The sequence below is a fragment of the Salvelinus namaycush genome, chromosome 20, assembly GCF_016432855.1.
Source record: "Salvelinus namaycush isolate Seneca chromosome 20, SaNama_1.0, whole genome shotgun sequence".
NCBI classification, from domain to species: domain Eukaryota; kingdom Metazoa; phylum Chordata; class Actinopteri; order Salmoniformes; family Salmonidae; genus Salvelinus; species Salvelinus namaycush.
This window is the reverse complement of record NC_052326.1, coordinates 49,508,355-49,796,712: the sequence shown is the minus strand read 5'-3', so window position 1 is coordinate 49,796,712 and position 288,358 is coordinate 49,508,355. Positions and strand designations below refer to the sequence as shown.

The 288,358-nt window shown below is 43.4% G+C and overlaps 12 protein-coding genes and 1 long non-coding RNA gene across 20 annotated transcripts in view; 9 read left to right on the top strand and 4 right to left on the bottom strand.

Annotated features, from left to right (window-relative positions):
* The window catches only part of slc12a5a (solute carrier family 12 member 5a), a 100,007-nt gene extending 56,427 nt beyond the window's left edge, over positions 1-43,580 (top strand). The window contains exons 5-26 of the mRNA XM_039015446.1: positions 9,632-9,686; positions 10,316-10,446; positions 16,028-16,275; positions 16,878-17,089; positions 17,624-17,791; positions 18,198-18,296; positions 19,026-19,083; positions 19,389-19,563; positions 22,174-22,292; positions 22,821-22,919; positions 26,437-26,556; positions 27,030-27,134; positions 27,600-27,768; positions 35,220-35,415; positions 35,780-35,949; positions 37,478-37,609; positions 38,663-38,770; positions 40,128-40,256; positions 41,322-41,524; positions 41,804-41,818; positions 42,131-42,264; positions 43,489-43,580. Coding sequence (XP_038871374.1) covers positions 9,632-9,686; positions 10,316-10,446; positions 16,028-16,275; positions 16,878-17,089; positions 17,624-17,791; positions 18,198-18,296; positions 19,026-19,083; positions 19,389-19,563; positions 22,174-22,292; positions 22,821-22,919; positions 26,437-26,556; positions 27,030-27,134; positions 27,600-27,768; positions 35,220-35,415; positions 35,780-35,949; positions 37,478-37,609; positions 38,663-38,770; positions 40,128-40,256; positions 41,322-41,524; positions 41,804-41,818; positions 42,131-42,264; positions 43,489-43,580 — 2,937 coding nt within the window. The remainder of the gene's footprint in view (positions 1-9,631; positions 9,687-10,315; positions 10,447-16,027; positions 16,276-16,877; positions 17,090-17,623; positions 17,792-18,197; positions 18,297-19,025; positions 19,084-19,388; positions 19,564-22,173; positions 22,293-22,820; positions 22,920-26,436; positions 26,557-27,029; positions 27,135-27,599; positions 27,769-35,219; positions 35,416-35,779; positions 35,950-37,477; positions 37,610-38,662; positions 38,771-40,127; positions 40,257-41,321; positions 41,525-41,803; positions 41,819-42,130; positions 42,265-43,488) is intronic.
* An 8,987-nt stretch (positions 43,581-52,567) lies between these two features.
* Positions 52,568-66,891, bottom strand: ncoa5 (nuclear receptor coactivator 5). 6 transcript variants are annotated; one of them, XM_039016495.1, is made up of 11 exons: positions 66,778-66,891; positions 62,595-62,884; positions 62,079-62,186; positions 60,270-60,336; positions 58,443-58,715; positions 58,240-58,349; positions 57,586-57,715; positions 57,042-57,244; positions 54,283-54,487; positions 53,881-53,966; positions 52,568-53,742 (listed from the first exon to the last, which is right to left on the bottom strand). In XM_039016495.1, exons 2-11 carry the CDS (start codon positions 62,764-62,766, stop codon positions 53,021-53,023), a joined length of 2,076 nt encoding a protein of 691 aa, XP_038872423.1. In that variant the 5' UTR covers positions 62,767-62,884; positions 66,778-66,891; the 3' UTR covers positions 52,568-53,020. The 6 variants fall into 6 exon arrangements, with proteins under 6 accessions (XP_038872423.1, XP_038872424.1, XP_038872425.1 ...); XM_039016496.1 differs by having other exon boundaries at positions 52,568-53,739; XM_039016497.1 differs by having other exon boundaries at positions 58,246-58,349.
* Positions 66,892-70,283: 3,392 nt separating this feature from the next.
* ctsa (cathepsin A) lies at positions 70,284-93,417 on the top strand. The gene is made up of 15 exons (XM_039016493.1): positions 70,284-70,391; positions 70,601-70,761; positions 71,046-71,157; positions 71,903-71,953; positions 72,549-72,635; positions 73,029-73,184; positions 78,427-78,518; positions 78,718-78,802; positions 81,770-81,861; positions 87,462-87,540; positions 87,993-88,141; positions 88,651-88,726; positions 90,958-91,047; positions 91,300-91,401; positions 92,136-93,417. The coding sequence occupies exons 2-15, from the start codon at positions 70,601-70,603 to the stop codon at positions 92,217-92,219; spliced, it is 1,416 nt and encodes a 471-aa protein (XP_038872421.1). The 5' UTR covers positions 70,284-70,391; the 3' UTR covers positions 92,220-93,417.
* Positions 93,418-93,534: 117 nt separating this feature from the next.
* Positions 93,535-124,937, bottom strand: LOC120065463 (phospholipid transfer protein). 2 transcript variants are annotated; one of them, XM_039016491.1, is made up of 16 exons: positions 124,791-124,937; positions 113,255-113,375; positions 104,919-105,018; positions 104,268-104,396; positions 103,810-103,965; positions 103,406-103,469; positions 103,032-103,095; positions 102,792-102,883; positions 102,267-102,443; positions 101,839-101,898; positions 101,030-101,194; positions 100,664-100,731; positions 100,496-100,538; positions 94,783-94,846; positions 94,547-94,623; positions 93,535-94,204 (listed from the first exon to the last, which is right to left on the bottom strand). In XM_039016491.1, exons 2-16 carry the CDS (start codon positions 113,358-113,360, stop codon positions 94,109-94,111), a joined length of 1,461 nt encoding a protein of 486 aa, XP_038872419.1. In that variant the 5' UTR covers positions 113,361-113,375; positions 124,791-124,937; the 3' UTR covers positions 93,535-94,108. The 2 variants fall into 2 exon arrangements, with proteins under 2 accessions (XP_038872419.1, XP_038872420.1); XM_039016492.1 differs by lacking the exon at positions 124,791-124,937 and adding an exon at positions 121,060-121,193.
* A 4,400-nt stretch (positions 124,938-129,337) lies between these two features.
* pcif1 (phosphorylated CTD interacting factor 1) lies at positions 129,338-147,231 on the top strand. Its single transcript, XM_039016490.1, has 16 exons — positions 129,338-129,419; positions 130,676-130,819; positions 131,360-131,484; positions 133,028-133,159; positions 133,424-133,575; positions 136,507-136,661; positions 138,309-138,456; positions 139,258-139,341; positions 139,818-139,917; positions 140,076-140,238; positions 140,587-140,756; positions 141,572-141,658; positions 145,487-145,671; positions 145,938-146,031; positions 146,324-146,499; positions 146,862-147,231. The coding sequence occupies exons 2-16, from the start codon at positions 130,696-130,698 to the stop codon at positions 147,199-147,201; spliced, it is 2,235 nt and encodes a 744-aa protein (XP_038872418.1). The 5' UTR covers positions 129,338-129,419; positions 130,676-130,695; the 3' UTR covers positions 147,202-147,231.
* A 3,000-nt stretch (positions 147,232-150,231) lies between these two features.
* Positions 150,232-163,570, top strand: LOC120065459 (deoxynucleotidyltransferase terminal-interacting protein 1-like). Its single transcript, XM_039016485.1, has 13 exons — positions 150,232-150,635; positions 151,005-151,075; positions 151,683-151,779; positions 157,943-158,041; positions 158,141-158,209; positions 158,848-158,901; positions 158,996-159,057; positions 159,316-159,361; positions 159,611-159,669; positions 159,841-159,901; positions 162,240-162,311; positions 162,956-163,011; positions 163,255-163,570. Exons 1-13 carry the CDS (start codon positions 150,558-150,560, stop codon positions 163,367-163,369), a joined length of 939 nt encoding a protein of 312 aa, XP_038872413.1. The 5' UTR covers positions 150,232-150,557; the 3' UTR covers positions 163,370-163,570.
* Positions 163,571-164,817: 1,247 nt separating this feature from the next.
* On the top strand, positions 164,818-168,672 carry ube2c (ubiquitin-conjugating enzyme E2C). Of its 2 annotated transcripts, none has more exons than XM_039016486.1 (7): positions 164,818-165,081; positions 165,611-165,719; positions 166,508-166,535; positions 166,654-166,740; positions 167,887-168,091; positions 168,266-168,325; positions 168,484-168,672. In XM_039016486.1, the coding sequence occupies exons 2-7, from the start codon at positions 165,619-165,621 to the stop codon at positions 168,519-168,521; spliced, it is 519 nt and encodes a 172-aa protein (XP_038872414.1). In that variant the 5' UTR covers positions 164,818-165,081; positions 165,611-165,618; the 3' UTR covers positions 168,522-168,672. The 2 variants fall into 2 exon arrangements, with proteins under 2 accessions (XP_038872414.1, XP_038872415.1); XM_039016487.1 differs by having other exon boundaries at positions 164,997-165,085.
* A 1,001-nt stretch (positions 168,673-169,673) lies between these two features.
* On the bottom strand, positions 169,674-170,700 carry zgc:109913 (regulator of G-protein signaling 9-binding protein). The gene is made up of 2 exons (XM_039016488.1): positions 170,499-170,700; positions 169,674-170,209 (listed from the first exon to the last, which is right to left on the bottom strand). Exons 1-2 carry the CDS (start codon positions 170,698-170,700, stop codon positions 169,674-169,676), a joined length of 738 nt encoding a protein of 245 aa, XP_038872416.1.
* A 2,194-nt stretch (positions 170,701-172,894) lies between these two features.
* Positions 172,895-175,134, bottom strand: LOC120064657 (E3 ubiquitin-protein ligase RNF182). Its single transcript, XM_039015281.1, has one exon. It carries the CDS (start codon positions 174,298-174,300, stop codon positions 173,491-173,493), a length of 810 nt encoding a protein of 269 aa, XP_038871209.1. The 5' UTR covers positions 174,301-175,134; the 3' UTR covers positions 172,895-173,490.
* A 21,135-nt stretch (positions 175,135-196,269) lies between these two features.
* On the top strand, positions 196,270-200,189 carry snrpb (small nuclear ribonucleoprotein polypeptides B and B1). Its single transcript, XM_039016483.1, has 7 exons — positions 196,270-196,408; positions 197,213-197,364; positions 197,903-198,014; positions 198,306-198,458; positions 199,033-199,162; positions 199,391-199,516; positions 199,889-200,189. Exons 1-7 carry the CDS (start codon positions 196,406-196,408, stop codon positions 199,924-199,926), a joined length of 714 nt encoding a protein of 237 aa, XP_038872411.1. The 5' UTR covers positions 196,270-196,405; the 3' UTR covers positions 199,927-200,189.
* Positions 200,190-205,404: 5,215 nt separating this feature from the next.
* Positions 205,405-218,247, top strand: ddx27 (DEAD (Asp-Glu-Ala-Asp) box polypeptide 27). Its single transcript, XM_039016482.1, has 21 exons — positions 205,405-205,597; positions 205,870-206,019; positions 206,274-206,333; positions 206,479-206,686; positions 206,766-206,809; positions 206,959-207,045; positions 207,291-207,396; positions 207,743-207,916; positions 208,279-208,429; positions 209,407-209,506; positions 209,808-209,949; positions 210,367-210,520; positions 211,360-211,441; positions 211,962-212,139; positions 213,960-214,066; positions 214,177-214,273; positions 215,043-215,134; positions 215,866-215,986; positions 217,196-217,292; positions 217,408-217,485; positions 217,869-218,247. Exons 1-21 carry the CDS (start codon positions 205,511-205,513, stop codon positions 217,882-217,884), a joined length of 2,331 nt encoding a protein of 776 aa, XP_038872410.1. The 5' UTR covers positions 205,405-205,510; the 3' UTR covers positions 217,885-218,247.
* A 2,611-nt stretch (positions 218,248-220,858) lies between these two features.
* LOC120064656 lies at positions 220,859-222,477 on the top strand. Its single transcript, XR_005478624.1, has 3 exons — positions 220,859-221,246; positions 222,252-222,336; positions 222,428-222,477. It is a non-coding gene; the product is annotated as an uncharacterized LOC120064656 (long non-coding RNA).
* Positions 222,478-222,671: 194 nt separating this feature from the next.
* On the top strand, positions 222,672-235,408 carry LOC120065456 (NFX1-type zinc finger-containing protein 1-like). The gene is made up of 13 exons (XM_039016481.1): positions 222,672-223,683; positions 223,799-224,085; positions 224,435-224,667; positions 226,053-226,184; positions 227,333-227,481; positions 227,850-227,993; positions 228,327-228,444; positions 229,591-229,817; positions 230,057-230,196; positions 230,770-231,070; positions 232,044-232,154; positions 232,261-232,356; positions 232,561-235,408. The coding sequence occupies exons 1-13, from the start codon at positions 222,778-222,780 to the stop codon at positions 235,012-235,014; spliced, it is 5,298 nt and encodes a 1,765-aa protein (XP_038872409.1). The 5' UTR covers positions 222,672-222,777; the 3' UTR covers positions 235,015-235,408.
* Positions 235,409-288,358: the final 52,950 nt, after the last annotated feature.

Sequence of the window (288,358 nt, the reverse complement as noted above, 5' to 3'; positions counted from 1 at the left end):
CCATGGCAAAATTTAAACACAAAGCCAGTCAGAAGACATGATTAAGCAATTGTTTATAATGCATAAATATCTATTGAACTCTCAGTTCTACGGGGTTACCTATGTAGGGGCTAGGGGTCGAACCGGAGTTCAGCGCGTGTTTGGTAATAAGTCCTGCTAATGCAGTCAGAGGAGAGCCTGCTCCAGCACACTGTATACTCTACAATACAGTGAATGAACTTGCCCTTCTGTGGCATTGAAAAGTCTAGTGCATTTATGTAATGATGGCTATAGTCACTCTCTTAGGGCAGGTTCATACCACTTCCTGTTAAACTAATTTCAGCACGACTTCAGCAAGGTCATTCAAAGGCGGCCAGTTTTAGTTTCATTTGGACAATATATAATCGGAAATCCACTCTATGTCGTCTGAAGGTAATGTAGATAATGTTGTCCCTTTAGAGGCTAGTGCTGGTGGTCATCAAAGAGACCAGCTCAAAGACACAAAAACGCCCTCGGCTCCCAATCCCTTAGACTCATATTGTCGGAAACACTGTGGAATCAACGGCTTAGTTTGTTAGGGACATGCGGATTTGTGATTTTTTTTCCGGCCTCTCCATGTATCGCTTTGGAGAGAATTCCCAGCTCGTCCCATGGTTAAGCTCCCTGCCGAGCGGCATTGTGTTGTGTCTCATCCGGACTCAGCAGATGGTATGGCCATGTAATCAGCGTTTTTAGTGGCTCGTTTGTAGGCCAGGGGACATGTTGGTATGGTGGCGTCTCGGGATGCCAGGGTAGTCTGAAGATCACTCAATAGGACAAGCCCTCTGGAAAGGATATTAGCTGAACCTCCTGAAACTGGGACAAAAAAACGTTCTGTACCAGTGGCAATAGAGCCCCTTCGGATAGAGCCCCTTCGTCGGATAGTGAAACTACATGCCAGTACATTCACATTAAGTACCATGCTCTACAACAAATAAATGATGTTGTGTTTTCTCACATTAAAAACCATAGCTTATGTGAGTGAACATGAAACCCATGTATGACTTCTCTTTAAGCAGACCGATAATAGATGCTTTGCAGCACCATGTTTCTAATATGGCAGTGTCTAGCTACCACCTTACTTCTAGTGGACTTGAAAATATACAGCCCCCCCCCCCCCCCCCCTCCCCGTCGACACCAGCTACTTGCTAGTCAGATCAGACTCTCACCAAGTAACTCACTTAACTAGGAATCCTACTCTAGCTCTTCGCATTTCTAATACCAGCTCTCTGGGAAGGCTTTGGTTTCTGAGCTAACGTTACTGTACTACAGTCTGTAAGCCTATAACATGAATGTCATTGCTCCAACCATGTGTTATCCACATCAATCCTTGAATAGGAAAACCCTATCCATTTAAGAGATCCCAAGTGCCCTGGTATTACACCTTGCTATCCTCTTATAAACAAAGCATGAATTATGTCCTGAAGTCTGTGGCCAAATTCTCCTTTGGATCTATGTTAGCTGTCCCAGTGGGTAGTGATCCCTGTCAGCTGTCCCAGTGGGTAGAGATCAGTGGGTAGTGATCCCTGTTAGCTGTCCCAGTGGGTAGAGATCAGTGGGTAGTGATCCCTGTTAGCTGTCCCAGTGGGTAGAGATCAGTGGGTAGTGATCCCTGTTAGCTGTCCCAGTGGGTAGTGATCCCTGTTAGCTGTCCCAGTGGGTAGTGATCCCTGTTAGCTGTCCCAGTGGGTAGTGATCCCTGTTAGCTGTCCCAGTGGGTAGAGATCATTGGGTAGTGATCCCTGTTAGCTGTCCCAGTGGGTAGAGATCCCTGTTAGCTGTCCCAGTGGGTAGAGATCCCTGTTAGCTGTCCCAGTGGGTAGTGATCCCTGTTAGCTGTCCCAGTGGGTAGAGATCCCTGTTAGCTGTCCCAGTGGGTAGAGATCCCTGTTAGCTGTCCCAGTGGGTAGAGATCAGTGGGTAGTGATCCCTGTTAGCTGTCCCAGTGGGTAGAGATCAGTGGGTAGTGATCCCTGTTAGCTGTCCCAGTGGGTAGAGATCAGTGGGTAGTGATCCCTGTTAGCTGTCCCAGTGGGTAGTGATCCCTGTTAGCTGTCCCAGTGTGTAGAGATCCCTGTTAGCTGTCCCAGTGGGTAGTGATCCCTGTTAGCTGTCCCAGTGGGTAGTGATCCCTGTTAGCTGTCCCAGTGGGTAGAGATCCCTGTTAGCTGTCCCAGTGGGTAGTGATCCCTGTTAGCTGTCCCAGTGTGTAGAGATCCCTGTTAGCTGTCCCAGTGGGTAGTGATCCCTGTTAGCTGTCCCAGTGGGTAGTGATCCCTGTTAGCTGTCCCAGTGGGTAGAGATCCCTGTTAGCTGTCCCAGTGGGTAGTGATCCCTGTTAGCTGTCCCAGTGGGTAGAAATCAGTGGGTAGTGATTCCTGTTAGCTGTCCCAGTGGGTAGAGATCAGTGGGTAGTTATTCCTGTTAGCTGTCTCAGTGGGTAGTGATCCCTGTTAGCTGTCCCAGTGGGTAGTGATTCCTGTTAGCTGTCTCAGTGGGTAGTGATCCCTGTTAGCTGTCTCAGTGGGTAGTGATCCCTGTTAGCTGTCCCAGTGGGTAGAGATCCCTGCTAGCTGTCCCAGTGGGTAGTGATCCCTGTTAGCTGTCCCAGTGGGTAGAGATCCCTGTTAGCTGTCCCAGTGGGTAGAGATCCCTGTTAGCTGTCCCAGTGGGCAGAGATCCCTGTTAGCTGTCCCAGTGGGTAGAGATCCCTGTTAGCTGTCCCAGTGGGTAGTGATCCCTGTTAGCTGTCCCAGTGGGTAGTGATCCCTGTTAGCTGTCCCAGTGGGTAGAGATCCCTGTTAGCTGTCCTAGTGGGTAGAGATCCCTGTTAGCTGTCCCAGTGGGTAGAAATCAGTGGGTAGTGATCCCTGTTAGCTGTCCCAGTGGGTAGAGATCCCTGTTAGCTGTCCCAGTGGGTAGAGATCAGTGGGTACTGATCCCTGTTAGCTGTCCCAGTGGGTAGTGATTCCTGTTAGCTGTCCCAGTGGGTAGTGATCCCTGTTAGCTGTCCCAGTGGGTAGAGATCAGTGGGTAGTGATCCCTGTTAGCTGTCCCAGTGGGTAGTGATCCCTGTTAGCTGTCCCAGTGGGTAGAAATCAGTGGGTAGTGATCCCTGTTAGCTGTCCCAGTGGGTAGAAATCAGTGGGTAGTGATTCCTGTTAGCTGTCCCAGTGGGTAGAGATCAGTGGGTAGTGATTCCTGTTAGCTGTTCCAGTGGGTAGTAATCCCTGTTAGCTGTCCCAGTGGGTAGAGATCCCTGCTAGCTGTCCCAGTGGGCAGAGATCCCTGTTAGCTGTCCCAGTGGGTAGAGATCCCTGCTAGCTGTCCCAGTGTGTAGAGATCCCTGCTAGCTGTCCCAGTGGGTAGTGATCCCTGTTAGCTGTCCCAGTGGGTAGAAATCCCTGTTAGCTGTCCCAGTGGGTAGTGATCCCTGTTAGCTGTCCCAGTGGGTAGAGATCCCTGTTAGCTGTACCAGTGGGTAGAGATCCCTGCTAGCTGTCCCAGTGGGCAGAGATCCCTGTTAGCTGTCCCAGTGGGTAGAGATCCCTGCTAGCTGTCCCAGTGGGTAGAGATCCCTGCTAGCTGTCCCAGTGTGTAGAGATCCCTGCTAGCTGTCCCAGTGGGTAGTGATCCCTGTTAGCTGTCCCAGTGGGTAGAGATCCCTGTTAGCTGTACCAGTGGGTAGAGATCCCTGTTAGCTGTCCCAGTGGGTAGAAATCCCTGTTAGCTGTCCCAGTGGGTAGAAATCAGTGGGTAGTGATTCCTGTTAGCTGTCCCAGTGGGTAGAGATCCCTGGCTGCTGCTGAATCATGACGTCGTTGATGTCACTTGGTATTGTGACACTCGGGGGAGTCATGTGACCGATGTGTCATTGGGAGGTGAAGCGATTAAACAGGGTGACACAGAAAACTTGTCACTACCGTCATCTCTGGCAGCTGATCAAAACAAACCAACAGGATGTAGCCTAGCGTATAGCTACAGCAATACACAGAAATCCAACGGGAAAGTTTTTTTGCCGGAACTGAAGAGAGAACGATTACACAACGAAGAGGAGCTCAACCACCAGGCTGCTGCACTTGTCAGCATCGCTCTCGCACCATGGGCCAATCAAAATATGGTATTTGGAATCTGGAAGTCTTTGTTGTTGTCACTCCGTTCTCTCAGTAAATAATGTCTTTGTTGACCACGGAACCAAATAGGAAGCCATTGCAAACCAAGAGATTCAACTCAAGTTTTATGCACACAATCATTTTTTATCCTGATTTACATCAGCCTCAGACAAGAGATGAGGCAACTTCCGTCCCCCAGACAGACGGGATTAAAGCCCTCATCTCATACTGATGCTGTGTTCATGTTTGATTTGCATTAATAACTCTTCATTTCAACCCACCAAGACACATCTTCTAAATACAGTCATGAATATGAAATATGACACTTCCTAAAAGCCATAGCAGCCAATAATAATTAAGTGACAAATGATTAGACCATTGCGCTGACATGCATTAGAGTTAGTAAATTGGTTGGTATATGTTTCCATGTTTATACTCTGCAGACACAATTATGTTTAGGTTTGTTAGGGTGTTCTTTGCAATCCCACCTGGTTTGCTATGTCTGCTGATGGTATTTGTTGTCTGCTGATGGTATTTGTTGTCTGCTGATGGTATTTGTTGTCTGCTGATGGTATTTGTTGTCTGCTGATGGTATTTGTTGTCTGCTGATGGTATTTGTTGTCTGCTGATGGTATTTGTTGTCTGCTGATGGTGTTTGTTGTCTGCTGATGGTATTTGTTGTCTGCTGATGGTGTTTGTTGTCTGCTGATGGTATTTGTTGTCTGCTGATGGTATTTGTTGTCTGCTGATGGTGTTTGTTGTCTGCTGATGGTATTTGTTGTCTGCTGATGGTATTTGTTGTCTGCTTTTGGTATTTGTTATGTCTGCTTGTGGTATTTGTTATGTCTGCTTGTGGTATTTGTTATGTCTGCTTGTGGTATTTGTTATGTCTGCTTGTGGTATTTGTTATGTCTGCTTGTGGTATTTGTTATGTCTGCTTGTGGTATTTGTTATGTCTGCTTGTGGTAGCATCAAAGTCTTGTCGGTCACAAGAGGCTAAAGTAGAGTAAAGCCATGTTTCTTCATATGTGATGGTCTCTTACTAAAAGCTGCATATTGAACCATCTCCCTGGTGATTCATAATGAACCATCTCCCTGGTGATTCATATTGAACCATCTCTCTGGTGATTCATATTGAACCATCTCCCTGGTGATTAATATTGAACCATCTCTCTGGTCATTCATATTGAACCATCTCTCTGGTGATTCCTATTGAACCATCTCTCTGGTGATTCATATTGAACCATCTCTCTGGTGATTCATATTGAACCATCTCTCTGGTGATTCATATTGAACCATCTCTCTGGTGATTCATAATGAACCATCTCTCTGGTGATTCATAATGAACCATCTCTCTGGTGATTCATATTGAACCATCTCCCTGGTGATTCATATCGAACCATCTCCCTGGTGATTAATATCGAACCATCTCCCTGGTGATTAATATTGAACCATCTCTCTGGTGATTAATATTGAACCATCTCTCTGGTGATTAATATCGAACCATCTCCCTGGTGATTCATAATGAACCATCTCTCTGGTGATTCATAATGAACCATCTCTATGGTGATTCATATTGAACCATCTCCCTGGTGATTCATATTGAACCATCTCCCTGGTGATTCATAATGAACCATCTCTCTGGTGATTCATAAAGAACCATATCTCTCATATCTCTAATTCCCTGAACCACACACACTGCATTGGCCCAAATGGCTCCTCCTTAAATATGATTCCCATCTACTTCAATAATATACTTGCTAACGACATTGTCTCCGCTGATTCATATCATCCTATTAACTGTCCTAATGATACAGTGTAAAGAGTTATATAAAGAGTAGAAAGAGTTACAATGAAGGGCTTGAGTATTGAGTCCCTCTCAGGTGACAGTCAGTACTCTATCTACCTCTATAACGTTACCACACAGCTGTATCGAGTGAGTAGCTCAGCCTCAAACTACCTCCTAAAATGTTTCAGCTTGCCCAGATACATCAGATAAAACACTTAAACAATGACTGTCTTCTCTGCTCTCCTCAGAGAGAGGGAGCCTTACTTCATTGTGACCCGATTAGGAATACAGCAAGGTTGTGCAGATTGTTGTTTATCCAGACAGACGGCAGTGTCCACAGGTGACATTAACCATCGCCCACGCCCCCCTTCCTCTCACAGGAAGACGGCTGCTAGTTATTACACACACCTCTCTCTTTCTGTCCTCTGTCTCTCTCGCTCTCGGTGTCTCTCGCTCTCTGTCTCTCGCTCTCTGTGTCTCTCGCTCTCTGTCTCTCGCTCTCTGTCTCTCGCTCTCTGTCTCTCGCTCTCTGTCTCTCGCTCTCTGTCGCTCGTTCTCTGTCTCTCTCGCTCTCTGTCTCTCTCGCTCTCTGTTCTCTCTCTGTCTCTGTCTCTCGCTCTCTGTCTCTCGCTCTCTGTCTCTCGCTCTCTGTCTCTCTCGCTCTCTGTCTCTCTCGCTCTCTGTCTCTCTCGCTCTCTGTCTCTCGCTCTCTGTCTCTCTGTCTCTCTCGCTCTCTGTCTCTCTCGCTCTCTGTCTCTGTCTCTCTCTGTCTCTCGCTCTCTGTCTCTCTCGCTCTCTGTCTCTGTCTCTCTCTGTCTCTGTCTCTCGCTCTCTGTTCTCTCTGTGTCTCTGTCTCTCGCTCTCTGTCTCTCGCTCTCTGTCTATATAGACATTAAGGAACCACGGAAATGAAATACTGTTACTGTTAAGGCATCATTTGTTTCTCAAACGCACACACACACACACACACATTAATGACTTGATTTATTTGAATCCCACACGTCTCTTTAGTTTTCCCTCTGTCACTCTCTCTTACACATGTATTACTCACTCTCTTTCTCACACAGTCTTCCCCTGTCATACACACACACTCTTCCCTTGTCACACACACACGCTTCCCCTGTCATAGACACACTCTTCCCTTGTCACACACACACTCTTCCCTTGTCACACACACACTCTTCCCTTGTCACACACACACTCTTCCCCTGTCATACACACACTCTTCCCTTGTCACACACACACTCTTCCCTTGTCACACACACACTCTTCCCTTGTCACACACACACACACACACTCTTCCCTTGTCACACACACACACACACACACACACACACACACACACACACACACACACACACACACACACACACTTTTCCCCTGTCATACACACACACACTCTTCCTCTGTCATACACACACACACACACACACACACACACACACACACACACACACACACACACACACACACACACACACACACACACACACACACTCACCGCCATCCCACCCACACACCCAGCCCACACACACACACACACACACACACACACACACACACACACACACACACACACACACACAAACACCCACCCACCCGCCCGCCCACCCACACACACACACAAACACCCACACACACACCCACCCACACACAAACACCCACACACACACACACCCAGCCACCCACCCACCCACACCCACCCACACACAGAGTTCTCCTCTTCTAGTTCTACTCCCTTTACCTTGCTGCTGTAGTATGGGTTCTTTAGAAATGCCTGTCTACAGTCCGTCTCTATTGTTCCATGTCCTAACACTGCCTCTCGTCACGTCTCTATTGTTCCATGTCCTAACGCTGCCTCTTGTCACGTCTCTATTGTTCCATGTCCTAACACTGCCTCTCGTCACGTCTCTATTGTTCCATGTCCTAACGCTGCCTCTCGTCACGTCTCTATTGTTCCATGTCCTAACGCTGCCTCTCGTCACGTCTCCATTGTTCCATGTCCTAACGCTGCCTCTCGTCACGTCTCTATTGTTCCATGTCCTAACGCTGCCTCTCGTCACGTCTCTATTGTTCCATGTCCTAACGCTGCCTCTCGTCACGTCTCTATTGTTCCATGTCCTAACGCTGCCTCTCGTCACGTCTCTATTGTTCCATGTCCTAACGCTGCCTCTCGTCACGTCTCTATTGTTCCATGTCCTAACGCTGCCTCTCGTCACGTCTCTATTGTTCCATGTCCTAACGCTGCCTCTCGTCACGTCTCTATTGTTCCATGTCCTAACGCTGCCTCTCGTCACGTCTCTATTGTTCCATGTCCTAACGCTGCCTCTCGTCACGTCTCTATTGTTCCATGTCCTAACGCTGCCTCTCGTCACGTCTCTATTGTTCCATGTCCTAACGCTGCCTCTCGTCACGTCTCTATTGTTCCATGTCCTAACGCTGCCTCTCGTCACGTCTCTATTGTTCCATGTCCTAACGCTGCCTCTCGTCACGTCTCTATTGTTCCATGTCCTAACGCTGCCTCTCGTCACGTCTCCATTGTTCCATGTCCTAACGCTGCCTCTCGTCACGTCTCTATTGTTCCATGTCCTAACGCTGCCTCTCGTCACGTCTCTATTGTTCCATGTCCTAACGCTGCCTCTTGTCACGTCTCTATTGTTCCATGTCCTAACGCTGCCTCTCGTCACGTCTCCATTGTTCCATGTCCTAACGCTGCCTCTTGTCACGTCTCTATTGTTCCATGTCCTAACGCTGCCTCTCGTCACGTCTCCATTGTTCCATGTCCTAACGCTGCCTCTCGTCACGTCTCTATTGGTCCATGTCCTAACGCTGCCTCTCGTCACGTCTCTATTGTTCCATGTCCTAACGCTGCCTCTCGTCACGTCTCCATTGTTCCATGTCCTAACGCTGCCTCTTGTCACGTCTCTATTGTTCCATGTCCTAACGCTGCCTCTCGTCACGTCTCTATTGTTCCATGTCCTAACGCTGCCTCTTGTCACGTCTCCATTGTTCCATGTCCTAACGCTGCCTCTCGTCACGTCTCTATTGTTCCATGTCCTAACGCTGCCTCTCGTCACGTCTCTATTGTTCCATGTCCTAACGCTGCCTCTCGTCACGTCTCTATTGTTCCATGTCCTAACGCTGCCTCTCGTCACGTCTCTATTGTTCCATGTCCTAACGCTGCCTCTTGTCACGTCTCCATTGTTCCATGTCCTAACGCTGCCTCTTGTCACGTCTCTATTGTTCCATGTCCTAACGCTGCCTCTTGTCACGTCTCTATTGTTCCATGTCCTAACGCTGCCTCTCGTCACGTCTCTATTGTTCCATGTCCTAACGCTGCCTCTCGTCACGTCTCCATTGTTCCATGTCCTAACGCTGCCTCTCGTCACGTCTCCATTGTTCCATGTCCTAACACTGCCTCTCGTCACGTCTCCATTGTTCCATGTCCTAACGCTGCCTCTCGTCACGTCTCTATTGTTCCATGTCCTAACGCTGCCTCTCGTCACGTCTCTACTCATTACTGATCATTGGTGTCCTTCAGTACGAACCAAAAATAATACGCTCCTCCAGACATGGTCATTTTTTCCTCATTTGTGTTTCGCCTGCAATGCCCGTGAAATATCCTGTCATTAGTGAATAACAGATTGAACGTAATACAATACTAACATCCCATTTCCCCTCTCTGTTCTCTTCTCTCTCCCTCTCTCTTTAGACTATGCTGACTGCAATCTCCATGAGTGCCATTGCCACCAATGGTGTTGTTCCAGGTGGGTGAACATGCGTTGGCATCCGGCCTCGCTATTGGGACTACTACTTCTACTAAAGTGCTTGTTTTGCCTCAAAAATGCATATCCATCGTTTTAGCCCTAGCAACGCTATAATATTAGTCACGTCCAGACTCCTGGGACCCCACATGAAACTTATATGTCTGTGTTTATGTGATTAGAGATGGTATCTAATAATCACGTCTCATCCTGGCTTACTCACCTCTTGGTTGGCTGAGATCAGAGGTGAGAGGAAATGACATGCTTGGGCAGTGGAGTAACAATGTAGCCACCATTGTGTGGTGTAAATCTGGGTCATGTTCATTAGGCACCAAATGTAGAAAATGGGCTGAAATAGGGAGGGACTGCCTGGACATGTCCAATAAGAAACGCTCATTTTCATTTCCCAAAGTCAGAGACCCTGCTCTGATTGGAGAATAGCAGGGTTTGGGTAATTTACATTTAACATGACATGAAATACAGTGATGCTTTAAAAGAAGAAATTCACAAACATCATTCCAAATCCATATAATTTCAAATCAGTTAATTTGAGATGCAGTTTGTATACAAACTGTAATTTAAAAGTACAATATGTCATTGAAAGAGTGTGTGTATTTATTTGCTGTCTGCAGCTGGAGGCTCCTACTACATGATCTCCCGTTCTCTGGGGCCTGAGTTTGGGGGCGCCGTGGGCATTTGTTTCTACCTGGGAACAACGTTTGCTGGAGCCATGTACATCCTGGGGTCCATCGAACTCTTACTGGTAAGAACCTGGGCTTGAAATAATTATCTTTCTATCTATCCATCTCTCTCTATCTCTCTCCCTCTCTTTCTCTATCTCTCTCTCTCTCTCTCTCCCTCTCTTTCTATCTCTCTCGCTCTCCCTCTGATTACGTGTTCGTGTATCTGTCTGTTTCTTTCCTTCTCTCTTTTATGTCTTCCCATCTCGCTCTCTCTTTCATCTCTCTTTCCGTCTGCCCATCTCGCTCTCTCTTTCTTTGGTTCAGTCCTGTCTTTGTGCATGTCCTCCTGTCCCTCTTAATTTGTCTGTCTTTGTTTCTCTTTATCCTGCTTTGATGCTATTTTCTCCCTCTCCAACTGTCCACAATGAATTATAATAAATATAAAGATCTTTCATCGTTGTCTGTCCCCCTCCCTCTCTTTTTCCACACTGATTCTCCCTCTCCCTGTCCCCCTCCCTCTCTTTTTCCACACTGATTCTCCCTCTCCCTGTCCCCCTCCCTCTCTTTTTCCACACTGATTCTCCCTCTCCTTGTCCCCCTCCCTCTCTTTTTCCACACTGATTCTCCTTCTCCCTGTCCCCCTCCCTCTCTTTTTCCACACTGATTCTCCTTCTCCCTGTCCCCCTCCCTCTCTTTTTCCACACTGATTCTCCCTCTCCCTGTCCCCCTCCCTCTCTTTTTCCACACTGATTCCGCCTCCCCCTGTCCCCCTCCCTCTCTTTTTCCACACTGATTCTCCCTCTCCCTGTCGCTCCTCTCTCTCTTTTTCCACACTGATTCTCCCTCTCCCTGTCCCCCTCCCTCTCTCTCTTTTTCCACACTGATTCTCCCTCTCCCTGTCCCCCTCCCTCTCTTTTTCCACACTGATTCTCCCTCTCCCTGTCGCTCCTCTCTCTCTTTTTCCACACTGATTCTCCCTCTCCCTGTCCCCCTCCCTCTCTTTTTCCACACTGAGTCTCCCTCTCCCTCTCCCTGTCGCTCCTCTCTCTCTTTTTCCACACTGATTTTCCCTCTCCCTTTCCCCCTCCCTCTCTTTTTCCACACTGGTTCTCCCTCTCCCTGTCGCTCCTCTCTCTCTTTTTCCACACTGATTCTCCCTCTCCCTGTCGCTCCTCTCTCTCTTTTTCCACACTGATTCTCCCTCTCCCTGTCCCCCTCCCTCTCTTTTTCCACACTGAGTCTCCCTCTCCCTCTCCCTGTCGCTCCTCTCTCTCTTTTTCCACACTGATTCTCCCTCTCCCTTTCCCCCTCCCTCTCTTTTTCCACACTGATTCTCCCTCTCCCTGTCGCTCCTCTCTCTCTTTTTCCACACTGATTCTCCCTCTCCCTGTCGCTCCTCTCTCTCTTTTTCCACACGGATTCTCCCTCTCCCTGTCCCCCTCCCTCTCTTTTTCCACACTGATTCTCCCTCTCCCTGTCCTCCTCCCTCTCTTTTTCCACACTGATTCTCCCTCTCCCTGTCGCTCCTCTCTCTCTTTTTCCACACTGATTCTCCCTCTCCCTGTCCCCCTCCCTCTCTTTTTCCACACTGATTCTCCCTCTCCCTGTCCTCCTCCCTCTCTTTTTCCACACTGATTCTCCCTCTCCCTGTCGCTCCTCTCTCTCTTTTTCCACACTGATTCTCCCTCTCCCTGTCGCTCCTCTCTCTCTTTTTCCACACTGATTCTCCCTCTCCCTGTACCCCTCCCTCTCTTTTTCCACACTGATTCCGCCTCTCCCTGTCGCTCCTCTCTCTTGGATTAAGAGCTGAGTAATTATGTAAATTCTGCATAAAGGAGAGATAAAGCCATTGGCAGAATAATGAGACCATTCGTAGAAACTGCCATCACTTTGGTCCAGTGTTATCTACACACTAGGGGTGCATCTCAATTGTATTTCCTTGATTCCTCGCCTCCTCTTTCCTTGTCTTCCTCTCAATATGCATTGGAGGTCTGAGGTTTCTCTACTTAGACTATCTCCTCTCACACATTTTGACAAGGAGGAGAGGCGAGAGGACACAACGACATCACTATCACCAAAAGCGACAACAGTGACACATCAAAGGCTGTGAGTGTGACAGGCTTGTGATGCCGAAAATACAGCAACCATTATACCTGCGCACTCCATGTAGGAGAGCACACCTTTTTGTAAAACACAAAGACAGAAGTCACACACAGCATGATGTTAAAGAGTAAGCAGCCTGTTCACTCAGACATAATAAGCCAGTAGGTCCCAATCATTCTTTTCAGAGATAGCTAGCTAACAACAGCAAGCGAGCTGCAATAAAAAAACTTTAAAAAAAACTGTTCCACTCACCAAATTATGATCATTTGAAACTTAATTTCTTGTTGAAAGTTCATCTTGAAAAGGGAGAAGTTAACAAATTAGCAACAACATCCTCTTTGAAAACACCTCCTGCTGCAGCACACTAGCCTACAACAAAATCTAGCAACACCGTGGGAAAAGTGCTGCTCACTATTGCACCTGTCAGCCTTCGAGAAGGTGGAAGTTTCCATACGTTTTTGTAAAAATGGTAGAACCCATTACAAATCAAAATGTGATTGGTTGATTCCACTGTCACTCCAGAATTCTGCCCTTAAGGTGTCTGCATACATAGGTTTGCTAGGCGAAGAGGACATCCGAGCCTCGCAAAAAAACTGCAATATTACTGTTTGTCCCTTTTGAGACGCCTTATCAACAACATAGCCAGTGTACGCTTCCTCAAAATAATCAGAATTAATCTAAGATAAATCAAGAAATCTGTAATTAATTTGTATGTTTTTGCAAAGGCGGTCTTAGTCGCCCAATTTTACATCTAACTAAGATGTTTGGTGCAGTATTTATTGTTGAATGACAACAAACACTTAATTGAAGAATCCCTTCCATAGTTCCCCATCACCGAAGGGGCAAAGACTTCAGGTACCAAACTTCGATTTGCCTCAAGAAAAGAATGTGTGTGCTCGACCAGCTGAACAAACAAAAACGTCACAGAATTTTGTCATAATATATGCACAAACTGTTTCAACAGGGAAGCATGCGACAGGCTTAATACAGTTGAATGGCAGATGCCTTCTTCAAGCTTCTGGCCTAGCCAATGGTGGGGGTGGCAGCGTAGCCTAGTGGTTAGAGCATTGGACTAGTAACCAAAAGGTTGCAAGATCGAATCCCCAAGGTACAAATCTGTTGTTCTGCCAGTTACACCACCTGAACAAGGCAGTTAACCCACTGTTCCTAGGCCGTCATTGAAAATAAGAATTTGTTCTTAACTGACTTTACATACACCTGAGCCAAATACATTTAAACTCAGTTTTTCACAATTCCTGACATTTAATCCTAGTAAAAATTCCCTGTCTTTGGTCAGTTAGGATCGCCACTTTATTTTAAGAATGTGAAATGTCAGAATAATAATAGAGAGAATGATTTATTTCTGCTTTTATTTCTTTCATCACATTCCCAGTGTGTCAGAAGTTTACATACACACAATTAGTATTTGGTAGCATTGCCTTTAAATTGTTTAACTTGGGTCAAACGTTTCGGGTAGCCTTCCACACGCTTCCCACAATAAATTGGGTGAATTTTGGCCCATTCCTTCTGACAGAGCTGGTGTAACTGAGTCAGGTTTGTAGGCCTCCTTGCTCGCACACGCTTTTTCAGTTCTGCCCACAAATTTTCTATATGATTGAGGTCAGGGCTTTGTGATGGCCACTCCAATACATTGACTTTGTTGTCCTTAAGCCATTTTGCCACAACTTTGGAAGTATGCTTGTGGTCATTGTTCATTTGGAAGACACATTTGCAACCAAGCTTTAACTTCCTGACTGATGTCTTGAGATGTTGCTTCAATATATCCACATAATTTTCCTGCCTCATGATGCCATCTATTTTGTGAAGTGCACCAGTCCCTCCTGCAGCAAAGCACCCCCACAACATGATGCTGCCACCCACATTCTTCATGGTTGGGATGGTGTTCTTTGGCTTGCAAGCCTCCCCCTTTTTCCTCCAAACATAACGATGGTCATTATGGCCAAACAGTTCTATTTTTGTTTCATCAGACCAGAGGACATTTCTCCCAAAAATCTTTGTGCAGTTGCAAACCGTAGTCTGGCTTTTTTATGGTGGTTTTGGAGCAGTGGCTTATTCCTTGCTGAGCGGCCTTTCAGGTTATGTCAATATAGGACTCGTTTTATTGTGGATATAGATAATTTTGTACCTATTTCCTCCAGCATCTTCCACAAGGTCCTTTGCTGTTGTTCTGAGATTGATTTGCACTTTTCGCACCAAAGTACGTTAATCTCTAGGAGACAGAACGCGTCTCCTTCCTGAGCGGTATGACGGCTGTGTGGTCCCATGGTGTTTATATTTGCGTACTATTGTTTGTACAGATGAACGTGGTACCTTCGGGTGTTTGGAAATTGCTCCCAAGGATGAACCAGACTTGTCTGAGGTCTTGGCTGATTTATTTAGATTTTCCCATGATGTCAAGCAAAGAGGCACTGAGTTTGAAGGTAGGCCTTGAAATATATCCACAGGTACACCTCCAATTTACTCAAATTATTTCAATTAGCCTTTCAGAAGCTTCTAAAGCCATGACATCATTTTCTGGAATTTTCCAAGCTGTTTAAAGGCACAGTACACTTAGTGTATGTAAACTTCTGACCCACTGGAATTGTGATACAGTGAATTATAAGTGAAACAATCTGTCTGTACACAATTGTTGGAAAAATTACTTGTGTCATGCACACAGTAGATGTCCTAACCGACTTTCCAAAACTATAGTTTGTTAACAAGAAATTTGTGGAGTGGTTGAAAAACGAGTTTTAATGACTCCAACCTAAGTGTATGTAAACTTCCAACTTCAACTTTTTTAAATGGCATCTAAATGTGGGACACTTATTCAGTTGTACAACTGAATACATTCAACCGAAATGTGTCTTCCGCATTTAACCAAATCCCTCTGAATCAGATAATTATTTTTATTTTACCAGGTAAATTGACTGAGAACACATTCTCATTTACAGCAACAACCTGGAGAATAGTTACAGGGGAGAAGAGAGGGGTGAATGAGCTAATTGGAAGATGGGGATGATTAGGTGAACGTATGAGGGCCAGTTTGGGAATTTAGCCAGGTGTCATGGGATCTTTAGTGACCACAGAGAGTCAGGACACCCATTTAATTAACATCCCATCCTAAATACAGCACCCTAACACAGGGTAATGTCCCGAATCACTGCCCTGGGGCATTGGGATATTTTTTTAGACCAGAGAAAAGAGTGCCTCCTACTGGCCCTCCAACACCACTTCCTGCATCATCTGGTCTCCCATCTAGGGACTGACCAGGATCAACCCTGCTTAGCTTCAGAGGCAAGCCAGGAGTGGGATGCAGGGTGGTGTGCTGCTGGCAAATAACAATGGGGCAATTACAGGTTTTATGATTTCATTAATGGCAAAGCTATTTTAATATTTTTAGAGTAACCCGTGATAAGATATAATGGTGATTCATTTAGAACAGGAATCCCATGCTTGGGTTCTTCAACCCTCTATTTGAAAGGATTTAATGGGAGTGTCCGATTCTGTGTTTCTACAGTTGATCTAATTCTCCCTCTCCCTCTCCCCCCCTCATAGGTCTACATCCTCCCCCAGGCAGCCATTTTTAAGATGGAGGGTCTGGAGGGGGCCGAGGCGGAGGCGGCCATGCTGAACAACATGCGTGTGTACGGCACCATTGTGCTCAGTTTCATGGCCACGGTGGTGTTTGTGGGGGTCAAGTACGTCAACAAGTTAGCCTTGCTCTTCCTGGCCTGCGTCATCCTGTCCATTCTGGCTGTGTATGCCGGAGTCATCAAGACGGCCATCGAGCCACCTGACTTCCCGTAAGCAACCCTACTGTTTAATTAGCCTGGTTCCAAGTCTGTTTGTGCTGTCTTGCCAACTCCTACGGTCATTGTCACATGAGAATGACCATAGGAGTTGGATAGAAAGCTCAGACAGATCTGGGACGAGGCTACTCTTCAATATTGGGGCTGATCCAAACTTGAAGAATATAGGTGTGATGTGAATTATGTTTCATGTAAATCATTTATTGATCGATTTTTGGCAGATATGGGGGATTTGGGATTTGAGACTGTAAATGGCAGATACATTCATGCCATGGTAGAAATGTACACATTAAAACACGTTCACCCATTTTAAGATTATTTGAAGTACAGTATATTTAAAATAGAAATTATATTCACAGCACATAAGCAGATGGGTTAAATAGAACATATTCATCTTGTGTGACATTTTCAGTAGGGAGGACTCTACTGTTCAATATGGGGACTGATACCCACAGACTTGTGCTATCTCTCAAAGCCAATGCCTAGGCTTCGGCTCAGGTGGCTAACTCAGTCTAAAGTCGTTTTCAAGAGTTGGACGGGCTTCGAATCCCGGGTCGGGCACACTGACACACTAACACATCTCTCCTGCTGCGCAGAGTGTGTCTGCTGGGTAATCGCCCGCTGATCTCCAAAGGGTTCGACGTGTGCGCCAAAACATTGGAGAGTGGCAACGGCACGGTCACCACCAAGCTGTGGAACGTCTTCTGCGACTCGCCCTTCCTCAACGCCACCTGCGACGAGTACTTTGTCAACAACAACGTGTCCTTCATCCAGGGCATCCCTGGAGTCATGAGCGGCATCCTCAAAGGTGAACAAACACAAGCTATTGGTCCGCTGTGGCTCAGTTGGTATAGCTTGCAACACCTGGATCGTGGGCTTGATTCCCGCTGTGGTCACCCATACGTAAAATGTTTGCAAGCATGACTGAAGGTCGTTTTGAAAAAAATTGTTTGCTAAAATGCTAATGTTATGTTACTATATTATTATAATAGCTATTATTTTGTGGCTATCTACTTTTTCTTTCTAAACAGTTACACCTACAGCACAATTGTTCTGGTCCCCCTAGACTCAGGTCACTGTATCTACAGTACACATGCTAACACACACTTGCGGGAAACATACTACAATTTCTTTACTTGGAATTTCTGTTAGCCCTCTTGGATCTCTAAGATCTTGTGCTCTTGGAACTTAAGGTCAAGCCATTTTAAATGATATTGATGTATCTAATCTCTCTCTCTTCATCTCCCTTACCTTCCCCTCTCTCTCCCTCTCCTCCCTCTTTCCCTGTTTCCTTCTCCCTCCCCCTCTCTTTTTTCCTCTCCCCCCACCCCCTCACACACAGAGAACCTATTTGGGAATTACCTGGAGAAGGGGGATCTGGTGGCTAAGAAGGGGATTGCGACCGTGGAGGGCCCTGATGACACTCTGACCAACTCCAACCGTTACGTCCTGGCCGACATCACCAGCTTCTTCACCCTGCTGGTCGGAATCTACTTCCCCTCCGTCACAGGTCAGCTGACAGGAAGTGGATGATACAAAGAGGAAGAGACAGAGGGTTGACTCTCAAAAGTAATTTCCCTCGATTCCTCGTATCCTCAAAGGCTGAATTCACCAAAGGTGAATCTCGAGGAGGAGAGAGGACACAAGCAATCAAGGGGAAATACTTTTGACGTTCAGCCTTTGTGTTGTTTTGTGTGTTTTGTTTTCCTATCTGGGGGGGGGGTATGGGAGAAGTACATCAATTCATTGGAAGATTGAAAGGATAAAGTAAAAGATTCATCTGAAGTCAGAATTTCTTCAACACAAAAAAGCAGCTGTTTGTTATTAGAAGGATAACGCTGTTGTGTTGTTCAGTTGTAGTAATTTGACAAAATGAGAGTTCCTTCTACAGCGACCTCTCTACTTGTGTGTCACAGGGATCATGGCCGGATCAAACCGCTCAGGAGATCTACGCGACGCTCAGAAGTCCATCCCCATCGGCACTATCATGGCCATCACCACTACCTCAATAGTGTGTATCCTTATTTTTTATTTAACTATCCTTATACTGGTCCACTTCTGAAGTCAGTGGGCTGGTGCACGCTACTTATAGCTGTGGATCACATGTTATCTGTCAATAGTAAAATAACTCTATTTTATACGAAAACTTTTGGTATTTTACTTTCCAACATAAATACATACAATTTAGGTTGAATTGAATTGAGCCTATGGCCTCAAGCTTGTTACTGTATGTTACGAATGATATCCATGTTGCTCTTCATCTTCATTTCAAGTGACCATTAAAGGACAAAGCAATCAATCATGTATAAAAATACATCAGACATAACCCAACAATAACCGCACTGTCGAACCATTATTATCTCAATGCAGCACTGTAAACTCAGTGTGCAGATATAAAACAGATATAAAACAGATATGTGAGAATATGTCCCTGTGTGCTAGATCTATCTATCTATCTATCTATCTATCTATCTATCTATCTATCTATCTATCTATCTATCTATCTATCTATCTATCTATCTATCTATCTATCTATCTATCTATCTATCTCTGTCTATCTATCTGTCTGTCTGTCTGTCTGTCTGTCTGTCTGTCTGTCTGTCTGTCTGTCTGTCTGTCTGTCTGTCTGTCTGTCTGTCTGTCTGTCTGTCTGTCTGTCTGTCTGTCTGTCTGTCTGTCTGTCTGTCTGTCTGTCTGTCTGTCTGTCTGTCTGTCTGTCTGTTTTCCTTAATGTGACCTTATAGACATGTCAGCTGTGGTCCTGTTCGGTGCCTGTATCGAGGGAGTGGTCCTTAGAGACAAGTAAGTTATGGGTAATAAGTTCACATTTTTGCAAAATTATTTCAATATTTCTCGGTCAACCTTTTCCAGTTCTGAGGTACTTGGTGAGGGAGGCCATACCTGGGCCATATAACTGAAAAAGTTTTTAAACATTTTGCAACGGAAAATGAAAATGGTCACTTTTAATTGCAGTAGTAGACCAGGTAGTCCCTCCATGTTTCAGTCAGTTTTCTTCCATTTGGTGTCTAATGAATAGGATCCTGGTAATAGGCTCTCCTACATTTCTCCATTTCTGATCGTCTGGATGTCATGTCCATCTCCCTCAGGTTTGGGGAGGGCGTCAATGGTAACCTGGTCATTGGCACCTTGGCCTGGCCGTCACCGTGGGTTATTGTCATTGGCTCCTTCTTCTCCACCTGTGGGGCGGGGCTTCAGAGCTTGACGGGTGCTCCGCGTCTCATGCAGGCCATCTCCAGGGACAATGTCGTGCCCATCCTACGGGTCAGTCTGTCATTGTCAACATTCAAGCATTTAACACTGATCTGGGACAATTAGTTATGATCATTCTGTCAACATTCTAGCATTTAACACTGATTTGGGACCATTAGTTATGATCATTCTGTCAACATTCTAGCATTTAACACTGATTTGGGACCATTAGTTATGATCATTCTGTCAACATTCTAGCATTTAACACTGATCTGGGACCATTAGTTATGATCATTCTGTCAACATTCTAGCATTTAACACTGATTTGGGACCATTAGTTATGATCATTCTGTCAACATTCTAGCATTTAACACTGATCTGGGACCATTAGTTATGATAACTCTGTCAACATTCTAGCATTTAACACTGATTTGGGACCATTAGTTATGATCATTCTGTCAACATTCTAGCATTTAACACTGATCTGGGACCAGTAGTTATGTTGGTTTGTCAACACATCTCATATCAGTCTCAGGTGACATTGATCACTACCATTTTTGGTGTCTGTGCACACTAATGTTAATGTTCAGGTCTCGTGTGTGGTTCACCAAAACACCTCAGTAGTATCCACATTCAACCTACCTTGGAATAATGGAGGAACTACTGTTAGTTCTATCTCTATTCCATCTAACATCTCTGTGTGTGATGTGTCCTCCCAGGTATCTCTATTCCATCTAACATCTCTGTGTGGGATGTGTCCTCTCAGGTATCTCTATTCCATCTAACATCTCTGTGTGGGATGTGTCCTCCCAGGTATCTCTATTCCATCTAACATCTCTGTGTGGGATGTGTCCTCCCAGGTATCTCTATTCCATCTAACATCTCTGTGTGGGATGTGTCCTCCCAGGTATCTCTATTCCATCTAACATCTCTGTGTGGGATGTGTCCTCCCAGGTATCTCTATTCCATCTAACATCTCTGTGTGGATGTGTCCTCCCAGGTATCTCTATTCCATCTAACATCTCTGTGTGTGATGTGTCCTCCCAGGTATCTCTATTCCATCTAACATCTCTGTGTGGGATGTGTCCTCTCAGGTATCTCTATTCCATCTAACATCTCTGTGTGGGATGTGTCCTCCCAGGTATCTCTATTCCATCTAACATCTCTGTGTGGGATGTGTACTCCCAGGTATCGCTATTCCATCTAACATCTCTGTGTGGGATGTGTCCTCCCAGGTATCTCTATTCCATCTAACATCTCTGTCTGGGATGTGTCCTCCCAGGTATCTCTATTCCATCTAACATCTCTGTGTGGGATGTGTCCTCCCAGGTATCTATATTCCATCTAACATCTCTGTGTGGATGTGTCCTCCCAGGTATCTCTATTCCATCTAACATCTCTGTGTGTGATGTGTCCTCCCAGGTATCTCTATTCCATCTAACATCTCTGTGTGTGATGTGTCCTCCCAGGTATCTCTATTCCATCTAACATCTCTGTGTGGGATGTGTCCTCCCAGGTATCTCTATTCCATCTAACATCTCTGTGTGGATGTGTCCTCCCAGGTATCTCTATTCCATCTAACATCTCTGTGTGGATGTGTCCTCCCAGGTATCTCTATTCCATCTAACATCTCTGTGTGTGATGTGTCCTCCCAGGTATCTCTATTCCATCGAACATCTCTGTGTGGATGTGTCCTCCCAGGTATCTCTATTCCATCTAACATCTCTGTGTGGGATGTATCCTCCCAGGTATCTCTATTCCATCTAACATCTCTGTGTGATGTGTCCTCCCAGGTATCTCTATTCCATCTAAAATCTCTGTGTGGGATGTGTCCTCCCGGGTATCTATATTCCATCTAACATCTCTGTGTGGATGTATCCTCCCAGGTATCTCTATTCCATCTAACATCTCTGTGTGGGATGTGTCCTCCCAGGTATCTATATTCCATCTAACATCTCTGTGTGGATGTATCCTCCCAGGTATCTCTATTCCATCTAACATCTCTGTGTGGGATGTGTCCTCCCAGGTATCTCTATTCCATCTAACATCTCTGTGTGGATGTGTCCTCCCAGGTATCTCTATTCCATCTAACATCTCTGTGTGTGATGTGTCCTCCCAGGTATCTCTATTCCATCTAACATCTCTGTCTGGGATGTGTCCTCCCAGGTATCTCTATTCCATCTAACATCTCTGTGTGTGATGTGTCCTCCCAGGTATCTCTATTCCATCTAACATCTCTGTGTGGGATGTATCCTCCCAGGTATCTCTATTCCATCTAACATCTCTGTGTGTGATGTGTCCTCCCAGGTATCTCTATTCCATCTAACATCTCTGTCTGGGATGTGTCCTCCCAGGTATCTCTATTCCATCTAACATCTCTGTGTGTGATGTGTCCTCCCAGGTATCTCTATTCCATCTAACATCTCTGTGTGGGATGTATCCTCCCAGGTATCTCTATTCCATCTAACATCTCTGTGTGTGATGTGTCCTCCCAGGTATCTCTATTCCATCTAACATCTCTGTGTGTGATGTGTCCTCCCAGGTATCTCTATTCCATCTAACATCTCTGTGTGTGATGTGTCCTCCCAGGTATCTATATTACATCTAACATCTCTTTGTGGGATGTGTCCTCCCAGGTATCTATATTCCATCTAACATCTCTGTGTGGATGTGTCCTCCCAGGTGTTTGGCCATGGGAAAGCCAACGGGGAGCCCACCTGGGCCTTGCTACTGACAGCGGGTATCTGTGAGATTGGGATCCTCATTGCCTCCCTGGACGCAGTGGCCCCCATCCTCTCCATGTGAGTGTCTTATGAGCCAGACCAGGAGTTGTTCCCCACCTCTTCCCAACTCTGGGTCCCAGTTACAGAATATAACTATTTGGACAGTTAAAACTCTGGGTCCTAGTATTTACAGCCTATAATTAGGGCCCAGAGTTTTCCTGATGAAATCACATGACCAGGTACAACTCTTGGCCCTATTCATGAGTGCTGGGATGCACTCATCCTGTACTAATATGGATTGTCCTAATATGGACACCGTAAATATGACATTATCTATCTGCAATATCAAAGCTCCCTAAAAATAGAGACATCTGACAATGGACAAATACTTCTCAGCACTTGATAAGGTGAAGTTAAACATATTCTTAACACAATGACATGATTTACTAGTATTAATATCTTAGAATTGTTTTTATTTGGTTATAAGCAACTTATAAGCAAGTAATGTGTCCAAATAAAGACAACATTTATTTTTTATTTGTTAGGCACTTTGCTGTCTCTCTTTCACCTTTTGCAATGTCTGGAGGCGTTGTTTCTGTTGTGTAGGTTCTTTCTGATGTGCTACATGTTTGTGAACCTGGCCTGCGCCTTGCAAACCCTCCTGAGGACGCCTAACTGGAGGCCGCGTTTCAAGTTCTATCACTGGTGAGACTCACAACAACCGGTCAAGTCAGCGCATCCTGAGAGATGATACAAAGGCCTTGAATGTGTCTGTGTGTGTTTTCATTCTGTTTAATGTACAGTAGATGTTGTATGTCCAGTATATTGTAGTTCTGTCTGCATGTGTCTGTCTCTAATGTCCACTCCTCTCTCTGTCTCTGTCTCTAATGTCTACTCCTCTCTCTGTCTCTAATGTCTACTCCTCTCTCTGTCTCTAATGTCTACTCCTCTCTCTGTCTCTAATATCTACTCCTCTCTCTGTCTCTAATGTCTACTCCTCTCTCTGTCTCTAATGTCTACTCCTCTCTCTGTCTCTAATATCTCCTCTCTCTGTCTCTAATGTCTACGCCTCTCTCTGTCTCTAATGTCTACGCCTCTCTCTGTCTCTAATGTCTACTCTTCTCTCTGTCTCTAATGTCTACTCCTTTCTCTGTCTCTAATATCTCCTCTCTCTTTCTGTCTCTAATGTCTACTCCTCTCTCTGTCTCTAATGTCTACTCCTCTCTCTGTCTCTAATGTCTACGCCTCTCTCTGTCTCTAATGTCTCCTCTCTCTTTCTCTCTCTGTCTACTCCTCTCTCTCTGTCTCTTTCTCCTCCTCTCTCTGTCTCTGTCTACTCCTCTCTCTGTCTCTAATGTCTCCTCTCTCTGTCTCTAATGTCTACTCCTCTCTCTGTCTCTAATGTCTACACCTCTCTCTGTCTCTAATGTCTACACCTCTCTCTGTCTCTAATGTCTACTCCTCTCTCTGTCTCTGTCTACGCCTCTCTCTGTCTCTAATGTCTCCTCCTCTCTGTCTCTAATGTCTACACCTCTCTCTGTCTCTAATGTCTACACCTCTCTCTGTCTCTAATGTCTACACCTCTCTCTGTCTCTAATGTCTACTCCTCTCTCTGTCTCTAATGTCTCCTCTCTCTTTCTGTCTCTGTCTACTCTCTCTCTCTCTGTGTCTCTAATGTCTACTCCTCTCTCTGTCTACTCCTCTCTCTGTCTCCTCCTCTCTCTCTGTCTCTTTCTCCTCCTCTCTCTGTCTCTGTCTACTCCTCTCTCTGTCTCTGTTTCTGTCTACTCCTCTCTCTGTCTCTGTCTCCTCCTCTCTCTGTCTCTGTCTCCTCCTCTCTCTGTCTCCTCCTCTCTCTGTCTCTGTCTCCTCCTCTCTCTGTCTCTGTCTCCTCCTGTCTCTGTCTCCATCTCCTCCTCTCTCTGTCTCTGTCTACTCCTCTCTCTCTCTCTGTCTCTAATGTCTCCTCCTCTCTTTGTCTCAATTCAATTCAAGGGGCTTTATTGGCATGGGAAACATATGTTAACATTGCCAAAGTAAGTGAGGTAGATAATATACAAAAGTGAAATAAACAATAAAAATTAACAGTAAACATTACACATACAGAAGTTTCAAAAGAGTAAAGATATTACAAATGTCATATTATGTATATATACAGTGTTGTAACGATGTCAAATGGTTCATGTACAAAAAGGAAAATAAATAAGCATAAATATGGGTTGTATTTACAATGGTGTTTGTGCTTCACTGGTTGACCTTTTCTTGTGGCAACAGGTCACAAATCTTGCTGCTGTGATGGCACACTGTGGTATTTCACCCAGTAGATATGTTAGTTTATCAAAATCGGGTTTGTTTTCAAATTCTTTGTGGATCTGTGTAATCTGAGGGAAATATGTGTCTCTAATATGGTCATACATTGGGCAGGAGGTTAGGAAGTGCAGCTCAGTTTCCACTTCATTTTGTGGGCAGTGTGCACATAGCCTGTCTTCTTTTGAGAGCCATGTCTGCCTACAGCGACCTTTCTCAATAGCAAGGCTATGCTCACTGAGTCTGTACATAGTCAAAGCTTTCCTTAAGTTTGGGTCAGTCACAGTGGTCAGGTATTCTGCCACTGTGTACTCTCTGTTTAGGGCCAAATAGCATTCTAGTTTGCTCTGATTTTTTGTTAATTCTTTCCATTGTGTCAAGTAATTATCTTTTTGTTTTTTCATGATTTGTTGGGTCTAATTGTGTTGCTATCCTGGGGCTCTGTGGGGTCTGTTTGTGTTTGTGAACAGAGCCCCAGGACCAGCTTGCTTAGGGGACTCTTCTCCAGGTTCATCTCTCTGTAGGTGATGGCTTTGTTATGGAAGGTTTGGGAATCGCTTCCTTTTAGGTGGTTGTAGAACTGAAGGGCTCTTTTCTGGATTCTGATAGCGGGTATCGGTGTAATTCTGCTCTGCATGCATTATTTGGTGTTCTACGTTGTACACGGAGGATCTTTTGCAGAATTCTGCATGCAGTCTCAATTTGGTGTTTGTCCCATTTTGTGAATTCTTGGTCGGTGAGTGGACCCCAGACCTCGTAACCATAAAGGGCAATGGGTTCTATAACTGATTCAAGTATTTTTAGCCAGATCCTAATTGGTATGTTGAATTTTACGTTCCTTTTGATGGCATAGAATGCCCTTCTTGCCTTGTCTCTCAGATCGTTCACAGCTTTGTGGAAGTTACCTGTGGCGCTGATGTTTAGGCCAAGGTATGTATAGTTTTTTGTGTGCTCTAGGGCAACGGTGTCTAGATGGAATTTGTATTTGTGGTCCTGGCGACTGGACCTTTTTTGGAACACCATTATTTTGGTCTTACTGAGATTTACTGTCAGGGCCCAGATCTGACAGAATCTGTGCAGAATATCTAGGTGCTGCTGTAGGCCCTCCTTGGTTGGTGATAGAAGCACCAGATCATCAGCAAACAGTAGACATTTGACTTCAGATTCTGCGGACTGTTTTAGTGCCCTCGCCAATTCGTTGATATATATGTTGAAGAGGGTGGGGCTTAAGCTGCATCACTGTCTCACCCCACGGCCCTGTGGGCAGAAATGTGTGTGTTTTTTGCCTATTTTAACCGCACACTTGTTGTTTGTGTACATGGATTTTATAATGTCGTATGTTTTACCCCAACACCATTTTCCATCCATTTGTATAGCAGACCCTCATGCCAAATTGAGTCGAAGGCTTTTTTGAAATCAACAAAGCATGAGAAGATGTTGCATTTGTTTTGGTTTGTTTGTTTGTCAATAAGGGTGTGCAGGGTGAATACATGGTCTGTTGTACGGTAATTTGGTAAAAAGCCCATTTGACATTCGCTCAGTAAATTGTTTTTACTGAGGAAATGTACGAGTCAGCTGTTAATGATAATGCAGAGGATTATCCCACGGTAGTTATTGGGGTCAAATTTGTCTCCGCTTTTGTGGATTGGGGTGATCAGTCCTTGGTTACCAATATTGGGGAAGAAGCCAGAGCTAAGGATGATGTTAAAGAGTTTTTGTATAGCCAATTGGAATTTGTTGTCTGTATATTTGATCATTTCATTCTCTCTCTCTCTCTCTGTCTCTAATGTCTACTCCTCTCTCTCTCTGTCTCTAATGTCTACTCCTCTCTCTGTCTCTGTCTACTCCTCTCTCTGTCTCTAATGTCTACTCCTCTCTCTGTCTCTAATGTCTACTCCTCTCTGTCTCTCTGCAGGGCCCTGTCCTTCCTGGGTATGAGTCTGTGTCTCTCACTCATGTTCATCTGTTCCTGGTTCTACGCCATCGTCGCCATGGTGATTGCTGGCAGTATCTACAAGTATATCGAGTTCCGCGGGTGAGTGAAGAGCTACCTGTGTTCTATCAGCCATCATTCAGTCGGTCCCGTTACGGGGGAAATGTATGGTTTGAACGGTTTAGTGTTATGGCTTGTGCTGATACAATGTTTTGGGTTCCAATGACATGGCCTGATGGGAAAGCTTGGTTGAAAACAGAGTATCAATTCTGTCTGTGGGGAAATATGCATTAAAGTGTTTCAAGGGACTTTTGTTCTTTGAACGTCGACTGCGAGTCAACGATGCCTCCCGGGCGGATGTTTTAAGCGATTTTAAATAGCCTACCTGTCAGTAAAAATAAGCTTGACATTTAGATGTGTTAGAAGCCTATGTATTTGACTGAATAACAATGTTATAACGTTGGCATTTTAAATTGTCATAGACATGTAATAACACAGTTATAGATCATGATGTAATAATAACTTACTATGTATGATTGAATGATATAACCTCATGTGTCTGATTTGTGTGGCAGGGCTGAGAAAGAGTGGGGTGATGGGATACGAGGCATTTCTCTCAGCGCCGCCCGATACGCTCTGATGAGACTGGAGGAGGGGCCGCCACACACCAAGAACTGGAGGTGAGATTCACACACACACACACAAATAAGCTACACAGGCACATTTGTGTATCAGCTACATAAGTAACATGAAAATAAACAACAAGTCTGTGCATGTTGAGCGTTCCGTTTCATTCATCTCTAGTTTCAAGCTGCTTGCAGCAGTAACAGACAATAATTGTTTTTCAGACGTACTTGTGATATCCTCAGTGCACACTTCCTTGCTTTCTCTTTCTCTCTCTCTTCATTTCACTTATTTTCTATCTTTCTCACCTCTACGACACCTTTCTTTCTCTCTGTCACCTTGCTCTATCTCTCTCTGTTTTTCATCTCTGTGCTCAATTCAAAATGTTTTACTGGCATGACAGAAGTGTGTATATATATATATATATTTGTACATTGCCAAAGCAACACGTTGAAACCCTTTCTCTTATTCCTTCCTTCCCTCTTTCCTTTCCTTGTGTCCCTCCTTCTCTCTCCCTCCAGGCCTCAGCTGCTGGTGTTGGTCAGTACAGACGTGGAGCAGAATGTGGAGCAGCCTCGTCTGCTCTCGCTGACCAACCAGCTGAAAGCAGGCAAAGGGCTGACCATCGTGGGCACCGCCTTGGCGGGCACCTACCTGGAGAACCACCCCCAGGCCCAGCGGGCAGAGCAGGTTAGATACCAGGCAGATCCCATGGCATCCCACTGCATATGTCATGGAAATTCTAATAAAAAAATCCCACTGCAATAAGATTTACAAATCTGGAGCTGGTTAACAATCCACTTAACAGTGCAGCGTTAAGAGACCAACAAGGAAAATACAACCTCTGTCTACGTGGAAGTTTAGCAGGTGTGTGAGATCATGGTGGGAACATAGCGAACAAGCTGCACTTTTGTTACTCCTTTCTGCTGATAGAATTGTTGCTGCTGCTCAAACTAGCCTCTGTTCTCTTCATATCTCCACACAGCTGTGTCCTTGAAAGGAAAAGAACAGGATGGATCAAACACTGGACAGTCTCAGAGGCTCTTTTGTCTTTGGCCGTGTGACCAAGTTACTCAGAAACAAGAGAGGGAAAACAATGGCTTCTTCTTACATGAGAGAAACAGACAGTGGGAATGTACAGGTTTAAGGCTTATACAGTGCATGTGTATAACAGAGTTTGTCATTTTGCCACCATACATATCACACAAACAGCACTAATCTTCGATCGCTGTTCCAGTATCCACTCTAGCACTTAGAATTAAGCCGTACCTACAGTCAGTGTCCATTTCACCTTTATGTCAGCCTTCACCTGCTGGGCAAGTTGTCATCAAGGCAGTTTTTTTCTAAAACTACGGGTGAATCGGTACATGTATTCGTACTGAACCGTTCGCTACAGGGTCCACGGTGCACGGTTCGGTACGCACTGCCGAACAATACATTAATCATATATTATAGCTAGGAATATATATATATTTCATTGTAAAAAAAATATTATTGCATAAACCGATGGCGTATAAATTAACGTGGGAAAAATATCCACATAGTAATAAAGTTGTCTTTAAAAAAAAAAAAATTTGTCTCGTAGCTGTATGCGGCTACGCTCATTAGTTATTTCACTCCAGCGAGAACAGAGCTGAGAGACCGTCGTCGTAGCAGCAATTAGTTTATGAAGAAATGAGCAGTTAGCTAAATGCTAAGGAGCAACATGGCGAGCCAACAAGCATTGGCGAGCCACAACTAGAAGACGCCACAGGATCTTTCAGGTCTGCCGTCTGGGAATATTTCGGTTTCCCTGTAAACTATAACTGGGATTGCCAACGAGTGGTGGATATAACTTCTACAACATGTAGGCTCTGTTCATTGCTGATAGCCTATTAGAGTGGTGGATAAACTCCTCCAACATGTGGGCTCTGTTCATTGCTGATAGCCTATTAGAGTGGTGGATAAACTCCTCCAACATGTGGGCTCTGTTCATTGCTGATAGCCTATTAGAGTGGTGGATATAACTTCTACAACATGTGGGCTCTGTTCATTGCTGATAGCCTATTAGAGTGGTGGATAAACTCCTCCAACATGTGGGCTCTGTTCATTGCTGATAGCCTATTAGAGTGGTGGATAAACTCCTCCAACATGTAGGCTCTGTTCATTGCTGATAGCCTATTAGAGTGGTGGATAAACTTCTCCAACATGTGGGCTCTGTTCATTGCTGATAGCCTATTAGAGTGGTGGATAAACTCCTCCAACATGTGGGCTCTGTTCATTGCTGATAGCCTATTAGAGTGTCAATACGAGTAACATGACTACTCATTTGTGCCGACATCACCCCGAAGTGCCAATTGGTGGGACTAGGCGAAAAAAATGAAACGGCAACCACTTCTCCCCACAGCCTTCAGGCAACAATATGCGGCTGACTCCGATAAGGATAAATATATCAACGCAGCAGTAGCAAGATTCCTAGCGGCAGATATGAGACCCTTCTCTGTGGTAGAGAATGCAGAGTTCAGAAACATATTTAAAGTGGTCGAGCTATTCACTATTCCTTGCCGTATACATTTTGCCCAGACATTATTACCTGCCTTATACAAAAAAACTAAAGAACTACTTGAGAGCGAGACGTCAGAAAAGCGGTCTGTTGCTCTAACAACAGACAGTTGGACGTCTAGAGCTACAGAGAGCTACCTTACTGTAACGACTCATTTCATTACGGCAGAGTGGGAGATAAAAAGCCATGTCCTTCAAACACGTCCCCTAGAGAGTAGTCAGACCAGTGTAAACTTGGGGGAAGAGCTGAGGGATGTAGTTGCAGTGTGGAAGTAGGAGAGGGATAATGTAACGATTTCTGTGACCACTGACAACACTAGAAACATTGTAAATGCAGTTGCTCTAGCTGGACTGGGCCACAGATAGGATGCTTTGCTCACGTTATTAATCTAGCATCTCAAAAAGCAACGTCAGTGAATCCAATCTCTCGCTTCCTAGCACAGATCAGGAAGGTGGTATCCTTCTTTCATAAAAGCACAACTGCTGAACATGTTTTCAAGACACAACAGGAGATGCTGGCGCTGCCAAACCACAAACTAATCCAAGATGTCCCTACTAGATGGAATTCAAGCCATGACATGGTCGAGAGATACCTTGAGTAGAAAGTTGCGGTGTATTCTACACTGACTGATCAAGCTGTGAGGAAGAATGTCAAAGATATTGTGACCTTGTCTGAAAATGACATAAGACTAGCAGAGGAAGTTATCAAAGTGTGAAAACCTCTCAGAACAGTCACAACACTGATCTGCACTGAGAGCATTCCATCAGTTTCCATGATCCTGCCTATGAAAACAATGATCCTGAATATCAATGGTGGCATCTGATGAAAATGAACCCGCAGTAAGGGGTGTCAAGACTGCTAATCAGAGTTAACCTGGAGCCTAGATATGCTGACCCTGGTGTCCAAGACTTCTTACACAAGAGCACCGCTTTGGACCCCGGTTCAAGTCTCTGCTGCACCTGGAGGCTTCTGCTCGTCTGAGAGTCTACAACGAACTCACAGCAGAGATTGTGACCAATATACAACAGGTATTGTATTTATTTTGTTAATGTGACATTTATTATTTTATTAATTAGTGATTTAACAATTAATTATGACGTAATAATTGTAATTATCATAATAGTGTCTGATATATATTTCCAACAACAAATCATATTTTTAAAGCCACCTCAGAGATAGTAATTTTAATCTAATTTAATTCTGCAGGGTCAAGCCACAGATACAACAGGAGCCAACCCCTCTCCAGAGACGACAGGGGTTCTCCTCCAGAGTTGTTCACCACCCAGGAGCAGGGAACCAAGTCAAAGGTCAAGGTCATGGAGGAGGTCGTGACCTCATACAGGGAAGTGGACTGTATTCTCCTGGATGCTGATCCTCTTACATGGTGGAAGACCAAATAGTTAATATACCCTCATGTTGCCATGTTAGCAAGGCGCTGTGCCTGGGACCTCTGTCCCGAGCGAGAGGGTATTCTCCACAGCTATCTGGCTGTGCCTGGGACCTCTGTCCCGAGCGAGAGGGTATTCTCCACAGCTACCTGGCTGTGCCTGGGACCTCTGTCCCGAGCGAGAGGGTATTCTCCACAGCTACCTGGCTGTGCCTGGGACCTCTGTCCCGAGCGAGAGGGTATTCTCCACAGCTACCTGGCTGTGCCTGGGACCTCTGTCCCGAGCGAGAGGGTATTCTCCACAGCTACCTGGCTGTGCCTGGGACCTCTGTCCCGAGCGAGAGGGTATTCTCCACAGCTATCTGGCTGTGCCTGGGACCTCTGTCCCGAGCGAGAGGGTATTCTCCACAGCTACCTGGCTGTGCCTGGGACCTCTGTCCCGAGCGAGAGGGTATTCTCCACAGCTATCTGGCTGTGCCTGGGACCTCTGTCCCGAGCGAGAGGGTATTCTCCACAGCTACCTGGCTGTGCCTGGGACCTCTGTCCCGAGCGAGAGGGTATTCTCCACAGCTACCTGGTTGTGCCTGGGACCTCTGTCCCGAGCGAGAGGGTATTCTCCACAGCTACCTGGCTGTGCCTGGGACCTCTGTCCCTAGCGAGAGGGTATTCTCCACAGCTACCTGGCTGTGCCTGGGACCTCTGTCCCGAGCGAGAGGGTATTCTCCACAGCTACCTGGCTGTGCCTGGGACCTCTGTCCCGAGCGAGAGGGTATTCTCCACAGCTATCTGGCTGTGCCTGGGACCTCTGTCCCGAGCGAGAGGGTATTCTCCACAGCTACCTGGCTGTGCCTGGGACCTCTGTCCCGAGCGAGAGGGTATTCTCCACAGCTACCTGGCTGTGCCTGGGACCTCTGTCCCGAGCGAGAGGGTATTCTCCACAGCTACCTGGCTGTGCCTGGGACCTCTGTCCCGAGCGAGAGGGTATTCTCCACAGCGGCTGACATTGTCATAGTAACACGATCTGTGCTCACTGCAGATCATGTGGATAGACTAATCTTCTTAAAGAAAAACTTGAAAATCTGATAGAAATGTTTTTATTTGTCATTTTTGTTCAAGTAACCAGTCTCAAGTGGTCCTATTTTGTTTAAGGCACTGCTATGTGACTTCATTTTGATATCTGATGCTGGACTATGCACTCTTGATGAAGCTGTTTTAAATGACTATTTTATTTCATGTTATAAGGCAGGCACTGCTGTTTTTTGTTGTCCCTTTGTTTCCATATGTTCCTGGGAATTTAAGCAACCCATGTTTACTATTATAATAAATGGAAAATCTAAATACAAAATTACATATTTCTCAGGTATTCATTTTGTCGATGTATCGAAACCGTACCGTATCGTACCGAACCGTGAGTTTTGTGAACCGTTTCACCCCTACTAAAAACCTATTTTTGCTTTGTCATTATGTGTAGATTGAGGAGGGGAAAAAACTATTTAATACATTTTAGAATAAGGCTGTTACGTAACAAAATGTGGAAAAGTCAAGAGGTCTGAACTTTCCGAAGGCACTGTAAAGGGTTTAAATTGAGTCAATAAGTATTCAACACCTTTGTTATGGCAAGCCTAATAAAAATATGCTTAAAATCTCTCATAATAAGTTGCATGGACTCTGTGTGCAATAATAGTGTTTAACATGATTTTTGAATGACTACCTCATCTCTGTACCCCACACATACAATTATCTATAAGGTCCCTCAGTCGAGCAGTGAATTTCACACACAGATTCAACCACAGAGACCAGGAAGGTTTTTCAATGTCTCGCAAAGAAGGGCACTTATTGGTACATGGGTAAAAAATAAATAATCTGACATTGAATATCCCTTTGAGCATGGTGAACTTATCAATTACACTGTATCAATACACCCAGTCACTACATAGATAGAAGCGTCTTTCCTAACTCAGTTGCCCGAGAGCAAGGAAACCGCTCAGGGATTTCACCATGAGGCCAATGGTGACTTTAAAACAGTTGCAGAGTTTATAGGAGAAAACTGAGGATGGATCAACAACATTGTAGTTACTCCAAAATACTATCCTAATTGACAGAGTGAAAAGAAGGAAGGAAGCCTGTACAGAATATAAATATTCCAATACGGCAAAAAGTAAAAATGCAAAAAAATTGGTCAAGAAATTAACTTTATGTCCTGAATACAAAGCGTTATGTTTGGGGAAAATACAATAGAACACATCACTGAGTACCACTCTTCATATTTTCAAGCATGGTGGTGGCATCATGTTATGCTTGTCATCGGCAAGGACTAGGGAGTTTTTCAGGATAAAAAGAAACGAAGTAGAGCTAAGCACAGGTTAAAATCCTAGAGGAAAACCTGCTTCAGTCTGCTTTCCATCTGACACTGGGAGACCTATTCACCTTTCAGCAGGACAATAACCTAAAACACAAGGCAAATATACTCTTTACCAAGACGACGTTGAATGTTCCTGAGTGGCCTAGTTACAGTTTTGACTTAAATCGGCTTGAAAACGGCTAGCAATGATCAACAGCCAACTTGACAGAGCTTGAAGAATGTTTTAAAGAATAATGGGGAAATATTGTACAATCCAGGTGTTCAAAGCTCTTAGAGACGTACCCAGAAACACTCACAGCTCTAAACGTGGTTCTAACATGGATTGGATATTTCTGTATTTCATTTTCAATAAATTGGCAAACATTTCTGAAATCATGTTATCACTTTGTCATTATGAGGTATTGTGTGTAGATGGATGAGAGAAAAAAATATTTCATACATTTTGAATTCAGGCTGGTTGGTCAGGGCGTGAGTTTGGGTGGGCATTCTATGTCTGGTGTTCTATGTTGTCCTTGTTTTGTATTTCTATGTGTTTGGCCTGGTATGGTTCCCAATCAGAGGCAGCCGTCTATCGTTGTCTCTGATTGAGAACCATACTTAGGTAGCCTGTTCCCACCTGTGTTTGTGGGTAGTTATTTTCTGTTTAGTGTGTGTCGTCACCTTACAGAACTGTTCGTTTGTCGTTTTTGTTGTTTTGTTCAGTGTTCAGTTGATTGATTAAAATATGAACACTTATCACGCTGCACCTTGGTCCTCTTCTCCTTTTCCCGACGACGTTCGTGACAGTATGAATACTTTCTGAATAGACTAATATACTCTAACATTGCTCGTTCTGATATTTCTTCATTTCTTTCTTTACATTTTGGGGATTTGTGTGTATTGATTTGTATTGTATTGGTATTACTGCACTGTTGGAGCTAGAAACATTAAAGCATTTCGCTACACCTGACATCTGCTAAATATGTATGTGACCAATAACGTCTGCTAAATATGTGTGTGTGACCAATAACATCTGCTAAATATGTGTGTGTGTGACCAATAACATCTGCTAAGTATGTGTGTGTGTGACCAATAACATCTGCTAAGTATGTGTGTGTGTGTGACCAATAACATCTGCTAAGTATGTGTGTGTGTGTGACCAATAACATCTGCTAAATATGTGTGTGTGTGACCAATAACATCTGCTAAATATGTGTGTGTGTGACCAATAACATCTGCTAAATATGTGTGTGTGTGACCAATAACATCTGCTAAGTATGTGTGTGTGACCAATAACATCTGCTAAGTATGTGTGTGTGACCAATAACATCTGCTAAGTATGTGTGTGTGACCAATAACATCTGCTAAGTATGTGTGTGTGACCAATAACATCTGCTAAGTATGTGTGTGTGACCAATAACATCTGCTAAATATGTGTGTGTGACCAATAACATCTGCTAAGTATGTGTGTGTGACCAATAACATCTGCTAAGTATGTGTGTGTGACCAATAACATCTGCTAAATATGTGTGTGTGACCAATAACATCTGCTAAATATGTGTGTGTGACCAATAACATCTGCTAAGTATGTGTGTGTGACCAATAACATCTGCAAAATATGTGTGTGTGACCAATACAATTTGATTGAGATGTCATGCAGGGCTCTGTGGCTTAGATGGTTCCAGAAACCTTACTCCCTCTTCCTCCTTACCCCTCCCACTCGCTCTTTCTTCCTCCCTTCTTTCTCTCTCTCACCCCCATCTCCCTCTCCCACTCGCTCTCTCTTCCTCCCTTCTTTCTCTCTCTCACCCCCATCTCCCTCTCCGCTCCGCTCCCTCCCTCCCTCTACCCACCCCCATTCCCTGCTCCAGTCTCTGCGTAAGCTGATGGAGACAGAGAAGGTGAAAGGCTTCTGCCAGGTCACTATCTCGTCCAACATGCGCGACGCCACCTCCCACCTGCTCCAGGCTAGCGGACTGGGCGGCCTCATGCACAACACAGTGCTGGTCAGCTGGCCGCGCAACTGGAAGCAGGCCGATGACCTCCAGACCTGGAGAGATTTCATTGGTGGGTCACAGAGGGGGTCAACAATGAATGGCCAATTGAAATGGGGGGGGGGTAAAGGAAGGGATCTGAAAAACAAAAACAAGCGTTAGGTTATTACTGTCTAATTACCATTTTACATTTCTAAATAAATTCTGAGTAATTTCAGTAATCAGATCTGTCTGTTGGATTGAAAAAATCTGGATCTTTGGGGGAGGTTGTAGATAAATCATCACAAATAATCCTTATATTCTTTTCTTTTTTGTCCACAATATCAGTATCATCACTATAATCCATATACCACCGATACAGGATGAAGTAGATTTTCCATAAAGGTTTTTGAGTGATGATCAGACTCATATTAGTTGAACTCCGTCCTGTCCTGTAGAGCTGGTTAGGGAGACCACTGCCGCCCACCTGGCCCTGCTGGTGCCCAAGAACATCTCTGCCTTCCCTTCCAATGGAGAGCGCTTCTCCGAGGGCCACATCGACGTGTGGTGGATCGTCCATGATGGAGGCATGCTGATGCTGCTGCCCTTCCTTCTGCGCCAGCACAAGGTAGGCTGCCCACCACACACCCTCTCTGAGACATGGGTCACATTGCTTTGGCCATGTTTTACCTTTGTAATATTGAGTTGACCTTGACACAAGGTGTCGAAAGCGTTCCACAGGGATGCTGGCCCATGTTTACTCCAATGCTTCCCAAGGTTGTGTCAAGTTGGCTGGATGTCCTTTGTGTGGTGGACCATTCTTGATTCACAAGGGAAACTGTTGAGTGTAAAAAACCCAGCAGCGTTGCAGTTTTTGACACAAACCGGTGCACCTGGCACCTACTACCAATACCCCGTTCAAAGGCACTTAAATATTTTGTCTTTCCCATTCACCCTCTGAATGGCACACACACACACAATCCATGTCTCAATTGTATCAAGGCTTAAAAATCTTTAACCTGTCTCCTCCCTTTCATCTATACTGACTAAAGCGGATTTAACAGGTGACATCAACAAGGAATCATAGCTTTCACCTGGATTCACCTGGTCAGTCTGTGTCATGGAAAGAGCAGGTGTTTGTAATGTGTTCTATACTCAGTGTATAACTAATCATGCACTCAGTTATATAGTAAAGTGCAATGTACAGGTAAAAAACGATGGTGCATCCTTCCCTTATACTTCTTGGAGATGATTCTGTATGACCAGGTAATATTTGTAGCAAAACTAGATTCATTAAATTGTCAGTCATTGCAGCCAATAAATGCACAGCTACTATATGGAAGAGTGACCCTCCGCCAAGCAAGCAGATGTGGCTAAAAGAACTTCCTATATTCCACCTGAAAGAATAACATACAATTGACGTAATCAACCCTTTGAATTTACTGATGTCTGGGGGGGACTTTCAGCAGTTTCTAGAGACGTCACCTTAGCTGCCTCATTACTACTTTCCTCATTAATGTATTATTATTATTTGTTTTTGTGTTGAATAATGTATTTTCTAGCATGGAATGTGAAGGGCATTCTGTTTCTTTTTTTGTTGATAATAAGTGAAGCTAATACCAGTAGAGGGGAGGGAGGGGGGGGGGTGTTCCTGTGTTGGGGAGGGAAGGGTTTTGCACAATGTGCCCCCATGTAGCATGGTGTTTTGTGTAGGTGGAAGGAATAACAGGGCATTATCTGTGTCATATTTTAATGATTGTTAAATTGTAAAAAAAAAAAAAAAAAATGCCAATAAATATATTGTACAAAAATAAATGTAAAACAATGGTGCAGAGCATTCGTCAGCGCATTAACTAATCAATATGCTTATCAGTGGAGGCTGGTGAGAGAAGCTATAGGAGGACAGGCTCCCTGTAATGGCTGGAATGGAATAAATGCAACAGTATCAAACAAATGGAAACCACGTTTGACTCCGTTCCAATTATCCAGTTCCATCCATTACAATGAGCCCGTCATCCTATAGCTCCTCCCACCAGCCTCCACTGATACACATGCTATGGCAGTTTCTACTGTGTACCAAATCATGAAGGCTCTAACCAGATTACCGTAAAACAGGTTATAGATGAGCAGGTTACAATCCTCTTTCCTGTCGACAGGTGTGGAGGAAGTGTAAGATGCGCATCTTCACCGTGGCCCAGATGGACGACAACAGCATCCAGATGAAGAAAGACCTGACCACCTTCCTGTATCACCTGCGTATCGATGCCGAGGTTGAAGTGGTGGAAATGGTAAGTCTGTCTACGGCTGCTTCAGGTGGGAGGAAGTCCAGTGTGTAATAACAGATATACAGTACCTTAAGGGGCTGTTGCATGGTCCTACATCTGAAGCCTACTCAGACATTGAACATAGGTCCACTGAGTTGGTTTAATCCATCATACTGTTTCTCATAGTTACAAATCTGTTTAAATATACAATACAAATATTCGTTTTTATTTACACTACCGTTCAAAAGTTTGTGGTCACTTAGAAATGTCTTTGTTTTTGAAAGAAAAACACATTTTTTGTCCATTAAAATAACAAAAAATTCATCAGAAATAGTGTAGACATTGTTAATGTTGTATATGACTATTGTAGCTGGAAACGGCTGATTTGTAATGGAATATCTACTTAAGCGTACAGAGGCCCATTATCAGCAACCATAACTCCTGTGTTCCAATGGCACGTTGTGTTAGCTAATCCAAGTTTATCATTTTAAAAGGCTAATTGATCATTAGAAAACCCTTTTGCAATTATGTTAGCACAGCTGAAAACTGTTGTTCTAAATAAAGAAGCAATAAAACTGGCCTTCTTTAGACTAGATTTGTGGGTTCAATTACAGGCTCAAAATGGCCAGAAACAAAGAACTTTCTTCTGAAACTCGTCAGTCTAGTCTTGTTCTGAGAAATGAAGGCTATTCCAAATCTACTGTTTCCAGCTACAATAGTCATTTACAACATTAACAATATCTACACTGTATTTCCGATCATTTTGATGTTATTTTAATGACACAAATTTGGACATTAAAAAAACAAGGACATTTCTAAGTGACCCCAAACTTTTGAACAGTAGTGTACATTTGAGTCATTTAGCAGATGCTCTTATCGAGAGCGATTTACAAATCGGTGCATTCATGCAATCCTTATGCATGAAGCTGTTGTTCCATGTAATGTTCCATGCAGTGCTGCTGTCCAACACGTAGACCTTCTAAACCTGCATATAAAAACAAGTTGTACATACTACCTAACCTCTTTGGTCTCTGCCCATCCTCGATGTTGCTCTAACCCAGGCCTCTCCTCTCTCAGCACGACAGTGACATCTCAGCCTACACCTATGAGAAGACCCTGGTGATGGAACAGCGATCGCAGATCCTCAAGCAGATCAACCTGACCAAGACCGAGCGAGAGAGAGAGGTACCGCTTTAGAAATATAATTACTAGAATGGAAAACGGCCACAATTCTATTTCTATGGTTTTACATTCACCACACAGCTACTCCATGTTACTCCACAACACATATGGCGCAGCGGTCTAAGACACGGCATCTCAGTGCTAGAGGCGTCACTACAGACACTCCGGCGCAGCGGTCTAAGACACTGCATCTCAGTGCTAGAGGCGTCACTACAGACACTCTGGCGCAGCGGTCTAAGACACTGCATCTCAGTGCTAGAGGCGTCACTACAGACACTCTGGCGCAGCGGTCTAAGACACTGCATCTCAGTGCTAGAGGCGTCACTACAGACACTCTGGCGCAGCGGTCTAAGACACTGCATCTCGGTGCTAGAGGCGTCACTACAGACACTCTGGCGCAGCGGTCTAAGACACTGCATCTCAGTGCTAGAGGCGTCACTACAGACACCCTAGTTCGATTCCAGGCAATATCACATCCGGCTGTGATTGGGAGTCCCATAGGGCGGCGCACAATTGTCCCAGCATCGTCCAGGTTTGGCCGGTGCAGGCCATCATTGTAAATAATAATTTGTTCTTAACTGACTTGCCTAGTTAAATAAAGGTTGAATTACGTTTTTTTATTTTATTTTATTAAAACACAATGCCATTGAACCATGTCTGAATTAGTCTCGGAATCCCAGACCCTAGGCAACAGCAGTGACTAAGGTCTTGGATTAATGACAAACTGTCTTGGTAACTTCGAAAAGGGTGAGACTTTTTTCCCTCCAACAAATCACGAGGCAGACGTACCAGAACGTGGCGATTCAAAACCAACATTTTCAGTGAAGGTAGTTGAAGCAAACTAGCCACATGCGAACTACACTCATTACAGATAACCTCTGATCTCCATCTTACTTGCTGCTATTTTGTGTCCTGGGGAAGTGGGCAACAAGCGGACAAGGCAGTGACATAGTTCCACTATGCCAAACTAACTATTACTTCAATTAAGACATAAGAACAAAAGGGAAGACAGTATTGCTTCACCCGAAAGGGATTGAATTGTCTACATTGACAGACAATGTTCTGAAAACGCCAACGTTCAAAACCTTGTTTTGTCTCCGTGTAGACGACACAAAACAACTTATCAATCATATTGTCAAGATATTAGCACTCCTATGCCTGATTCACACAATAGGGTCGACCAAAACCGAACCCTGCTGGCTCTGATGTTTTTTATTTCCTCATTGTCCTCTCCACCATGGTTCCAGCAACTATGATGGATGCGTAAGCAGGCCAGTTCAATACAGCTTGGCTCAGTTTGTATGAGTGTTGTGAAAAGGATACTAGTCTCTTCATTCAGCCATTTGTCTTCCTTTCACAGATCCAGAGCATCACAGACTCATCCCGCGGATCCATCCGGCGTAAGAATCCGGCGGTGGTGACCACCCAGCTGAGTGTGACCGAAGAACAGCCTGGGGTGAGCAGCAAGGTGGAGAAACCAGAGGAAGAGGTTGGTACTGATACTGTCCGGTCAACCGAGCCACATTCACTCTAACCAGGGTATACTGTATAATTAAGAATTCCTGCTAACAGGCCAGTGCCTGCGCCAGCAAAGACTTGGAGAGCAGAGCAGTCAATTGACTTGTGAGGGGTTGTTATGTGAGATGTTGAAATATTAGGTCGTCAGTGGTTTTGAGGTCAGTAACCCGGAAGTAGTGGATTTTTAAACTTCCAACTCACCATACTAGTGTTTTTGTAAGTTTTTTGGGGTTTTTTTTGCAGTGAGGCATGGTCAGGGAATGGTTAAAGGTCTGGCGTTGTGAACTGATGGTGTTGACCTGGGAGGTCAACCACTTACAAGAAGTAATTTACCAGACGTATTGTGAAGTGACTGGATAAGTCTGAGGACCAAGACTCACACAGGCTCTCAACTAGTCAAAGTGTTTCATGGGATACCAGGAAATGCATCGTAGGCCTTTGTTGTTGGTATGTGCAACAGTTAGGGAAAAAGTCAGGAAAAGTATTGCCTGCCTTTGTTGTTCGTATGTGTAACAGTTAGGGAAAAAGTCAGGAAAAGGATTGCCTGCCTTTGTTGTTCGTATGTGTAACAGTTAGGGAAAAAGTCAGGAAAAGGATTGCCTGCCTTTGTTGTTGGTATGTGTAACAGTTAGGGAAAAAGTCAGGAAAAGGATTGCCTGCCTTTGTTGTTCGTATGTGTAACAGTTAGGGAAAAAGTCAGGAAAAGGATTGCCTGCCTTTGTTGTTGGTATGTGTAACAGTTAGGGAAAAAGTCAGGAAAAGGATTGCCTGCCTTTGAATTTCTGGCCTTGGATTACAAGTCGTAATAATGTAAGTAGGCTACAGATGTGTTGGTTCAATCATTCTTTTTCAGACTTACTTTTTAATCAGCCCAACTGTATGACTGACCTCCAAATGCAAGGCCTTCTTGATAACGGCTCGCTCTCTCTCCCTCCTCTGACCCTCACACTGTGGTTCCAACTCATCTCACCTCGTCTCTCCCCCCTCTGTCTCGTGGTCTCAGTCTGCCTCTGTCGCTGTGTCCCCTCCCGCTCAGGTCCAGCTCATCCACGACAGCACCAGCCCGACCAGTCCTGCCACCCCGGCTACCCCTTTGACTCCAGCCTCCGAGGGGGGGGCCCAGACCCCAGGGTCTGCACAGGTCCAGATGACCTGGACAGAAAAGGCCGACGGCGAGCCGGCCAAGCCGCCTGGCGCCTCCACGCCGGAGGGCATCAAAGACATTTTCAACATGAAGCCGTGAGTGTGGTTTGGCAAAACCGGTATACTCCCATGTTGGAACTGAAAGTTCCTGAAGAGTAACATTCTGATTGGCATTCTTCACATCTTGGGACTTTCGGTTTCAAAATGGCAGCAGTTTAAATTCAACATCTTGAAAGGATAGTTCACCCAAAACAACTTTAAGTGTGCATGTCAACAGTAAAGTTTTTATGATAGAACACTGTCAGTACAGAGAAAAATCTGTTTGTTTTGGATTCCATCCTTTAACCTTGTGTTTCTCTCCATGCCATGCTGCAGTGAGTGGGAAAACCTGTAAGTATTTCCGTAGCTCAAACTTTGCTGGAGCTTAAAACTGAGATCTGGTACATAAACATATACATTTCCTCTAGAATTCCATGGATCAAGTCAGCATAGCACAAGTTGATTATGTCTTGAGTGTTTCCAAATGAAAAAGTTAATGCAGAAATGACAGAATGAAAGAGTGACCATTTGTTTCAGCTGTTTGTGAATTAGTAGCCTGAAGAGGTTGATGTTCCACATTTTGTTTTGCTGAATACTGCATTATGACCAAATGAAGCTTTGGTTTGGAGCTTTGGTAGAGACCATCTTGTTTTTTTCCACCAGAAACCAGTCCAATGTGAGGCGCATGCACACGGCACTGAGGCTGAACGGTGTCATCGTGAAGAAATCCTCAGAGGCCAAGCTGGTGCTCCTCAATATGCCCGGGCCGCCCAATAACCGGTCTGGAGACGAGAACTGTATCCTTCTTTTTTCTTCTTTTCTCTCTCTCTCTCTACCCTCTCTACCTCTCTCTCTCTACCTCTCCCTCTCTCTACCTCTCTCTCTCTCTCTCTACCTCTATCTCTCTACCCCTCTCTACCTCTCTGTCTCTACCTCTCTCGCTCTCCCCAACTCCCTCCATCACCCTCCCTCCCTCCCTGGAGTATGTGTTACAATGGAGTATGTGTTACATAAAGTTAACACTCCCATGGCAGGTTTACAGAATGGAGTACGTGTTACGTAAAGTTAACACTCCCATGGCAGGTTTACAGAATGGAGTACGTGTTACGTAAAGTTAACACTCCCATGGCAGGTTTACAGAATGGAGTACGTGTTACGTAAAGTTAACACTCCCATGGCAGGTTTACAGAATGGAGTACGTGTTACGTAAAGTTAACACTCCCATGGCAGGTTTACAGAATGGAGTACGTGTTACGTAAAGTTAACACTCCCATGGCAGGTTTACAGAATGGAGTACGTGTTACGTCAGTGGTTCCCAATCTTTTTTGGTTACTGTACCACCAACTGAATTTTGCTCTGCCCGGAGTACCCCTGAAATACCCCTCATGCATTTTACCAGTAGGCCTATGGTTTCATGAGTCTTCTCAAGTACCCCCGGTTGGGAACGACTGTGTTACATCATTCTATGTGCCCATAGAAGCTGTGTCACATGCCATTACAAGTAAGTATCTGTCTACTAGTAAACAATAGCATGGGGTTATAGAGATGTACCCGTTATCTGTCTACTAGTAAACAATAGCATGGGGTTATAGAGATGTACCCGTTATGTCTACTAGTAAACAATAGCATGGGGCTATAGAGATGTACCCGTTATCTGTCTACTAGTAAACAATAGCATGGGGCTATAGAGATGTACCCGTTATCTGTCTACTAGTAAACAATAGCATGGGGCTATAGAGATGTACCCGTTATCTGTCTACTAGTAAACAATAGCATGGGGCTATAGAGATGTACCCGTTATCTGTCTACTAGTAAACAATAGCATGGGGCTATAGAGATGTACCCGTTATCTGTCTACTAGTAAACAATAGTATGGGGCTATAGAGATGTACCCGTTATCTGTCTACTAGTAAACAATAGCATGGGGCTATAGAGATGTACCCATTATCTGTCTACTAGTAAACAATAGCATGGGGCTATAGAGGTGCAACCATTAGATGTGTTCCCTAACGCTCTCTCAGACATGGAGTTCCTGGAGGTCCTGACTGAGGGTCTCAATAGGGTCCTCCTGGTTCGTGGTGGCGGTCGCGAGGTCATCACCATCTACTCTTGAGACAGCAGACCTTCATCTCCCGAACCCCACATCTAGAAAAAATACCCCCCTTCCATTTGTTTTTGTAAGACACTCCCCTCACACCCAAGCAATAGACCAGCTCACTCTAAATGATCTTCTGTTTGCCTAACACACACACACGGTTTAAATAAGTTCACCCCATACACTTCCCTATGAGCACAAGAAGTTAAATGACGTATATTGGGTTAAAAGAATGCTGAAAATATGTATTTTTGCTCGAAAACACACTGAAAATACCTATTTCGGGTTGAAAAAAATGTTTCAAAAATGTATTTTTAGCATCTTGTGCTCACTGGATATAGAGCTACACCTCACTCTTCCAGCCCTTTTCTGGCCCTATATGATGTCAGAGGTAGCTGCTTTTAGCATCATATCAAATATAACTCAGAGACTTGGCTTCCCCCTCTCCGTGGCCCAAATAACTTATAGAGGAAAGGTTCAGTCCACTTTCATATCAGCCAGAAAGATTATCAGTCAATACTCTGAAATGAAATAGGGTAAGATAGCGCCCTCTGCTGAATAATTTGCAGTTAGACATTACTGCCCAGCTCCAACCACTTTTGTGTTATTCATATCTGCCTTTTGATCAATTCACTAGTTTAAAAAAGAACAAATTCTTATTTACAATGACGGCCAAACTTTAACCCAGATGACGCTGGGCCAATTGTGCGCCGCCCAATCATGTCCGGTTGTGATACAGCCTGGAATCGAACCAGGGTCTGTAGTGACTCCTCGAGCACTGAGATGCAGTGCCTTAGACCACTGCGCCACTCGGGAGCCCTAGTCACTCGGCTATGGAGTCAAAGCATACAGAGGGTTAGGTGAGCTGGGGTTGTTCAGTGTGGTGTTTGTGCCTGTGTGTTTAAGTGTCACATTCATCCGATTGTGGTTTGTTTTTACGAGGGGATGTTTTAGAGTGCCATCGAGTCACCTACCTGTAAACATGGAGTAGCCTTCCAAGACTGAACGGTGGAGGACTGAGGATGTTGACATTGTGTAGCTAGTCGTGTATATCACCCTGTGAAACCACAGCAAAGAGAGAATATCGAAAAGCTCCTGCGGCAAACCCTGTTCATCACGTGCGGAGATGACCACCGTCGAGAAAGACTGCTACCCACGGTCATGGTCGGTGGTTAGAAGAGACTATGGTCATTTTTTAAATCCGGGTCAGTCATGAACGAAAGAACCACAGTTGGAGGAAGATGGGAGAGAAACAAACAAGCCTCCCGTGACGACATAGATCGCGCTTCATGAACTTTGACCTCATTTTGAGCACTCCGCAACATGTTTGTTTTTGCTCACGCATTGTCATCATATTTATACTTGTCCCCTTTCCCCTTTCTAAGTGGCTATGTGTCCTTTCCAGCTCCAGCCACTGTTAGTGCCAAAAACAAATAAGGCTAGCTTGGTTTTAGATATTGACACGTCGTTAAACTGTGAGGAGCGTTCTTAGCGGAAAAGTCGTCTGACAGACGAGCTGGGGCTCTTTCTCAATTGTCTTTCCTCAATTCCTGCTGTCCTCTTTCCTCGATTCCTTGTGTTTCCTCACCTCCTTGGACAGAGAGACAAGAGCTGTGTTTGAATACTCATACTAATCATTTGTGACGTAAATTGAGTGTATAATGTGCTTATTGGTCATAGTATGGATATAGATAGTATGCCAAAAGTTCCCGGATGTCGTACTCCATTCGTCAAAATACGAAGTATACATGCAGTGGACACTATTTCAGTGCTTTTAGGGCCCATAATGTAATAAAAAATAAAAAACGTTTTCAGATTTTAAGAAAATGGCGGAAAATATGCAGCCGAAGTCCCAACGAGAGCGGATACAAATATGACAAATGTTAACTGTTGAGCAATGTAATAAAGTAATGACTTTTCCAGTAAGTTACCTTACACGTTATGTAGGCTGACAATTTGTTAGCTACGCTGTCCTTACGAACCGCATATAATAATTTTTTTAAATTTAACTACGCAAGTCAGTTAAGAAGAAATTCTTATTTACAATGACGGCCTACCCTGGCCAAACCCTAACCCGGACGATGCTGGTCCAATTGTGTGCCGCCCTATGGGACTCCCAATCATGGCCGGTTGTGATACAGCCTGGAATCAAACCAGGGTCTGTAGTGACTCCTCTAGCACTGAGATGCAGTGCCTTAGACCACTGCGCCACTCGGGAGCCCCATCATTACAGCAGTATGTACCCGTATGTTAGCTAACGTTAGCTACCTAACGTTAGTTGGCTACTAATACATCAAACTTGCTAGTATATTAACTATATGCTATCTAACTAACTCCCCAACATTTATTGACTTGATTATTCCCATCATTGTTAGTTTAGCTAAGTGGTATAGTTGTTGTGGGTTCTCAATGGACATGGTTTCGTAAATTCGCTCTGGCTATCTACTCCGATTTCAGAGCGCTCTCCTCTGAGTGTGCCAGAGCACAGAATAACTGATGAATTTACTAACGCTCGACACCAGTTCAATATGGCCGGTGTCAGTAAACATTGTCAAAAAAGTGTAATTAAATTGTTGCCAGTGTAACGGATGTGAAATGGCTAGCTAGTTAGCGGGTACGCGCTAATAGCGTTTCAATCAGTTACGTCACTTGCTCTGAAACCTAGAAGTAGTGTTGCCCCTTGCTCTGCAAGGGCCGCGGCCTTTGTGGCGCGATGGGTAACGATGCTTCGTGGGCGACCGTTGTTGATGTGTGCAGAGGGTCCCTGGTTCGCGCCCGAGGTCGGGGCGAGGGGACGTACTAAACTTATACTGTTACATTGATGCTGTTGACCCGGATCACTGGTTGCTGCGGAAAAGGAGGAGGTTGAAAGGGGGGTGAGTGTAACGGATGTGAAATGGCTAGCTAGTTAGCGGGTACGCGCTAATAGCGTTTCAATCAGTTACGTCACTTGCTCTGAAACCTAGAAGTAGTGTTGCCCCTTGCTCAGCAAGGGCCGCGGCCTTTGTGGCACGATGCTTCGTGGGCGACCGTTGTTGATGTGTGCAGAAGGTCCCTGGTTCGCGCCTGTGTCGGGGCGAGGGGACGGTTTAAAGTTATACTGTTACACCAGCAGCACACAGTTACCAATGCTCTGGATAACATGAAAATAGCCTAACCAGCTCTGCTAGGGCTAATAAAATGGTCAGAGTGAGGTGTTCTCTCATTTGTGTCTGGAAGTACTTAGCCAGTTAGCTTGGGTGCTTGACTGCAGTTGGGACTTCAGAACCCGAGCGTCCAGTTACCTCTCTGAAAACTCTGAATTTACAAACAGACAATCTGACAACGCTCTGAATTTACGAACGCCAAGAACACATTCTGGCACTCCAGATTGAATTTGATAACAAACCCGAAGTCGTAAAATGTCTAGCTTGTAACGCTAACAAGCTAGCGAGAGGTTGCATAGTAACAGCAATAACTTCCGGTAAACAGGCAAAGTGCTAGTACGCTCAACTGAAGGGATACCGTTCGTTTACAGTATACTAAAATGAACTTATAGTATGTAGTATATTGCTAGTATATTAAGTATGTAGTATACAGTATGTTAGTATGGGTATTCGAAAAAAGCTAAGGAATTGAGGAAAGACCATTGAAAAAGAGCAAGGGGGTGATTATAAGCAGTGACATCATCTTTGTCAGGCACCTGATCCCAGTGTGGATCACTGTAAATAGTGTACAAGCTCTGACGCGTTGTTAAGTATGACTGTAGTATTTTTGTGACTTACTAAAAAGCTTCTAGTGGAGAAAATGTTCCTTCTCTCAAAGGGTCGGCTCCAAACTGCTTTTGGATGGTTTAGGCTCCTATCACTATGGTAACTGTTGCTGTATCCTTGATGAGTATTGCACTGCACTGTCCGCCACTGTTCAACAAGTGATTTAAAAATGTTATTTTTCCATCTAGAAAACAAAATGTTTTTTATGTTTATAGACAAAAGTTAAACATATTTATATAATACAGATATAATTACAATTATTGCTCAAATATATATTATGTTGTTTTGACAAATTTAGATATGTTCCATGTGCCATATAAAAAAATATTTTTAAATGAAAAATAGATCTATGAAAGTATAATATTGATTATATTACAAAGTACAAATTGTACATTAGGTTGATGCGTTAGCGTGCAACTAACTAGTAATAGATGTACAGTGATTTAATGGAAAAGGGTTCCACAGCTATGAAACTCACCCTGTCCATAAAACGGATCTCTTTGCAGTAGAATCCAAATATGTGATTTTGTATCCACAGAATTGGCACAGATGTGAGCCAATATTTATGTCCTGACAATGAATGGATTATTAGCGAATTAGAATAAAACCTTATAAAGTGCATTTTGAAAGGAATGTGCAATACCTGAAATTTGGTCTCACATATTCATGTTATTTTTTTTACCATATATTTTATGTAGATTTATTAATATAATCTCACACTGACCAAGGACAGCTATCATCATGTTTTCATTTTCTGTTGTGAAAGAAACTGTTTTTGGTCACTTGAACTTGTATTAGAACTATAAATATAAATATATATATATATACAATAGAGAGAATAAAACAATTGATTAAACTAGTTTATATAGATATTGAACACAGTATTTATGTTTAAAGTGTCGTTTGAAAGTCAGACTCAGATGTTGTGAATGCTGCTAGTATTATTAGATTTATTTGAACTGTAAATAAACATGTCTAAAGGAACATATATACAAAAGATATCAGAAAAAGAGGTAGGCATATATAGAAATACATATCAGTGCTGGTGGTTTGTCTCCTCCAAGACAGGACCCGGCTTTACCTATTAACTATTGGCCCGAGAGTCTTTCTGGACAGGAGTCATTGTCCGCTTTGGAGGAGAACTCTCCTGAAGATATTATACAATATTTTGTGGCAATACTTAGCCCATTAGGGTGCAATGTTTTTGGAGAGTCTGGGGGCAGTCCCCCCCTTTATTTTCCCCTCTCTTTTCACAAATGGAATGGCACTCGATGATCCCATCCCCTTATATTCACATTTATTCTAGAGGAACTCTGAGCCCAGACTGCAGGTTTGAATGTTTTATCGAGTTGAATTGACAACAGTAGTGCAAGAAAGTGTTGTTAGCACTTAAAGTTAAGTAAAGTAAAGTTACTTGTTTTACATTTTGATTGCGCTGACTGAAATGTTAACTGCGATGGAACAAAAGTTCTCTATCAGTTACATCATATCTCTTACTAGAAAATACTCTGGCCACTGATCTGGCCGGCTGATCTGGCCGCTGATCTAGTTTTTACAAATGGACAATACATTATTATAACTCTTTCCCTTACTTAATATGATGTATGATTCTCTCCTATTATTACACAATTTGATTAATAGACACTCGTATCAACTTTCAAAATATGTGGCTATTTGGAGATCTTACTAGAACATTGCCTGCATTGACTGAGCCTTTAATTGAAGAGTTTAATGCCAAAATGCTATATAGCAATTTTCAGAAATGTTGGTCAATTTGTTTTTATTGTTTAAAGAAATTATGAAAGAGATTGGTGTGTTTTTTCACTATCTAATCATGACATGGGGTTGTTCAATGAAAAGACATGTATAAAATCTATCACTTGATGGTTTCATTTCAGAGAGACAAATAATCATGTATTTTGGCAAAATGCTAAATTACCGCCTCACTCTCATAGAAATAAGTAGTACTGCTAGGTTTAACACAGTCAAATGTAACAAATACTACATTTTTTAAATAAATGTACAAATGATACATCTGTGACATCAATATATATATTTTTAAATATAATAATTAAATACTTGTAACACATTTACATTTTACATTATCGTTTTTTAGCAGGTGCTCTTATCTAGAGCAACTTACAGTAAGTTCATTCATCTTAAGATAGGTGAGACCACCACATATCACAGTCAAATATACAGGATATGAACATTCCATTCCAGCTAAACAATGGTTATACTGTATTGCATTTGGCAAAAATAAACACATTTTCATACACATCTAAAATCTATGAATTAAAAAAATCTGAGAACAATAATATTTCACACACACATAAAGGTACCCATAAGAAATAGTTTCTGATGAAAAAACACAACTGTGAAAAATTGGTGTATGTAGCATTATGGAAATAAACTCTGCAATTCTATCTATAAAGAAACAATTTTAGATGTTGGTTAAAAAAAGCATTCATTGGAAATTGTCAATGTGTTTTATAATTACTGTTTGCATGGTCTTATGTGGGAATATTTGTTTCAGTGCTTTATGGTGTGATGACTTACATGAACAAGGCAGGTTGTTTGGAAGGGGAACGTCCTCTAGCAACGCTAGGGCTCCATTTGGGAGAGATCCTGAGAATGATTTCCTCATGGTTACGTTGCTAGTTAAACATAGAAAAAAAGTATTTTGGAAAAAAAAGTTTGAGTTCACAATATTATTACTTGTCATATTTCAATCTTGATAAATTAATGTTGGTTAACGTAATATGATAATATGATAATATGATATGATTAGTTGAATGGATGGGCCATAGAGATCATTTTGCTTTGTATATAACGCTGCAGTCAAAGACACTGTAGCCAACGATGTTGTGCTTTGTTGTACACTGTTTTATCACTGTGGACAAAGTCTTAGCGTTTTGTAAAATTATGTGCAATATTGTTTTTATTTGGATAACCGCTTTTCATTAACACATTAACAACTGACAAGTTGGCGTTCTGCTCATCAGAATGTTTAGAACCAGGTCTTAAAGTTATCGTGTGTTTATCTCGACTGTGGTTGCTGCGACAGAGAAACACTTATTGTGATTGAAGGTTTGAGGACCTAATCAGTGTTAAATAGAAACAAACTTGCCCAGTTTAAGCACTGATTCAGAGCATCCTCCTGTGGTATAAGTGAGTACTGCAGCCAGTTGGCGTACATCTGTGAGAAAGACAGAGCGGGATACATAGATGAGATTTCGCCATCACTCTGCAGTTTTTCACTGCAATTATATCCTACTTGTTAATTTTATTTTCGTCCAATGAGATTTCGTGGAGATTTGTAACCCCCCGGGTCACAAATCTCCACCCACCCCAGCCCTGTACTTATACGTATGTGATTTCAGTATAATTCTGAATATTGAATCAAAGAATATAAAACAAGCGCTTCCACTTCTGGTACTGGCTCTGCTTGGACGGCTTAGAGGTACCTCGGGAGCACCAACACAGATATAGCTATCTCATCTAGGGCAGATACACAAACCACTCCTAAATCCGACCGTTCGCCTGCACAATTGTAGCATGGGACGAGTCGGCTGGTGATCATTGTGAATGATTCTCCATCCTCGAATGGATATTAAGGGCTCCAAAACATATCTGCTCCTGTGTTAAAGAGGTTGTCCTTTCGAGGGGACACAAAAAACGACGAAACAAAGAAACCACAAATTGGAGTGTAGTGCCTCACCATAACCGTGGTTTTAGTCAACAAGACTGAACTGTGATCCCCGCCACAACCAAAGTCTGTCACCTACTTATCCCGAACCAAACGTGTTTATACACTTCAAATGGGTGATTATTGTGTACGTGATAGTGTCCATGCTGTGCAAGCAGAGCCCCATTCCAGGTCTGTTGTGTAACTCAATGCATGCACATTATCCTGAACAAGGTGTAGTACTGAATATATTGAAGTGTTTGTGGTATACTGTGTTCTGTTCATATTGTTTTAGTTAGATCGACCCCTTTCTTTAGACTGAATGGATAACAATTGTTTGCATCTAAGATAAATGAATATATCAGTTACAGGATTCTATTTTTTATTCACTTTGTCAAAGAGGTCCCTCCACATCTTATATCAATTGTTTCATATAATATATATATCTGCAGATAAATGGATTACCAAAGTATATTTCAGTTAACACTTGTGAAATTATGTACCACTGAATTAAATGCAAACTCAGATTAGATGACAAATCATCTTTTTGCCTTGATTCCACACACAGAGCTACACCCCCCCCCCCCTACAAAAAAAACAAAATACACCATTGTTTCAAAAACAAAATATTTTCAGATTTTGTCAAACAAAAAATGCAAAAGGTAAACATTACAAAACACAAACACTTAAAGACAATGATCATGTATTTGTCCAAATACTACAAACATCCAATGAGCCATGACCAGCATTCTCCATGTTCTTCTAATGGTCTAGCTTTCTGACCCGTAAGCTTCTGCTATGGTGTCAATCTTAGCATGAATGTCCCTTTGAAACTAATTACAAAACAATTACACCAATTCAGATCAACATAAAGCATTAAAATACATTTTTGGTTTGTCGTCAATTCCTGTTGTGCAAGAAATGTTGTATAAATGTTTGGAAAAGGAATGGCTGTAGATAAAGAATATATACAACTCTTAAATCACCAAGTGAACCTGTTTTTCCCTTCCAAAACCTTAATCCTCTTCCTTGGTACTATACAAGTATTCTGGTAGAGCAGTAGTGTTCCTGTGTTTTCAGTTCTGTGGGTGTGTGTACACAATGTGCACTTGTAAACACAGGGGGGGTTTGGGTAAGGGTGGGAGGGGTTCTGTGCATAAACCCAAAACAGTTAGTGTCAGTGTTAATTTTGTGTCAGTGTTAAATATTTTAAATAAAAACTATTCTCTATTGTGTATCATGGTATATTAAGAAAAAAAATAAGTTATATGTTACATCTCTATAGCTTCTGGCGATACCTGTTCCATTTTATAGATTTGTCAGCACAAAATGCAATAAACCAATACCATTTTATTACAGCTTTGTTTGCGAGTCATTGGAATAATGATCTTTGGCCGGGTTTTAAAAGGGAACGTTCCCACATACACAGAGATTCCATTCGCGCTGCATGTTAGCTCACTCGGAAATTGCCTTTAAAAGCTGTATAAGCATACAACACGCTATCTGATTGAATCCCGGCCTTGATGTTTGAAACTACTCAAGGAGTACGCAATAACCACACAATGTCACATTCAAAAATTGTTTATTTCAGGAGCACTGCTAGTACAATCACACAGGAAGTTGTATAAAAGTTTTGCTGTGTAGAACTAGCCCACACCGACACCAGATCTAGCCATCAAACATTGTGGTTGAGCCGAGAACAAGTTCAGCACAATCCTGAATATCTTCGGACATGCAATTAACTTTTTACAACAAATCACACTAACCAGAAAATGGAGAGACTGGTTACAACCGAAAATGTCTGACTTTCAAATAGTCTTACCAAATAACCGAGGTCTGTCATTACAATACCTAGGGTAAAAAAGGGTCCTCTAAAAGCATTTACAAATGCAAAAAAAAAGAAGAAGAAACAGAAAATATCAGTCTACATCTACACATTTCAACTGTGGTAAATTAATTTAACAAAAGCTGCTTTGCAGACTCGGGGGTTGGGTGTGGTCACATTATGAGGGGAATCATCAGTAATGGCGAGGGTACATTGCCATGGGCGGAGGCTGACCCATGCCTTGACCCATGCCTTGGCCCATGCCCTGGCCCATGCCCTGGCCCATGCCCTGGCCCATGCCCTGGCCCATGCCCTGGCCCATGCCATGACTTGGTCTGGGGGATGCCGAATTCCCAGCATTTACCAGGTGGTTGAGAGAGGGTCCGCTTTGAATGAGCGTGTCAAGGGCTTTCTGGACGCTGGGGTTGTCGAAGTTGATGCCCGCTCCCCCTGAGACAGGAGGTCTCTGCCCCCCCTGAGGGGCAGCCATGCGGCCTGTGGGCGACCCATAACCTTGGTGGATGCCGAGGGGCACCGGGCCCGGGCGCATGGGAGGCCGGGCACCCATCATGTTGGGGACTTGGGAAGGTGTGGGGACCATTTTGGGGACAGGAGAGGCTGAGGACATGGGGAGGCCTGTGGACTGGATGCCCATGGTGGAGCCGTAGGACTGGGGGACCATGGCGGTGCTGGCAGCGGAGGCCGATGCCCCGGCGCCGCTGTTGAACAGGCTGAGGATCTTAGCCTGCAGCTCCTGCTGGTTGTTAGAGGTGGCGTTGGGGGCCGGCGGCATGCTCATGTGGGTAGAGTGGGCACTGTGTGGGGGTGGTGCGTGACCGGGATGGACTGCAGGGGGCATCGTCTGGGCCTGGAGAGGAGGCTCGTGGGTGGCTGCCGTCGCCGGGGGATGCGCTGCTGCAGAGGAAGAAAACAGTCAGTGTTCTTCTGTTATGAGTTAAATTCTGTAAACTACAGTAAATGGGGCAAAACCCAGCATTGGCTTAGGGGACCTCTTTCAAGCCCAACTTGAGGGCAAAGTTGAGAAAGCCTTACCTGCAAGTGGGTCGGCTCTTACGATGCGTTCCCTCTTGACCCTCAAATACTCTATAAGACTATCCAGCTCCTCTGGAGTCAGGAACCTAGGACGTCAAAGACAGAAGACGCACTTCATGTCAGACACATGAACAGCCAAAGACCACTATGACACACAATCCCAACTGCACCATTCCGAGCCTCTCTCCTCATACCGGTTTGGGTGGGAATTTACAAAGAGCATTGTCATGTGTAACATCAGCACAATGATAAGCAATGAGACAGTCTACAAGAGAGAGATGAAGGGAGACCAGTGGGAGAAAACGAGACGGATTAAAGTGAAATGGAAAGAGAACGGGCTGTTAAGACAGTATAATATACAGTATTGAAATAAGGAGTGTGTGTGTAAAAAGAATGACTGACCTGCCCTCAGACAGCAGAGTGATGGCAGGAAGCAGGGTGACCGGGTGGCCCTCCCTCTCATGCTCCCTCATCAGCACATCGTCAGCCATCTTGGCAGCCTTCTGAGCGATCTCCTCACGCTCCTTCTCACGATGTTCCACCTTGAAGGAGTCATAGTTGTGGCCCACCAGGACCATGGCATCCTCCATGGGCATGTTGCGATGCTCTAGGAGTTTACATTTTTTTTTGAAGGCAAAGAAAATAAATGAGTAATTTAAAATGTAGGATACAGGCCTAAGACATGGCAGGGCTGTGACTACTACTAAGTGTAAAGTAGTTTTTAGATCAGCCTTCGCTCATCTAGTTTGCATGGACTTCTTGTCAATAGACTGTCAAAGAATTTTGGGCTCTTGGTTATTAAATACTTCATCGGCGCAATTGGGGTACTGAAATCGTCCACATTTCTTTCAAGTGTATATTAGCTAGTTACATCTAGTTACATCTGGGCATGTTTTTAGAGTACGAGTCATTCATCGCTAGCTATTTTACCTTCCTGTGAAGTGACTGTAATAACTGCTAGCGATGAATGACTAACAAACATGAGTCTGATCAGCAAGTGGTTGTCTGCATTCAACTGTTTTAGCATTTTGACTTCCTGCTTTTGCTCAATTTCCCTTCACGGCAAAAGTTTATTGGACATCACAGTAACTGTGTGGGATTTGACAAAAGGTCAATTGATTCAGATGATAAAAGCAGTTTGTAACGTCTTTGTGATTACAGGCAATTTCACAAGGTATGTTTAGATACATATACACACACACACATACATATATATATATATACATATATATATACACACACACATACATACATACATATATACACACTGCTCAAAAAAATAAAGGGAACACTAAAATAACACATCCTAGATCTGAATGAATGAAATATTCTTATTAAATACTTTTTTCTTTACATAGTTGAATGTGCTGACAACAAAATCACACAAACATGATCAATGGAAATCAAATTTATCAACCCATGGAGGTCTGGATTTGGAGTCACACTCAAAATTAAAGTGGAAAACCACACTACAGGCTGATCCAACTTTGATGTAATGTCCTTAAAACATGTCAAAATGAGGCTCAGTAGTGTGTGTGGCCTCCACGTGCCTGTATGACCTCCCTACAACGCCTGGGCATGCTCCTGATGAGGTGGCGGATGGTCTCCTGAGGGATCTCCTCCCAGACCTGGACTAAAACATCCGCCAACTCCTGGACAGTCTGTGGTGCAACGTGGCGTTGGTGGATGGAGCGAGACATGATGTCCCAGATGTGCTCAATTTGATTCAGGTCTGGGGAACGGGCGGGCCAGTCCATAGCATCAATGCCTTCCTCTTGCAGGAACTGCTGACACACTCCAGCCACATGAGGTCTAGCATTGTCTTGCATTAGGAGGAACCCAGGGCCAACCGCACCAGCATATGGTCTCACAAGGGGTCTGAGGATCTCATCTCGGTACCTAATGGCGGTCAGGCTACCTCTGGCGAGCCCATGGAGGGCTGTGCGGCCCCCTAAAGAAATGCCACCCCACACCATGACTGACCCATCGCCAAACCGGTCATGCTGGAGGATGTTGCAGGCAGCAGAACGTTCTCCGCGGCGTCTCCAGACTCTGTCACGTCTGTCACATGTGCTCAGTGTGAACCTGCTTTCATCTGTGAAGAGCACAGGGCGCCAGTGGCGAATTTGCCAATCTTGGTGTTCTCTGGCAAATGCCGAACGTCCTGCGCGGTGTTGGGCTGTAAGCACAACCCCCACCTGTGAACGGCGGGCCCTCATACCACCCTCATGGAGTCTGTTTCTGACCGTTTGAGCAGACACATGCACATTTGTGGCCTGCTGGAGGTCATTTTGCAGGGCTCTGGCAGTGCTCCTCCTGCTCAAAGGCGGAGGTAGCGGTCCTGCTGTTGGGTTGTTGCCCTCCTACGGCCTCCTCCACGTCTCCTGATGTACTGGCCTGTCTCCTGGTAGCGCCTCCATGCTCTGGACACTACGCTGACAGACACAGCAAACCTTCTTGCCACAGCTTGCATTGATGTGCCATCCTGGATGAGCTGCACTACCTGAGCCACTTGTGTGGGTTGTAGACTCCGTCTCATGCTACCACTAGAGTGAAAGCACCGCCAGCATTCAAAAGTGACCAAAACATCAGCCAGGAAGCATAGGAACTGAGAAGTGGTCTGTGGTCACCACCTGCAGAACCACTCCTTTATTGGGGGTGTCTTGCTAATTGCCTATAATTTCCACCTGTTGTCTATTCCATTTGCACAACAGCATGTGAAATTTATTGTCAATCAGTGTTGCTTCCTAAGTGGACAGTTTGATTTCACAGAAGTGTGATTGACTTGGAGTTACATTGTGTTGTTTAAGTGTTCCCTTTATTTTTTTGAGCAATGTGTATATATATATATATATGACAAAAGACCAAAAGTACCATACTGTTGCCCCTGTTCTTTCGACAACACTTACCTACGACATTAGAAAAACAACCCTGGGTTTCAGCTTTAACTTATTACTGCCTCAACACTAGGCAATCAGGTAGGTACATGAGTTTGACCAAGTGTCAAGAAGAATGCATCTTAAACAAGTACATTTTACATCCCTTCAAAGCTTAAGTTGAGCACTGAACAAAAAATGTCCACCTGTCATTCCCCCCCAAAGCAGGATTAAGACGCTGCACTGATTCCAGTCAGTCCCGGCAGCAGAAACCAGAAGTCTTACCTTGGGGTGTGCCGAAGAGGATGTTGACTGTGCAGGAGCGGTGCACCTGGTGCTGCTGAGTGATGATTATGGCGAAAGGGGTGCGCGCCCGGCTCACGTCCTCCAGCGCCTGGGTCAGGGACACCTCCGTGTTGAGGAAGATGAGGTCCACCACCATACCCAGGTCACGCACCTTCCGCCCCACCGTCTCCGCATACTCCCTACTGCAAGGACAAAGTGGATACTACAGGAAACACGCCACATGCTTATCCACTCATGTTTACAATAAGATGGCTACAACCAATTTGCGAAGAAGATTACTATGGAAGGTCTTGTGTGACAATTAGGCTGTATGCCAAGGGTACACAACTTATTTGTCAAAAGGGCTGGTGTCAGACATTGACTTTTTCCCCCCTTTTTTTTTTTTACTAAGACGACCACATTAAAATTGGCCCGTGGGCTGCATCTGGCCCGCCCTGCTGCATGCATAATCTTTAAACAAATACACAGACTCAATTCACACTTAATCTGAGGGGTAATGTGGAGGATTTAATCATGGACTTACTTTTGTGCCTTGTTGACGACAATGACTGAGCAGTCAACTGGACGCTCCCGGTCATACTGTCTCTGGACCTCCTCATAGTACTGACGGTAGAGCTCGTTACGCCGCCGCTCCTCTACCCGCACGCGGTCATCTGAAAAAGACCAGTCTTTACATTATTTTACCACTGACAGTTCAATTTGTATACAAGTTAAAGGGATAGTTCAATCAGAAAGTATCTATTAGTATTTATTTCATTTCAATTGTCTGCTGTTAAAAGGAAAGTTTGAGATTATAGCAGAAAAGCAATTTTCTACTTACCCAGTCAGATGAACTCATGGATACCAATTTTATGTCTGCATGCAGTTTGAAGTAAGTTGAATGTAGTTTCTGGGACGAGTTGATGAAATCAGCTATCTGATCCCATTGACTTCAAGTGATTGTTAGCAATCACTCCAGAAACTACATTCAACTTACTTCAAACTGCATGCAGACATAAAAGTGGTATCCGTCAGTTCATCTGACTCTGGGTAAGTAGAAAACAGGCTTAAATTGTCCAAATCGCAAACTATCCCATTAATACCATAAAAGTGTGGCAGTCAGCAGTCAAGATGGAACACTTAGTACCAAGCAAAAACTAATGCCGTTTGTATGCATTTAAGAGTATTGATTTACTACCTTTACCTTCAGGTTCTCGTCGGCCGTTCCATGGATCCCTGTACGGGTCCTCCTTCTTGCGGTGGTGCTCATCTGCGCCACCACGGTAATATCGATCATAACCCTCCTCTCTGTAATACACAAGTGAACAATCGTTGGTTAAAAGTTGCTTGGAATAGGGCAGAGAATGTTCCTTCAGGATGGCCCTTTGCCAGACCGGTCACCTGAATGTGGGGTCTCTAGGGTCTCCGCGAGGTTCACCGCGAGGGTCTCCACGAGGTTCACCCCTGAGATCCTTGTCCCTGCCCTCGGATGTGCGGTAGCGGTCAAAGTTGGGGTCTCGCGGTTCGTGATGGTCACGAGGGTGCCGAGGCTCACGGCCAGGCTCCCGTGAGTGCTCTCGGCTACCCCGGTGTGCACGAGAGTCGCGCCCGTGCATAGGCGAGCGAGAGCGAGGACGGGGCTCCCTGCCTTCTCCATAACCTCCATATGGATCCCTGGAAGAACAAACAAAGCCTTAGTGAAAAATGTTGGATGATTGGGTTACTTTAACATAATGGTTTGGTTTTAATGTCAACATTAGAATCAAATTTGTTAATTATTTAGAACGCACACAATAAAGCAGTGAAGGCGCTCCTCTCAAGGACTCCACGAATTAACGCATAATTTCCCCTTGACATTGGGGAAAGTGTGATTCCACGACGAAAAAAATGTGAAACCCCCCCACCTAACATTTATCACAATGACCTGATGGCCGGTGATGCTCAAATGCTAACAATTCCAAGTCACAGCAGAAACGTCTTTCCACTGAAATTGTCCTTCCCATTAACATAAGTCTTCGTAAAAACTTCCAGGGAGTTCAAAATCATATTTAAACGCAATGAAAACCTTAAATTAAAAATACCTGACATCGGGTTTGCTCGAATTTGAGAAGTGATATATCACATGAAAACGTACACATGCTCCATATTAAAATGTGTTTTTGATTAAAGGGTCGTGTTTTCGGAGGTAAAAAATTAATTTATAGAAATGCATTACTACTCGAGTATCAAGCATTCTCAAGAGTGCCTACCAAGCAAATCGCCAATGAAATCAGCGTACGCAAAACACAACAGGAAACACTTGAGACAAAAAAAATTACCACACATTAAAATATTCTTTATTGTCTATACAGATTTTTGTTAGCTGACAACTGACACCTACTTTCAAATGTTTTTTGAAAACGGGCTAACTAGATTGAAATAAAAGACTTGTACTCAAACAGAATATAACTGATCACAGAAATATTTTTATATTGTCGATGTCGATATTGCGTATCAAAGTCAACCGTTTTCCAATTATGAACATTGATTAACTATGCAGAAGCAGACATGACATCTAAAATCAGTCTTATCTAGACCTCAGGCGTTGCCAGAATCGTCCCACAGCGAAATTACATGGTGGTTGGGGGCGGTATTAGTCTAGAACAACATGTATCTGTTGGCCATTTTTAAGCAGAATTTTAAAAAGCCAAAATCGTTGTGCTCAAAACATAATTCAGCTTGTCAAAGTATTGAGACCGATTGTTTCCCATCGCAGACAATAATCGATAATTAAGTTTACTTTATTGCCATGCTGCTGACAACACAGCCGAGCCGATCACAAGGGTGAGGCATGGCGTAGCATTTGTTTAACCGTCCGGGGAAGCAAGATGGCGCCGCATGTACCGGTGATATTTTATGCTGAAGAGCTTTTAAGCAACTTCCTTTGAAATGAACGGGATGCCATTTTTATTGTTTTGTCTAGTTAAATATGGCTCAGAACAGGGAAATTGCGAGAACAAACATCTTTAGAAGACAAAGGACACAGAACTAAATTCAGAATGTTGTTTTATTTCATGATTTTTTTTGTGTGTGTGACGTGAAATATGTTACCGCTAACTGAACACAACGCCGAGAAACTCTTAACGAGCTGTTTTTGCCAATGTGCTTCGGGGCAAATGACATGAAACATATTTTACCAGAGCAGCTGAAACGTTGGTACTTCTTCATACCCCATTAGCGTTACTTTACCTTCTTGGAGGGCTCGGCCGGGATTGAGCTTTATTCTGTCGCTGTCGCTCCGCTGCCATATTTATAGCTGAAAATAAACCAATCAAAAACGTTCAACATGACATTTACAGATATTAACTCAATGAAGCGAAAGGTTTTAAGTGCCATGAAATGTAACCCCGCCGCTCACTTTCCCGATCCATAAATTGAGTTCCAGATTTCCAAGCATGAAAATCCAAATTGTTCCAAAAAAAAAAAAAAAAAAAAAAAAAAAAAACTAATTGGACGAGAGGACGAAAATGTTCCAGGTTCCAAGTTGTCTTTACATGGCTTCCCTTGTTATATTGCATGAAAAGTTTGATGGGTATTTTTTGAAGAGAGGATGATTTCCATTTTAGTTGAGAATGAGAATCATCTGGGATGCTTTGACTCAGCTACTAAAATAAAATCAAGTTGAGATGAAGCGTTCAAAGGAAAATCTAACTGTTATGTCAATGAGAACATTAACACTACACTGATGACACATAAAGCCGAACACGTTAATCTTCCACTCTTAAGAAGCATTGTGTGTGCGTTCTGAAGTCTGTTCAAATTTGCAATATTTCTTCCAATTGTTCAAAGACAATTAAGTGTATCCTTCGGTAGTCAAAAGACATGGTAGCAATTTCAAGTTTTAAATCATTTATTTTGTTTAAATGTCATTGCAAATGCGGAGCTAAAATGTAATGTATACAACAAAACTGTTCTTGGTTGGAGCAGACTAATTTTTCAAAATTACATTGTATATTGCCCCACTTGCTAAACATTCATAGTTATTCACAAAACTACAGTTTTATAACTTAAGTAAAGCTGCTAAATTGTAGTCTGAGGCTTCTGCTGGGAATACATTGAGCAATTTAAAATCCAAATATCTAAATAAGGCACTGAATGTTATTACAGCGATTCAATCTTGACCTAACACTTTCAGAAGAGGATACATACTGTGTGGTGGAAGACCCCACACTGCACAATAGGCCTACTGTTTAACTATGTTTAATCTCTAGTGGACAAACTACATAAACATAAATGGTACCGTAGATCTGTCATGATACAACGGGATGCATGACAAATCAAACAGGCATTAGTTCTGGTGACTTGGTCAAATCATGATTTTGTAGGAGTTAGCATCTTTAAAATTTCAGAAGGGGGCGGGGCATTTGGCCCATAGATTTGCGAAGAGAGGGTGGAGCTCATCGTTACGGTTCCAATCTCTTCGCTTAAACACATATGGACCCAGAACATACAAATCAAGCATCTGACCAATTACGCAAGACTTTAGCTATGGGTTAACTGAGAATACTGTAATATTAAACTGATATATGCTATGTGATTTCAAAGAAATGGGAAAACCCCTTATTATAGCAAATATTGAGAGTGCTGGACAAACAGAAAAGTATTAAATTGGAGAACTTGGTAGGCTGTTGTCTCCTACTGCACAAGTCTTCGTAGCTGACCAGGTCATCCGCTCATCATGCATTTCTATGGGCTAGTGCAGTATTTTGGGGGGAATTTGAACACATTACCTGTCACACTGCACGAGCAATGACAGGAAAAACATCCAAGGGTCCTAGTGTTGTCGGGAGTACGTAGGAGCAGTTAAGACGTTGTTCTCGCCGCCGACCTTAAGATTTCACTCTGATCTTATCAAATGATCTGGGATGAGTTAATCATTCTAATATCGTACAGCGTATTCTCGGCATTACAGTGACAGGAACACCATGACAAAATTGCTCCCCTTCAGTAATTAAGACTGTTAGCTGGACAGTCACATCTAATACAGTGAACTCTTACCTATTTTATAACCTTTATAAGGGCGACCATTTTGTCCCGCCTTTGCAGCCTCTGCATCCTCAACACGTTCAAACTGCACAAATCCGTACCCTTGGAACATGGACAAGGCTGGAAAAAGGAACATTTTTGTTGTTTTGATTTCATATAAAGGAAACAAGGGCCAGGTTTAAAACTTATGATTTCCTCTCTAAGGGTAGTTTAATTGATATTATAAAAAAGTTATGCATTGAAATAGAAATGTACAATGTTCAGAATTTGGTTCAAGGTTACAAAACTTTATCCCAAAAATGTTGTGATTCTTTAAGATGAATCTACATTTGAATTGATCACAGCTTTATCTTGGGCAAGTTTAATATTAGGCTACTGCATTGTAACCAAAAACAATACAATCGTAATTAGGCTAGATAAGAGTTACATTTAAAAAATGATGACTCCTTAAATTCAATAAGACGAATGATGCTCAAAAATTGAGGATGAAATGTGTATTCCTTCCTAGTAGGTAGCCTAAGTACTAACCATGAATCTTCCCGTAGGGACTGAACAGTTCCTCCATGTCCTTCCTGTCCATCAGTGATGTCGGTAAATTCCCCACAAAAATCCTCCTCTCCATATCGCGGGGATTTTGGCTGTTGGTGCATGAGCGAACAGGGCCAGATGGCGATCCACTGCGGCTTCTTCTGTGAGACATGGCGCTACTCGGCTAGATCCCAACCTTAGTGATTCTTTTCTTTGGCGTAAATTTTTTGGAGTACTGTTCAATTTCCTCTTTTTTTTTGCGCGTGTGCTCAAAAGTTGTTTCCAAGGTCCTAAAAATGTCAGCGTGGTAAAGAAAAAGAGAAGAGAAATCCCATGGATCAAATGTTTCAGCACAGCAGAGCCCCAAATAGTTACGCCTAGGTTGCACTCTAAGGAAGAGAAAACAAATTCCTACGAAATTCAACAAAATTAGGACATGACAGTCATTCAATGCCCTCTTTGTTGCGTTTGGTTATTATGATCACAACTGTTACTTTGAGAAGCTCTGATGATATAAACTGTTGAATAAATGAAGGGTGAATCATATCATATTTTAGGTTAGTCTTCTTTGAATGCAAAGAAGTTGCCAGTCTTTCAGAATGATTATTCGGATAATTAAGTGTAAGTTCTGTATATCCGCTGAAAGACATTCATCCACTTGAAATACAATGACAACAGGCTGTAAATCAAAACAGCTGATTCCTTTACAGAAAAGTTTGGGCAGACAAGGCCGTCCTGTAGTCAGTTTTTTGGTTCTTAGGAATGAAATGTCACCATCTGCAAATGTTTGATTAAGATTCAGAACAGTCAATATGTTATAGCTAGGCCATAGCATCTACAATAGCAAAATTCCCTACAGGGATTTAAAAGCATAGGCCTAGACTGGAGGGAGTTTCCACCAGATTGGGGGTTGACACAGCTAGGAAAGGTTACCGTAAAGTGTTTTCTGGCGTTGTTAAAAGGGCTAAAAACTAGGGCTTGTACACCCTTTGTAAGCAATGTGTGTGTTGGCAAGTCATGATTGGGCTCTTCCTAGCATCTTTCAGTCCTAGCAACCCTAGGTTACACCTGTACTCGTATTCCTCCAGAACAACTGGTTAATATTTCAGACAAATAATTCCCTGTATTTCTTTCATGTAGGCCACCTCATTTATATCTACTGGTCCTCCATTACCGCTACTGTTTATTACACAGAAATTGAGTGGTATAATTAGCTACACTTATCCAAAATATTTACAGGTCAGAGTGAAAGTACACACATACGTGTAACTGGAGGCAATGGATATACCTTCCTCCCGGCGTAGCCATCTGGCTTAATGCATATGCCTTCTAGCTAGATAACTAACGTTTGTTAGCAGGCAAATTAACTTCTAAACTTCAACCATCCTTAGTGTCATATGACGTTATTGCTTGCTAGCTAGCTAACAAAATAGCAAAACATTTACATTGGCAAATTGCTGCTTTTAGCAACGCTGGTGCAATTACACACTTGGCGTTGCAAAAACACATAACAATTCAAACTTACTCTGCCTGTGGTTGGTCCTTATAAAAAGGGGGGGTTAGACAAAATAGGTAAAGGAATGTATTATTCAACAGACTCAAATGTGGGTCTGTGGTAGACCCACTTCCACTCGGCTTACCTCATGTCAAAATAAAAGTCCTGCGTGTGCTTAATATGTTCGGGGGAAAAAGGAATAACTTGTGGGGGACCAACTTGAAATGTAATTGTATTTAACCTCTGGCATCCCGTGGACTGCTCAGTTTTTTGCAGCCCAACTTTAGTGTGTAAATACACCAGCACTGCTAAAGCAGCTAATAGACCTCGCCGGCTTGTAGTCCTTAAAACCCGAAATTAGTTACCTCTGGTTCATTCAGCCATTCCTATGGGCGAAACGAATGTTGTTTTGGCATAAACGCCAAAAATAAGGTCAGAGGTTAAAACAGGCTTAGGAGATCTTCTACGTTTTGTTCTATGAGATAATCAGTCTGTTACCATGAGCTTTATTACATATATGCATCAAAATAGGGCTAGGTATTTTTTTTACCATCTACACCGGTATAGATGCACAGACCGATTTGCGTTTTTTTACTTTACCTTCTATAGCGGTATTTCAATGTTTGGTTTGTTAAATGTGATAAGCCACTCCGTTTATAGTTTACGCTACTTGAGTCATCTATCTTCCTCGCTCACCAAGTCTCGCCCCGTCACTCAAGGAGCGCAGTTGTTGCTCGACAACAAGATCATTTGCCGACGTTCACTCTTCAGTCTGCATGGTCAATGAAGCAGATGCATCAATATGTTGATGACAATGATGCTGCGTTCCACTTTGCTTCTTAATATAAATCCACAAGCGTTCTATAATTACACTATCAGTTTGTGTATCTTACAGTCTGCAAACTGCTAGTTTATATTTTCTTAGCAAGTTGTGGCTAAAATAGATTGTTTGCCGCTAATGCTAACATAGCTAGCTAAGACATCCCGATACCAGTGATTGTGTAAGCCTAAATCAGCATGTTTGTGAAACAGTACCTTCTAAATCAGAGACGTATAGGCGAAGCACGAATGTTAGCTACATGAAGTATGAGAAAACATTTAATGTATCCAAAGATTTTAGGGTCCCACTCCCCTGGGAAATACTGACCAACACTTTTGTTCCTACCCTGTCACAATAATGACTCCATAGAGATCCTTTTAGTATTCTGTTCCTAATTCTATCATCAAAACCACCCTGGCTTTCTAATTCGTTGTCATGTCAAACATTGTATTCAAAGTATCCACTAGTATATTTAAAATTAGAATAACCATTCTATTTCCATGAATCCAACAGTTCACCCAAGTTTTTTGATCTAAACCGCAAGCCAAATCGCAATATTTGTTTAAAAATAAAGCCTAGACTTTTTTTGCCAATATCATGTAGCCCTATATGGCAGTGTGGAAATTATAAACTTTTGGTTGAGGTTTGATTGAACAGTATAAAGAATCAGAATGGAGAAAGCCACCATGAAATTACATAAAATGTACAGTATGTGTTGCTACCAATGATTTATATAAACCCTGGATTGCTGATCCATAATGGCACTCGTTAGAAATGCAGCTGCCCATAGGAATGAACGGAATTGTAAAGTATTTTATTTAAAATGTTTAAAGGGCAAAATTATGTTGTTTTAGTGGGGACAGTTAGATTAGTACCATCAAAAAATATATAATCGAAGGAAATGTTTCATGTTTAGGTCACATATTTAAAAGTATGCATTAAAGATGTCCAATAGAATAAACATGGCAAAAAAATGGGACTTTAGAAAATACAATTTCTAAAGCTTACAAAATATTTTTTGCAACGGTGGGAGAGCGCCAAGATGGATGCGTGGTGGCTTTCAAACAACTCCCCGTCAGTCATCTAGTGTGTGTGTGTGTGTGTATGTATGTATATATATAAATAATTGGTTGCCATCCTACGGTCATGCACAACTCAAAGCAAATTATAAAACTTATTCCAAAATATAAAATACGAAAAATATCGTGATATATTTGGGCCGCTCAGCACTTCAAAATTCACACCTTAAATGATAACGATTATATCATCGAATAAAACGTTAGACATATGTATTAAGCCTGTGTTTATCCAAAAACCATCCAAAACCCACTTAGCTTTTGACCAACGAGCCATGGCGGAGTTAGTGCTTACAAAAAGACGCCATTAATATTGCTCTCTGTTGGCGGGAGGCTACAGCAAGCTTGTCGTCATTCCCTGACTGGCTAATGCTGGATAACGACAGCTAACTTTATAAACGTTAGCGAGCTAACGTTACTGTATTTAATAACTAGACTTAATGAATCACTGAACCCAAAGCAGGTTTCGCTAACTCATTAGCTAAAGTAGTAATGTTAACTAACTAGTTCCGCGTTAACTACCCTACCTCGACTGACTAACGTTAGCTAGCTAGCGTTACTTTACAGCGCTTGAATGAATGACGGCGGGCGTAGGCCTAGCTAGCTACATATCATGGCCCACTAATATCCAAGAAGATGCTAACACGGGACTAGCGATTGTTCTGCGACGGGACGCCATGTTGGCTAGCTTGGTCAGCTTAGGGCGGTGAGATAACGGTAACTAGCTAACTGGCTGTAGCTAGTCACTAACGAACACGGTGTAGTTTATTATAATCAGCATCGTACTCCTACCTTCAACATTAAGGTTTCCAAAAATCTGCAGTGCTTTGATGTCCTCCAGTAAGTTCTTCTGACCACCCGTAACAGCTTCCCCTTCCTTCTTCGCCACACAATAATGGCCGTCTGACTTCTTCTTGTGTGGTTTTTAAAGCAATGGGCTCGTGCCTCGTGTTTGTATTATGTCAATACTGCCATCTGCTGTATAGGAGGTCTTGTTGCAAGGTCAATTTATGTTTTAATGCGTAATAATACAATAAACACCTATCTGAATTCTTCAGTGCTACAATGTTAAACGTCAAACTCCATTATCTTATAAGCTGAGGTTGAACTGATGGACAGTGGACCAGCAGCAGTCAGTATGTAACCTGACACCACAGGAGGTGTTGATGGTACTTGTGTAGAACAATAAAGAAAACAAGCTCCCTTGTCTTCTCCTGAATCACCCCAGGGTGCCGGTGAAGAGCTGGCAGGCCTCCAAAATAGACTAAATGTGCTTATAACATTTGTTCAGGGTTTGGGAGGGCACTGGGTAAGCCATCCTCACATGAAACATAATAGCCCTGGCCTATGTCTGCGGGACAGAGTTTATTTCACCCCTTGGGGCAATTATATATATTTTTACATGCCATCCACCATAGCCCTAAATTGTTAATATAGAGAGAAGCACATCATAGACCAGCACTATACCAGCACTATATGTTTTGTGTGAGGATGCGGGATGTTAAGATTTTTTTTCTCCATTTATACTGAACAAAAATATAAACCCATGTTTGATGATGTGAAATAAAATATCCCAGAAATGTTCCACAGACACAAACAGCTCATTTCTCTCAAATGTTGTCCACAAATTTGTTTTCATCCTGTTAGTGAGCATTTCTTCTTTGTCAAGATAATCCATCCACCTGACAGGTGTGCAATATCAAGAAGCTGATTAAAAAGCATGATCATTACACAGGTGCACCTTGTGCTGGGGACAGTAAAGGCCACTCTAAAATGTGCAGTTTTGTCACACAACACAATGCCACAGATGTCTCTCTGGGGGGGGGGGGGGGGGGGGGGGGGGGGGGGCATGCTGACTGCAGGAATGTCCACCAGAGCTGTTGACTGAATGTTCATTTCTCTACCAAAAGCCACCTCCTACGTAATTTTTGAGAATTTGGCAGTACGTCCAACCGGCCTCACAAACCGCAGACCACGTGCCCAGGGCCTCCACATCCGGCTTTTAATTTGGACAGGAAAGTATAGAAAATTTGATCTGTTAAGGCAGTTAACCCACAAGCGGTTAACCCACTGTTCCTAGGCCGTCACTGTAAATAATAATTTGTTTTTAACTGACTTGCCTAGTTAAATAAAGGTTCAATAAAAGTAATATCCACAGCTGTAATAGGAGACATTATTTTAGAAAATCAAAGGGGAGGAATTTTGAAAAAATAAAAGGTGTACCTTTTACAAGAGAAGTTAAGGAACCCACCACACGTATCTGTAGATCTGTAGCTCATATGGACGGTGAAATATTGAACACTTGTCCTATCACAGGAAATATTCATGTAAAATCAGTTAAATACATAATTGCAATTCTAATGGGTGTACTTTGGAGAGGTGAGAGGTAACATTTTTTTAAATTGAACTAGGCAAGTCAGTTGAGAACAAATTCTTATTTACAATGACAGCATAGGAACAGTGGGTTAACTGCCTTGTTCAGGTGCAGAAAGACAGATTTTTAACTTATCAGCTTGGGGATTTGATCAAGCAACCTTTACGGTTACTGGCCCAAAGCTCTAGCCACTAGGCTACCTGCCATGGTTTTAGATGTATATGACATTTGGACTGGAAGCTATAGAAAATTAGCTCTGTATGTGAACTAATAACTACAACTATAATAGGAAAAATGGGGAGAAAAAAAAGGGGAGGAATTTTTTTAAACTAAATCGCTTTGTTAAGAGGTCAGGGAACACACTGCACTTGTCTGTAGATCTCTAGCACATGTGGATCGGAAGTCTTTCAAAATGATAATTAGGACATTAACTATTATTTTTATAATCAGGGAACTTTAAAATGGGAATTCTTATTGGTGTATCATTGATAAGGGACATCAGTGACTACAAGTGATTTTTAGCTCGCTAGTCTAGGTCATGCAAGTAGGCTACAGTAGTTTGGGTAGGAGTGAGAAAGATCATAGGTCTATTTATGTTTGTTGAGCTCGTATTATTACATAAAATCCATTAAAAATAAACAAGTTACAATTTTAAAATGTAATTGTTGTGGTAAAAAAACATAAAGTAAGTTTAAGATCTGTAGCTCATTTAATTTAGGGAAAAAATGCATTTTTTCTGCTGTAAATTTTTTATTTTTTTATTTTTTACCTTTATTTATTAACTAGGCAAGTCAGTTAAGAACAAATTCTTATTTTCAATGACGGCCTAGGAACAGTGGGTTAACTGTCTTGTTCAGGGGCAGAACAACAGATTTTTACCTTGTCAGCTCAGGAGATTCGTTTTTGCATTCTTCCAGGTTATTAGTTCAACGCTCTAACCACTCGGCTACCTGCAGCCCCATGATTGCACATGGTCCCTTAGTTGTCAGTGCATAATATTCCCCCATTGAAATCAATGTAAAGTCACTTTTTTTAAACGGAACAGAACAGAGAAAAAGGCTGTACCTTGTTCTCTGACATCATCTGATTCTAGATATATCATCCTAATCATCGTAATCATTCCGTCGAAGCTGTACTGATGAGCAAACTCCAAATATCAAACCAATATCCAAAATGAAAACTTTACTGCGGTTTACCACAGCCACAAAGTCACAAACTCTGCCTATTTCTACAATTTTAAGCCTAACCAATGTCGTGGAAATTCTAATCAATAATGAGGAGGGACAAGGTCAATCACCAATCAGGATATTACTTTATTCAAAGCGTATAAATAATATTGATGAATTATTGCAATAATGAAGCTGGTCGCCGAACTACCCTTAGATGATTAGTTGAGAGGTCAACGAGCGGATTTGAGCCACAGCATTTTATAGCAAAGTGCATCCTCCTGAATGTTCATGACAAACAACAGATGTATGGAATGGGTCACAAGGTGAGACTTTATATATGAGAAAGGAGTATCCCCAGCCAGATAGCCTTTGTAAGGAAACCAGAGTTTATCCCCTAAGACAAGGTTCCCATCTCATCACTGGTACCTCACAGCATAGAAACATCAACTCATTCTATGGCATAAATCAATTATCTCAAAAGCTCCTCTCAGATCACACAGACACAAGTTATAAGAACCCTGTTCTGTTGCATAAAACAACCATTTGATGCAATAACAGTATTATAATGTAATCTTGTAATTTCACCCACAACACCACACTGCTAACCTTATGCCTAACCCTAACTTTTTTTCATGAATTTTTACACTCTAGCCAATTTTGACTTTGTGGCTGTGGTAACTAGCGACAACCATGTGAGGCCAAACGTCTGCGCAATTTGAAGCGCGTTAATGCGTTGTCATGTGACCAGTTCATCACGAGCTCCAGCCGCAAAAGTGAACACATGACTACTCCTTCCGTGATCTGTGAGTGCATAAGTATTGTAGCTGTTTTGTAGGTACCTACCGCCTAATTCGACGAAAAAGGTAAGTGCCAGTGTTGGTTCATCCCGCGCATTAAAAATGCAGTGAACTCAAATACCCGTTTACTTAAACCTTGGCTAGCCTGTTGCAATCACTGTTGACATCTTCTCGGACTTTAACTAGCTAACGTTAACGTTAAATTGTCTTTCAAGTCTAGACATGTCATAACTTGTTACTAAACTGGTTAAAATGTCAGTTAATTTTACTCCCAGATGTATAATTTGGTGTTATCCCTGCTGTTCGGAGCCTTGGGGACACTCGGCGCACCTGAAGCGGATGAAATAAAGTTTCTCCCTGGGCTTCAAAAGCAGCCTAACTTCAAACAGTATTCGGGATACTTCAATGTGGCCGACAACAAACACCTTCACTACTGGTGAGTGGGTAGCCGTCTCTTTTTAACCATTATAATGGCCTAGTAGTGTCCTAATTTACTTTGCTACATATGTATTTCAAACCTGAAGGGAACATTTTATGTGTAGGACACTTGACTTTAGCAATGAGGAAGTGTCTTGGTTTGTATGAGGAAATATTCAAACCATGTACACAGCTTAATTTGACAGTAGTTTATATTTGATCAGTTCCTCAAGTTAATGTCTATAGACTTCATGTGGGTACCACGTCCTACACCGCTTCCATTCATGTGAACCTGTCATGCAGGTTTGTGGAGTCTCAGAAGGATCCAGCTGCCAGCCCAGTGGTTCTGTGGCTGAATGGTGGCCCTGGCTGCAGCTCTCTTGACGGTCTGCTCATAGAACATGGGCCTTTCTTGGTAAGGAGAACCCCAAAAAAAGCTATGTGCCTCTTACACTTTAGATTACCAGTGATGAATTGTTGTCTCTACCTTTTTGCCCTTTGCTTTTGGCTCTGCCCAATTTTACCGTGCTTTGTTGCTGCCATACTTTGTTGTTTTAGGGCTCTTGTTGTGATGTGCTTTTGTTCTACGTTTAGAATTAATCCCAGCTCTGTCCCCGCAGGAGGCCTTTTGGTAGGCTGTCATTGTAAATAAGAATTTGTTCTTAACTTACTTTCCTAGTTAAATATAACAGTCTCAGTTTACACTTCTACTTCTGGGATATTTGGTCAGCTGTGATTTAGTTCTGGGTCCATACCTGTTCAAAATTGAGACTTGTGAGAAGTCTTCTCTCTCAATAGGAAACCCTCAGCCAAAGCACCACCAACCCTTGCGCTAATTTCACCACACGTGCAAAGCAGTCGCAGTTGAAGCACTGCCTTTGCCACATCTATGTCCAAATAATCAGGGATGACAACCCAAACACTGCAACTGCTGCTTATTATCCTATGCATTCAATCCCGTCGTGACAGATTCTTCGGTTTATGCATATTATCTGTCCATGAGAGATTAATGATGCTAGATCAATTCTCCTGCTAGTGTAAATGATCGGAGGGCAATCTTACAACTGAAATTAACATTGTCTTCCATTTAAGTTGTTTTGTATTGTTGCCATGCCAGTGGTTCTGTAGTCTTTGAACGCAGTCTTATGTTCTCATTTCAGATTCAGAATGATGGCATGTCACTGGAGTACAACCCCTATTCCTGGAACATGGTTTGTCTCTTTACTCTAGCATATCTTCCCTAACCAGGTCCAAGGTCTGTTTGTGCTCTTGACAATGTCATTGCTGTAATTGTCAAGCCTTTGTTTGATGGCACAGACTGGCACTCACACTAGAAAGATATCTTGGTATCAGTCAAAAGTTTGGACACCTCATTCAGGGGGTTTTCTTTATACTATTTCCTATGTCGTAGAATAATAAAGAAAACTATGACATAATCAAGTGTTCAACAATTCAAAAAAAAAATTCTCCAGTAACCACCCTTGACAGCTTTGCACATTCAGTGTTCTCTCAACCAGCTTCACCTGGAATGCTTTTCCAACAGCCTTGAAGGAGTTCTCACAAATTCTGAGCACTTGTTGGCTGCTTTTCCTTCACTCTACAGTCCAACTAATCCCAAACCGTCTCAATTGTTGGACACTTTTTTTGGTTACTAAATTATTTCATAGTTTTGATGACTTTTCTACAATGTGGAAAATAGTAAAAATAAAAACCCTTGATTGAGTAGTTGTCTTATTAACCATTCCAGTGGGTGTCAGTGCTCCATTTATACACATTGAAGAATTATAGCAGGTGTGGTGTTTCTAGATTGCCAACGTGCTGTACCTGGAGTCCCCAGCAGGTGTTGGATTTTCGTACTCAGACGATAGCAACTACACCACCAATGACACTGAGGTGAGTTATCAATATGCACGGTACCTGAAAAACCACTGTTTAACAAGTTAGGGGATATGTTGAGGAACCCAGGACCCAATTGACTTGTGACTTCACTGGGATTGCTCATAGCCACTGATTTTTAAATAACCTAATGTAAAGCCATTTATCAGATGCTTTTATCCAATGTGACTTACAAAAAAATGTATGGCCACACTATTGTATTGCTGACACTAACTGCAATTCTTCCTGCGACCCTTTACGAACTGAGCCTCACAGGACCACCCATCAAGACTGGCACATAAAGCCAAATGTTTACTTGTGCATTATGAATATCCGATAGCTATTTGCTATGAATGGAGTCACTGCTGGGACTGTACATAAGCTCATGGAGTTCTATATTGTTTTCTCTAGGTGTCCATGAATAACTACCTGGCATTGATAGAGTTCTTCAAAGCCTTCCCAGAGTACATCAAGAATGAGTTCTTCCTGACGGGCGAGAGCTACGGCGGCATCTACATCCCCACTCTGGCAGAGAGAGTGATGGAGGACGCCAGCATGAACCTGCAGGTGAGAAAGATGACCTGCAATCCCAAATGCCACCCTATCCCATGGGCAAAAGTAGGGCACTCAATGGGGACTGGGATGCATCTGTAGGACTTCCCTTTAACTTCTTCTGGCTGCAAGCCCGACGTCGGTACACTTATGACAACAGCCACTTCAAGTGCAGGGCGTGAAATTCAAAATTTTTTTTTTTTAAATATTTAACTTTCACACATTAACAAGTCCAATACAGCATATGAAAGGTACACATCTTGTGAATCCAGCCAACATGTCCGATTTTTAAAATGTTTTACAGCGAAAACACCACGTATATTTATGTTAGCTCACCACCAAATACAAAAAAGGACAGACATTTTTCACAGCACAGGTAGCATGCACAAAGCCAACCTAACTAACCAAGAACCAACCAAACTAACCAACAAACAACTTCATCAGATGACAGTCTTATAACATGTTATTCAATAAATCTATGTTTTGTTCGAAAAATGTGCATATTTCAGGTATAAATCATAGTTTACATTGCAGCTACAATCAGAAATTGCACCGAAAGCAGCCATAATAATTACAGACACCAACGTCAAATACCTAATTACTCATCATAAAACATTTCTGAAAAATACATAGTGTACAGCAAATGAAAGACAGGCATCTTGTGATTCCAGCCAATATTTCCAATTTATTAAGTGTTTTACAGCGAAAACACAATATAGCGTTATATTAGCTTACCACAATAGCCAAAAATACAAGCCCTTCCCCAGCAGTAAAAGTTAGCGATCGTAACAAGCCAGTAAAAGATATATAATTTGACTAACCTTGATTTTCTTCATCAGATGACAGTCCTATAACATCAGGTTATACATACACTTATGTTTTGTTCGAAAATGTGCATATTTAGAGCTGAAATCAATGGTTATACATTGTGCTAACTTAGCTACTTTTTCCCCACAACGCCCGGATTTTTTTCGGACACTTTTTCTGACACACATATTCTGACCAAATAGCTATTCATAAACATAACTAAAAAATACATGTTGTATAGGAAATGATAGATCCATTAGTTCTTAATGAAATCGCAGTGTTAGAATTCTAAAAAAATAACTTCATTACGACATCCAGCTTCGGTATAGCTAGAGTACCCAAAAGTTGGGCGCCCACGACTAGTTCACATGTACGACAGATATATGAAATAGCATCATAAAATGTTTCTTACTTTTGCTGATCTTTCATCAGAATGTTGGACAAGGGGTCCTTTGTCAAGAACAATCGTTGTTTGGATTTAGAACGGCCACTTTCCCTCTCGATTTAGCAAGCACACTAGCCAAGTGGCACGAATCTCTCCAACGTCAACAAAGTCAGAGAACGGAACACGGCAAAACTCCCGAAAAAATTTCAATAATCTGATTAAACTATATTGAAAAAACATACTTTACGATGATATGGTCAAATGTATCAAATAAAATCAAAGCCGGAGATAGTAGTCGCCTATAACGGCAGCTAAACAGAAGGCAAATCCAGGTACCTTCTCGCGCTCTCCAGAAAACCGGAAATGGGGGACACGTCATACAAAGAGCTTGTATTCCACTTCAGACCAAGATAAACACTCAATTTCTTCTCTCACTGCCTCTTGACATCCAGGGGAAGGTCTATGAAGTGCATGTATACTAATACGTATCATGCCCATTTATAGGCAGGAAGTAGAAGAGAGCCTCGATTTCAGACTTTCCACTTCCTGGTCAGGAAGTTTGTGCCAAATGAGTTCTGTTTGACTCACAGATATAATTCAAACGGTTTTAGAAACTAGAGTTTTCTATCCAATAGTAATAATAATATGCATATTGTACGAGCAAGAATTGAGTACGAGGCCGTTTGAAATGGGCACCTTTATCCAAGTTACTCAATACTGCCCCTGCAGCCAGAAGAAGTTAAGTGTCTCGTCCCCTGCCAAATCAGAATAAATGGGATGAGTAAAATCCATAGTGGTTGGCCTATTTGAGTGCAAGGTTGAGCTGGCTTCACTAATGCCTGTCAATCCAGTCCCTCCTGATCTAGGAGGTTGAGTTACCATGGGTAGAAGGGAGCGATCAAGTTGTATGTTTGGAAACGTCTACTGGCACCACGCTCCCCCATTGACAGTTGTTGCATTGTATGGGTTTTCCTCAACACTGGTCTTTGAAGACATACGTTGTGCTTGGTTTAGCCTAATGCGCACCAATGCATTTAAAATGGTTTGTCATTGTAATAGCAGTTTAGGTTGTGGTACATTTTCACCTAAATCCTCAAGTAAGAATGGATGGTTGTTTTTCCTCCAGGCTAATGTAGGCTATTTCATAGATTAATTTTCAGGTCTCCAAATCATGCTGTCTATTCATAACCACATTCATGTGAAGCTTAGACGATCATTTTAAATACTGTTGCAGTTTAATGGCAACAGGTTCATCTGCCTCCCCTATAGCTCATTATGGTGGGAAGTTGCTATAGACCACCAAGTGCTATCTCATTATCAGGCATTTCAAACATTATCCAGAGGTTTATTTTCTAGGTGCTTTCAATATTGACTGGCTTTCATCAAGCTGCCCACTCAAGAAAAAGCTTCAAACTGTAACCAGTGCCTCCAACCTGGTTCAGTCAACCTACCAGGGTAGTTACAAAGAGCACAGGAATGAAATATTGTATATCACATCTTTAGCTTTAAAGCAGTATCCATGTTCATAGGATGTAGTGATCACAATATAATAGCCATATCTAGGAAAACCAAAGGCTGGGCCTAATATAGTGTAGAAGAAAACATAATCTGTTTCCTAGAGACTCTTATGTTGTAAAGAATATTTTCTGGTGTGTAATGAGGAGCAACCAGATGTGCACTTGACACTTATGAAATTGCTTATTCCAGTTACTAAAGCATGCATCCATTTTAGAAAGTGACTAAACTGTTCAATCCCTGTGGATTGATGAGGAATTAGAGAATTGTATGGTTGCGGGGTGAGGCGAAAGGTATGGCAATAAGTGGCTGCACAACTGATTGGCAAATAGATCATGTGACTAAACGGGAAAAAACAAGTAATTATACTAAACTAAGAAATCATAGTAAAAAGCATTGGAGCACCTTGAATGAAACTTGGTTTTCATTGGCGAGATTAGCAAATTTCGGCATGACATGCCAGCGACCGGCCAGCACTACATCAAGTATATTGCATTCAAACCCTTTTACTTTTCCCACATTTTGCTATGTTATAGCTTCATTCTAAAATTGATTGAATGTTTTTTTTTTTATCTACACACAATACCCTGTAATACCAAGCAAAAACAGGTTTTTGTAAATGTATTTCTAAAAATAAAAAAATCTGACCCTTAACTATTAGACTATAAATTGAGCTCAGGTTCGTCCTTTTTCCATTTCTCATCCTTCAGATGTTTCTACAACTTGATTGTAGTCTACCTGTGGTAAATTCATTTGATTGGACAGGATTTGGAAAGGCACACATCTGTCTATATAAGGTCCCACAGTTGATGGTGCATGTCAGAGCAAAAACCAAGCTATGAGGTTGATGTAACTGTCTGTAGAGCTCCGAGACAGGATTGTGTCACGTTACAGATCTGGGGAAGGGTACCAGAAAAACACTTCTGCAGTATTGAAGGTCCCCAAGAACACAGTGGACCCCATCGGTCTTAAATGGAAGAAGTTTGGAACCACCAAGACTCTTCCTAGAGCTGGCTGCCTGGCAAAATTGAGCAATCGGAATAGGGGTCTTTGTCAGGTAGGTGACAAAAAACCCGATGGTCCGTCTGACAGCGCTCCAGAGTTCCTCTGTGGAGATGGGAGAACCTTCCAGAAGGACAACCTCTGCAGCACTCCACCAATTAGGCCTTTATGGTAGTTGCCAGACGGAAGCCACTCAGTAAAAGGCATATGACAGCCTGCTTGGAGTTTGCCAAAAGGCATTTAAAGGACTCTCAAACCATGAGAAACAAGATTTTCTGTTCTGATGTAAAATTAATCCATGATAAGAACCTGCTCCAGAGTAGTCGGGACCTCAGACTGGGGTGACGGTTCACCTTCCAACAGGACAACGACCCTAAGCACACAGGCAAGACGACGCAGGAGCGGCTTTGGGACAAGTCTCTGAATGTCCTTGAGTGGCCCAGCCAGAGCCCGGACTTGAACCCCATCAAACATCTTTGGAGAGACCTGAAAATGGCTGTGCAGCAAAGCTCCCCATCCAACCTGACAGCTTGAGAGGATCTGGAGAGAAGAATGGGAGAGTCCCCAAATACAGGTGTCAAGCTTGTGTCATACCCAAGAAGACTTGGTTGTAATTGCTGCCAAAGGTGCTTCAACAAAGTATTAAGTAAAGGGTCTGTATGCTTATGGGAATGTGATATTTCAGTTTATTTGTAATAATTTTGCAAACATTTCTGAACTTGTTTTTGCTTTGTCGTCATTGGGTGTTGTGTGTGGATTGAGGGGGAATAACAATTTAAATACATTTTAGATTAAGGGTGTAAAGTAACAAGTGAAGGTCTGAGGACTCTGACCAAATTATGAAAGACTAGTGTGGACAAGGTGAAAGTTCTGTCTATGACAAGCCACTGTGGTCTGACAACTTGGCTGGAAAATTACTGCGCATAATTGACTACTGTTCAGTTGTGTGGTCAGGTGCCACGTGGACCTCAAAAGTACTAATGTCTCAGAAGGCAGCATGGCTGGCCCTTAAATGTACACGGGGAGCTAATATTAATGATATGTATGTCAATCTCTCATTGCTCACAGTGGAGGAGAGTTTGACTTCATCCCTACTTGTTTATGCAAGAGGTTGACAATTTGAATGTACCGTGCTGTCTGTTTAAACTACTTGCACACAGCTCAGTCACCAATGCATACCCCGCAAGCAATGCCACCAGAGGTCTCTTAGTCACCAAGTCCAGAACAGACTAAGGGAGGTGTACAGTACTACGTGGAACTCTATTCCACATCAGGTAACTGATGCAAGTGCTAGAATTAGATTAAAAAATATAGAAAAATGCACTATGGAACAGCAGGTACTGTGAAGACACTCATATGCACACTCTACCTACATGTAAATGATAATATTGTTGTATGGGGTTATTATACGTTTTGTATTGTAGTGGTATATGTGATCTAAGTTCCTCAATGTGTTTGGACCCCAGGTAGAGTAGCTGCTTCCTTGGAAGGAACTAATTGCAATCCCTAATACAAATAATCAGATGAACAAATGTTTTTTTCTCCCAGGGTATTGCAGTTGGCAATGGGATGTCAAGTTATGAGATGAACGACAACTCTCTCGTCTACTTTGCTTATTACCATGGACTCCTTGGGACAAGGTACTGTTATTGCGTTTTCCTAATGTCATATCCTGGTCTCAGATCTGTTTGTGCCCTTGCCAACTTACATTTTTTGTCAAAGCTAAGCATGCTGGGTATGATGGCACCAACAGACTAGCACTTAGTCAGGCTTGGTGAAGTGAAGCCTACATGCACAGAATGAATTACCACTGGTTATGTGGTTCTGTCTTCTTGGCAGGTTGTGGATTGACTTGCAGGCCTATTGCTGCGACGGTGGACAATGTGACTTCTACAACAATCAGAACCCCAACTGTTCCAGCAATGTGAGTCCATTTACTATGATTGATTCTCCATTTTTAATAGGTCTTGGATTTATTGACAACATTCTTCGGTCACATTGATTCTCAATGGAAACAAGACACTAAATGATTTTAAGTGTAGAGGTATATTCAGTAGTTGCAATGACTAGTTTGTGTAAAATTCTGTCATCACCAATATACATGTTTTACTATTTCTATACACAGTACCAGTCAAAAGTTTGGACACTTACTCATTCCAGGGTGTTTGATTTTTACTGTTTTCTACATTGTAGAATGAAGACATCAACTATGAAATTACACCTATGGAATCATGTAGTAACCAAGTGTTTTTAAACAAATCTAAATATATTTTGATTTGTTTAAAGTAGCCACACTTGAGTGTTTTGCATTCTCTCAACCAGCTTCATGAGGTAGTCACCTGGAATGCATTTCAATAACAGGTGTGCATTGTTAAAAGCTAATTTGTGGATTTTCTTTCTGCAAAGCGTTTTAGAATATAATTTGTGTTATGACAAGGTAGGGATGGTATACAGAAGATTGCCCTATTTGGTAAAAGACAAGTCCATATTATGGCAGGAAAAGCTCAAATAAGCAAAGAGAAATGCAGTCCATTACTTGAAGACATGAAGGTCAGTCTGAAAAATGTTAAGAACTTTGAAAGTTTCTTTAAGTGCAGTTGCGATAACTGGCTCATGAGGACCGCCACAGGAAAGGAAGACCCTGAGTTGCCTCTAATGAACTTATCCTCTGCAGCAGAGTTACCAGCTTCAGAAATTGGTAATTAACTACACCTCAGATTACAGCCCAAATAAATGCTTCAAGGAGTTCAAGTAACACACATCAACTGTTCAGAGGAGACTGAATCAGGCCTTCATGGTCGAATTGCTGCAAAGAAACTAGTGGTCGACCGATTAACCGGCATGGCCGATTCAAGTTTTCATAGCAATCAGCATTTTGAGGCCGATTGCACTCCGAGGAGACTGCGTGGCAGGCTGACCACCTGTAATGCGAGTGCAGCAAGGAGTTAAGTTGCTAGTTAGCATTAAACTTATCTTGTAAAAACAAATCTTCACATTATCACTAGTTAACTACACATGTTTGATATTACTAGTTTATTTAGCTTGTCCTGCGTTCGATATAATGCGGTGCCTGTTAATTTATCATCGAATCACAGCTTACTTAGCCAAACGGGTGATTTTAATAAGCACCTTTGTGGAAAAAAAGCACTGCCATTGCACCAATGTGTACCTAACCATAAACATCAATGCCTTTCTAAAAATCAATACACAAGTGTGTTTAAAAAAAAAAAAAGAATATTTAGTTAAAATTGCCTGCTAACATGAATTTCTTTTACTTAGGGAAATTGTGTCCCTTCACTTGCGTTCTGTGCAAGCAGAGTCGGAGTGCATGCAGTAGTTTGGGCCACCTGGCTCTTTGCGAACTGTGACGACCATTTCTTCCTAACTAAGACTGTAAATTGCTAGAATTTTACAGAATTATGACAGTATTGACGGTTGTACAATATTTAGACTGGATGCCACCGTTTGATTAAAATACTGAACGGTTCAGTATTTCACTGAAAGTTTTGTTTTTGAAGTGATTGTTTCCGGATTTGACCAAGGCTCGTATTTCTGTTTATTATAATTAAGTCTATGGTCTGAGCGGTGGTAGGCAGCAGCAGGCTCGTAAGCATTCATTCAAACAACACTTTCCTGCGTTTTGCCAGCAGCCCTTCACTGTGCTTCAAGCCTATCAACTCCCGAGATTAGGCTGGCAATGCTTAAGTGCCCGTAAGAACATTCAAAGGTATATGAAATACAAATGGTATAGAGATGGTCCTTTAATTCCTATAACTACAACTTAAAACTTCTTAACTGGGAATATTGAAGACTCATGTTAAAAGGAACCACCAGCTTTCATATGTTCTAAGCAAGGAACTTAAACGTTAGAATTTTTACATGGCACATGTTACTTTTGCAATATTTAAACCAAATTGAATGTTTCCTTTATTTGAGACTAAATAGTTAATATAAATAAATATAAAGTTAAAATGAGTTCGTCATTCAGTATTGTTGTAATTATTACAAAGGTGTGTGATATATTTAATCGGTATCGGCTTTTTTTGGTCCTCCAATCAGTATGGCTGTTGAAAAAATCATTATCGGTCAATCTCAAAAAGAAACCACTACTAAAGGACACCGATAAGACTTGCTTGGACCAAGAAACACTGCTAATGGACATTAGACCGGTGAAAATCTGTCCTTTTTAAGTCGGTTGAGTCCAAATTAGATTTTTGGTTCCAACCGCTGTGTCTTTGTGGCACAGAGTAAGGGAACGGATGATCTCCGCATGTGCGGTTCACACCATGAAGCGTGGGGGTGCTTTGCTGGAGAGTTTGATTTAATTCAAGACATGGTTACCACAACATTCTGTAGTGATACGCCATCCCATCTGGCTTGCGCTTAGTGGGACGATCATTTGTTTTTTCAACAGGACAATAACCAAAACACCTCCAGGCTGTGTAAGAGCTATTTGACCAAGGAGAGTGATTGAGTGCTGCATCAGATGACCTGGCCTCCACAATCCCCTGACCTCAACCCAATTGAGATGGTTTGGGATGAGTTGGACCACAGTGAAGGAAAAGCAGCCAGTTCAGTGTATGTGGGATCTCATTCAAGACTGTTGGAGAAGCATTCCTCATGAAGCTGGTTGCGAGAATGCCAAGAGTGCAAAGCTGTCGTGAAGACAAAGGGTAGCTACTTTGAAGAGTCTCAAATCTAAAATATATTTTGATTTGTTTAACACTTTTTTTGGTTCTACATGATTCTATAAGGGTTCACAGTTTGTTTTCACTATTAATCTATAATGTAGAAATAAATGTAAATGTATAATAGTAAAAATAAAGAACCTTGAATGAGTAAGTGTCAAGTTGTCTGGTACCTAAATTAATTTGATCTTTATATCACCTAGCTTAATGAGGTGCAGGATGTTGTCTACAATTCTGGACTAAACATCTACAACCTGTATGCCCCCTGTCCTGGAGGAGTTGGCCAGAGAGTCGGGTAAGACCAGTTACTTGACAGATTTCACTGTCTTCACACAAGAACCAGCTTAATTCCTTCTACATGAAAATGAAGGGTTTGAAGCTGGGGTCAATTAAATTCGGGAAGCTAACATATCAAATTTTACTCATTTTGGAATTAGATGTTCTGTTTACTTCCTGGATTGAATTGGAATGTACACCCTACCCTGCTTAATACACAAGCTATGGTAATTAAACTGAATCTCAGACCTGAGGGGTATCCTATGCTTTTAGGTAATGTACTTTGGGCTTTCTAAAGCTATCCAGCTTCAGCCATACTACTATGGTGGTTATTACTTGTCCGCCTGCCGCTAAGTCTAGCACGTACATGTCATGCATGCTAGTCGAACGCCCAACTCTTCATTGAGACCATGTGAAACACCCTTGGATTGATAAGTTAGTGCCACATTGTAATTTGTGCTGAAATCAAAACGAAACACCGTCTTACAGATTCTGCAGGCTATGGTGTGAAATGGGCTCTTTTAGAAGTGCTGGCTTTATTTTATTATCAGTGTATTGCTTATCAATTCACAAGCAATACATAGCGTTACTTTTTATTGTGCGTGAAGTTAAATTCTCATTACTAAATGTGATTGTCATTTTAAAACCTGTATTTAATCGGTCATCTTCCTCACATGAAGTGGCTTCTGAAGCTATCTTTAAGAGTGACGGTTGATTTCATTGGTCCTAAAGTTGCGGCTCACACTTCATTCAGGATAAATTGAGTGTGCCTGCCCTGCAACAGGTTCATTCTGAAGGTTTCGTTGCCATAGAAATATACCTGTTAGAAAGGTTAACCACTTTTGGTACCGGTTGACCAAAGTTGCCTTTAACTCTAACCACGTATGTAAAAGTCCCTTTTCCAGGATCCTGTCTTTCAAAGATAATTCATAAAAATCCAAAACTTCACAGATCTTCACTGTAAAGGGTTTAAACACTGTTTCCCATGCTTGTTCTATTAACCATAAACAATTAATGAACATGCACTTGTGGAATGGTCGTTAAGACACTAACAGCTTAGGCAATTAAGGTCACAGTTATGAAGACTTTGGACACTAAAAAGGCCTTTCTACTGACTCTGGAAAAACACCAAGGAAGATGCCCACATCTGTGTGAACGTGCCTTAGGGATGCTGCAAGGGGTCATGAGGACTGCAGATGTGGCCAGGGCAAGAAATTGCAATGTCCGTATTGTGAGACGCCTAAGACAGGGAGACAGGACGGACAGCTGTGGCCGACAACGTGTAACACCTGCACAGGATCGGTACATCCGAACATCACACCTGAGGAACAGGTACAGGATGGTATAACTGTCCGAGTTACACCAGGAATGCACAATCGTTCCTGCTCAGGCTGTCCGCAATAGGCTGAGGCTGGACTGAGGGCTTGTAGGCCTGTTTTAAGGCAGGTCCTCACCAGACATCACCGGCAACATGGCCTATGGGCACAAACCCACCGTCGCTGGACCAGACAGGACTGGCAAAAAGTGCTCTCACTGACGAGTCGCGGTTTTGCCTCACCAGGGGTGATGGTCGGATTCGCGTTTATCGTCGAAGGAATGAGCGTTACACCGAGGCCTGTACTCTGGCGCGGGATCGATTTGGATGTGGTCGGGGCGTGTGACACAGCATCATCGGACTGAGCTTGTCATTGCAGGCAATCTCAACACTGAGCGTTACGGGGAAGACATCCTCCTCCATGTGGTACCCTTCCTGCAGGCTCATCCTGACATGACCCTCCAGCATAACAATGCCACCAGCCATTCTGTGCGTGATTTCCTGCAAGACAGGAATGTCAGTGTTCTGCCATGGCCAGCGAAAAACCAGGATCTCAATCCCATTGAGCACGTCTGGGACCTGTTGGCTCGGAGGGTGAGAGCTAGGGCCATTCCACCCTGAAATGTCCTGGAACTTGCAGGTGCCTTGGTGGAAGAGGGGTAACATCTCACAGCAAGAACTGGTAAATCTGGTGTAGTCAATGAGATGCACTGCTGTACTTTATGCAGCTGGTGGCCACACCAGATACTGACTTTTGATTTTGACCCCCCCCCCCCTTGTTCAGGGATATACACTGCTCAAAAAAATAAAGGGAACACTTAAACAACACAATGTAACTCCAAGTCAATCACACTTCTGTGAAATCAAACTGTCCACTTAGGAAGCAACACTGATTGACAAATTTCACATGCTGTTGTGCAAATGGAATAGACAACAGGTGGAAATTATAGGCAATTAGCAAGACACCCCCAATAAAGGAGTGGTTCTGGAGGTGGTGACCACAGACCACTTCTCAGTTCCTATGCTTCCTGGCTGATGTTTTGGTCACTTTTGAATGCTGGTGGTCATGAGACGGAGTCTACAACCCACACAAGTGGCTCAGGTAGTGCAGCTCATCCAGGATGGCACATCAATGCGAGCTGTGGCAAGAAGGTTTGCTGTGTCTGTCAGCGTAGTGTCCAGAGCATGGAGGCGCTACCAGGAGACAGGCCAGTACATCAGGAGACGTGGAGAAGGCCGTAGGAGGGCAACAACCCAGCAGCAGGACCGCTACCTCCGCCTTTGTGCAAGGAGGAGCACTGCCAGAGCCCTACAAAATGACCTCCAGCAGGCCACAAATGTGCATGTGTTAGCATATGGTCTCACAAGGGCTCTGAGGATCTCATCTCGGTACCTAATGGCAGTCAGGCTACCTCTGGCGAGCACATGGAGGGCTGTGCGGCCCCACAAAGAAATGCCACCCCACACCATGACTGACCCACCGCCAAACCGGTCATGCTGGAGGATGTTGCAGGCAGCAGAACGTTCTCCACGGCGTCTCCAGACTCTGTCACGTCTGCCACATGTGCTCAGTGTGAACCTGCTTTCATCTGTGAAGAGCACAGGGCGCCAGTGGCGAATTTGCCAATCTTGGTGTTCTCTGGCAAATGACAAACGTCCTGCACGGTGTTGTGCTGTAAGCACAACCCCCACCTGTGGACGTCGGGCCCTCATACCACCCTCATGGAGTCTCTTTCTGACCGTTTGAGCAGACGCATGCACATTTGTGGCCTGCTGGAGGTCATTTTGCAGGGCTCTGGCAGTGCTCCTCCTTGCACAAAGGCGGAGGTAGCGGTCCTGCTGCTGGGTTGTTGCCCTCCTATGGCCTCCTCCGCGTCTCCTGATGTACTGGCCTGTCTCCTGGTAGCGCCTCCATGCTCTGGACACTACGCTGACAGACACAGCAAACCTTCTTGCCACAGCTCGCATTGATGTGCCATCCTGGATGAGCTGCACTACCTGAGCCACTTGTGTGGGTTGTAGACTCCGTCTCATGACCACCAGCATTCAAAAGTGACCAAAACATCAGCCAGGAAGCATAGGAACTGAGAAGTGGTCTGTGGTCACCACCTGCAGAATCAGTCCTTTATTGGGGGTGTCTTGCTAATTGCCTATAATTTCCACCTTTTGTCTATTCCATTTGCACAACAGCATGTGAAATTTATTGTCAATCAGTGTTGCTTCCTAAGTGGACAGTTTGATTTCACAGAAGTGTGATTGACTTGGAGTTATATTGTGTTGTTTAAGTGTTCCCTTTATTTTTTTGAGCAGTGTATTAATCCATTTCTGTTAGTCACACGTTTGTGGAACTTGTTCAGTTTGTCTGAAACTTATGTTCACACAAATATGCACATGTTAAGTTTGCTGAAAATAAACGCAGTTGACAGGATATTAGATAAGTATAGGGCTCTGCATACAGTAGGTCCTAACTCTTCAAATCAAATTTTATTGGTCACATACACATGGTTAGCAGATTCTACTGCATGGTCAGAACATCTAACAATTTCACAACTACCTTATACACAAGTGTAATGGAATGATTAAGAATATGTACATATATATATATATATGGTTGGCTGAACGGCATAGGCAAGATGTAGTAGATGGTACAGTGTATATACATGAGATAAGTAATGTAGGGTATGTAAACATTATATAAAATCATTGTTTACGTGACTAGTGGTACATTTTATTACATCCAATTTTTTATTATTATTAAAGTGGCTAGAGATTTGAGTCAGTATGTTGGCAGCAGCCACTCAATGTTAGTGATGGCTGTTTAACAGTCTGATGGCCTTGAGATAGAAGCTGTTTTTCAGTCTCTCGGTCCCAGCTTTGATGCACCTGTACTGACCTCGACTTCTGGATGATAGCGGGGTGAACAGGCAGTGATGCACCTATACTGACCTCGCCTTCTGGATGATAGTGGGGTGAACAGGCAGTGATGCACCTGTACTGACCTCGCCTCCTGGATGATAGCGGGGTGAACAGGCAGTGATGCACCTGTACTGACCTCGCCTTCTGGATGATAGCGGGGTGAACAGGCAGTGATGCACCTGTACTGACCTGGCCTTCTGGATGATAGCGGGGTGAACAGGCAGTGGCTCTGGTGGTTGTAGTCCTTGATCTTTTTGGCCTTCCTGTGGTGTAGGTGTCCTGGAGGGCAGGTAGTTTTCCCCCACATATGTAGTTGTCTTGGCTATCATTAATGTTATGATTTATCAAATCGATTAACTATTACTATTAAATTAATCCTGTAACAATTAGCGGTCTTGGTGCACCACGGAAAAGTTGAGTTACCGTTTTCTGAATTAACTCAATGTGAAATCTTTTAGTCATCAAATAATTGTTACCTTTGACCTGTCTCATTCTGAATGTCGCTAAATCATTGCTTATCTGCACGAACCCCAGCATAAATGATGAATCAGCGATATGTGAATTGACTTTAAATAGTCGCACAGAATTACTTAAACATACAAACAGAATGGCTTATACATTGATTACTACATAATGCAATGCAAATTCCTAGGTAGACAATTGAAAGGGATGGGGACAGAATGGACAAATTACATACAGTTGAGAACTAGGCTCATGGAAATGCAAATATTTTGCACATGAACGGCCGCTCATTTGAAAGAAAGGGTGTTTACAAAAGGAGTAATGTCTGCTTGCGTGGCCACTAACTTGGTTAAGACTTCATATGGAGAAAAACATTTCTCTCATTTTAGAAGGCCAACATTACATCTCTGTTTCATATTTAATCATAAGTTCCCCAACATTTGGATGTGAATCTGATCACTGGGAAATATACACATTCTCCTGTCCTTTGTTACACCACAAATTAGTAATGAATTCGATATCATTGTTTTAAGTACCCACTGACCCTTCCAACTGCTTGGAATACAGACATATTGTTTCTTTCAACCTTTTGATGTTACCATAATGCAATGTCTCTCTCTGTGGGAACAAAGGGATATAACTTCCATTTCTGAGAGTGGGCGAGTTTCCCTGCAGGTATTTACGACTGTCATAAAACAGGCAGCTTTTCCCCTCTGTGGGAGAGGGTGCTGTTGAGCGGACCCACTGTAACCTGATCTGAACCCAAGTCATGACATAGGACCTCCTGTATGCAGAGCCCTATAGTAACTCCTCTCACCACGTATATGGCTCTGCATAGGTTAAGCTAGTAGGGGTCCCTCTTCTACTCCAGATGTGTTTAATGTCCTCTTGCTTTCTTCTCTGACATGTTGATGTTCTCTGTGCAGCATTGACAATGGGAACCTGGTGATTCGAGATCTGGGTAACAGTTTCATTAACCATGAATGGACTCAACTCTGGAACCAGGTAAATTTAATTTACTGAGGACCTGTTTCAATTGTGCTTTTTCAAATCTTTGGATGTTCATTCTAGCTGATTTGTTATAATTATGTATTAGCTGTACGCAATGGATATTTTTAGTTTTGGGTATTTTAGCAGTCCCTTAGATTTTCTCATCAGTAAGGCTGGGTGTATATACTCCAAGCGGTCTCTGTAGCAAAACGTAAAGAGCAAGCATGGTTTCAACCTACTTGCACCAAAATGTCCATAAGGAGCCCATCTGTACGATGCATGATTACGTCATAGTATGTCTAGTGCAGGGTTGACCAAAGGCAGAGAACATATTCTGACTGCAAATCAAGTCTTTCATTATATGAATTTTAAATTCAAATGCTTCTGACTTCAATTCAAATTGACCCCAACCCTGGTGTAGGAGACTGTATATCCGGCCTTAGTTGTGTACCTCTCCGATCTCATAGAAGCTGAAGGGTGTGATGTCTCTGTACAAGCTTGTGAGGCTGGACCCTCCCTGCACCAATTCTACCCCGTCTACCTTGTACCTCAACAACCCCTACGTCAAAGCAGCCCTCCACATCTCCCCCTCTGCTCTACCCTGGGTGGTATGCAGGTAAGTGACGAAGTTACGTTGGGTACAAGGACGAGGCACCTTGACTCACGGCTAGCTAACGTTCAGAGGGTAGATAATATGGTCAAGATACAGGTCCTACATCCAGGTCTTGACACTGAGGCCTTTAACCCTTTACAGGAGGAGGCGTTGTGGGTGGGTTTATAGTCTAGATTACCTAGGAGAATGTGTTATTTTTATACAATACCCATTTCTGTAATACTGAGTGGGGCAGAGCTGCACAATCTTGGTTACTCATTCACCCAAGTTGTTGGAACCTGTCATTTTGGGTCGGCATGATGGTGTGAAAAGGGTTTCACTGAGCGACTGGGACCAATTTTAAGGTGATTGGTTCGGAGAGCAACCAACTTGCGTTGGGTTAAATTGTTTAATTGATAACAGTGCCATTTTGTGGTTCAGACTGGACCTGTTTTCCCCATCACTGCATCAATATAAATAACTGTAGGTTTAGGTCTTGATCCATCTGGACTATTTGTGTTCTCTGCTGTTAGTGCTGAGGTGAATCTGAACTACAACCGGCTGTACATGGACGTGAGGAAGCAGTACCTGAAGCTGTTGGGAGCGCTGGTGAGCTAGTTAGAGTATTTTCTTCCATATACTGTGTTTGAGCTTGCCTGGAACAATGGCGCCAATATATGGTGGAGGGTTTGCACTATTAGAACCATTATATGGCACTCCAGGCAGGCGCCATCACTTGAGGTGTGTACATGCATCCAGTCAAAAGTTAATTCCAAGTTTTTTTTATTTTCACTATTCTACAGTGTAGAATAGTAGTGAAGACAACTATTGCCACTCCTAGGGAGAGTAGCAACAGTGCTGAACTTTCTCCATTTATAGATATTTGTCTTACTGTGAACTGATGACCAAAGCTTTTAGATACTTTTGTAACCTTTTCCAGCTTTTTGCAAGTTAATCTTAGGTCCTCTGAGATCTCTTTTGTTTGAGGCATGGTTAACATCAGCCAATGCTTCTTGTGAATAGCAAATTTTGTGAGTTTTTTTTTTTAAAGGGCAGGGCAGCTCTAACCAACGTCTCATTGATTGGACTCCAGGTTAGCTACCTCAAATTAGCTTTTGGGTTCACATACTTTTTCCAACCTATACTGTGAATGTTTAACTAGGCATGTCAGAACATTTTTATTTACAATGATGGCCAAACCCAGATGACGCTGGGCCAATTGTGCACTGCCCTATGGGAATACCAATCATGGCTGGATGTGAGATTGAATTTGAACCAGGGTCTGTCGTGACTCCTCTAGCACTGAGATGCAGTGCCTTAGACTGCTGCGCCACTCAATATAGACAAGGGAAATACAATTTGTTATTAGTTTAAGCACACTATTGTTGTGACTTAGTTGAAGATCAAATTCTATGACCAATTTATGCGGAAATAAAGTGAATTCCAAAGGGGTCATACTTCTTGCCACTCTATGGAATCATGTGTTAAACACACCAAAATATATATTTGAGATTCTTCAAAGTAGCCACCCTTTGCCTTGACAGCTTTGCACTCTCTGTTCGCTCAACCAGCTTCGCCTGGAATGCTTTTCCAACAGTCTTGAAGGAGTTCCCACATGCTGAGCACTTGGCTGCTTTTCCTTCACTCTGTGGTCCAACTCATCCCAAACCATCTCAATTGGGTTGAGGTCAGGGGATTGTGGAGGCCAGGTCATCTGATGCAGCACTCAATCACTCTCCTTGGTCAAATAGCTCTTACACAGCCTGGCGGTGTTTTGGTCATTGTCCTGTTGAAAAACAAATGATAGTCCCACTAAGTGCAAGTCAGATAGGATGGCGTATCGCTGGTTAGGTGTTCCTTGAATTCTAAATAAATCAGACGGTGTCACCAGCAAAGCACCCTCACACCTCCATGCTTCATGGTGGGAACCACACATGCGGCGATCATCTGTTCACCTAATCTGCGTTTTGGAACCAAAAACCTCAAATTTGTACTCACCAGACCTAAGGACTGATTTCTACCGGTCTAATGCAATTGCTCATGTTTCTTGGCCTAAGCAAGTCTCTACTTATTGATGTGGTTTCTTTGCAGCATTTTGACTATGAAGGCCTGATTCATGCAGTCTCCTCTGAGCAGTTGATGTTGATGTATCTGTTACTTGAACTCCTTGAAGCTTTTATTTGGGCTGCAATCTGAGGCTGGTAACTCTAATGAACCTATCCTCTGCAGCAGAGGTAACTGGGTATTCCTTTCCTGTGGCGGTCCTCATGAGAACCAGTTTCATCATAGCACTTGATGGGTTTATGCGACTGCACTTGAAGATACTTTCAAAGTTCTTAATGTTCCGTATCTACTGACCTTCATGTCTTAGAGAAATGATGGACTGCATTTCTCTTTGCTTATTTGAGCTGTTCTTGCAATAATATGGACTTGGTCTTTTACCAAATAGGGTTATCTTCTGTATACCACCCCTACCTTGTCATAACACAACGGATTGGCTCAAACACATGAAGAAGGAAAGAAATTCCACAAATTCACTTTTAACAAGGCACCCATGTTAATTGAATTGCATTCCAGGTGACTACCTCATGAAGCTTGTTGAGATGATGCCAAAGCGTGGCTACTTTGAAGAATCTCACATATATACATTTTGATATAACACTTTTTGGTTACTACATGATTCCCTATGTTTCATATGTTTGTCACTAGTCTACAATATAGAAATCCTGGAATGAGTAGGTGTCAACTTTTGACTGGTACTGTATGTGTATGAACCCAGGTCTGACTGTAATTAGGGGTCTTGGCAGTAGTACTATAAATGTTTTCTGTCTGTCTTGTAGAAATACAGAGTGCTGGTGTACAACGGCGATGTAGACATGGCCTGCAACTTCCTTGGGGACGAGTGGTTCGTGGAGTCTCTCCAGCAGGAGGTAGATTAACCTTTTGCACAAAGTAAAGACACTACGTGACCGGATGGAAAAACTGAACATTAATGAGGCTGCTGGTGTCATGTCCGGTTCTATGTGCACCATGGGAAGTTTCCCTTGAGTACAGCGCTAGGATCTGATTCCCCTCTCACAATCAATTTAGTGGGAAATGCTAAACTGATGCAAGATCAGCAACAACTTCACCCTGTTCTATGCTGTGGCATGACCCTTGACCTCTGGCCCATCTCTCCCCAGGTCCAGGTGAAGAGGAGGCCTTGGCTCTACTACACTGGCGAGAGCCAGCAGGTGGGCGGTTTTGTCAAGGAGTTCTCCAACTTGGCCTTCCTCACCGTCAAGGTAACGATTCAACCAAATAGAAAATTTGACCTTGTGTTCCATCATTACCTCTGGCTGTATGGATTTCTGGCTGCAAGTACTATCATGTAGAACAAATTTCATTAACATGCTATACACACACTAAACTCTAACCCCCTGCCCTCTCCACTAGTCTCTAGCCTGTTTGTGGATCTGTGGCAAACTAACTCCATTATGTAGAGCAATTGTAACCCCAAAATACTTTGTATTAGATCACTGAGCTGAAGGCTAGGCAAGGTTTCAATCTCAGGCAAGACAACGATTCACAGAACAGTCTTGGTCACCAAACTGCTTCCTCCCGTCCGTTAAACCAAAGGAATAGGGGATAGTTGGAGGTTTTTGATAGATGTTTCCGACCAGACAGAAGTCGGTTTTGCTGTCAGGTATACAGTACATTGTAGCTGTAGCCTGCATCCCAATCACTGCAGTAAAAAGCTTTTAACCTTCCTCTCTGGGGAAGCAGGTACTGTGGTAAGACACCATTCTCTTAAATCTGGACTTTCTCTGAAGCTACATGTTGTGTTCAGTCTTGTCTGGAAAAACACAGGAGTGCTTTAAATCAGGGTTGTGTTCATTAGACACCAAATGGATGAAAACAGACAAACTGGGAGTTCTGTTTTTTCAAAACATTTAAGCGGTTTCCTTTGCGTTCCCTAGTGAACATGACCCAGTTTGCCAGGAGAGCGCTAATCAACTTTCTCCTTGTTTATCAACAGGGTTCAGGTCACATGGTCCCCGCAGACAAGCCCATCGCTGCCTTCACCATGTTCTCTCGCTTCATCAAGAATACGCCCTACTGACCTGCGAACTAAGCCTTTAGCCTGGTCCCAGATCTGTTTATTCCTTTTGTCAACCATGGGATTTGGCTGGCTATACAGCAGAAGCTGATCTGGGACCTGCTGTGAACAAAAACTGTATAATTTGATTTGCACTAGTTTATGATGAAAAGCACTGGCTTGTACATCCAAAGACCACTGACATAACCTCCAAGTGTTTTGTTAGCCTGGTCCCAGATCTGTTTATGCAGTTTCGTCAACCATGGGAGTTGGCTGGCTATACAGCAGAAGCTGATCTGAGACCAGGGCTAGTGTTTTGTATGGCGTCTGCTTCAGACATTTGATTCTGCTGAGATTGAATTCAATCTATTTGTTAATTAGGAGAAATGAAATAATTTTTTAATATTCACTCACATTGGCTTGAGCTCTTAGCACTGGGTATGTATTTAGCATTCCATGGTACACAAGGCGATGGTGGGGTGATGCTTTACTTAAGTGAAATTCACTTAGTCCCTCATTGATGTCAATGGGGGACAAAGTGGTTCTACCGACCCTTTATTATGACAAAATGAAACCTTAGTTCACAAATATTCTTCTCTGTTTTTTTTTTGTAATTAGTCAATTATCTTATTAAAGATGCACTATGTAGGAACCACTTCCTGGTTAATAAAATTCAAATAGTTTTGTTTGACAAAAGGAGCAGGTAGTGTAGATAATCATTGTACCATGTAAACCGCTGAATTATTTTCAATAACCAAAAATATTGTTTAGGTTTTGTACACAAGCTTCAAAGTAAGATGAAAAAATGGAACTTAAGACCAGGATGTATAGAAATGGCGCACATGGAACTGATCTATGTTTCTTAGACTTGCTTTTAATGAGTACCAGATCTAGAATGCACATTTCTGTGAATTTGGTTGGGTCACCCAAAGTTCATATTGCAGCTTTAAGTGGAAGTTGAGCTATTAAATAGGATTTGCCCTTAAAATACCTGCTTGGAGTTTCTGTTCACTGTCAGGATTTCTTTTCTTTTGGAAGAAAACTCCTAGATGTGCTGTAAGTCATTAAAATATAATAATCTGAAGTTATTACTAGTGCCTCATCACAGAAATGAATACTTGTAATCACTTTGATCAAAAGGGAACATGTCTATGCTTAACTGTATTCACATTGATTCTGCCATGGTTTTATAATAAAACTTGACCAATTTTGTTCACTTGTGTATGATTTGGCAGCGACAATGGTGTTTCGTTGTTATTGTTGACTGACTTAACACTGCCGTACTGAATGTAAGGAGAGCATGTTGATCATTGAATACTCTGTAGGTATAAAGCCATAATTCCTTTGAGCATTTATTTTCTTATACAGTATTTCCTACCAGCTAGCTCTTCTGTGGCTAATGGTAGGGAAGGTAGTCTTGTAGAAACATTTGAAATTCTTAAGTTGAATATTATACAGTAAAGCATTGTCATTTTTAAAAGGATTGTTCAGAGCTGCACAATTCCTATGAAATTACAAGGAGCGTTGACATGACAATGGGCAATTATGTTAGAGGTCAAATATTGTTTTGAGTAGTGCAGGCACATGACTTGGTAAGTCAACCTGATTTCTCTATACAGGCAACAGTATAAATATCTGTAAAGCACTTCAAAATGACAAATGGATATAAAATATATAAGTTGCGTTATGGTGATCGTTATACATAAGCATGATTTTCTTTTCCAATTTTTATCTCAAATTGGACACGTAGCCTACCGCCTTATATTAAAGCCTTAAAATGTGGGATCTGCATGGTTTGTAGACTTTACACAAGGTTACATGTTGAACATAAAGAAGTGACATTGAAATGCAGGATTGGATAGAGTTATCGAAGATATATATATCCTTGGTTCTTTCAGGTGGAGAAACCTCTCTTAGATGGCGTTCTCGGCATCAGCCTGGATTTTCCTCTCGATCATCTCCCTCAGTCCCTTGCTGAAATGTAGGTTTGCCCCGATGATGAGGTAACCCTGAAAGGTCAAGGGTGGGAAAGCTGATTGACTGCCGTATATCAACAGGGCCATGTTCAGAAGTCAAACATTGTGTGGAACATTCCAGATGTGAAATGAGAGCCGAAGTGTGACTGTATTCTACATGTCTGAGAGGCTTGTTTATTATACACAATGTAGCTTATATCTGAACGCTCCATGATGTTGAGATTGGCTGAGATGATGTGAAGTTGATGTCGGTGGCTACGGTTGTCAAATTATGACAATTTTGACTTTCAGAAAATATTGAACCAGCAACAATTTGATAGAAGTATATTGAATGTGTTCTTGCATAATAGGAGCAACAGAAGCCTTGAGACTTACGTTATGATACTCCACCACTTCCTCTATGAAGTCCAAACCATCTGCAAGAGGGATCGAGACACCTCTCTTGGTCCAGTCTGAAATTGAATTACAGATAAAAGATTTAGAGATAAATGTTTAAAGTCAACAGTCTTACAAAGAATTTCATGTGTTTCTAGTTTTACCTGAATTCATGTTTTATGTATATTGATGATGTACTGTGGGGTTACACTGATCTGCTATAAAAGGATACTTACTGTTGATGATGGGTACTATTGAGATCTGCAGCATGGTCTTCAGAGGGCCTTGTAGGGGAATAAGCTAAAGACAGACCAAAGGGTTTTGAAATACACTGAGTATACCAAACATTAAGAACACCTTCCTAATATTGAGTTGCACCCCCCCACCCCCACCCCACCTTTGCCCTCAGAACAGACTCAATTTGTCGGGAATGGACTCTACAAGGTGTTGAAAGCGTTCCACAGGGATACGGACCCATGTTGACGCCAATGCTTTCCACAGTTGTGTCAATTTGGCTGGATGTCCTGTGGGTGGTGGACCATTCTTGATACACACAGGAAACTGTTGAGCATGAAAAACCCAGCAGCATTGCAGTTCTTGACACAAACCGGTGCGCCAGACACCAACTACCATATCTCGTTCAAAGGGACTTTTGTCTTGCCCATTCACTCTCTGAATGGCACACAAACACAATCCATGTCTCAATTGTATCAAGGCTTGAAAATCCTTACTTTAACCTGTCTCCTCCCATTTATATACACTGATTTAAAGTGGATTTAACAAGTGAAATCAATAAGGGATCATAGTTTTCAGCTGGTCAGTCTAGGGGTCATGGAAAGAGCAGGTGTTCATAATGTTTTGTATGCTCAGTGTAATATTTGAAAATGACTCGATAGTGGATATTCATTATATTGAGAGAGAGGAAGATCACCTGTATTATGTAACTGTAAGCTTTGTAACAAGGTAGGGGATACTGGACATGGTTGCCTCAGGTTGGTTGTCAAATGTGTACATTGCTCTAACAATTTAGATTAAAATCCATCTGGCCAATTCATGTCTGCATCACAAAACATTGAGGTAAGGGGAATTGTTTGTTTTTCAAAGGTGAAATTAAAAACGTTTAAAAGGTATTTCATCAAATGCTAACTTCCTTGTACAGCTACAGTAGCTTACTATGTTGATCTCCATGCAGGTCCATCACACCACGATGCTGTACCTTCAAACTACTTCTACCAGAAACTACCTCAATGCAATTTTGTGGATGAAAACATTCAAAATGTTGCCAATATTGTGGAATGTAAGGAATACATTCTAAAATATGTCAATGTGGATGAAGCCCGATGAGTATGCCAGTTATTTTACATTCAGCCTTGAATTGTATGATTTTTATATACCAGTTGTGATCATCACTAAATCAAGAAGGGATCACCCATCAAATTAGGACTCTGCCCCTGAAAAAGACCATGATTTTGTAAGGGATGAGAAGGACTTGACAAACTCCCTTTGAGGGAGAGGCTGTTGTGGTTAATGAGCTCAGTGGAGCAACCTTATTCTACCAGCCAGGGCTTCTATTCTGCTGGTTCTATTTCTGATGCATTGACCAGTGAGAGAAACAAGGAGGATAACATAACTGTTGAGGTCAGTAAAGTTCCTGTTCAATGCACAGCCATCCCATGGATCCCAGTGGGAGGAGAGAATAATGCAACAGACCACTGCTATGTGATGTGCTTATGAAGAGAACACGTTTCCTCAGACCAATACTAAATCATGGTCCAATTATGTCACCTAGCTATCAAGCTGAAGAGATAGCAGACCTTGACTTGCCAGAAGGCCTTTTTTCAGGTGATTATGACTGTAGCCCAGATGTCCAAAGGGGGATTTCTGAGTCTAATTATTAATACAAAGAGTTGAATTGCTCATTGTTCCCTGAAAATGTGTTCTCTCCACCTTAAGGTTAGGCATATGCCATTGAACAGGGGTGTCAAACATACGGTCTGCAGGCCGGATGCGGCCCACAATCTGGCCGGTGGGTGGTTTGAGCAACAATAATATTTTGGGTGGCAGGGGGAAACTTTAAATATACTTCAATATACTTTAAAATGACTGAAACCAAATTGAAACTGTGTAGAAATGATGATGTACCTACATTCATACAGTTTTTTGACTGTGTCCAGCTCGCCAATAATCACCTAAATGAAAGCTTGACAGTCAAGGAGCATCGAAAATGTCAAAAACGATAAATAGATAACTATTTTTTTTTTTTAAATCTGGACACCGAGTAAATATAACCAATTTCCAGTGTGGCCCTCGGGACCTCGAAGAAGACCGAATGCGGCCCCTTGGGCAAAAAGGAGTTTGTCACCCCTGCCATAGGAGAGCTCCAAAGGTATCCCCAAGTAAATCCAAATGACATGGAAATACCTGTCAAATTGTAAAAAAAATAAAATTTGCATTATCAAGCCATGTTCTCTGAATTAATTTCTTAATAAATCCCCTGAAAAATAAATAAATATCTAATTTACATAAGTATTCACACCCCTGAGTCAATAGTTTATAGAAGCACCTTTGTCAGTGATTACAGCTGTGAGTCTTTCTGGGTAAGTCTCTAAGAGCTTTCCACACCTGGATTCTGCAACATTTGCACATTATTCCTTTCAAGATTCTTCAAGCTCTGTCAAATTGTTTGTTGATCATTGCTAGACAACCATTTTCAGGTCTTGCCATAGATTTTCAAGTAGATTTAAGTCAAAACTGTAACTCGGCCACTCAGGAACATTCACTGTCTTTTTGGTAAGCAACTCCAGTGTATATTTGGCCTTGTGTTTTAGGTTATTGTCCTTCTGAATTAATATCCCAGTGTCTGGTGGAAAGCAGACTGAACCAGGTTTTCCTCTAGGATTTTGTCTGTGCTTAGCTCAATTCAGTTTCTTTTTTATCCTGAAAAACTCTCTCGTAACCACTAGGCAGGTAGGCTAGTTGTTAAGAGCGTTGGGCCAGTAACATAAAGGTTGCTGGTTTGAATCCCAGAGCCACAGAGGTGGTAAACAATCTGCTGATGTGCCCTTGAGCAAGGCACTTACCCCTAATTGCTCCTGTATGTTGTTCTGGACAAGAGCGTCTGCTAAATGACGTAAATGTAATGTTAACAATTACAAACATACCCCATAACATGATGCAGCCACCACTATGTCCGCTTTCCATGTCTGTTGTCTGTAACTTGTGAGGTGTGGAAACACTTTGTTGCTTTTATGAATTTTGTCTTGCTGCTTTTTGTTCTATGTTGCTCTGTCTGTATGCTACGTCTTGCTTGTCCTATGTTGCTATGTCTGTATGCTATGTCTTGTTCTATGTTGCTATTGTCTATATTGTAATTGTTTTTAATAACCTGCCCAGGGACTGCGGTTGAAAATTAGCCGGCTGGCTAAAACCGGCACTTTTACTGAAACGTTGATTAATGTGCACTGTCCCTGTAAAAATAAAATAAACTCAAACTCAAAATATGGAGAGTGGTACTCAGTAATGTGTTGTGTTGGATTTGCCCCAAACATAACACTTTGTATTCAGGACAAAAAGTTAATTGCTCGGCCTCCCGAGTGGTGCAGTGCTAACTGTGCCACTAGAGATTCTGGGTTCGAGTCCAGGCTCTGTCGCAGCCGGCTGCGACAGGGAGACCCATGGGGCTGCGCACAATTGGCCCAGTGTCGTCTGGGTTAGGGGAGGGTTTGTCCTTGTCCCATTGCGCACTAGCGACTCCTGTGGTGGGCCGGGCGCAGTGCACGCTGACACGGTCACCAGGTGTACAGTGTTTCCTCTGACACATTGGTGCGGCTGGCTTCCAGGTTAAGCGGGCATTGTGTCAAGAAGCAGTTGCGGCATGGTTGGGTTGTGTTTCGGAGGACGCACGGCTCTCGACCCTTCGTCTCTCTTGAGTCCGTATGGGAGTTGCAGCGATGAGACAAGACTGTAACTTCCAATTGGATACCACGAAATTGGGGTAAAAAATAAAAGTGAATTGCTTTGCCAAAGTTTTTGTAGTATTACTTTTGGACACTGTGTTAACTAACCTCCAGATGAGCTTCAATGCCATACAACTCTCCTTCCGTGGCCTCCAATTGTTCTTAAATGCAAGAAAAACTAAATGCATGCTCTTCAACCGATCGCTGCCCGCACCTGCCCGCCCGTCCAGCATCACTACTCTGGACGGTTCTGACTTAGAATATGTGGACAACTACAAATACCTAGGTGTCTGGTTAGACTGTAAGACTCGCATTAAGCATCTCCAATCCAAAATGAAATCTAGAATTGGCTTCCTATTTCGCAAAAAGCATCCTTCACTCTTGCTTCCAAACATACCCTCGTAAAACTGACTATCCTACCGATCCTTGACTTCGGTGATGTAATTTACAAAATAGCCTCCAACACTCTACTCAGAAAATTGGATGCAGTCTATCACAGTGCTCTCCGTTTTGTCACCAAAGCCCCATATACTACCCACCACTGCGACCTGTATGCTCTCGTTGGCTGGCCCTCGCTTCATATTCGTTGCCAAACCCACTGGCTCCAGGTCATCTATAAGTCTTTGCTTGGTAAAGCCCCGCCTTATCTCAGCTCACTGGTCACCATAGCAGAACCCACCCGTAGCACGCACTCCAGCAGGTATATTTCACTGGTCACCCCCAAAGCCTTTTCCTACTTTGGCCGCCTTTCCTTCCAGTTCTCTGCTGCCAATTACTAGAACAAATTGCAAAAATCATTGAAGCTGGAGACTCATATCTCCCTCACTAACTTTAAGCATCAGCTGTCAGAGCAGCTCACAGATCATTGCACCTGTACACAGCCCATCTGTAAATAGCCCATCCAACTACCTCATCCCCATATTGTTATTTATATTTTTGCGCCTTTGTACCCCAGTATCTCTACTTGCACATTCATCTTCTGCACATCCATCACTCCAGTGTTTAACTGCTAAATTGTAATTATTTTGCCACTATGGCCTATTTATTGCCTTACCTCCCTTATCCTACCTCATTTGCACACACTGTATATAGACTTTTCTATTGTGTTATTGACTGTACGTTTGTTTATTCCATGTGTAACTCTGTGTTGTTGTTTGTGTTGCACTGCTTTGCTTTATCTTGGCCAGGTCGCAGTTGTAAATGAGAACTGGCCTACCTGGTTAAATAAAGGTGGAAAAAAAAAATATATATATATATATTTTTTTAACTGTAACTGTTTTAAAGTCACCATTGTCCTCATGGTGAAATCCCTGAGTGGTTTCCTTCCTCTCCGGCAACTGATTTAGGAAGGATGCCTGTATCTTCGTAGTGACTGGGTGTATTGATACACAATCCAATCCAGTGTAATTAATAACTTCACCATGCTCAAAGGGATATTCGATGTCTGCTTTTTAATTTTGACCAATCTACCAGTAGGTGCCCTTCTTTGCGAGGCATTGGAAAACCTCCCTGGTATTTGTGGTGGAATCTGTGTTTGAAATTCACTACTCGACTGAGGGACCTTACAGATAATTGTATGTGTGGGGTACAGAGATTAGGTAGTCATTCATAAAACATGTTAAACACTATTATTGAACACAGAGTGAGTCAATGCAACTTATTATGTGATTTGTTAAGCAAATGTTTACTCCTGAACTTATTTAGGCTTGCCATAACGAAGGGGTTGAATACTTATTGACAGAAGACATTTCAGCTTTTAATTTTAAATTAATTTGTAAAAATATAGAAAAACATAATTCCACTTTGACATCATGGGGTATTGTGTGTAGGCTAGTGCCAATAAATCTAAATTGTATCAATTTTAAATTCAGGCTGTAACAACAAAATGTGGAAATAGTCAAGGTGTGTGAATACTTTCTGAAGGCTCTATACAGTACATATGGTCAGAATTGTAAAAGAGAGAGAGACAGGAGGACAGCGCACAGAATCTTACCGCCAGTGATTCCAAAGCAGACTGGTTGGAGAAGATTTTAAACCTGTCGATAAAAAGAGAATACTTTCTGAATTTGCCTGTGATGCTACAGTGATACGCCGTGTTTGTGTGTGTGTGTGTGTGTGTGTGTGTGTGTGCGTGCGTGCGTGTGAATGCATGCATGCCTACCTCCTCAAGTCTGCAAGGACAGCCAGTCTCTTGCCCTTCATGGACACCTTGGCATTGAATTTGGCCTCCTGCAAGGAACAGAAAGAAAAGCTTTTTCAGCACGCTGGTCTTCACCCTTCCTCTCTGCTTTTCTTGAGGAAATCACAGTTCTGACAGGGTAACACTGATGAGAGCAATGAGCTATCCACTCACTTCCATATCAGTGATTACCTCAACGAACGGAGGAAGGACGCACTTAAAACCATATGTATCCTTCCGTCCTCCAGATCCTTAGTCTAAATGTCAACCATTCTAATGGACTTCGTTTGGATCCTTTTTTTTAATCAGTAACTGACAAATGAACAACATGAGAAGACAAGACCTCACCATGGTCATGCTGCTGAGCTGCACGGGCGCCGTGCCGGGCGGTAGCACCATCACCGTGACGATGGCGGTGACGGCCACAGTGGCCCCAGAGGTCTTGATGGTAGTCTTGGGAGCAGAGTTCAACTCCAGTCGCAGGGAGATAGGGTACTCCACCAGGGCTGGGTTCTGAGATAAACACAGACGCGCAAACAAACGACCACAAGCATGCACAGAGTTAAGAATGTGCTGTAAACTCACTCCACAGCTAACTTGAAATGTCGCCAAGCTATCCAATTGGTACCTTTTGTAAAGATCACACGGGTGGTACGTTGTCAAGCAGGACGCACTGGCGTACCACACACCCCCATAAACCTCCGCAGATAGCATATGAACATGTCATAAGCCATGGCAAAAATGTTTAGAATAGCAGGAAATTATCAAAAATAATTCTACATTATCTCAGCCACATTGCAAAATGTGTAGAATAGCATGAGATTAGCTGTAAAACTACAAATTGTTCCCTGTGCCCCATGGAAAAATGAGTAGAATTGTAGGAAGTTAGCTGTTTCCCAGCGAAAAACTATAATAATTGTTTTAATTATTATTATTTGGGGGTGGTAGTGGGGGGGGGGGGGGGGGGCTTGCTCAGACTTTGTTGGGAGCCCCCACCCGCTCCCAATGGAGGAGGATATACTGTGAGAAGCACACTGACTTTGGTTTCACATGCAAACACAAACGCAGGAGTGAGTGAGTGGACTGCAAAAGTAGAATTTAAAGTCTTGACCCTATTTGTGGAGGCATCAGGTCACAATCCTGACATACATACTCACCATCATCATAATGGTGCCAAAATAGGTTGTCCTGAGGAGCATCTCCAGATCCTTTGGCATCTGAGAACATAGTATTCAACAGCCATATAATTGCATGTATTTGAAATTACTATATTCATGTCATATTACTACCAGAACAATACTGGTAAAATAAATACTTGTAAATTCCATTTTTAATGATTGGGTTTGCGGCAGATCACCTTATTATGTGAAAAGGTGCAGTACCAATCATGACTCAACTGCTTATTAAAATCTGTGTCAACATGTCTGACTGGACCTCTGATTCATGCACCAGTTCTTAGGCCAATATAGAATAATTTACACCTTGGAGCTAAGAATAACTGAAGTAATGTCATATGTAGGCTAAAGTGCAGGGGAGAGAATAGGGTTGCAACACATAACAGCAGACCGTCCGGTCTCATACTTACGCGCTCGTTGGCGATATTCATTTGGAATATGCCGGCTTTATAATAGGAGTACAACCCACTGTCAAAGAAATACTCGGACAGACCCAGGTACACCATTCGATCGTACTCTCTAACGATTGGGTTAACGGCATAGTTGACCAAGGTGTTGTTCTCGTTCCCGAGCTCAAAGAACATGCCCTGTGTGGCCCAGAAAGAGAGATGAGAGAAGAGAGTGAGAGATGCAAAAATAGGTTTCCACTTTATTTGAGGGGGTACCTACATAAAGGTTTCATAACACATTACTAAGCAGTTCAATTATGTCAACAACTGCATGTTGATAATTGCAGTATCAGTGACATTACTGTGACATAACGAAAATATCAGCTTATGAATGCATAATGTGTGAATTTGAGTGTGTTATGAAGTCCTTAGGTATTTACCCTTCCAATAAAGTGTTTAATACCCAAAACATACCTACATAATATAGACATGATATGGCCACAATGCATGAGACTAATGCATAGCTAGCTAGACTATCTCACTCACCCTGAAATCCATGTCAAGACTCCTTGAAGTCACCACTGGGTCACTTAGGAGAGAGTAGTCGATTCCCACGTACTTGTCCACTTCAGTTCGCACTGGATAGGTTCAAATCAAAACACACAATTATTTTTCGGCGTGCAAAAGTTATTTTCAACACTTATGGTCAGAGAAGTAACTTATGGTCAGAGATGTTTATAACCAATCTCTCAAGGTATTTGCCAATGAACCACTGTAGTATATTACCTGGAATCGTCTCCAACAAAGAGTTGATTAGAACCAAACCAGCGTGGTTCATGGCAGGGCAGATCTATGAAAACAGCAGACGTGTTAAAGTAACAGCCCAGTGGTCCACATTTCAATGAAACATTACCTATAATTCATTACAAGATGAGGTAAATACATTTTCTTTCAAAAATTATAATTCAGTATGTTAAAAAGCAGCTTTTATGTCTACCCCTATTTGCCATATTCACTCTGAACAAAACAGTGTGGGCGTGACAGTCATCATGATCAGTAAACAGCTGATTTGCCAGCTCAGCCAATGAGTATTTAGTCGTACGTGTTGCCATGTTGTAGTAACCAGCGTTCTAGAATTAAATCAACTGATCTGTCAGCACCTGTTGGTTAAGAAGGAAGCGCATTCCTGTGGTCAAGAACGTCGCCAAGAAGTCATACACCCTCCTGCAAAGGAGGAAAGCAGAGTTTAATTACACCCAGAGACATATATCTAAGTACATGGCTCTGATTACACCCACTCATGTCAAAAGAATCACTAGCTGAAAAATACTGCTACTAGCCTACATCACTGCAATTAGTCTCTCTTGATTCATGACAGACTAATATCTCCACATTGCACGCAATATTTGGTTCTCTGCCTTTTAGATTATAATGAATACAATTAGTATAGACTAGGATAACCTGATCCTAGATCAGTACTCCTACTCTAAAATGCTGGATACATATGGCCTCTGGTCAAGAAAGCAGCTCAAGTATCCCCAAAAAAACTATCAACATGATTTACCCCAAGGTGCCAGTGAACTTCATTTTCATTTTGCCGATGGACGCATCACAGGTGATGTTGGAGATCTTGAGACGGCCCAACTCGTCTTTGGTCATGTGCAGGACAGTGTGGATGTTCACGCCTTCAGCAGAGGCGTTGATGGCTCCCGTGTCATAGCTACAAGACCATAGAGAAGAAACCTTCTAAGATCATCATCATCAACGTCATCATCTCAACCATATTTAGCACCAAAAGGAAAGAATTTCTAAGACACTCTTTTTGGACATCAATTATCTCTGAAGTTTGACGTCAAAGAAGATAAGTCATCAATCTAGCCTACCTCTGTATGACTGAACTCCTCAAGGCTATACAATATACTATTGTGAGTATTTCACCACAGGCATTATTTTGTATACAAACCCATTATTTTCTTGTAAAATGCACTAGAGAGACCGTAGAGGATAGAGAGAAGGACTTACAAGAACCAGTATAGGATGCGTCTCTGGAAGCTGAGGGCGATGGACGAGTTCTGCACCTCGAAGAGCAGTCCCAGACCAGGCTGAAATGCCAGGTCTGCATAGGTCAGGTTCAACTCATTTATTTTCACACTGAACCACAGGAAGGAAGACAATTTGATCAGTGCTTGGGCTGATACTAGAAAGTCACTAGAAATTTGCTTGAAATTCACTAGAAGTTCCCTTTTGGTAGCCACAATCTTGTAGCCTGGTTGGCAGTTGGTTGAAGTTGACCAAAGCAGAAACACTGTATGGGTAGCAATACTGTCTACCAGAGTTGATTTTCCAAGAACCCAGATTTCTAGAAGATGACCCATAAAGTCAGATACTGGACTTTCTTTTACAAAAGATTAAGAAGTTCTAGCCTCGTAGACCAGACAGATAACTTTGCACACCTTTCTTTTTCACTTCATGTGGTGAGCGAAGCCATCTGGTCTTTATCTTTCAAAAGGGAGTATTCAGTTGCTGCGCTTTATAGGTCATCTTCTAGAAATCCAGGCAGACACTACCCACAGTTCATTAATATGCACAGATATCAAAGGATCTGGAGCCATTGGAACATAGCGGCAGCAACTTTGGATCGTTAAGGTGGATGGATCCCAGCTCAGGGCTTACTCATTGATGGTGTACTCGAAGCGGCCCTCATTGCCCTTCATCTCTGGCATGGTGATGTTGCTCAGTTCCTCCACCACAAACTTCTGGGTCTCGTACTTCACTGAAAGGCAGGTTTGAAAGAGTTAAGTTTAGAGTCTAAAGCTACATAGCCAATGCCTTAAGAAGACAGCCCACACAACTAAGATGATCTAAGTGGATTAAGGTGCTTTGTTTGGGTAATGGAGGCTAAAGTAGAGCAAAATCCTGATAGTGACAATGTAGTGGAGGTGACGTCTTCCTTTGGTCAAGACTGAAGACGTTCCAGGATCATTCAGTACTGTTGGAGACTGTTGAAAACGTAACGTTATGACTATAGCTACTGTTCACTGAAGGAACTAAAATCATGCCTGACAAGGCCAATGAAATCTGCAACTCGCTGGAAGCTCTTCACAAGGCCCAGAAACGGGCGGTGCGGGGCCAAACAGGGGCTTCTCCTCCAGGGAACAGTAGTTATAGTCATAACGTTACGTTCCTTTTCAGTCAGTCAACTTCGGTACAACATACTATGGGGAAATGGAATACCACCCTAAGCCGACCCCAATGGATAGTAAATAAAATGGCCCATGGCAGACCACCCAGAACTGAGCTGGGTATTGTGTACACGACATGCTGCCTAGTGATTTTCCCCTGTCCCAGCTGTAAGCACACTGTGGGCTACACTGTGACATCCAAGCAATAAAACCTCACAACAGCGTATGGTGATGCCCAACTCGCCACAGCACAAATATTGTATTTCCTACAGTCAACCCTTCAATTTGACCAAGATAGTTTGTGTGTATGCATTGATATGTAGGCTACGTGTGCCTTTAAAAAATGTTATGTAGTTCTGTCCTTGAGCTGTTCTTGTCTATTGATGTTCTGTATTATGTCATTCTGTATATGTTTCATGTTTTGTGTGAACCCCAGGAAGTGTAGCTGCTGCTTTTGCAACAGCTGATGGGGATCCTAATAAAATTCCAAAATACCAAACTCCCAAGACACTGCCAGACCCCTGGTGAAGTCGGGACATACAGTGCTAGGTAACCCTTGCCCCTTGTTGCGATATGACAGGGAGATAGCCTCCACAATCCTGCGGGAGATGCTGCCCTGCATCGACCTGGATTAGCAAAACAGACATAAATCTGGTCACATAACCGGATATCCCGGGTCCCTCAATGTACGTGCGTATAGAGATGTAGGATCTTAATTTGACCACTCTTTTGTTGCAAAGAATTTTCCTGCACAGCAGGAAACGTAAACTTGTCGTGTATTAAGGTTTATAAAGGCTCGAAAGTTAGTGATTTCCACTTTAAAATTGTAGACTTTATTTACCGTAACAAAAAAATTATCAACCCCTAAAAAAAAATGCCCATGAATTATAATCCACATAATAATTCACATATCCTATTGCTGTAGGATTATTTTCCTGCTGTAGCAAACTGGCTCAAATTATGATCCTACATCTGTAGCTCGTACTAGACACAGGGCATGTAACCTCTGTTGCTCTTCAGAAGCAAAGGAGGAGGCGAAAAGGGAAATAACTCAAAAGTTAAGGACCTGTAGGACATAGCCATGACTTTTGGGGTCGAAGGACCCATTTGGACGCAATGTCACCTTAGAGTCGCCCGAGGTGAACTGACTACAGGAAGGGTGTACAGATAACACGTGGAGGTCCCCAACACGCGTTTCCAAAGGCAAAGGCACAAGCAGGGAGGTGTTGTAGGAGAGGATACTCAGATCCACAGCCTCCTGTGGTTCAAAGGGGGCCTCACAGAGCATCCAAAACCAAAGCTAAATCCCTAGTGTGCGCAATAGGTTTAGAGACCACACCCTTTTAGAAACCGCATTACTAGGGGAGTGGCAACATCAATTCTCACATGACATGCTGAAATAGCCGTCATGTACACTTTTGGTGTGGAGAATGGCCGTCCTTTGTTCGAAAAGCTCCTATAGGAACATAAAGATGTCCCTCACATAGCACTGAAAAAGGAACCAGCCCTTTATCTTGGCACCAGAGCTACAACCCCTGCCACTTCATACATACACAGCCCCCTGTTGAGGGTGCCCTTGCAGACTAAATAGTAGCAATAACGTTCAGAGGTAACGCTCTAGGTCAGGCCTGGGCAACTCCAGTCCTCGGGGGGCTTTTCCCCCATCCCTAGCAAACACACTTGATTTAAACTAATTGCATTTTTAACTGAAGATCATGATCAGTTGATTATTGGAGTCAGGTGTGTTAGCTGGTGCTGGGGAAAAACTGTGACACCAATCAGGCCCCCGAGGACTGGAGTTGCCCAGGCCTGCTCTAGATATAGCCATCTGATTGGTCCTCCTAGGAGCCAGGCCGATAGAAATCAAATCTCCGGCTTTGAGTTCCAAACCTGCCCGTGCGCCTGGGACAACAGGTCCCTGCACAACCGGAGTTGTCACAGGTCATCGCCTAAAAGGCAAATGATCTCAATGAACCAAAAAAGAAATAGAGAATAATAGAAAAGTAAAACATGTAATAATAAATACACACGGAGTAACGATAACTTTCCTATATACAGGGGGAACCAGTACCGAGTCGATGTGCAGGGGTATGAGGTAATTGAGGTAGATAAGTACATATAACTAGGAATAAAGTGACAGATAATAAACAGTAGCCACAGCATACAGTTGAAGTCAGACGTTTACATACACCTTAGCCAAATACATTTAAACTCAGTTTTTCACAATTCCTGACATTTAATCCTAGTAAAAACTCCCTGTTTTAGGTCAGTTAGGATCACCACTTGATTTTAAGAATGTGAAATGTCAGAATAATAGTAGAGAGAATGATTTATTTCAGCTTTTATTTATTTCATCCCATTCCCAGTGGGTCAGAAGTTTACATACACTCAATTAGTATTTGATAGCATTGCCTTTAAATTGTTTAGCCTTCCACAAGCTTCCCACAATAATTTGGGTGAATTTTGGCCCATTCCTCATGACAGAGCTGGTGTAACTGAGGTCAGGTTTGTAGGCCTCCTTGCTCGCACACGCTTTTTCAGTTCTGCCCAAAAATTTTCTATAGGATTGAGGTCAGGGCTTTGTGATGGGCACTCCAATACCTTGACTTTGTTGTCCTTAAACCATTTTGCCACAACTTTGGAAGTATGCTTGGGGTCAATGTCCATTTGGGAGACCCATTTGCGACCAAGCTTTAACTTCCTGACTGATGTCCTGAGATATTGCTTCAATATATCCACAATTTTCCTGCCTCATGATGCCATCTATTTTGTGAAGTGCACCAATCCCTCCTGCAGCAAAGCACCCCCACAACATGATGCTGCCACTCCCGTGCTTCACGGTTGGGATGGTGTTCTTCGGCTTGCAAGCATCCCCCTTTTTCCTCCAAACATAACGATGGTCATTAAGGACAAACAGTTATACTTTTGTTTCATCAGACCAGAGGACATTTCTCCAAAAAGTAAGATCTTTGTCCCCATGTGCAGTTGCAAACCGTAGTCTGGCTTTTTTTATGGCGGTTTTGGAGCAGTGGCTTCTTCCTTGCTGAGCGGCCTTTCAGGTTATGTCAATATAGGACTCATTTTACTGTGGATATAGATACTTTTGTACCTGTTTCCTCCAGCATCTTCACAAGGTCCTTTGTTGTTGTTGTTGATTTGCACTTTTCGCACCAAAGTAAATTCATCTCTAGGAGACAGACGCGTCTCCTTCCTGAGCGGTATGACGGCTGCGTGGTCCCATGGTGATTATACTTGCGCAATATTGTTTGTACAGATGAACGTGGTACCTTCAGGCGTTTGGAGCTTGTGGAGGTCAACAATTTTTTTCTGAGCTCTTGGCTGATTTCTTTTGATTTTCCCATGATGTCAAGCAAAGAGGCACTGAGCTTGAAGGTAGGCCTTGAAATACATCCACAGGTACACCTCCAATTGACTCAAATGAGGTCAATTAGCCTATCAGAAGCTTCTAAAGCCATGACATCATTTTCTGTAATTTTCCAAGCTGGATAAAGGCACGGTCAACTTAGTGTATGTAAACTTCTGACCCACTGAAATTGTGATACAGTGAATTATAAGTGAAATAATCTGTCTGTAAACAATTTTTGGAAAAATTACTTGTGTCACGCACAAAGTAGATGTCCTATCCGACTTGCCAAAACTATAGTTTGTTATCAAGAAATTTGTGGAGTGGTAAAAAACGAGTTTTAATGACTCCAACCTAAGTGTATGTAAACTTCCGACTTCAACTGTATGTGATGAGTCAGAAAGGTTAGTGCAAAAAGGGTAAATCCAGGTAGCTATTTGGTTGACTATTTAACAAATGATTTAGCAGTCTTATGGTTTGGGAGTAGAATCTGTTCAGGACCCTTTTGGTCCCAGACCGGGCGCTTCGGTACAGCTTGCCATGCAGTAGCAGAGAGAACAGTCAATGACTTGGGTGGCTGGGGTCTTTGACAATTTTGAGGTGCTTCCTCTGACTCCGCCTGGTATAGAAGTTCTGAATGGCAGCTCGGCGCCAGTGATGTACTGGGCCGTACGCGAACTACCCTCTGTAGTGCCTTGCGGACGGATGCCGAGCAGTTGCCATTCCAAGAGGTGATGCAGCCAGTCGAGATGTACTTAATGGTGCAGCTGTAAAACCTTTGAGGATCTGAGGTCCCATGCCAAATCTTTTCAGCCTCCTGAGGGGGAGGCTGTGTTTTGACCACGATAGGTCCTTAGTGAGGTGACACCAAGGAACTTAAAGCTCTCGATCTGCTCCACTACAGCCCCGTCAATGTGGACAACAGGAGGAAATGTGTAAAGGAGAGTACGAGTGTGTCAGTTCTCAATGAAGTGTTCGGGTCCCTCATCGAGAGAAATATACGACAAAGACTGCTTCTTTGCGATGCGTAAAGATCTACGTCGGCCCTGCCGAACATTTCATATATCTGGGAGACCACCCAGGGGTGTACCCACCACTCCTAAGAGAGAGGGGCCCACCTGGACAGAAGATCTGTGCCCGAGTTGAGGCAACCATGGAGAAGCGAGAACATGTGAGCGCTGCTCCACAGCAATAAACTAAGGTTAGGAGGGAGAGAGACTGAGTCCTTCACCGTCTGTTGGTATATGTGTAACCGATGTGAAATGGCTAGCTAGTTAGCGGTGGTGCGCGCTAATAGCCTTTCAAACAGTGACGTCACTTGCTCTGAGACCTTGAAGTAGTGGTTCCCCTTGCTCTGCAAGGGCCGCGGCCTTTGTGGAGCGATGGGTAACGATGCTTCGTGGATGACTGTTGTTGATGTGTGCAGAGGGTCCCTGGTTCGCGCCCGGGTCGGGGCGAGGGGATGGACGTAAAGTTAAACTGTTACATTGATGCTGTTGACCCGGATCACTGGTTGCTGCGAAAAGGAGGAGGTCGAAAGGGGGGTGAGTGTAACGGATGTGAAATGGCTAGCTAGTTAGCGGTGGTGCGCGCTAATAGCCTTTCAATCGATGACGTCACCGTTTGAAAGCCTATTAGCGCTCACCACCGCTAGCTAGCTAGCTATTTCACATCCGTTACATATGGCACCACCATCATAAATATTGCTGGTTCTGACCATCACAAGCCAGCCTGACAAAGGCGGGAGGAAGAGCCTGAGCACCAGATACATCGTTAGGAGCTCCAGGTAATTGATATGCAGTGCGCTCTGCCATCTTACAAGTCACCCCACCCTCGAGGTGAATGTGTCTGTCGTGACCTCCCTGTGGGGTACAACTGAAACCATGGTAACCCCCTGACAATAGAGGGTCCCATCCGTGGGCCCGGGCCCGTAGGCCTGACAAGGACACCCGAAGCGAACGGTTTAGGCTGTGAGAGAAGTGAAAGACTAGCACTCAGCGCTGGAAAATCATGTTCGCACGATCCATAGCAATACCACGCATGCGCACCATTGGTTGGAGCAGACAGCGAGCCTCCCGTCAAGTGCTATCTGACAGGGAGGAACGCCACCTTGTAGAAAGAGATATTATTTTTCCCTTTCCACCACTCACGACCACCATGTGTCTGAATGTGGAGAAGGGACACTTTTCATTGAAGCCACATGTGGGAGATGCAACACTTTTGACACCAGTGCACACTGTGGAACTTTGGGCTGACACAACTGTGTTTGCCTGAAGCCCGGTCTAGTCTGGGTTCGGGGGCTCCGTCAATCAATGACGTACCCTGATTGACAATCCCAATTGGAGTTACTTCTGTCACAACAAGCTTCACTCGGTTTAGGCGGTAAGAGAGAGGGCGACCAGGTTCTGTGGGTATCCCTCCGTCGCCTGTGTCTGCCTTGGCTAAGCACCACTTGTCTTTCTTCCCAGACTTATCAATGAACGGTACGGATCCCACTTCAGTGATCCGATCTTACATAGACTTTTGAGACCAGGCTAGCTTACAAGTGTTCCATAGAGTGCTAGCCAGGTTAACCTTGAGGTTAGAGCGAAAGGTCACTAGTTCGAATACCGGAGTCGACAAGGTGAAAAATCTGTCGCTGTTCCCTCGAGCAAAGCAGTTAACCCTAATTGCTCCAGGGGCGCTGTACAATGGGGACCCTGGCTGTGACCCCACTCCCTCAGGGGCAGTTGAGATACGCAAAAAACATATTTCCATTACAAGACAAATGTGAGCAACACCCAAATTATTATTAAGATGCGACCTGGAACCCAGCGCTGAACCGCACGTAAACAAAATAGACCCAGCACCTTGTAACCCAGCTGGAAAAGGGACAGACAGCTCTGAAAAATGTCTCCCTTCTGTGGTAACGGACAGGGATGATTCGTAATGGAATCTAATTCCCAGGAATTAAACCAATCACTTATAGAACCCATATATACCTATTGAACCCTGTGAACACCATGCAAAACGGGGTAACATAGGGGGCTTTAAACATGGACAAACTTCCAATTAAGTTGTGCTTCCGTGAGACTGTATAGCCTGGATGAAGCCCGGCCCCTTATGGACACAGGGGGCTCCGACAATGGCTGACGTAGCCCCCCATTTGGCCGTCCATAAGCAAACGTGGGGGCACTAACATCACAGTAATGTTTTTGTGGAGGGACGCACTGGTCGCTCGCTCCGGGGGGTTACCCGTGCAAGTGCTCGGAGGATGCTACCTTATCGGAGGTGCATGCAAGCCCTGCTTCCTCCACTCCCTCCAACTTCAGGAATTGTAAATAGGAATGGGATTGCCTCTAACGCTAGGGGAACGCTAGTAAGCTTCATTCGCCAGAAGTTATGCATGCTAGTTGATGTTTACCATGAGGCTTGTAGTCTATGCTAGCCTATTTGACTGCAGCATGGTCCCTTTAGAATAACCATGTGACTTAACGCTAGCTACATATACTTAAGATAGCTACCCAAGCAATTCCACCGTTAGGAAGCCGGAATAGCTAGAAGTAGCTAGCTCATCTCGGCGAGTTAGCTAACCTGGCTAGCATGCTGTGCAGCGTTTGTTAGCTAGCCTGGCCCTGAAAGTCTATGTAGGACCGGATCACCGAGGTGGGACCCGGACCGTTCATTGATAAGTCTGGGAAGAGAGGCAAGCGGTGCTTAGGGATTTCACCATGAAGCCAATGGTGACTTTAAAACAGTTACAGAGATAATGGCTGTGATAGGAGAAACAGAGGATGGATCAACAACATTGTAGTTACTCCACAATACTAACCTAATTGAGAGAAGGAGAAGAAGGAAGCCTGTACAGAATACAAATATTCCAAAACATGCATCCTGTTTGCAACAAGGCACTAAAGTAATACTGCAAACATTTTGGCCAAGCAATTAACTTTTTGTCATGAATACCAATACAACACATTACTGAGTACCACACTTCATATTTTCAAGCATGGGGGTGGGCTGCATCATGTTATGGGTGTGCTTGTCATCGGCAAGAACTAGGGAGTTTTTCAGGATAAAAAGAAACGGAATAAAGCTAAGCACAGGCAAAATCCGAGAGGAAAACCAGGTTGTCTGCTTTCCAATAGACACTGGGTGACAAATTCACCTTTCAGCAGGACAAGAACCTAAAACACAAGGCAAAATCTACACTGGAGTTGCTTACCAAGAAGACAGTGAACGTTCGAGTTACAGTTTTGACTTAAATCGTCTTGAAAATCTATGACGATTTGAAAATGGCTGTCTAGAAATGATCATCAACCAACTTGACAGTTTGAAGAATTAAAAAAAGAATAATGTGCAAATATGTTGCACAATCCAGGTAATCTATTCTGAATTCAAGCTGTAACACAACAACATGTGGAATAAGTCAAAGGGTATGAATACTTTGAAGGCACAGAGTGTTTTTGTTGTGAATTTCTTACACATTTCGAGGCCTCTGTTTGTGATCCGGATCTTGCAGCCTGGCGGCTCTGCTGCTGACATGGCAACGATGAGAAGGAAGAGGATAGACACCGTGCAGGAAGCCATCACGACTCACTCAACCTGCAGGGGGTCAAAACAGACAGACAAAGAGAGAGTGGGGATGGATCCAGGCACCTCAAAGCTCAAACACTAAATACTAGGGCTGGGTTTCCCAAAGATCATTTTTAATACATTTTATTTCAATTGAATTAACTCCCTAGAGTCTAAGCTGGGGGGTTGGGTGGGTTATTTACTAAACTAACATATGGAATTGTTTTAAAATGGTCATACCAAGGATCATTTAGCTATTTTAAAATGACACATATTTCACCCTTTTTATAGGCACTAAACTACTTCTATATGCTTCCATTCATTTTTTAAACTGGTATTGGGCTGTCTTCAGACGATTCTGGTGCGGCTTGTGGGCGTCCTAGAGCAAAACAACCAAGTCCAAACTGTTTGGATGTTATAGACAGAAGTTGGTAGATCGGTGGTACTGACTCCAGACGAGTCTCGTGACGGTTGTGGGACATTCGTGAGAAGAACAATTTTCGGGATGTCTCATGGTCTGACAACACCGATGTAGCTCTGCCACCTTTCACCACAGATGAAAATGAAAAGGAGTGATTTATTGTTGGTGACTAGCTTTCTGGGGTTGCATCAATCTCCCTCGAAACTAGGGAGATAATTCATTCAGTTTGTAACGGCTGTCTAATGCCTCCTCCTCGGATGAGGAGGAGGAGTAAGGGTCGGACCAAAACGCAGCGTTGTATGCAGACATAATGGAATTTATTAAAGAAAGACGAAACCTCTTACACAAACTACAAAACAACAAACGACGTAGACAGACCTGAACCTGAGAACTTACATATAGACACGAAGAACGCACGAACAGGAACAGACTAGCCAAACGAACGAACAAACGAAACAGTCCCGTGTGGTGCAACAGACACAGACACAGGAACAATCACCCACAAACAAACAGTGAGAACAGCTTACCTTAATATGGTTCTCAATCAGAGGAAACGTCAAACACCTGCCTCTAATTGAGAACCATATCAGGCAACACATTTACCCCAACATAGAAACACATAACATAGAATGCCCACCCCAACTCACGCCCTGACCAACTAAACACATACAAAAACAAGGAAAACAGGTCAGGAACGTGACAGAACCCCCCCCTCAAGGTGCGAACTCCGGGCACACCACCTAAAGTCTAGGGGAGGGTCTGGGTGGGCATCTGTCCACGGTGGCGGCTCCGGACGTGGTCCCCACCCCACCATAGTCAAACCCCGCTTCCGTAGCCTCCTCCAAATGGCCACCCTCCAAATTAACCCCACTGGATTAAGGGGCAGCACCGGACTGAGGGGCTGCTCATGGCTGGCTGGCGGAAGGCTCTGGCTGCTCATGGCTGGCTGGCGGAAGGCTCTGGCTGCTCATGGCTGGCTGGCGGAAGGCTCTGGCTGCTCATGGCTGGCTGGCGGAAGGCTCTGGCTGCTCATGGCTGGCTGGCGGAAGGCTCTGGCTGCTCATGGCTGGCTGGCGGAAGGCTCTGGCTGCTCATGGCTGGCTGGCGGAAGGCTCTGGCTGCTCATGGCTGGCTGGCGGAAGGCTCTGGCTGCTCCTGTCTGGCGGAAGGCGCTGGCTGATCCTGTCTGGCGGAAGGCTCTGGCTGCTCCTGTCTGGCGGAAGGCTCTGGCGGCTCCTGTCTGGCGGAAGGCTCTAGCGGCTCCTGTCTGGCGGAAGGCTCTAGCGGCTCCTGTCTGGCAGACGGCTCTGAAGGCTCAGGACAGACGGGCGGCTTTGAAGGCTCAGTACAGACGGGCGGCTTTGCAGGCTCAGTACAGACGGGCGGCTTTGAAGGCTCAGTACAGACGGGCGGCTTTGAAGGCTCAGTACAGACGGGCGGCTTTGAAGGCTCAGTACAGACGGGCGGCTTTGAAGGCTCAGTACAGACGGGCGGCTTTGAAGGCTCAGTACAGACGGGCGGCTTTGAAGGCTCAGTACAGACGGGCAGTTCAGGCGGCGCTTGGCAGACGGACAGTTCAGATGGCGTTGGGCAGACGGGCAGTTCAGGAGCCGCTGGGCAGACGGCAGACTCTGGCCGGCTGAGGCGCACTGTAGGCCTGGTGCATGGTGCCGGAATTGGAGGTACCGGGCTAAGGACACGCACCTTCAGGCTCGTGCGGGGAGCAGCAACAGGACGCACAAGAGGCTTGGTGCGTGGTGTAGGCACTGGTGGTAATGGGCAGGAGACACGCACCATAGGGCTAGTGCGTGGAGGAGGAACAGGGCTCTGGAGATGCACAGGAGGCTTGGTGCGTGGTGCCGGAACTGGTGGTACCGGGCTGAAGACACGCACCATAGGGCTCGTGCGTGGAGGAGGAACAGGGCTCTGGAGACGCACAGGAAGCCTGGTGCGTGGTGTAAGCACTGGTGGTACTGGGCTGGGGCGGGGAGGTGGCGCCGGATATACCGGACCATGCAGGCGTACTGGCTCCCTTGAGCACTGAGCCTGCCCAACCTTACCTGGTTGTATGCTCCCCGTAGCCCGACCAGTGCGGGGAGGTGGAATAACCCGCACTGGGCTATGTAGGCGAACCGGGAACACCATGCGTAAGGCTGGTGCCATGTATGCCGGCCCGAGGAGACGCACTGGTGGCCAGATGCGTTGGGCCGGCTTCATGACATCCGGCTCAATACTCAATCTAGCCCTGCCAGTGCGGGGAGGTGGAATAACCCGCACCGGGCTATGCACACGTACAGGAGACACCGTGCGCTCTACCGCATAACACGGTGTCTGCCCGTACTCTCGCTCTCCACGGTAAGATCGGGAAGTTGGCGCAGGTCTCCTACCTGACTTCGCCACACTAACCTTTAGCCCCCCCCCCCCCCCCCCCCCCAAGAAATTTTTGGGCTTGACTAACAGGCTTCCTACCGCGTCGTCGTGCTGCCTCCATTCGCCGGTATCCCTCACACTGCGCCAGAGAATCCCAGGCGGGCTCCGGCACTCTCCTTGGGTCGATCGCCCACCTGTCGATCTCCTCCCACGTAGTGTAGCCCAGATCCTTCTCCTGCTTCCGGGCTAACTCCTCAAAACGCCGCCTCTCTACTTTCGCTGCCTCCAGCTCAGCTTTGGGGCGGCGATATTCTCCTGGCTGTGCCCACGGACCTTTACCGTCCAATATTTCCTCCCATGTCCATGAATCCTGCAATCGCTGTTGCTTTCTCCCACGCCACTTGGTCCTAGGTTGGTGGGTGATTCTGTAACGGCTGTCTAATGCCTCCTCCTCGGATGAGGAGGAGGAGTAAGGGTCGGACCAAAACGCAGCGTTGTATGCAGACATAATGGAATTTATTAAAGAAAGACGAAACACGAAAACTCTTACACAAACTACAAAACAACAAACGACGTAGACAGACCTGAACCTGAGAACTTACATATAGACACGAAGAACGCACGAACAGGAAAGACTAGCCAAACGAACGAACAAACGAAACAGTCCCGTGTGGTGCAACAGACACAGACACAGGAACAATCACCCACAAACAAACAGTGAGAACAGCCTACCTTAATATGGTTCTCAATCAGAGGAAACGTCAAACACCTGCCTCTAATTGAGAACCATATCAGGCAACACATTTAACCCAACATAGAAACACATAACATAGAATGCCCACCCCAACTCACGCCCTGACCAACTAAACACATACAAAAACAAGGAAAACAGGTCAGGAACGTGACACAGTTCCTATCAACCTTATTGCCGCTTTATTCCATGAGACTGAATTACACAATATTATCCAGAAGTCATCGAGGTCATCAACTTATATATCATCTAATAAATGGGTATTCATTTCAAACAACATTTCATATTAAAGCCAAAGGTTATGAATGCCTTTTAGAGAAACAATTTGCACTGCGTATCTCAATGTTCTTCTCTCACCATTGTCCTGCAACAGTGAAAATGCACAGAATCCAAAACAAAATGGACATAGATGATTATTAGTCGCTTACAAACATGTACATTTTCCCCCCTTACATTTTCACAAAGATAGGCAGTTAAGATGTACTGGGACAATGTACACACTATCGAACTGCTCTGAGTAATAAAGTCCTCTCAAACAACAACTGTAACGTTCGTCTTGTGGTGAATGAACGGACCAAGGCGCAGCAGGTGAGGAATACATACTAATTTATTGAATGAAAGACGAAAACACTGACAAAACACTAGAACAAACTACAAAACAATAAACGAAGGCAACAGACCTGAAACAAACGAACTTACATATAGACGAAGAACGCACGAACAGGAACAGACTACCTAAAACGAACGAACAAACGAAACAGTCCCATGTGGTAAACACAGACACAGGAACAATCACCCACAAACAAACAGTGAGAACAACCTACCTTAATATGGCTCTCAATCAGAGGAAACGACACACACCTGCCTCTAATTGAGAACCATACCAGGCAAACCATTAACCCAACATAGAAAACACATAACATAGACTACCCACCCCAACTCACGCCCTGACCAATTAAACACATACAAAACAACAGAAAACAGGTCAGGAACGTGACAGAACCCCCCCCTCAAGGTGCGAACTCCGGGCGCACCCCTAAAACTCAAGGGGAGGGTCTGGGTGGGCATCTGTCCGCGGTGGTGGCTCCGGCGGTGGACGAGGACACCACTCCACCACTGTCTTTGTCCCCCTCCTTAGCGTCCTTTGAGTGGCGACCCTCGCCCCCGACCATGGTCCAGGAACCTTCACCAACGCCCCTCTAAAATAGAGGAGACAACTCAGGACAGAGAGGTAGCTCAGGACAAAGAGGTAGCTCAGGACAAAGAGGTAGCTCAGGACAGAGGGACAACTCAGGACGAATGGCAGCTCCGGACTGAATGGCAGCTCCGGACTGAATGGCAGCTCCGGACTGAATGGCAGCTCCGGACTGAATGGCAGCTCCGGACTGGAGGGCAGCTCATGACTGGAGGGCAGCTCATGACTGGAGGGCAGCTCATGACTGGAGGGCAGCTCATGACTGGAGGGCAGCTCATGACTGGAGGGCAGCTCATGACTGGAGGGCAGCTCATGACTGTAGGGCAGCTCATGACTGTAGGGCAGCTCATGACTGTAGGGTAGCTCATGACTGTAGGGCAGCTCATGACTGTAGGGTAGCTCATGACTGTAGGGCAGCTCATGACTGTAGGGCAGCTCATGACTGGCTGGCGGCTCTGGCAGCTCCTGACTGTCTGGCGGCTCTGGCAGCTCCTGACTGTCTGGCGGCTCTGGCAGCTCCTGACTGGCTGGCGGCTCTGGCAGCTCCTGACTGGCTGGCGGCTCTGGCAGCTCCTGACTGGCTGGCGGCTCTGGCAGCTCCTGACTGGCTGGCGTCTCTGGCAGCTCCTGACTGGCTGGCGTCTCTGGCAGCTCCTGACTGGCTGGCGTCTCTGGCAGCTCCTGACTGGCTGGCGGCTCTGGCAGCTCCTGACTGACGGACGGCTCTAATGGCTCGGGACAGACGGGCGGCTCTAATGGCTCGTGGCAGACGGATGGCTCAGATGGCGCTGGGCAGACGGATGGCTCAGACGGCGCTGGGCAGACGGATGGCTCAGACGGCGCTGGGCAGACGGATGGCTCAGACGGCGCTGGGCAGACGGATGGCTCAGACGGCGCTGGGCAGACAGATGGCTCAGACGGCGCTGGGCAGACGGATGGCTCAGACGGCGCTGGACAGACGAGCAGTGCAGGCGGCGTTGAGCAGACGAGCAGCGCAGGCAGTTCAGACGGCGCTGGGCAGGCAGGCAGCTCAGACGGCGCTGGACAGACGAGCAGTGCAGGCGGCGTTGAGCAGACGAGCAGTGCAGGCAGTTCAGACGGCACTGGGCAGGCAGGCAGCTCAGACGGCGCTGGACAGACGAGCAGTGCAGGCGGCGTTGGGCAGACGGACGACTCTGACCCGCTGAGGCGCACAGTAGGCCTGGTGCGTGGTGCCGGAACTGGTGGTACCGGACTGGAGACACGCACCTCAAGGCTAGTGCGGGGAGCAGGAACAGGGCACACTGGACTCTCGATGCGCACTATAGGCCTGGTGCGTGGTACCGGCACTGGTGGTACCGGGCTGAGTGCACGCACCTCAGGGCGAGTGCGGGGAGAAGGAACAGTGCGTACAGGGCTCTCAGGACGCACAGGAGGCTTGGTGCGTGGTGCCGGAACTGGAGGCACTGGGCTGGAGACACGCACCACAGGGAGAGTGCGTGGAGGAGGAACAGGGCTCTGGAGACGCACTGGAAGCCTGGTGCGTGGTGTAGGCACTGGTGGTACTGGGCTGGGGCCACGCACCATAAGGCGAGTGCGGGGTGCTGGAACTGGAGGTACCGGGCTGGGGCGGGAAGGTGGCGCCGGATATACCGGACCGTGCAGGCGTACTGGCTCCCTTGAGCACTGAGCCTGCCCAACCTTACCTGGTTGAATGCTCCCCGTAGCCCGTCCAGTGCGGGGAGGTGGAATAACCCGCACTGGGCTGTGTTGGCGAACCGGGGACACCATGCGTAAGGCTGGTGCCATGTATACCGGCCCGAGGAGACGTACTGGAGGCCAGATATGTAGAGCCGGCTTCATGGCACTTGGCTCAATGCTCAATCTAGCCCGGCTAGTGCGGGGAGGTGGAATAACCCGCACCGGGCTATGAACACGTACAGGAGACATCATGCGCTCTACTGCGTAACACGGTGTCTGCCCGTACTCTCGCTCTCCACGGTAAGCATGGGAAGTGGGCGCAGGTTTCCTACCTGCCCTCGCCACACTACCCTTTAGCCCCCCCCCAAGAAATTTTTGGGTGAGCCTCTCGGGCTTCCAGCCGCTCTGCCTTGCTAGCGCCTCATAATGCCGCCTCTCCGCTTTAGATGCCTCCAGCTCCGCTTTTGGGCGGCGACACTCCTCTGGCTCTGCCCAGGGTCCTTCTCCGTCCAGAATCTCCTCCCATGTCCATTCCTCCTTGAACCACTGCTGCTGTCGCTGTTGCCCGTTAACCCGCTGCTTGATCCGGGTTTGGTGGGTGATTCTGTAACGTTCGTCTTGTGGTGAATGAACGGACCAAGGCGCAGCAGGTGAGGAATACATACTAATTTATTGAATGAAAGACGAAAACACTGACAAAACACTAGAACAAACTACAAAACAATAAACGAAGGCAACAGACCTGAAACAAACGAACTTACATATAGACGAAGAACGCACGAACAGGAACAGACTACCTAAAACGAACGAACAAACGAAACAGTCCCATGTGGTAAACACAGACACAGGAACAATCACCCACAAACAAACAGTGAGAACAGCCTACCTTAATATGGTTCTCAATCAGAGGAAACGACACACACCTGCCTCTAATTGAGAACCATACCAGGCAAACCATTAACCCAACATAGAAAACACATAACATAGACTACCCACCCCAACTCACGCCCTGACCAATTAAACACATACAAAACAACAGAAAACAGGTCAGGAACGTGACAACAACACTTATTGTGTCCCTTGTATTTACAATAACATATCTTATTTTAAGCTAATTTGTGTATTCATATCATCAACCTTGCTTACAGATGTTTTATAGTAATTCAGATGTCAATGTAGTTATTCCTTCTTGTCCTGTACATCACTCAGGCTCTTAGCCCTCTTTCTCTCCATCACAAGGAAGAATTCCAAGATGCATTTCTCCTCCCTGACAAAATCCTGCACCAAAATCTCTTACCTCAATAATAGAGGGTCTGTGGAAGCCAAATATAAGAGAAAAACAAAGAAAACACCTAAATGTTTGTCTTCGTTACGGTATCGCCACAGTGTGCAATTCAAATGCTGCAGTCTGATTCCCTGTCCTGCTGTAACATGCACGGTTGCTAAGTAAGTGAGTCAGAAAGAAAGAGTGTGTGTGTGTGTGTGTGTGTGTGTGTGTGTGTGTGTGTGTGTGTGTGTGTGTGTGTGTGTGTGTGTGTGGCTGCACAGCTCTTTGTCTTGTTTAACAGCAGGGGCAGAAGTTAGTTCTAGTAACCCCCGACAGTGAGGAACTAAAAGGCTTGAAGGAGAGCAGGATGTTCCTTGACCCGTAAGATTTTAGGAGGGACTGCTGGACAACCCAACCCCACTGCCAACCCCATTTAATTTAGGCTCTCCACAGTCTAAACTCATACAAACGGTTAACTCAACAATCGAATTGGACAAAAACTTAATCTCCCTAAAGACCTTTCCCCTTGAAAGGACAATTTACAATTTCCTCACCACTTTCTTAGAATCTGTACAGGGGCCAAAGATTGTGGATTCCCAGAAGGAACAGCTTGTGTGGGGGAGAAACTTTGTGTAAACTCCTGCCTGTACTCTGTCTCTAATGTTGTATATCACTAGCAGAATCATATCACTAAGTATGTGTAAATGTAGTTGGAGAATATGGTGATTCTGATCATAAACAGTGTCTTCTTCACAACAACAGTGACCACCACACAAAGATAAGTGCACCTACATCATAAAACCACCAAGTGTTTAAAAGTGTTACTAATTGAGTAATTTATGAATGGTAAAATGCTGGTGGCCAATGTTTGAGAATTATTGAGGGTGGTGACAAGATGACACATGTTCCAGAGTCAGTTTGACAGGCTATTTTCCCAACATCCGATTTTTGTTATTGTGTTGAAACCATGTCATCTATTGTATATCATCCACCATACCCCAGTTATCTCACTCCAGGCAACTATTTTGGCTGATGGGAAACAAGTGTTTCGCAATGGAGGAGAGTGCGGGTACTTCAGTTCATACACACAAGAGTTCTGCTACACCCGCAATAACATCTGCTAAACACGTGTATGTGACCAATACATTTTTTTGTTTTTTTTGTTTTGATAAGTGTACGGTCGTATCCAGGCCAATGACCAATAGAGAACTCTGAGTGAAGAGATCTGGGAACAGGGCACGTGTGCGTGTGTGTGCCAGACCCAAACTTTAACAACAGCCCATATTGTGCTTCATGAGAGGTGCTGTATTCATGCCCTTTTGTGTTTAGTTAAAGTTAACCATACTTATGTAGTTACAGGTAATCAGCACACATAGGCAAGAGCAGCCCCTCAAGAAAGAGCAGCCAAAAAACTAAACTAAACAACAAACTTGCTAGATACTCTCAACTAACTAGCAAAGTAAACGAGTGATGTTACAGTGTGTTTTGCATCAAGTTTTGTCACTTGAATAAGATATTCTGCAGAGCATGTCAGAGTTGACTGATTCAACACCTGCTGCAGCACTATATAAGGTTGTGTATGCATGGCCGGCCCCAGGCATAAAGCTACATAAGCGGTTGCTTAGTGCCCCTGGCCGCTAGGGGGCCTACCCAAAAAAACGTATCTATTTTTATGAACTCAGTGTTAGAGAGTTAGAATAGTAGAATACACAAGGTGCAATTTCGAAATTTGTGCATCAGCAGTTTTTCTCATGTTATGTCAGTCACTCAATTAGCCATGTCAGCTAACAATTTTTATATTGGTAAGTTAGTCTAGCCAGCTATCTACACTTTGTAGTAATCATGCCCGAATACCGACTGGGCACACAGGACATATACCCAGGGCCCCTGATCTCTAGGGGGCCCCCTTTGATTTTGTTAGTCAATTTCATTCAGATATCATTAACATATAATAAGTATTGGCAAAATGTGTAGAATTACAGGAAATTAGCTTTAAAACTGCAAACATTTCTCTCTCCACCCCATGGCTAAATGAGTATAATTGCCTGGGATATGTTATTCAACTGCTAAACTTCTCTCTGCCCCATGGCAAAATGTGTAGAATTGCAGAAAGTTGTTTTAAAATGTTAACATTTTCTCTACTTCCCATGGCAAAATGTTGATAATTGCAGGGAATGTATTTTAAAACCAAAATGTTCTCTCCGCTGTCAAGGGGGGGACTAAAATGTTTTGCCAGTGAGGTGGTAAGGCCCCACAACCAAATCTCGCTTAGGGCCCCCAAAAGGCTAGGTCCGGCCCTGTGAGTATGAGTCATAAGGACTCAAAGCCTCAGCTTCTATTTCAATGGAAGAAAAGTGTACCCAAATGCACTTTAGCTCAGCTTGAACAAAAAGGGAATCAGGTGCTCGACTGAGACTTGAAAATCCCCCCAAAAATTCTTCACCCAGAACACTTCAACAGGGTGACAACCCAAAAAATATTCCTTCACCCAGGACACTTCAACAGGGTGACTACCCAAAAAATATTCCTTCACCCAGGACACTTCAACAGGGTGACTACTCAAAAAATATTCCTTCACCCAGGACACTTCAACAGGGTGACTACCCAAAAAATATTCCTTCACCCAGGACACTTCAATGGGGTGACTACTCAAAAAATATTCCTTCACCCAGGACACTTCAATGGGGTGACTATACAAGAAAATAAAATGTAAAACAAGGAGCTCTCCGTTTCTGCATAGATCCGATTATTTATTGATGGAACATAGGCCTAAAACTATTTCAAAGTTATTCATAGCTTATGCTTTGTAATTTGCTGGTCAAATTATTACTTTTGTTGAGCAAAGATGAGCTGCAATACTGCCATCTTTGGTTATTGCCGAGGTATCATTTAATTATTTTTCAAGTGATCAGTCTCTTTTTTTCAACTTTCAACATCTTCCATGGACCATCTCAAAGTTAGCATTTTATCAATAGTCAAACACAGCACGTTCATTTTCACTGCTGTGATCGATGGTCCTTATCAATTAAGCTTTAACTTACATAGTCGCATACACTAAACTGAAACACAGAAGACTGTATTGAGAGTTTACCAAACATCTGTCATCTCAGTGTCGGAATCAATGCAAGACATAATTACAGTAACCATAGGATTTAAATACAGACTGCTTAACCACTGTGTACATAAACAGTATTTTCAACATCCACTTAATACCCTTTGAATTGACTAATAACAACCAGTTTGTAGCCCCTTACTTTTGTGAATCCTTGCTAGTTTGCTCCGTTGCGTCATCCCAAATCATAAAACACAAATCCAAACTAGTCTGGAAAAAGTGCCGCATTGAGTTCTGTTCCATCTCATATTACCTAAATTAAAATCAGCAGGATATACGCTTCTAACGATGATTAAATTCTTTCAAGTCTTTGTTAGTAGACTATACCTGAAAGTCATACCCACACTCACCTTGCTTGTGCCATTGTGGAGTTGGCACAGAGAAGTTTCAAGTTTTATTAGTCGTATGTATGGTGAGACACCTTCCAATTAAATTCTTACTTGCAGGTTCCTTCTCGACAATGCAGCAACAATAAGAAATAATACAAGTCTTTGTCCTCCCAACTCAGATCATCAAATCCTGGGTACAGTGAATTCTGAGCCTGCTTGGTCTGTCTACCACCTTTGTGCAGACTTTCCATAATTTAAAATATATTTTCCATCCCTCCTTTCCCCCTAAATGGGCTTACACAATAAACTGCAATACTTACAGTGTGTTATTGGCAATATCTCTGTGGCAAATGAGTTGACTCGGCTCCCAAGGGGTTCCCCGGTTCAAATACTTGTTCCTGCTTTCAGCTTCAATGACTGGAGGGATGTTGAAGTGACTCTCTCCCTCTAATCTACACAAACACTATCTTTCTTCATCCTTTGTCTATATAGGCAAGTTGTGGAGAAAGGGGAGTGACTCTCTTTGTATAGGTCACATGACTCTTGTGGCTATTGTGATGACAGTACCCACTGGTGTACAGACGTCAATTCAACATGTAGCCTTTTCCACGTTTGGTTTAATGTAATTTCGTTGAAATGACATGGAAACAACTTTGATTCAACCTGTGTGTGCCCAGTGGGTAATTTCTTTAAATAACATTATTATTAGCAATGTCAAAAGCCGCTCCAAAATGAGGATTGATACTAATAAAAACATGTGATACAAGACTTTTCGGACATAGGGCAACTTTTTCAAAACTCCAAACCACTGATTTCAATCATGGTAAAATGCCCAGAACATTCAATGCCCAAATAATTGACATTCAAGAGGGCCTATTTTCACTTGAGTAGTGAATCATTATCATACAACATACTGTACCAATTGCAGAATACACATGAGAAAAATAAGTGTGAATGCAAAATATAAAATTGTGATTCATGTTCATGACCTGAAACACATTTGAGGGTCGCATTTTGCAGACAACTTTTTTGCCTAGGCTGTCCTTTAATTTGTGTGAGGACCTCTATTATAAATGGGTGTTCTCTTCTTAGAATTCCATTTTTGCTTTTTCAAAGTATGATGATTCAAAGGTAATTTGAGGTACTCCATGCCATGAGGTTCATTAAATAATAGGTTAGCCTTTGCATTCTTCTGACTGAGGTGAAATGCTAAAAATAGCTTGTACCAACCCTTGGAAAGATCGGGCTAAACCACTGGTCGGATATAATTGTAGCCTACTCTTTAAAAAGTGAGAATTTCCTGAAAACTACTACTGTAGGCCTATATCATATTTCTCTTTATTTATTTATTTTTACCAGTTTTATTACCCTGGTGCATTGTTAGGTAAGTTTTGTGCTATGTCATGTCGATTTAGGTAACTTTTATGCCATGCCACATGTTCATTTGCGACTCCTGAACTGTGCAGGAATGCACTAAGCAAATTGGGAGCAGCAGGGCCAGGGTTGGTTCACAGCGTTAAGTGCCATTTAAGTCTCTGGACCACACAGATCATAGTGGTTCCCGACTCCGTGCCACAATGATGGCTCAGCCCACTTCTTTGACGTATAAAAACACAACATAAAAGAGCTGTTCAGAGAAATGGGAGGATATAAAAAAATAAAAAAATAAAGTATATGGCGTGAGGCTTCTGCACCAATTGTAGACTACAGCATAAAATGTGATGGGTGAATTTTTGCATTGTAATTTCAGAAAATGGCCATAATACAGTATATCTGTAGTAATAGTGCAATGATAGTGTTTCAAAGTATTATTTACCCACCAGTGTTGTGATTTGCTGTGATATTCGCCTATTGATTTCTCCCGCCGGAGTGGCATGTGTTGTCAAAATGGGAATGCTGTTTTGACTTTGTGGTTGTGTTATCTAGTGGAAATCGGGTCAAGTGGCCAATGTAGAAATTGCTCTGTCATTTCCTGGTTGCTAAAAGTCTACACTTTTCGCTCAATTTCAGTTTATGTGAGAAAACAAGCAATGAATAGTGTAGGAAATCATTGTACCATCTAAATCGCTGTGAAATATATATTTTTAATGAAAAGAAATGTTGTTTTTAAAGTGAGAGTCCCCCATTTAATGGGCTGCAGGGGAGGGGGAGATTTGTTGTGAATGCAGGCTAGTGCTGTTGCAATTCACCTAGCTTCCACATAGGGGAGAAATTCTAGGTGTGACACCTTTAACGGCAATAGTAGAACAGATCATCCATACATCCATGCACCACCAGATGTCAGTGATGACATCATTTATGGTGAACAAGTGAGACATGACTTTTCTCCTGACCTGTCTGTTGTACAATATCATAAACTCAGCAAAAAAAGAAACGTCCTCTCACTGTCAACTGCGTTTATTTTCAGCAAACTTAACATGTGTAAACATTTGTATGAACATAACAAGATTCAACAACTGAGACATAAACTGAACAAGTTCCACAGACATGTGACTAACAGAAATGGAATAATGTCCCTGAACAAAGGGGGGTCAACATCAAAAGTAACAGTCAGTATCTGGTGTGGCCACCAGCTGCATTAAGTACTGCCGTGCATCTCCTCCTCATGGACTGCACCAAATTTTCCAGTTCTTGCTGTGAGATGTTACCCCACTCTTCCACCAAGGCACCTGCAAGTTCCCGGACATTTCTGGGGGGAATGGCCCTAGCCCTCACCCTCCGATCCAACAGGTCCCAGACGTGCTCAATGGGATTGCGATCCGGGTTTTTCGCTGGCCATGGCAGAACACTGACATTCCTGTCTTGCAGGAAATCACGCCAGAACGAGCAGTATGGCTGGCGATATTGTCATGCTCAAGGGTCATGTCAGGATGAGCCTGCAGGAAGGATACCACATGAGGGAGGAGGATGTCTTCCCTGTAACGCACAGCGTTGAGATTGCCTGCAATGACCACAAGCTCAGTCCGATGATGCTGTGACACACCGCCCCAGACCATGACGGGCCCTCCACCTCCAAATCGATCCCACTCCAGAGTACAGGCCTCGGTGTAACGCTCATTCCTTCAACGATAAACGTGAATCTGACCGTCACCCCTGGTGAGGCAAAACCGCGACTCGTCAATGAAGAGCACTTTTTGCCAGTCCTGTCTGGTCCAGCGACGGTGGGTTTGTGCCCATAGACGACGTTGTTGCCGGTGATGTCTGGTGAGGATCTGCCTTACAACAGGCTTACAAGCCCTCACTCCAGCCTCTCTCAGCCTATTGTGGACAGCCTGAGCACTGATGGACGGATTGTGCGTTCCTGGTGTAACTCAGACAGTTGTTGTTGCCATCCTGTACCTGTCCCGCAGGTGTGATGTTAGGATGTTCCGATCCTGTGCAGGTGTTGTTACACGTGGTCTGCCACTGCGAGGATGATCAGCTGTCCATCCTGTCTCCCTGTAGCTCTGTCAAAATGGCATCTCATTGCAATTTATTTCCCTGGCCACATCTGCAGTCCTCATGACCCCTTGCAGCATGCCTAAGGCACGTTCACGCAGATGAGCAGGGACCCTGGGCATCTTTCTTTTGGTGTTTTTCAGAGTCAGTAGAAAGGCCTCTTTAGTGTCCTAAGTTTTCATAACTGTGACCTTAATTGCCTAAGCTGTTAGTGTCTTAACGACCGTTCCATAGGTGCATGTTCATTAATTGTTTATGGTTCATTGAACAAGCATGGGAAACAGTGTTTAAACCCTTTACAATGAATATCTGTGAAGTTATTTGGATTTTTACGAATTATCTTTGAAAGATAGGGTCCTGAAAAAGGGACGTTTCTTTTTTTTCCTGAGTTTATGTAACCCTGTATGACTACACATTTCAAACAACCCAATCACACCTGAGACACAGTAACTATCATAAAAATCTATTTTTTGAGATCATGTGCAAGGCACAGATAGCGTTGGTTGTTAGAAGCCTCTGAAATAGAAATGGCGTCTTTTTGTAGGCAGTAACTCCGCAATGATTAGTTGAACAAAGCCTGTAGGAAAATTTTATTTTTGTTAGGTTTTTGGATAAACGCCGAAAATAAGGTCTGTGGTAAACACAGGCTTAGGAGATCATACAAATGTTGTTCTATGAGATAATCTTCATCAGCTACTGTCACTTTCTGTGCATCGAATCATTTATGTAATCAAAACAAGCACATAAAGGCTTCATAATTCATAAAGGTCAAGTTAACTGACAGATATTATTCCATAAAACAAAACATAAGATCTCCTAAGCATGTGTTAAACTCAGACCTTATTTTCATTGTTCATCCCAAAACTCCATTCTTTCCCCATAGGTAATGGCTGAACAAATCAGAGGTAACTTCCAGTTTTAAGGACTACAACTTCTACTTTCCCAAGACCCAAAATGTGTTTCTATTTTTATAACATGTATATTATTTTTTATAATATTTACCATTCAGTAATAATAAGAGGGTAATAAGAGACAGAACAGCAACATGAGTTGAAAGTTGTTTATTTATTATTCTTCACATACGTAAATAACAGACATATCACACAGGCATAATAAAGTATTCTAATAATATGAGAATAAATACATAGACTAATGAGCATGTAGCTGAAGGCTATCAATGGGGAATGTAGCCACAGTACAAAACATGCCATCGAAGTTATTACTGGTTAAATAGTTCCGACGAGTTTGCAAATGTGTTTTTGCATGATTACTTTCACAAGCGATGTTGTGAAGAACTATTTCTGTAATGCCTACCTACAAATGCCCTTCTACATATGGCTACTTCTCAATGACAATGTTTTCCTGAAACGACAACTAAACTGGCGCGTGCGCAATACCAAGGCCCGAGTCCCCGATACAAGATGGCGGAGAAGGTGGGGAGGGAGAGGCGGAGGCGGGTACGGATTGAATAGAGCAAAGCCTATACAGGGTTCTCAACAAACCTCTACAAGGTAAGGGGAATAACCAATTTAGCGCTACAGCAAGGGCATGGGCAGGTGGTGGAATATGCGGGGTATCATATTATCTACTCAAAATGCACGCGTTGTCATTGCACGAAATAAACAAACAATATTGCCTGCAAGGGGTGCAGTGGCTATGACTCGAGAACGCGCGCGCCATCTTGTCTTAACCAAAGTGCGCGCCCAAAATTATGTATGTGTTTGAAATAAGGGGGTCAGATACGCCTCCATTCTCTATTTTGACAACATACACGGGTAGTCTTACTAACTCTCGTCATTTTTATGTCTCATTAACCCTGTTTCGTACAGTATCCTACCGTATTTTAAATGTTTATTCCACGTATCCCCCGCCTAGGTTCCGAGATGATGCCGTTGCCTTTTGTTGTGTAGCGCAGCTACCCAGCGTTTTCCCCTCCTCCTTCGTGTTTGTTTTCGGGCAGCTCGAACTGGGGTGGGCGGTGTAGCAGGCGCATGCGTGTCCTTCTTTTCCCCATTTGTGTTATCAACGACAAAGATAGAAAACGCATCTCCAAGATGTCAATTTGGAATGTTCTATCTAAATCACATTTAAATAAATCATGAACCACGTAGCTAGAACGCATAGGTATAGCTAGCTACTAGCTACATGTCCCATACGTAACACATTCGTGTTAGCTTAACTAGTTAGCTAGCTAATATAATGTTCACCAGTGTAATCCCCACCGCTGGTTTCACTTTGTCGTTCTTAGGGACTATCTATCCAGATATTATGGTATCTTGCCTGCACTATGTTGGCAATAACACCTTGTGTAAGCACAACACATTCTAGCTCGCTACTGTAGACTAATCATGCGCTCATTTAACGTTTCACTGTTAAATGTTCAACCGTGTCGCGCGAGCAACTGTTATTTTTGCTACTGCAAAACACACTACGACTCTGGCATGAATCTATCATTTAGGGAATTAATGAGTAGTAGTAGTAGGCTACCATTCACACCAGACTGTATCCGTAGAAATGTCCATTAGGGTCTGGTTTTTAAAATGCCAGGAGGATCAAAACTTGCTTGATTGTCATATTTCGGGAAAGCATGTCCAATCACCACTTGGTTACCTTGGAGATTGTGGAACATGTTTACATTTGATCACATAAAATAATAGTAATTATTTAGACCGTGTTCTGTAATTTAAAAAAAGTAGCTTACACAGTATTTTTACCTGGCAATGTGAACTGAATACCCCTTTACTAATATGCAGCCTTTTATTTTCAGGACAGGACAGATGAGGAGAGATGACAAGTGAGAATCACGCAACAGTGAAGGTGGACACCTCTATGGTGATGTCTCCCACAGGCTCTGTCACACAGGGGTCTCCTGTCTCACCTTCAACCAGCAAACCAATGCCAGAGTTGCCAGGTAAGATAGCCAGTGCTTGACTTGGACTAACATAGGTGCATGTACTCATTTTGGGTGCTGGTGTTTACATTTAGGTGTAGGAGCTCCACAATACTTTTGAGATAATATTCTATATGTGGAACAGGAGCTGAAGCAGTAAAGCATTTGAGGTGCCGGTACTCCTGCCCAAGTCTCAGCACTGAAGATAGCCCTGGTGATAGATATGGCATAACTCAGCTTTCCGCTCTGCTTACCAAGCATTCATACAATTATTTTAAAACCTAATGTATACCCTAAGTAGGCAATGCAAGTAAACTACAAAAAATGGGGATCCTACGCATTGAGTTATGAATTGCGGGCTGCAATCGTCTGTAGTTTTGCTACACAACGCCATTTTGCGTAGCTACTTGTAGTTCTTTCATGTGTATATATGTAGGGTATAAATTAGACCTAGTCTTGAGATCATTGCTGATGAAGGAAAGATTGCTGGCTCTGTCTATGATGACATGCAACTGAATGGAGATAGATTAGACATTTCTGACACCTTTCCTGTTTGTGCAGACGAACTCGTCCAGGCAGGCTGGTCAAAATGCTGGAGCAAGCGGGAGAACAGGCCCTACTGGTTCAACCGCTTCACCAATCAGTCGCTGTGGGAGATGCCAGTCCTGGGGCAGCATGATGTCATTGTGAGTGAAAAATGGGTGTAGCTGCTTGTTTTGTGACAGATGGGTTGTTGGAAGAGCGTGCTTGTTTGAAATGGAAAAGCGTTATTGTAACTTTTGATAAAGGAAAACATCAAGACGAAGCAGCTCCTTTCCAGGCTGCATGACATCCGGTTGTGATTGGGAGTACCATAGGGCGGCGCACAATTGTTCCAGAGTCGTCCGGGTTTGGCCGGGGTAGGCCATCATTATAAAGAATTTGTTCTTAACTGACTTGCCTAGTTTAAAAAAATAAAAAATAAAAAAAAGTGTGATGCACTGTTGAGCGCTACACCCTGAGGGGTTCGTGCTGATTGGTCGGAGATTGTGACAGCCGGTTAAATGTCATCCCTTGAGAAAACAAGAACAAGATGTATGTCAGGAGAAGTGCAGTATTATGATAAGGAGACTTAAACTTGGAATACGGAGGAGGAATGGAGGGGAATAAGAGAGGCAGAGGAGGTCAGAGAGAGAGGGGGAGGACGACGGTGAGCTTGAGTTGGTTAAAAATGGTGGGGAAAAGGGAGATGGTTTGTTAAAGAAGAATGGTAGAAAGTGTAAGCAGAGTGCGCTGAAGACAGGAGGAGAAATGGAAGTGAATGAGGTCGATGTATCGGAGGTGGTAGGTGTGGTGAAGTTCTCAAAGCCCGAGGCTTGCACCGAGGGTCAGGATAAAGATGAGTCTGTGACATTAGGAGTGAAGTTTTTGGAAAAAGTGGACCCTTGCCTTTTGGCTGATCTATTTGTGGTTTCATGGTGGATGAAAACAGAGTTGGGTACTGTGGAAGTGGGTAACCAGAAGTGGTCTTGTGATAATTGTTTGTGTTTTTGCTGGTCAGAGGGAAAAGGCGGTCGGCGTTAAACGAATGGGGGCAAGAAAAGGGCGCCATTGAAGGAGTGATAGGGGGGGGGGGGGGGGGGTGTCCTGAGATGAGTGGTGTGAGTAGTAGATCTGTACCAGCACAGAGGGATAAACCAACAAGTGTTGTATGTTTAAGTGAGATTGGGTTTTTAGAATTTAAAGCAATGGTTATCAATTGTACTGCAGGGATGGAACGTAAGTCACAGAAATTGAGGTTGTGGTGGCAGTTGCAGAGAGTTATTTGGGTGTGCGTGACTTGACATCAGAAGCGTTACAGGGTGTGTTAAGTGGTGGTGTCCCATCCTTTCAGGTTGTTGGCATGAGGTAGGAATAAATACATTTAATTAGTGGAGTAGGGGGGTGTTGTTTTTGTTTGTTAGTGTGGTGTTAGATGGTAGGGTATTTGTTTATTTTTTTCAAGCAAAGTATAAGGGAGATTTAGTCTAGTAGGTGGCGGTAATGCAACAATAATTGGATGCCAACCGCTGTTAAACCTCATCGAAGAAAATGGTTTGGGACAGAGGGGATAATTATCCTTCTCAAGTTCTGTTCCAAGTACCTCAGGTTCTCTTTTGTCTCTTGATGGAGCTTGGCTGAACCTCCTTTTATATTTTCCTGTTCTGCTCCTAACTTGGCGGCTTGTCTGTTTGTTCCTGTCTTTCTTAGTCTGACCCGCTGGGTTTGAACGCTGCCCCGGCCGAGGGGACGGGCGACGCCGGCGTGGGCAACGGGAAGCGCAAGAGACGCATGTCGGAGGAGGCCGCACAGGGGGGTCCTAACAGCTTCAAGAGGTCCAAGGTGAGTCATTGAGCAGAACACGTTTCTTACACCTTCAATGCCGTAAAATTATACAAGCGTGACCATTTTCACGCGTCTTTACCAATGTGATTCACTTTCGAGCTTATCTATTAGACCACGCAGTGCTGTCTTGCCTGACATGAAGAAAGTCATGTTTTACTGGAATTGACTGGAGTCCGTTGTCTCTGTAGATTGTTTCATACATTTATTATTAGAATATTTCCACTGTCAGTCTAATCCGATATGTGACTGTGTCATTGACAGATTGAGGTTGGTATACCTGTAACCCCAACAACCCCGATAGTTCCCATCTCACCCATTACCCCCGGGGCTAAGCCTTGGAACTCTACCACAGGCACAGAAGACAAGCCAGGGCAGCATTCTATACCCGCACCAGCCCCATACCGTCCCAGCGTGTGAGTACAGCCACATCACAATCGCTGGAATTGATATGTAGACTAGAGGTCGACCGATTAATCGGCATGGCCGATTTCAAGTTTTCATAACAATCGGCATTTTTGGAAGCTGATTATGGCCGATTACATTACATTCCACAAGGAAACTGCGTGGCAGGTTGACCACCTGTTACGCGAGTGCAGCAGGAACCAAGGTAAGTTGCTAGCTAGCATTAAACTTATCTTATAAAAAAACAATGAATCTTCACATAATCACTAGTTAACTACACATGGTTGATGATATTACTAGGTTAACTAGCTTGTCCTGTGTTGCATATAATCAATGCGGTGCCTGTTAAGTTATCATCGAATCACAGCTTGCTTCGCCAAACGGGTGATGGGTTAACAAAAGCACAATCGTTGCACGAATGTACCTAACCATACCTAACCATAAACATCAATGCCTTTCTTAAAATCAATACACAGAAGTATATTTATTTAAACCTGCATATTTAGTTCATGTTAGCAGGCAATATTAATTGGGGAAATTGTGTCACTTCTTTTAGGTTCATTGCACGCAGAGTCAGGGTATATGCAACAGTTTGGGCCGCCTGGCTCGTTGTGAACTAATTTGCCAGAATTTGCCATAACATTGAAGGTTGTGCAATGTAATATTTAGACTTGGGGTTGCCACCCGTTTGATAAAATACGGAATGGTTCCGTATTTTACTGAAAGAATAAACGTTTTGTTTTCGAAATGATAGTTTCCGGATTTGACCATATTATTGACCTAAGGCTCGTATTTCTGTGTTTATTATAATTAAGTCTATGATTTGATATTTGATAGAGCAGTCTGACTGAGCGGTGGTAGGCAGCAGCAGGCTCGTAAGCATTCATTCAAACTTGACTGCGTTTGCCAGCAGCTCTTAGCAATGCTTGAAACACAGCGCTGTTTATGACTTCAAGCCTATCAACTCCCGAGATTAGGCTGGCAATAAGTGCCTATTAGAACATCCAATAATCAAAGGTATATGAAATACAAATGGTATAGAGAGAAATAGTTGACTCGTCATAATTCCTATAAAAACTACAACCTAAAACTTCTTAACTGGGAATATTGAAGAACTGGGAATATTGAACCACCAGCTTTCATATGTTCTGAGCAAGGAACTTAAACATTAGCTTTTTTACATGGCACATATTGCACTGTTACTTTCTTCTCCAACACTATTTTTGTGTTATTTAAACCAAATAAAGTTGGTTTCATTATTTGAGACTAGATTTTATTTATTATGTATTAAGTTAAAATAGAAGTGTTCATTGTTCATTCAGTTTTGTTGTAATTGTCATTATTACAAATATATATATTTTTAGAAAAAAAAATGTTTTGGTCCTCCAATAATCGGTATTGGCGTTGAAAAGTCATAATCGGTCAACCTCTAATGTAGGCATCTCATGGACACTGCCTGAGGAAGACCTTTTTGGTCGAAACGCGTTGCAGTGGGGGTCCTGCTGTAACATATGTTGATCTGCTCATGTCTGTAAATATTTGTATTAGGGATGTAACAATTCACCTATATGCATTGGTCCAGATTCACATGTTTAAAATACGACTACATCGGTCCGTGGACCCCAAACTGATCCAAATGTAGCATTCGTTGGTCATAAAAAGTATTCAAACTTTACAAACCGCTGATTCACTAAAATGTTTTGCTCATATTACTTTCTTCATTCCGAAAATACCTAATCTACTGTGACAACTGATGCTTCCTCTCCTTCAGTGTCGAACTAAGCATGTAACTGTGTTGACAGTCATTGATGTACAAGTCATTTTGCGTGCCGAACAACCCTAGGGAATATCAGTAGCCTAGTCAAACTGCGCACTGTGCCCACCCATATGGTGGGTAGCCTCTTCCTGATCTTGCACATCGGCGCGGCACCATAAGCATTAAAATGCTACAATGGCTTGCTCGATATTAGGCTTCATTAGTTGAGTGACGACCTATGTAATTTGCTAGGTTATTATCTATGCGCTGTTGAAAATGTGTGTTTTACCGGAATAAAAGTAAGCTACCGGAAACAATAGATTATATTTTGATTGTTCAGGTTCACGATCAGCAATAGTTTTGTAAGTTTTGCTTTAAACAATTTATTTTGTATTTAACCTTTATTTAACTAGGCTAGTCAGTTAAGAACAATTTCTTTTTAACAAAGACGGCCTACCCCGGCCAAGCCCTAACGACGCTGGACCAATTGTGCGCCGCCCTATGGGACTCCCAATCACGTCCGGTTGTGATGCAGCCTGTTATGCTATATATTCATTGGCTATGTCATAGCTGATTTGTAAATGATAAATGTTGATACATTACAAGCTCAAACACAATCGACAAAAATGACAAGTTCATTAGTGGCCAATGGTGATTTCAGAACCAAAGGGGGGAAACAAAAAAAACAGGCTACATTGCCCTAATCTGATAGTGGTAGTTGCCTAGTCTCCCTTATGACTCAGATGAGGTGACTACATAGTATACACCATAGACGTGTCATTCACACACACGGACAGACAGATGTCGGCTCAGACAGAAGTCAGCTCGTGAGTTCCATCAGCAGCAGATTTACATTTTGAAAATTATTATGTTTATGCGTTGAAACGACTCGCACTGATTCGTTCTCCAATCAAACCGAATCGCTTCAAACTAAATTGTACCGTTCCTGTATCGTATCAGAGCCCATGTATCTAGATACGTATTGAATCGTCTTGAAAGGGAAATGTACACATCCCTAATTTGTATAGCCTATAGTGCACCCACAGTTCACAATCGTGTGATCTCTGCAATATACAGGGCAGGCGGGTCTCCTTTGTCTTGTTTTGGAGTTTTGGATTTTATGTAGCACCGTAGCTAATACAGTTCTGTCAAGTTGAAATAACCAGTTATATTGATCCTGTGGTAGAATATACTGGGACCTGGATGTTCAGACGAACGCAGTGATCAGAGAGAGACCCCCTGCCAACCATCTACCGCCCCACCCGGAGATGGAGCTCCAACGTGCCCAGCTCACCACCAAGCTACGGCAGCACTACCACGAGCTCTGCTACCAACGAGAAGGTACATTAACCCATGCAATTGTGTCAAGTCAAACATTTTTTACATTTTTTTATTGAATTTATTTACCTTTTATTTCTTGCTTTTGTTACCATGAAGTCTTACTTTTCGAGGTGCATCCCCATTAGGCAGCTAGACGTTTACTTTCTAGATGAGCATTAAGTGTATGTCTGAAACAGTGCTGACTGTTCACTTTTTTTTGTCACTTTTTTTTCTTTCTACACTGCTCAATATTTTCTAAGCCATTGTGGTCACTCATCCACCCCTGCTACTGGAGTGCAGCAGGGTGGGCAGGTTTTCACTCTAGCCAAGGGTCATGTTCATTAGGCACCGAACGGAAGACCACGGACTGAAGCGGCGAGGGACTAGCTGAACTTTTCGTATAAGCAACACTTATTCTCCATTATGAAATGGATTCAAATATTTTCCCTAATGCATGCCCTAGTGAACACAACTCAGGGGCCGGTTGCACCAGTTGGTCGTAACTCTACGTCCAATGTAAAATGCGCTCTATGCCGGACCTAAACATTTGACTTGTTGCTACACCTGGGTGTAGATTTGAGTGAGCAGGCGTAGGGTCTTAAATTGGGACTAGACTTTACACCTAGTAGGGAGCAGGGGTAGGGTGTTAATTTGGGACTCGATTCTTACACCTAGTAGCGGGTAGGGTGTTAAATTGGGACTCGATTTTTACATCTAGTAGGGAGCGGGTAGGATGTTAAATTGGGATGATCTTCTTTCATGATGCAGAAAATAGCTAACTATATTTTCAAAAGGATGTGAGCCTAGTTTTCATATTTCATAACCTCTGGGCTTTTCGAGTTACCTATACGTGAGTCAATAACAATATAATACACTTGATTTATGCTACATAGCATGTTGATTGTGTCAGATCAGATATTGGCAAACAAAAATATGAGCTGCCACCACTTGTTTGCCCAGGCAGAGATCAAATAACCAAGTATACAGACGGAGATTCAGTCAACAAAATCACGTTGATTGTCAGACAAGTCAAGGGCTTTTAGTCGTGATACAGCCTAGGCTACTAAGAGGGTGAAGAGCAAAATAACCCACCTGTTATACTAGGCTACATAGCTAACTAACATGCTAGTAAAATGTTCTGATAACTAGACCGAAGATCATGAACACTCACCTCAATTTGGCTAACATTTTCTAGCCTACTTTCTTCCAATATTTTCATTGTTCAGTGATATCAATTCCCACAGTAATTATTGATTGATTCCATCCAGCTGTGGTGGTGGTGGGTGACGCGAAATGCCTCGCAATGTTTAGAACTGCCACGAGAATGGTAATAGCCGATTAACGGGTGCTGCCTAGCAACCATCCTTATGAAGCATTAAATCTCATGAAGGCGCATTGCTGACGCCGGACTTGGCTACGATTAGTCTTACTGTTAATGCAACAGGTGTAAATTCTGATCCTGAAGTCGGTCGTAGCTACGCCCGTCCTAGCATTTAAGACTTTTTTCCCTTCCGCCCAACTTGTGCAACACCCCAGGTGTTGCTTTTCTAATTTTCATTATGAAATGGATTCAAATGTTTTCCCTAAAGCATGCCCTAGTGAACACAACCCAGGGGTTCCTATTCTCGGCTGACCTTGATGATCATTGATTTTCCCCTTATCTAATAGGTATCGAGCCCCCGCGGGAGTCCTTCAACCGCTGGCTGCTGGAGCGCAAGGTGCTGGACAAAGGGCCAGACCCCCTACTGCCCAGCGAGTGTGACCCCATCATCTCCCCGTCCATGTTCAGAGAGGTCATGAACGACATCCCCATCAGGTCAGTGGGAAAGAGAATCTGTATTAGTCCTAGGGTTAAATATTTGCTTGATTGATCATGCTTGGTGTAAAGGAGCTCATGGAATAGTCCCAACAACTGCAAACCCCACCCATAAAACACGCAAACCATCAAAGGATTCAAAAGATTTAAAATGTACTTTTTGATCCGAGGTCGTATCTCTAGATACCAATTCTAGTCTACCCTGGGATGGACTTGATTCACTGTGGTTGGTATGGCTAGATTCCGTTCAGGTCTTCATTGTGAATTATGTTGTCTGATAGAGCTGGGAGTTGCCAGGGACGATACGATATTTTCAAAATACTTTGATGCCGATACAATATTTATTGTGATTCGATACTGTGATTTTATTGTGATTCGATGTTCCAAACACATTTTTCACCAAATGTCTGCTGCAGAGGGTCAAAAGAGCCATGAGAAAACAAGTTTTGATCAGTCATGGAAATAAAAGTGTTGAAACCAAATTGTCTCCCTATTTATAAAAAAAAAAAAAAAAAAAAAGATAGAGAACAAGCTATGAATGAAAAATACTGAGTTTTGGTGCAGGTAATGCCAACTAGTGCAAAAATAATATTGCGATATTGTCAAATTATACGATATATTGTCAAAAATAATGTGTTTACTTTTTGCACTATTGTCTGATTTACATTTTAGTATGTGAATTGTCAACACAATGAAATGTCGTCTTAACAATTCACCCCATTTTATGGTTAATTTGGACAACAGCGGCTCCTTTCAACAATTTGTTTTATTGACCACATGTTCTGTCATTTCTTACACCAGGTTGTCCCGCATCAAGTACAAAGAGGAGGCCCGAAAGCTCTTATTCAAATACGCCGAAGCTGCCAAGAAAATGATTGACTCGAGGTAGGTGTTTCTGGCACACTAGAGTTAGTTGGCCAAATTCCATTTTTATATGACCTGATATTCTTTGAAATCGTTCCAAGTATGAAGTCAGAGAAGCTCTCAAAGAATTCCAGCTACTAATACCTATATATATAGTACGTTCTATAACTCAAGTGATGGCTCAGCATTTTTTAACACCACCGCTTTGACGGCAAGATCCAGATCGTAACATAAAAAGCAACACCATGTCTCGCCATCACACATTTATATGTGCATCCACTGATAAACTTGAATCAGAAACCCATGGCTTCAGATCCAAAACCAAAACCAGTCCGTTCTCTTTCCCCAACTGTCTTACTGGAAAGAAAAGAAAGCTTGATTGGGCTTGTTGAACATAGCATGTGTGTGGGAGCTTGATTTGGCTAGTTGAACGGCACTTTGCTTTGAAATGCTTTGTCTTAGCTGAAGAATGACTGGTGTATCTTATGTCCTGGTAGAAACGCCACACCAGACAGCCGAAAGGTTGTGAAATGGAATGCAGAGGACACCATGAACTGGTTACGGAGGGACCACTCGGCCAGTAAAGAGGACTACATGGTGTGTGTGTGTGTGTGTGGTTTAGAAGTGTGGTGTACTGTATGTATATGTGGCAACAACAAAATAATCCATGGCTGTATACATTTCACTTCAACGGAATGTACACTGACATGTATAATGTTTAAAAAACGGATCCCAAAACAAATCCTCCCCCTCAGGATCGTCTGGAGCACTTGCGTAAACAGTGCGGTCCCCACGTAGCAGCAGTGGCTAAAGACTCTGTGGAGGGGATCTGTACGAAGATCTACCACATCTCAGCAGAGTACGTGCGACGCATTCACCAGGCCCACCAGACGTTGCTGAAGGACTGCAACGTGTCGGGTGAGACGTGCTAAATCGCCTCGCACTCTGCACCATGCTTTACCATCTGACTCATACGGGACCACATTGGTTACATTGGTGCACAACCATAGAAATGGATTGACTCTGAATGCCAATGTCCTTTCTAATCATTCAGTATCTTTGCGCCCAACTAATTTAGCAACTTATTTAAAAATAATAATAATAATTTTAAAGTATGTTGTTGATATTGTGGTTTTACTCTGAATTTAAGCTGTTCAATATCCATGATAGACTGGTTGTGTTGTGGTTTTTCTTACTACCAACTTACTGTTTTTTTTTACTTCTTTTTGTTTTACTCTTATCCCTCATTCCCTCCCTCTCTCCCAGACCCAGAGGCAGCAGATGTGCAGGACAGGCTGGTATACTGCTACCCCATTCGGCTGGCCTTGCCCTCGCCGGCTCAGCCGCGCGTGGAGCTGCACTTTGAGAACGACATCGCCTGCCTGCGCTACAAGGGAGAGATGGTCAAGGTCAACCGCAGCTACTTCACCAAGCTAGTGAGTAATGTTGTAGCAGCGATAATGTGTATATTATTAAAAGTACAAATATACACTGAGTGTACCAAACATTATGAACACCTGCTCTTTCCATGACATAGACTGACCAGGTGAATCCAGGGGAAAGCTATGATCCCTTATTGATGTCACCTGTTAAATCCATTTCAATCAGTGTAGATGAAGAGGAGACAGGTTAAAGAAGGATTTTTAAGCCTTCAGGCAATTGAGACATGGATTATGTATTGTTGCCATTCAGAGGGTGAATGGGCAAGACTAAAGATTTCACTGCCTTTGAACGGGGTAGGTGCCAGGCGCACCGGTTTGTGTCAAGAATTGCAGCGCTGTTGGTTTTTTCACGCTAAACAGTTTCCTGTGTGAATCAAGAATGGTCCACCACCCAATGGACATCCAGCCAACTTGACACAACTGTGGGAAGCATTGGAGTCAACATGGGCCAGCATCCCTGTGGAAAGCTTTCGACACCTTGTAGAGTCCATGAATTGAGGCTGTTCTGAGGGGATAAGGGGGTCAACTCAATATGGTATTCTTAATGTTTTGTACATTCAGTGTTTGCAGGTGCACTGGGGTGTCATTGGTTGAGCGTTGATACTAGCACAGTACCACTGAGTGTTTGTAATGCATGCAATCAGAAGTCCGACATGACCAGAGAGATTAATTGCTCTCTTGTTTGAGAAACTGCCAGGATGTAATCCTGAAAGGTGTGGTGGATATAATTGACTAGCATTGCCTTCTGGCACATGGCGTGCCCTCTGCTAAATGACTCTCCTCTCTATCCACACCATGCTTTCTTTCAGGAGCTATTATACCGATACAGCTCCATCGACGATCCCAGGTTCGAGAAGTTCCTGTCACGAGTGTGGTGCCTTATCAAGAGATACCTGGTAAATTAGGGGTTAGACCCCTGCCATTGATCTCCCCTCACCTCCGTCACCCCTTACTTCACCTCCGTCACCCCTTACTTCACCTCCCCGTCACCCCTTCACCTCCCCGTCACCCCTTACTTCACCTCCCCGTCACCCCTTACTTCACCTCCCCGTCACCCCTTACTTCACCTCCCCGTCACCCAGTAGTGTGCCGTGGGCCTGGGGCCTGGGCCTTCAGTGAGGTCCTACACAGTCCCACCCGAATTAATCCACCTCTTATTACAGAAACGCAGTATAACCAGGCGTTGCGTCACCTTGAAATTGACATTTTTATTCAGAGAATTGCAGGGGAAGAGTACAATACAGTACAGTTCAACTAATAGGCAAGAACATAGTCGAGTGCAACAGAGTTATATTAATATTCTTCTTCTATCCATTTCTGGTCCACAAACTTTGAGCTTTAAGTCCCCAAAAAAATAAATACAGTGTGTTCACTAAACAGCGCATTGTCGCACCCAAAGCAGTTTCACCGTGATGATAAAGACACATAACTATTCACTGAAAATAAAAGAAAGAAAACAAATAATTTGCAACATAGGCTATTTGCCATTTTATTTTGTTAATATATAGGGTATTTAATATTAACGAAATAAAATGCGAAACATACATACACATTTAATAAAAAATAACATGCATTGTATGCCTACTCACCAAAGACTGATTATTTGAACACAAAATCCTTCCTCCTTTCTTTCCTCAAGAAGACTTCAATGACTCTGTTGTACAGTCTATCTGTGCGTTTTAGTTCCACCAATAAGTCCTTTTCTATCGACATGGAGGCTAATGCTGAAAGCCGAGTCTGTCCAGTAGCATTTCTGGAATACGTTTTGATTCGCTTTAAGGCCGAGAATGACCGCTCGACAGAAGCCGTGGACACAGGGATAGTCACTGTCACACATGCCAATGTGTAAAGTTGCCCCATGTCCTCATTCAGATTTTTCTGCTTAAGGAAATCAAGGAGATCAGAGGGACTTTTCCCTTCAAAATCAGTCATAGCATACATTACAGTCAGTTCTGTTTTTAGCTTGGATAGGTCGAACAGTGTTCCGTGACTCTCTGTTAAGCTGGAGAAGGCTGTTTGCGGGAATTTTTTCCGGTAGGTCTGAAAGTGCCGGGGGTCCAGGAGGGAGAGAAACATTCATTTTTCGTGGTCTTGAAACCTGTTTCGTATCTGGCAAAGAATGTTGTCCAGAATATTGCTGTGGAGTTGTTGATAGTATGTGCGAGGGTCTCCTTGTGGGCCTCTGCGTGCGCTGGGTAAACTTGAGATGCGCGCTGTGTCATCGTAGATTTGACTGAACCTGCACCTCTCTCGCTCAATTGTGTCACAAAACTCGTTCACCCTTGTCAGGCAGAATTGTACATCCAAAGTTTGTTTCTGTAGAATTCCAAAAAGCACATCCGAATAATTAAAAATCCCATTGAATGAATGTTTCAAGCAAAAAACAAAACTCAAAATCATCCAAACGTGCATTAAATCCATCAGCCATAAGCACAGTATCCCCGTCATGGTCATCATGATGTTCCAGTAAGTGGTTAAACAGCTCCTTTAGGGCAACTCTCTTTTCAAAGACTGCATTGACCAATCTAGATGTATATTGCCACCTCGTTGGTGCAACCTTAGGAAGACGACGCTTGCAGATGTCATCCAGCAGTTGCGTGCGCTTAGGGGATCGTGAGAAAAATGCTGCAAGGCCATTGAGGTTGGCAAAGAAGACCTTGCACTTCATTCTTTAAGCTTTGAGGCTCCTTGAGTCAGTACTAAATTTAGTCGATGTGCATAGCAGTGAATGAATAAGGCCATCGGTGCCCTCTCCTTAACTTTAGCCTGCACCCCATTGAGTCCAGATGCCATGACTGCTGCGCCATCAAAACACTGTGCCACAACTTTATCCAGACTACATTCATTTTCCTCCAAGAAACGGAAAATAAGAGCGGCAATGTCATCAGCTCGCTTGCCGCTTGTCACATCTTCAAATCGGATAAATCGCTCCTTGACTCCTGTGTCCGCCACATAACACAGGACGAGTGAGAGCTGTGCTGCATTTCCCACATCTGTTGTCTCGTCCACCATAACAGCAACAAAGGGAGCTTTTTAATCTCCATTTTGATCTCTTCTCCCATCACTTCAGCAATAGCATAAATTAGGTCATTTTGTATTTTGCCGGACGTCCCAATGAACACTTTGTTAGTGGACAGGTGGTATTGTAAATCTGTGTTGCTTTCAGAAAGAAAAGAAAGAAGCTCCACGTAGTTCCCTTTGTTTGTGGAGTCAGCACTTTCATCGTGTCCCCTAAAAGAAAGTTCCTGTTTACCCAAAAACATGACACAATCAATGAGTCTTTTCAATATTTCCCTATTTTTCTTCACCTTTTCATTGTGCAGCTCCGTTGCCCTGCGCGATTGTTCATTGAGCTGTAGATCCACTCGGGTGTCCCCAAAAGTTTTCAAAAGCACCATTGCTTGTAAGTGCCCAGCCGTACTTTGGTGTCTCGTTGCTGCCTTGGTTAGACAACTCAAGTTTGCAAAGCCAGTGTGGCTCCAAACACCAAATCGATCACTTGCAAATAATAGGCATTCCCAGCAGTACAGTTTGCAGTGCTTCTCGGAGCCTGTGAGCCATTGATAGCGCTCGTAGTTGGAACTTTGAAAGTGGCGAACGAACCCGTTTCCCGCCTGTGACAGGCTTTGTAGCATCGGCGTCGGGCGACCTCTCCTTACAATGTCTAACTTTTCTTGAAAAGTTCGTCTTGAGAATGGCGTTATAATTATATCCTCGACCAAATCGATATCTTCTCCTCCTTCCGCCATTGTGGGTTGAAAAAACAGCTTAGTCGTACGCAAATTAATTTGTTTATCAAATTCAGTTTCCTAGTTCTGAGGATCTGCATAGACCTGCCCATAGGACCTGCTTCTCAATATTGGTAATCCAATCAAAAGACGTGCACGCACTACGCCTGCTAGCTGGCTCCTGTGTAACACTGGAGCCAGCCAGCAGGCGTACAATAGCCAACTCTAAAGCTGATTGGTTGACACTAAATTTTCAGTTCCAATCACTTTAAGCTACAAGCGCCCGCACTGTTGATTCTGAAGGCCTGAGGGCAGATTTTAGACCCCTGGCAACACATGATGGCTGAATATGATTGGATAAAAGATCTAACATAAAGACCAGCCCTCAAAATCTCAACCTGGGGCTGGAAGCAGTGCAACCAAGAGGAAAGCTATGAAATGAAGAGTATAATTCTTACTCTGGGGAATAATTTAATACATATTTGTGGGGAAATATATTTAAAAAATATATATATTCTGATGATGTTTAGGCCAGCAGAGAAGGCCTTGCTGGCCCTGACGGCCCACCACTGCCGTCACCCCTTACTTCACCTACCCCGTCACCCCTTACTTCACCTACCCCATCACCCCTTACTTCACCTACCCCATCACCCCTTACTTCACCTCCCCTTCACCTCCCCCTCACCCCTTCACCTCCCCCTCACCCCTTACTTCACCTACCCCATCACCCCTTACTTCACCTCCCCCATCACCCCTTCTACCCCTGCCTTTTTGACTCACTGCACTTTCTATATTTTTTTTTTCAATCTCTTCACTGCCAAAGTATGAAGCCATCTGTTGGGAGGCGATGTTCTTATAGTCCACTTTCCCTCCATTTCGTGATGACAACCACTGTCCCGTTACTCTTTCTCGCCATCTCTTCTGTCTGGCTACGTCTTGACATTTGTTGTGCTGATGTCATCTTTTATTGTGCTGATGTCACTATTTGTCGTGCAGGTGATGTTTGGTGCCGGGGTGAATGAGGGGACGGGCTTACAGGGGGCTCTCCCTGTGCCCGTCTTTGAGGCCCTCAACAAGCAGTTCGGGGTGACCTTTGAGTGTTTCGCCTCGCCACTCAACTCCTACTTCAAGCAGTTTTGCTCTGCCTTCCCCGACACAGATGGCTTTTTCGGATCCAGGGGGTAGGTTTAGAATCACAAAAAACAGAAAAAAATATTTGCTTCTCATCCCAAAGAATACATATTATATGTTCTCTATCCCAGTGTTTCTCAACCTCTGGACCAGGGACTCTTGTCTATTTTACAATGCTAGTTTCAATGTGAGAAACACTGGTCTACCCCATCACAACTAAACCGAGACCACCCAGACATGGTCCGTGTACTTTTAGTTTTTGTTCTTCTATGGTTTTCTAGTTTGAGCCTGTTCTAAAATGTTCTTTGCCTCCCAGGCCCTTTCTGAACTTCTCACCAGCCAGTGGGTCATTTGAGGCCAACCCTCCCTTCAGTGAGGAGTTCATGGATGCCATGGTGACACACTTTGAGGTGCTCCTCCTTAGTCATTTACTCATTTCTTGTTAAACGCATTTAAAGTGATGATTCACCCCTCATTCAAAGTCTGTTCGATGTGTTTATACTTCAAAAGTGGTATGAGTCCATATACCACGTGCTGTGTAGATCCCACTGAATGTATTAGGAGAAAATCTGCAGGACAAAAATCCAACATGAACAGGGGGGACAATTAGCACCATTTAACTCCAGCTTAACTTTCAACTGAACTGTTCACTTTTGAATTCCTGGGAGAGTTTGTATTTAACAAATGTACTGTGTCCTATAGAAACTGCTGGAGAAGTCCAGCGAGCCTCTGTCCTTCATCATCTTCGTCCCGGAGTGGCGAGATCCGCTGACCCCGGCCCTCCACCGCATGGAGACCAGCGCCTTCCTCCGCCACCAGATGTCGGTGCCCGCCTTCGAGCATGAGTACCGCAGCGGCTCGCAGCACATCTGCAAGAAGTGAGTGTGTCCAACAGCGCAGGGTCCATTGTTCTGACTAGGGTTGTCACATCACCGTTATAGTGATACTCATGGCATGGAAGAAGAAAAAAAAAAAAAACATGAAGCAGACTTAATTTAATTTCTCTTTCTCTTTTAGTCACCCAGAGTCACATTTTGTTTATTTTCCAAGCTATAGCGCACAATATTTGACATAAAGGACCAACAAGTGTAATGTGCTTTGTGTTTTCACTTGGCTGCCCAAGTGGGAAACACTTGGGAAAATTACACTCCCAGATGTACTGTAAAGAGGACACAAGCGTAGCTGCATTTTGATTTGTATGAAGGGAGATTCAATGGCTCTCTCTCGCTGTCTCTCTCAGGGAGGAGATGTACTACAAGGCCGTCCACGGCACGGTGGTCATCTTCCTGCAGAATGCCGCCGGCTTTGCCAAGTGGGAGCCCACACCGGAGCGCATCCAGGAGCTGCTGGCAGCCTACCAGGTCTCCAGGCGAGCCTTGGGCTCCCCAGGTCCCTCCTCCGCTCCCACTACGCTCTCCCCGGCCAGTGCAGGGGGGTCAGGCGACAAAGACTCTATTGCCTCCAAAACGGCACCCGAACGATCAGCCAGTTTGAACACATCACCCGCTCGCCAGGACAACAGCAGTAGTAGTAATCCTGTGGAAAAGACTACACCACCTTCCGAAACAGCCAGCGTTTAAAAGCAGGGTGGGGGACGTAGGTGAGGATAGGGAGCGTTTAGTGGTGGGGGTAGACCACAAATGGTGCTGAGTGGGGGGGGGGGGGGGGGGGGATTTGGTCTTTTGACTGCTAGAGTGGACTACGAAGGAGGGCCTCCCTTAAAATCAGTTTACTTTCTCAACTATTTAATATTAGTTCTACTAGGTTTTTATAATTCTGGTCGTAATTTACTGTAGTAACGCTTGTTGCTTTTTATCAATGTAGCTAGTGGTTGTGGTTTACTAGGATTCCTTTTTTCTATCATTGATGCTGTCGTCGTCAGTAATTATTGGGTAATTCTAGTCATTGTTCATTGGCCTTTTTGAAGTACTGTTTGTCTCAAATGGCACCCTGGGAATAGGCTGCTATTTGGAACGCACGGTTAGTGATCTGCTCCCAAGCAGCGGGACTTGGCTGTCAGTTTTGATGTGTGGAATTGAAAAATTTGTATTTTGAAAGACTTAAGTTTTGTTTGTCCAAATCCCTTCTAATCCTTAATAGGTACAGGATGGAGGTGTCGTTGGGTAATAAGGCAGCTATGTTTCTAACCCCCTTAAGCCGACAAACAGTTTAGAGGCAACCCTTGTACATACGACAGACAGCCAACAGTAAGTTAGAGTACTGAACGAGAGAGATTCAGGCCTTTATATTGCTGCATTGCATTGTGGACTACTGTTATGCAGGTCAGAAATACCAGAGAGTAGTAGTTCCATATTGGCCCTGTCCAAGTCCATGCACCGTTTCCATATCTGCGGTTGAAGAAAGCTCATCAAATTGTTAACCGCTTTCCCGATACACGCAAAATACAGGCCTTTAATACATCTTAAAATGGCAATATGTTGTAAACCATTGGCTCGAACAACAGCTGAATTATTCTTATTTTCCCCCTGCGCTATATGTAAGTCCAAAGTAACAACTACGAAAGGAGTTGAACTGGCTTGAGCAAAATGTGTCCCTTCCCTTAGAGCCCTAACCCACCTCTTTTAAAATAAAGAAAAGCACTAAATGAAATTATATCTGATGTAAAATTATACCCTCTTTAAACATAGAAAAAATGTAGATTGTGTTCAACCTTGGTTGTGGTGTTTTCACATTGTAGGATGGCATAGAAAAATAGATTAGTTACGTTGTTTTTAATCCCTCCAATCTCAATTGTATTTTTTGTATATGTTTACACCAGTATGAGATTAGAACGCATCACTGGGCAGCACAATGAATGTAAAATTGAAAAGGCAAAACATAAGGTCATGATGCCTTGCGTCCGACATGGCACTCTATACCCTCTGTAGTGCCCAAATTTTAGGCTCTGGTCAAAAGAAGTGCCCTATATAGGGACTAGATTGCCCTTTGGGACGCAACCCCAACCAAGAGCCTCACTTCGGCCTCAGTCATCGAGGGGAGAGAATTAATGTATAAAAAAACAAGATGAAAGACAAATGTTATTGTACAATTCCTCCATCGTATGACAAATGTGTCTCTGTCCTTGTAAACTATGATTATCAGGCACTGACTGTCATCTCAGCATATGCTCTCATCTATAGCCCGAATGCTTTGTACAATGAGCTTAGACATAGTTTCTTCTAGATAGCATCACTTGCCTTTGCCCCATTTGTATATACTTAGTAGTGAGTTTTTTTTATAGAGAACTACAATGATTGCAGGCATAAGGCTGTAGGATAAGACAAAGATCTGTTTATGCTGTTGAAAATGTATGGTGGTCATCTTGCTCTTTGAACATAATACGTACTACAGTAAGTCTGGCATCGCGCCCCAGAACCTGGATACAAACTCTAGCAATTCGTTCTTTGTCATTTGAGCATTGAGCACCAGTCACATACCCTGATCCTAGTATGTTTCTGTCACCAGCAAAACAAATTGTAGATATTGTACAGAAAATTGGTATGAATTGTTATTTTTCTCTGTTACACAATTGTATTGAGCTCTGATGAAAGAAAAAAAAAAACCTATTGAATGTTGTCTTCTGTTTTTTTTATTTGAGTTCATTTAACATAATTTTAAGATATGTTTATGTATTATACAGTTTATCACATAGAAATTGTTTTAATCTAAACCAAAGTGTTATTAAAAGAAGAAAAAAATCTATCTTGAATCTAAAAGTAGACTTGTGTATGATTGCATCAGTAATGGATAAGGTGTAACCAGCAAAATTACTCCTTGAGTTTATTTTTATAATTCTTTTTATTTTATTTTTTCCTAGTAAGAGCAGATTGTATGTTTGGAATTTATTTTGCATGACACTTTTGACACTTAAATCATAAAAATGTTTATTCTTAAATCAGTTCATAGACTTTTTACATAAAGTATGAGTACATGTATTTATCCCTGTTTACCCTTATGGTAATTTATTGTCTGTAGAACATTTGTAATGCCATGAATGTTTTTCTCAATGTGATTCCTATGGGCAAGAATAAGGAGAATGTAAATACTGTCTGTGCTGAATTCATTCATTAATCTTCCTAGTCTTCTCTGAGTAGATTATCAATGTTTCTCCATTGGAACAAGCATACAGATGCGCTGAATCATATTTGTTCCCAGTAAAATGTGTCAAACCATGTATGTTGTTTGCATTTCTAATAAACTACCATACCGTAGCTGTACTTTTTAGGTTCTCTTCAAGATGCTGACTGGTCTGCTGACATCCCATGTTTTGGGCTTTGAACCCCCTAAAGGTTCCCCAGAGCCATCTCTTGGAAAATATTACATACCTGTACATTATGCCATAGTTGTTGCATTACTACATATTACTTTAGTGAAATAAAAATGTATACTGCAATGCTAGTCACTACAACCTAAATGTTAAGAGACAAAACAGATGATAGAGCGCAATAGTCAGTATATTCCAAACGCTGATGGTCATTAGTTGCTTCTGAAAGCCCCTACAAATATGGCGGCTGCAAAGGTTCAAAGCCTCCGTCGCACGGACACGCCTACGTAGCTTTTACGCGTGCGCTAAATACATTTTTGTTCCTCCCGTGCAATAGATGGCGGTACAGAGTTCGCTTTGGTTTCTTGAAAAACACCCATGCTCTTTAAAACAACAATGTGGTTAGAAAAGAGGATAATGGTTTCTTTTGAATGCTAGAATATTCTGTAAAAAAATACTCGACGTAATTTGCCACCGCGCATTTAAATAAGCATCTGGATAGTTTTAGCCTGTTGAAATAAAAATAATCAAGCCCAATTTGAGCATTGCACACTTCTGTAACAACCTCGTCAAAAGGGATCAAAAATAGTTGTCGCGGTTTCAACCTTTTACCGTCCTCGTGGATCAATCGTCACACTCCATCCATCCAGATACCAAAAGGGCTGTTGCCAAATGGGTGCCCATCGAGGTGAGGGACGGAGGGACTGGCTTCAACAAGATGCTGTTGAACAGCCGCCCATACAAACTATGGTGAGCTCTGAGCATGCATTAAAATTGCTAAATTATTACAGTTACGAAGTGTGATTCCTACACAGTTAAACAATGTGAACAACTGAATGTGACATTTAGTAGATTGACCGCTCGAGCTCATTCCGATCGTGCCTGGAAGTGATTCGATGGCGATTGTCGTTTTAACTATCAGCTAGTTGAGAAGTTCAGCAAGTTATAGTTGTCATTCAAATGTATATCTAACTAACATTTCAAATGTCTCTTAACATAGGGGAATGTGTAAAAATCGGAAAAGTAGTTGTCAACACACCCTAATTCATGTGATGGGAATGAGTTGATGACTCAGCTGACATTCAATGACTCTGCGCATCCTTTGGCCTCTTCTTCCAGAATCCATGGAACATCATGATAAAACACAGACAGGTCTACCGCCGGGGCAGACGCTCACAGATGACCATGAGGTAAGTTGACTGACTGTTAAAGGGACAGTACACCAACAAAAACACATTTGAGTATTGTTGGTCTGCTTTTAAAGACATGCTCCTAAACTTTGGCAATAACTTAGTATTTTTTTTAAACCTCCCGCTTTGAGCTGGATGTGTCAATGTGTAGTTCATACATGCATCATCTATGAACATAATTACTGTCTTACCTTAATTAGCCATGAAAGCCCACGTTTTTAAAGCGACTGTTTTTCTGGAAGATGTACTGCAGTATTTTCCCCCGCATCGATTTCAACCAATGAGCAATCAGCCCCTCGCCATATGAGTGACAGCTAGCAAGATGCACTAACAGCAGAGCGAGAGAGCGAAATGAAGTGGTGAACATAATGTGACAGTACGCAATTTTCAGGGTGCACGAGCTCTACTTTTAGAACTACTACGACTGGCTAATAAGTATACAAAATACAGGAGAATCTCTTTGATACAAAACCAAATATTGTGAATGTCTAATATTGTAAAGTTAAGATCGAGCAGAAACTGTGATGACGATGTGTTTTGTTGAGTGTCTTTCCAGACCGATTATATAAAAGGTGCGCTATAGCTGGTAGTGTCATTGTGCATCTAGCTACACAGACCCTGTTATATCCATGGACCTCTTGCGAACAGTTCTACAGCCCAGCTTCAATGAGGACATTATGGGAGTCTTCAGAAAATACATGAAGGTGAGTCTGCTGTATATACATCATTTTTTTGGGGGGGGGGGGTGCTTATAAACTCAGCAAAAAAAGAAACGTCCTCTCACTGTCAACTGTGTTTATTTTCAGCAAACTTAACATGTTTAAATATTTGTATGAACATAACAAGATTCAAAAACTGAGACATAAACTGAACAAGTTCCACAGACGTGTAACTAACAGAAATGGATTAATGTGTCCCTGAACAAAGGGGGGGTCAAAATCAAAAGTAACAGTCAGTATCTGGTGTGGCCACCAGCTGCATTAAGTACTGCAGTGCATCTCCTCCTCATGGACTGCAACAGATTTGCCAGCTCTTGCTGTGAGATGTTACCCCACTCTTCCACCAAGGCACCTGGACATTTCTGGGGGGAATGGCCCTAGCCCTCACCCTCCGATCCAACAGGTCCCAGACGTGCTCAATGGGATTGAGATCCGGGCTCTTCGCTGGCCATGGCAGAACACTGACATTCCTGTCTTGCAGGAAATCACGCACAGAACGAACAGTATGACTAGTGGCATTGTCATTCTGGAGGGTCATGACAGGATGAGCCTGCAGGAAGGGTACCACATGAGGGAGGAGGATGTCTTCCCTGTAACGCTCAGTGTTGAGATTGCCTGCAATGGCGACAAGCTCAGTCCGATGATGCTGTGACACACCGCCCCAGACCATGACGGACCCTCCACCTCCAAATCAATCCCGCTCCAGAGTACAGGCCTCGGTGTAACGCTCATTCCTTCGACGATAAACGCGAATCCGACCATCACCCCTAGTGAGACAAAACCGCGACTCGTCAGTGAAGAGCACTTTTTGCCAGTCCTGTCTGGTCCAGCGACGGTGGGTTTGTGCCCATAGACGACGTTGTTGCCGGTGATGTCTGGTGAGGATCTGCCTTACAACAGGCTTACAAGCCCTCACTCCAGCCTCTCTCAGCCTATTGTGGACAGTCTGAGCACTGATGGAGGGATTGTGCGTTCCTAGTGGAACTCGGGCAGTTGTTGTTGCCATCTTGTACCTGTCCCGCAGGTGTGAGTCCTCATGCCTCCTTGCAGCATGCCTAAGGCACGTTCACGCAGATGAGCAGGGACCCTGGGCATCTTTCTTTTGGTGTTTTTCAGTCAGTAGAAAGGCCTTTTTAGTGTCCTAGGTTTTCATAACTGTGACCTTAATTACTTACCGTCTGTAAGCTGTTAGTGTCTTAACGACTGTTCCACAGGTGCATGTTCATTAATTGTTTATGGTTCATTGAACAAGCATGGGAAACAGTGTTTAAACCCTTTACAATGAAGATCTGTGAAGTTATTTGGGTTTTTACGAATTATCTTTGAAAGACAGAGTCCTGAAAAAGGGACATTTCTTTTTTTGCTGAGTTTATTTGTCCTGTTGCACACAAGTGTAAATGTGTTTCTTGCATATCCCAACTTCCCCTGAGACACCCGCAGGGAGTGGGGTCACGGCCAGGGTCACCGTTGTACAGCGCCCCTGGAGCAATTAGGGTTAATTGTCTTGCTCAACGCTCTAACCTCGAGGCTACCTGTGGCTCCAAAGTAATGTCAGAATTAGGATATATACAGTACCAGTCAAAAGTTTGGACACACCTACTCGTTCAAGGGTTTTTCTTTATCTTTACTACATTGTAGAATAATAGTGAAGACGTCAAAACGATGAAATAACACACATGGAATCATGTAGTAAACAAAAAAGTGTTAAACAAATCAAAATATATTTGAGATTCTTCAAAGTAGCCACCCTTTGCCTTGATGACAGCTTTGCACACGCTTGGTATTCTCTCAACCAGCTTCATGAGGAATGCTTTTCCAACAGTCTTGAATGAGTTTCCACATATGCTGAGCACTTGTTGGCTGCTTTAACTTCACTCTGTGGTCCAACTCATCCCAAACCATCTCATTAGGTTGAGGTTGGGTGATTGTGGAGGCCAGGTCATCTGATGCAGCACTCCATCACTCTCCTTCTTGGTCAAATAGCCCTTACACAGCCTGGAGGTGGTGTGTTTTGGGTCATTGTCCTGTTGAAAAACAAATGATAGTCCCACTAAGCGCAAACCAGATGGGATGGCGTATCGCTGCAGAATGCTGTGGTAGACATGCTGGTTAAGTCTGCCTTGAATTCTAAATAAATCACTGACAGTGTCACCGGCAAAGCACCATCACATCTCCTCCATGCTTCATGGTGGGAACCACACTAGAGGTCGACCGATTAATCGGAATGGCCGATTTAATTAGGGCCGATTTCAAGTTTTCATAACAATCGGAAATCGGTATTTTTGGGCGCCGATTTGCCGAATATTATTATTTATTTTTTTACACCTTTTATTTAATCTTTATTTAACTAGGCAAGTCAGTTAAGAACACATTCTTATTTTCAATGACGGCCTAGGAACGAGGCAGAACGACTGATTCTTAATCTTGTCAGCTCGGGGGATCCAATCTTGCAACCTTACAGTTAACTAGTCCAATGCTCTAACACCTGATTACATTGCACTCCACGAGGAGCCTGCATGTTACGCGAATGCAGTAAGCTAAGGTAAGTTGCTAGCTAGCATTACACTTATCTTATAAAAAAACAATCAATCAATGACTGTCATTGCTCCAGTGTGTACTTAACCATAAACATCAATGCCTTTCTTAAAATCAATACACAAGTATATATTTTTAAACCTGCATATTTAGCTAAAATAAATCCAGGTTAGCAGGCAATATTAACCAGGTGAAATTGTGTAATTTCTCTTGCGTTCATTGCACGCAGAGTCAGGGTATATGCAACAGTTTGGGCCGCCTGGCTCTTTGCGAACTAATTTGCCAGAATTGTACGTAATTATGACATAACATTGAAGGTTGTGCAATGTAACAGGAATATTTAGACTCATGGATGCCACCCGTTAGATAAAATACGGAACGGAATAAACATTTTGTTTTCGAGGTCAGTTTCCAGATTAGTCAAAGGTATATGGTTTAGAGAGAAATAGTCGACGCGTTATAATTCCTGTAATAACTTGAAAGGGGTTCCTTCGTTATTTTACCATTCATGTCTTCCATAGAGAATGTCTTGATCTACTTCAAATAAGGTCTGTGTTTCGCGGAGGAGCAGACTGACAGGGGGCCATGCAGACAAGCTCTGCTATCTGCACTACAACCTAAAACTTAACTGGGAATATTGAAGACCCATGAAAGCTGGTGGTTCGTTTTAACATATGTTTTCATGTTATTTGAGACTAAATTGATTTTATTTATGTATTATATTAAGTTAAAATAAAAGTGTTCATTGTTCATTCAGTATTGTTGCAATTGTCATTATTACAAAAATGTGTGTGTGTGTATGATATATATATATATATATAAATACATCTTTTTTTTATCGGACGATTAATCGGTATCGGCTTTTTTTGTCCTCCAATAATCGGTATCGGTATCGGCATTAAAAAATCATAATCGGTCGACCTCTAAATCACACATGCGGAGGTCATCCTTTCACCTCCTCTGCGTCTCACAAAGACACAGCGGTTGGAACCAAAAATTAACAATTTGGACTCATCAGACCAAAGGACAGATTTTCACTGGTCTAATGTCCATTGCTCATGTTTCTGGACCCAAGCAAGCCTCTTCTTCTTATTGGTGTCCTTTAGTATTGGTTTCTATGCAGCAGAGGTAACTCTGGGTCTTCCTTTCCTGTGGCGGTCCTCATGAGAGCCAGTTTCATCATAGAGCTTGATGGTTTTTGCGACTGTGCTTGAAGAAACGTTCAAAGTTCTTGAAATTTTCGGATTGACTTAAAGTAATGATGGACTGTCGTTTCTCTTTGCTTATTTGAGCTGTTCTTGCCATAATATGGACTTAGCCCTATTTGGTAAAAGACCATCTTCCATATACCACCCAGAGGTGGGACAAGTCATTGTTTTGTAAGTCTCAAGTCTTACCACTCAAGTCCCAAGTCAAGACAGGCAAGTCCGAGTCAAGTCTCAAGTCCTAAACTTTTGAGTTTCGAGTCCTAAACAAGTCATAATGTGCTCTTCACCAAATGTAACACCATTTCATATTTTTAACGAGTAATAGTTAGCATATTACATTTACGGAAATCATGAATGCTTTTAAAAATAGCTATACATTTTATTACTTTCCAAATAAACATTATATTCCCATGGAAATACATGGGTAGCCATGGGAAAGACCCCCCCCCCCCAATAGTGATTGACTATCGAGGATCGCTATGTGGCGCAATCGGGTGATGTAGGCTTGTACACAATCGCCCATCCTTAACACACACACACACACACTCTCTCTGTGTGGTTACGATAGGCTAACGTATGTCAATGGTTTTAGGAACAGCAGTAACATCAGGCAGGAAGTAGGCTAATCTTGGGTGCAATTATCATGTTCCCGCACTGACTGACTGTGTGGAGGCTCATTGATTTAACGTTACGTTAGCCTACATGATACACTAGTAAAGTAATTTAAAAAATGGCTCTCGGCTATATTAGCCATGACTTACCGTTCTTTGTGCAGCTTCAAATGTCGAACAAAGTTGGAAATTGTTGCGCCCCCGTCTGTAATTTTCTTCCCGCATGTTTTGCAAGTTGCAATCCGTTTTTTGTTGATACAGCATCGTCTTTATATCCAAAAATAATAATTTTGAGTATCATCTTTCAAGGGCTCCATCTGAATTCACCTCCGATGTTCCTCTGCACTGCCACGCACAACTTTTTCTCAGCTGGCACAATTTGATTGGCTGGTGTCCGATTCAAACTGTTATCCGTTAAATGAAGAGTTGATGCGCTGCACACTTTTTTATTAGCATCATTTGTAATATCTGGGCTTGAGGAGGGTATCAAGTCAGGTCTAGTCATGAGGCTTAAGTACAAGTCAAGTCACGAGTCATTGGTGTTAAAGTCAAGTTGCAATTCATCATATTTGTGACTCGAGTCTGACTCGAGCCCAAGTCATGTGACTCGTGTCCACACCTCTGATACCACCCCTACCTTGTCACAACACAACTGATTGGCTCAAACGCATTAAGAAGGAAAGAAATACCGCAAATTAACTTTTAACAAGGCACACCTGTTAATTGAAATGCATTCCAGGTGACTACCTCATGAAGCTGGTTGAGAGAATGCCAAGAGTGTGCAAAGCTGTCATCATGGCAAAGGGTGCCTACTTTGAAGAATCTGAAATAGAAAATATGTTGATTTGTTTAACACTTTTTTTGGTTACTACACGATTCCATATGTGTTATTTCATAGTTTTGATGTAGAAAATAGTAAAAATAAAAACCCTTGAATGAATAGGTGTGTCCAAACATTTGACTGGTACTGTACATGCATACATACAGTCAGGTCCATAATTATTGGCACCCTTGATCAAGATGAGGAAAAGAAGACTGTATAACATAAATAATGCAAATACTGAGATATATGTGCTCCAAAAAATTGGGAAATTATATTATTTTATACTAACAAGGAATATATTTTGTTTGGCAAGTAATAAACACATCTAAAAAAGATAGGAGTCGAAATTATTGACACCCCTATTTTAAATACTCTGTAGCACTCTCCTCATTTTTGCACCCGTGTTTTCAATACACCAGCACCCTTCTCATTATTGGCACCTCTGTTTTCAATACTTTAGCACCCTCCTCAGCCACCTGTTAGAGGTAACCAGGTTTTGGATCTAAAATGTCCTGGTACTTGGTAACATTAATGATGCTGTTGACCTTAACAAAAGCCCCAGGACCAGTGGAAGTAAAATAGCCCCATAACGTACAAGACCCACCACCATATTTTACCGTAAGTACGAGGTACTTTTCTGCGTATGCTTCCAAACCCACCACTGGTGTGTAGCCAAAGATGTCATCTGATCATAGCACCGATTCCAGTCCAAAAACCAATGCCTTTTATCAAACTCCAGGCAGTGCTATGGTCAAATTACATGAAAATAGAGCTCTCAGCAGTCCATAAGTACAGACGAAGGAGATCAAGGATGTGGAAAGATTCTGTATGGAGAAATGGTCTATAATCCCTTCCAATATGCTCTCTAATCTCATAAAACAAAAAAGCCTCAGTGTTGTTATCCTCAAACGGGTAAGGTGCTGGAGTACTGAAAACAGAGGTGGCAATCTTTTTTTGTTTCTTTGCGACAGTTTTTCGAGAAAGCAGCCAGCAACGTGAAGGAGAACTTAGAAGAGGACGTCCAGACCGAGCAGCTGATCCGAGAAGCCTGCAGAAACTGCTTGGAAAATGTAAGATGCCAACTAAATGTTTTTCAAGAAGTGTCAGTGTTTAGGTTCTGTGGTTAATGCACAGAGACATCTATGAGTAATGTTCCTGTCCATGGTCAGGCCAAACAGCTCTTCTCAGACGGGGAGAAATCGGCAGTGGCAAGACCCGGCCCTGAGCCTCCAGTCAAGGTAAAGGAAGATTTTAAAGGAGTGAAGATCATGATGGCTCTTTCTCAATACATCTTTCCTCAATTCCTCACATTCCTCTTTCTTTACCTCAAAGTGCATTGGAGGGGAGGGTAGGAACCTTGGCCCTTCTCCTCCAATATGGTTGAGAAGGAGGCGAGGAGATGGGATGTGAGATATATTGCAGAAACACTCATCTAGAATGAGTCCAAGTCTCACATAACTTAAATCTAGTTGTCATCATAAGTGAAGTTCCAGATTTTAAGTGAACATGACACTGATTTACGCTTCAAAAAAGGGATGTTGTGGCGCAACGGTCTAAGGCATTGCATCTCATCCCAGGCTGTATCACAACCTGCCGTGATTGGGAGTCCCATAGGGCGGCGCACAATTGGCCCAGTGTCGTCCGGGTTTTGGCCGTCTTTGTAAATAAGAATTTGTTCTTAACTGACTTGCCTAGTTAAATAAAGGTAACATTTTTTTTAAATGTGAGGATGCCGGCTGGAAGTATGAATGAGTGTTTTCCTCATTGCATTAGTCTTATTACCTCCACATCTTGAATGAAGTTCTTGGAGGGAAAATAAGGATATAATGCTATCGCTGTCTCTTCCACTTCAGTGACAATATCTCTTTTCTTGCAGCGGGTGAAACTGGAGGATGAGTCCAGTCAAAGAACCAGCCCTGTTCCAAAGAAGGTAAACTAGTCTGCCCTTGTAGAATAATCCTTCATCAACAATAATAAACCCAAAACGCAGAGTAACTGACAATATGACAATGTCTGTCTCCCAGCGGAAAGGGCGCATGACAGCTCCTGTCGGTTCCACTTTCAAGCCTACTATGTATAGTAATGTGTGAGTATGCGCTCCTGTTCGACAACACGTGTTTTCACCTTGCTGTCAGTGAGCAGTTGTTTTCATTATCAAAACCTACATGTAAAATCACTGCTGCATGAATGCTCAAACTCTAATTCACATGCAAGTGACGCTACTTAGTCTAGTTAAATAAAGGGGAAATAAAACATTGTCGTCCCATATTTCTTCAATGGAAATCTAGATTAACGTGAATATTCAAACATGTAAAATTCTGTGATCCACATGCATGTTCTGTAGGCCTAAGCCCAAGACATCAGAGTCCATAAAGCGTGAGGGACCTAAGGTAAGAGTTTATATGTTATTGCTTCTATTAATTAGTTATATGATAATGGCTGAATGCAATAGTAATTTATCAATTATACCATACACTTATAACAAGTTTCCCTCATGCATTCTAGCATCTTTAAAGATCACAAACTGTCTTTTTTGAGTGAAAGCAACATAATAATTTGATTTTTTAAAAACTTTCTGTTCCATGGATTTGAGTATGATACATTTCCCCTATATAATACAATGTTTTCATATTCTACAGTGGGACCCTTCCAGACTGAATGAAGGGAGCACATTTGTTCTTGGGTCCAGAGCAAATAAGTAAGTGGAAATTGGAAGTTGAGTATTAACAATGTTTCATTGACTCACACACAAAAAAAAAGAGAATTAAATTGAGTTACATGGGAACGTGGTCCACCAACTGTCTTGGTCTACGTTGTTGTTTTTTATATTATGTTCCTAATGAAACCTGAAATCCCTGCTTAATTGTAGGGCTTTAGGAATGGGTGGCACCAGAGGAAGGATTTACATCAAACATGCTGACCTCTTCAAGGTAACACTCTCAATTCAATTTAAGGGCTTTATTGGAATAGGAAACACATGTTAATATTGCCAAAGCAAGTGAAGTAGATAATAAACAATAGTGAAATAAACAAAAATTAACAGTAAACATTACACCCACAAAAGTTCCAAAATAAAAAAGACTTTGCAGATATCATGTTATGCGCAAATAGGTAAAGTACAAAAGGGAAAATAAATAAACATAAATATGGGTTCTAGTTTGCTCTGTTTTTTTGTTATTTCTTTCCAATATGTCAAGTGATTTTCTTTTTGTTTTCTCACGGTTTGGTTGGGTTTCATTGTGTTCCTCGCTCGCTCTCTCTCGCTTTCTCTTGCTCTCTCTCTTGCTCTCTCCGTCAGGCGATAATAAATGCAGGATGTACATGTGGTTGTATATCAAACAGTTGTAAAATAAATGAATTTGCTCTGCATCATCTAGAAGGTTTAATAAGCACTAAATGCAGAATCCAAAGCGATATACACTATATATGCAAAAGTATGTGGACACCCCTTCAAATTACTGGCTTCAGCTATTTCAGCCACACCCGTTGCCATGCAATCTCCATAGATAAACATTGGCAGTAGAAGGGCCTTACTGAAGAGCTCAGTGACTTTCAACGTAGCACTGTCATAGGATGCCACCTTTCCGACTCTGGAGCAGTGGAAACGCGTTCTCTGGAGTTATGAATCACGCTTCACCATCTGTCAGTCCGACGGACGAATCTGGGTTTGGCAGATGCCAGGAGAACGCTACCTGCCCGACTGCATAGTGCCAACTGTAAAGTTTGATGGAAGAGGAATAATGGTCTGGGGCTGTTTCTCATGGTTCGGGCTAGGCCCCTTAGTTCCAGTGAAGGGAAATCTTAATGCTACAGCATACAATGACATCCTAGACGATTCTGTGCTTCCAACTTTGTGGCAACAGTTTGGGGAAGGCCCTTTCCTGTTTCAGCATGACAATGTCCCCATGCACAAAGCAAGGTCAATACAGAAATTGTTTGTCAAGATCGGTGTGGACGAACTTGACTGGCTTGCACAGAGCCCTGACCTCAACCCCATCGAACACCTTTGGGATGAATTGGTACGCCGACTGCCAGCCAGGCCTAATCGCCCAACCTCACTAATGCTCTTGTAGTTGAATGGAAGCAAGTCCCCGCAGCAATGTTCCAACATCTAGTGGAAAGCCTTCCTAGAAGATTGGAGGCTGTTATAGCAGCAAAGAGGGGGCCAACTCTGTATTAATGCCCATGATTTTGGAATGAGATGTTCAACGAGCAGGTGTCCACATACTTTTGGTCATGTAGTGTATGTTGGCCGGCATTTCCATGTCAGAATCATCCCGTTTTCATTTGGATGTACGTAGGGATCCTGTTGCGGATCTCCTATGGCATATACCCTTAGGTAGGTTCTGTGGAAAGCACACGTTCTCAGCAAACAAATAATCCAACTCAAAAACCACCCTTTGGACATCTGGGCAGCAGTCATAATCGGCTGAAAAAAAGCCTCTGGCAAGCCAAGGTCTGCTATCTCTTCAGCTTGATAGGTGACCTACAGGTAACTGCCAAAATAATGGAAACACTTGAGGAAATGAAGGTTCTGGCAGCTCTGATGGTTTTGAGGGCAGGGTAAACCCCAAGAAATACACAGCCATTCTGTGAGATCAGCTATGGTGAATAATTTATATTCTGATGGGAGGGGTCTCTTCCAGGGGCAAGAGTGGTCAAGGAATTGTTCGATGAGCATAAAACAAATCTAAACCATATGCCCTGGCCGTCTGTCACCAGATGTCAACCCAACTGAACACTTTATGGAAGATTCTAGAGTGTTTTCCACCACCTTCAACGAAACACTAAATGATGGAATATCTCGTGGAAGAATGGTGTCGCATCCCTCCAATAGAGTTCTACACTTGTAGCATCTATGCCAAGGTGCATTGAAGCTGTTCTGGCTCAACACCATATTTAGACACTTCATGTTGGTGTTTCCTTTATTTGGCATTTACCTGTAGGTGGATGACCCCTTGTAATGTTTTATCTTATGGTTACACAACAACCTGTAGATTTAGAAGTACGCAATATTTTTTTTATAAATTGTATTTCATGTGTACATTGGGAGCTAATAACTGAATTAAAGGAGCACATACAATTAAATCAAAAAGTCTAAAATAAATGTGGAACCGGAGTGGCCATGTGCTGTGAAGGTTTTTTTCCCTGTCTGCTATATTATGCTAACCAACTTGTGAGTGTGACGACCATCCCCTCTCCCCTACCATAAACCATTACATAGCTTACAGCAAAGTAATAAAATACTGTGTCTGTGTGTGTTTTCAGTATGCTGCCGATGCCCAGGACAAACACTGGTTGGCAGAGAGACAGCATATGAGAGCTACAGGTGGAAAGATGGTAAGAGCTCTGTATCCAACTCTAGCCTGGTCGCAAGATCTCTAGCCTGGTCGCAAGATCTCTAGCCTAGTCGCAAGATCTCTAGCCTGGTCGCAGATCTCTAGCCTGGTCGCAGATCTCTAGCCTGGTCGCAAGATCTCTAGCCTGTACTAGCGTATTAAAGTTATAATACAAACCCGGGATCAAACCCGGGTCAGTAGTGACACCGCAAACACTGCGATGCAGTGCCTTAGACCACTGCGCCACTCGGTCGAGAGGCCCCTAAGGTTGTAATATTTAGAGACCTATCTAATGATTAGTCGAATCTGATTCATAATGGCATAGGGCAAAGAACTACGTTTAGACATGAATTTAGTAGCACCCTCTTGACCCTTATTTCACTATTCTAGAGCAGTGAGTGAATGGCCATCAGCTTAAAATACAATATTTTTGATTATTGAAAAGATTAATGTGATCCTTTACACTATAAATTGCTTGTTTTATCACAAACTGAAATTAGGCAAAACATTATAGAATTTGAACAACCAGGTAATGTAGGAGAGATTTCTACATATTTGCACCTTTTAAAAACAAGTATGATCTGCTAAATCTATGAACTAATGTAAGCTAATCTAACATGATCTAAACATTTTCAAATTTTATAGGCCTATCTCCTTATTGAAGAGGATGTGCAGGACCTTTCTCTGAGTAATGATTACAAGTAAGGAAGATGTTTTGTTGGCCCCCATTTTACTCAACAAGTATCAATTCATCTGCCATTGAATGGAGTATCTTTGATGGATATTCACTTCTTAAACCAGGCATGCCTAGCCTGGTCACCCCAGATAAATTGGCTATAGCCTACAGCTCAAATAGATCTGGGACGACCAGGCTAAAATCAAGCCCGAAGGGGGTTACACTGTTTTCAGGGTGAGATTATGATTCTGTTGTGTTTTTTTTTAAGAGATTGCCCTGACCTGAAAATGACGCCAGTTGAGTTGAAGCCTTTCACAGTTCCCGGGTGGATGATTGAGAAGATGCAGAAGGCCATGGAGGTCCAGAGTTCAGGGAAGGAATAGAGTCCTAGTCTACCTTGACAAATGGTACCCTATTCCCTAGCCTATATAATACATTACTGCTGACCAGAGCCCTGTTGGCCCTGGACATAAGTAGTGTACTAAAGGGAATAGGGTGCCATTTTGTGGGCGGCAGGTAGCCTAGCGGTTAAAAGCATTGGGCCAGTAACCAAAAGGTCACTGGTTTGAAATCCTGAGCTGACTAGGTGAGAAATCTGTCAATGTGCCCTTGAGCAAGACACTTAACCATAATTGCTTCTGTAAAAGTCTGCTAAATTACTCAAATGTAAAATGTCAATTTCTGACACAGCCGTAGAAAACCACGGAAATAATGAATATATCAATCGTATCAAATCACGAGAGACTGTACAAGAGTGCCAATGTCTTTTCTGCCCGTGTGGCTTTGGATCTCATTGTATACAATTACAGATTTTTTTCCCAAGTGTTTCATTTTTTAAATATATATATATATTTAAAATGTAACCTTTATTTAACATAGCCAAGCCAGTAATTGATCAGTTCTATTTGATAAAGAAATGCCCTCCCCCCTTTTCTTTTTAAAAAAACCAATCCTTACAGTACTCTAATGGTTAAGGGGGCTCTATGGCAACCTATGGCCCCTTGGTAATAGAACGGTCATTGGGGCCAGGGGGTGTGCCTCCCCCCACATTGGATATAAGGAGTTCTATAAAGAGTTACTGTTCTTGTAAAATCAGTCATTTTGTTTTCCCATCTTCAACTGTATTCTCAATTTTATATTGTAAAATGTTTCTACAATGTCAGGTGCTTTTATGTCATTGTACTTCATGGCATATAGACCATGATGAACTTTTAGACCATATACTTTTTTATATAGTGAAGACGTGAATCAACCTTATTCACTTAGAAATAAAGGTTTTGATTTGTCTATGTCTGATTTATTCAGTATGTTTGTCAGAACGTTTTAATTGTATCTACAGCCGTTCTATTCAAATATCCCTTGTATGTCTACCCTTTTTATATGGTTTATTGCGTTAAAATAATGAAGCAACTGTGTGAGATATTTTAACGTACCGTCACCTCACCTCTTCCACAATAGTGTCTGTAAATATATATTATTGAGACATGTTTACATTTTAAAATTGACTACAAAAATGTGCTTTTTGGTCTCATTTTAAGGTTAGGGGTAGGCACACGGCTAGCGGTGTTAGTATGGTTAGGTTTTAAGAATATATACATTGTAGAAATGGGCGCGGTTTAGCCATAATTATGACTGGCCGACCGACTATTGCTCATGCCGCGTTTAAGTGCTAGTTGGAACTATGAAACTAAAAAAAAAAGTCAAACTTGCTAACTGGTTGTAGTTACACACGTGCCGCTTTCAACGAATCAGCAAATTAGGAAATTTCCGAATTTCCTAGTTCCGACTAGCATGTGAACGCGACTTCAATCACAGAGTTTGTGTTAGACTCAATGCGACCGTACAACCATAGGCAAATCTGTCTCTTCCGAATGATCTTTCACCCAATGACATCGAAGTGTTTTGTAAGTGCATTCTTCCAAATGGTTGCTACAGCGTTGCTTTGTTTTAAACCTGAAGTTGCGATTGGTCATTTGTAAACGGGGTGGTGACACCGATTTGATAAAGGTAGTTTAAACGGGTGGGCGGGTACCTACACAGTTTGAAAAACTCAGTAGCAGAAGAATAGAGTCGGTGGACAGAACCGAAACACCAGGCAAGTATGGCGACATTTTATTATCCATTCAGAAGTATATGATAGGCAGTGCTGGTTATTTAAAAAAAACCTTAGCTTGGCTAGAAAGTCATTCCGCTTGCTAGTTAGCGTTATTTTTGCTGCAGTGCTAACGAGAAGACACTCGGGTAACGTTAACTGCGTCGTTAACTAAGCTAACGTTAGCTTGCTATGCGCTAACATGATTAGCAAATATACCCATTTGTGTCATTGGATGGTGTGAATTCGACAGTTATGTCTAGGCCATAGGATCTCAGAGCTAGCCAATGCAAACCTAAATAATTACTGTTAACTAGCCAAGGCAACTTCAAATCCAATGTTTGCTAGCTAACTACTGTAACTTGTTTAGCCAACGTCATGACAACACCCCTGTGGTTAGTGGCTTGCTAGCACGAAGCAAAATGCCAGATACGACGTGCATTTGAGTGTTTTAAAGTAACTTATTTTTTTTGTTTATTACGTTCTACTTTGCTAACTACTCACCGTCCTCTCGAATTGTTATTCCATTAAGTTACAAGTATGGCCTCTCAAAATATGGACCCTGCAGCTTCCTCATCCACAGCCGCTCTGAAAGGCAATGAGACGGGTGGGAGTGCCGCAAAGGGCTCAGTCACTAAAAGGTTTGTGACATTTTTTACCGTCATCTACATGTACATTTTAGTCATTTAGCAGACGATCTTAGCCAGAGAGACGTAGTTATTACAATCATCTTAAGATGGCTAGGTGGGACAACCATCTGTCAAAGTAATTTGTTCCTCAAAGTAGCGATCAGCAAAGTCAGGGCTAGTGGGGAGGGGGTTAAGTGCAAGTGTTTGTTGACAAAAGGCTTTTTTTTGTGGAGGTGCATTGCAATTATTTAGGATACCCTTTCTTTGAAGAGGTAGGGTTTTCAGTTAACTGGGAATAGTTTCAAGGGGAAGCTGGTTACACCATCGGGGTGCCAGGACATGCTCTTTCAATAGGCTAAACGGGAGCTGTCCTCCGCTAGTGGGGCAGAGGTGGCAGAACGGAGTACATTTGTCGTTTAACAGAAGCTCTTATCCAGAGCGACATAGAGGAGCAATTATGGTTAAGTGCCTTCCTCAATGGCACGTCGACATATTTATTTCACCTAGTTGTCTCAGGAATCAAATAGCAACTTTTGGTGACTGCCCCAACACACTTAAACGCTAGGCTACCGCGAATACTCTAGATTTATTCCCTGCTTACTGTAATACTAAGGCTGAGTCTTAATAAATGGTCCTAGAGAAATTGCCATTTAGCGAACCAAACAGTATTGTTCTGTAACAGCCTACATGTTAGCTGATTTTTAAGATGGGTGATTAGTACTACTTACATTGGGATATGGGCTAGTCATTGCACAAAGTTTGGGCACATTTTAAACGTATCTTTTTTTTTTACTCCCTAGACTTCAACAAGAGCTGATGACACTAATGGTAAGTGTTCCTTGTGTAGGGCTATGTCCTAATCACAATTGGAGATGTCAATTGATCTATTTTGGAAAACAGCTATTTCTTTAAGATCTGAAGTTTATTTCTTGCACATGTCATATAGATGTCTGGACATAAGGGGATCTCGGCTTTCCCAGAGTCTGACAACCTTTTTAAGTGGATCGGAACGATAGACGGCGCTCAGGGAACAGTAAGTAAAGGGTTATTTCTACTCCACCATGAAAAGTGGATCCTTGGCAGGGGCTCAGATTGTAAGACCAGTAATGTAGATGGTGTGTAACCCTGCCAGATGAACATGGGTAAAGGTGTCGGCATGCTTCGGCTAGGCGAACAGACTGCGCGTACTCCCTTAAAAGACCTTTGCTTGAAAAACAATACAAGTTTGTCGAACTTGAGACGACGTAGCCACTTCTTCAAAATATAATTAACGTAAGATGACTCAATAAATCTGTCATTAGTTTAAAACATTTGCTGAGGAGATCTTGGTCACAAAATTTTACATCAAACTAGGGGTGTGTTCGTAAATTCAATCTGAAGTGCCAGTGGACGCTCTGGCTGAGGACTAGTGTTGATCCGAGCGTTCTGACCTCAGCTTGGTGCTTGACTGCCGTTAACTGGCTAACGTTGGCTAGCTTGGTGCTTGACTGCCGTTAACTGGCTAACGTTGGCTAGCTTGGTGCTTGACTGCCGTTAACTGGCTAACGTTGTCTAACTTGCTAGCTACTTCCAGACATGTGAGTGCCTCACTGACCATTTTACTTGCCCTAGCAGAGCTGATTATCCAGTGGTCTAAGGCAGTGCTAGAGGTGTCACTCCCGGCCACGACCCGGAGACCCATGAGGCAGCACGCAATTGGCTCAGTTTCATCAGGGTTTTGGGAGGGTTTGGCCAGCTGGGATGTCCTTGTCCCATCGAGCTCTAGCGACTTCCTGTGGTGGCCGGGCGCATGCACGCTGACTTTGGTCGCCAGCTGTACGGCTGTGTATTTGTGCATCTGGCTTCCAGTTTAAGCGAGCAGTATGTCAAGAAGCAGTGGCATTTTTTTGTCGTGTTGAAAGACCACAAACACTGACCTACTTTTGACCAATCACCGACGAAGGGACGTGGACTTTGGCTTGCCTCTGAACAGAAATGTGTGTGCATGAACAGCCAAACTCTTGCCGGCGACCAAATGTTCGTCAGAATATATGCATGAACTGTTTCGGGTAGGAGTTATACGGACGCCTTAACAAGATCCACATGTCTTCCATCAACATTCAAATGCTCGCCTTGATTAGCTTTTGTACAGTTAAAAAAAAATAAGTCTATTAAAGAATGTCAGCCTTCCATCTCTTAGGTTTACGAAGGCCTGAGGTACAAGCTGTCGCTGGAATTCCCTAGTGGCTACCCTTACAAAGCCCCACGCGTGAAGTTCATCACATCGTGTTTCCACCCCAACGTTGACGATCAGGGATTCATCTGTCTGGATATCTTGAAAGACAAATGGTCAGCTCTGTACGATGTGCGTTCCATCCTGCTGTCCATCCAGAGTTTATTAGGAGGTGAGGTGTCTTTTTATTGTCTGTCGTTGTCGCCCAACCATTTTCATAAGGGGGTCTGATCAGATTTATCAACACACCGAGATCAAATCACTAATTATTATTATTTTTTTAAATTAGGGTTTGTGCCACTGTCAAAGTTTTTGCTAACCTTGTACCAAAATCTGTCTTGTCCAGAGCCCAACAATGAGAGTCCCTTGAACACTGCTGCTGCTGAGCTTTGGCATAACCAGGAAGGTTAGTAGATGGACCAATGTCTGTTGCAGTAGTGCCCACAAATTTTGACCAGGGCCCATAGGTCATTTGTGATGCACCCTGTAAATACTCGTGTCATGAATCAAACAGTTTTGTTAAACTTGTACGGTATTGAACAAAGGTGTCTGTCTTTCTTACAGCATTCAAAGCACATTTGAACTCTACCTACAAGAACTGACCCAATATCCTACAATCCTGCCATGTGTTTTATTTTTAAGTGTTTCTTTCTTCTGATTATGTAAATACTGGGTATGTCTGTATAATATTTTTATGTTTGTATAAACTTTATGTGAATAAAGTTTAATCGTGGCTTTATTGGTTATTTTCCAGTCAACATTTGACTTTATTTAATTTGCATAATACATTTCAAGCAATCAATACAACGTTCATTCTAACATGCTGACCACACTGGCCATGTTACAAAATAAATGTTCATATGTTCAATCATTTTACCCAAACTGCTCGCGCGTGTCTCTGTAGCCAGGCGCTAAAATACAACTTGGTTCTATTTGTGTCACAAGTCCCTCATCTCGTCATTGGTTTTTAGGAGCATTTACCCACGTGGGTGATTGAAAGCTGAATTTAGGTCCACGCTCAAGTCCAGTTGGTGGTGGTAATGCACCTTAAAGTTGGTTGCCAACCGCCATATAAAGTCCACAGAAGGATCGATTACAAGAAACGAACTAGGTTTTCCCTTTTATCTGTGGATTAGTTGTTGGAGAGGGCACACAAATTTGTGACTCAATGGGTCAAAATCCCACAAAGATCCAAGGGGGGGAAAGGACCTGGTGTATTTCAGGTAAAATAACGCAATTTTTATATCCCGGGACCAATTAGCTAGCTAAATGTCCGTGACTCTTTCGACCGGTCACCAAATTAATATTGGGTGTTTTGCTATTTCAACCTGCGTGTGTGTCGATGCACACACCCGGTGTAGTCAGCGTATTACAAAATGAATCAATAACCTAGGTATACAAGGTCTTTGACATAAACATCTATCCTTTTATCAAGGAGATCTTTATAGTTGATCATACCTTAAAGCATTTGTTCTTTGACTGCGTCTAAAGACATTTGTCTAACGTTCATAGTTTTCATTAGTAAATAGAAATTACTTGTGCATGAGAGAACCTAATTTATACCATGTGTATGCAACACAAGAACGCTATGCAAAATGCCGGTCCTGTACTGTCGTTTTAAAATTGCAGTACTGCCCATTTTAGTTTGTACACAGGAATGCCATTTTGGTAGCTACTTGTTATTGCACGGTGTATGATGAGGCTTTATTTGAAGTTTTATTGACCATTAACAGTTCAAGAGTATACCTCAGTCTTCAGGTCGATAGACAAAACATACAGCCTAACTTACAGTTTAGAGGTTGACAACACCCAGACATCTGGTCATCTTGGGACACCACCATCATCTCTTCCAGAGTCTCATCCTGATCGTGTGCAGTGTCCTGAGACTGAGCGCCTTCCACCCAGGCCTCTTGGGTAGCCTCCACTGCCCAGAAAGGAATGCTGACTTTCTGGAGCATCTCTTTGACCAGGGCGTCAATCTGGGTGATGTGCGTCTTTAGGTCAGGGTTTTGCTCCACCTCCACTGCTAGCCATGGGGTTTGGACTGAAGCAGCTCGGGCAGACACCCCAATGACCCCATCTGAAGCTCCTGTGTTCACCAGGGCCCGGCGGTCATTCCTCTGTTTCAAAGGGAAGCGGTCTATTAAGTCACTGGCTTTGTGCAGGTCCTGTTGGAGGTTCTCTAGCCCAGTGAGGAAAATAACCCACAGTCGCTCCACCTGTAATCGATCCTCTTGTCCAGGTTCAGTCGCCCTCTCTGTCAAAAGAGGGACCAGACGTCTGTGCAACCCTGGATTATGATGAGACGACGCACAATTATTCACAGTGGAATTTGTGTATGATTTACACTATACAAAGTACTTGCACTTGTGATTTTGAAAAGACCGTACTGTCAACAATTTATCTTTTTTTAGACACCAATTGGTTGAGAGAATGTTGCACTTAAAGATTTGACCTGAATTTGAATGGAAGGGGTCAGATCACAGTCACCTTTTGTTTGTGGAACCCCATTAAATGATTGAATAAGGGGTCATATCTCGAGGTTCATGTAACATTCAACAGCATTATAGTGGCCTTACCTGTGCAGATTCTATGAGCCAGTGCTCTGGTCTCGTCCATCTCCTCTCTCAGAAAGCTGCCATCTGAGTTACTTCCGATAGAGATGGCCATCTGTTGGAAACAGGCAGTCACCTTGCACAGGGCTTCCAGGGCACGCTCACACTCTGTGACCTGCCGTTTCCTGGCCTGGATCTCATCCACTGATCTCCGCCACCGATTCATCTGAACCTTGGAAGAGAACTACATTACCGATTACAATTTTGGACAGCCTAGGTACCTTTTATTTAGGTAACTGATTACGTTTAGAAAGTAACCAACCCAGCCCTGTCACTCTGACCTTAATGTGACACTCCAGTCTCCTTTTCACCTCATTTAACTGAGTTACCTAACAAAAGGCACATCGCAATAGGTGGTCCGGGTATGTCGTGACAGCACAAGTTGTGGGGGTGGCTTTTGTTCTCCATTGCTCCTCAAGCAAGGAGGGAGGCCGTCGACATCACCGATTACCATCAGACCAAGTGTTTGAATTCCATACTCCTTGACGTTTGCGGTTGTGTCAGAAAAAAATATTAACTATTTTGCTCAAAACATATTTTTGACCCTTTAGACCCTTTTGCTTTACTGTGTTTGTATTTGGTATATCGCTTTTCAACAGTAAAAGTACAAAAATCACTGGTGGATGTCTTTAAGCCCATCAAGCAATAGCCTAGTCATGGCCCTTGTGATGGAATTAATACATTTCTTCACACAGTCTCACTAAACCAGGTAAATGGACTGGTATTTTAAAACAAATATAGACCTGAGTATTAATAATGTAATCTCTGATGATTGGCATATGATTTTCACTGTAAAAATATGTTGTATTTGCTTTATATGGCTCCCTTTTTATATTACAATAAACATTTATACTTAGCATTACTATCAGTAGTCCAAATCTATATTGTGCCACTAACTCCACCAAATATTACAATGACCACATATGAAACACAAAATAAAGACATTAGGAATCAAGAGTTAATAGCTATTTTGCAACTTATTCATCACCAAACAATCAAACTAGATTAAGAACCCACCTCCGTTTTGAAGTCTCCTCAGGGTCTCATGCTTTCTTATAGCCTACGGCCAAGTTGACAACCTTCAGCATGACTGAAAACAACTGAGCAACTTCAAAGTGAGCCCTCAGTATTGGGCTCCTCCTCCACACCCCCCTGCTTACTGTTTCCTTGCTGGCACTGGCAGGAACTGGTCTTCAGGGAGACACTATTCAATTAGGCCAACCCTAGCAGCTGAGGCCCATGGAACCATCTGTGCCCTTGCTATTCTTCCATAAATAAAAGTGGTTTATGTCAACACATTTTGACAAATCATATTCCCTAATCATATCTAAAGTTGTGTTTTTGAATGCTTTTTATTGTTGAGGTGGCAGGTAGCCTAGCGGTTAGAGAGGCCAGCCATCAACTGGAGGGTTGCTAGTTTGGGCTCCCGAGTGGCACAGCGGTCTAAGGTACTGCATCTCAGTGCTTGAGGCGTCACTACAGACAACAAATCAAATCCAGGCTGTATCACAACCAGCCGTGATTGGGAGTCCCATAGGGCAGAGCACAATTGGCCCAGCATCGTCCGGGTTTTGCAGGTGTAGGCTGTCATTGTAAATAAGAATTTGTTCTTAACTGACTTGCCTAGTTAAATAAAGGTTTAAAAAAAAAAAAATGGTGGACATGATCTAATAGACTGGGAGTGTTACCATTAGACACAGGTTCTGCACAAATTGTGTGGTTCTAACATATTCATATAGTGGTTGATTAATGCTATTTCTAAGTTCTAGTGCTAGGTAAGGTTTCTTATAATTAGCAGCATTTGATTGTGCCAGCCACATATTCCTTTGAGTTGCTCTCCTGTAATAGCTAACAAGAAGCTTTTAGGAGCTGAGGTCCTTCGATGCCATGGGGGTGCTCCCATGTGCCAGGTCTCCGGAGCAACAACACTAAAATTAGCTCGAGTTAGCAAAACGTCAGCACTTTAGCAGAATAGGTCTGTGGGGCTGGAACCGACTGATTCACACATCACAAAATGGTACACTTTTCACTGCGGGTAACTCTTCAGCATAAACGACGACTGTGGATAATACATTGATTTCTCCAGTCCCTTGTGGATAGTGTTCATGAACCTTCTTATGTAGCTGTGTGTCGTGTTCCTATATGATAACTTGCATGTTTTGCATTTTTACATAACTTATTCCATCTTCATTTTTAAGTATAAGCAATGTGATTGTATCCTATTAATAGTCCAAATTGGAATCAGTTGCCCAGGAAATGTGGGTTATGGGGGAAATTAAAAAAAGAATGGCAAAGATCACAAAAGTGTCTTGAGTCTTTTATTGAAATATCTAGTAACAGTTTAGGCGGTTTGTCCGTTCCCAATGCAATGACACAGACAGGTTTTACAACGTTAAGTTACTGCAGGGGCACAAACAGACATGCCTTTAAAAGGCAACTAGGAACATGGCGTATACATGGTGACTGCTGACTGTCTGAATACATCCTTAAAACTATGGGTTTTCATAGTCCGTTGCCCATTGGTCGAGCAGATGGGTATTCTACCACAGTACGGTTAACACTGAGAGGATCATATTCTTTTTGAACAATACAGTTTGGTGATCGTCACAGTAATAACTGAAGCCCATTCCGGTGAGCTGCATGAACACAAACGGCAGCAATCTGATGCAGGTTGAGCTGTGTAATTAGAAAACCATTCATCAGGCCGTGGGCCTTTCACAGGTTGTCTTGAATAGTCAAGCCATACATCCAAATCCAAGTGGTCACTCAGAAGTTTTAGTGCTGGTATTATCTGAAGAAGGTAAAAGGAAGGGGTGGGGGTGTATTTTACAAAAGGACGGGGTATAGATTTGCATTGGTGATTTGGCTTTGTCTTTTACAGGTCTTGCTATGTCACATCCATTGATAGAAATACATTGGTATTAGGATGGAGAAGGGGAGTAAAGCGGAGGCATGGTTATGTGGCTATGGACTGCATGATCTCATGGCACAGGCATTGACAGAAGCCGTAGAAGACACACAGAACCAGGGTGGAGGGCACCAGGCTGACCAGGATGATTCCCAGGGTGAGCTGCTGGATCATCAGAAGATAGATGCCCAGCGGCAGCGATGAGAAGTAGACTAGACACAGGACGCCGATAAGGAAGCTGGGGAAGGTGCGAGAGGTCCATGCGCCGCACTTCTGCGCGGGCAGGTGGCAGGGCAGCGAGGCCAGGCTGGCGGGCCGGTACAGGCGCACCATATTGAGCATGCTCATGGAGTCTGATGACTGCGACTCGCCCGGCACCTCCATGATGGTGATGACCAGGCAGTCGGAGGAGCTGTGTGACTGCTCACTGGTTGTGACGCAGCCGCCCCCAGTACCACCACAGCCACCCTCTCCACCGCCACTCCCGCTCAGGCTGCCCGGAGTGAGCAGCACCTCCCCACTCGGAGTGATGGAACCGCCACTCTTCCTGGCGCGGTCCTGGTAGGTGAGGATGGCCAGGATGTTGCTGTCGTCCTGCAGCAGCCAGATGTCATCGTCGGACACGTGCGTCTCGTGGCGGCAGAAGGGGCAGCTGACAATGCTGGGGGACGAGTTCTCCACGATCTTCTTCAGGCATTTGGCGCAGACGCGGTGGAGGCAGCCCAACACCTTGGGCTTGCGGGTGCGCGTGTCATAACGGTTGTAGCAAATCTTACACTCCAGCTCCTCCACGGTGTAGACCAGAGGCTGACAGCTCTGGTCCGTCTCCAAGGTCAACTTCTCCAACTTCTGGCTCATTGTAAGAGAGAGAAGGGAGGGAGGGATGCCCAGCTAGCCAGAAATGTAGGCACTAATGCAGCAGTGCTATGTTCCAGAGACACCCTGCACTTTCAACAACAGCTGCGGTTTTGTCACAAGATTTGTACGATTTTTGTAAAAGATTTGTATGAAGATACAGTGAATGTTATTAATATTGTCCACGTTGACGCTCACAAGAAGTGGAATCCAAATTATGATTTAAGACCCTGATATGATGGCTCATACTTTTGTACATCTTTTCACAGTAAAAATACATTCACGTACGGTATTACTTTGTAAATATTCACACCTACGTTGCACAGGTAAAAATCATGCTCCGATATATGTTCATGGTTGATCCTGAACACCCTGAATAATAGAGTTCGTATTCACAGTTGAGCATGCATGCTGAGTATGGCTTTACTTTCACAACAATGTATGGTGCTAAATTAGCATTTGAGGGCATAGGACTGAGGTTAGACAGCTTTACATCTTCAACAATGCTGTATGACTGGTCGCTACCCAAACGTAGTGCATGCCCACCTCGGATCAGAGATGTTCCTCTCCAGATGAGTTTCCAATGACAAAAACATTTGAACAATTTAATGAGAGAACATTCCGGTTTTGAAAGTCCCTGTTATGTGTAAAATGCGTAAACAGAAAAAATACACAAGTGTATAGAAGGCGGGAACCATGTTTACATGTGCCAATGCCACTGTTGCTTCGATCGGAATATCCAAAATATGGAGGGATGAATTGGATTATATCCGTCAGGAAATCTTGGGGGAGTTGGTGTCAGATGATCCAGCTAGAGAGGGGCAGTGGTATTCCCAGTATAGGTATTCCCAGGACCTTGGTACAGCAACATGGTCTCTCTGTGGAAAGAAGACAAGGGAATATATGTTAGGGAACATTGGAAATCCAAAATATATGTAAAACCCGTAGTGGCCTTTTGATTGTCTTGCAGGCTAAGCCGCTGCATATACAGTATAACGTTGCTGCATGGGTTTGATTCCAGCCTACTGCTATTTCAGTTTGGGATTGACCCACTCCTTAAAAAAATACACACTAGTTACGACAGATGACCAACCTTGACAGAATTCTATTTTTCATTTCAGAGTGCATGAACAAACAAGGTGTCAGGTTGTTGTCAAAATGTTGGTAATGTCAACACCAGTTTACCAATACTTAATTCAATGAATTTGCGTCTAAGCATTTCTTTAATATCAGCCTATTGTCTTTATCCAAGAATTGTATCCACACACTCTTTCATCACTATCATACAGCCTCCACCGCAGAGCCACATCCTTCATCACTATCATATAGCCTACATCCCAGAGATACATCCTTCATCACTATCATACAGCCTACATCCCAGAGATACATCCTTCATCACTATCATACAGCCTACATCCCAGAGCTACATCCTTCATCGGAAGAGAGCGTTCATCTCATGCTTTATGGTCATCCAATGTCATTCCAGTTGCAACCTTTAATGGGCTTATCATGATTCATCATCCATAATAGGTACTGTGGTGATCCTCAATGTCCCCAGTAATAGATCCTATTTCAATACACGACACACTGACATCACGCTCAGATGCGCGCGACTCTTGGCGGTAGTAAGAAAGCCATCTCCATCTGTGCCCATTCAACATAGCCTAGATTCAAGTTTTTATTACTTCTCAACAAAATAACATTTTGGGGTTCTCATACGCTTGCAATGATATTTTGATTCTTGCTTGAACAGTTGTTAAGGTTATATTTGGTTGTGATCTTCGCAAAATAACTATTTTTGATGCAGCAGTTGTTAGCTAGAATGCTAACACTCATTGATATCCTCATTGATAGCCAAAGAGCCATTTTACTGGTTGAAAAGTTTTTAAAGTATTATGCAGTTGATTTGCGATGATGACAAACATTATATTAAGCAAGGACATTCATACGAGACTTAAAATCCAATTATAATCCAAAAGTAATGTGAAATGCACTCATAAGCAACATGTAAATAGAGGCTTTTTTTGCTGGCGTTCTATAATAACTCCCCCTTGTTCTGTCACCAACTTGCACGCATCGCCCTCATGCGCCAATGTTTGTAAATGCAGAAAGGGGTCTATAGCCCCCTTTAACTTGCCTTTCTCCTCCCTCCCTTCTGTTAATTTACCTCGTCACCGTTCATCACCTCCTTTCTGTCACGGGCATCAATCCACCCTCCACACACACACCTCTCTCTTTAATACAATCCACAGTACTGAGAATTTGTGCATCACGGGGGTTGGGTATGCAAAGGGATGATGGAAGCCCTATGATATGTGGCACTGGAAACCACTATTATGTTATGGGACCCTTCTTACATACAGTTGAAGTCGGAAGTTTACATACACTTAGGTTGGAGTCGTTAAAACTCGTTTTTCAACCACTCCACAAATTTCTCGTTAACAAACTAGAGTTTTGGCAAGTCGGTTAGGACATCCACTTTGTGCATGACACAAGTCATTTTTTCTACAAATGTTTACAGACAGATTATTTCACTTATAATTCACTGTATCACAATTCCAGGGGGTCAGAAGTTTACATACACTAAGTTGGCTGTGCCTTTAAACAGCTTGGAAAATTCCAGAAAATGATGTCATGGCTTTAGAAGCTTCTGATAGGCTAATTGACATCGTTTGAGTCAATTGGAGGTGTACCTGTGGATGTATTTCAAAGCCTACCTTCAAACTTAGTGCCTCTTTGCTTGACATCATGGGAAAATCAAAAGAAATCAAAATTGTAGACCTCGACAACTCTGGTTTATCCTAGGGAGCAATTTCCAAACGCCTGAAGGTACCACGTTCATCTGTACAAACAATAGTACGCTAGTATAAACACCATGGGACCACACAGCCGTCATACCGCTCAGGAAGGAGACGCTTTCTGTCTCCTAGAGATGAACGTACTTTGTTGCGAAAAGTGCAAATCAATCCCAGAACAACAGCAAAGGACCTTGTGAAGATGCTGGAGGAAACAGGTACAAAAGTATCTATATCCACAGTAAAATGAGTCCTATATCAACATAACCTGAAAGGCCACTCAACAAGGAAGAAGCCACTGCTCCAAAACCGCCATAAAAAAGCCAGACTACGGTTTGCAACTGCACATGGGGACAAATATTGTACTTTTTGGAGAAATGTCCTCTGGTCTGATGAAACAAAAATACAACTGTTTGGCCATAATGACCATTGTTATGTTTGGAGGAAAAAGGGGGATGCTTGCAAGCAGAAGAACACCATCCCAACCGTGAGGCACAGGAGTGGCAGCATCATGTTGTGGGGGTGCTTTGCTGCAGGAGGGACTGGTGCACTTCACAAAATAGATGGCATCATGAGGGAGGACAATTATGTGGATATATTGAAGCAACATCTCAAGACATCAGTCAGGAAGTTAAAGCTTGGTCGCAAATGGGTCTTCCAATTGGACAATGACCTCAAGCATACTTCCAAAGTTGTGGCAAAATGGCTTAAGGACAACAAAGTCAAGGTATTGGAATGGCCATCACAAAGCCCTGACCTCAATCCTATAGAATATTTGTGCGCAGAACTGAAAAAGCATGTGCGAGCAAGGAGGCCTACAAACCTGACTCGGTTACACCAGCTCTGTCAGGAGGAATGGGCCAAAATTCACCCAACTTATTCTTGGAAGCTTGTGGAAGGCTACCAGAAACATTTGACCCAAGTTAAACAATTTAAAGGTAATGCTACCGAATACTAATTGAGTGTATGTAAACTTCTGACCCACTGGGAATGTGATGAAAGAAATAAAAGCTGAAATAAATAATTCTCTCTATTATTATTCTGACATTTCACATTCTGAAAATAAGGTGGTGATCCTAACTGACCTAAGACAGGGAATTTTTACTAGGATTAAATGTCAGGAATTGTGAAAAACTGAGTTTAAATGTATTTGGCTAAGGTGTATGTAACCTTCCGACTTCAACTGTAGCTTATTTTTTTATCAGGCATTAAAATGCATGAAATAATTTTCCTTCCATCGAAATAGTCGACCAACAAGTTGTAGCACATATGTATGGGCTCTCTCTCCTCTCGCTCGCTCGCTCTCTCTCTCCCTCGCTCTCTCTGTGTGTGTTTACTGAGACGATGAGTCACACACCAGAATGTCAGTGGGAGATAGTGGAGAGTGAAGGAGCAGCACAGCACACTACAAGTGCACAGATCTGATTTCCCTCACCGCTTGTTCTGTCATTATGTAACACTTCCTTTCTTTCCTTCCTTCCTTCCTTCCTTTATTCTTTCATCTTTCCTCCTCCCTTTTTTCTCCTGCGCACAGGTTGTTAGAATCTGAACTGTGCCTATAAATATCCCACCTGTAGAGCTGGGGGGGATACACAAGGTGTTTTATATAATGCCTCCTTATTTTCCCTTCTAAGACAGCGGGGCGATAGCGAGGTTGGAGGGGAGCCCTCTCTTTATGCTGATGGAATTGAGCGACTGAAAAAGAGGAGAGCGAAGAGACAGATATAGCTTACAGATAATGACGATGACATTGGGTGGCAGGTTGTCTCTAAGGGATCTGGGGATGGGTAGAAGAACACTAGGTTGCATAAACAATAGGAAATGTTTCTTTGAATAGATGTTTATGCTAGGGACAAGGAATAGATGTTTATTTGAATAGATGTTTATGCTAGGGACAAGGAATATATGTTTATTTGAATAGATGTTTATGGGCCAAGGAATAGATGTTTATGGGCCAAGAAATAGATGTTTATTTGAATAGATGTTTATGCTAGGGACAAGGAATATATGTTTATTTGAATAGATGTTTATGGGCCAAGGAATATATGTTTATTTGAATAGATGTTTATGCTAGGGACAAGGAATATATGTTTATTTGAATAGATGTTTATGCTAGGGACAAGGAATATATGTTTATTTGAATAGATGTTTATGCTAGGGACAAGGAATATATGTTTATTTGAATAGATGTTTATTCTAAGGACAAGATGTTTATGCTAGGGACAAGGAGGCACTAGAAGCAGCACTGTTGTCCTCTTGGTCTGCAATTTAAAACAAAAATGCAATTACCGGCTACACATCCTGAAGGGACACTGTAAAACGCCGGACATATTTTATCACTTTGATGAAGCTGTATTTTATCACTCTAATGAAGCTGTATTTTATCACTTTGATGAAGCTGTATTTTATCACTTTGATGAAGCCGTATTTTATCACTCTGATGAAGCTGTATTTTATCACTCTGATGAAGCTGTATTTTATCACTTTGATGAAGCTGTATTTTATCACTTTGATGAAGCCGTATTTTATCACTCTGATGAAGCTGTATTTTATCACTCTAATGAAGCTGTATTTTATCACTCTGATGAAGCTGTATTTTATCACTTTGATGAAGCCGTATTTTATCACTCTGATGAAGCTGTATTTTATCACTTTGATGAAGCTGTATTTTATCACTTTGATGAAGCTGTATTTTATCACTCTGATGAAGCCGTATTTTATCACTTTGATGAAGCCGTATTTTATCACTTTGATGAAGCTGTATTTTATCACTCTGATGAAGCTGTATTTTATCACTCTGATGAAGCCGTATTTTATCACTTTGATGAAGCCGTATTTTATCACTTTGATGAAGCTGTATTTTATCACTCTGATGAAGCTGTATTTTATCACTTTGATGAAGCCGTATTTTATCACTTTGATGAAGCCGTATTTTATCACTTTGATGAAGCCGTATTTTATCACTCTGATGAAGCGAGTGTGTGTCTTTGGTTAGTTAATGAGCACAAAATAAAGTTGCCCTCATTTCGAAAAAGCTTGTGTGCATGAGCTAAATATAGCTTGGTCCCTATGAAGCTAATATTTGGAAATAACTTGCGGGAACTAGGGTAACAAAAATGCATTTAGGACTAAGATTATAGGTATATGCACTAAGACTAAGCTATATGTATTTCTTTTTTTTTTACAATACAAACCTCAAAACAAATCCTCTAGGCCACTGAAATTGAGTCTCCCTAAGCTACTATTGTATCCTACCAGAGCTCTTTGGGAAACCGAGCAAACTAAGTGACAAACGGCAACGCTGTAGGAACCGTGACTCATGTTACCACACAGAGACTGATACTGCTGTTTGAGGAACACAGAGAAAATAGACTACTGGTGTTGTATGCATGAGCATTCATATCCTCAGGATTCCCATTGACCTGAGCCCAGTAGAAAATAGAGCTCTTCTCGTGGCTTTTAACAACTTCCATTTGGTGTCAGTTTGATCATTTGCAAAGGCATTAACACGCTTGCAGACACCTCTGGCCACAGACGTCACCTCAACGTCTATTCCACGTCATTTCACTGAACAACGTTGATTCAACCAGTGTGTGCCCAGTGGGAATACATAGTGTTTCCTTGTCTAATTAGCTGACAATACATCCAGGGTGGGTTCTAGACAGGTGGAGGAGGCATCACTGTTCACCAGAGGTAGAATTATGAGGAAGACAATAGCCAACTGTGTCATTTCATGGCTCTCAATAACAAAACATAAAATGTCCTACTCCCATTTTTTATGAGCTAAAATAAAAGATCCCAGAAATGTTCCATACGCACAAAAATCTTATTTCTCTCAAATGTTATCCTTTGTCAAGATAATCCATCCACCTGACAGGTGTGGCATATAAAGAAGCATGATCATTACACAGGTGCACCTTGTGCTGGGGACAATAAAAGGCCACTCTAAAATGTGCAGTTTTGTCACACAACACAATGCCACAGATGTCTAGAGTTGAGGGAGCATGTGATTGGCATGCTGACTGCAGGAATTTCCACCAGAGCTGTTGCCAGAGAATTTAATGTTAATTTCTCTACCATTAGCTGCCTCTAACATCCTTTTAGAGAACTTGGCAGTATGTCCAACCGGCTTCATAGATTAAGGCCTAATTTATTTTTATAAATTGACTGATTTCCGTATATAAACTGTAACTCAGCAAAATCTTTGAAATTGTTGTGTTTATATTTTGGTTCAGTATATATCGCCTACCATTTCCTTAAAGGGGACATCTGCAGTTGCTACATAAATGTTTGGACTTAAATAAATTAAAGATATATACCCATTGATTCTTGAAGAATATAACTTATAAATGCCTCATGAGCTTAGTTCAACTGGCACACCCCATCATAACCCAAAACATAAGCTTGTTTTACTCCAATGTGTGTAAACATTGTAAATGTAAACAAACACTGTAGCCTCATAACATGGTTAAAAAGATAATTGTGATATCATGAATTGTCAGTCCTTCCATCCATAGCTCAGTCTATTAATTTGAGAGTGGTTACATATTCTCCAGGTCCATCCCTCAAATTATGGATTGTTATTGTTTCAACTGCAGACTGGCCCTTTAATTGAATGTCAACTTGGCAAGCAGTATTGCTTTTATTGCTAGTCTATTCTTGCCTTTTATAGTGGACAAAGAAACTGCAAATAATTATCTAGAACATTTCACACTTGTATGCCTACATATGAGCTCCCGTGAGGCACAGCGGTCTAAGGCACTGCATCTCAGTGCTAGAGGCATCACTACAGACAACCTGGTTCGATTCCAGGCTGTATCACAACCGGAGGTGATTTGGAGCCCCATAGGGCAGAGCACAATTGGCCCAGCGTCATCCGGGTTAGGCCGTCATTGTAAATAAGAATTTGTTCTTAACTGACTTGCCTAGTTAAATAATGGTGAAATAAATGTAAAAAAAAAATATATATATATATATATATGTTATCATTGTATTGTATATTACAATATCTGAATGTGGCAAATAGTTGTATATTTTTCCAATATATTATGACATGAGATATATTGCACACAGATATATTATCAATATACTACACTGTATATTTTCGAGTGCTTTGAATTTTTTAAAATATATATATAAAATATATTTTATTTCCAAAAGGGATTATGTAGCTTTGGGCATTGTTTTCTAGGAAATCTACATGCCATCAAGCCTTGCCTGTGGCGGCTGGTGTGGCCTGCTGGGTCGGAGGTAAGATACCTGTTAAGAAGCCAGCACGATGTCAGATCAACAGGCAAACATCTGTGGCCCCTTTTCTATGGCAGGCACAAACACTGACACATCACTGTGCCAATACCAAGGCTCCCTACACGCTACATCCGCAAACAAATGCTATCATTTCTATAGTGAATTATTGCTTTTTTATACAATATATTTTTATTCAGAAACAGGTAACATTCAGATATTGTTTATGTTTACACATCCCCTATTTTCCCACTAGGCTATGCCTGGCTGTTCCACAATGTAGAAACGTAACTGAATAGAATATAATATAATTGAAATGTTATTGTCCATTTGGTTATAATGGCCATTCGTCTTTTGCCTATTTCCCAATTGCCTGGCTACCCAAACTCCTTGCTCTGGTCAAATGATACACCACGCCCACGGACGTTAGTTTCTTCTCCGCAGTGAGTCTGGACGTGAGTACCTCTCCGACAATTTCTAGAACGCAAACACATTCTAACTGTTCTGATTGGTCCCAGAAACAAATGGGTCGGGCCAGAGCCAGAACACAGGTGGGTAAAGCGGTGTTTAGAAAATGTGTCATTGGCTTTGACATTCTGATTGATTAGAGACGATCAAATGGCTGATCACTTTGTTTTGTACAACACCTCTCATTTTGACGTCACCTATAACGACGGCAGTCTCAGACTGAAGTATGTAGCGAACATAGAGCAGCGGAAGAATTCAGTTTGAGTCATCAGGCAAATTTCCCAACACTTCCAGACAAACACACAGGGTCAGTTGCGGTACAGCGCCCCTGAATGGAGAGCAATTTTATGGTTAAGTGCCTTGCTCAAGGCACTTAACCATTACTGGGGCTATCGCCATTACAAGAAAGCACCAATCGCATTACAGGCCTTAAATCATAAATCAACTATAAAACAAAGCAGAATAGTGTAAACAAACACAAACAAACAATCAGTTTTCACGTTATATTTGCTGCAGGGAACAATCCACATACCTGACAAGATGATATGAAGAACCAAAAGAAACTGCTGTACACTGAATAATTCACTTTGAACCTGAGATATATTCAAAATAGTAGCATTTTGGTACTGTATAATACGTTGAAGCTAATTCACTTTGAATGTAAAAATATAGTTTAGCCCAACTACTTCCTTCCTACTTTGTAAACTATACTGAAATATAAGCACACTTGGCAGAGAACAGGGAAAAACAATCCATACTTTATGAGACAGACACTATTGTGTCTTCTTCTTTCTGGTTTTAGACACAGCAAATAGTCAACTCTGTTCTGATTTGATGTGATCAGACAGGTTGATAGGAAATGCAACTGGGAATAGTGGTGGTCAACCACACGTTTCCATTCATTGCACTCCCGGTCTGACTGACTGAAGTCACCAATGATTTTTAAAAGCTGTACAATTAGGTTTCTTTTCTTGTCTTACAGCAAATGCACGGTTGCTGGGTTGCTTTAAAGTATAAGACATGCAGTAAAACAACATTGTTTTAGATGCATGTTGTTGCCAGGCATTTTGAGACCTGTACTGACTGACCTGTATACATTTTGGAACATTAATCAAATCCCCTTTTTAAATAGTTATAGCATAAAAAGAGTATATATAATAAAACATCAATAATTCAGTGAATTCTTCTTCTCCAACTTTCATTTCATTTTTTCCCCTTTCATTTTCGGGGTAAAAATGGCCAAGTCAAATAATGACACTTAATTTTTTTTTGATTATACTAGTTCTTGGGGATTCATTTTTCAACCCTGTCTTAAGTAATTTTTTGAATTATAAATACCTGTTGACGTTTCTCAAAGTCAAGACATTGAGCTGTTTATATTTACCATGTTAACACTATTTTGGCACTAATGAAATGACTACTTTGTGAGTGAAAACACATATGTCCAATTGAAGGCTTATGAGGATTTAAAACAATAGCTTATTCTAATAAAGTGGGCTTCTCTCTGTCAAACACCCATGCCGTTTTGATCAGCAGCAAGCCTCTGGAACTCTTGTTGCAAATTTTTTATCACTACAGGCGATTTCAAAAACGCTTTTTAAAATGGACTCCATATTTAGTTTTGGCAATTAAACTGACCAATATTATTCTAGCCTAGAACCTATTGTGATAGGCTAGATATGTATTTCAGCAAAAACATGTTAACAGCAGTTGTTGTTTCTATTAGCCTGTTGTGCTGCATTAATGTATGTATTATAATTCCCAACAAGAACAACAAATGCCAGCCCTGTTGCTTTGGAATAGTATTTAGAACCAACTCATTAGAATTCAACATCCCGAAGATATAATACATTATGTAACCTATTCTCCTGTATACTAGCTTATAGACTAATAATATTGTACGAATATATATATTTTTTTATATGTATTTGCCAAAACCATATAGGTGTGAGCCGTGTGACATTTGTGTAATGCATAGCCTCATTGCGATTGAATATAGCCCAGTCGCAACAAGCCTAATTTAGATTCAGACTAATCCAGCAATCACATTTCGCCGCAGTTAGGTGCACTCACCCTTGATCCGCAAGTGTAGGACAACCTGGCACACCGTGTGACAATGTCTTCCCGTCAAGGTCCAAGGTAACCGAGGCTTATCGCCATCACATTTCTCCCTCCCTTGTTATCTAGTGTCGCGCGTTGTCGGTGAGTCACTGTCGATAATGAGGTCCCATCTGCCCGTGTCCGACTGCTACATCCCCCTCAATGCGGTAGCGCGAGCTCCGTAGCATCAGGACCTGCACGGATTTCTCTTCGGTGGTTGCTGTGGCAACAACACCAAGCTCATGCTGCATGCGACTGAGCTGCGCGAGCCTCGGCGGTCAAGCTTTGCTGTGGCCTGTGATGGCTGGAGACAGCAGAACCTGTGGCAGAACTGTGCGGAACCATTTCATTTTAATGCCAATCACTGGAAGATTGTATAAATGGAATTATTCATTTTCAAGAAATTCTACATAACCATTCCATGTTAAACAAATTACAAGTAAACACACACACACACAGACAAAAGCAAACAAAAGCATGGGACATGGGCAGAGAAACTGAAAGAATAGCCTACAGACCGGAGTAATAATACAAATTGTGTCTTTGTCGCAAACCTTTGCTGCAGCTCGAGCCGTTTCCAAGGAAACTACCACTTTATCCCTCAATGGAAAGGCAAAGTAGAATTTACACAGCAGGTTAGGAGAATAAATGTAGCATGTTAGGATAATTAGGTTAAGGTTAGGAAAAGCGTTACCGAAAATCAGAGATGGGACACGTCACTATTATTCGAGTCACAAGCAAGTCTCAAATCACAAGTTCGAAATCAGTCATAAGTAGAACCGGTCGAGTTTAGAGTAAAGTCCTGTAGACCTATGCTCTCAATTGTTGCCCCATTAGTTCATATTCTTGATCACCAAACCATTTTTGGGGCTGCATTTTCATTTATAGCAATACTCTCTCCCTACAATTTATTTGCCGATTGGGCTGCACCCGATCCTCTAGCTGTACAGCAAATCCCCAATCTGTTCGCTAGCTCGGTAGTTTTCAAACCTTTTGACCCACAAGCCCCAAAAAGGAGTGGTTCAAAGCTTGCAACCGCCGCACATGCACTCGCGCACAATGGCTGCGCAAATGTAGCCTGTAATTACAGCCATAAACGATGATGCATTTTCAAAACGCAAGATACAGAAATAAATGGCGTTTTACACCTGCATTTTGAGCTGAAAGTCATTCATGATAGCAGTCAATATCGTCTCGGGATATGTCACATTGCCACTTCTCTGGAATCCAGAGCAAGCAGGATCATATGGCCTACCTGTCTGCAGTGGATGATGCAGAATCGGATGGAAAGCATCAGTGGCGATTTTAGCATGTAAATCTTGGTGGGGCAAACTCAAATTATTTTAGATGCATACCAGCAAAGCCACAACACAACACTAAACAATACATTAATTGCACTATAACGGTGACAAACGGTGCCAACAAACTGTTAGGGCCTACATAAAACTGTCCCAACAGCAGAGCTTTCTTTTCAGCACCATGGAGTGAATCCTAACCACAGCTACACCTGGCTATCAGTGGAGCCTTGTCTGGCAGCGAAACAGTTCATTCAGCCTCATTTACTGCCTTAAAAAAACAGCTGATATGGCTGACTTGCTTATTAAACAACTGTGGTTTCTACTGACAATTGAGCTATACAAAACTATGGCATAAGGGAACGATGAGCGGATAAGAGGCAATCCGTAATTTCGATTAAGACAATGAGCGAGTTAAGACTGATGTAGTCAATATAACTATTTGTTCAGCACTTTTGAAATGTACAGCACAGAATTTAGAACATGGGCCAGTCCTACAGTATTCTCCCTGTACACCAAGTCAGAACCATAGGATAAATAAAGGGGGCATTTAAGCAGACAAAGCTCTTACGACATTCGATGATGACATTTCTCTAAAACAGGCTATAGGCTACATGTGCACCACCAAGTCAGAACAGTAGGCTAAGTTATGAGGGGGAAAGGGACCAAATGATTAGGGTGAGGCACATGGGCTACTAACAGCTTACTACACTACATACACTTAGTATTACTTTCTTAACTACAGTATACATATCTCCCTGTCATATTTCATCATTTATGCAGCAGCATTGTTAGTGGAATTAAATCATTCCTCTAATGTACTCATTAATTAAATTCAATCTGTCTATTTATAAGAATTTGTAAGATACTTATTAACATAAAATAGACAGGATACAGTCTTATTAAAATTAGATAATAGAGTTTATTCTCGGAGCAAGCTCCCATTTGATCATAAACACAGGTTTATATACAAGATATGACGTCATAGATTACAGAATTAAGTCTCATTGTCCTGACAAATAGAAAACAGGTTCAAAAGTTCATTCTAACCTCACAGGGCACTCACATGAAACACCATATAATCATTTATCCTGAAGGCTCACTATAATTGATTACCACTTTAGCAGACAACTCAAGATAATGGAAAACCTAAAAAGTTATCTAAACACCTCAGGGCTAAGTTGGGTCAGTTCAACCATAGTTTAACGACCCTTTCTGCTTATTTTATGACCCACAACACAAATCTCTTTTCACCAGGCATGCAGAGTTCAATTAGTTATAGTTTTATCTAAAGCTAGAATTTGTTTTAACTATTTATTAACAAAATTCCTAACAAGCATACAATACATTTTTGGACTCACCTTGTTGTGCTGTGCTCACTTGAACAGGAAGGTGGCGCGGCGGTCCTTGCACTTTGTCATCAAAGTGGCATTCTCTAGATTGATGGTGCTTTCAAGACAACTGGGAACTCAGAAAGAAACAAGGTTGAATCATGACGTCAGTGATCTTCAGGTCGGAGCTCTAGAAAGAGGCCCGAGTTCCCGGCTTGGAATTCTGAGTTGGATGACTGTTCAAAATGTATTTTCCCAGTTGGAGCTATTTTTTTTCAGAGTTCCCAGTTGTCTTGAACTCACTGAAATTGGAGAATTCCCAGTTCTGAGTTTCCAGTTGTTTTGTACGTGGCAGAAGTTATGCTGGATTGACAGCATGGCCTATGTATTCAACCTTTTCTGGCACATGGTGTTGCATGTGAATGTTTATCCATTTAAGCTTGGTAAAGAGACCCTTAACCCCAGAATTGGACCACACACCCTCGCCACTGAATAGCAGGCTAGTGATTGCTTTGCAACGCTTTCAGTTAGCCACTGATTCCTTCCAAACTACTCATTGTTGAATTTGCGATTTCCAATTTGTTGTGTAATGTTTATGTTCAATGAGCACTGATACGTTTTATCTATAATTTATCTTCATATGACAAGGATTGAAAAGGATTTGCCAGTAGATTGTCGACTTGATGACTTCATGATGATGACTGCTTGTCTAGCTTGCTTGCTAAGATTTTTAAAGTATGATGTTGATGTAACGGATGTGAAATGGCTAGCTAGTTAGCGGTGGTGCTCGCTGTTAGCGTTTCAATCGGTTACGTCACTCGCTTTAAGACCTTGAAGCATTGATGCTGTTGACCCGGATCACTGGTTGCTGCGGAAAAGGAGGAGGTCGAAAGGGGGGTGAGTATAACGGATGTGAAATGGCTAGCTAGTTAGCGGTGGTGCTTGCTGATAGCGTTTCAATCGGTTACGTCACTCGCTTTGAGACCTTGAAGTAGTGGTTCCCCTTGCTCTGCAAGAGCCGCGACTTTTGTGGAGCGATGGGTAACGACGCTTCGTGGGTGACTGTTGTTGATGTGTGCAGAGGGTCCTTGGTTCGCGCCCGGGTATGGGCGAGGGGACGGACGTAAAGTTAAACTGTTACATTGACATGATCAGTCCAATCAAAGCTACAGTAGATATAACGTGATTTGACGTAATTTATTCTGTGGCCAATGCCCTTAGCCTTCTTGGATGGGCACTTCTAATGTAAATCTATGGCAGCACCTAAGGGGCTTGAATTTTCAAGCTCTCCTCGTAGATTTTGCTGTGACGTAGTGTCCACATGAGTGACAGAACACTAAGCCAATCACAGCGTAACTAGAGAACATTACCAACCCCTACATTCTGTATTTTCCACTGGCTGCCCCACCACCACAGAAGGCACTGAGCTAGGCTGAAACACCTGTATTTTGGAGCTGCCTTACTCAAGAAAGCAAAAAAGATACCATGTTTGTATGCAGCTTTATTACCTTATATATATTACTTTTTTTACATTGTTTGCAAAGTGATATGTGACACATATTAATCCTAAAATAACATGCAAAACAGGCAACACATATTTTGTATTATTTGGCCCAACCTGCCCTGAATGACAGGTCACCACTGGAAAGCATGATCTGTCTGTTACAGTCTGTAGCCTTTTTCTTTCTCAAAAATATTGTAATTAATTCACCAGAATATGTTACATCTTCATCCCATAAGTATTGAAGGTAGTGCGATGTCACAGTTATCTTTAGATATAGCCAGTACCACCACTGAGGTATGTAATTACAAATATATAAATGCAGCATGTAAAGTGTTGGTCCCATGTTTCATGAGCTGAAATAAAAGATCCCAGAAATGTTCCATGCACACAAAAAGCTTATTTCTCTACAATTATGTCCACACATTTATTTACATGCCTGTTAGTGAACATTTCTCCTTTGCCAAGATAATACATCCACCTGACAGGAGTGGCATATCAAGAAGGGAAGTGTGCTCTTCATGGATGAGTCCCGGTTTCAACTGTACCGGGCAGATGGCATATGGTGTCATGTGGGTGAGCGGTTTGCTGAAGTCAAAGTTATGAACAGTGCCCCATGGTGGCGGTGGGGTTATGGTATGGGCAAGCATAAGCTACGGACAGCGAACACAATTGCATTTTATCAATGGCAATTTGAATGCACAGAGATATCGTGACGAGATCCTGAGGCCCATTGTCGTGTCATTTATCCACCGCCATCACCTCATGTTTCAGCATGGTAATGCAAGGCCCATGTCGCAATTATCTGTACACAATTCCTGGAACGGGGCATTAGAAATGACTAAGGGGGCACAACTATTTTCGCTTGCTGATAACACAGGATGGATAATAATCGATAGTACAATTACACACAATGTATTTGCATCCACACACGGCTGTCTTGCCGCAAGAATACAGGCTACTTCACCACTTTACAAACATGGACAATTCATAACCAACTCGAGCAATTGCAAGTTATGACAACGCTGCATGCACAATACTCATCAATGCAGTGCAAAACAGTGCTAATTACCGTAATAACCCATGCCAATACAATGCATTTCCAATAGCGGAAAGCAAACAATAATGTACAATGCACTACCAGGATTTATCAGTACAATGCAGCTTGGACGCAGCTACCAAGCTGTCTTCCCACGAGAGTGCCGTACTACGCTGCATATGATAACAGAGACATTAGTATTCCATGGCAACTAGTTGTTTATGGCAACACTATAGCTCCATCGTTACTCAACCATTGGCCAAGGTCTGCCCACCCTTATCAATGTAATGCAAAGCACCTCTTCTACCATATAAAACAATATTAAAAACAATCTGATTATATTATAAACCAAACATTTCCAATCCAATCACAGAAATCAAGCAGAAAACTTGGCAGCAACTCCAATAAAGAAAATAATTTCTATGCCTATTTCTGACATTTGCCACGCATTTCCAAAAGCTAGCAAATAACTAAATAATACAAGCCCAGCCAGGCTGCCTGTTCGTACCCAGATTCAAAAGAGTTGCAGCCGCCTTGATGCTATGTTGAACCTCCTCAGCAGTCTCTCGTTCCACTCCCCACAGAATTTGCTTCTAAAATCCCTCTCAAATGCCAGTTGAATCAGTTGCGCTTTCCTCCTGTGCAACATGCTCCGTCTGTGCTCACTGAATACGTTTTTCAATGTTGAAAGAGTTCTCGCAAGTTGCCGTGGATGCTCCAAATGTTAATCCCAGTTTCAATGCCAGTCATCACAGTAAGCATTGCTGTTAGAGGCCCAGAGTATCTATCCAAAATGCTCTGCGTAGTCCATTTTTCTTCTCCAGATCAGGTGATTTCAGTCTGTAGAAACTGGCGTGTGACAGTAAACTCAGTTTCCACAAAGTCTCCTGAGATTAAGTCCAGCAGTGGTTTCACCTGTTCCACATCCATAAAGGTTTCATTTTCTAGGTGCAAGGCACATAGGGCCTCAACAAGTTGACTGTTTTGTTCGTTAAATCTTGCTGACATTTCTCCCAGTACAGCATCCAGAGTGCTAAAAAAACAGTCTTTAACACTCCCTCTCATTTATTTCTTCTTGCTGGCCCATTGTTGTTTTGACCACATATTCTTTCAGATTACTACTCACTACTCTTTACCGTTTGCTTGGAGTGGAGGTGTCCGTGTATTTCTCCCATAACTCATCAAACTCACTGTCACGTCGTAGTTTTTCCACGCAATTGTGGGCACTGCGGACGACTCGGATGCCAGATCAGATCAGTTAATCAGCCTGAAGTAACTTGTTGGGGGGGGGGGGGGGGGGGGGGCAGGCTGAGTACTTTGTGGTCCATGAAGGCAATGAATCTGAAGCTCGGTTCGTAAACAGTGTTCACAATAGGCCCACAGCCTCAAGTCACACATCTGTACCGTAGGTGCGGGTACTCTCGATTTCTCTGAGCAGGTGGATGATGCTGTCCAGAGATTTTATAATGACACTCACTGTGGCCAGTTTCTCTCCTGAATATTGTGCAGACACAGTTGGTTTCCTGAGAAACTTGTAAAGGGAAATAAACACATTAAAAAAGTAATCCAATGCACCCTCAGAGGACATAGCGTGCACTATGACTAAATGCAGCTGGTGATTAAAGCAATGCACATACGGCACTTCCCGATTCAGTTTGTCCTGCACCACCTTTCATAACATTGACTAAGAATATTCTCGGTGCTAAGGTCAACATTTGTTAGCTCTGACAGGACCAAGTTAGTCAGCAATAAAGCATCAAATTCTTTACTCGTTGCCATTGACACTAGCCGCTCACAAACACGGTTGTTTTCGCCCACATAACGAGTACAATTGAAATGTTCTCGCACCCGGTTGGGTCTTCAGTCCCATCCACTTTAACTGTGTACCATGAATCACCTACAGTGGGGCAAAAAAGTATTTAGTCAGCCACCAATTGTGCAAGTTCTCCCACTTAAAAAGATGAGAGAGGCCTGTAATTTTCATCATAGGTTCACTTCAACTATGACAGACAAAATGAGAAAAAAAAATCAAGAAAATCACATTGTAGGATTTTTTATGAATTTATTTGCAAATTATGGTGGAAAATAAGTATTTGGTCAATAACAAAAGTTTATCTCAATACTTTGTTAAATACCCTTTGTTGGCAATGACAGAGGTCAAACGTTTTCTGTAAGTCTTCACAAGGTTTTCACACACTGTTGCTGGTATTTTGGCCCATTCCTCCATGCAGATCTCCTCTAGAGCAATGATGTTTTGGGGCTGTTGCTGGGCAACACGGACTTTCAACTTTCTCCAAAGATTTTCTATGGGGTTGAGATCTGGAGACTGGCTAGGCCACTCCAGGACCTTGAAATGCTTCTTACGAAGCCACTCCTTCGTTGCCCGGGCGGTGTGTTTGGGATCATTGTCATGCTGAAAGACCCAGCCACGTTTCATCTTCAATGCCCTTGCTGATGGAAGGAGGTTTTCACTCAAAATCTCACGATACATGGCCCCATTCATTCTTTCCTTTACACGGATCAGTCGTCCTGGTCCCTTTGCAGAAAAACAGCCCCAAAGCATGATGTTTCCACCCCCATGCTTCACAGTAGGTATGGTGTTCTTTGGATGCAACTCAGCATTCTTTGTCCTCCAAACACAACGAGTTGAGTTTTTACCAAAAAGTTATATTTTGGTTTCATCTGACCATATGACATTCTCCCAATCTTCTTCTGGATCATCCAAATGCTCTCTAGCAAACTTCAGACGGGCCTGGACATGTACTGGCTTAAGCAGGGGGACACGTCTGGCACTGCAGGATTTGAGTCCCTGGTGGCGTAGTGTGTTACTGATGGTAGGCTTTGTTACTTTGGTCCCAGCTCTCTGCAGGTCATTCACTAGGTCCCCCCGTGTGGTTCTGGGATTTTTGCTCACCGTTCTTGTGATCATTTTGACCCCACGGGGTGAGATCTTGCGTGGAGCCCCAGATCGAGGGAGATTATCAGTGGTCTTGTATGTCTTCCATTTCCTAATAATTGCTCCCACAGTTGATTTCTTCAAACCAAGCTGCTTACCTATTACAGATTCAGTCTTCCCAGCCTGGTGCAGGTCTACAATTTTGTTTCTGGTGTCCTTTGACAGCTCTTTGGTCTTGGCCATAGTGGAGTTTGGAGTGTGACTGTTTGAGGTTGTGGACAGGTGTCTTTTATACTGATAACAAGTTCAAACAGGTGCCATTAATACAGGTAACGAGTGGAGGACAGAGGAGCCTCTTAAAGAATAAGTTACAGGTCTGTGAGAGCCAGAAATCTTGCTTGTTTGTAGGTGACCAAATACTTATTTTCCACCATAATTTGCAAATAAATAAATTAAAAATCCTGCAATGTGATTTTCTGGATTTTCTCTTCTCATTTTGTCTGTCATAGTTGAAGTGTACCTATGATGAAAATTACAGGCCTCTCTCATCTTTTTAAGTGGGAGAACTTGCACAATTGGTGGCTGACTAAATACTTTTTTGCCCCACTGTACTTCCTTCACAATTTCTTCTGTGACTACCTCACACATGAGGCCAATTATTTTGTTCTGGATGTCATGAGATGTGTATGTGGCATTGCGGGGAATTGTGCTTAAGGCACTAGCAAGTTCCTTGTCTTTCCTGAGCGTATAATCTAACATCACCAGGAATAGTCCACCGCCCCCTTCCCCTCTTGCGTCCATCGCATCCAAAGTTACCCTGAGAGGAAGCTCGTTGACAGCAAGAAATTCCACAATCGATGATTAATACAAAAGATATCTTGCAAGCTGTGCAGAATTCACAAGTTTTGAAATCTCCGCTCCCTGTGCATTCCTTGCTTGTTTTTCTGTCCAAAGTACCATGCATTTCAAATGTTATTTGCTTGATGCGTGCCTCGACGACCTTGGCCTTAAAAAAAATATTTTACCTTTATTTAACTAGGCAAGTCAGTTAAGAACAAATTCTTATCTTCAATGACAGCAGGTCTTGTTCAGGGGCAGAATGACAGATTGGTACCATGTCAGCTCGGGGATTCGAACTTGCAACCTTTCGGTTACTAGCCCAACACTCTAACCACTAGGCTACCCTGCCGCCTTAGTGATTAGCATCGGCTCAGTGGCCTTGGGGTTTTCCCCCTCCCCGCCACTTTGATCCGATGCTGCAGTTGTGCCCTGGCGAAGCCACTTTCTAATATCCATCATGCTATCAGCTACCTACCTAACTGTTAACCTTAGCTAAATTACATCCAACTACGCTGTGAAACTTTTTTTTCTTCGTAGTATGTAACTGAAAGTAAACCTAAACGGTCAAATTTACCCCACCCTTCTACTGTGAAGGCCAATCAACTGGTAAAATGTGTATGACGTACATATGATGCGTGCAAGGGAGTTGCATGAATGAAGCATACACAACAAATCGGTTGGGCATGACGGAGGGGGCAGATTGTGGTACAGAATAGGGATACAAATCTGAGGGGGCACAATATTCGAACTAAGGTGGCATTGCACCCTTTTGCCCCCTCGTGGTACCGGGCCTGCTCACCAGACATGTCACCCATTGAGCATGTTTGGGATTCTCTGGATCGAAGTGTATGACAGCCTTTCCTTTGTGCGCCAAATGATGTTAACAGGTCATTGATCAACATTCAAGACAAGCAACTTGTTGGTTCTGAAGCACAGTTTAGATGTTTTTGAAACAAGAATTTGGTGCAATGGCACAGGCCTATGTTAGTGACTAGATCAAATAAGCAAAGGTATAAATATAAAATACAAATGTTAGGCTATATGTAGCAAATTAAAATATGTATGAAAAAAATATTTTTCCCATTCAGTGGGAACCCACCCACCAAACCTTCTTCTTCTATAAGGTTTAACAGCGGTTGGCATCCAATTTGTTGCCTTACAGCCACCTACTAGACTGGAGTACAACTCCCTTATACTTTGCTTGAAAAATAAAAATGTACTAAATAAATACCCTACCATCTAACACTATACTCACTCGTTTCAAAATTATATAAAATAAAATGAACACCCCCCCTACTCCACTAATTAAATGTATGTATACCTACCTCATGCCATCACCCTGAAAGGATGGGACATCACCACTTAACACATCCTGTAACTCTTCTGATGTCAAGTCTCGCACCCCCAAATACCTCTCTGCAGCTGCCATAACCTCACATTTCTGCGACTTCCGTTCCATCCCTGCAGTACAATTGATAACCATTGCTATAAATGCTAAAAATCCAATCTTACTCTAACTTCTTTAACTTTTTGGCCTATCCCTCTGTACTGGTATATCTCTACTACTCTCACCACTTCCCATCCTTAACCCATCTTCCTCTACTTTCTTCACTGCCTCAGCATATGACAAGTGTGCGTCTCCCTAGCCAATCAGTTTTTTATTTTCCTTTTCGCAAGGGCATTACTGTCCCTGGCTGTGTGGAAAGTAATCCGCTGAGACTATGTGCCACAAAATGAGTGACAAAACCTGGCCAGACAATTACAAGTAGTCAAAGTCGAGTCCTGAGTGTTGAGGCGTCAAGTTATTTTACTTTCTATCAAATGAAGTCTCAAGTCATAAAATGTGTCAGTCATGTGACTCGAGTCCACACTGGCGAAAATGCACTTGTACCGAAGTGGCATGCAGGGAGTCAACGGAAACTACTCTTGCGCAATTTTTTTTGTGTGTTTCACTTTCTATGTTCCCGTAAGAACCCATTCAGAGCGTACATTATATTATTATCATACATGTGTACCATTATCTGTTTTAAATGTGTATAATTGAGTTATGAAACAAAAATATAAATTAGATGTTATTTTGAGTTTTTAATGCTATCTGGGATCCTTGGGATGTCCCTACTCTTACCCTAGCCCCTAACCTTAACTTTAAGCCTTACCTAACCTGTACCCTATCCTTCACCCTTACCTTAACCATTTTAAATCCACGATAGCAAGGTCCGTTATTTTTAGTGACTGAAAGAATGACACACTTTTCACGTAACTTCGATAGCAACTACGAACGGAAGTGATTTTCGTAGCAGGTTAGGAGAGCATTTCGCAAACCCTAAACCTTTTCCTGAATTTAACTTAATTCTCCTAACCTGTTATGTAAATTCTCCTAACATGCTACTAAGAAGTTACTTCCGGTCATAGCTTGTATCGAAGTGGCGTGTAAAGAGCGCTTCTCGCTTTTAACGGGTTCACACGAGTGCATCGTCACTTCCTGTAACTCGCGGATAAAGACGGACCTGGCAGCACCTAGTTTGGGAGCTTCGCGGGTCAATTTTTTGAGTTTGTTTGGCGTGATCCGAGTTACATCGGAGCCATCAGAACTGCAACCATGGTAAGGCTTTATTCTTGACTCAATTGAAGTATGATCTACGTGTTTTATGATATATTTTAGTTTTTTTTAATCGGTGGAAACTTTGGTATCTCTGTCCTGGTGATGAACGTCAGTGCAACGTAGGCGTGTAGGCCTTTGTTTCACTCTTAGCTTATAAGACTAAACTGGCTAGCTAGCTACATTCGCCATTTGAAATAAATGGCATACGGTATGTTCCTGTTATGTGCTTTTGCATTCAGTACAGTTTTGACCATCACGTCCATGCAAAACTAAACCCTGGCCGTAGTTGACCATGACCAGAACTTGTTTAGGTAACAGCTAGCTAACGCTAGTTGGTTGGCTGCATGCTCATGCCTGGCTTCATTCATTTACGTTAGGTTCCAAGCCCGCCAACGTTATCATGATTGTATGTTGCCATCGAAATGTCCACCTGACAGTTTACCTCTTTTGTCGTGGCGAAAGTGCCGCTTGACTGTCTGTTAGTCCAAAAGAAATGTTGGGGTAGCTAGCGGTACTTGGCTAATATATTCAATCTAGAACCTACCTAGTTTTCTAGTTGCTACAATCAAGGCTCCTTTTTGTTCTTCAGGTCTGAACATGATCTGAGTTAAGAATTTATTAATTTACATGCCAGCAATGATTGCCAATAATCAGTGGGTAACTTGGATCAATTTGGGTTCTGTCAGTGATGCTCATTTGAGCTGAATCTGATGCTGTAACTAATTTAACTAGGTTTACTTTGTGGTTTTTCAATTAGTATAGTATTGCCAATTTTGTCCTATTGATTTATGCCTCATTTTACAGACTGTTGGAAAGAGTAGTAAGATGCTGCAACACATCGACTTCAGGATGCGATGCATCCTGCAGGACGGTCGTATCTTCATCGGGACTTTCAAAGCCTTTGACAAACACATGAACCTCATCTTGTGTGACTGCGACGAGTTCAGAAAGATCAAGTAAGTCATGTTTTGTTAAGATCAATCAGTAATTGCTTTTGGATCTCTATCATTACATTTGCCCCTTTCAAACAGGGCAGGTTTAGAAAGGTTGACCGTGGTTCTGTTGCAGTGATTGATCATTATAGTTGAACCTGATGTTGAAACAAATTACCTTAGCAGGATTACTCTGAGCCCAGAAACATTCACTGAAGGGGGGGGAGGGGTAGCCTAATGGTTAAAGGTGAGCCATCAACTAGATGGTTGCCAGTTCTAATCCTGGGTCTGACTGTAAAAATGTTTAAGTGAGCTGGCAACTGGACGGTTGCTTATATCAGATCCTTCATGCTATCGTGTGCCCTTCAGCAAGGCACTTAAACCCCCACAACTGCTCCAACTTGTAATGTGAGTCTGTTGGGGGGGGGGTGTCACATTTGTTTGTACAATTGGATGAATAGTGACTTAAAATGAAATTTGTTAAATCTGTGTATTCCTTTTCAGATAAGGAAATAAAAGGTAAATATATATTTTGCTTTGACCCATACTCTCACCTTGACAGGCCCAAGAATTCCAAACAGCCTGAGCGTGAAGAGAAGAGGGTACTTGGCCTGGTGCTGCTCAGAGGAGAGAATCTGGTCTCCATGACAGTGGAAGGACCCCCTCCCAAAGATGTAAGCCATTCCTTACCACCTGTAGGGTTTCTGTAGTATAAATGCTCAGTGTATGTCATAATGAAGGCATGAATGAAGGTGTTTCCTACTTGATGAGTGGCTTACTTGGATCAATGTGAGAATGTTACAAGTTACTTTGTTCTGTGGCAGTGATGATCATTTTAGCTGAACCTGATGCTGAAACCAAGTGAAGCAGGATTACTCTGAGCCCAGAGCTGTTTAATCATCTGAGATTTAACTGTACTTAGAAATTCATAGGTGTGTTCTGACCTAGTGTTGCCCCCCTTTCAGACTGGCATTGCCCGTGTGCCCCTGGCTGGTGTGGCAGGAGGCCCAGGAGTTGGCAGGGCAGCTGGCAGAGGCGTCCCTGCCGGAGCACCCATGCCCCAGGCACCCGCAGGCCTCGCTGGGCCGGTCAGAGGAGTGGGAGGCCCCTCGCAACAGGTAAGCCCAAGGTCTCGGGTCACAAGTTTCCTCTTATCCCATCTGCATCTTAGTGAAAACTAAAGATGGATAATGGCTATATGGTGGACGATTCGATTGCAGCTTTTCAGTTTTTCAAGTTCTAAAAGGTTGAGACTAGTTATTTTTCGGGGGAGGCATTTCATTTGAGTTGAAGCTCATTGAAGCAGGATTTCCAAAGATTTTTCTGCAATTTAAATCTTTGGGTGGGCACTTTTTTTTGTTGCCTAAGTCCAAACAATATTTTTATATATTTTCGGGATGGAACAATGCTTGGCAAATTGAAAATTCCTAAAACAATATATTTAGCAGTATAGGTTTTGTTTGATAAGTCATGGTAAAGTGCGTAGAATTGATAATGTGATTTAAAACGGCACCATCTCTGCTGCATCTGAGCTGAGATCTTAATGTAGAGATTTGTATAATTGCAAGAGTTTGATTACACAAGTTCAGTATTAATCGGTCTCCGGAGTTTGATATCTGAGTTGGGGCCTTGGAACTACGCGATTTGGTTTGACCACAGTGTTAAATAGTGCCTTGACCTCTCCCTCCCAAGGTAATGACCCCACAGGGCAGGGGAACGGTCGCTGCAGCAGCAGCTGGTGCCACCCTCGCTGGTGCCCCCACACAGTACCCACCAGGCAGAGGAGGACCCCCTCCCATGGGTCGCGGTGCACCCCCTCCAGGTAAGGACTGAATCACAATGGCTGCCTAGCTTCATTCAGTGGAAAGTAGACTTTGTTCTGTTGCAGTGATGATTGATCATTAGAGCTGAACTTGATGCTGAAACATTACATCAGCAGGATTACTCTGAGCCCAGAACATTCACTACACATGTATTTAGGAAGTGGGTATTTATGCTTGCATTAATTTACTGACTAGGATTAACATAATCTATGCTTTGCTTACTATAGGTATGATGGGCCCTCCCCCAGGCATGAGGCCTCCCATGGGTCCTCCAATGGGAATGCTCCCTGGACGTGGAGGTCCAATGGGCATGCCCCCTCCCGGCATGAGGCCACCACACCCAGGCATGAGAGGTGAGGGGGACTTTCTTTCAGGATTCTGAGTAGAGTTGATGTTTGGCTGTGTTTACACAGGCAGCTGAATTCAGGTATTTTTCTTAGTTATTGGCTAAAGGTCTGTTTGGTCAAAAGACCAATTAGTGGCGAAAGATCAGTATTGGGCTGTCTGTGTAAACGCAGCCTTTGAGACATTGGTTCTGTTGCGGTGATGAATTTCATTTGAGCTGAACCTGATGCTGATGAAGCTCATTGAAGCAGGATTACTCTGAGCCCAGAACCATGAACTCAGACTTAGTTCTCTCTTTGGAGACTTGCTGTTAAAATGAGTTGATGCTTCATTATTCAAGCTGACACTTTTACTATTAATCCTGAATATTCTCTTTACAGGCCCACTACCCCCAGGAATGCGTCCCTCCAGACCTTGAGTCTCCCCACTGGACTGTTGTCTTTTAACTGTAATCCCTACAAAATCCTTCTCTTTCGGCTCCTGTATAGTTTGAATTTTGTAACTTTGTTTTGATTTTTTTTTAATAAAGTGTCATGGACGATTTGTTTTAAAATGTTGGCCTCTGACTTGCTATGCAGATTAAAGTGAATATTGATGCTGTGTTTGGCTGAAGCGCGTATGTGTTGAGGGTGATTTGTTGAACAGACAATATGGTTGTCTTAATAAATTATCTTAAGAGAGCTTGTCCTTGCATTTATCAATCTACCATGCTCTCAATGATTAAGTTGGCACTGGTGCTATGATGGCCAGGTCTCCAGTTTTTTTGTGTTGATGGATTAGATTGTGTTTGGGCTAGTTTCCTGACTGATCCACCAAGTGGCATGCTTGACTGCTGTTCACAGCTGGGGAGGGGTAATGGCAGTATTGTGTAATTTTCTATGGCTATTGTCTGAATGATTTTTCACAATTATTTGGATGGAAAATTGCAGTGAGTGGATTTTTGGTCTTAAAGTATGAGCATGTTTTTGAAAACGGTGCCATGAATTCATCCACCTGTGGTGGAAAACCAGTTTTTCCTGGGAAATGTATTGGCTGAGCACTTTAATGATCACATTCATTGGTTCCCTACCACCAACTGGAAGGTTCATCTGCCCCGTGTACCCCCACGGTTGCATTTTACCCGTAAGTTTATGGTCTCTAGTACCCTCCTGTGGATGGGCCTAGTACCCCTGGTTTGGAATAAATGGACTAGTTGGTAATGCTAAACACCATTTAGATTGGGGGCACTGAAGCCACCATGTCTCCATCGTAACACTAACCATTTAATATTTTGGAACCTAGAGAAATTTGTTTTCATTTGTTTATGCCACATTTCTATTAGACACGATGCATACTTATGTTGAGCTAAGCATACAAATACTTTTAAACTGCCCTTAAAGTATATAGTTATCGAGATTGCTGATGTTAATGTCCCCACTACAACAAAATACTTATACATGTAATTTTGTCCGTAACATTTGAAATACTGTAGATTTCTTATGGAGGACTGGTCCTACTGGGGTGTGCCAATATGACAGACCAGTGGCTTCAAAGCCTCAATGACCAGTAGATGGCATAAACATTCAAAAGGTCTCAGGTATTCAGACCCCTTGACTTTTCCCACATATTACTGCTTTATATAATATATCAATCTACACAATACCCCATAATGACACAATTGTTTTAGACATTTCTGCAAACATATTAAAAATAAATGGCAATATATTTTCATACAGTGCCTGTCAAGTTTGGTCACCTACTCATTCAAGGGTTTTTCTATATTTTTACTATTTTCTGCATTATAATAGTGAAGACAAACTATGGAATCATGTAGTAACCAAAAAAAAGTGATTAATCGAAATATATTTATATTGTAGATTCAATGAGGACACTTTGCCTTGACAGCTTCACACATTCTTGGCATTCTCTTAACCAGCTTCACCTGGAATGCTTTTCCAACAGTCTTGAAGGAGTTCCCACATATGCTGAGCTCTTGTTAGCGGCTTTTCACTCTACGGTCAAACTCATCTCAAACCATCTCAATTGGGTTGAGATCGGCGAATTTTGGAGGCCAGGTCATCTTATGCAGCACTCAATCACTCTCCTTCTTGGTCAAATAGCCCTTACTCAGCCTAGTGGTGTGTTGGGTCATTGTCCTGTTGAAAAGCATATATTCTAAATAAGTCAGACACCAGCAAAGCTTCACGGTGGGAAACACATGTAGAGGTAAACTGTTCACTTACCGTGCATCTCACAAAGATACGGCAGCTGGAACCAAAAAATCTCAAATTTGGACTCATCAGGCCAATGGACAGATTTCCACTGGTCTAATGTCTATTGCTCGTGTTTCTTTGCCCAAGCGAGTCACTTCTTATTATTGGTGTCCTTTAGTAGTGGTTTCTGTGCAGCAATTCGACCATGAAAACCTGATTCACAGAGTCTCCTCTGAGCAGTTGATGTTGAGATGTTTCTGTTACTTGAACTCTGTGAAGCATTTATTTGGGCAGCAATTTCTGAGGCTGGTAAGTCTAATTAATTTATCCTCTGCAGCAGAGGTAACTGGGTCTTCCTTTCTTGTGGTGGTCCTCATGAGAGCCAGTTTCATCATTGGCGCTTGATGGTTTTGGCAACTGCACTTAACCTCTCTGGGATATCCAGTGAAAATGCAGAGCGCCAAATTCAAATAAATTACTATAAAAATGTAACTTTCATAAAATCACACATGTAATACACCAAATTAAAGCTACACTTGTGAATCCAGCCAACGTGTCAGATTTCAAAAAGGCTTTACGACGAAAGCACACCAAACGATTATGTTAGGTCAGTACATAGTCACAGAAAAACACAGCCATTTTCCCAGCCAAAGAGAGGAGTCACAAAAAGCAGAAATAGAGATAAAATTAATCACTAACCTTTGATGATCTTAATCAGATGATGTGTTACACAATACATGTATGTTTTGTTCGATAAAGTTCATATTTATATCCAAAAATTTCAGTTTACATTGGCACGTTACGTTCAGTAATGTTTTGCTTCCAAAACATCCGGTGATTTTGCAGAGAGCCACATCAATTTACAGAAATACTCATCATAAATGTTGATGAAAATACAAGTGTTATGCATGGAACTTTAGATAAACTTCTCCTTAATGCAACCGCTGTGTCAGATTTCAAAAAAGCTTTACCGAAAAAGCACACCATGCAATAATCTGAGTACAGCGTTAGAGCCTAAACAAGCCATACAGATATCCGCCATGTTGTGGAGTCAACAAAGTCAGAAATAGCATTATAAATATTCACTTACCTTTGATGCTCTTCATCAGAATGCACTCCCAGGAATCCCAGTTCCACAATAAATGTTTGATTTGTTCGATAAAGTCCATCATTTATGTCCAAATACCACCTTTTTGTTTGCGCGTTTAGTACACAATCCAAACTGACGACGTGCGGGCAGGTCCAGGCGGAAGTTCAGACAAAAAGTCATATTACAGTTCGTAGAAACATGTCAAACTAAGTATAGAATCAATCTTTAGGATGTTTTTATCATAAATCTTCAATAATGTTCCAACCGGAGAATTCCTTTGTCTGTAGAATTGCAATGGAACGCAAGCTAACTCTCATGTGAACGCGCATGACCAGCTCATGCCACTCTGGCAGACCTCTGACTCATTCAGCTCCCATTCCCCCCTCCTTCACAGTAGAAGCATCAAACAAGGTTCTAAAGACTGTTGACATATAGTGGAAGCCTTAGGAAGTGCAATATGACCCCATAGACACTGTATATTCGATAGGCAAAGAGTTGAAAAACGACAAACCTCAGATTTCCTACTTCCTGGTTGGATTTTTTCTCAGGTTTTTACCTGCCATATGAGTTCAGTTATACTCACAGACATTATTCAAACAGTTTTAGAAACTTCAGAGTGTTTTCTATCCAAATCTACCAATTATATGCATATTCTAGCTTTTAGGACTGAGAAGCAGGCAGTTTACTCTGGGCACCTTTTTATCCAAGCTACTCAATACTGCCCCCCTGTCCCAAAGAAGTTAAAGAAAGTTTCAAAGTTCTTGACATTTTCCAGATTGAATGACCTTTCTGTCTTAAAGTAATGATGGACTGTCATTTCTCTTTGTTTATTTGAGCTGTTCTTGCCATAATATGGACTTGGTCTTCTGTATACCAACCCTACCTCGACACAACACAACTGATTGGCTCAAACGCATTAATAAGGAAAGAAAGTTAACTTTTAACAAGGCACAACTGTTAATTGAAATGCAAAGCTGTCATCAAGATAAAGGGTGGCTACTTTGAAAAATCTCAAATAGAAAATATATTTTGATTTGTTGAACACTTTTTTGGTTACTACAGGATTCCATATGTGGTATTTCATGATTTTGATGTCTTCACTATTATTCTACAATGTAGAACATATAAAAAATTAAGAAAAACCATGGAATGAGTAGGTGTCCAAACTTTTACTCAGTACTTTGTTGAAGCAACTTGTTAGCGATTACAACATTTAGTCTTCTTGGGTATGACACTACAAGCTTGGCACACATGTCTTTGGGTAGTTTCTCCCATTCTTCTCTCCAGATCCTCTCAAGCTCTGTCAGGTTGGATGGGGAGCTTTGCTGTACAGCTATTTTCAGGTCTCTCCAGAGATATTAGATCGGGTTCAAGTCCGGGCTCTGGCTGCGCCACTCAAGGACATTGAGACTTGTCCTGAAGCCACTCCTGCGATGTCTTGACTGTATTTTTGGTCGTTGTCCTGTTAGAAGGTAAACCTTTGCCCTAGTCCCAGTCCCTGCCGCTGAAAAACACCCCCACAGCATGCTACTCCCACCACTATGCTTCACCGTGAGGATGGTGCCAGGTTTGCTCCAGACATGACGATTGACTTTCAAGCCAAAGAGTTCAATCTTGGTTTCATCAAACCAGAGAATCTTGTTTCTTATGGTCTGAGAGTTCTTTAAGTACCTTTTGTGGCTTTTACTGAGGTGTGGCTTCTGTCTGGTCACTCTACCATAAAGGCCTGATTGGTGGAGTGCTGCAGAAATGGTTGTCTTTCTGGAAGGTTTTCCCATCTCCACAGAGGAACTCTGGAGCTCTGTCAGAGTGACCATCGGGTTCTTGGTCACCACCCTGGCCAAGGCCCTTGTACCCCAATTGCTCAGTTTGGCCGGGCGGCCAGCTCTAGGAAGAGTCTTGGTGGTTCCAAGTTTCTTACATTTAAGAATGATGGAGGCCACTGTGTTGTTGTTGGGGACCTTCAATGCTGCAGACATTTTTTTTTACCCTTCCCCAGATCTGTGCCTCGACACAACCCTGTCTCTGAGCTCTACGGACAATTCCTTCGACCTCATTGCTTGTTTTTTTTGCTCTGACATTCACTGTCAACTGTGGGACCTTATAAAGACAGGTGTGTGCCTTTCCAAATCATGTCAAGTCAATTGAGTTTACTACAGGTGGACTCCAATCAAGGTTTGGACACATCTCAAGGATGATCAATGGAAACACAGGATGCACTTGAGCTCAATTTCGAGTTTCATAGCAAAGGGTCTGAATACTTACGTAAATAAGGTATTTTCGTTTTTTATTTTAAAACATTTGCAAAAATGTCTAAAAACCAGTTTTCACTTTGTCATTATGGGGTATTGTGTGTAGATTTATTAGGAAAATAATTAATTTAATCCAGTTTAGAATAAAGCTGTAACGTAACAACATGTGGAAAAAGTAACGGGGTCTGAATACTTTACGAATGCACTGAATATCATTGGTTTATATATATCTTTGCATAACACCCGTACCTATCATTACCGCAGATGTAGTATTCGCCCCGATGCCGTAGAGGGCGCTATGTCAAGCCCGATAAGGTAACCGGATGTAGATGACCATACACTTCCTATTTTGGTACGTACACGTGTTGGAACAGGCATTGATTCAACTGGTTAACACCCGCTAGCTAGCATTGGGTAGCCGAATCACTGTTTTCTTCGGAACTCAAGCTAGTTAACACGAACGGAACCATGCTGACAGATTTGGACCTGGTCGGGACAATTCAGGACCATGACGATGTGCCCGAGGAGCCTGATTCAGAGTCTGACGACGAAGATGTAAGTTTGGAAACAAGCGTGCCAGACAGTCAGTTATACTCATCAAAGTGGATAGCTTGCTGGATATCTCACATTAGTAACCTGAGTGGTAGTTTGTCCTATTGCTTTTAGGCAGTCATTCACTAGCTAGTTAATTTCCTCCAGGGCAGAAGTGTCACTGCATAAGAAAAATAAATTAGACCCTGATTAACTTTCTGGTGTGTTTCTCTTGAAAGTTAGTGTAAGTTACATTACCAGACATTGTGGTTCATCCCTCCACTCTATGCTAACAGGAACAGCCAATAGTACTCAACAAGAAGAAGAAAGCGTTGAAGGGCCATGGCGCTGGGGACTTCAGCGCTGACTTTGAGTTTGGAGAGAGGGATGGACTCTACAGCGAGGACTGGGCTATGGCAGATGTGATGGCACAGCTGAAGAAGAGGGTAGGTTGCCAGTCTGAGTATGCAATTTGGCAAAAACTAGGTCAAGACTCAAAGCCTGGTTACCAGTCTTGTGCTTCAGGCAGCTCCTTTGTCATTTTTGTAGCAAACATAACTGTCAAATTAGTTGGCCTAAGCGGAGACAGGCTGACATCCAGGCTACTTGCTGATTCAACTCTGAAAAAGACTGAACTACTGTTACTCTGAGTCTGCGCCAAATCATACAACACTGAACTAAATTTGTTCTTGTGCTGCAGAAAACGCCCACCACCTTGGATGAAAAGATTGAGAAAGTACGCAAGAAGCGCAAAACAGAGGTAAGATGTCCTGTAGTTTGAAAAGGTAAATGAACATAGTTGTTGTATTATGGAACCTGCAGACAAGACACATGACATTTCCTATGATGACTGCTTCAGTGTTTGTCAATAAGGGCACGTTCCCTTTCCTTCAATGTCTATATAGGAGAAGGCAAAGACGACAGAAAAACCAGAGATTCCCTCAGAGGACGCTGAAGAGGAAGATGACGATGATGATGATGAGGAGGAGGAGGAAGAAGATGAGAAACCTGATATCGCTGAAGATGGGGCTGAGGTATCCAATGACGAAGACCATAGTGATGATGATGGGGAGGAGTTTACATCAGGGGATGAAGAAGTTCTCACCAAAGCAGGTGGGTAGAGCTTGACGCATTGTTTTACTTTCGGTATTGACACTCAGTAACTTGGTTAAACTTGGTTTTATTCTCACAGATACGGTGAGGGACAAAGGCAGAAAGAAGACAAAGGCAGAAGAGGTGAGTGTTGAACAGATGGCTTGTAAGAAATACTTTTGAGTTTCCCACTTTTATGCTGTAGAGGGATTTACCGTGGGACTGTTTCTATTGCTAGGACCCTGCTATTGCTGCTATAATAGCAGTATGTTTTACTCATTCTCTACCTACAGCCTCCAGAGGCTTTCTTTGAAGACGCCTCAAACTATGACGACAAACTCATGTTTCCCGACATGAACCTCTCCAGGCCTATTCTTAAGGTGGGTCACGTTCACTTGGAAATCTGTTAGAAAATGAATTTGTACCAAGGTTTGCTTTGGGTGTGTTCACCAAAGCAGAGCAGTAGTCCTGCATGTATTTGACTCAGACTATAGTTGAATAAAAAACAAAATATAGCACTCTGTAACGAAACTTTTAGCTAAATATCAGTTGAATGTGTAATTTATGACCGTGTTGGCCAGAAATTGAGAAGTCAGACAAGTTATTTCACAATGTGTGTCCTCAGGCTATCACTGCTATGGGCTTCAAGCAGCCCACTCCCATCCAGAAGGCCTGTGTACCTGTGGGGCTTCTGGGCAAAGACATCTGTGCCTGCGCTGCTACCGGCACCGGTAAAGGAGATGTGACAGGACACACACACACTCGCACACAGATAGGCACACACGCACCGGAAGTGTCCATAACATCATCAGACCTTTACTGCATTAACGACAGCAGTTACAACGTGTGTTATTTTATGTTAGTAGATTGCCATGTTTTGGCACAGAGCTGCAGCACTCAAGTTTGCTCCCTGCAAGCGCACACGCTCACACCATATTTACAATGGTATTGTGAAAAAGTCCATCTGTTAAACCTTCTCTCCCTCCTGCCTCTCCCCCTCCCATTCCTCTCGCTTTCTCCCTCCTCTTTCTTTGGCCCTCCTCTCCTTCCTCCTCTTCCTCCCTCTTCTTCTTCTAGGTAAGACGGCAGCGTTCATGCTTCCTGTGCTGGAGCGTCTCATCTACAAGCCCAAACAGGCCGCAGTGACCCGTGTGCTAGTCCTGGTGCCCACGCGTGAGCTGGGCATCCAGGTGCACGTCGTGGCCCGCCAGCTGGCCCAGTTCACAAGCATCACCACCTGCCTGGCCGTGGGTGAGTGAGAAAACCGGACCACTTGATCCAAAATGGCCCACGATTTTAGAGCCATATGGCCGACGTCTGTGATCTCGTCTCTGGTAGTATGAAGCTGGTTGGCAACAGTTGTGCAGCTGCCATCCTATTCTGCTCCCAGACCATAGTAGTTGGTTGTTGGCTGCTAATTAATCGTGGATTCGTTTAATATACTTTTCGGTTTACTCCATGGCGTTATACAACTTGAGATTTTGTCATACATAGGTTGTGAATGCAAATATTTAGTTGCATGGAATATAACCAATGAATGTGTGATGTGTTGATGTAAAGACAAAGGGTCAGGAATCAAGGCATCTTTTTCTGTGTGTGTGGATGCCTTGTAGGGGGTCTGGACATCAAATCCCAGGAGGTGGCATTGCGGATGGGCCCTGACATCCTGATCGCCACGCCAGGACGACTGATTGACCACCTGCACAACACGCCCTCTTTTGAGCTCAGCCAGATTGAGATCCTCATCCTGGACGAGGCTGACCGGTAAGACGGTTATAGGCTGATCCATCCAGAGGAATGAATGAGACGCAGTTTTGATATGTTGGTCTAGTTGTTTATGAATTCGAAAAGTATTCAAACCCTTTGACTTCTTCCACATTTTGTTACGTTAACTGCCTTATTCTAAAATGGATGAAATTGTTTTTCCCCTCATCAATCTACACACAATACCCATAATGACAAAGCAAAAACAGTTTTTTTGAAGTAAAAAATAAAAAATAAAATATCACATTTACGTTAGTATTTTGCCTATTTACTCGCGACTCAGTACTTTAACTCAGCAACTTTGGCAGCGATTACAGCCTTCAGTCTTCTTGGGGTTGACGCTAGAAGCTTGGCACACCTGTATTTGGCGAGTTTCTCCCATTCTTCTCTGCAGATCCTCTCCAGCTCTGTCAGGTTGGATGGGGAGCTCAATTTTGTGTCTCATACCAAAGGGTCTGAATATTTATGTAAATAAGATGTATTTTTTTTATATAAATTTGAAAACATTTCTTAATCTGTTTTCACCTTGTCATTATGGGTATTGTGTGTAGATTTAAGAAGAAAAAAATATTTTATCAATTTTAGAATAACAAAATGTGTAAGAAGGGGTCTGAATACTTTCCGAATGCACTGTAAGTCTACGGCCAAACCCCATACGTCTGGACCATCCCACCAACAGATACAGTATTGAGAAGGCCTATCATTTGCAGGCTATATACATTTTCAACATAGGATAGTTATCATTTTTTTACACAGCAATTCAGGGTCGTGTTCATCAGTAGGCACCAAATGGACGAAAACAAACTAAAACGGGGAGTGACATGGACTTGTATGACAGACAGTCATTTTCGTTTTTTGTTGCAAAACTTTTTTAAACGTTTTCCGTTGTGTGCCCTAATGAATACGGCCCAGATTTCACAGATTTTCCCTTGTATATTGTCATTTCCGTGCATCATAAATGTTTCCTTAAATTGCAGGATGCTGGACGAGTACTTTGAGGAGCAGATGAAGGAGATCATCAGGATGTGTGCCTACCAGAGACAGACCATGCTCTTCTCTGCCACCATGAGCGAAGAGGTGAGGACACAACCTGCATTCCTTTATTATCCCCTTGGTCACCAAACATAGGTCTAGGATAGATACAGGCTGTGTTCCAGGTCCGCGCTTACCCACCTGATTCCACTTGTCATCATCTTGATGATTGGCTGATAAATTGAGTCGTGTTCGTGTCTGGTCATGGTTTGTGTTGACACATACTGCTTATTATTCCTTTCTCATCACTATGGTTTCCTTTTCCATTCCTTTTCTGTGCCGTCTATTGAAATAGTGTTCACTCACTCACTCACACACTCTTTCTCTCACTCTTTCTCCTCTCCAGGTGAAAGACTTGGCGTCGGTCTCTCTGAAGCAGCCGGTTCGTATCTTTGTGAACAGTAACACAGACGTGGCGCCCTACCTCAGACAGGAGTTTGTCAGGGTCCGACCAGCCAGGGAAGGAGACAGGGAGGCTATTGTGGCCGGTGAGTGGTCTGGATGACTATCACAGTCCATTTGTTCTGTATATTGTAATGTATAGTACGACATGTAGCAGAAGGTTCACTGTGAAGTATAGTATGTTATGTAGCAGAAGGTTCACTGTGAAGTATAGTACGACATGTAGCAGAAGGTTCACTGTGAAGTATAGTACGACATGTAGCAGAAGGTTCTCTGTGAAGTATAGTACGACATGTAGCAGAAGGTTCACTGTGAAGTATAGTACGACATGTAGCAGAAGGTTCACTGTGAAGTATAGTACGACATGTAGCAGAAGGTTCACTGTGAAGTATAGTACGACATGTAGCAGAAGGTTCACTGTGAAGTATAGTACTTTTCCATTTCTCTTCCAATCTGGTGAATAACTGTGTGTGTGTGTTGTCTCCTGTGTGTGTGTGTCTCAGCTCTGCTGACACGGACCTTCCAGGACCACGTGATGCTGTTCACCCAGACCAAGAAGCAAGCCCACCGGATGCACATCCTCCTGGGCCTGATGGGACTGAAGGTGGGAGAGCTGCACGGGAACCTGTCCCAGACCCAGAGACTGGAGAGCCTCAGGTACCTAGACTCTTAAAAAACAAACAAACCGTAGTCTAACAGAGCCCAGCGGTACGGTACTGACCTGGTTACACTTCCACACCATAGTTGCTGGAACGGTGCTGTACAGGACAATGTGAAAGGGAACTATCTGAGCCAGCACAGTAGGATTTGGGTCGGCCTTACAGTGTGAATCAGACTTATTTAAAATAGTAACAAGTATAGTACATACCCAGCCATCACCATGCCTTGAGACATCTTCAGACAAAGTTGAGTATGCAGGTACCCCGTGACTCTTATGATCTGTTCATAAGAACAGAGATGAGCAGTATGAAGATGCATTAAAACCCAAACCAGGGTTATGTAACATGGAGTAAATATTATATTGTGTATCCATCATAGTAAACAGTTTGTGTATCCATCATAGTAAACAGTTTGTGTATCCATCATAGTAAACAGTTTGTGTTTCATCATAGTAAACAGTTTGTGTTTCATCATAGTAAACAGTTTGTGTTTCATCATAGTAAACAGTTTGTGTTTCATCATAGTAAACAGTTTGTGTTTCATCATAGTAAACAGTTTGTGTTTCATCATAGTAAACAGTTTGTGTTTCATCATAGTAAACAGTTTGTGTTTCATCATAGTAAACAGTTTGTGTTTCATCATAGTAAACAGTTTGTGTTTCATCATAGTAAACAGTTTGTGTTTCATCATAGTAAACAGTTTGTGTTTCATCATAGTAAACAGTTTGTGTTTCATCATAGTAAACAGTTTGTGTTTCATCATAGTAAACAGTTTGTGTTTCATCATAGTAAACAGTTTGTGTTTCATCATAGTAAACAGTTTGTGTTTCATAATAGGCGGTTCAAAGATGAACAGATTGACATCCTTGTGGCCACAGACGTTGCGGCTAGAGGTCTGGATATCGATGGAGTCAAGACGGTAAGGGCTCTCTGTAAAGTGTTTATGTGCTAGGAAAATATGTTTCAAAGAATAATGCTTTACAAGAACACTTGACATTATTGCTTTCAGCACTGATTAGTTCGTTTTTGTCACAGATTAGTAGGTAATTTCACGATTTCGCAAGTGTGCACTTGTTAGGAAGTTCAGAAAGGGAGGGAACATTTAGAAAGGGAGGGAACATTTAGCCCAAAGACTTGCAGAAACTTGCAGAATGGAGGGTGGAGCTACCGCCCTGCAGAGAGGGGGGGTGGAGCTACCGCCCTGCAGAGGGGGGGGGGGGGGGGGTGGAGCTACCACCGTGCTTCCTCCATTTTTTTTCTAGACTCTTTTCTCCTCCCTGAACTCAATCGAGTAGCTGGCAGAAGACTAGTAGTTAGAGTTTATATCAAAACTGTCCTTCACTGTAGAAATGAACCCATTCTCCTCAGCTGGTCACCATGCCCAAGAAGCCATTTTCTGATTATTGAGATGCACCCGCTAACGTCCTTGTTCTTCCCAGGTGATTAACTTCACCATGCCCAACACAGTGAAGCACTACGTCCACAGGGTGGGCCGCACGGCCCGTGCCGGCAAGGTCGGTCGCTCTGTGTCCCTGGTGGGCGAGACTGAGAGGAAGATGCTAAAGGACATCGTCAGGAAGGCCAAGACCCCCGTGAAGGCCCGCGTCCTGCCACAAGGTAAAAGCTCAATACCACGACCCTGTTGAAATGCATCCTTTCTTCCTCCTGTTTGGGTCGGTGTTAGCAAGAATATCACCCCGTTACTTTTACCAATCCAACCAATTCATATCGCCAATTACTTCAAGGAAGGATTCATTTCTAAAATATTCAAAAGTCGATTTCCATCTCAATTGGTATCACCTGGGTAAATGAAGATGAAATAAAAGGTCATATAAGGATCTTCGGTGTGCTTACTGCTCATTCAACATACTGTGTGTTGTTCATTTCAAGGAAGAGTCTAGTCCACCAAAATGATACATTTCAATGTTAAATAATTTTATAAACTTTCATGGCCACTAGGTAAATGGTGTTAGGTTCTGAACAAACTGAGTAATAACTCAAACGGACAACTAGAAAAAAGCTCAAACCAAGTTTATTCACCCACTGGGTCGTACAGCTGCAACGTCAAGGCATGATTACACAAGCACATATATTTATAACCTGATAGGCAACTCCTTACACATCTTGACAACCAATATATCTCTGTTTCTAGGCATTCATTTAATTGGTTCCTCTCACTGGTGTACTCTACGCCCTGCCTGTTACATTCCACGCCCGTGAAGGTTTTAGTATGTGAGAGAGAGTACTGCAGCAGGAGAGGCGTTGTGGTGGGCCTCAGGCCCCTCTCCGAAAAGGTTTCTTCTCACTTCCTCTATTGATTTGACTTCGAGACGCATTCCTCAGTCCTCCTTCAGAGGTGTTGTTTGTCACACGCACAGAATACAACAGGTGTAAACCTTACCGTAAAATGCTTACTTAAAAGCTCTTAACTCTATTTCTTAAACTGCATTGTTGGTTAAGAAAATATTTACTAAATTAAAAAAATGTAACACAAGAAAATTAAATAACAATAACGAGGCTATATACAGTGGTTACTGGTACTGAGTCAATGTGCTGGGGTACAGGTTAGTCAAGGTAATTTGTAGGTAGGGGTAAAGTGACTGCGTAGATAATAAGCAGCAAGTAGCAGCAGTGTAGTGGGGGGGGGGGTCAGTGTAAATAGTCCGGGTGGCCATTTGATGAATTGTTCAGCAGGCCATAAGCCTGGGGGTAGACGCTGTTGAGGAGCCTTTTGGACCTAGACATGGCGCTCTGGTACCGCTTGCCGTGCAGTAGCAGAGCGAACAGTCTATGACTTGGGTGACTGGAGTCTTTGACAATTTTTTGGGGCCATCCTCTGACACCGCCTAGTATAGAGGTCCTAGATGGCAGGAAGCTTGGCCCCAGTGATGTACTGGGCTGTACGCACTACCCTCTGTAGTGCCTTACAGTCAGATGCCGAGCAGTTAACATACCAGTCAGGATGCTTCTTGATGGTGCAGCTGTAGAACCTTTTGAGGATCTGAGGACCCATGCCAAATCTTTTCAGTCTCCTGAGGGGGAAAGGTGTTGTTGTGCCCTCTTCACGACTGTCTTGGTGTGTTTGGACCATAATAGTTTGTTGTTGATGTGGACCTCAAGGAACTTGAAACTCTCGACCTGCTCCACTTCAGCCCCGTTGATGTTAATGGCCCTCCTTTTCCTGTAGTCCACAATCAGCTATTTTGTCTTGCGCACATTGATGGAGAGGTTGTTGTCCTGGCACCACAGGTCTCTGATCTCCCCCCTATAGGCTGTCTCATTGTTGTCGGTGATCAGGCCTACAACTTTTGTCTCCTCCAGAGGTGATTCTGATGTTTTCTCTCCTCCAGAGGTGATTCTGATGTTTTCTCTCCTCCAGAGGTGATTCTGATGTTTTCTCTCCTCCAGAGGTGATTCTGATGTTTTCTCTCCTCCAGAGGTGATTCTGAAGTTCAGAGACCTGATTGAGAAGCTGGAGAAGGATGTGTACGCCGTGATGCGTCTGGAGAGAGAGGAGAGGGTCATGTCTCACTCAGAGGCTCAGGTGAAAAGCTGCATATTGTGTGTGTATGTGTGGGTACTAGTGTATTCCTATGCTTGTGTGTATGTGTGGGTACTAGTGTATTCCTATGCTCATGTGCACGTGTCATTCAGATCAGCGTGGCACAGAAGCGGCTGGCACAGAACGCAGACGAGACGGATCCCCAGAGGACGTGGTTCCAAACGCACGACGAGCGCAAAAAAGACCGCAGTGAGTACCACAGACAAACACGCATTATAGGCCTGCCAACCTCCGTACTACGTTCCTCACTACTGCTAGGTGGCATCTTCCTCACTACTGCTAGGTGGCGTCTTCCTCACTACTGCTAGGTGGCGTCTTCCTCACTACTGCTAGGTGGCGTCTTCCTCACTACTGCTAGGTGGCGTCTTCCTCACTACTGCTAGGTGGCGTCTTCCTCACTACTGCTAGGTGGCGTCTTCCTCACTACTGCTAGGTGGCGTCTTCCTCACTACTGCTAGGTGGCGTCTTCCTCACTACTGCTAGGTGGCGTCTTCCTATCCCAGCATGCCGTTAGATGTGAAACTACATAAAGTGCATTACCATGGACATAATATCTTCTCACTGCAACCAATGCATGTGAGCTCGACTACAGCTCAACTAAAACAGGCCCTTGCCTAAGACCCAGCTAGGGGCAGAACTTTGTATGTAAATGAGAATGACTGTCTGTTAGTTGATGTAATTGTTTTCATTGATCTGCTTGTGAGCACATTGTAAAGGTTGGGCATATGACCCCTAAAAGCACAGGGACAATTCAGCCCCATCTGCATCATTCATGATTTAACCCTTTCACCCTTGTCTCTGCCAGTGACCAAAGCTCTGGAGCATCACTTTAACCTTTCACCCTTGTCTCTGCCAGTGACCAAAGCTCTGGAGCATCACTTTAACCTTTCACCCTTGTCTCTGCCAGTGTCCAAAGCTCTGGAGCATCACTTTAACCTTTCACCCTTGTCTCTGCCAGTGTCCAAAGCGCTGGCTGACTTTGACTTGGCCCTGAGAGGAAAGAAGAAGAGAGAGAAGTTCATCAAGGAGGGGAAAAAGAAAGAGTTATCGGTATGTGTGCTCCTTTTCTGGTAGACTACGACTGATTTGTTTTCCTTGATCTTCTGTCTTTTCTCTGTGCACTGAAAAATAATGTTAACAGAATTCCCCATGTAGGGTGTTTCCACTCAGGAATCTTGATTTGATCATTTTCATATTTTATAGCATCAAAACCACTACATTTGACAAATATGCCATTTATGACCTCTTTTCACTAAATATTATATTGAACTAGTTATAAACCCATGAGGCATGCTGTAAGTCCAACTCAGGCTAGCTGTCTCCTAACTTCAAGCTGCCAGTCCTGTCATAGACATTTATGTTTACTTTGCAATCTCCTGCAATCATTTTTTGTTCTCCGGGTCTACATCTGTCCATATAATCTGAGCTTTATTACTTTGAACATGCATTTAAAACTAGTGAGCTCTTTTCTTCCCCTAGTTTTCACCACTGAAATTAATTTTGCTATGTTGACATTTATTGTGTTGTGAATGACCACATATCCCTATCATGTCTATGTAACTTATAATACATGGTCATATACATGTTAAATATACAGGATATCATGTATCAGGTTGAGGTAATTTTTTTGGAATAGGAAATTCAGTTAACTTCCTGAATTTATATGATTTGACCCCAACCCTGTTATGTGTACACACATTATTCATCATATTTTTGTCTTGCGCTATTCCGGTTAGCTATGTATCTTTCCAGTCACTGTTTTCTCTCTGTGTTGTTCTCAGTCTGAGGATAGAGCAGAGTTTGAGATCCTCAAGTCCCAGATGTACGCTGAGCGAGCAGCCAAGAGGGACCGGAAACCCAAACGAGCCAGGGCCATGCCAGAGGACGAGCCTGTCCAGAAAGGTGGGACTCCTATTCTATAAAGAACTGGGCACATATTCACGAAAAGTGCTGATCAGTTTAGATCCGAATGAATTGGATCATAATGAAGAATGTTACATGGACAGGGGGTGGGGGGCCTGATCTTAGATGAGCACTCACTCTGAGACACTTTATGAATACAGGCCCTGGTCTTTAATTTTCTATGCTCCCAAGTGGCTTGTAAGACTTCCACAGCCACCACTATCATCCTGATGTGGACATGAACCAGAGGAAGCACTTTGGTGTTTCATATCTGATTGCAGTGTGCAGGCTCACCTCTTCCTGTTTTAACCAGCAGCGAACAAAATGCAATTGTTCATATTTTTTGTGTGTGAAGCAGTGTATTTTATTTTTTGCTGCATGCGTTGGAACCCTTGTTTCGGGCTCTGTGTGCTTTCTTAAGATGTATAAAACAGTTTACATGGTGCCCCTCCTTACAACTGTTAGGCCAATTCACCTCTGTTCTCCAGCCTCATACTACCCTGCTGGCTGCATAAATACTGGATCCTACAACATAACTAAATATGGGCCTCCTGAGTGGCGCAGCGGTCTTAGGCACTGCATCGCAGTGCTTGAGGCGTCACTACAGACCCTAGTTCGATCCCAGGATGTGTCAGCCTGCCGCGACCGTGAGACCCATGAGGCGCCGCACAATTGGCCCAGCGTCGTCCGGGTTAGGAGAGGGTTTGGCTGGCTGGGATGTCCTTGTCCCATCAAGCTCTAGCAACTACTTGTGGCGGGCCGGGTGCATGCACGCTGACACGGTCGCCAGGTGTACGGTGTTTCCTCCGTCACATTAGTGCGGTTGGCTTCTGGGTTAAGCGAGCAGTGTGTCAAGAAGCAGTGCGGCTTGGCAGGGTCATGTTTCAGAGGACGCATGGTTCTCGACCCTCGCCACTCCCGAGTCCGTACAGGAGTTGCAGCGATGAGACAAGACTGTAACTACCAATTGGATACCATGAAATTGGGGAAAATTGGGGTAAAAAATACATAACGGAACACTGGGTCCTACTAAACACTGGGTCCTACTAAACACTGGGTCCACAACTAAATAAATCAAATTGTATTGGTCACATACACACATTTAGCAGGTGTTATTGAGGGTGTAGAGAGATGCGGGGTCCTACAACATAACTAAATGCAGGGTCCTACAACACAACTCATGGATTGTCTGTATTTCTTTGCGTTTAGGTGCGAAACAGAAAGCTGGCAAACCAGCCAAGAAGTCTGTATTTGACAAAGAACTTACAAACACCAGTAAGAAAGCACTCAAGCAGTACAGAGCTGGGTAAGTGTCTTTCCTAAATGTAGTTAATACCCGTAACTGCATTGAATCGTTGACAACCACACAGGAAATCTGTCTGTATAGAGGTGACGTGTAATGTCTTTTATTTCACCCTCAGACCCTCCTTTGAGGATAAGAAGAGGCTTGGAATTCCAACGAACAAGAAAGGAGGCGGCAGCTTCAAGTCCAAGGCCAAGTAAGTGATGTGTCATATTTAGTGGATTCCTCTTCAACGTAGTCTGGTGGATATTGCACTATCATGGCTCATGTTTATCCATGCTTTTCTGTCGTTTTTTGCAGTGGCACTTAATTTTGAAATATTACCAGTGGTATGATAAGTACAACCGTGACCCGTCATTATGACCAGCTTTTAGGTTTCTGGGGAGGGGCAGGTGTTTGAGTCACTGTTCAAATTACCATAACAGCTGCTCCAATGCCATCTCCATGTGTACTGTGCCATAGTAATGTAAATCATTAATTATATTTCTATGCACTGTAGTAATCTGATACGTTGGTTCTGTTTCAGGTTTAACTCCATGTGTACTGTAATAATGTGTTGATACGCTGGTTCTGTTTCAGGTTTAGGAGAAAGTAAGAGCTGCCTTGATGGGAAAATGACAAGATATGCAATTTGGATGGATGGATTCACCTCCAGTGTGTCTTTGTTTTAAATGTCTGTCTTCTTAAATCAGTGCTTTCCCACTTTTCAGTTGGGGCATAATGGAAATAGACTGGAAAGGTTTTGGCTGAAATCATTTCATTAGCCTCAGATTGCACTGTGTGCTCTCTCTTAGTTTTTATATGTCAGACATACACACACGCAAACAAACATACAGGTTGCAGTGTGTAACCATACCGTGGTTTTATGTAACCTGTTGTAGCTTCACTTAAAAATATGTAATGCTGAGAAACATATGTTCTTTTAAAGGTAATAAAAGTTCAATATGTATTATTCTGAGCGATGGGTTTTTCATGAGTCTCGAATGGCCATCATCGTCCTTGCAGTAGGGAAATCCATGTAGGGATTATGTTGGTTTTTGTTGCAATAGTGCGTCAATAAAGTTACAAAATGGTGATGCATGGCCTGTTTTCATAAGACCACTAGTTAGCCCACTATAAGTCCTCATCCCCAGGCTCAATTGCTACAACAGAGAAGTCTGAAGTTTACATACACCTTAGCCAAATACAATTAAACTCAGTTCTTCACAATTCCTGACATTTAATCCTAGTAAAAATTCCATGTCTTAGGTCAGTTAGGATCACCACTTTATTTTAAGAATGTGAAATGTCAGAATAATAGTAGAGAGAATGATTTACTTCAGGCTTTATTTCTTTCATCACATTCCCAGTGGGTCAGAAGTTTACATACACTCAATTAGTATTTGGCAGCATTGCCTTTAAATTGTTTAACTTGGGTCAAATGTTTTGGGTAGCCTTCCACAAGCTTCCCACAATAAGTTCCCACATTCCTCCTGACAGCTGTTGTAACTGAGTCAGGTTTGTAGGCCTCCTTGCTCACACATGCTTTTTTAGGTCTGCCCACAAATTTTCTATAGGATTGAGGTCAGGGCTTTGTGATGGCCACTCAATACCTTGACTTTGTTGTCCTTAAGCCATTTTGCCATAACTTTGTGTCATTGTCCATTTGGAAGACCCATTTGCGACCAAGCTTTAACTTCCTGACTGATGTCTTGAGATGTTGCTTCAATATATCCGCATAATTGTCCTTCATGATGCCATCTATTTTGTGAAGTGCACCAGTCCCTCCTGCAGCAAAGCACCCCCACAACATGATGCTGCCACCCCCGTGCTTCACGGTTGGGATGGTGTTCTTCGGCTTGCAAGCCTCCCCCTTTTTTCTCCAAACATAACGATGGTCATTATGGCCAAACAGTTCTATTTTTGTTTCATCAGACCAGAGGACATTTCTCAAAAGTACGATCTTTGTCCCCATGTGCAGTTGCAAACCGTAGTCTGGCTTTTTTATGGCGGTTTTGGAGCAGTGGCTTCTTCTTTGCTGAGCGGCCTTTCAGGTTATGTCGATTATAGGACTCGTTTTACTGTGGATATAGATACTTTTGTACCGGTTTCCTCCAGCATCTTCAAGGTCCTTTGCTGTTGTTCTGGGATTTATTTGCACTTTACGCACCAAAGTATGTTCATCTCTAGGAGACAGAATGCGTTTCCTTCCGGAGCGGTATGACGGCTGCGTGGTCCCATGGTGTTTATACTTGCGTACTATTGTTTGTACAGATGAACGTGGTACCTTCAGGCGTTTGGAAATTGCTCCCAAGGATGAACCAGACTTGTGTACGTCTAATTTTTTTTCTTCTGATGTCTTGGCTGATTTCTTTTGATTTTCCCATCATGTCAAGCAAAGAGGTACTGAGTTTTGAAGGTAGGCCTTGAAATACATCCACAGGTACACCTCCAATTGACTCAAATGATGTCAATTAGCCTATCAGAATCTTCTTAAGCCATGACATTTTCTGGAATTTTCCAAGCTGTTTAAAGGTACAGTCAACTTAGTGTATGGACACTTCTGACCCACTGGAATTGTGATACAGTGAATTGTAAGTGAAATAATCTGTCTGTAAACAATTGTTGGAAAAATTACTTGTGTCATGCACAAAGTAGATGTCCTAACCGACTTGCCAAAACTATAGTTTGTTAACAAGAAATTTGTGGGGTGGTTGAAAAACGAGTTTCAATGACCCCAACCTAGGTGTATGTAAACTTCCGACTTCAACTGTACATAGGCAGTGCAGCGGTATCTTTTAAGTTCCAAAGTGTTTATGATTAGCCATACTGACAGAAAAGAGCACCTTTGTGTTGCTCAATATACACTACCTGTCAAAAGTTTTAGAACACCTACTCATTCAGTCGCTAGCCCCTACTCCATTGCAGTGGTGGAAAAAGTACCCAATTGTTGTACTTGGGAGTAAAAGTAAAGATACCTTAATAGAAAATGACTTAAGTAAAAGTGAGTCACCCAGTAAAATGCTACTTGAGTAAAAGTATTTGGTTTTAAATATACTTAAGTATCAAAAGTAAATGTAATTTGCTAAAATATACTTAAGTAATTTTAATCCTTTTATAATGCAAACCAGATAATAGTTTTTTTGTGCGGAAAGCCAGGGGCACACTCCAACACTTAAGACATAATTAACAAACAAAGCATGTGTTTAGTAAGTCTGCCAGATCAGAGGCAGTAGGGATGACCAGGGAGGTTCTCTTGATAAGTGTGGGAATTTGGCAATTTTCCTGTCCTGCTAAGCATTCAGTACTTTTGGGTGTCATGTAAAAAGTACATTATTTTCTTTAGGAATGTAGTGAAGTAAAAGTTGGCAATAATATAAATTGTACAGATACACAAACTACTTAAGTCAAAATACTTGAAAGTACTTAAGTACTTTGCTCAATTGCTACAACAGAGAGAGCGAGCCAGTGCAGTGTTATGTATATCTTTTAACTTCCGAAGTGTTTATGATTAGCCATACTGACGACAAAGAGCCCCTTATTATTGCTCAACATGTATTTTCGTAAACATGAAAATGATCACTCTCTAAAATATTGTACCAACAAGGAGGGCGTGTAGTTTCATTTCTGGCTCACCTGCACTTCATATCATTTTGGAAAGCGTAACTGGCAGCAGATCACTAAAGTATTGTCAACATAATATTTGATAAACAATATGGCGTGGAGTTTCATTTCTAACTCACTTGCACTTCGTAACATTTTGGAAAGCGAAACTGACAGCGAACAGGCCTGGGCCCATTTTAAAGAGCAGCTCACGGAATTCCCCAACACTGATCCGCAGAGACGAGGACTGTAACAGAGCGAATCATTACTGTCAACCAGACAACAAGGACTACAGAAATACGCTTATTTAAAAGTTTTATGTAATCTGCAATTGGACCCTAAATCCCATCAAAAATATTCACACGTTCATCAAAGGTAAGCAATTCTATTTTACTATGTAGAATAAAAATGTATCACATATGAACACCCTATTTCGACAAGTAAATACAATACTGGATAAGATGTCACGTCAGTCACACTGCTTGGTTTATACACTTGGGGAACAGTTCAAATCGTTTTCCTTGTTTCAAAATTTGCACTGCTTGACTTTGTGAGAGGTACTGACATGTTTAAAACATTGACCTATCTGTTTTAAGCGACTAGCGCACACCTCAGACGTCCATACATACCCCCACAATACATGCCACCAGATGTCTCTTCACAGTCCCCAAATCCAGAACAGACAACGGGAAACGCACAGTACTACATAGCGCCATGGCTATTTGGAACTCAGTCAAGCAGTAGAATCAGATTTTAATAAACGGATAAAACTACACCTTATGGATCAGCGCGGATTGTGACGAGACAAACACAGGCACACGGGGGATTCGCTAACACACGCACTCTACACACAATTGAATATTGTTATTTTTCTGTGTTATTGAGTTTGTATTGTAGATATGTTATAGTTGTTTTATTGTATGTAATTGTGATTGGACCCTTAGGAAGAGTAGCTGCAGATCCGGAATAAAATACAAATTATTTACTATTCATTTACATCATTCCATGACCGTCCTAAAACACTGACATTTTGGGGTGAAATATTCACCCTTGGTTTCGAGGGATCCAGATTGATTTCGATACATTGATTGTAACAGTCATATATATATATATATAATTTATTCACTGTATCCAAGTGACGTAATTTCAGTAGAAATGAAACCTACACCATTTCCGCATAATAAAACATTTATAAAAAAAAAAGTCCACGTAATAATTGTCTGTGTCCAATAGATGGCGCACGGCATCCACCACAATGTACAATAGTCATGCATCAAGATTAAGTTTGCCTCTGTTTTGGAATAACTTTTAACAAATTGATTAATGCCGTTGTTATAAACATTCAATATGTGTTTTGCTGGGTTTCATTTCTTGTCCTAGTGGACCAATAGTAATTCAGCCTGAATGGAAAACCCAAACAGGGGCAGGAGAGGTAGAGGAGCCAACCATGTCGATCACAGAATAGGTAAGGAGATACATTTTTAGTTTTGTATAAGTAAGACATGATTGGCATTTCCTCCATTAAATTGATATAGATTTCCCTGTTTGCCTCTCAGGTGCTGATGCTGGTCAGAGAGAAGAGGAAGGGATAGCCAATCGAGGGAGAGGGGGTAGAGGTAGGGGGGCCAGGGGAGAGAGGAGAGGTGTTAATGGGGGGAACCCAAGGGAGGATAGGAGAGCGCGAGATGCCAGGGCAGGGGGAGGAAGAGGAGGGGAGGGTGCGAGGGGTTGGGGAGGAAGAGGAGGAGGAGAAAGAGGAGGAGGGGAGGGTGCGAGGGGTTTGGGTGGAGGAGGAGAAAGAGTGAGAGGCAGAGGAGGAGGGAGAGGAGGAGGGAGAGGAAGAGATGGAGAGAGAGGGGAAGGGAGAGGAAGAGCTGCAGACGGTGGTGCTCCTCATGTTCGTCCAATGGGGTACAAAACGTTGGAGGAGCTCTCAGGGAAAGAACCTTCAGAAATAGCCATTACTCTTGCCTCCAGTTATGGACTGCAAGCTCTACTCGACGAGAGAGAGATGCGAAAGGACCTCGTTCAGCTCCTCTGCCAAGTCCTCTGCAAGGCCTTCTTGTCCAAAACTGACCGTCAAACTTTACAGCACTTGGCTGGCTTAATCAAGAATTCTGGATTCCTCCGAACCATCCTGCCCCATTATGTGATGGGAATGGGGTCAGAGTTCGACCTCACTCGCCGGGAACAGTACCCCCAGCACTTGGACAACATCATGACCCTTCTCGCTGAGGTGCTCAGGATATTCCCGGCTAGCTCGATCCAGGCCGTGTCCATGATAGTGGCCCTCTTCAGACCAGTCATCAACAGCCTGCGAGCCGTGGGGGTGGATGTCCTGGAGCAGACGGAGGAGAGCCTGGAGAGGATCCAGGTCCTGGTGGAGCACCTCCAGGAGAGAGCCAGGGAGGGCACCCTGAAGTCGGACAACTACTCCTTCATCACCCCCCAGGAGGACGCCCCACCTGGGGAGGCCGACTTCAGGACCCTGCCCATCTACCCCACCCCCGAGGAGTTCCACCAGGAACAGAGGCCCTTCCTCAGGCCCAACCTCATCTTCAAACGCTATGACAGCGGACTGCTGTACCTGGACACGCACTTCCGGCTCATGCGAGAGGACTTTGTGAGACCTCTTCGAGAGGGCATCCAGCAGCTGCTTCAGAGCCAGCAGGACCTGGGCAATAAAGACATTCCTTTGAGGAAGAGGCGCTTCGATGACATCACAGTGTACTTTGACACGCGACTGGTGGTTCCAATGTGCACCCGGTCTGGTTTGGCCTATAAGGTCCAGTTTGACTCCAAACCTCTTAAGGTCAGTCAGTTCTATTGAGTATTTGAACAGAAGAAATATAACTTACCAAGACTATCCAACATTGTGTAGTAGAGTGCATTCAATATATGTTCATGTTATTCTCTGTCCCACACAGTTTGTCCGCTGGCAGAACTCCAAGCGGCTGATATACGGGTCCCTGGTCTGCATGTCCTGTGACAACTTTGAGACCTTCCTGTTTGCCACTGTGTCAGACCGGGACCCCAAGGAGCTAGAGAAGGGCTTTGTCCAGATCATTTTCTCAACGGAGAGCAGGCGAGCCCTAGCCGGAGTGGAGGCCCACCAGTCCTTCCTCATGGTGGAGACAACCGCCTACTTTGAGGCCTACCGCTACGTTCTCGAGGGGCTGCAGGAGCTGGAAGTAGAGGATCTGCCCTTCCAGAGGTCGGTGTACTGTCTGTCGTTATTGAATTCAGTCATTAGTCAGCCCTACGTATGTACTGGCTATCGCACCGGTGGTGTTGATGCTATGAGGGAGAGTCGGCAAAATATTTTTTTCCACCATGTTTTTCTGATATTGAGAATCGCAGATTGCGTTCATACAGTTCCATACTTCTGATCTTAAAGTGCTAAACATGGTTTGTGGGTGACTTACCTCTTCCACCAGCTGCTAGATGATATTTAGCAGATATTTTGTTACAGAACATTTACCGCATACCAATTATTGTAATGAAGAATGAGAACTTTCTGACTAACAAAAATTATTTGATTTATGACAACATGTAAATTGCAGGTATATAGTGGAATGTAGCTCAGAGGTCCACCCTCCTGCCTACCTGCCAATGAGGGATACGTATGACCTGTCTGCTATTGCGGTGCCTGAGTTTAAGAGCAGCCGCTTCCACACCCTGGATCCTGAAGCCTGGCCCCCCATGGAGCAGCTGGGATTGGACGAGTCCCAGATGAGAGCCCTTCAGCTCGCCCTCACCAAGGAGCTGGCAATCATCCAGGGACCCCCAGGCACAGGTGGAATACATATAGAAAAAATCATACATATTGAACTAGATCATGTTTATGTACACTACCGTTCAAAAGTTTGGGGTCACTTAGAAATGTCCTTGTTTTTGAAAGAAAAGCACATTTTTTGTCCATTAAAACAACATCAAATTGATCAGAAATACAGTGTAGACATTGTTAATGTTGTAAATGACTATTGTAGCTGGAAATGGCAGGTTTTTTATGGAATACAGTTGAAGTCGGAAGTTTACATACACTTAGGTTGGAGTCATTAAAACTCGTTTTTCAACCACTCCACATATTTCTTGTTAACAAACTGAAGATCTCGTACAACGCTGTGTACTACTCCCTTCACAGAACAGCGAAAACTGGCTCTAACCAGAATAGAAAGAGGAGTGGGAGACCCCGGTGCACAACTGAGCAAGAGGACAAGTACATTAGAGTGTCTAGTTTGAGAAACAGACGCCTCACAAGTCCTCAACTGGCAGCTTCATTAAATAGTACCCGCAAAACACCAGTCTCAACAACAACAGTGAAGAGGCGACTCTGGGATGCTGGCCTTCTAAGCAGAGTTGCAAAGAAATGTATTTGCCTATTATATCGCATACTGGCTAATAGTAATATAAGATTAAGATGGGCAAAAGAACACAGACACTGGACGGAGAAACTGCCTAGAAGGCCAGCATCCCTGAGTCGCCTCTTCACTGTTGACGTTGAGACTGGTGTTTTGTGGGTACTATTTAATGAAGCTGCCAGTTGAGGACTTGTAAAGGCATCTGTTTCTCAAACTAGCCACTCTAATGTACTTGTCCTCTAGCTCAGTTGTGCACCGGGGTCTCCCACTCCTCTTTCTATTCTGGTTAGAGCCAGTTTTCGCTGTTCTGTGAAGGGAGTAGTACACAGCGTTGTACGAGATCTTCAGTTTTATTGCTTCTTTAATCTGAACAACAGTTTTCAGCTGTGCTAACATAATTGCAAAAGTGATTTCTAATGATCAATTAGCCTTTTAAAATTATAAACTTGGATTAGCTAACACAACATGCCATTGGAACACAGGAGTGATGTTTGCTGATAATGAGCCTCTGTACGCCTATGTACAGTAGATATTCCATTAAAAATCTGCCGTTTCCAGCTGCAATAGTCATTTACAACATTAACAATGTCTACATTGTATTTCTGATCAATTTTATGTTATTTTAATGGACAAAAATGTGCTTTTCTTTGAAAATCAAGGACTTTTCCAAGTGACCCCAAACTTTTGAATGGTAGTCTACATGTACAATTTCTAGGCTGAAAGTTTGACATTTGTATGCCATGCTGCTTCATGTGTTGGTGGACTTGCAGGAGTATAATACTTTTGGACATTCGTTTTCTCTCCTTACTCATAATCTCAGGGAAGACCTACACAGGACTAAAGATCGCCCAAGCTCTTTTGACCAATCAGGAGGTGTGGAAAGGTGTCTTTGACACCTCCCCAATGCTGGTGGTTTGTTATACCAACCACGCTCTAGACCAGTTCCTGGAAGGTAGGGCTCCTGCTGCCCGACATACTGAACTATGGATGTATGGTATATGAATGCGTGATTGTCCCACACTATTTTTGCTTCTTGAATTCAGTTATTTTCCACCTCAAGCCATTCTTGAAAAATGTCATAATTTGTGTTTTACCAGATATTATTCTGAAGGGCACTTTAGTCATCATATGTATCAGCAGCTTTTTCATTTGTTTAACCATAGGCATCCCCAAGTTAATTTGTTTAACATTACTATAGGCATCCCCAAGTTAATTTGTTTAACATTACTATAGGCATCCCCAAGTTAATTTGTTTAACATTACTATAGGCATCCCCAAGTTAATTTGTTTAACATTACTATAGGCATCCCCAAGTTAATTTGTTTAACATTACTATAGGCATCCCCAAGTTAATTTGTTTAACATTACTATAGGCATCCCCAAGTTAATTTGTTTAACATTATGCACCATAGGCATCCCCAAGTTAATTTGTTTAACATTACTATAGGCATCCCCAAGTTAATTTGTTTAACATTACTATAGGCATCCCCAAGTTAATTTGTTTAACATTACTATAGGCATCCCCAAGTTAATTTGTTTAACATTATGCACCATAGGCATTCCCAAGTTAATTTGTTTAACATTATGCATCATAGGCATCCCCAAGTTAATTTGTTTAACATTATGCACCATAGGCATCCCCAAGTTAATTTGTTTAACATTATGCACCATAGGCATCCCCAAGTTAATTTGTTTAACATTATGCACCATAGGCATCCCCAAGTTAATTTGTTTAACATTATGCACCATAGGCATTCCCAAGTTAATTTGTTTAACATTATGCACCATAGGCATTCCCAAGTTAATTTGTTTAACATTATGCACCATAGGCATTCCCAAGTTAATTTGTTTAACATTATGCACCATAGGCATTCCCAAGTCAATTTGTTTAACATTATGCACCATAGGCATCCCCAAGTTAATTTGTTTAACATTATACACCATAGGCATTCCCAAGTCAATTTGTTTAACATTATGCACCATAGGCATCCCCAAGTTAATTTGTTTAACATTATGCACCATAGGCATTCCCAAGTCAATTTGTTTAACATTGTGCACAAGGCATTCCCAAGTCAATTTGTTTAACATTGTGCACCAAAGGCATCCACAAGTTTTTACCAGACGGTATTGTAAGAGTGGGTGGGCGAAGCAACAGTGAGGCCCTGAAGCGTTTCACTCTGGGGGAGCTGAAAAGGTCCCATGACTTCCGCCGCAGACTACCACAACATCTTCGCCGTGCCAACAGTGAGGTGAGAGTTAGTGTGGGAAACCTGAAAGTTACGCAAAAATTTTAGAAATAGTCTTAAAATGTAAATGAGTACTCCTATTGAAGTCAATGTAGCTCAGCTTCCGTATGTGTCAGGAATGTAACAACCAGGTTGGATATCTTTTGGGGTAGTGGAATGTAGCTCAGAGGTGCACCCTCCTGCCTACCTGCCAATGGGGGATACGTATGACCTGTCTGCTATTAAGAGCAGCCGCTTCCACACCCTGGATCCTGAAGCCTGGCCCCCCATGGAGCAGCTGGGATTGGACGAGTCCCAGATGAGAGCCCTTCAGCTAGTCATTTTGGGAAACAATACCACATACTGATGCTCAGAATATTGTTTCCTCTCAGATCTATGATGCACTGCGGACCGAGGAGACTAAGATCCAGACTCAGTCTGTGCAGCTGGAGTGCAGTCTGCGAGGCATTCTAAGGGAACAGTTCCTTCAAAGGTTCATCTCAGAGGAGCACTGGGATAGCCTGTCCCTCCAGCCTGTGAGTCGTTGATACCACTGTCAAATATAAAGATCAATTAGTAGATTATTAGCCGTCTGTCCGAACTGCTACAGTTACCACTATCAGACTGGTGACTACTGCTATGACTATAACTCATAGTTCCACCACCTCTGCTACTTCTAGAACTATGTTGATGTCATATAGGATAACTACAATGAGGACGATAACCCCTACTGCTTATACAAGGCTTAAGATTCATGTAAACAAAATAGACATTCCCAGAAAAGCTTTATGATTCGATCTTGAACTGTGATAATCTGCTATTGGCCAGAGTGGAGACAGTACTTACTCTTGATATGTACTTTTCCTCAGGCACTGGATGGTTTTGAGAGCTATGGTGGGAAGAAGCCGTCTATGATAATGGAGTGGCTGGGGTTAGGTTCCACTGCCTTCCAGCAGAGGACACCACATCCTCAAAATGACAATGCAGGTGAGAAGCCACTGCAGTACCACCGAACGAAGACATAGGGCTGGAACAGTTATTGTATAATCTAGTAACTGACAATTATGGACAATAACCCTGAACTATAAAACAATTATTGTCATAATCATCTTACTACATTATTTTCAGTAGAAGGGGGATTCACCTTTATATTTAAGTAGATATAGTTTACCCAATAGCAGTTACATTTTGTTTTACATGAAGTGGGTAAAGTTGGTAATCATTATATGAACAGAACGGCACGGTCGGGAGGAGAAACTTAATTTCCAAAAGTTCCAAGCAACAGGGGTGTCCCCAAAGCTGTGTTGTATTCATTAGGTACAGTATGTTGTAACTTGTTTTCAAAGATGGGTTATAATGCATTATAAGCAGTTTTTTTAAAACAATGTAATAATAACCGTGCATGACAATTCATTGTTACTCAAAATTCCATCATCCTCACAGTAGACGAGACACAACATGATCAGACAGACATAACTGGAACAGGTGCAGAGCAAAATCAAATAGTATTTGTCACATGCTCTGAATACAACAGGTGTAGACTTTACCGTAAAATGTTTAATTTACGAGCCCTTTCCCAAGAATGCAGAGTTAAAAAAGTGCTTCTCCTTGTGGGCTTGTATTTGTCAACATTGCTTGTGAATATATTATGGCTGTAATTCACATAGCTAGCTAGTAGTCTGCTGTATCTTTTGAACTCTTTATGTTTTCTTTAAAACTCCCTTTGATCCTGAAACTATATTGGGTGAAGCAGAGTTCAGAGTTCATCGAATCAAATGTTATTTGTCACATACACGTGTTCAGCAGATGTTATTGTGGGTGTAGCAAAATGCTTGTGTTTCTAGCTCCGACAGTGCAGTAATATCTAACAAGTAATATCTAACAATTTCACAACAATACACACAAATATAAAGTAAAGGAATAGAATTAAGAATATATAAATATTTGGGCGAGCAATGTCAGAGCGGCATTGACTAAGATACAGTAGAATAGGATAGAATACAGTATATACATATGAGATGAGTAATGCAAAATATGTAAACATTATTAAAGTGACTATTGAGAGAACTACTAGAAATAGAAGTTAGAAACTCCTCACTCCTCACCCATTTTACCCTCTCTGTTTTGTGATAGATGGGGAAATGGACGAAGATGAGGAGGAGGAGGACCTGATCGAGATAGCGGAGGAGGCAGACCTGATCCAGGCGGAACGCTTTGTAGAAGTCTCAGACATGCATCATAGTCACGATGATGATCGAAGAAAGATGGAGGAGACAGTCAGGGATATGGCGGAAATGATGCTGGCTATGAACCTGGAGAACACTCAGATACATGCAGAGCAGAGTGAAGAAGGCTGGGAGGTGAGAACCTACAATGTGCCTTGATCCAAACTAATTGTATAGCAATATAACCAAAACACATTGCATCATACAATATGTGAATCACAAACCAATTTAGCTGCTCATTGATTTAAAATGACAACCTCCTGCTTCATATTCACAGTATTTAGCTCAGGAGTATGGCAGAAAGACAGGTGCTGAGTTAAAGGTATAGTTAATGTTATTTGAAAAGTCTGAGGTGTATCTCTCTGTGTGCGCAGATACAGCGGGTGCAGAAGAGGAAGATGAAACATCGTATTAGGAGAGAGCTGGGCAGCAGCTCAGCCATGAGTGAAGATGAGGTAGACACCATTCTGGATGTGTGGACTCTTAGTCTGCCAGACAGATGGAGACTGTACCGGTAATAGTCCCTCTCATCCCCTAGGCAACGCCAGACTGCGAGAGCGTATATTCCCATTGTGCATAATTTTGTCAACTAATTACTGAGAAAATGTATCTCAATAGATGCATGCACTGAACCCCTCACCTCTACAAGTTTCTGTCACCCTGGCAATGTAACTGTGCTTAGTTTGTGCAAAGTGCACAGTCGTCATGACCACTCAAACCACACAGGTGTGCGATTGACTGTGCCACCTTAAGTGACGCATGTTTTGATCTGACTGGGGAAAAGACCAGTGCAAGGCACAGTTGTGTGCCAGCCAAAAAGCAATTTGGGATTATGCAATAAAGAAATTGTCACATCTCCAGTGTGTTAGATTGACTCAGTAAATCAAACAAGGTATAAAGGATTCTGCTCTACGCATTATCTACGAATCTCAGATATTCAGAATTTGATTGTGACAGGGTTATGTCAGGTAAACACAACTTTTCTATAGGAAGTATGTTAGTTTTATGACCTGCGTATGTAGACTATTAGTGGCCTTACCGTGAAATACTACCAATGACCTCATCTGATGCTGCTCTGTGTTCACAGGTTATGGGTGGGGCGTTATCGGACGGAGCTGCGTATGCGAGCCCAGCAGGCAGAGCAGGACTATCAGGACGCTGCCGAGCGTCTGGCTGAGATTCGTCTCCGTGAGGACTTATGTGTCCTGAAGGACGCCAAGGTCATCGGCATGACGACCACGGGGGCTGCTAGATGGCGCAAAGCTTTGCAGGAAGTGCGCCCCCGCCTAGTGATCGTGGAAGAGGCAGCAGAGGTACTGGAGGCCCACACCATCACCACTCTGAGCCAAGCCTGCCAGCACCTCATTCTCATTGGAGACCACCAACAGGTACTGGACACTCATTGGTCAGGCATGGTCAACTCCCTACTGTTATGCCACTAAATCCAGGGATTGAATTGGACATGGAAATTGCTCCTAATGTACAATTGACTTAAAATTGCTCCTAATGTACAATTGACTTAAAATTGCTCCTAATGTAAAATTGACTTGAACATTGCTCCTAATGTAAAATTGGTCCTAATGTAACTGGGCATTTGTCGATTGAAAGTCCATGGTCATTTTAATTTCTTATTGAATTGCAATCAACTTCCAACTCTGCTTGGGGCTAAACGGAGAGTTCACCCAGCTATAAGGTCTTACATAACTTGACTTGTTCCTTTTAGCTCTGAGTGAAAAAGCTAAGGCACTCTGGGAATATCACATATTTTACTCAGTTCAATATAATCCACTTTTATTCAAAGCTGGTATTCTTGAGATGTGCACTTTGCTTTTGTGTAGGTGGATCACACTTTCTATGAGAAAAAAAAAGCTTTGGCTTTGAAGTGCTATTAATCAAAAGTTAGTGGTTGAAATCTAACACAGTCAGGCAGAAACAAACTGAGTACAATAACTCACATTATTTGAGAATGTTTTGTATCTTTCCCACATACATTCTTACCCTGTCCCCTAAATAAAGCAGACACACATTAACAACTGAAAAGAAGCAGGAAAACAAGATAGGATAGCAAAACTGTGAGTTTTTATTTTCAAATACTGTATTCTCTTCGTACTCTTTATTTTACTTTATTACATTGATTTGAGAGGGCCAATGCACATTAATCAGCATTTCTGTAAATGTGATTTAGTCGAACGGCAAATGTTCATCTTTAGTGGGCAGGTTCTGGAAAAACAGTGTTCAACAACAAATAATAGATTTGAGGAGATGTTGTCTAAAAGTGTTAAAATGAGGTGGTCCATTCCATCCTCTCTTGGGCTTCAGCGGTACTTATAGGGGTACTTATGTAGCTCATTGTGTCCCTAGCTCCGGCCCAGTGCAACAGTGTTCGAACTGGCCAAGAACTTCAATCTTGAAGTGTCCATGTTTGAGAGGCTGATCAAGATGGACTTTCCATACGTCAGACTTAACTACCAGGTACGTGTGGGGAATCTAAAGGGAAAGTGTATATGGATAAACCAATTACCCTTGTTCTTCATTGTCCATTGACCAATCCTCTAACTCTGGGTCTATCCCCGCACAGCATCGCATGAGGCCAGACATCGCCCGTCTCCTGGTCCCGCACATCTACTCTGAGCTAGAGAACCACCCCTCAGTGATGAACTATGACAATGTTAAGGTTCGTTAATGCTTTCAGAGACTTTTTACATGGTAGTTACCCTCCTTGCAGGAGTACATTTAAAGTGTACTGTATACTGAATATCAATCCATTTCAGCATGTGGTCAATTCAATGAACCATTAATAAAGCACAATACATGTGTAGGCTTTAGAAGTGAGTTGCCGTCCAATAACCGTTGTATTCACCTCCCTGTTGTCTTGTAGGGTCTTCTCTCCAACATGTTCTTTGTGGAGCATACCTACCCGGAGGAGGAGATCAGGGATGGAAAGAGTCGCCAGAACCTCCACGAGGCCCTCTTCGTGGTAGCGTTGTGTCGCTACCTCCTGTTACAGGAATACCAGCCGTCCCAGATCACCATCCTCACCACTTACACTGGCCAACTCCACTGTCTGCGCAAACTCATGCCAGCCAAAGAGTTCAATGGGGTCAAAGTTCATGTTGTTGACAAATACCAAGGAGAGGAGAATGATATTGTCCTGCTGTCGCTGGTTCGAAGTAACAAAGAGGGGAAGGTGGGCTTCTTGAACATCCCCAACCGCGTCTGTGTGGCCCTGTCACGGGCTAAGAAGGGTCTCTACTGCATTGGAAACATGGCCATGTTGGGAAAGGTCAAGCTTTGGAGCAACATCCTGCACACACTGCGAGAGAAAGACCAAGTGGGCCCTGCCCTGACACTGTGCTGCCAGAACCACCCTGAGCGACACATTAAAGCATTCTGCGGAGACGACTTCAAACATGCTCCTGAGGGAGGCTGCAACCTGCCCTGCGAGTTCCGCTTGAACTGTGGTCACGTGTGCTCCAGTGCTTGCCACCCGTACGACCAAGAGCACAAGAAGTACACATGTAACAAGAAGTGCCAGAAGGTCCTCTGTGAGCTGGGTCATCGATGCCAACTTCTGTGCTACCAGAAGTGCCCTACCGACTGCCTTACGCGGGTAGAGAAAATCGTACCGCGGTGCCAGCACAAGCAGATGGTGCCCTGTCACCAGGCTCCAGAGCGATTTGTGTGCCAGGAGCCCTGTCAGAAGAAGCTGCTGTGTGGCCATCTATGTGCCACAGTGTGTGGGGAGTCCTGCACCACCACCTGCATGGCAACAGTCACCTTGGAGCTCAAGTGTGGACACAAGCAAGAAGGTCCCTGTCATTATAGGAGATCTACAGTACAGCCGGACTGCAGGGCACCTTGCAAACATATTTTGAAGTGTGGCCACCCCTGTCCTGGTTCCTGCCAGAGGTGCCACCAGGGCCGCTTCCACGTGGGCTGTTTCCACCGATGTGATAAGCTCCTAGTCTGCTCCCACAAGTGTCGGGAGCCCTGTACACGTGACTGCCCTCCCTGTCCAAACCGCTGTGAGAATCGCTGCATCCACAGTGCCTGTAGGAAGCCCTGTGGCCAGCCCTGTGCCCCCTGCATAGAGCCCTGTGCCTGGCAGTGTCCTCACCAGGGCTGCAGCAAGCTCTGCCATGAGCCTTGTGACCGTCCACCATGCACCCAACCCTGCACCAAAACCTTGCAGTGTGGGCACCCCTGCATCGGCCTGTGTGGAGACCCCTGCCCCAACAAGTGCCGTGTTTGCCACCACGAGGATGTTATGGAGATCTTCTTTGGTACGGAGGACGATGCTGAGGCCTGCTTTATTCAGCTGGAGGACTGCCGACACATCTTTGAGTCCACGTCCATGGACAAATACATGGGGATGGATGACAACCAGCAGGCTACCGAGGAGCAGCTTGCAGTAAAGTTGAAGGAGTGCCCCAGGTGTCGCACTCCCATCCGCAGGAATCTTAGGTATGGGGCTTACGTCAACCGGAGTCTGGCGGTAATTGAGAAAGTGAAGGAGAAGATTAATGGAGCACAGTCAGATATTGAGGCGCAAAAGGCGGTCCTTAAGCAGCAATGGATTGACAAGGAGGACTTGCAAGGGTATCTACCGACGGAGTACATACAGATCAGGAAAAAACTAAGTGCCTCCCACCTCACAGCTAAGGAACTGTGGATCACGGAAAACAAGATGGCCTCCCTTGAGAGAGTTGGCAAGTTGCTGAAGATTAGTAGCCAGCACATGTCAAGTGGGGAAGCGTTCCACTTTGATGAGAAAGTCGAAGAGTTCCTGAGGTGGCTGATGGATTGTAACCAGAAGTTCTCTGAGCAGCAGGCTTCTGATCTGCAGAGCGAGCTACAGAGGCTGTCCTTTTTGGCCGAGCTCAACACCCGCTGCAAGATGGGTAAGGACACAGGTCGTGGGGTCAAGGTTCAGGCTGAGGTCACAGCCATAAGGGAAGTTCTGGAAAGAATGCAGCCATTTACTCTGCAAGACGAGGACTTGGTAAAGCAGGCACTGAAAGACTTGGCTGAAAAGCTACCAAGCTCTGGCCTGGGGATCAGTGATGATGAACGAAAGATGATACTCTCAGCCATGAGTTTGCCTAAAGGCCACTGGTACTCCTGCCCCAATGGTCACGTCTATGCCATCGGAGATTGTGGAGGCGCCACGATGAGCCGTAACTGCCCAGAGTGCAATGCTACGATTGGTGGAGCACGCCATGCTCTGGCAAGTGGCAACAGAGTGGCATCAGAGATGGATGGGGCACAACACGCTGCGTGGTCCGAAGGTAACAATATGCTGAACTTTGGTCTGATGAACCTTGCTGATTAAAAACAGATTATTTTCTCTGTTTAATTTGTGACTTCATGACCGATGTGACAGTTATCATAATTTGCACTCCAGAAAGCGTTGCTGTATCAATTGATCTACTTAAATGCTGAAATGACTGTAAATGATTCATTGAATGTGATGAAATCAATCTGCTTTGTGAATATAATATTTCTTCTTCTTCTTCTTATTTTTTTTTAAAGTGATATCACTCCAATGTACAATTATGAATTATGCAAATGTTTAGGCAGGATTGTTGGGCCTCAACATTTAGACACCTGTGTGTATTTTTCCAGTCCCACCAATAGATGGCAGCAGTGTATTGTTAATTTAACAAAGAGTTGGCTTGAGCTGTGCAATATGTTTTTTTCTAATAAACAAATCTGAGATGATCCCATATATTTGCAAATGGATTTTCTAACGCACACATACATACACAATTGTGATTCAGCTAACTGAGAAACTCAAAATAAATTAATATGATAAAGGGTCTGAAAAACAACACTAACTCTGGTATGATAAGAAAACACTGTAAACGTAACTAATATACACAAATATATTGGGGGGATTAAACTGAAACTCCACATTGTGTCTTTGACATTGCCCATTATTTAAATGAGTATAGGCCTACTTTGTGTATCAGTTGAATACATTTTCTGAGCATTTTGTGAACTATAGTGTAGTTGGCCCTAAGCTGTAAGTGATTGTCAGGTGGCAGGGTGGAGGTGTTTGACTTGGTGTGGCTAGTCCTATGGCCCTGTCCAGAGACAACCCTTAGTTCCTTCTCCCTAAATCAATAAAAAGTCTAGGTGTAAGCAGTATGGTAGTAGCTTTACCTTGCCCTCAGATAGGTTGGGAGGATTTTGTCCCACATTTCTTATACTTATCTAATCCTCTCAGATCTACACAGGTGCTTGGTTTAGGTACTAACGGTTGTTTCTGGACAGGGTTCTGTCATCTTATCACAAACTGCAGGTGTAGGGAACATCAGGACCGTGAGTCGGATAGATGTGAGAGACACACACACACACCGTACACCTAAACATCTGAAGTTATAAAGATGACAAACACCCTTTATGCATCATCTAGATAGGTGCCCAAGGCTGCATGGATTTGCAGTATTATAAGCTGCATGGATTTGCAGAATTATAAACTGCATGGCAGGATCAGCAAGTTTCTTGCACTTAGTCAAAACATGACACACGGCTAGCTGGCCAATAATAAAACATCACTGGAATTTCAAACATAACATTCTTGGCCGTGAAACAGCAAGACCCTAAACAACCTCAAATTCGTGGAATTCGGGGCTGACATCCATTTAGGACGTTTTGCAGCAGTTTGCATCACTTTATTACATGATGAATGTAGCCTTGTCACAAACCCAGCTCTAATGCAAACTGTGTTCTCTGCAGTAAGAAAAGAAAACTGTGGTGTCAGGATAGGGGGACAAAAAAGAGCAAATTTGAAACCATGAATGTCATGCTGTCAGTATTTATGGTGTTTCGGTTTCAGAGACAGACTTGGACTGAAGGAGGCACTGCAGAAAAATGGTAACATCCTAAGGGGCCTGCAGGCTCATCTGTCACGTCAAATTCCCTTAAAAAAAATCTGTCTGACTTCCTTAGCTGATTGGACTGTCTTTCAAGGACGATTGAGATTAGAGGAGGATTCAATTGAAGCACATGAGTTAGAGAGGCCAAAATCAGTATTTTTCATGACAATGAATCACTGTCATTGTGCTTAATGGGGAGAACAGAGCCACTTAAGTGGCACAGATGTAACCGTTACTTCAGTGAGAGACGGATTCTAGTGCGCGCCTTTAAGCGGTAACTAAATGAAGGCATGGTTACGGTTGGGTTGAGGAGACACTGATCATGCAGCGACAGCAGGAGAGGTGGATTAATTCAGTCTTATACATGTATTTCAGTGGTTAGGCTACCCATTATATGAAAGTGACTTTGTATAGATTTTTCCATAGACCTAATCTGTTGTCTTTGAATGTCGTGTTCAACACCTTACTATCCTGTATAATATTGTGTAGTGAAGACAGAGTTTGAGGCAGTGCTTGACTTGGACAGGAGCTCACCTGAGCTGAGTACCGGGCACCTCAAATGTTCTACTGCTTGACTTCCCCTTATAGAATATTAGCTCAAAAGTATTGTGAAGCTCCTGCACCTAAATATAAACAGTACCGGCACCCAAAATGAGTACCGAGCCTATTTCAGTCCAAGTCAAGTACTGGTTTGAGGCATCAAACCAGAACTGAGAATGAGAATCCACCGCAGGCTAGGAACAGACAGTAGCTAGCTATGTTGCATTCTCATCTCATGTTCTGGCCAGGTGTGATTAATGAAGAAGCTTAACAAGATCAGATCTAAATCACTGAATCTGTGTAAACATGTGACATGCATGCAGACTGAGGAGACATGTATGATAACCTGTAATTCATTTTCAGTAGGCCTACTGTCATCCAAATGACTCCCTTATCTATTGTACTTGTGCAGCACGGTTCCCATTCGATGAATGACACAGACAGTTTGCTTAAAGTATCATCTAATATTATCATAAAGTGATGCAAGGTGCTGCAAAACACCCGAAATGGATGTTTTGAAAGAAAAGAGAGAAAAGCGGCGTATAAAATCCATGTATTACAGTGGGCCATTAGAACAGAGGTCGTTGGAGGTCGTTCGGAACGCTGAAAGGTCCGTAACTTTGAAATTCACTTAAAAACACCATCAAACCTTTATAGAAAATGTGAATTGCATATTTACAACGCGTTTTCTAATCCTTTTAACCAGATACTGTAAATATCTGATGTATTTTTAGCATATGCCTTAGTTTTTGCATTGAGTACATGGTTTGATATTGCCTGTTTGTTATTATAATGTTATTACAATAATAATCATCCCTTAACTCGTATCTGGGCCGTATCAAACATCACAGAGGAGTGCTGATACGTTCAGGTTTCTCCTGTCCATTCGTTACTTTACAAATCACAAAGCTTTTGATATTGTAATAAAGCCTGATATAGCTAGCTACTACTGTGTACTGCCCTGGAGATAGGTGCACAGGGATGTTAACATGTGCACTTACGAGATTACATACGTTTGGGAGGGAAGGTGTTTAAATGTATGCGTAATAACTTAAGATACTGAATATATCAAGAGTTTTCACCCCAGCATTACGTAAGGTGAAAAGCTGTTTTTGCTGAAAGTACCCAGGGCCTCTTGGGTCGTATTCTCCCCTGAAAAAGTGGTTAGTGATCAGAGGCCCCAATTCTCCCCATCACTCTGGGTCTATGTTCACCATGTAGCTCAGCTCCTAGTGGAGATGTAGAGAGATAGAGTTTAGGAGTGGGGAAGGAGTGAGCCCACTGACTTAATCAACTATCATTCTCCCCTCTCCAATGGATAACCGCTGAAATAGGCATCACCGCCCTCCTCTTCAATTTCTCTGATTTAATTTTACCCCCTCATTTTACTGTTTGTATGGTTCTCTTTGTAACTGACCATTCTCTTCCGCTCCAGATTCCAATATCTAATCTTCTTCTCTTGCTTTAGCCCTTACTGATTCAGCTCAGTATCATTTGTTAATAAGCCACATTAGAATTCAATAGACATGCAGCAACATGTCTTTTTGCTGTTCTCTGGGGGAGAAGAGATGTTAGTCAATTATGACAGTAGCAATTAAAACTTATGACGCTACAAAGTGCAATAACTGTGTCTGTCCAGATGTAGGGTGTTATGTCCATCTAATTGTAACACGTCTTGGCACGGCTCTGAGTGTCACGCCCTGACCTTAGATAGCCTTTTTATTTCTCTATTTGGTTAGGGGGTGTGATTTGGGTGGGCATTCTAGTTTTTTTATTTCTTTGTTGGCCTAGTATGGTTCCCAATCAGAGGCAGCTGTTTATCGTTATCTCTGATTGGGGATCATACTAAGGCAGCCCTTTTTCCCACCTTACATTGTGGGATCTTGTTTTTGTACAGTTACTGTGTAGACTGCAGAACGTTACGTTTGTTTATCTTTTGTTGTTCTTTTGGTGTTCATCAAAATAAAGAAAGATGTACGCTTACCACGCTGCGCCTTGGTCTCATTCCAACAACGGACGTGACACTGAGGGAAAGAATTGGGGGAAAATTCTCATAATTTGTTCTTTCCAAAAAGGGAATATTACAAAACACAGCCCAAACTGTAATTTAAATGTGAATCTTGGGAGATTAAGTTCCGAAATTTCAACGCCAATCTTGGTAGTCGCTCTTCTCAGAATGAAAGCACACTTTATTCTCTGTTGAAAGTTACGTTATTGATTTTTTTATTTTGTCACCATAGTTAGACCATTCTTAGATCATTCTTACAATCGACTCCGGTGGCTTAATTTCTCTTACCAAAATAGCGTAGTAGCCTCAGGGTAACAAAGCATATACCTTGATAATCTATAATCTCAGAGTTCATCAATTCTGATTAAAAAAAATAATGTTTATCTCAAATCTGCTTGCTGGTTTTGAATGAACAGAAGTCATAATGCCGTTTCTACATGCTCTGGGTCTTAACCTGTTAAGATACAGCGTAGTTATCCTACATCTTCTCTGTGGTTCAGTAACTAGGAAACGGCACATAAAGGTTCGGAGCCTGGAAGGGGCACAGATATGATCGGATATGTGGGCTGGAGCATTGCATGAACATGAAGTCAATGTTTTTTTGCAACCTAATTAAAGGGTGGTAGTATATTAACAACTGATTACCTTCCCTGTCTCTTGAGATCCATGTCAACACCCCGTGGAACATATGTCACTGCATATCAAAACTTTGATTAAGGCTGAGAGAAACACCGACTCAAACCAGGCTTAGCCCTTGATTCAGTTTCCAGGCTATTTTAAATGTAAATTTATTTTTATTTCAACAAGCCCTCTACGGGATGCGTTCTGCCCAGGTAAGCATATTTACTTTGGTGTGATTCTAAACTAATTTGAATAAATCTGTGAAACCCAATTTACTGTAATTGAGCCTTAATTTCGGAACACCTGCAACTGGATTAGTGACTGACATTAAGTTGTTTTGCTGCACTGGGCCTCCAAGTGCTCCATAACTTTGGATTTATTTTTTTATTTTTTTTAAATTACACAACACCATATGTGCTTGACAGAATATGCAATGAGCTTGGCTGATGCTTAAATTGACTGAAATATGGCCAAGAAACGGGAATATAATACGCATCTAATCCATTTTACTCTCCTTCTCCTGGCTTCCGTGACAAAGGTTGTTTATTACCATTACGATCGCTGTATGATTATCAATACATATTAGAGTACACCTCATAGACTAACAGGTCCATCAGGCTGTGACAGCTATGTAAACAAACTAAGTCCCCAGCTTTAACCAGAGAAAACATTCAGGAAGAATGAGCCACCTTCGCCCCAGCTGAAATCTGCCAGATAAGTTGAATGGCTGATTGTGTTAGTGGGAAGCCCAGCCCCTTGGCCGTCAGCTTTTTGTGTGCCTATGTGGCAGCGTGATTTGTGCAATGCCAAACCCATCGATCCACTCCAAATCTGAACAATTACTGCCGCCTGGCATCCTCTTTCACTGCCTTTCATTGAGAATGGCTCTGTCGATAGCGCTGTTTATGACAAGATTAATGTGATCTGCCAATGACAGGATGTCATTAGGTTATTATGTCATTCAGAGATGGATACCAAAAGGAGGAGAGGAGGGTGGTGGGTAAAGGTAGAGAGGGAAGGAGGGAAGAGAGGAAAAGGAGGAGGGAGGGAGGTAAAGTAAACCCAATGTTTGTAACCTGATTCAAAGATGCGCTGGTTACTCTCACACCTGTATAGTAACAAAGTAACCACTCAAGTAGTAACACAATTGTATTACCATGTTGTTACATTACCACTCTAGTAATTGCATAGTAATGGAGTGTGTTTATTTATTTACTACTGCCTGCTCCAGCTTGTGTAGAGGAGATTACCACTGCCTGCTCCAGCTCGTGTAGAGGAGATTACTACTGCCTGCTCCAGTTCGTGTAGAGGAGATTACTACTGCCTGCTCCAGCTCGTGTAGAGGAGATTACTACTGCCTGCTCCAGTTCGAGTAGAGGAGATTACTACTGCCTGCTCCAGCTCGTGTAGAGGAGATTACTACTGCCTGCTCCAGCTCGTGTAGAGGAGATAACTACTGCCTGCTCCAGCTCGTGTAGAGGAGATTACTACTGCCTGCTCCAGCTCGTGTAGAGGAGATTACTACTGCCTGCTCCAGCTCGTGTAGAGGAGATTGCTACTGCCTGCTCCAGCTCGTGTAGAGGAGATTACTACTGCCTGCTCCAGCTCGTGTAGAGGAGATTACTACTGCCTGCTCCAGCTCGTGTAGAGGAGATTACTACTGCCTGCTCCAGCTCGTGTAGAGGAGATTGCTACTGCCTGCTCCAGCTCGTGTAGAGGAGATTACTACTGCCTGCTCCAGTTCGTGTAGAGGAGATTACTACTGCCTGCTCCAGTTCGAGTAGAGGAGATTACTACTGCCTGCTCCAGTTCGAGTAGAGGAGATTACTACTGCCTGCTCCAGCTCGTTTAGAGGAGATTACTACTGCCTGCTCCAGTTCGAGTAGAGGAGATTACTACTGCCTGCTCCAGCTCGTGTAGAGGAGATTACTACTGCCTGCTCCAGCTCGTGTAGAGGAGATTACTACTGCCTGCTCCAGCTCGTGTAGAGGAGATTACTACTGCCTGCTCCAGCTCGTGAGTTTCGTGTCAGTTCCCTCCAGTGTTGGGAAATGGCGAGAGTGGTGTAGACGTTGAATACTGACTGTCAGAGACTATTAGAAATGATCTTGGACCATGTGGTGAACAAAGCAAATTACGTTATAATGATAAAAGGCGGTATGGACTCCATGCTACCCCTATTCTTCAGTTTGTTGTTAGAAGTAGGCTACAGTGGCGAGGAATGCAAGACAGACACTCTGACTGGGAAAGATGTGATATTAGCATTGTAGTTAGAGTACTAGTCAAAAGTTTGGACACACTTACTCATTCTCTGAAACTGGAAACACTTATCTCCCTCACCAGCTTTAAGCACCAGCTGTCAGAGCAGCTCACAGATCACTGCACCTGTACATGTCCCATCTATAAATAGCCCAAACAATTACCTCATCCCCTACTGTATTTATTTATTTATTTTGCTCCCTTGCACCCCAGTATTTCTACTTTGCACATTCCCCTACTGCAAATCTACAATTCCAGTGTTTTAATTGCTATATTGTATTTACTTCGCCACCGTGGCCTTTTTATTGCTTTTACCTCCCTTATCTCACCTCATTTGCTCACATTGTATATAGACTTGTTTTTGTACTGTATTATTGACTGTATGTTTGTTTTACTCCATGTGTAACTCTGTGTTGTTGTATGTGTCGAACTGCTTTGCTTTATCTTGGCCAGGTCGCAGTTGTAAATGAGAACTTGTTCTCAACATGCCTACCTGGTTAAACAAAGGTAAAATAAATAAATATAAATAAATTCAAGGTTTTTTCTTTATTTTTTACTATTTTCTAAACCGTATTTTCTGCAAACAATGAAATAACACATATATAATCATGTAGTAACCAAAAAAATGTTAAACAAATCAAAATATATTTATATTTTGCCTTGATGACAGCATTGCACACTCTTGGCATTCTCTCAACCAGCTTCATGAGGTAGTCACCTGGAATGCATTTCAATTAACAGGTGTGCCTTGTTAAAAGTTCATTTGTGGCCTCCCGAGTGGCGCAGTGGTCTAAGGCACTGCACCGCAGTGCTAGCTGTACCACTAGAGATCCTGGTGCACAGTTGCAGCGATGGGACGAGACTGTAAATACCAATTGGATACCACGAAATTGGGGAGAATTTTTTTTTTCATAAAATAATAACAAGTATGTAAAATTAAATGAAAAATTAGGAGACATTTTCTTAAGGTAATTTGTGAAATTTCTTTCAGTTGTGTTGTGACAAGGTAGGGATGGCATACAGAAGATAGCCCTATTTGCTGAAATACCAAGTCCATATTATGGCAAGAACAGCTCAAATAAGCAAAGAGAAATGAGAGTCCCTCATTACTGTAAGACATGAAGGTCAGTCAATCTGGAACATTTGAAAAACTTTCAAAGTTTCTTCAAGTGCAGTTGCAAAAAACATCAAGTGCTATGATGAAACTGTCTCTCATGAGGACCGCCACATCCTCTACTGCAGAGGATAAATTCATTAGAGTTAACTACACCTCAGATTGCAGCCCAAATAAATGCTTCACAGAGTTCAAGTAACATACACATCTCAACATCAACTGTTCAGAGGAGAATGTGTGAATCAGGCCTTCATGGTCGAATTGCTGCAAAGAAACTACTACTTAAGGACACCAATAAGAAGAAGAGACTTGCTTGGGCCAAGAAACACGAGCAATGGACATTAGACCGGTGAAAATCTGTCCTTTGGTCTGATGAGTCCAAATTTGAGATTTTTGTTTCAACCGCCGTGTCTTTGTGAGACGCAGAGTAGGTGAACAGATGATCTCCACGTGTGGTTCCCACCATGAAGCATGGAGGAGGAGGTGTGATGGTGTGGGGGTGCTTTACTGGTGACACTGTCAGTGATTTATTTAGAATTCAAGGCACACTTAACCAGCATGGCTACCATAGCATTCTGCAGCGATACACCATCCCATCTGGTTTGCGCTTTGTGGGACTATCATTTGTTTTTCAACATGACAATGACCCAACACACCTCCAGGCTTAGTAAGGGCTATTTGACCAAGAAGGAGAGTGATGGAGTGCTGCATCAGATGAACTGGCCTACACAATCACCCGACCTCAACCCAATTGAGATGGTTTGGGATGAGTTGGACCTCAGAGTGAAGGAAAAGCAGCCAACAAGTGCTCAGTATACGTGGGAACTCCTTCAAGACTGTTGGAAAAGCAAGGCAAACGGTGGCTACTTTGATAAATCTCAAATATATTTTGATTTATTTAACACTTTTTTTGGTTACTATGTGATTCCATATGTGTTATTTCATAGCTCTGATGTCTTCACACATCCGTTTTGTCACCACAGCCCCATACACTACCCACCATTGCGACCTGTACGCTCTCGTTGGTTGGCCCTTGCTTCATACTCGTCGCCAAACCCACTGGCTACAGGTTATCTACAAGTCTCTGCTAGGTAAAGCCCCGCCTTATCTCAGCTCACTGGTCACCATAGCAGCACCCACTCGTAGCACGCGCTCCAGCAGGTATATCTCACTGGTCACCCCCAAAGCCAATTCCTACTTTGGTCGTCTTTCCTTCCAGTTCTCTGCTGCCAATGACTGGAACGAACTGCAAAAATCTCTGAAGCTGGAAACACTTATCTCCCTCACTAGCTTTAAGCACCAGTTTTCAGAGCAGCTCACAGATTACTGCTCCTGTACATAGCCCATCTATACTTTAGCCCAAACAACTACCTCTTCCCCTACTGTATTTATTTATTTATTTTGCTCCTTTGCACCCCATTATTTCTACTTTGCACATTCTTCTACTCCAGATCTACCGTTCCAGTGTTTTACTTGCTATATTGTATTTACCTCGCCACCATGGCCTTTTTTTTGCCTTTACCTCCCTTATCTCACCTCATTTGCTCACATTGTATGTAGACTTTTTTTCTACTGTATTATTGACTGTATGTTTTGTTTATTCCACGTGTAACTGTGTTGTTGTATGTGTCGAATTGCTATGCTTTATCTTGGCCAGGTCGCAGTTGCAAATGAGAACTTGTTCTCAACTAGCCTACCTGGTTAAATAAAGGTGAAATAAAAATAAATAAAAAAAAACTATTATTATACAATGTAGAAAATAGGAAAATAAACAAAAACCCTTGAATGAGTCGGTGTGTCCAAACTTTGACTGGTACTGTATGTAGAAGTACATTGAAATACAATGACAAGGCAATACGCAGGGAGACTTCAAAGAGGCTAGAGGGCTGGGAGAAACATATAACTCTATGATTGTGTGATGGCATTTCGCTCAGGGACCTCTACAGGAGACTATATTTTACCACTGAATTAAACGGAGCAAGAAAAACATTTCTGGACTCTAGTCACTCGGCAACCGTAGAGAATGAATTGCGACAGCTGCACAGTCACAGATAGTGGCATTGTGCCACGACAGCAAAAGAGCCCCTGGGAGTGCAGGATCTGAGGATCCAGGAAGAGGGCACAGCAAGCCCTGTGTCAGACCTTTTACTGCGACAACAATGTCCCTGCACTTTCGTGGGCAGACAAGGGGCCTGTCATGGCCTTGTCAGGTTGATCGCCACGACAATGACGTGCTGCTAGCAACACCGTCTGCTTCCACCCGGGTGACAATTAGCAGCTGCAGACAGGCTGGTCAGACAGCTCTCACCTGCTTACAGGGTAATGAGAGAGAGAGAGAGAGAGAGAGACAGGAAGAGAGAGGGAACATAGCAAACGAGCAAAGAGGTTTGAGTGTGTTAGCATTGACGTTTCAGATAGATGCAATAGAGCTTAGTAGCATTGGATTATGAGTATCAATGGATATACAGGTGTACGGCATTGTGCTGGTCAGAAGTTGTGATTCTGACTCTTGGCGTTTGACCTTAGACCCTGCCCATGGCTGTTCTTTAGGCTTGGTCTGAGACTGAGTAATATTCAATTTAATAGAGTATGCATATAATATATAATGCTGTCTTTTAATGTAGGATTCTAAGGAGAGACATTTGGAGGACACAGCATTGAAATGGATTATTAAACCATTTTGAGAATGAGTAGGATATAAATAAATCAAAAAATGAAGAAAAAGAGCCGAAACCCGTGGAAAGCATCCAAGTGTCAGTGTGCCGTGAACAGCGTCAAGTTTACGGCTTCAATAAACCACTGAATTCTCCAGTCATTTGCATCATCGCCCTCTCCTTGATAAAGCTTACTTGGAAAAAACACAAGACTCTAGTAATTCCTTTTGTCCTTTATTTTCCTTTTGAACTCCCGTTCCTTGCCTTAGGTTATGTATGCATGAATCCACCACTCGCTCAGTGTTCAGTATGATTGAGCCAAAAACAAGGGGCAATAGCATTTCAGCTTTAAGAGTTCAGCGTTGTCATCATTCCGGAGTTACGAAAATTACTTTTTGACTGTCGCATGTTTTCGGCTTCTGCCTGACCCGTGGCTGCTCGAGGTTAATTGCAATGTGCTTAGACAAAGGGACAGGTTTGTGCGGTGTCAGGGATGGAAATGAAAGTGAAGTGCTTTGTGTACTGCATAACCCACTGCAATTCTCTTTTCAACTAATCTCCCACTCAAAGAGACAGGCCTCTTGTAATATGTGCTTGAGCAAAGGACTGCAATTAATTGCCTCCAATTTCTTTATGTTATTTATCTATATCTCTAGTTATTTATTTATTCATTCATTTATTTTTATTTTTTATGCGTAGACATGTTGATGCATTTATACATTATTTAACTCAAAGCAAACTTGTTTGATATGGAGCAGTATTAGTAGATAGATAACAGCTACATTTCAGCACCAGTGATACAGCTGCCAAAAGGACATACCAACAGAAATGTAATCGACTGCTCTTATAAGAATTAGACTTTGACCCCAGAGGTGTTATAACATACGTGACATGCACAGGAGTTTGCTGGAACCTTAATTGGGTTCAAACGGGCTTGTGGTAATGGCTTGAGCGGAATCTGTGGAATGGTATCAAATACATAAAACATTCTTTTCATGTGTTTGATGCCATTCCATTTGTTCCATTCCAGCCATTATTTTGAGCCATCCTGCCCTCAGCCTCCACCGGTGACATGTTATGGCAACTTGATTCTTCAACTAACATCAACAATGTCCATTTTGTGACACTGTCACAAGGGTGATGTGATAGGCACATGCACACGTTTATACGGCTGTTTTAAAGTTATAAAACATTGCAAGGCTAAACCACTCAGTGTTTTTTTTACTTTTCATTTTCATGCTGTTTGTGTAATGGATCTGTCAGTTTTGACTGCATATTTTTCATTGGCAATCAAAGATGGCTGCCATTGCCGTTCCTGTGGCTCATCCCTTTAAGACAGCATGTCCCTTTAAGAGAGCATGTCCCTTTAAGAGAGCATGTCCCTTAACTTTTTGCTTGACTTATTGCACATTTTGCTATTGAAATTGACTTCTTAATCTTCAACTGAACTTGGAAGGGGCAATTGCGTTTCAGCATTAAGAGTTCAGCGTTGTCATCATCCCGGAGTTACAGAAATGACTTTTTGACTATTGCATGTTTTCGGCTTCTGCCGGACCCATGGCTGCTCGAGGTTAATTGCAATGTGCTTCAGAAAAGGGACAGGTTTGTGCGGTGTCAGTTAGCAGATTTTGGTTAGAACTGTGGTTAAAGAAAGTGATTGATTGATTTGAAACTGAAACTGATTGGTGACAATATACTTATTTTGCTCACTTCCCATTCCTTTGTCCATTGTGCTTCTGGTGCTCTCATATTGACACAGTATTTCTCTGAACATTAAAAGTGTAACTTAGATAGAAATCCAAGCTGATTGTTGCAACGCGACATTGACAATGACATAATGAAACCGTCTCTTGACAGCTAGAATAAACACAAATAATACTCATGTTTATGTCAGGTGTCATGTAACCATTATGTCAGCCTTATGTACAGTATAAGCTTTCAAATAAATGACCCACTTTTTTCTGTGAGAAAGATAATGTTCATTTAATAACAGGGCCCATCATTGGCACTTCTCTGATTTACACACACACCCATGATGTGACCGTTCTCTAATTGGCTTGCACCCGTCAGTTCGTTTTTCTTTCACAAACATGTAAGCTCCTTCCGCGCTAGCATATTATTTCTGATTGGACATGCCTGCTGTAGTTCAGCCATGTGTGAGGAGAGAAGGAGACAAAACAGGGCTTACAGACTTATTAGTGCTTTGACCACTGCTGAGAAGAAGTACATTTTTCCATTTTAGCAGATGCTCTTATCCAGAGCGACTTACAGAAACAATTAGGGTTAAGTGCCTTGCTCAAGAGCACAATGACAGATTTTCACCTAGCTGGCTCAAGGATTCAAACCAGCGACCTTTCGGTTACTAGCCCAACGCTCTTAACCACTAGGCTACCTGCCACCCTATTACTAAGGTCTGGCAGGTGTTATTCTGTAAGTCTTTGATGCCCATGGTGTGATGGTGTGAAAGCGTACAAAACTGAATTCTAGAGTCAACCAGCCAGATCCTCTTGTAAGATTCCTTGTTGGGTAACCAATGGGCCTTATTTTTTCGGATGCACTAGTCACAATTATGAAGTTATCTGCCGGCAGCAATAAGGTTAGGTGTATTCTTTGTAACAATGTCGTAACTAACTGGCTAACTGTGAAGAGGAATATGGAAACAGTTATTGGAAAACATAGCATTTCAGTTTTTCAAATAGCTATTTTAATCATTGTACGTGTAAAGCTTACTAAAGTACTACGTTATTCACACCCCATTCCACTCCTATGTATCCCATCTAGTTTCCTGAAAAAAACCTAAAGACATCTCAACTGACTCAGCAGTAAACTGCCAAACGTGTAAAAAAAAAAAAAAAAAAAGTTAAAGCATGCAACAGATTAAAACCTGCAGCCGGGGAAGTTTTCCATTTCATTTTTCATTTTCATTATCTACCAGCCGGTGAAAGTAAAAATGCCAGAAGGATTAGAGAAATGACATGGGCTCTCACCTTGCCTGCCCCACTGCTCATCCACCTTGCGTAGGCTACCGCTCTCCTCTCCTGTTGCGGCTTGGTTCTGGCCGCTAGCGGCATTCCCCATTCGGCTCACGGTGGCGGTGGGCCTGCACTGGCACCCTCGGCACACTCAGCTGGCTCTCGAGTGGCAGCACAGTGTCTTAAGAATTCATCCTAATCCCTGAGATCTATTACAGATAGCAGGCCTGACACAGGCGACAGAGATTAGAAGGGGCAGATACTGACTGTATTGATTGTCCCTCTCATCCCAGGTCCAAACTGCTTGGCCCTGTAATGGAACGCAGTAATGAATTTCAGCAGCCAGTCAGAGGGAGGAAGAACTGAACTGATCTATACTACAGAGCAGGAGGAGGGCTGCTTGGCTGGGATAGCGGGGTTGTACCACTTTAAATGGGTTGAGCCCCCTCCTAAATGTGTATTGGTCAGGCCAGTTATGGCCCCATTTCGTAAAGTAGAGGAGGACCTCTGTAAAATGTTTCAATGTAATGTGGTGAACTTGTGTTTTATTTTTGGGCCGTAATTTTTTTGGCAGTGTTTGGTGCCAAAATGTAGAACCAGGCATTTATTTGACACTCAATTCTGCACTGAATTCTCAGAGGTGTCAAGGTCAAGTGATTTTGCTCTCACACACGCCAGCTTTTCTAAGTGAAGGGACTTTTCAAATGGCTGAAGTTGATCTGAAATTGTACTTTGAATTGGAATCAACTCACAATCATAATTTTATGGTGGAGGACGTTTTTAGGTCCCGCTTTAAATGATGTGCGGCTTATAAAGGCTTCATTAAGCCTTCATAAACATTACATAAATGTGTTACAAATCATCTATAACCATATGTCATGCTTTATAAAGGGTTCATAAATGTGGCATAACTGTGTGACTTAACCACCAATGTCAAATGTGACATAACCCATTATGCCAAATAGGACATAAACCTATGGTTTATAAAGAGTGGCATAAGCACCGCTTAATAAAGGCCTTGTAAATCATATTAAATTGAGGCTGTCATGCATCTTGGTACAGCATTGCAACTTCAGGATATTGGGTTTGATTCCCATGACCACCCATATGTAAAAAATGTATTCACGCAGAACTCTAATTCGCTTTGGATAAAAGTGTCTGCTAAATTGTCTATATTATACTACATTTCACTAAAACAATTCTAGGATGGCCCCAACTCTTTTCCTCTTGGGTGCAATATTGGACCTGACCTCAACTTCCCCCAAAATGCAGTTCTGCAGGATGACACACACTCTAAAGTGCAGTCATGCACAGCAAAAAAACATTGGTAGGGCCTTTAAAATTCATTTTTATTTTATGCCTACTTCGTTTTTTTCACAAATTCTGTTTTCTTGGTTTTGTTTTTCCAGGTTTCGGATTTCCCACATTTTTTTTCTCACACTTGTTGAATAGAAAAACAAACAAATTGGATTTTCTCTGTTCACAACAATATTTAAACCACATCAGGGGATGACATTTGAGGTCTGGGAAAAATCTAAGAAATGTAGATTTTTGAGTGTAGTTGACCTTTAATTCAGTGAGCATGCCCTAGACTGTTGTTTGGTTAGCAGGTTTTCTGTTGTGCAGTAAGCGCATGTGATGTGATTCGGACACCAATGGAATGGGTGGAGTAAAAGGCCAGCAACACTGCGTATTTTTCAGAGGCCCATGAAACCATAATATATAGTACCAGTAAAAAGTTTGGACACACCTACTCATTCAAGGGTTTTTGTTTATTTTACTATTTTCTACATTGCAGAATAATAGTGAAGACATCAAAACTATGAAATGACACATATGGAATCACGTAGTAACCAAAAAAAGTGTTAAACAAATCAAAATATATTTGAGATTTGAGATTCATCAAAGTAGCCACCGTTTGCCTTGATGACAGCTTTGCTCACTCTTGGCATTCTCTCAACCTGCTTCACCTGGAATGCTTTTCCAACAGTCTTGAAGGAGTTTCCACATATCCTGAGCACTTGTTGGCTGCTTTTCCTTCACTCTGCGGTCCAACTCATCCCAAACCATCTCAATTGGGTTGAGGTCGGGTGATTGTGGAGGCCATGTCATCTGTTGCAGCACTCCATCACTCTCGTTCTTGGTCAAATAGCCCTTACTCAGCCTGGAGGTGTGTTGGGTCATTGTCCTGTTGAAAAACAAATGATAGTCTCACTAAGCCCAAACCAGATGGGATGGTGTATCGCTGCAGAATGCTATGGTAGCCATGCTGGTTAAGTGTGCCTTGAATTGTAAATAAATCACTGACAGTGTCACCAGCAAAGCACCCCCACACCATCACACCTCCTCCTCCATGCTTCATGGTGGGAACCACACATGGAGATAATCTGTTCACCTACTCTGCGTCTCACAAAGACACAGCGGTTGAAACAAAAATCTCAAATTTGGACTCATCAGACCAAAGGACAGATTTCCACCGGTCTAATGTCCATTGCTCGTGTTTCTTGGCCCAAGCAAGTCTCGTCTTCTTATTGGTGTCCTTAAGTAGTGGTTTCTTTGCAGCAATTCGACCACGAAGGCCTGATTCACACAGTCTCCTCTGAACAGTTGATGTTAAGTTGTGTCTGTTACTTGAACTCTGTGAGGTGCAATCTGAGGTGCAGTTAATTGCCGATTTCTGAGGCTGGTAACTCTAATGAACTTATTCCCTTCAGCAGAGGTAACTCTGGGTCTTCCTTTCCTGTGGCGGTCTTCATGAGAGCCAGTTTCATCATAGTGCTTGATGGTTTTTGTGACTGCGCTTGAAGAAATGTTTAAAGTTATGGAAATGTTCCGGATTGACTGACCTTCATGTCTTAAAGTAATGATGGACTGTCGTTTCTCTTCTGTATACCACCCCACGACCTTGTCACAACACAACTGATTGGCTCAAACGCATTAAGAAGGAAAGAAATTCCGCAAATTAACTTTTAACAAGGCACACCTGTTAATTGAAATGCATTCCAGGTGACTACCTCATGAAGCTGGTTGAGAGAATGCCAAGAGTGTGCAAAACTGTCATCAAGGCAAAGGGTGGCTACTGTGAAGAATCTCAAATATAAAATGTTTTTGATTTGTTTAACACTTTTTTAGTTACTACATGATTCCATGTGTTATTTCATAGTTTTGATGTCTTTACTATTATTCTACAATGTAGAAAATAGTACAAATAAAGAAAAACCCTTGAATGAGTAGGTGTGTCCAAATTTTTGACTGGTACTGTACATTCTACAGACCCTACTGAGTATTCCCTACAATACTGCGGCACCCAGAATAGTTCTTGCTCTAAGCCCATATGTATTCCATATGCAGTGATTTGCATTGGGGACATTTTTTTGACCATGGAACATGTTTTAAAACCCAAATAATACATTATTTTACTTTCCTACTATTACATGGTGGACTTTTATTTGGAATATTTTCAAAAATTCCGTGACCTGGAAGTACTTTTTCAGTGTTGCTGACAAGAAGCAGATCATGTGATGAGTTCACAAATCAAATGCCCCACTTGTGCTCCCACTGGACAGCAAAAAACAATTAAGTTAACCTTTATTTATTGTAATTTAAATTAGTTTGTAGTAAAGTGTTGAGCTAAATTACATACTGTAGTTACCTTAATCGTTATTTCAAGTTATTTTGGTGACTTCACAGCAATTGCTAGCTAGACGAAATTTTGCTAGCTAGCAGGCTCAGCTAAATACAAATCCTTCTAGATACAGCCATGTCTCATAGTCACATCATGAGATTTATAAATGTATATAATAATACGAATTGAATGGAGTTTCCCATCTTCCCATTTAGAGTTTCTGGCGCAGCACAGAAATACCCTTATCCAGATGGTGGGACAAAGACATTTCCTAACAGACCTGCTAACTTTCTTTGTTGTTACCTTTAAGGTTGGAACCAACATGCAGTACCTCCAGCAGGAAGAGAGGCAAGAACCATTTGTCCGCCAGCTCAGGGACAAGCTATATTGTTCACAGCCTGTATAATGTTCAATGTAATTGCATTGTTGGACTTTTTGAAACTTAATGTATATGTATTGCTTTAAAAATGTACAAATTAAAGGAAATGTATGTTTTAAGTTTGTTTTAGCTGTTAGTGATAATTCCCTAAGTGTTAATACATTTGTATTAAGCCTTTATGTATGTGTTACGAATGACCAAAGGTGTCTGACTTTATAGTAAGTATAGCGTCATATGATACAAGGCATTTATTATGTATTTGTTTTTGTATTCGTCCTGTGTGGCTCAGTTGGTAGAGGATGGTGCTTACAATGCCAGGGTTGTGGGTTTGATTCCCACGGGGGACAAGTACGAGAAAATGTATGAAGTCATCACTGTAAGTTATTCTGGATAAGAGCGTTTGCTAAATTACTAAAATGTATTTTGTATTTATTATGCCAAGGCAGCAGCTACTCTTCCTGGGATCCAGCAGCATTAAGGGAGTTGTATACAATTTAAAATATTACATGACATTACCTTTCATAACACATTTCACAACACATTATGTATGTGCCCTCAGGACACTACTCTACTACCACATATCTACAATACAAAATCCATGTGTACGTGTGTGTAGAGTGCGTGTCTAATCATGTGTGTCTATGCCTGTTTGTGTGTCTCTTCACAGTCCCCTCTGTTCCATATGGTGTATTTATCTGTTTTTTTTGCTTGTATCAGTTGCCTGATGTGGAATAGAGTTCCATGTAGCCATGGCTCTATGTAGTACTGTGCACCTCCCATAGTCTGATTTTAACTTGGGGATTGTGAAGAGACCTTTGGTAGCATGTCTTGTGGGGTTTAAACGGACACCTCTGTGAATTCAGCATGTCAACACTTCTTACAAAAACAAGTAGTGATGAAGTCCAACTCTCCTCCACTTTGAGCCATGAGAGACTGACATGCATATCATTAATGTTAGCTCCCTGTGTACATGTAAGTGCCAGCCGTGCTGCCCTGTTCTGAGCCAAATTAAATTTTCCTAAGTCCCTCTTTGTGGCACCTGACCACACGACTGAACAGTAGTCCAGATGTGAAAAAACTAGGGCCTGTAGGACCTGCCTTGTTGATAGTGTTGTTAAGAAGGCAGAACTGCGCTTTATTCGAGCCTACCAGACGAGCTAAATCACTTCTATGCTCGCTTCGAGGCAAGCAACACTGAGGCATGCATGAGAGCATCAGCTGTTCCGGACGACTGTGTGATCATGCTCTCCGTAGCCGACGTGATTAAGACGTTTAAACAGGTCAACATACACAAGGCTGCGGGGCCAGACGGATTACCAGGACGTGTGCTCCGGGCATGTGTTGACTAACTGGCAGGTGTCTTCCCTGACATTTTCAACATGTCCCTGATTGAGTCTGTAATACCAACATGCTTCAAGCAGACCACCATAGTCCCTGTGCCCAAGAACACAAAGGCAACCTGCCTAAATGACTACAGACCTGTAGCACTTACGTCTGTAGCCATGAAGTGCTTTGAAAGGCTGGTAAAGGCTCACATCAACACCATTATCCCAGAAACCCTAGACCCACTCCAATTTGCATACCGCCCAAACAGATCCACAGATGATGCAATCTCTATTGCACTCCACACTGCCCTTTCCCACCTGGACAAAAAGAACACCTATGTGAGAATGCTATTCATTGACTACAACTCAGCGTTCAACACCATAGTACCCTCAAAGCTCATCACTAAGCTAAGGAACCTGGGACTAAACACCTCCCTCTGCAACTGGATCCTGGACTTCCTGACGGGTCGCCCCCAGGTGGTGAGGGGAGGTAGCAACACATCTGCCACACTGATCCTCAACACTGGAGCTCCCCAGGGGTGCGTGCTCAGTCCCCTCCTGTACTCCCTGTTCATCCACGACTGCATGGCCAGGCACGAGTCCAACACCATCATTAAGTTTGCAGACGACACAACAGTGGTAGGCCTGATCACCGACAACGACGAGACAGCCTATAGGGAGGAGGTCAGAGACCTGGGCGGGTGGTGCCAGAATAACAACCTATCCCTCAACGTAACCAAGACTAAGGAGATGATTGTGGACTACAGGAAAAGGAGCACCGAGCACGTCCCCATTCTCATCGATGGGGCTGTAGTGGAGCAGGTTGAGAGCTTCAAATTCCTTGGTGTCCACATCAACAACAAACTAGAATGGTCCAAACACACCAACACAGTCGTGAAGAGGGCACGACAAAGCCTATTCCCCCTCAGGAAACTAAAAAGATTTGGCATGGGTCCTGAGATCATCAAAAGGTTCTACAGCTGCAACTTCGACAGCATCCTGACCGGTTGCATCACTGCCTGGTACGGCAATTGCTCGGCCTCTGACCGCAAGGCACTTCAGAGGGTAGTGCGTACGGCCCAATACATCACTGGGGCAAAGCTGCCTGCCATCCAGGACCTCTACACCAGGCGGTGTCAGAGGAAGGCCCTAAAAATTGTCAAAGACCCCAGCCACCCCAGTCATAGACTGTTCTCTCTACTACCGCATGGCAAGCGGTACCAGAGTGCCAAGTCTAGGACAAAAAGGCTTCTCAACAGTTTTTACCCCCAAGCCATAAGACTTCTGAACAGGTAACCAATGGTTACCCGGACTATTCACATTGTGTGCACCCCCCCAACCCCTCTTTTTACGCTGCTGCTACTCTCTGTTTATCTTATATGCATAGTCACTTTAACTATACATCCATGTACATACTACCTCAATTGGCCCGATCAACCAGGGCTCCCGCACATTGGCTAACTGGGCTATCTGCATTGTGTCACACCTCCCGCCAACCCCTCCTTTTACGCTACTGCTACTCTCTGTTCATCATATATGCATAGTCACTTTAACCATACCTACATGTACATACTACCTCAATAAGCCTGACTAACCGGTGTCTGTATATAGCCTTGCTACTCTTATTTTCAAATGTATTTTTACTGTTGTTTTATTTCTTTACTTACTTACCTACACACACACACACACACACACACACACACACACACACACACACACACACACACACACACACACACACACACACACACACACACACACACACACACACACACACACACACACACACACACATACCTTTTTTTCACACTATTGGTTAGAGCCTGTAAGTAAGCATTTCACTGTAAGGTCTACTACACCTGTTGTATTCGGCGCACGTGACAAATAACCTTTGATTTGATTTGATTTATTATGGACAGACTTCTCCCCATCTTAGCTACTGTTGTATCAACATGTTTTGACCATGACAGTTTTGAATCCAGGGTTATTCCAAGCAGTTTAGTCACCTCATCTTGCTCAATTTCCACGTTATTTATTACAAGATTTAATTGAGGTTTAGGGTTTAGTTTATTCCTTACCACCCATTCTGAAACTAACTGCAACTCTTTGTTAAGTGTTGCAGTGAATTCACTCGCTGTAGTAGCTGACGTGTATAGTGATGAGCCATCTATATAAATGGACACACTGGACTTACAGAAATCCAGTGCCATGTCATTAATAAAGATTGAGAAAAATAAGGGGCCTCGACAGCTGCCCTGGGGAATTCCTGATTCTACCTGTATTATGTGGGAGAGGCTTCCATTAAAGAACACGCTCTGTGTTCTGTTAGACAGATAACTCTTCATCCACAATATAGCAGGGGGTGTTAACGCCATATCGCATACATTTTTCGGTCAGCAGACTATGATAAATAATGTCAAAAGCCACACTAAAGTCTAACATAACAGCTTCCACAATCTTTTTATCATACATTTCTCTCAGCCTCTCATCAGTCATTTGTGTAAGTGTCGTGCTTGTTGAATGTCCATCCCTAATAAGCATGCTGAAAGTCTGTTGTCAATTTTCTGTACAGTATCTGATCAAACACATTTTTTCCCAAAAGTTTACTAAGGGTTGGTAACAGGCTGATTGGTCGGCTATTTGAGTCAGTAAAGGGGGCTTTACTATTCTTGGGTAGCGGAATTACTTTTGCTTCCCTCCAGGCCTGAGGGCACACACTTTCTAGTGGGCTTAGATTGAAGATATGGCAAATAGGAGTGGCAATATCGTCCACTATTATCGTCAGTAATTTTCCATCCAAGTTGTCAGATAGACAACAACAAAAAATGTTCACCTCTTCCACACTCCCTTTATGAAATTATAAATGACAATACTTGTCTTTCATAATTTGATTAGTTATACTTGGATGTGCAGTGTCAGCATTTGTTGCTGGCATGTCATGCCTAAATTTCCTAATCTTGCCACTGAAAAAATAATTAAAGTAATTGTCAGTATTATAGTGGGTTTTGTGATGAATGAGCCATCTGATTCAACGAATGATGGAGCTGAATTTGACTTTGTGCCCAAAATGTAATTTGAGGTGCTCCAAAGCTTTTTACTATCATTTTATATATAATTTATCTTTGTTTCATAGTATAGTTTCTTCTTCTTTTATTTCAGTCCAGTCAAATTATTTCTCAATTTACAGTATGTTTACCAAATCGGTTGTGGAGACTTATTTTCCATTTCTTTTGCCTCATCCCTCTCAACCATACAATTTTTAATTCCTCATCACTCCACAGGGATTTAACCGTTTTTACAGTCATTTTATTAATGGGTGCATGCGCATTAGTAACTGGAATAAGTAGTTTCATAAATGTATCAAGTGCAGCGTCTAGTTACTCCTTGACTGATAACCTGAGCCTGTGACGCCCTGACCATAGAGAGCCTTTTATTCTCTATGTTGGTTAGGTCGGGGTGTGACTAGGGTGGGTTATCTAGGTTATTATAGGTCTATATTGGCCTGGTATGGTTCCCAATCAGAGGCAGCTGTTTATTGTTGTCTCTGATTGGGGATCATACTTAAGCAGCTTTTTCCCACCTGTTGGTTGGGATCTTGTTTATGTATTGTTGCTTGTGAGCACTGCATAGCTTCACGTTCGTTTAGCTCTTTATTGTTTTCTGTGCGTTTCACTCGAATAAAGATGATGAAACCATTCCACGCTGCACCTTGGTCCGTTTATTCTACAAACGATAGTGACAGAACCAGGATGGAGGCACTGGTTACAGTTTGAAGCTTTTTCTTGAGTGGGCAGCTTGATGAAAGCAAGTCAATATTCAAATCACCCACAAAATATATCTCTCTGTTGATATCACATACATTATCAGGCATTTCACACATGTTATCTTTTTGTGCCAAAGGAATTCTCGCATTTGTCTATGCCAGTCTCTAATGATCCTATTCTTAGCAGCTTGTGAAGGTACAAAGTGCCATAACTGCAGGCAGAAAAGCCATGGCTGAACATAGGAGATTGTGAACTGAAATTACCCACAATGCACAAATTGCCTATAATGACAGCAGTGACATCTCTTAGCAAAGGCCATTTCGACAGAAGCTTGCAGAAATAGGCCACACATAATGACATCAATTACGACAAAGAAAACATCACAAAAATGGGATGCAAGTGATTTAAAATGCTGATCCGTTTTGGCACCCAATTTACAAATGTCTCAATTTCAGCCGTAATCAGGGAATTAACTTGTAAATCTGTCCTTAACCCTGTGAGATCCACGGTTGCAAAAATGCAACACGTCCTAAACTGCATCATGTACAGGTCCCAAACAAACACTACATAGTGGATCTCCTTAGACACAGATATATCTGTTAGGAGTTTATGTTATGTGTTGGTATGTTTATAGTATGGCATCAGTAGCCTCTGAAACCTGTCTGTTCATCTGAGACTACACAAGCATATGTGGTAAGCCATCCATACAAGTACATGACTTGAAGTATTTTTTACGGTCTTCTCTTAGATGTAGTTATTATATAGAAAATCAAGAAACAAACATTCTGAGCCAGAGCTAGACGTAGTTTTGTAAGTGTTGCATGAATGCATCACACTTAAATTAGAGAGATTGTTTCCCTTCCAAATTCTGCAGATATGGACAACCAAATAGTTCAGGAGAAATGTTGATGTTCCCTCTACACAGAAAAATAACAAAAATTAATACAGTACCAGTCAAAAGTTTGGACACACCTACTCATTCAAGGGTTTTTCTTTATTTTTACTATTTTCTACATTGTGGAATAATAGTGAAGACATGAAATGACATAAAATAATATGAAATAACACATATGGAATCATGTAGTAACCAAAAAAGTGTTAAACAAATCAAAATATATTTTATATTTGAGATTCTTCAAAGTAGGCACCCTTTGCCATGATGACAGCTTTGCACACTCTTGGCATTCTCTCAACCAGCTTCATGAGGTAGTCACGTGGAATGCATTTCAATTAACAGGTGTGCCTTGTTAAAAATTAATTTGTGGAACTTCTTTCCTTCTTAATACATTTGAGCCAATCAGTTGTGTTGTGACAAGGTAGGGGTGGTAAACAGAAGATAGCCCTATCTGATAAAAGGCCAAGTCGGTATTATGTCAAGAACTGCTCAAATAAGCAAAGAGAAACGACAGTCCATCATTACTTTAAGACATGAAGGTCAGTCAATCCGGAAAATTTCAAGAACTTTGAAAGTTTATTCAAGTATATTCGCAAAAGTCCATCAAGCGTTATGATGAAACTAGCTCTCATGAAGACCACCACAGGAAAGGAAGACCTAAGGATAAGGATAAGTTCTTTAGAGTTACCAGCCTCAGAAAAATGAGGTCAGAACCCTGCCATTAACGACGCCTCATTTTATGGTGACAAAGTACGATAGGATGTTCTCTCTCCAAGTTAAACTCAAAAACTAAAATGGAGTTAGATCTTCTCCGTACATAGAAAACCCACAAAATATTTGATCCTTTCAAAAATGCATGTTTTTTTAAGCAAAATTATAGCATTTTGTTTGGTCACAGTATTTTCTATCACATGTCAATGCTTTTGATCAATCAATCAGTCAATCAAATGTATTTATAAAGCCATTTTTACATCAGCAGATGTCACAAAGTGTTACACAGAAACCCAGCCTATAACCCCAAACAGCAAGAAATGCAGATGTAGAAGCACGGTGGCTAGGAAAAACTCCCTAGAAAGGCAGGAACCTAGGAAGAAACCTAGAGATTAACCAGGCTCTGAGGGGTGGCCAGTCCTCTTCTGGCTGTGCCGGTTGGACATATTGTCCAATTTGATGTGATTTTAATGGAATTTCAAAATTTTCTTCCAATAAACCTTTCATACCATTTAAGCCCAATGTTACATTGTTACAGTCTCCAGAAAATTGCTACATAAACTTTAAATAAAACAAATTATTTTCATAATATTACAAGTATTTCTGAAGGGTAATACATTTTATTCCTAATTTGGGTCTATGCTTGGGTCTTAGCTATGCAATAAAACTTACATCTGAATCGATTACCTCTGGCGGATCTGTCAGATATCATGAGCAATGTCAACAGATTAATTGATTCCTTGTGGAAAAATGCCATCTTTGTCCCTTCCTATGACCAATACCAATACACCAATATTTCATATACCAATGGCATCTCTTAAGGCTTTACTAATGATCATTCATCAGGTTTAATAAGATAAGATCAAATGAGACGTAAAGGGTGTTGCTAAGGGTTTCAAGATCCTCAAAATACTGTAAATCGGCATTGAGTATAACACTGCCTTGGAAGTAGCATAGTCAAGGTCAAATTCAATCCCAAGCTCATATATAGTATTTCATCCTATGCTGTATTGCAGAAAACCTTTCAAGGCTTAATACACAGTATGTCACTGCCACACACACACTGTGATCCTCAAAAAGTTATACAGCTGCACCATTGAGAGCATCTTGACTGGCTGAATCACCTCTTGGTACGGCAACTGCAAGGCGCCCGATCACAAGGCGCTACAGAGGGTGGTGAGTACGGCCCAGTACATCACTTGGGCTGAGCTCCCTGCCATCCAGGACCTCTATACCAGGCAGTGTCAGAGGAAGGCCACAAAAATTGTCAAATTCTCCAGCCACCCAAGCCATAGACTGTTCTCTCTGCTACCGCACAGTAAGCGGTACCGATGCACTAAGTCTGGAACCAACAGGACCATAAGACTTCTAAACAAGACTGCTAAATGGCTACCCACTGCTGCTACTGTTTATTATCTATCCTGTTGCCTAGTCACTTCCGACATGTATATAGCTACTGTAATTACCTCATACTCCTTCCTGCACATCGACTCAGTACTCCCTGTATATATCCATATACAGTTATTTTTACTTGTTATTGTATTTATTCCTTGTGTCACTATTTGTATATGTTTATTTAATTTTTTATGTTATCTTTTGCTCTGCATTGTTGAAAAAGGACCGGTTAGTAAGCATTTCACTGTTAGTCTACACCTGTTGTTTACGAAGCATGTGCCAAATACAGTTTGATTTGATTTATATAGTATCTAATGGTGCTGCGTGTAAAGCTCCCCTGAGTCCCTTGTCTCCTTAGCCCGACACGTGCACCGTCCCCTGGGCTTGGCATTGATGCGATGAATTGCCAACAACACACAATAGCTACAAGGCTTTTGCTAATCACAGTATTGATCCTGTAATTCTACCCATTTGAAACCCTTTAGCTCAGTGGGCGGCATCAATGAATAAAGTGCAGCCCCATGTCTCGGGGGACGTGATTGAGACCGGCTGTATGTTGTCTCTGATCAGAGACGTGATTGAGACTGGCGGTATGCTGCCTCTGATGAGAGAAATGCCTTCTCAGTATTCAGGGCCTGGACTTCACAGGAGTCCCCCACATCAATGAACAAACAGTGAATCGTTGTGGAGTAACTACAATACTAACTACTGAGCCATTCTCTGTTTTGTCCTGTCACAGCCATTAAACTCTGTAACTGTTATAATACTTAATATCTTCACTTTAATTAATAATTTCAGAATGCTCATAGGGATATTAAATGTTAGCCTTTTTTTACCCATCTCCCAATAGGTGCCCTTCTTTGCAAGGCATTGGAAAACCTCCCTGATCTTTGTGGTTAAATTTGTGTTTGAAATTATTCCTTCATAACGTTAACAGAAGTCCAAAATCTCTCGGTAGCTATCCAATGCTAACTCACTAACCCAGTGGGTTTTTGTGGGTGAGGTATTTATAGAGTATAGAGCACAATTATTATTGTAAACTCAGCAACAACAAAAAACGTCCTCTCACTGTCAACTGTGTTAATTTTCAGCAAACTTAACATGTGTAAATATTTGAATGAACATAACAAGATTCAACAACTGAGACATAAACTGAACAAGTTCCACAGAAATGTAACTAACAGAAATGGAATAATGTGTCCCTGAACAAAGAGGGGGGTCAAAATCAAAAGTAACAATCAGTATCTGGTGTGGCCACCAGATGCATTAAGTACTGCAGTGCCCATAGGCAACGTTGTTTCCGGTGATGTCTGGTGAGGACCTACCTTACAACAGGCCTACAAGCACTCAATCCAGCCTCTCTCAGCCTATTGCGGACAGTCTGAGCACTGATGGACGGATTGTACGTTCCTGGTGTAACTCGGGCAGTTGTTGTTGCCATCCTGTACCTGTCTCGCAGGTGTGATGTTCGGATGTACCGATCCTGTGCAGGTGTTGTTACATGTGGTCTGCCACTGCGAGGACGATCAGCTGTCCGTCCTGCCTCCCTGTAGTGCTGTCTTAGGTGTCTCACAGTACGGACATTGCAATTTATTGCCCTGGTCACGTCTGCAGTCCTCATGTCTCCTTGCAGCATGCCCAAGGCACGTTCACGCAGATGAGCAGGGACACTGGGCATCATTCTTTCAGTGTTTTTCAGAGTCAGTAGAAAGGCCTCTTTAGTGTCCTAAGTTTTTATAACTGTGACCTTAATTGCCTACCGTCTGTAAGCTGTTAGTGTCTTAACGACCATTCCACAGGTGCATGTTCATTAATTGTTTATGGTTAATTGAACAAGCATGGGAAACAGTGTTTAAACCCTTTACAATGAAGATCTGTGAAGTTATTTGGATTTTTACGAATTATCTTTGAAAGACAGGGTCCTGAAAAAGGGACATTTCTTTTTTTGCTGAGTTTATGTATTTTTTTTACAATATGTTACAACAAATAAATTAATTAGTTGAATAAATCAGACATTATTCTGGGACTGGCTTTAAAGAATGTAAAAAGTGTTTGAAAAAAATGTCTTGCAGAAATAGTTCTAGTATTACCTTGCTACTCAGATTCTAGAAGGTTCTCCTAACTTCAGTTTATGTGACAAAACAAGTAATGTATAGTATAGAGAATGTTGCACCGTCTAAACCACTGTGAAGTATATTTTCTACAACCCAAAATATTGTATTTCAGCTGTTTGAAGCTGGTGTTCAAAACAGATAGTAAAATCACTCAAAATGCACGGGGGCCATTGTTAGCAAGGTTACGTCGGCCCCATAGTGACAAATTACGTTGTTTAAATTGCTACCTTGCGCTACATGGCTACATTAGTGTCAACTATGGGTAGCAACCATGAGAGTTTGGACTGCTGTTACAAATTCCCTGCTTGTGACTGTTATCAGCACCTCACAACTTTGAGCTGCACTCTCCACTCCCCATCCCCCACAACGGGCGCCTGACAGTCTAGGGTACCATAAACCTGCCTCTCAAACTCTCTCTGACCTGAATGACCTGTGTCCTGATAGGTTGCTAGGGAGGTTACTAGGGGGCTGGACATCTGCCCATCCTCTTGACTCTGCAGGTCACACAATACTTGCAGTCTCCCTCAAGCAGTGGCAGAGAGCAACATCTCTGTCTCTGCCCATCAACAACTGGGTGTCACACCCTGATCTGTTTTATCTGTCCTCGTTATTGTCTCCACCCCCTCCAGGTGTCATTTGTTTTCCCCAGTGTATTTATCCCTGTATTTCCTGTCTCTCTGTGCCAGTTCGTCTTGTATGTCCAAGCCTACCAGTGGGTTTTCCCGTTTTCCTGCTTTGCCTTTTCTCCTTTTTCTGGTCCTTCCGGTTTTGACCCTTGACTGTTCTGGACTCTGTACCCGCCTGCCTGACCATTCTGCCTGCCCTGACCTCGAGCCTGCCTGCCACTCTGTACCTCCTGGACTCTGATCTGGTTATGACCTTTTGCCTGTCCCGACCATTCTCTTGCCTATTCCCTTTGGATTTATTAAACGTCTTAAACTCCAACCATCTGCCTCCTGTGTCTGCATTTGGGTCTCACCTAGTGTCATGATACTGGGCTCACTCATATCTCTGGACTTGTGGGAAGGAGTGCATGCCCAAAGTGAGCTGTGTGACATTTGTATATTGTTCTTCATAGTTAATTACTACTATTGCCTATTGTATGTTGCCCCTCTGAGTTTACTGTGTAGTGTAATACCCTGCAGGTGGTATATGCAATCTATACAGTCCTTACTGCTATATTCTGTATCTGTGCCTTTGTGCCCTGGTGTATTCAATCGATATGGGGCGGCAGGTGGCCTAGTGGTTAGAGCTTTGGACTTGTAACCGCAAAGGTTGCAAGATCGAATCCCTGAGCTGAGAAGGTAAAAATCTGTCATTCTTCCCCTGAACAAGGTAGTTAACCCACAGTTCCTAGACTGTCATTGAAAATAAGAATTTGTTTTTAACTGACTTACCTAGTTAAATAAAGGTAAAATATATAAACATTTGTGTATTCATTTCCTCTGTTTCTGTCCATTACATAACCACTACCATTCCCACTTTTCATCCACATGTACTGTACATACCCATGTTCATCTTCTCCTCTGTGTGAATAAAGTTCCTGTGTGTGTTCAATCTTGGACTGCTTTAATCACCTCTAACTGGGGGCAGTGTCACAAACCAGCAAAATACTGTATGTAGAGCCGGGTTGCTCTCTTTCAGTTACGTCCTCCCAATTCCTTGCAAAGAAGGGCACCTATTGGTAGATGGGTAAAAAAAAAGCTAACATTTAATATCCCTTTGAGCATTCTGAAGTTATGAATTAAAGTGAAGATATTAAGTATTATAACAGTTACAGAGTTTAATGGCTGTGACAGGACAAAGAGAATGGCTCATTAGTTGTAGTTACTCCACAATATTAACCTAATTAACAGAGTGAAAAGAAGGAAGCCTGTGTAACGGCTGTTGGAAGGAGAGGACCAAGGTGCAGCGTGGTACGTGTCCATATTTATTAAATTAACACTGAAATAACAAAAATAACAAAGAACAACGACCGAAACAGTTCTGGCTGGTGCAGACACTCAAAACAGAAAACAACTACCCACAAACACAGGTGGGAACAGGCTACCTAAGTATAGTTCTCAATCAGAGACAACAATAGACAGCTGCCTCTGATTGAGAACCACACACACGGCCAAACACAAAGAAATAGACAACATAGAACACCAGACATAGAATGCCCACCCCAACTCACGCCCTGACCAAACTAAAATAGAGACATAAAAAAGGAACTAAGGTCAGGGCGTGACAGCCTGTACAGAATAAAAATATTCCAAAACATGCATCCTGTTTGCAACAAGGCACTGAAGTAATACTGCAATAAAGGTGGCAAAACAATTAACTTTTTGTCCTGAATACAAAGTGTTATGTTTGGGGCAAATCCAATACAACACATTACTGAGTACCACTCTCCACACATTCAGGCATAGTGGTGGCTGCATCATGTTATGGGTATGCTTGTAATTGTTAAAGACTGAGATAAAAAAGAAATGGAATGGAGCTAAGCACAGGCAAATACCTAGAGGAAAACCTGGTTCAGTCTGCTTTCCACCAGACACTGGGAAATGAATTTACCTTTCAGCAGGACAATAACCTAAAACACAAGGCCAAATCTACACTAGAGTTGCTTATCAAGATGACATGGAATTTTCCTGGGTGACTGGGTTACAGTTTTGACTTGAATCTGCTTGAACATCTATAGCAAGACTTGAAAATGGTTGTCTAGCAATGATCAACAACCAAATTAACAGAGCTCAAAGAATTTTGAAATAATGGGCAAATATTGCACAATCCTGGTGTGCAAAGCTCTGAGAGACTTACCCAGAAAGACTCACAGCTGTAATCACTGCCAAAGGTGATTCTATCATGTATTGACTCAGGGGTGTGAATACTTACAGCTGAAGTCGGTAGTTTACATACACCTTAGCCAAATACATTTAAACTCAGTTTTTCCCAATTCCTGACATTTAATCCTAGTAAAAAATTCCCTGTCTTAGGCCAGTTAGGATCACCACTTTATTTTAAGAATGTGAAATGTCAGAATAATAGTAGAGAGAATGATTTATTTCAGCTTTTATTTCGTTCATCACATTCCCAGTGAGTCAGAAGTTTACATACACTCACAATTAGTATTTGGTAGCATTGCCATTCAATTGTTTAACTTGGGTCAAACGTTTTGGGTAGCCTTCCACAAGCTTCCCACAATAAGTTGGGTGAATTTTGTCCCATTCCTCCATGACAGAGCTGGTGTAACTGAGTCAGGTCTGTAGGCCTCCTTGCTCGCACACACTTTTTCAGTTCTCCCCACAAATTAAGGTCAGGGCTTTGTGATGGCCACTCCAATACCTTGACTTTGCTGTCCTTAAGCCATTTTGCCACAACTTTGGAAGTATGCTTTGGGTCATTGTCCATTTGGAAGACCCATTTGCGACCAAGCTTTAACTTCCCGACTGAAGTTTTAAGATGTTGCTTCAATATATCCACATAATTTTCCCTGTCACGATGCCATCTATTTTGTGAAGTGCACCAGACCCTCCTGTAGCAAAGCATCCACACAACATGATTGTCACGTTCCTGACCTGTTTTCTCTTGTTTTGTATTTATTTAGTATGGTCAGGGCGTGAGTTGGGTGGGTTGTCTATGTGTTGTTTTCTATGTTGGGGTTTTGTGCGTTCGGCCTGGTATGATTCTCAATCAGAGGCAGCTGTCAATCGTTGTCCCTGATTGAGAATCATACTTAGGCAGCCGGGGTTCACGTGTGTGTTTGTGGGTGTTTGTATTTCGTGTCAGTGTTCGTGCCACACGGGACTGTCTTTCGGTTTGATTCGCTTTTGTTATTTTGTTTCGTGTAGTGTTCAGTTTATTGTTAATAAATCATGGACACTTTCCACTCTGCGTCTTGGTCCGATCCCTACACCTCCTCTTCAGACGAAGAGGAGGAAATCTGCCGTTACAGAAACACCCACCACCAAAGGACCAAGCGGAGTGGAAAAGGGCAGCAACAGCAGCAGCAGCGGCCAAAAACCCAGGACTCCTGGACTTGGGAAGAGATCCTGGACGGCAAAGGACCCTGGGCTCAGCCAGGGGAATATTGCCGTCCCAAGGCGGAGTTGGAGGCAGCGAAGGCAGAGAGGCGCTGGTATGAGGAGGCAGCGCGGCGACGTGGTTGGGAGCCCGAGAGTCAGACCCAAAAATTTCTTGGGGGGGGGACACACGCGGAGTGTGGCAAAGCCGGGTAGGAGACCTGAGCCCACTCCCCGTGCTTACCGTGGAGTGAGAGGGCGTCGTACTGGTCAGACACCGTGTTATGCGGTGGAGCGCACGGTGTCCCCAGTACGCGTGCTTAGCCCAGTGCGGGCTATTCCACCTCGCCGCACTGGTAGGGCTAGGTTGGGCATCGAGCCGGGTGTCATGAAGCCGGCCCAACGCATCTGGCCTCCAGTGCGTCTCCTCGGGCCGGCGTACATGGCACCAGCCTTACAAATGGTGTCCCCGGTTCGCCAGCATAGCCCAGTGCGGGCTATTCCACCTCGCCGCACTGGCAGGGCTACGGGGACCATTCAACCTGGTAAGGTTGGGCAGGCTCGGTGCTCATGAGCGCGTGTCCTCCTTCACGGTCCGGTAATTCCGGTGCCACCTCCACGTACCAGTCCTCCGGTGGCAGCCCCCCGCACCAGGCTGTCTCTCCGTTTTCTCTCTCCAGTTGCTCCCACCTGTCCAGCGCTGTCAGAGCCTTCCTCCTCTACAGCGCAGCCAGAGTCTGAACTGCCTGCCTGCCCAGCGCTGTCTGAACTGCCTGCCTGCCCAGCGCTGTCTGAGCTGCCTGCCTGCCCAGCGCTGTCTGAGCTGTCCGTCTGTCCCGAGCCGTCAGAGCTGCCCGTCTGTCCCGAGCCGTCAGAGCTGCCCGTCTGTCCCGAGCCGTCAGAGCTGCCCGTCTGTCCCGAGCCGTCAGAGCTGCCCGTCTGTCACGAGCCGTCAGAGCTGCCCGTCTGTCCCGAGCCGTCAGAGCTGCCCGTCTGTCCCGAGCCGTCAGAGCCGTCCGCCAGACAGGAGCAGCCAGAGCCGTCCGCCAGACAGGAGCAGCCAGAGCCGTCCGCCAGACAGGAGCAGCCAGAGCCGTCCGCCAGACAGGAGCAGCCAGTGCCGTCCGCCAGACAGGAGCAGCCAGTGCCGTCCGCCAGCCAGGAGCAGCCAGTGCCGTCCGCCAGCCAGGAGCAGCCAGTGCCGTCCGCCAGCCAGGAGCAGCCAGTGCCGTCCGCCAGCCAGGAGCAGCCAGTGCCGTCCGCCAGCCAGGAGCAGCCAGTGCCGTCCGCCAGCCAGGAGCAGCCAGTGCCTTCCGCCAGCCAGGATCAGCCAGAGCCGTCCAGCCAGGAACAGCCAGAGCCGCCAGCCAGCCAGGATCCGCCAGAGCCGCCCGCCAGCCAGGATCTGCCCCTCAGTCCGGTGCTGCCCCTCAGTCCGGTGCTGCCCCTCAGTCCGGTGCTGCCCTTTGGTATAGTGGGATTGACATGGAGGGTGGTTGTTAGGAGGAGGCCACGGGGGCGAGTAAGGAGGCGGACAAAGACATTGTTAAGGTGGGGTCCACGTCCCGCGCCAGAGCCGCCACCGCGGACAGACGCCCACCCAGACCCTCCCCTAGAGTTTTAGGGGGTGCGCCCGGAGTTCGCACCTTGAGGGGGGGGGTTATGTCACGTTCCTGACCTGTTTTCTCTTGTTTTGTATTTATTTAGTATGGTCAGGGCGTGAGTTAGGTGGGTTGTCTATGTGTTGTTTTCTATGTTGGGGTTTTGTGCGTTCGGCCTGGTATGATTCTCAATCAGAGGCAGCTGTCAATCGTTGTCCCTGATTGAGAATCATACTTAGGCAGCCGGGGTTCACGTGTGTGTTTGTGGGTGTTTGTATTTCGTGTCAGTGTTCGTGCCACACGGGACTGTCTTTCGGTTTGATTCGCTTTTGTTATTTTGTTTCGTGTAGTGTTCAGTTTATTGTTAATAAATCATGGACACTTTCCACTCTGCGTCTTGGTCCGATCCCTACACCTCCTCTTCGCACGAAGAGGAGGAAATTTGCCGTTACAATCATGCTGCCACCCCCGTGCTTCATGGTTGGGATGGTGTTCTTCGGCTTGCAAGCATCCCCCTTTTTCCTCCAAACATAACGATGGTCATTATGGCCAAACAGTTCTATTTTTGTTTCATCAGACCAGAGGACGTTTCTCCAAAAAGTACGATCTTTGTCCCCATGTGCAGTTGCAAACCGTAGTCTGGCTTTTTTATGTCGGTTTTGGAGCAGTGGCTTCTTCCTTGCTGAGTGGCCTTTCAGGTTATGTCGATATAGGACTCGTTTTACTGTGGATATAGATACTTTTGTACCTGTTTCCTCCAGCATCTTCACAAGGTCCTTTGCTGTTGTTCTGGGATTGATTTGCACTTTTCGCACCAAAGTACGTTCATCTCTAGGAGACAGAACGCGTCTCCTTCCTGAGCGGTATGACGGCTGTGTGGTCCCATGGTGTGTATACTTGCGTACTATTGTTTGTACAGATGAGCGTGGTACCTTCAGGCATTTGGAAATTGTTCCCAAGGATGAACCAGACTTGTGGAGGTCTTGGCTGATTTCTTTTGATTTTCCTATGATGTCAGGCAAAGAGGCACTGACTTTGAAGGTAGGCCTTGAAATACATCCCCAGGTACACCTCCAATTGACTCAAATTATGTCAATTAGCCCATCAGAAGCTTCTAAAGCCACAACATAATTTTCTGGAATTTTACAAGCTGTTTAAAGGCACAGCCAACCTAAGTGTATGTAAACTTCCGACTTCAACTGTATGTAAATGAGATTTCTGTATTTCATTTTCAATAAATGTGCAAACATTTCTAAAAACATTATGGGGTATTGTGTGTAAAGGCCTTCATGGAATCCATTATTTCATGAAGGCATTTCACTTCCGGGGCGAGTGCAAAGGACACTGTGAAGGACACTGTGTACCGGTGTCCTAGCTAGCTAGCTACTTCCCTCATAACGTTAACAGAAGTCCAAAATCTCTCGGTAGCTACCCATAGTTGATGAAAACGAAGCCACGTAGAGCAACGTAGATATAAAAAGCTACATAATTTGTCCCTAGGGGCCGACGGAACATTGCAACAATGTACCCCTTGGCCTCTCGAGTTGCGCAGTTGTCTAAGGCACTGCATCGTAGTGCTAGCTATGCCACTAGAGATTCGGGGTTCAAGTCCAGGCTCTGTTGCAGCCGGCCACGACCGGGAGACCCATGGGGCGGCGCACAATTGGCCCAGCGTCGTCCGGGTTAGGGGAGGGTTTGGCCGGCAGGGATGTACTTGTCCCATCGCGCACTAGCGACTCCTGTGGTGGGCCGGGTTCAGTACATGCTAACACGGTTGCCAGGTGCATGGTGTTCCCACATTGGTTCAGCTGGCTTCCGGGTTAAGTGGGCAATGTGTCAAGAAGCAGTGCGGCTCGGTTGGGTTGTGTTTCGGAGGATGCACGGCTCTCGACCTTCGCCTCTCCCGAGTCCGTACAGAGTTGCAGCGATGAGACGTGACTGTAACTACTAATTGGATACCACGAAATTGGGGAGAAAAACGGGTAAAAAGGGAAAAAGGGAAAAAAGGAAAAAAATAACAATGGACTCCTTGCATGTTGAGTAGACTGTGCTCATTGGGTAGCCACACAAGAAGCATACTTAAGGATGGGAAGCATGGAAATAGCCCCCATTGAATGAATCTACAATTTATCAGACTTGCTTTCAATGAGAATGACAGATGTATAACTAACATCGGAGGCAAGAAGGACAATGTCAGAGTTTAATTTAATAACAGAAAAGCTGCAAATTGGAGAGTTAAAAATATAGAGAAGGGAGGGCCAGAAAATAAATGTTTGGGAAAGATTTGGTGAAGTGGTAAAAGAGGATGATAGCAGTGCCGGCTTTGCTTTGTTGTGTGATGATTGCGAGGTGTCACATGACGGGGACTTCAAATAGGTCTACGACATGTCAAGGGAACTGTATCCTACTATTCAGATGGGTTAAATGGAAACTGAAATCTGGACACTGACTGTAGGTCTATAACCTCTCACATAGCCTTAATATTAACTTCTGCAGAATTAAGTATTTCTTGCAGTAAAATGATACACCAAATGTAATCATAATTTTGAGTGCAGAAATATGATTTATTTCTTTCAGCATCTTATGTAACGGTTGTCGTCGGTGGAAGGAGTGGACCAAATCGCAGCGTGGTTAGTGTTCATCTTATTTAATAATAAACCAAAACTGAAAGTTTCAAATACAAAACAACAAAGTGAAAACCGAAACAGTTCTATCTGGTGCAGACACACAAAGACTGAAAACAACCACCCACAAAACCCAACAGAAAACAGGCTACCTAAATATGGTTCCCAATCAGGGACAACGATTGACAGCTGCCTCTGATTGAGAACCATATCAGGCCAAACACAGAAAACCAACACAGAAATAGAAAACATAGATTAACAAACATAGACTGCCCACCCCAACTCACGCCCTGACCATACTAAATAAAGACAGAAACAAAGGAAATAAAGGTCAGAACGTGACATCTTGAGAGAATGCGAATGAGCAGTTAGATAGCTTCTGTAGAGATGGTTTTATCAGCATCATAAAAGCTGATAGTATTTCAACCACATAAAATATGCATCCAAGCCAAACTGAAATCTTATCAGAAACATGTTGGGTCGTTTTCACAGCTTTCTATTTCCTTACAACCGGTCAAACTGATGTCATTTGGACATTTTCAGTTTTTTGTTATTGCATTTTCTCCCCGGTCCCTACACGTCTTTGCTGCGTGAAAGCAACAGAGATGACAGAGAAAATGTCGCCCTAGAACAGGGTTTCCCAAAGTCGGTCCTGGGGCCCTAGCACTACACAGCTGATTGACATAACCAACTCATCATCATGCTTTGATTATTTGAATCAGCTGTGTATTTAAAAAAAATAGATTGAACCTTTATTTAACTAGGCAAGAACAAATTCTTATTTACAATGACGACCTATCCGGACGACGCTGGGCCAATTGTGCGCTGCCCTATGGGACTCGGCCAGTTGTGATACAGCCTGGAACCAAACCAGGGTGTCTGTAGTGACGCCTGAAGCACTGAGAGGAAGTGCCTTAGACCGCTGCACCACTCGGGAGCCCAGAGTGTAGTGCTAGGGCAAAAGCCAAAACGTGCTCCTAGGAGGGGCCCCAGGACCGACTTTGGTCCTGGGATTGTAATTATAGACAAGTTGACGAACAAATAGCTTATCAAAATTATATCTAAATCAGGCTAAATAAATCCTGACCCTGTCAACAAATCATTCCGCAGTCTCTGACTGTAGCCTTCAGCTCATTTTCTATATTAGGGGGTTAGGGTCGGGTGCGGGCCTCAGATTGTCCCTTTATCACATATAATCGGGGGTTGCTGATGGGTTATTAGCAAATGCAGGCGGCTGGGGGTGAACAAACAGCTGACCCGAGCACCACTAGTCTACATACCCACATCCAGAGCCGGCCCTAGCCTTTGCGAGCAAAAATGTGTAGCTAGCGCTAGTCGGCTGTACCTGTGGCAATGTTTTGAATTGATTTTGGAAATTGATCCACGGGCCTACAAAAGGGGGGACATTGCCCATCCCTGACAAACTTTCTCATTCGACAGTACCAAACCATCCCTCAGAAGTTGGTCTGACTGCCAGTCAAACTCCCCAGAAAGGCAGGAACCTAGAAAGAAACCTAGAGAGGAACCAGGGGTGGCCAGTCCTCTTCTGGCTGTGCCGGGTTGAGATTATAACAGTACATGGCCAAGATGTTCAAACGTTCATAGATGGCAAGCAGGGTCAAATAATAATAATAATCACAGTGGTTGTAGAGGGTGCAACAGGTCAGCACCTCAGGAGTAAATGTCAGTTGGCTTTTCATAGCCGAGCATTCAGAGTTAGAGACAGCAGGTGCGGTAGAGAGAGTCGAAAACAGCAGGTCCGGGACAAGGTAGCACGTCCAGTGAACAGGTCAGGGTTCCATAACCGCAGGCAGAACAGTTGAAACTGGAGCAGCAGCACGACACAGGACACCGGATAAGACAGGAGAAATACTCCAGACATAACAGACTGACCCTAGCCCCCCGACACAAACTATTACAGCATAAATACTGGAGGATGAGACAGGAGGGGTCGGGAGACACTGTGGCCCTGTCCGACGATACCCCCGGACAGTACCAACCAGGCAGGATATAACCCCACCCACTTTGCCAAGGCACAGCCCCCACACCATTAGAGGGATATCTTCAAACCACCAACTTGCTGAGTATAGCCCACGAAGATCTCCCCCACGGCACGAACCCGAGGGGGGCGCCAAACCCGGACAGGAAGATCACGTTAGTGACTCAAACCACTCAGGTGACGCACCCCTCCTAGGGACGGGATGGAAGAGCACCAGTGACTCAGCCCCCGTAATACGTTTAGAGGCAGAGAATTGCGGTGGAGAGAGGGGAACCGGCCAGGCAGAGACAGCAAGGGCGGTTCATTGCTCCAGTGACTTTCCGTTCACCTTCACACCCCTGGGCCAGACTACACTCAATCATAGGACCTACTGAAGAGATGAGTCTCAATAAAGACTTAAAGGTCGAGACCGAGTCTGCGTCTCTCACATAGATGGGCAGACCATTACATAAAAATTGAGCTCTGTAGGAGCCCTGCCTTCCGCTGTTTGCTTAGAAATTCTAAGAGGCCTGCGTCTTGTGACCGTAGCGTACGTGTAGGTATGCACGGCAGGACCAAATCGGAGAGATAGGTAGCAGCAAGCCCATGTAATGCTTTGTAGGTGAGCAGTAAAACCTTGAAATCAGCCCCAGTCTTAACAGGAATCCAGTGTAGAGGCTAGCACTGGAGTAATATGATAATTATTTGGGGCTCTAGTCAAGATTCTAGCAGCCGTGTTTAGCACTAACTGAAGTTTCTTATTTTATTGCAATGTTACGAAGATGTAAAAAAGCTTTCCTTGAAATATTTTTTATATGTTCGTCAAAAGAGAGATCAGGGTCCAGAGTTACACCGAGGTCCTTCACGAAATTGATGGCATTAAAGCGTGTGCGGAGCCTGCAATAAGGCAGATGGTGCCAGACTGCTAACGGTGGATTTGATTCTGCTCAGTGCTGTGCATCTTGTAATTTACCCTTTTAGATATTTAGAGGGAACACGGAGGCACCACATGCACACCACCTTAATGGCATGTTTTTGTCTACCTTTTAATTACAAAGCTACATTAGTAGAGGTAGAGCAACTACATGTGGGCTGGGTAGTCACTTACTGTAACTGGAGGTAGAGCCACTTCCACATTAAGAATTACAGTGAAATGGTTGTTTCTGAAAGCTTTTGGGAAATTAAGGTCATGTTGAATGTGTAAGCTTAGAAAATATGTATTGCAATGTAGAGCAAGGGATAAATGAATTATCTGTGGGGAGTTCTGAAGAGTAGAACGAGCTAAGCTGAAGTGTTTATGAAGTGGTGATTGTGGGATGATACATTTGTTCAGCCGAGATCGTAATATAGGAGCAGTTCACGCTGAACTGCTATAGGGCTCTGGGCAAAAACAGTGCACTATGTAGGGAATAGGGTGCATGCTAATAACAATATCTTTAGCAGACATTAACAGACAGCAGACCCGAAGTAATGGCTGTCGAGCTGTTTTGCAAACCATGGCATTTGCTTGCTTTTCCACTCACAGGAATGCAATGAACTGAGAAGGATTGCTTTTGTTTAGCTTCTAATACTCTTGTTCGCGCACATTTTCACACTCATCACCTCTCAAACAGATAGTACCGCTCGTCGCCCCTGCAGTTCGTCCATTCATTTCCTCTCGTCATTAACAACTGAAACGATAGTGATGCATGCCTTTTCATTACAGCTCGCCGTAATATGAAAGGTCCACTCCATGGTTGGCCATGGTCCCAAAGCAATAAGTCTTTGTCTGGGCGGGCAAACAGTTGATGCTTGATAAGGGTAATCCTATCCCCATGCTGGGCCATTTGGTTAGCTGTGTGGGACATTTGGTTGGCTGTGTGGGCTTGGTCCATTCAGAAAGCTGTGTGCTGTCTGCTTTTGTCTCTGGATTTATGGGTCCGGTTAGAACCGCAAATCAGCTCAGAGGGCCAACACTCTGTGGGCTGAAGTTTACTGATAGCAACTTTCTCTGCAAACTGAGCAGGGTTCATCATCGGAATGAAAGTCTGCAACGCCATGTTGGCAGCCAAACAGAAACCAACGAGAGGTACATTTTAGAGGTCTATGGTTTAGCTGGACTATGATTTAAGGTATTAGATACCAATTGCTGAAGGGTTTGGTTAAAAAAAAATGGTTAATGGATAATGGATAAAAAAAATGATTTAAGGAAAGTATTTCAGTTTGCAGGTGCTATCCTTAACAAAATAATCTTCAGGATAGTGTTTGAGAAAGGAAACAATAAAGATAGAAGAAAAGTGATTGACCATGAAAAAAAAGTGAGTGCACAATTTTCACAATTATTACCCATTAAATAATGCCCGGCGTGGTCTATCTTTTACATTAAAACGCCTCTCCTTCCTCAGCAGGTACGAAGGCATGCACATTTCTGCACAAAATGTCTGTGCCCCCTTTGCACCTCTCTGTTTTAAGATCTTCTTCAAAGCAACCTAACACCTCTCTGGAGCCGGGTTTGAAGTGCAAAAGATAAGCCACTCTCTGACTGCACAAGCCTTAACCTGCAGTGGTCACACACACACTCCCCTTCAGCGCTATCCACAATCCCATTAATCGCATTAGCAAGGCTTCTCAAAGGGCCACGGCCGAGTCGGATTAATTGGCCTTCACTATGCAAAGCAGGCACATTGTAACAGGAATTCAATACCAAGAAGTGTAATGAGTGATTACTGAATCATTTCACTGCCGCTCAAAGGTTAGTGAGACATTTTATTCCCTGGCTTCTTTAGTTTGTGTAAGGGAGTGAACATTATTTATAATAAGGGTTACATGGATGAAATCGGACCTCTCTGAAATGAAAATGGATGGCCCTCCATTTAGCAAAATATATTTTACCTAAACCCTCCCTGACTGCTTGACAAAAACAAGTGACCTTCCCCTATACCCAAAATATTAATTTAAACATGCAGTGGATAGCAGAGAACATTCCTACTGTTTACACTCACTTCTTGGACAGACCAGAACCTTAGATATACCGTTTAAGAAACTGTTCTTCGTCCTGTCAGCATTACACGGCAACAAAGGAATGTTGCTAACACACAGGACTGCTGGCTAGAAGGTTGTGGGATCACAGACTACTGTGGACAAGCGTAGGGGTGGAAAGATCTCCTTCATAGTAAAAGTATTGCATGATTCTATTATCTAATTAATAAAAAAAATAGCCTTTTATAAACATTTCATGCAATAGTACGTCATTTTACATATTAGCAGAATCTTTTTTAATATCACACAAATGAACAAAATTACTGGCAAAGAATGGACAGAGAGAGAGGCCTGTGTTCATCTTATCATCTTTCTCCAATGCCAAATCAGTGTGTGTTGTTTGTAATGAAACTACCTGTTTACAAATGATTTAATCTGAGACGTCATTAGGAATCTGAGTGTGTTAGTTTTACTGGGCTCCTGAGTGGTGCAGTGGTCTAGAGCACTGTATATCAGTGCTGAGAGCCATCTGTGGTTCAAATCCAGGCTGCGTCACATCTGCCTGTGATTGCGAATCCCATAGGGCAGTGTCCAATTTTGATGGGCTGTCATTGTAAATAAGAATTTGTTCTTCATAGACTTGCCTAGTTAAATCAAAAGGTATTTCTTTCTGCCCCCTACCGACGCTTTAACTGCTGGCTGCTCTTCTTCCGTGGCTCAACCCAACGTGAGATGGTCACAAGTGTTTCCCTAAAAGCTGTCTGGGATTAAACATCTTCTATTGTACAGAAAGTGAATGTGGTTCCTCCTTTAAAAATTGTGTTATACTGCTGCACACCTTGTTGCACGTTATCTAATTGTCAGCCATTTTTTCTGTTAATGCGAGTTAGTGCTAGATTGACAACCAGAGGGCATCTTTTGAGAAGCATTTGATAGTCTTCCATATTGGCATTACCAGATAATTTAAAACCTTTTTTGTACTAACATAGTATATGGGATTGAGACTCAGAGAACCCAGAGACTCTGGTGGCGCAGCTAGCACTGCGATGCAGTGCCCTAGACCACCGCGCCACCCGGGAGGCCTTGAAATATTGTATTTTAATCATTACACATTGTATGACCGTCCACGGGACTAGATTGAAAGAGATACTATAACCCTCCCCTTGAATATAATTGAAAAAGCATGACCCTCCCCCATTTTACTCCAGGTACCCATTCTGTCAATTTAAATCAATCCCTAAGAACAGGATGCCTGTCCATGTCCAATATCTCCTCTTTCTTGTACCAGGCTATTGTGTGTCCACTTGGAGGAGGATATAAGGAATGAAGGGGTTCTGACAATGGCTGACTGCGTTTTTTTTGTCAAAGTTGTCAAAGGACGTGACACTTTGAGACAGCTTTTCATTAATTCTTGTTGGAGTTTCCCAAAGCATATAAACTGAACCATCTACGGGTATTCCCCCTCTAGGGCACCATACATCAGCTCTCCTTTCGCCCAACTGGAGAGGTCGAGAGGGGAGGGTAAATTATTATTGAAATTTCCAAAGGGGGTCATTTTTATGAGCCATATTTTGTCTATATGCAGTGAATCTGAGCCAAGACATCGAAGTTAACATCCCTGTCAAGAACCCACGAGACAAGAGACTGATATCCAAAGAGTGTGGATGGGGGCCTGCTCGGCCCTCCGTGGTACACAAACAGTTATTTTGTCTTTCTGACATTAAGGGAGAGGTTGTTGTCCTGGCACCACACTGCCAGGTCTCTGACCTCCTCCCTATAGGATGTCTCATCGTCGTCGGTGACCGGACCAACCACCGTGTCACCAGCAAACTTAATGATGGTGTTGGAGGTTGTGCGCCGCCACGCAGCCGTGGGTGAACAGGGAGTACCGGAGGAGACTAAACACACACCCCCGAGGGGTCCAGCGTGGTAGATGTGTTGTTGCCTACTCTCACCATCTGGGGGCGGCCCCTCAGGAAGACCAGGTAGGATTACTTACTGCTAATTGTCTTGTCACGTCGTCATAGCGCAGATCATCAAATAGATTCAGCCGTGGCCTATTTTGTTCTTGAGCGGATTGTCAGGGGGCCAGAACATAATTACAAATAATTTGTAGACTGCTAATTGAAGGCAAGAAGCCCAAACAGATATAATATTTGACTAAAACATAATAATTTCAAACTTTGCTTACATTGGTACACAACCACATCCATGTACAGTATATCTCTCTATTCGGTGTGGGAATAGTTTGGAATAGATTTCCAAAATTAAAATAACTTGGAGCTGATTTGCTGTTTTTTTGTCAAACAATTTAATTTATTTTTATCACCTGCAGACCCTGCTTTAGGTCCTCGTCTCTCTGACTTTATTGGAGCGTACAAGGCCAATTTGCAGCAGAATCTTCTAGCATCTTAGGCTGGGGAAATTATTTTCCTAGGTGTTTTGAATGAAACACTCCTCAACTCCTTAATTAAACTCGGCAGACAGTAGCTATGCAGAGTCAGTCTGAAAATCGTCTAAATGCAGCAGACTTCAGAAGGTGTGCACGCACTCCCTCCCGGGCTTCTGACACCCCCCCCCCCGCACAACCTCTTCTACTTTTTCATTGGCGGAGGCTTGAAAAATAAAGAATAATAGAGAATAATCATATCTGTGCTGGCACCATTTTGACCGTCACACCACTGAACAAGTGGAGGTTATTTGTGTGTATGAAATGTGAGTTGCTTTCCAAATGGCACTCTATTCCCTTCATAGTGCACTACTTTTGACCAGGGCTCATAGGGATCTAGTCCAACATAGTGCACTGTACGTGTTGCTCTCCAAAACACCAGGTGCACTTATTGTGGCTAGATGATGATATCATCTGGGAACCGTCGCTGGCGGCAGGTAGCCTAGTGGTTAGAGTGTTCTGCCCCTGAGCAAGGCAGTTAACCCCCTGTTCCCCGGGCGCCGAAGACGTAGATGTCGATTATGACAGCCCCGCACCTCTCTGATTCAGAGGAGTTGGGTTAAATGCGGAAGACACATTTCAGTTGAATGCATTCAGTTGTACAACTGACTAGGTATCCCCCTTTCCATTTTCTATAAATCCAATCAAAACTCTGATAGAGCATTATGTTTTAACTGAATTGCTCATTCATGTTTATAATTCTGATAAACAGACAAACCACCACCCAGCTTCAATGACCACATAGTTTTTTTTATATTTCATGATTATCTGTTCTGACAGTTAGTGACTCTCCTTACTTAAATGTATTGATACTATACTCATTTTTACAGGCCATGTCTTTGTGTCCTAACCAATTTGACTCTTCTGCCCGGCATCACATTCCATTAAATCTTTGCTACCGCAGGCCTTCAACTGCTTGTTTGTGTTATAAGAGTTCATGAATGATTTGATGTGAACTTAAGTCAGTTTTAAATCAGAATGGATAATGAATGCATTACAAAGATGAAGCGTTTCATACAGGAGGGGTTTTAATACTTATTCTGCTGGCATTCAGCTGATATTTCCTCATTCATGTTTCATGGCTGATAAATAAACCAAGCTGTTGAATAGAATTGTATGATTTTTTGGCTAAATATCACACCTTGATCTCTGACACACATTCCTTCAGACACAGATAAATGTGTATAAAACGAGAAGAATTTCTCCACAACTCTGCTTGATATTTATTTTTAAACTATTGTACAGTTGTAAAGTTAAGTTTAGGGGTCGCCAGTAACTTTTGAGTTTGAGATAGAGAGAACTCACTGCTATAGCTGGCCCTCAGAGCTCTGTGATTTTGGCAAACTCTACTTCATATTCTCAGAGGGTTCACCAAGGAATAACTGTAACATTTTACATTCTGATACGAAGCAAGAGGTTGTGGGCCGAAGGGCAAAATCAACTTTTAGCGTTTGATCTCCCCACCAGCTGATTCACATTTGCATAGCGTAGCACTAATCCTCCCATTTACCCGAACAAATGAAGGAGGGAGGGAATGAGTAGGAAGGGGAGAGAGAGTGAGAGAGGGGAGGGAGGGAATGAAGGAAAGGGAGCGAGAGAGAGAGAGGGGAGGGAGGGAATGAAGGAAGGGGAGCGAGAGAGAGAGAGAGAGATGGGAGGAAGGGAATGAAGGAAGCGGAGAAAGAGGGGAGGGAGGGAATGAAGGAAGGGGAGCGAGAGAGAGAGAGATGGGAGGGAATGAAGGAAGGGGAGAGAGAGAGAGGGGAGGGAGGGAATGAAGGAAGGGGAGAGAGAGAGAGATGGGAGGGAGGGAATGAAGGAAGGGGAGAGAGAGAGAGAGAGAGAGAGAGAGAGAGAGAGAGAGAGAGAGAGAGATGGGAGGGAGGGAGGGAATGACGGAAGGGGAGAGAGAGAGAGAGAGAGAGAGAGAGAGAGAGAGATGGGAGGGAGCGAGGGAGGGAGTGACGGAAGGGGAGAGAGAGAGAGAGAGAGAGAGGGGAGGGAGGGAATGAAGGAAGGGGAGAGAGAGAGAGAGAGAGGGGAGGGAGGGAATGAAGGAAGGGGAGCGAGAGAGAGAGGGGAGGGAGGGAATGAAGGAAGGGGAGCGAGAGAGAGAGAGGGGAGGGAGGGAATGAAGGAAAGGGAGCGAGAGAGAGAGAGGGGAGGGAGGGAATGAAGGAATGGGAGCGAGAGAGAGAGAGGGGAGGGAGGGAATGAAGGAAGGAAGGGGAGCGAGAGAGAGAGAGGGGAGGGAGGGAATGAAGAAAAGGGAGTCGAGAGAGAGAGAGGGGAGGGAGGGAATGAAGGAAGGGGAGCGAGAGAGAGGGGAGAGGGAATGAAGGAAAGGGAACGAGAGAGAGAGAGGGGAGGGAGGGAATGAAGGAAGGAAGGGGAGCGAGAGAGAGAGAGGGGAGGGAGGGAATGAAGGAAGGAAGGGGAGCGAGAGAGAGAGAGGGGAGGGAGGGAATGAAGAAAAGGGAGCGAGAGAGAGATAGGGGAGGGAGGGAATGAAGGAAGGGGAGCGAGAGAGAGAGGGGAGGGATGGAATGAAGGAAGGGGAGCGAGAGAGAGAGAGGGGAGGGGAGGGAGGGAATGAAGGAAGAGAGAGAGGGAGGGAATGAAGGAAGGGGAGCGAGAGCGAGAGAGAGAGAATGTATTGCCATATTAGAGCCACATATTTCCCTCAGATTACACAGACCCACAAAGAATTCGAAAAACAAATCAAATTTTGATAAACTCACATATCTATTGGGTGAAATACCACAGTGTGCAATACCAGCAGCGAGATTTGTGACCTGTTGCCACAAGAAAAGGGCAACCAGTGAAGAACAAACACCTATATTTATGTTTATTTATTTTCCCTTTTGTACTTTAACTATCATTACAACCATGTATATAGGCATATTATCATAAATCAAGGTAAGACCCAGATGCAGACACGTAAAATTGACAATATTCAATTTGGTTTAATATTAATAGGTTTAATATTCCAACAGGGGCAGGCAATAGACAGGTCAAGGCAGGCAGGGCTCAGTAAACCAAAGGTGGGGCAACGGTATCGGACGGCAGGCAAGCTCTGGATCAGGGTAGGCAGAGGTCAACAATCCAGAGGTGGGGCAAAGGTACAGGTCGGCATGCAGGCTCAGGGTCAGGGGCAGGCAGAGTGGTCAGGCAGGTGGGCTCAGAGTCTGGACAGACAAGGGTCAAAACCAGGAGGGCGAGAAAAAGAGAGACTGGAAAAGCAGGAGCTGTGAACAAAAATGCTGGTTGACCTGATAAACAAGACAAAACAGGAGACAAAGGGCTGTGAGACATAGGTTTGACTCTGGACACATGAAAGGTGGGATGTATACGATGGGTACGGTGCAACAGTAGACAAACAGCAGAGGGGCTATTAATCTTGGAGATGGGAAATGGGCTGATAAACTGGGGGTGGAGATTGTGGGATTGAACCCGGAGGAGCAGATCTCGGGTGAATAGCCATACCTTCTGCCCGAGATGATGCCAGGGAGCCGGCGATCCGCTTGTCGTCGATTCCTGGAGGTGGTCTTGAAGAGGGCCGACTGGGCTCTCCTCCAGGTACGGCGACAGTGGCGGACAAATATCTGGGCAGAAGATATGCCAACCTCTTCCTCCTGCTCGGGGAAGAGTGGGGTCTGATACCCCAGGGAACACTCAAACGGAGATAGGCCTGTGGCAGAGCAGGGAAGGGTGTTGCGGGCATACTCGACCCACACCAGCTGCTGGCTCCAGAAGGTGGGATTGGTGGAGACCAGGCAGCGCAGTGTAGTCTCAAGATTCTGGTTGGCTCGCTCCGACTGGCCATTGGACTGGAGGTGGAACCCAGAGGCCAGGCTGGCCGACGACCCAAGGAGGGCGCAGAATGCCTTCCAGAACCGGGACAAGAACTGAGGCCCCCGGTCGGAGACCGTGTCCACGGGCAGTCCATGGATCCGGAAGACGTGCTGCACCATGAGCTGGGCCGTCTCCTTGGCCGAGGGTAGTTTGGGGAGAGGAATGAAGTGAGCGGCCTTGGAAAACCGGTCGACCACAGTCAGGATGGCAGTGTTGCCCTCAGATGGGGGGAGACCCGTGATGAAATCCATGGATATGTGGGACCAGGGACGGTGAGGGAAGGGCAGTGGTTGCAGAAGACCAGCCAGAGCTTGCCGAGGAGTCATATTCTGAGCACAGACCGTGCAGGCGGAGACAAACAAGGCGACATACAGAACCATCATAGGCCACCAAAAGACCAGGGTCCGACGGGAGCCCGGGTGGCAGGCAAGCCTGGAGGAATGAGCCCACTCCAGGACCGCAGAGTGGACAGCGTCAGGCACAAACATCCCATTATCAGGCCCCCCCAGGGTTTGGCTGGGACGGCTGTGCCTCCCTGAACAGTTTCCCTGTACCCCAGTTGAGTGTCGTCTCCAGGCACGAGGTGGGAAGGATGGTCTCGGGCTCCGGGGTGGTACCCGTGGGGCTATAGCGGCGGGACAGTGGACCCGGCTTGACATTCTTGGACTCCGGCCGGTACGAGAGAGAGAAGTTGAACCGTGTGAACAGCAGGCCCCATCTGACTTGCCTGGAGTTGAGGCGCTTGGCGGTACGGAGATATTCCAGATTCTTGTGGTCGGTCCACACGATGAATGGGTGTTCCGCCCCCTCCAGCCAGTGCCTCCATTCCTCCAACACCATCTTCACCGCAAGAAGCTCACAATTCCCCACATCGTAGTTCCTTTCCGTGGCATTGAGGTGGTGGGAGAAGAAGGAGCAGGGATGTAACTTGAGGTCCAGGGCAGAACGCTGGGACAGGAGTGCCCCCACTCCGACATCAGAAGCATCGGCCTCCACCACAAACTGACGGGACGAGCCGGATGAACCAAGATGGGAGCTGTGGTGAAGCGATGTTTGAGGTCCCAGAACGCCCAGTCAGCAGCTGGAGACCACATGAACGGAACCTTGGGTGAGCTGAGTGTGGACAGGGGGGAAACCATAGTGCTGCAACCCCAGATAAAGCGGCGATAGAAGTTGGCGAACCCCAGGAAGCGTTAAAGCTGCACCCTGGAAGTAGACTGGGGCCAATCTACCACCGCTCTCATCTTCCCGGGATCCATTTGCACACTCCCTGCGGTGATGATGAAACCCAGAAAAGGGATGGTGGAACGATGGAACACGCACTTCTCTGCTTTTACAAACAGCTGGTTCTCCAGGAGGCATTGGAGAACCTGTCGGGCGTGGAGCACATGTTCTTGGGTGGAACAGGAGAAGATGAGGATGTCATCTAGGTAGACAAGACGAACCGGTTCAACATGTCGCGGAGAACATCATTGACCAGAGCCTGGAACACAGCAGGGGTGTTGGTAAGGCCAAATGGCATGACCAGATACTCATAGTGACCCCTGGCTTTGTTGAAGGCGGTCTTCCACTCATCCTCTTCCCGTAACCGCACCAGGTGGTAGGCGTTCCGTACATCCAGCTTGGAAAACATGGTGGCCCCCTGGAGCGGTTCGAGGGCTGAGGAGATGAGTGGTAGCGGGTAGCGGTTCTTCACCGTAATGTTGTTGAGACCTCGGTAGTCAATGCACGGTTTTGTCCTTCTTCCCCACAAAGAAGAACCCTGCGCCGGCAGGAGAAGAAGAAGGACGGATGAATCATGCAGCAATGTAGGTCTCCATCGGGTTGGTCTCTGGTCCTGAACTCCTCCCAGAGGTCCTGGTACTCCGTGGGAATGGTGGAGAGGTCCGGGGCACCTTCGAGCCCCTAGGAAGATGTCCTGAGGCAAGTTGTGCTGACTTCAGGCAATGGGCGTGGCAGAATGGGCTCCAGCCCATGATGGCACCAGTAGACCAGTTAATGAGGGGATTGTGTTGCTGGAGCCAGGAGAATCCTAATACCACGGAAATCAGAGGGGACTTGATGAGCAGGAACTGGATAGCCTTGCTGTGGTTCCCTGACACACGTAGGTTGATGGGAGCGGTGTTGTGGGTGACTCGGCCTATAGCGTGCCCGTCCAGCGCTCTAACGTCCATGGGAATGGAGAGGGGCTGAGTGGGGATGTTCAGCTCGGACGCCAGGGTAGCGTCCAAAAAGCTCTCGTCGGCCCGGAAGTCAATGAGAACCTGAAGAGATTTGGACTGGTCTACCCACAGCAAAATGGCATGAAAAGGGGTGCGAGCAAGGGAAGCAGGAACGAGTACTCGCTCCTACCGAAAAGAGTCCTGCAACAATTGGAGTGGGTGTAGGGTTTCTGGGATAATGGTGTTGATATGAGCCATTACCAACCTTTCAAAGCACTTCATGGCTACGGACGTGAGTGCTATGGGTCTGTAGTCATTTAGGCAGGTTGCCTTTGTTTTCTTGGGCACAGGGACTATGGTGGTCTGCTTGAAACATGTTGGTATTACAGACTCAATCAGGGACATGTTGAAAATGTCAGTGAAGACACCTGCCAGTTGGTCAGCACATGCCCAGAGCACACATCCTGGTAATCCGTCTGGCCCCGCAGCCTTGTGTATGTTGACCTGTTTAAAGGTCTTACTCACGTCGGCTATGGAGAGCGTAATCACACAGTCGTCTGGAACAGCTGATGCTCTCATGCATGCCTCAGTGTCGTTTGCCTCGAAGCGAGCATAGAAGTGATTTAGCTCGTCTGGTAGGCTCGTGTCACTGGGCAGCTCGCTGCTGTTCTTCCCTTTGTAGTCTGTAATAGTTTGCAAGCCCTGCAACATAAGACGAGCGTCGGAACCGGTGTAGTATGATTCAATCTTAGCCCTGTATTGACGCTTTGCCTGTTTGATGGTTAGTCGCAGGGCAAAGGAGGATTTCTTGTAAGCTTCCGGGTTAGAGTCCCGCACCTTGAAAGCGGCAGCTCTACCCTTTAGCTCAGTGTGAATGTTGCCTGTGATCCATGGCTTCTGTTTGGGGTATGTACGTACAGTCACTGTAGGGACGACGTCCTCGATGCACTTATTGATAAAGCCAGTGACTGATGTGGTGTACTCCTCAACATCCCAGCTCTGCCTAGTGGCATAGGCTCAGGAAGCGGTGACTCGGCCGTCTTCGGCAGCCCTCGGGGCAGGTTGGGAAGCCTCGGGTTCTCTCAGCAACGAGACCGCCGGGAGCTTCCGGGATGACACGGAGGCAAGGTGGGAACCCTGGGCGTCCGAGCGAAATCCAATTTCCTCTCCCTCAGTCATTCCCGTAATCACCCATCAATACGGATGGTCAAAGTGATGTGGGAATCGAGCTCCGTAGGTAACTCCTGATTTGCAAGCTCGTCCTTGACCTCCTCAGAGACAGCGAGCAGGAACATATCGAACAGTGCCTCTTGATTCCAAGCACTCTCCACTGCCAAAATGTGGAAATCCACTGCATAATCAGCTACACTGTGGGAGTCCTGCCGAAGCTGGATTAGTTTCCGGGTAGCCTCTCGCTCAGAGAACGGGGCATAAAAGACCTTCCTCACTTCTCCCACAAACTCCTCCAGACTAATGCTTATGGCCGGCTGTTGTTCCCACACGGCAGTAGCCCAGGTGAGAGCCCTCTCGGACATCAGCGTGATGAGGTAGGCTATCTTGGAGTGATCCGAGGGGAAGGAGGAGGGCTGTAGCTCGAAGTCAAGGGCACACTGAGCTAGGAACGCCCGACAGATGCTCTGAGACGCGCTGCTAGCAGCTGAGTTGCTGAGGAGCTGTGGGGTTACCACCATGGCAGGCAGCCTCCCAGACAACCAGTGAAATTGCTCCAGCAAACTGTCCAATGCCCGGTCATGGTGTTTAGTCAATGTTTGGAACCCCTCCACAAGGCCACGAAGTAATTCCTTGTGCCTGCCGATTGTCACGTCCTGACCATAGTTCTTATGTGTGTTGCTTGTTTTAGTGTTGGTCAGGACGTGAGCTGGGTGGGCATTCTATGTTGTGTGTCTAGTTTGTCTGTTTCTGTGTTCGGCCTAATATGGTTCTCAATCAGAGGCAGCTGTCAATCGTTGTCCCTGATTGAGAATCATATATAGGTGGCTTGTTTAGTGTTGGGATTTTGTGGGTGGTTGTTTCCTGTCTTTGTGTTTTCTATGCACCAGCTAGGACTGTATCGGTAAGCCACATTTGTTATTTTGTATTGTGTAAGTGTTCACAGTTTCGTTTAATTAAACATGTTGAACACGAGCTACGCTGCGTCTTGGTCCGATCCCTGCTACACCTCCTCTTCTCATGAAGAGAGGGAAGGCTGCCGTTACAGAACCACCCACCTGTCTCGGACCAAGCAGCGTAGCAACGGGCAGCAGCGGCAGCAGCAGCAGCAGCGGGACCAGGAGAAATGGACTTGGGAGGACATGTTGGACGGAAAGGGTTGCTACACATGGGAGGAGATCCTGGCTGGTAAGGATCGCCTTCCATGGGAACAGGTGGAGGCAGCTAGGAGAGCGAAAGCAGCTGAGAAGGGGAACCGGTGTTATGAGGGAACACGGCTGGCCAGGAAGCCCGAGAAGAAATCCCCAAAATCTCTTGGGGGGGGGGGCTAAAGGGTAGTGTGGCAAAGTCAGGTAGGAAACATGCGCCCACTTTCCATGCTTACCGTGGAGAGCGGGAGTACGGGCAGACACCGTGTTATGCGGAAGAGTGCACGGTGTCTCCTGTACGTGTGCTTAGCCCGGTGCGGTACATTCCAGCTCCACGTATCGGCCGGGCTAGAGTGAGCATTGAGCCAGGTGCCATGAAGCTGGCTCAACGCGTCTGGTCTCCAGTGCGTCTCCTCGGGCCGGCATACATGGCACCAGCCTTACGCATGGTGTCCCTGGTTCGCCAACACAGCCCAGTGCGGGTTATTCCACCTCCCCGCACTGGTCGGGCTACGGGGAGCATTCAACCAGGTAAGGTTGGGCAGGCTCGGTGCTCAAGGGAGCCAGTACGCCTGCACGGTCCGGTATATCCGGCGCCACCTTCCCGCCCCAGCCCAGTACCACCAGTGCCTACACCACGCACCAGGCTTCCAGTGCGTCTCCAGAGCCCTGTTCCTCCTCCACGCACTCTCCCTGTGGTGCGTGTCTCCAGCCCAGTACCTCCAGTTCCGGCACCACGCACCAAGCCTCCTGTGCGTCTCCAGAGCCCTGTACTCACTGTTCCTTCTCCCTGCACTAGCCTTGAGGTGCGTGTCTCCAGTCCGGTACCACCAGTTCCGGCACCACGCACCAGGCCTACTGTGCGCCTCAGCAGGTCAGAGTCGGCCGTCTGCCCAACGCCGCCTGCACTGCTCGCCTGCCCAGCTCCGTCGGAGCTGCCTGCCTGCCCAGCGCAGTCTGAGCTGCCTGCCTGCCCAGCGCCGTCTGAGCTGCCTGCCTGCCCAGCGCCGTCTGAGCTGCCTGCCTGCCCAGCGCCGTCTGAGCTGCCTGCCTGCCCAGCGTCATCTGAGCCATCCGTCTGTCCCGAGCCGTCAGAGCCGCCCGTCTGTCAGGAGCCGCTAGAGCCGTCCGTCAGTCAGGAGCCGCCAGAGCCGCCAGCCAGTCAGGAGCCGCCAGAGCCGCCCGCCAGTCAGGAGCCGCCAGAGCCGCCCGCCAGTCAGGAGCCGCCAGAGCCGCCCGCCAGTCAGGAGCTGCCAGAGCTGCCTGCCAGTCATGAGCTGCCTGCCAGTCATGAGCTGCTTTCCAGTCATGAGCTGCCCTCCAGTCATGAGCTGCCCTCCAGTCATGAGCTGCCCTCCAGTCATGAGCTGCTCTCCAGTCATGAGCTGCCCTCCAGTCATGAGCTGCCTCTCTGTCCTGAGCTACCTCTCTGTCCTGAGCTACCTCTCTGTCCTGAGCTGTCTCCTCAAT

Excerpts from the sequence above, each read along its gene's own strand:
- ube2c (XM_039016486.1), top strand. The coding sequence starts at position 165,619 with ATGGCCTCTCAAAATATGGACCCTGCAGCTTCCTCATCCACAGCCGCT. Across the intron at positions 165,720-166,507 it reads AAGGGCTCAGTCACTAAAAG|ACTTCAACAAGAGCTGATGA; the intron begins GTTTGTGACATT and ends TTTACTCCCTAG. Across the intron at positions 166,741-167,886 it reads TAGACGGCGCTCAGGGAACA|GTTTACGAAGGCCTGAGGTA; the intron begins GTAAGTAAAGGG and ends TCCATCTCTTAG.
- ddx27 (XM_039016482.1), top strand. The coding sequence starts at position 205,511 with ATGCTGACAGATTTGGACCTGGTCGGGACAATTCAGGACCATGACGAT. Across the intron at positions 210,521-211,359 it reads CAGAGACTGGAGAGCCTCAG|GCGGTTCAAAGATGAACAGA; the intron begins GTACCTAGACTC and ends GTTTCATAATAG. Across the intron at positions 212,140-213,959 it reads GGCCCGCGTCCTGCCACAAG|AGGTGATTCTGAAGTTCAGA; the intron begins GTAAAAGCTCAA and ends TCTCTCCTCCAG.
- LOC120065459 (XM_039016485.1), top strand. The coding sequence starts at position 150,558 with ATGGGTGCCCATCGAGGTGAGGGACGGAGGGACTGGCTTCAACAAGAT. Across the intron at positions 158,902-158,995 it reads CCAGCCCTGTTCCAAAGAAG|CGGAAAGGGCGCATGACAGC; the intron begins GTAAACTAGTCT and ends TCTGTCTCCCAG. Across the intron at positions 163,012-163,254 it reads TCTCTGAGTAATGATTACAA|AGATTGCCCTGACCTGAAAA; the intron begins GTAAGGAAGATG and ends TTTTTTTTTAAG.
- ncoa5 (XM_039016495.1), bottom strand. The coding sequence starts at position 62,766 with ATGTCTCACAGAAGAAGCCGCAGTGGATCGCCATCTGGCCCTGTTCGC. Across the intron at positions 57,716-58,239 it reads ACGAGAACCTGAAGGTAAAG|ATGACCGCGTGCGGGTAGAG; the intron begins GTAGTAAATCAA and ends GGTCTTTTTCAG. Across the intron at positions 57,245-57,585 it reads GTCGTCAACAAGGCACAAAA|TAGGGAGTATGCGGAGACGG; the intron begins GTAAGTCCATGA and ends TTGTCCTTGCAG.
- LOC120065456 (XM_039016481.1), top strand. The coding sequence starts at position 222,778 with ATGGGGTACAAAACGTTGGAGGAGCTCTCAGGGAAAGAACCTTCAGAA. Across the intron at positions 224,086-224,434 it reads GAGGATCTGCCCTTCCAGAG|GTATATAGTGGAATGTAGCT; the intron begins GTCGGTGTACTG and ends TGTAAATTGCAG. Across the intron at positions 224,668-226,052 it reads CCAGGGACCCCCAGGCACAG|GGAAGACCTACACAGGACTA; the intron begins GTGGAATACATA and ends TCATAATCTCAG.
- zgc:109913 (XM_039016488.1), bottom strand. The coding sequence starts at position 170,700 with ATGAATCGGTGGCGGAGATCAGTGGATGAGATCCAGGCCAGGAAACGG. Across the intron at positions 170,210-170,498 it reads GGCTCATAGAATCTGCACAG|GGTTGCACAGACGTCTGGTC; the intron begins GTAAGGCCACTA and ends ATCATAATCCAG.
- LOC120064657 (XM_039015281.1), bottom strand. The coding sequence starts at position 174,300 with ATGAGCCAGAAGTTGGAGAAGTTGACCTTGGAGACGGACCAGAGCTGT.
- LOC120065463 (XM_039016491.1), bottom strand. The coding sequence starts at position 113,360 with ATGGCTTCCTGCACGGTGTCTATCCTCTTCCTTCTCATCGTTGCCATG. Across the intron at positions 102,444-102,791 it reads GTCTTGACATGGATTTCAGG|GGCATGTTCTTTGAGCTCGG; the intron begins GTGAGTGAGATA and ends TGGGCCACACAG. Across the intron at positions 101,195-101,838 it reads TTGGCACCATTATGATGATG|AACCCAGCCCTGGTGGAGTA; the intron begins GTGAGTATGTAT and ends TGTTTATCTCAG.
- pcif1 (XM_039016490.1), top strand. The coding sequence starts at position 130,696 with ATGACAAGTGAGAATCACGCAACAGTGAAGGTGGACACCTCTATGGTG. Across the intron at positions 138,457-139,257 it reads ATGAACGACATCCCCATCAG|GTTGTCCCGCATCAAGTACA; the intron begins GTCAGTGGGAAA and ends TTCTTACACCAG. Across the intron at positions 146,032-146,323 it reads CCATGGTGACACACTTTGAG|AAACTGCTGGAGAAGTCCAG; the intron begins GTGCTCCTCCTT and ends TGTGTCCTATAG.
- ctsa (XM_039016493.1), top strand. The coding sequence starts at position 70,601 with ATGTATAATTTGGTGTTATCCCTGCTGTTCGGAGCCTTGGGGACACTC. Across the intron at positions 70,762-71,045 it reads AACAAACACCTTCACTACTG|GTTTGTGGAGTCTCAGAAGG; the intron begins GTGAGTGGGTAG and ends CCTGTCATGCAG. Across the intron at positions 71,954-72,548 it reads ACCCCTATTCCTGGAACATG|ATTGCCAACGTGCTGTACCT; the intron begins GTTTGTCTCTTT and ends TGGTGTTTCTAG.
- snrpb (XM_039016483.1), top strand. Across the intron at positions 199,163-199,390 it reads TCGCGGTGCACCCCCTCCAG|GTATGATGGGCCCTCCCCCA; the intron begins GTAAGGACTGAA and ends TGCTTACTATAG. Across the intron at positions 199,517-199,888 it reads ACCACACCCAGGCATGAGAG|GCCCACTACCCCCAGGAATG; the intron begins GTGAGGGGGACT and ends TTCTCTTTACAG.